The sequence below is a fragment of the Lepidochelys olivacea genome (genome assembly GCF_965140295.1).
Source record: "Lepidochelys olivacea isolate rLepOli2 genome assembly, chromosome: 4".
Taxonomy (NCBI): Eukaryota; Metazoa; Chordata; order Testudines; family Cheloniidae; genus Lepidochelys; species Lepidochelys olivacea.
Genome location: NC_140414.1, coordinates 75,354,334 through 75,598,126, shown reverse-complemented (window position 1 = coordinate 75,598,126; position 243,793 = coordinate 75,354,334). Strand labels below are relative to the sequence as shown.

At 39.8% G+C, this 243,793-nt stretch overlaps 5 protein-coding genes across 5 annotated transcripts; 3 read left to right on the top strand and 2 right to left on the bottom strand.

Annotated features, from left to right (window-relative positions):
• Nucleotides 1–639: 639 nt before the first annotated feature.
• LOC311520161 (putative ATP-dependent RNA helicase DDX60) lies at nt 640–69,863 on the top strand. The gene is made up of 38 exons (XM_084627431.1): nt 640–697; nt 4,135–4,457; nt 6,305–6,374; nt 8,271–8,460; nt 12,836–13,177; nt 14,466–14,582; nt 15,560–15,703; nt 17,719–17,877; nt 19,972–20,113; nt 20,811–20,966; nt 23,392–23,491; nt 25,065–25,180; nt 26,945–27,108; nt 29,912–30,158; nt 32,460–32,626; nt 34,427–34,591; nt 35,985–36,134; nt 36,657–36,776; nt 38,002–38,097; nt 39,723–39,838; nt 40,948–41,090; nt 41,384–41,493; nt 41,881–41,985; nt 42,119–42,247; nt 43,107–43,234; nt 45,811–45,969; nt 47,621–47,762; nt 49,415–49,567; nt 50,899–51,003; nt 54,617–54,817; nt 55,984–56,088; nt 56,897–57,038; nt 58,747–58,868; nt 61,432–61,579; nt 62,764–62,906; nt 65,072–65,223; nt 67,473–67,535; nt 69,467–69,863. The coding sequence occupies exons 2-38, from the start codon at nt 4,238–4,240 to the stop codon at nt 69,564–69,566; spliced, it is 5,331 nt and encodes a 1,776-aa protein (XP_084483557.1). The 5' UTR covers nt 640–697; nt 4,135–4,237; the 3' UTR covers nt 69,567–69,863.
• Nucleotides 69,864–83,119: 13,256 nt separating this feature from the next.
• On the top strand, nt 83,120–90,433 carry LOC311519327 (uncharacterized protein; the record flags this gene model as incomplete). The annotated part of the gene is made up of 4 exons (XM_084625746.1): nt 83,120–83,241; nt 87,959–88,239; nt 88,700–88,778; nt 90,247–90,433. Exons 2-4 carry the CDS (start codon nt 87,978–87,980, stop codon nt 90,431–90,433), a joined length of 528 nt encoding a protein of 175 aa, XP_084481872.1. The 5' UTR covers nt 83,120–83,241; nt 87,959–87,977.
• Nucleotides 90,411–159,832, top strand: LOC311520162 (putative ATP-dependent RNA helicase DDX60). The gene is made up of 35 exons (XM_084627432.1): nt 90,411–90,424; nt 93,562–93,903; nt 95,328–95,441; nt 96,363–96,536; nt 97,775–97,933; nt 98,340–98,481; nt 103,015–103,170; nt 104,317–104,419; nt 105,573–105,688; nt 108,658–108,830; nt 114,644–114,896; nt 116,046–116,209; nt 116,996–117,148; nt 118,723–118,872; nt 123,131–123,250; nt 125,187–125,282; nt 125,825–125,940; nt 126,813–126,952; nt 127,146–127,255; nt 127,358–127,462; nt 127,551–127,679; nt 129,275–129,402; nt 130,593–130,751; nt 132,634–132,778; nt 137,715–137,867; nt 138,872–138,976; nt 140,108–140,308; nt 142,672–142,776; nt 143,369–143,510; nt 147,386–147,507; nt 149,164–149,311; nt 154,264–154,406; nt 155,487–155,638; nt 159,407–159,469; nt 159,557–159,832. The coding sequence occupies exons 2-35, from the start codon at nt 93,574–93,576 to the stop codon at nt 159,645–159,647; spliced, it is 4,860 nt and encodes a 1,619-aa protein (XP_084483558.1). The 5' UTR covers nt 90,411–90,424; nt 93,562–93,573; the 3' UTR covers nt 159,648–159,832.
• Nucleotides 159,833–162,717: 2,885 nt separating this feature from the next.
• On the bottom strand, nt 162,718–181,318 carry LOC311519514 (uncharacterized protein). Its single transcript, XM_084626087.1, has 9 exons — nt 180,638–181,318; nt 179,125–179,211; nt 176,105–176,335; nt 174,555–174,577; nt 171,144–171,289; nt 170,787–170,887; nt 170,572–170,673; nt 166,733–168,605; nt 162,718–163,797 (listed from the first exon to the last, which is right to left on the bottom strand). The coding sequence occupies exons 1-9, from the start codon at nt 181,115–181,117 to the stop codon at nt 163,748–163,750; spliced, it is 3,093 nt and encodes a 1,030-aa protein (XP_084482213.1). The 5' UTR covers nt 181,118–181,318; the 3' UTR covers nt 162,718–163,747.
• A 4,503-nt stretch (nt 181,319–185,821) lies between these two features.
• Nucleotides 185,822–235,689, bottom strand: ANXA10 (annexin A10; the record flags this gene model as incomplete). Its single annotated transcript, XM_084627642.1, has 12 exons — nt 235,600–235,689; nt 219,562–219,646; nt 210,868–210,962; nt 202,637–202,750; nt 200,987–201,077; nt 200,084–200,163; nt 193,833–193,886; nt 193,612–193,705; nt 192,226–192,321; nt 190,788–190,846; nt 187,570–187,692; nt 185,822–185,890 (listed from the first exon to the last, which is right to left on the bottom strand). Exons 1-12 carry the CDS (start codon nt 235,615–235,617, stop codon nt 185,822–185,824), a joined length of 978 nt encoding a protein of 325 aa, XP_084483768.1. The 5' UTR covers nt 235,618–235,689.
• Between the last annotated feature and the right edge of the window lie 8,104 nt (nt 235,690–243,793).

Sequence of the window (243,793 nt, the reverse complement as noted above, 5' to 3'; positions counted from 1 at the left end):
CAGCAGGAGCATTCCACAATAATGGTTTGCTCTGTGTCCCGGAGCAGATCAGCACAGCACACAAAGGCTGCCAGAAATGGTGGTTTGAAAGGGGAAGGGCCAGGGTGAAAGTGGGCCGGTACGGGCTGGTACGGTGAACAGGTAAAACGTGGCCGCGGGTACCAGGCGTATGCAGCCGACGTTAAAGTGCTGCCGCGGCAAAGGACCCTCCTTAAAGCAGCGCTGTAACATCGTTGCCCCTTCCCACCCCCACCTCAGGCCCACTGAGGTGTTTTTTGTGCAGCGCTGCAACTGGCCAGGTCCTGCGCGCAAAGTGGCTTGGCAGCTGACACACGTCTGCACTTTGAGCGCAAAAAGCTGCTTTACTGCACAGAAACGTGCCCGTGTAGACAAGCCCTAAACCAACATCACTCTAGCAATGTAAACCTGTGTGCATTAGCCCTCAGCGGGCGGACTTATCTCCAGTAGCTCAAAGTATCAGCAGTAGAGGGATGCAGTTCTGGTCCAAAGTTTCACACGCCCGCTCCCCTCCTGCAGTGAATCCAAAGAAATTCCTGTTTCGTGTTTTCGGAGAATCGAAACTTACCCATGACAGCGCGGAGGCACCTCCCACTCCGTCCTGTCCGATCATAAACTCAGGAACAGGAGCAGCAGCTGCTCCCAGGTGCCTTCCCCGCTGGTTTCGCCCCCGGCACAGGTACGGTCTGCAGAGCGGAGCATCTTCTGCCTTCTCCGGTGCCGCTGCTGCTCGAGGGGGCGCGGAGCTGGAGGCTTGGACCAGGAAAGCCCCTGGCTGCGGGGGACTGGGACGCTCTTCGCTTCTTTGGGGCGCTAGCCGGGACTGCACACGGCTGGGAGGGGGAGTGAGCTGCTCCGGCAGGGGTCTCCTGAGGGGCGCAGGGCTTACAGGGCTGTCAGTGAGAAAGTCAGGGTGTGGGGAGCAGGGGGTCTGTGGGGAGCAGCGGGGGAGGGGGGTGTTTGCAAGTCCCTCCAAAACCCTTGGATTCTTACTTTCTAAACGCCTCCGCCAATTTCCTACTGAGCAGAACAAGTTATTCTGAGTCCTATCTTTTAATTGTCCCACTCTTAGGTCCCTTAATTCTACCTGGTGCAAGCCCAGTTATGTCAGTACAGAGGAAAGTGAAAGGAGAATTTGATCCGTAGCTTGTACTAGGTTTGGGGAGAGAGAGGGTTATCTGAACAGTGGGATGCACAGTTGTGGCATCAGAAGTGATATATCAGTTATTATTTATATTAATTATTAGAGCCACTCTCAGAGATATAGTCCATACTGGTTCAGGTTCCGATGCCTCCACAATTCAGCACATTTATAAGAGTGTCATTCTAAATCAGCATCTGATTTTGTTTTGAGCCACCTAGAATATTTCAGATATCTATGATTAATTACTTAAGGGTCTGGTTATGGCATAAATTCTTGTTAGATTCAATGAAATGTAGTAATGTGGTACGTAGTATGTTTGCTTCTAGGTGCCAGGAACTGTTCTTTATGAAGCGGGTGTACCAGGTGTGTACCAGGGTGTACTGATACATTTTAGGTTATATTTAGCAGCTGTTTATAATCCTGTAAAATCAGGATAGTAACAAAAGGGTAACTTTTTCTAGTTTTCATCTGAAGGCTGTAACCAAATGTAGAAAATATGGTCCAAGTGTTAACACCCATCAGGGATAAAAATCATCAGTAACCCAATTTTCTTGCTTTTATCCTGTATTCTGTTCTTGCAGAATGCAAAGAATCCTGACTTTTAGTTTATTGGAAGCAGAAAAAAAGTAAATTCTTCATTTGATATTCTGAGCTGCCTGCACACATGAAACCAATATTATAATCTGGCACTGTAGTTTATTATATTCCGGCCTTAAAAATGGTGGCATTGCTATCTCTCTGGGTTATGGTGGTTCAGGTGAAGTCACAAGCAGGAGAGATTTTGGCAACTATCTTCATAAAAAATACAAAAAACCTGAGGATTTCAGTGACACTGAAAAAAAACTCAAAGTCTAAGGTCCCCAGCGCAAATTAATTTGAATTTCTTCTCTTTGTGATTAGTGGATATCTGAGTCCGCATCATAAAACTACTGCATAACTGGCAGATGAAGGGAATGAATTTCAGGATTGGAATAACTGGGGTAGAATTATGAAGTAGGATGAGTAAAATGAAAACCAGGGATCCTAGGAGCTCTTGGAATTTGGAGGAATCATGTGAATTAAAAAAAGTAATGTTTCTAAAATCAAAATATCTTTTAAAATCACTTCCAATAAGAGACATTTGGGGCCTCTGTCTTTGAATCTGTTACACAGGAATTTAAAGGATCTTGCAGCATTCTCTGCTGACTAGTTTTCTTTATTTTGAAGTGGTGGCTTGATTAGTTACTCCTGTGCCAAAAAATTAAAAATTCTGCACACAATATTTTAAAATTCTGCAAAATTCTGAAAATTTTCTTTGTCAAATAAATGTGGAGGCTCCAGCATGGCACTGGGGAGCACAGGCCACTGGCTGCACAGAGGTAGGAGATCACTGTGCTGCTCCCAGGGCCGGCTCCAGGCACCAGCTTTCCAAACAGGTGCTTTTCCAGGCATGGCGGCAATTTGGCGGCAGCTCCGCCTCTGTTGTGGCAGCGGCAATTCAGCGGTGACTGCTTGGGGCGGCAAAATTGGTAGAGCAGTCCCTGGCTGCTCCCCCTTGGAACATGGATTCAGCGTTGAGGCTGCACCCAGCCCTGACACAGCGCAGGAACTGGGACTGCCCCAGAAACACCCCAAGGCCCTGCCCCTCCATGCCAGGTGCACCAGGTGTGGGCAGGCAGGCTCAACAAAGCAGGATCCACGTGTGGAGGGGCTTAATGTGGGGGGATCCAGGTGTGGCTTGAGAGGGTTCTCAGTGGGGCAATCTGGGTGCGGGTGGCTCAGTGGGGGGATCCGGGTGCGGGGGAAGATCTGGCTGCATAGAGGCTTTTTGGGGGTTTTGGGGTACAACAGTAATTGGACTCTGCAGGGGGGGTCCTGGTGAAGGTGGTTGGGGCTTAGTGTGGGGGGCTCAGTGGGGGATCCAGATGCTGGAGGAGTGGGGTTCAGTGGGGTGGAGATCCGGATGTGGGTAGCTCGTCGGGGAGGTCCAGGTACAGGGGGAGTGGGGCTTATCGTGGGGAAAGGTTCTGAATGCTGGGGAAGGGGTGAGGCTTGGCAGGAGGGTCTGGGTATGGGGGAATCTGGATGCATGGCGGTTGGGGGAGCAACTCCCTGTACAAGAATCCCTTTCCCTGCAGCTGAGGAGTGATGGGTGCAGGAAGCAGGTGTGTGTGTGGGGGGGGGGGGGGAGTTTGCAGAGCTTCCTGCAGCTGGGGGAGAAATCTGGGGATGGGTCTGACCTGGCCCTGGATACCGTGCAGGGGAAGAGGAAGTCCTGTCCTCCCCAGCCCAGCTGGGACTAGCATCTGATCCCAGTGCAAGGGTAGGAGCCACCAGCTGGATCTTCCCCAGTCTCACCCCCTACCCCACAGTGATTTACCTCTCTGCCAGCTGCCCTGGGAACTGCAAACATACTGCTGGGGAGGGTCTCATGACTGCTCTTGTGGCTACCCATTGCTTCCCCATCAGAAAGTCATTTTTCTGTGGGGAAGCAAAGAAATCTGCAGGGGGATATAAATTCTGTGCATGTGCAGTGGCGCAGTTTTCCTGCAGGAGTAATTAGTAAACAAAAAACATAGTAGAGAAGCAGTCATATCTGGCAGACAGTTATCCTGAACACACATGTATTCATGCTAGAGCATAACATGTAGCCAACAGCACTACAAGTAAGTAGTATGAGGATTTGATAGGAATTATATGTTGTCTTTTTTTTTAGTGGATCTGTATAGTTATTGAGCACAAGTGTGCAATAACAGACTCGATATCTATAAACTAATTATTTCTGTTTAATCATCTAGGTTTTTATAATGTATACATTCCTTCCTTTGTCATAAGTCTAATATATTATTTTCTTTTGTTTAATATATGAAGTAAATTAGTAAATATTGTTGGCTTGGGCTCATGGCAATTTACTAGCTGTCTTCTTCCAAAATTTTCAATGATTCTGCGGACATTGATTTAGTTAATAAGGCCCATAATCTTTGCCTTTACAGAAAAATATATGTTTCTTAAAAGGCATTTCGAAGACTAATAGTACATCTAATAAGCATCTGTAAGTTGAAGACTGACAGTGTCAAGAGTCATAATAAAGCCATCATGGCTTCTGGAGGAACTGTTCAAGATGGCAGTGATGATGATGGTGGAGATCTCACAGCCCAAAACCTTGAACAAAAATCTGTGTCTTTTGAAGATCCAGTAGAAAATAAAAGTGGCTGCAGTGACTTTTCAAATGTGTTTTGCTGGGAACAGGAGATACAGCAGGTTTCAAGGGCCAGTGATTATAGCAGACAAGACAAGTACGATTTCAGAAATCCAGGTGAGAAGATACATTCATTTTTGTTCATAATCATATCGCTAGCTTATGTGGTTTTGAAAGGAGGCTTCATTCAAGATTTTATCGTTTTCACAGATTAACACTCATCTTCCAGTTCTGTGGTTATTTCTCAGACTTAGACTAGACTGAATGTCCCTGAGCTGTTGTTTCTCAACATTAGACCAAAATTCAGAAGTATGTTTATTTTACAAACTTCTGTATTTGTTTTTAGTAGAGACAAAAAAGAGAATATTTAAATGTGATGGGATACAGTTTGAAGCAGTGGAGTACTAAATCCTCTTCCATTTCTTTGGAAATTTACCACAAAGTTTTCTTCTAATAATTATGCCATTATTGAAGCAGAATGGAAACCAACTTACGTTCTCTGACACTCAACTCGATGGTATAAATTATGATGGGATAAATAAATTATGTCACTCATCTGGCACTAATATGATGTGTAAAGCACAAAGCTAAGATTCAGTCATGATTATTTTAATCAAACTCTTCAACTTCTGGTTAGGGAGTAATAAAGAGCTTAAGGGATCCTTCAGATGACTGGCGCTAACTGAAATATAAAATCTTTACAAACAGACCATGATTCTTGGGTCTGGCCAACCTGTATGCCACCATTGTACTTCCCCAATCCCTAAATCTGGTTATAATGATGCAAATTAGATTAGCCTCATGTCTGACGAAGGATCATTCATCACAATGCTCTCTGGTCATGCCTGATCTTGCTGTTGGCACACTCCCAACGTGCCCCCTATGCTGGCTTTATGTCATACCACATCCACAATAGGTGTATCTCCAGATGCCATATTAAAACAGCTTTATGGCCCCTTCTTGCCACTGGAGGATCTGGCTTCAACTGTTGAGACTGAAATTTTCTATGCTGGGTGCCTACTTCAAACTGAACTCTTTCTTTGAAAGTTTCACTAAAAACAGTTCAACCGTTCAGAGAATGAAATTAGGAAAAATATGTTGTTTTTTACTAAGTAATTCTTAGAATACCCTGTTTTATAAGCTGGTGTGTGTGTCTATGTGTGTGTGTGTGTGTGTGTGAAGACAAGCTGCAAGGAGAGGGGAAAAGGCAAAAACTAGCTGTGGGGAAATAGGGCAGAGACAGACTGGGGGGGTATATATTAGGGTCATATATGCAGGGACAGGCAGGACAAATAGGGAAAGCATTAGATGCAATAATGTGCCCATTAGAGCAATCTCCATTCCAGAATCTGTATGGAACCCAAGATTACTGAGTTGCTACATTCCTCTGCTCTCAGCAAATAGCTGTGAAATCCACTAGCAAAGTGTGTGGCCTTTGTGAAATCCACTAGCCTCATTCCCATTTAGTGGCTGGTCTGGTCTACATAGAAGATAATAGCCTAATACTGCTCAGTTACTGGATTAACTCAAGTGGTAGAGGTTTGTGTTGTGTACCTAAAGGTCCCAGCTGGTGACATATGACCCATTAATTTGTTTCCATGTGATGGACTTTCTGGGTTTTTTTAGTTTTTTTTAAACTTAGGAAATTATATTTAAAAAAACATTAAGGTTGCAAAATTGAGCACACAAGACAGGAAATGCCAGAATTAAGGTTGCCTCTCCTGTTGCATATGCATTATGATACAGTCTTTACTTACATGATTACATGCTATTTTTTCCCATGAAAAACCTTAATTTTTGCATTTCCTAACTTCTGAGTGCTTGAGTTGCAATCATAATGCTCTTTTAACAGCTTTTTCACATGTAATACAATAGAATGAGAGAGTGATTAGATATAGGCTGACTCTTTGATCATATAACTCTTGTGACTGATTGCTAAGAAAAATGTTTTATTAATTTTTTAGAACTAGACAAACATATAGGACTTCTGGAGAAAATATCTGACTTAATTTTGAACGACATACCAAAAGCTGAGTAAGTATGGTTGCAATTACTTGAGCTGAAAAAAATGCAAAGAGAAATTGTCAATCAAGAGAAGAATTTCAGTAAAACTCAGAAGATTGCGGTGCTACTGCACACACTATCTACAGTCCACACAGCTACATTTAGACAGTGGCACCCAAAATTTGCATACCTGAGGACCATATTCAAAAGTGTTCAAGGGCTGTGTTCAAGGGTTGCACCTAGCTTTTCCATCTCTGATCTACAAACATCCTAGATACCACTTTCCCTCAGATTATACTAACAAATCACTATACTATGATTCAAAGTAGAGCTGGATGGCAATTTTCAAACTGAATGTTTTTCCATCAGAAAATGTGGAGTCATTGAAATTGAAACATTCTGTGGGAACATGTCAATTTCAACAATATTTTGTTTAGAAAAAATCTTAAATTATATTATAAATTATGAAATACAAATATAATATAATATATTATACAAATAATAAATATTAAATAAAATATACAAATACAAAGTAACAAAAATAAAATTACAAAATACATATAGAAAATTAAAATATATGAAAATAAAATGAAAGTCAAATTCAAAATGAAATGTTTTGATTCACCCAAAATGATTTTTTTAAAATTTGTATTTAAAAGGACATCTGAAAAAAATCATTATGATTTGGAGTGAAAACAAATTTTGAAATCACAGAATTTCACACAAAACAGAACTTCTGGTCCTCAGTCAGCTTTTGTTCCCTGCTTGCTGAGTAAAAAATAGAAAAAAATCAAAATCAGCCAGAGGCAAACCAACCTGGCAAGTTCCTTGAATATGGAATCAGGACAGGACTTTATTAATATACTCCCTTCCCAGCTGACAGCAGTGGCATATGCCTTTTATCCAAGTCTGGCTCAAAGCCTGCAACCATTCTTCTGGTGTAGACTTTGCCAACATTATCCATTCATTTGTAATCTCAAACCTGCTTTTCTGCAATGCATTCTACTAAGGGTAGCGCTTGTAAAGCAACTAGGGATTAGTTCACTGAATGCATCCAATGAAGTGAGCTGTAGCTCACTAAAGCTTATGCGCAAATAAATTTGTTAGTCTCTAAGGTGCCACAAGTACTCCTTTTCTTTTTGCAACTAGGGACTACAGCTCTTGAGTAGAATGGACCGCTGTAAGCAAACAATACCAGTGACCTGTGGTCCCAGAATACAATATGATCCGAATAGCTTGAATAGGTAGATTCATTAGTTAGTAGAGATGAAACCAACTGTTTTGGCATTGTACAAGAAAAGATATCAACTATTTTGTTAGACACTTCAAAAAGGGTCCCTATGAAGATTAAATTTATCTTGTTGACATGGTTTGTAACCATACTTTGGGAGCCTGGTTTTCAGAAGCAGGCATTTAAACTATATTCTGATCCTATATTTGCATATGAAAATAGGCAGTTTTGCTTTCACGTATATGTTTGGAATGGCACAGTACTTTTTTTTTTTAGCAAATATTGGCTATGTGTAAATAGCTCATGTTATTCAGTTTTATAAGTTACACCCTACACTCTTTATCTATTTAGTTTTATGTGAGTCACTCTGCTGATCACTGCCTGGAACATTTCTAGGGCTGACGATGCCCTTGTCTGCTTTTTACAATGGTATAAGGTGTGTAGAAAATTCATATCATACAAACATTCCTTATAGCAGACGATAGGAATGTTGTAAATATAATCGGAGACAACATGGTGACACTGTTTTTGACTGAGTTACTGATCTTATTTTTCTCATAGAGAACTGGATCATTGTGTTTGTTTAAGATTTTTTTTTTAAACTGCTACTTTTTACATTTCCTCAAGTACAGTGTATTGTTTCCACATTGATGTTAAATTGTACTATTTGTTGCCGTATGCATTCTTTGTTCCAGGTATGTAAGCCTACTCAATGATTACGTTGAATCTGAGTTTTTTCTGATTGATGGAGATTCATTATTCATCACCTGCATAAGTGAACAAACATTACTGCCAGGACAGAACCTGCACTTCTTTTACCTGGTAGAACACTTTCTACTGGATTTAACAAACAAAGGAGCAAAATACGTCATTGTTTTCTTCAAGGTAACAAATACATGATTTTTGCAATGAATGATTGAATTCTTGCACTATATTTCTTCACTAGAGAAAAGTGTTCATTCATAATACATTAGGTAGTCTTTAAGCAATAAAACAATAAAGGTCAAATTCAGACCTTTAGCTAATGTCTCCCCAAAAAGGTTCACAATTAGCCATGCAAAAGTAGTTTTTAGAGTGTGTTGCAAAGTTTTCAGTGAAACAGTTTTTCATCAGAAAATGGCAGTTCATCAAAACTGAAACTTTTTGCCTGAATGTACCAGATTCGATGAAAATTTTGTCAGGCAAGATTTCCCAGGACCAGGATGAAGTTCCTTTGTGTGCTTAGTCCAGAATAGCCAAATGGCTGGGGTACTCACCTAGGATGTGGGAGGCCTAGATTCAACTCCCTGCTCTGCCTGATTTAGATGAGAGACTTGAACCTGGGTCTCCCACATCCAGGCGTGGCATCCTAACCACCAAGGTACTAGCTATTTTGGAAGTTTGGTTTCTCACTTTGATGAAAAGACTTGGTTCCATCCTGATGCAGGATGGTAAAACCATTTCCTGCCCAGCTCTAGTAGTTTTATTGTGAGCCTGAGAGTGTATTCATGCAAATTACTCATAACAAATGCATCTGTATTCCCATCAGGGAATTCCTAGATGTTCACAGGAGTATGTGATAAAATACATAGACTATTACCCAAAACCTGCTACTAAATGTTCATATTATATATCCAGCCTAGGAGGATCTTTAGTTGCATCTCATGGTCCTCAGTCAGTTGCATCTTTATGGGTAAGCACATGTGGACAGTTTGAGTTCTGAATTTGGGCCTACAAGTATTCTCTCTGGTGTTTGATTAATCTATGTGGCTGATTTTTTTTTTTTTTTTTTGCCACTAGGTAACACAATATTGTTTTTTCTTTCCTACTTCTTTCAGAAGGGAGTTGGTTTTGGTTAATTTTAGTTTTCTGTGTTATCCATGGGTTGAAATGGAACATACCTATGGAATGTAGTACTGAGCAAGGATTACTGTTCATTTCTATTCCTTGTGTTGATTTTGTTTTTACTTCAAGCATTTTCTGAGAGCCACACACTATTTCCAGCCCATGGCAACAAAAAATAACACTGTGAGATTAAGACAAATTGGAAACTAATTGGAAACTTGAAGGAGTCAACAAGCATGTGGACAAGGGGGATCAAGTGGATATAGTGTACTTAGATTTTCAGAAAGCCTTTGACAAGGTCCCTCACCAAAGGCTCTTAAGCAGAGTAAGCTGTCATGGAATAAAAGGGAAGGTCCCCTCATGGACTGGTAACTGCTTAAAAGATAGAAAACACATGGTAGGAATAAATGGTCAGTTTTCACTGTGGAGAGAGGTAAATAGTGATGTCCCCCAGGGGTCTGTACTGGGACCAGTCATATTCAACATATTCATAAATGATCTGGAAAAAGAGGTAAACAAAAGGATCTCACAAAAGTAGGTGACGGGGCAACAAAATGGCAGATGAAAATAAAGTTGATAAATGCAAAGTAAAGGACATTATGTTTTCCAATCTCAATTCTACATATAAAATGATGGGGTCTAAATTAGCTGTTACCACTCAAGAAAGAGATCTTGGAGTCATTGTGGATAGTTCTCTGAAAACTCAATGTGCAGTGGCAGTCAAAAAAGCGAACAGAATGTTGGGAATCCTTAAGAAAGGGATAAATAATAAGACAGAAAATATTATATTGCCTCTATATAAATTCATGGGATGCCCACATCTTGAATACTGTGTGCAGATGTGGTCACCCCATTCAAAAAAGATATATTGGAACTGGAAAAGATACAGAAAAGGGCAACAACAATAATTAGGGGTATGGGGTGGCTTCTGTATGAGAAATTAATAAGACTGGGACTTTTCAGCTTGGAAAAGAGATGACTAATGGGGGATATGATAGAGGTCTATAAAATCATGACTGGTGTAGAGAAAGTTGATAAGGAAGTGTTGTTTACTACTTCTCATAACACAAGAACTAGGGGTCACCAAATGAAATGAAAAGGCAGCAGGTTTAAAACAAACAAAAGGAAGTATTTTTTTCACACAACCCACAGTCAACCTGTGGAACTCCTTGCCAGAAGATGTTGGGAAGGCCAAGAGTATAACAAAAAAGAACTATATAAGTTCATGGAGGATAGGTCCATCAATGGCTGTTAGCCAGGATGGGCAGGGATGGTGTCCCTAGCCTCTGTTTGCCAAAAGTTGGGAACGGGCAACAGGGGATGGATCACTTTATGATTACCTGTTCTGTTCATTCCCTCTGGGGCACCTGGCATTGGCCACTGTCGGAAGACAAGATACTGGGCTAGATGGATCTTTGGTCTGACCCAGTATGGCCGTTCTTATGTTATTTTTGGCGATATTTGGGCATCTCAGTAGTTTGAGGGTGTCAGTAATGCTTTCACTGAATAGATTTGCTAACAAAACATTTTTCTTTCTCTATCAAGACATTTAAGTGGTAAATTAATGACATTTTAAATTCACTTCATTCTTTTACACAGCCTAATATCTTTCAGATTTAATTATGAAGTTAGGAAAAATTACTGTAAAATTAACGCTTATATATATGTTGACTTGTTCACATAGGCCCTAGCAATTCCCCCCACCCCCAACTCTGATAAAATCATGTGTGCATAATAGCATGAAATTAGATTAAGGTAAAAAGAAACTGTAGAGTGTAGCTCGGTTACCCTTCCAACTGTGAATCTGTAATTAATTTCTTTAGTCAATTTATCAATATGGAAATATATAAAAGTTGAAATTCATATCCTCTTTTTCTTGCATCTGTACAGAGAAAGTAAAAGCTTTGAATATTCTAATTTTACTTAAATATTTTAAGTCAGGTTATATTATAGAGCAAGCACAATTTTAAAGTAAATTAAAAAGGGGATAAGGACCATGGTAAGAGACCCATCAAGTGAGGAATAAAGTAGTGAAGCATCTACCACTGGACATCATCCAAGATAAGATACTGAACTAGAATGGCCATTGGTCTGATCCAGCTTGGCAATTTCTAGGTTTTTAACTACAGTGTGTCTAACTCTAATTTATGTACATTTTGGGGATACTTTGAGTATCTACCTATATATTGGTATTCTGGCAATGTGAATAAGACATAGAGGATCCAAATCTTGAATCTGAGAAGTCTGGTTTCCACCACTTTCCCTGGAGCAAAGCAGATTTAAGCTCTATAATTCAGGTTAGTGGAGGATCTCCTAGGCATGGGGTTGCTCTACTGCAGAGGCTCTCAACCTTTCAAGACTACTGTACCCCTTTCAGGAGTCTGATTTGTCTTGTGTACCCCCAAGTTTCACCTCACTTAAAAACTACTTGCTTGCAAAATCAGTCAAAAATACAAAAGTGTCACAGCACACGAGTACTGAAAAATTGCTTACTTTCTCTTTTCTACCATATAATTATGAAATAAATTAATTGGAATATAAATATTGTACTTACATTTCAGTGTATAGTATAGAGAGCAGTATAAACTAGTCACTGTCTGTATGAAATTTTAGTTTGTACTGACTTTGTTAGTTCTTTTTATGTAGCCTGTTGTAAAACTAGGCAGATATCTAGGTGAGTTGATGTACCCCCTGGAAGACCTCTGCATGCCCCTGGTAGAAGACTACTGTTCTAGTGGCTCCTGTTTTGGCATCTACACCTGATCCAGGGTGCAGGGCATGTTCCTAGTGGAAAGGGTGTGTGACCAAGCAGTCCTTGCACTTTGGTGATCCTCAGAACAACCTTGGCGTGTGTAGTCCCAGCCTGAGGAACTGGCCCAAACCACTCACACATAAATCCCCAGCTGTACCAGTTGCTCACTAGGCACAGCCAAGAATCTGGCCCACAAGCTTTTGCTTCCACTCTTTATGTCAGCAGTATTGTTTAATGTCTCCTTATGTTTTCGGTCTAGAAACTGATCCTGCCAATGCTTCTGCACACAAGTAACCTTGAACATATACAGCTCTCAATGGCACTGGTATAAATCCACAGTAACTCCATAGCTGTGCTGAAGTCAATAGAGATTCTATGGATTTACACCAATGTAAGTGAGAGCATGATCGATCCAATAAGACTATTCATGTGGCTAAAGGTTAGCAGGACTGGGCCCCCAATTTAAATTATTGTCTTATTTGGAAGTTATTAAAATTACATAACGTAAAGTGTTATTTTCATGTCCTGTTAATTCAAAGTAATAGCTCCAAAGCAGATAATATGAAGATGTACATACAAAATATGTCATTACTAAGAATTAACACGTTTATACTCTAGTTGCAGCTAATTGAAATTGTTAATCTGTATAAAAATATGATATAATTTTACTTAATTTTTTCACAGGATGCAGAGCATGCATATTACAGGCATCCGACTCTCCTGTCCTTACGTACTACACTGATTCTCCATCTTCAGCACAATACTGATGCTGTCATTCACACTGAATTTTCCAACTTTTTAGAAGGGAAGTGGCAATCTTTCCTGCAAGAAAGCTACCCATATTTTATAATAATCTCTGATGATGGACTGACTAAACTACAGACAAGCTTTCTCAATTTATTTATCATTCATGCCTTGTCAAAAAGAATCAATGTTGTCCTTACTTCTGGACAGGAATCAGATTTTATCAGAGTTTATGGATATCACATCCATGGCATGTATAGGCACAAGGAATTTTTCTCTCAGGTAAACAATATATGAAATCTTTACAGATATTTAATAGAGAAATTTAATATTTAAGCAGTGTAGTAGATCTTGCCTGAAAATGACTTTGAGAGCTAAGGCCTTGTCTATATTTGAAAACTTACAGTAGTGTAATGAAAAATTGACTTAGAGATAGGCTGTAAACTCTCTGGGACAGGGACTAAGTTGAGTATTCACACAGAATGTGGTGTTAAATAAATATCAGACAAGGAGAAATGAGTGCATGAGTAGATTATGGCATAGCTAAAATGGTATGGGGTGTGTCATGTGACTTCCAAGTTATTCTTTTTTTCTGTTTTTGCATTAATATTTATTATTTATTATTATTACTATTATTTTATTATTTATTTTATACTTTGTAGTTTGTGGGATTGTGTGGGAAGGCAAGGTTTGAGGAGGTACTGAAGGTTTATTGCATATAGGTTCAATGAGGATTTTCTTGGAGTAGGGGGCACTGTAGGGGTAGGCATGGAAAAGGAGACAAAGTGTGTGAGTGGAAAGTGGTAGACAGTAGAAAGAATCTAGAGAAATGGAAAAGGCAAAGCACAGAAGCTGACTAGTAGAGTGGCAGTTGGCAAGTGAGGAGCTGTAGGCTGGGGCAGAGCCTCTACATTCAGTACAGAAAGTGACCTTTATTTAGTTTAATGCCCCATATGTATGCAAAGCCCTTTTTGAGCTCATCCACAAGGCCTCTACCCTCTCCACATTTAAGCCCCTCTGAGAGACCAATTTGTTGTAATGCCTGTACAAAACTTGCTGATAGACAATACCATACTTGAGGAGTAGATTGGGAATTTGTGTATATTTGTTAGCTAAATTTGTGGTGCCTTTTCCCCCTGCCTGCTCTTTGTGTTTAGATTGTGAGCCAGTTGGGGCAAGGATTGTGCTTTCTTCACAATAAGCTGCTCACTCATGAGCTACAGGCCAAAAAATATTAGCATAAATTAATCCTCACACAATTTTGAACAGATATATTCAAAAAAATCACAATCTCTTCACAGAAAATACATGAACAGAAAAGAGTGAAATTCATCACCACCTTCTCTACTCTGAATATTGAGTTCTACAATATGTACCCATTATAACATTTTTTTGGGAGGAACTGTATCAGTACTCCAAATTGGTATTAACATGTGTATTTTCCAGTTCAGCCTTTTTGAATGACCTAAAAAAGTCATAATATTCTAATAGCATGTACATTTAAAAATAAAATGGTTGAATTTAGAAGATAAAAAGCTTGATTTAAAAAATAAACTATATATTTTTTAAGCACCGAGAAGAGATTCCGTTTGTTTTCCAAACGCTGGTTAAAGACTTGCAGGAATCCAGTACAGCAGCGTTACTTTCTCTCTCTGGACATTCAAGTGTGAAGGACATGGAAAAAGAGGTACTTCATTTTGTTACTTCAGTCAAAAACTCAAAAGGGTTTCTACCCAAATCCTCCATATATACTTTTGGAAAATGTCTTAGGAATGTTGTAATATGAAAAAAAAAGTGAAAAATGGAAAGCTGAAAATCCATTGTGAGGGTTCCACTTTAAAAATGTAAACTGGAAAGTATAAAAATGCACACAGTTATGTTCAGCAAAAGATCTAAGTAGCTCCTCTTATCAGCTTCAAAATTAAATGTATATTATACCTTCAAATCTGCCCTACTCTAAAACTGTAATATGTAGTATTGTTGTATTACTTTTTTACTAAAAATTCCTTTTTTATGGTGATTGGCATATCATTTATTTATTCTTAAATACTACATGTATCTTATTTAGCATACGTGTACACTTTGTGAGTGATATATTATTGCTAATGAGTATGTTTGATTCTCTTTTTATCTGGAGGATAGACTACAAATATAGGTCCCCAGGGCTGGCTCTAGTGTTTTTGCTGCCCCAAGCGGCCAAACTTGCCGCCGAACACAGTGGCGGAGTGATGGTGCGGCCGCTGAATTGCCACCGAGCGTGAAATGCACTGTGACAGAGTGGCCTCCGAGGGCGGATTGCCGCCCTAGAGCGACGTCCTGCCGCTCCTTTACATTTGCTGCCCCATAACTTAAGTATGTTAATAACTTTGCTCAAGATTAAGCACATGGATAAAGGTCTGCAGGATTAGTGCCTGATCCAAAGACTATTTAAATCAGTGGAATGACTGCCATTGACTTCAATACTTCAATACTGCAAGGCGTTGGCAAATCATCCTTCACCTCTATAGGGAGGCATCATTCTTATTTCTCTAGGCCTGTGACTAAATATTTCACTCATGTGATTTTGGTCCCTGTTGGCTTCTTTGCCTATCATGTTTTTAAAAAGAGAAAACTCTTCCTTTAAAATTCTCCTCATATATTTAATTATATATTTCATGATACCAGGTTTGTGAGACATTATCCCAGCTCAAGCATGTTTGGCCAGAAATATCTGATATTCGGCACATTGTCTGCATTGTCACATGTGCACTGGGGCTGAGAACATACAGTAGGTTACAAAAGAAACACCAGGCTACCATTCAAAAACAGGTAGGATTTTCAGTTAGCACAAACTCTTGCTTTTTTCTTTTCCTTCCCTCACCTTGATAGGTGTGATATTTTAGAGGTATGCATTTTCCCTATGGCATATGTTCAGTGTGTTATCCATCTACTCCTATAAACTATTATTACAAAATATTTCTACATAAAAGCCTGTTAGTGGAACACAAATCATTTGCAGAAAAGCAGCAATTAATATACATAGAAATAAATATCTCTGGAGCTATTTCAAATACAGACTAGAATGCTTTGTTCCATACAGGATGTGGAGCTCTATGCTATCATATATGCCTTTTAAAAGATTAAATGGAATGAGTCAGGGCATTTAATAACCCCAGTGTTGCTAAATCTCACAATTTTATCATGACTCTTCCTATATCTAATGTTTCACTTAAAGTCCCAGCTTTTTAAAGACAAGTGCTTACGAGACTCAGCTTTCTTTCAATGCAAAGTGAGTTTCTAGCTCTCATGGTTGCATAGGAAGATTTAAAAATGAGACCAAAGTGCAGCCTGAAGGCTCCAAAACTAGAAAGCAAATTAGAAGAACCTAATATTTACTTGTATCAAAAATTTTGAAGATTTTTCTGCCAATCTCATGATTTTTGAGGGTCTTGATTTTTGAACATTTGGGGTTAGTAGTACTGTTACCCTGAGCACTATACATCACAGACCAGTCATGGTAACCTTAACTGCTCCCCGGTGTATACATCTGGGGTAAGAGGTGCTTGAAGTCTGGCATCCTCATAGGAGCAGACTTAAGGTAGCAATGTGTGATTTATGGTGTATGCTGGTGAAGTCAGTATCTCCTGGTAGAGGAGTAGAGAGTTAGATTTCTTAATTTTTCATGTCCTTGCTTGTGTTGGGTATGTTACGTGTAGACAAACTTTTACTTACATATAATATGGTCTTTTATACCTCCGGGTTTAACAAGTATTGACCAGAGCTACAGAGTTGGCCTTGCATTTTGCACTCAGTTTTTGAGGCACAAATAATTTGAGACAATGTTGTAGATGCAAAATAATTGTGGATGGAACTGATCTCATTAATAAGTGTAGCTACTTGATCAGGCCAATAGATGAAGTCAGATTGAGTGGGGTGGGGAACCTACCGCCCATGGGCCAGATCCATCCCATTGCTTCATTTCATCTGGCCAGTAGCAAGTCTCTGCACCATAAGCCAGAAGTCCTGAGCCTCAGCACCCCTACCTTCCCACCCCCACACAGGGCTGGAGCTGCGACTGCTGGCTTGCTGGGTTGCCAGAAGTCTGGCTGGCTGCACTCAGCTCCCGGTAGCGACGAGTATGTGCCTGCGGCCCCTAGTAGCAGGGGAGATCAGGGAAGCTCCGCCCACCCCCAGTGCTGGCTCCACAGTTCCCATTGGCCAGGAATTGTGGTAAATGGGCACGACGCATAGCCTCCTGGCCCCTCCACATAGGGGCTGGACATGGCAGACACTTCTGGGAGCAGTGCAGAGCCCTGGCAGGCAGGGACCCTGCCTTAGCCCCACTGCACCATCAACCAGGAGCCACCTGAGCTAAGTGCCACCCGGCCAGAGTTCACACCCCAAACCCCCTGCCCCATGTTGGAACCCCCTCCCACACTCTAACTCCCTCCCAGACCCAACATCCCCACCCACACCACAACCCCCTGCCCCAGCCTGGAGCCCCCTCCCACACCCTTAACCCCTCATTTCTGGCCCCACCCAAGCCTCTGCGCTCCCCGAACCCCATGGGGCTGGAGCCACGCTGCTGTGGGGAGAAGCGCCAAGCTTCCACACCCCCCTGTGGGGCTGTATGTGGCCCGTGACTGATTTTTTCTGTGTGTCAGTGGCCCCTGATAGAAAAATGGTTCCCCACCTCTGGTCTAAAAGAACAATTCTATATGTCTGTAGTTATGTCTGCAAAATAGCAGGTGCAAAATGGAAGGTCAGATTGAAGCTCCTTTCAAAATATGAATTGCAAAATAGGTTGCATGTAGGTATGATACTTTTTGTTTGTGTTTATACAGGAGAAGAGTAGGGAAATAACACCAGAAGAAGCTGAAGACCTAATCAGGATGTATTGCCTGAGTGTGGTTTTTCTTTTCCATTTACCTCTTTCACAACGAGCTCGGGTTAGATTAATCAGTTACCATTGGCGTAAACAAGCTTTCACATTTATACAAATGGTAGGCATTGCATTTTCATTGTTTGTACTTTTAGTTCTTATTTATTAACAATAGACACAACGGATGGGATCCACAAAGGGACTTAGGAGTTGTAACACTTGAGGACAAGTCTACAGTACAGAGCTAAGTCGACCTAAGTTACGCAACTCCAGCTATGTGAATAATGTAGCTTGAGTCGATGTACCTTAGATCGACTTATTGCAGTGTCTACACTGTGCTGGATCAATGGGAGGAACGCTCCCGTTGACTTACCTTATGCTTCTCATTCTGGTGAAGTACCGGAGTCGATGAGAGAGCGATCAGCGGTTGACAAGACCCACTACATCAACCCTCAGTGGATCTATCGCCGCGCGTCAATTCCCCAGTAAGTGGAGACAAGCCCTTAGTGTCATAGAGTCTCCCACCTCCCAAGTGAATGCCTAAGCCCCTGGACTACAAGTCATTCTTTTGTTCTCTGGCCCAAGGACTGTTGAAATATTTATCCACAGTGCACATGCCCAGAGGCAGGAACATAGGCACCTAGGGATCTTGTACTCTGAAAGCTTAGACACCAAGAGAGTTTAGGCACCTACAGGGTTCGGTGGGAGTTCTGTGGATCACACTGGAGGCAAAACTGGGATTTAGGCATTTAAACCTGAGATTTAGACACTAAATGTGGGATTCAAGTTCTTAAATACCTTCAGTGATCCTGCCCAAATATGGCTTTTAAAATGAAGGATTGGCTACCTTTTAAAGTGGTTTTATCATGCTATCCATTACAGTAATCACTATCATGAGTTCAAACTTGTGTGTCCTAAGACATAGGATGAGCATATTTAATTTTTAAATCACTCCCTTTGCAAGCCTACATTTTCTAATAGAAGATGTGGTCAGATCATTTAACTGTTTGTAGTTTTTAAAAATTATTATTACCAAAATTTTCCAAGTAAGTATTTTAAAAATGTCTAATATTTCAAATAAAAAACCTAGGGGAAAATAATAAAATGAATGATACATCTTAACTGTCTTGTGTGTTTAGTTCTTTGTGAAGCTGCATGGCTCTTTGTAGCAAAAATAAATTATAATATTTTGCGCACTGATAGCACCTTTCAGCCAAATATCTCAAAGTGCTTTACAAGTACCAATAACTAAATCCTGCAAACACCAAAACATGTGTATAATTTTAATCTTGTGAGTAATCCCATTGATTGTAATGGAACCACTTACCTGAGTAAATTACACACAAGTTTAAGCATTTGCATGATCAGGCAATGGACTCACAAGTCCCTTGAGAGTCAGACATGCACTTAAGAGTCCCTCATTTACTGCCAAAATACAGACACCTCTTGAGTGGAGCCCAGCAATTACTTAATAACACAGTGAAACTATGCAAAAGTTCAGGAACAAATGAAAAAGAATGCTGTAGCAAGTGAAGATATGAACACTGTCCTCACTGACCTAAAAAGTTCCTTATTCAATCAAAGTTGTTTACTTCTGCATTATATTTCTTAAATTTCAGTCTATTGTGTTTTTACTGTACAAGCACCTTTTGCAAATTTAAGGCCCAACTTCACCACCTTTAGCTATGTTGAGTAATGCAATTACTACCTGAATAGTTCCATTGAAACCAATGAGACTCTTTGTGAGTAAAGTGCTACTCAACATGAATAAAGGGACACAATCATGCCCTTAAATATGTTATGGCCAGTGTTTCACTACTGTCTTATCAATGCCTTATCTTCTCAAAATGGCACTGGAGTTTTCGTAATAATATTACCATTTAGAGCTTACAATGCACTCTCCTGTCAGGTGTAATGTGACCTATCACTATTCCCTTTAACTTTTCTAAATCTGTGCTTCTTTCCTACTACTCTGCTTTACACTTTTTCTCCAAATGGTCTAAGTGCATGGATTAGTTTAGCAGACATTCAGACCTTTATGGTCACCAAAAAATCAAGTTGGGTAATTAAAAAAAAACCTTCAAGGTGCATTCAGTATCTGATACTGGAGCCAAAATCTTAAGGGGAAAAAAAAGGTTTTCTTTGCATTGAGTATTGATACCTTGAGCAGAAGTTAATCTAGTGTATTCATCCTATTTACTTTTTTTCCTTTTAGCATAAAGGTTGTGAATTTTTTCTTCTGAAACACCTGACAACTGAAAAGCTGTGGAAAGTGGATTTCACTCACTTGCCTGATTTAAGTGATGATCTTTTGTGGAAGAATGTTGCATATTACTATGAAGTAGAAAATGAGCAAGGTACTACATTCATATTTGTTTCTTTACTTATTAGTTTTTAAACCTAATCTAGATTTTAATCTAACAATAAAACACTCAGCAGTTCATGTCAAATTAATTAATATTAGATTATGACATTGGGCATATACCTGAGCAAGTTGGACCTATGTAGGAGCATCTCTGGGATGCACTTTGACATACAGAGACACCATTGTCACAATTCCTCCCCTGCTTCTTCCTCATTCCTCAGGTAGATTAGTGGGTGCGGTAGAAGATTACTATTGCCTATACCAGCAGTAAACTACTATCCTTACCCCTATTCCCAGCCTCCTACACTGCTTCAGCAAGTGAGTGATAGGTGTAGTCATGATTCAACCCATTCCCCTCTCTTTCTTGTCCACTCCCTGCCTGCCTGGTTCAGGGAAGGAATAAGAGGGCAAGTAGCTCTGCTTACTTCTAAATGCTTAAACATAAGGCTTGGTGTGCAAGGCTTGTGTGAATGTGTATTTCAAGTTGGCATTCCACCCACTGTTATTGTTCTGTAACAGACATAACTGTGTTCTCTTTTGTCACTTTGATGTTGTGTCTTGTTCTGTATTTACAAAGGTCCTCAATTCTGCCACTCTTATACTGAAGTGTGCAAAAAATTCAAGAAAGCTAGTTATAAAATAAATATTTTCTATCAAAATATTAGTTTCCACTTTACATTCCATTTTAGGATTAAACTTGGATATGGGGGAAAAAATTAAGAGAGAGTATGAATATCTGTGGAGTATCATATCAAAACTAGCTGGAAAGGATGATGATGGAAAGTCTTTGCCTCTGAGGAGAACTTCTACATCTTTTCTTAAAAAGAGAGCTTCACCAACTAAAGGTACCATAGTAACAATCTTCAAAGTTACACTATGTTATTATTTTAACTCATGATTTTAAAATTTGTATTTATTAAGGCTCTATTCTGCAGAGAATATGTGATTCCTCCATTAACAGAACAGTCTGCTTAATCTTTTGACATATTTCAAAGAAATCTTACTGCTTAGTGAAAACAACAATCTTTTAAAATATTCCTCCTTTAATAGGAGCTATTGAGTTGACCAAACTCTTGCCTACATTTCATCAGAGGCAACTGGTATGGAGGGTTTCATACATAGCTGGGCAAATACTTAAAAAAATTGATTGGGATTTTTAAATGAATTTGTTCTGACTATTCAGACCCTTTTTGAATTCACCTCTCACAAATGTTCTCACAAATTGGTTAACTGGCAGTCATGTTAACAGTCATGTCTGTGAAAATGATGATTTCAAAGAAACTGAATTTTGAATTAGGAAAGAAATAGTCACATAAGAAACATTATTTTAAGAACTAGGCCCATTCAGTTAGGGGGACAAAAAGCATCGTATGACCCACATATCCAAACAAAACCAGCTAACAAATCTAATCATTCTCGATATTCACAATGACCTGCCCCTAATTAATGAACTTGCAAAGTGTTATTCAGTCCTACGCAATCAAGAAAATTGCAGGATGACTGCAAACCGCTCATGAACAGAAGTAGTAAAATGTGTCAAATTATCTGCCACTAGTTATTTACCTATCTCTAGTTTCATCAGTTAGGAAACAGAAGCTGGAGAGATAGTTCTGGGTATTCTGCAATTAGCAGATACACTAAGGATCACTGTAGCTAAGCCTTGTCTTCACTGCTTAAAAAAAAGTGTGTTTCTTACCCCAGGGTAACTAATGCATGTGAGCCATGCCAAGGTAAAAACACAGTGAAGATAAGGTTCTTTAGCTTTACTGTGTGGTAAACTAGGTGAGAGAAGAGGGAGGTGAGTGCTGACCTGACCTGATCTCTTGAGATTCTTCCCAGCCCATTTCTATGATTTTATTATTATAGTTTACCTTGCTATAAAACTAATGTGCTTTATCTTCACTGTTTTTTTCTTGGGATAGCTCGCTCACATTCAGGCCTGCTGACAGTAATTCTGGCCCCCAGGCAGAACAGTGAATGGGCCCCCTGGAAAGGGATGGCTGAAGTTTTCGCACGGTGCTGCGCCTGCACTGGCTGGTGCCCAGACAACTGTTGCCGGTTGCACTGATGGGTGCGTTCTTCTGGCATGTCCAGGGCTTCCACATGCCCACTTGTCTGCCTTCGCTGGCACCAACCTGGACCCGTAGGAGCCCTGAGGCCTACCCGGGCTATTTAAAAGGGCCTGGGGGCTCCCAGCTGTCACCGCCCCTACTGGTGTGATGGCTGTATTCCTTTTGTTTACAAGGGAGGTCTGTGTGACATTGTCTGCCATGCTCTACCCAGAATAATAGTGAAAGGATATAGTCCTGTTCATAGTATTTATTATTTTAAGTAACAGTAATAAGGAGAGTACAGAAAAGAATGGTCAGAGAGGAATGCACACATTCTCATTCACTTTTTCACCTTTGGAAATTGTAACACCACCACAATTAGATGCAACTGCAAGTCAGGATAAGAATCTTGGCAAATATTAAAAGACCTAGCAAGAAAGGAAAATAAATATGAATTGAAAGAAACAACTGTGAGAAATTAATTTGGAAAACAACAGGTAATTAATTCAAGCTACAGTTAAATTATTTACATTACATGTGTCGCAGCAAATAAGACACAAGCAACATAAATAAATTAGTACAAGTGGGGAGAGGACAGCCTACTTTAATGCTATATTAGGTTAAATTACAAGAACTGTTCTACTGGTTAAGTTTCAGTTTTTCTTTTGCCTTTCCTAGTATAAAGTTCCTTATAATTTTACTGATCGTTTATAAGTGACACATTCTGCTGTTTCTCTCTGTGCTCAGTCAAGTAAGATTGTAAATGACAGAGGCCAAAATTTTCAAACCTGAATGGCTAAAATTAGGCTCCTACATAAAAGTAGCCCAAAATGCTAAGCAGAACAAAGTGACTTGATTTTCAAAGGTGATGAGCATCTACAACTCCCATTTCAAACCAGGTCACTTTTATTTGGGAGCCTAAGTATGGATTTAAAAGCCTAATTTTCGATTCTTAGGTTTGAAAATTTTGGCTAGAAGGAATTAGTTCTGTGCATTACAGAACCTTCTGTTAGCCGGTTTCACAGAGCAATAATATTAATCAAAACTCTGCCTGGATATTTTATTCACTAAATCTGAGCTATCAGTATAGGCTTGAATGAAGGGCTTTGTGACTTTGCTTTACTGAAATTGCATTTGGACAGTATTTTAAGATGTTGATGCAAATATGTTACTGTAGCAAACTTTTGAAGAACTGTCTTTTTTTTTTCAAATTGAAAAGAATCCAAGAATATTCCTAATCTAGGTCTGATACCCATGACATCTATGGTTGTGGATGAATTTGCTGGAGATATTTTAAGTAGCCTACCATTTTTAAAGAGGTATGTGTCTGTTTTACTTTTTTTTATTTTACTGAATATATATAAGATTAAATCATTAGGTATTGTGGTTTTGTCATGTTCTAGGAATTTTCATTGTGATGATGACTATTTTTGTTTTCATAATTTGGTATCAAACAACCCAGGCAACATTTTGAAAATATTAATTAAAATGTAGGAAGTTAAGAAGTAAAAACATTGTGCATTAAAATGTAACAGCAAACAAACAAAAACATATTGGAAAAACAGAGTAGCCTGTCGTGGCATTTCTATATATTACAAGACGTTCTTGAGTGCTGTTCTCTCATAAACATGTACATGTGGGTTTCATGTATGTGTCTCTCTACCTCTCTCACACCCCCACACTCCCTACCACCCACCAATTTATAATACACATCCAAAATCTCTGAAATGAAGACCATGATTAACAATTCTGCTCTTGAGGCATAATGGAACTTTCTACGATAAGGGTACAGCTTGTCTGTGCAGAAGATGGAGCTTTCGCAGGGACTTAGCTGAAACTATGGAATGAATTTCCACAGGAACTAAGGACCATCAGAAACCTCACCACCTTCCACTCCAAGTACAAGACACATTTCTTTGAACTGCCTTCTCTGCTATAAACACATAGCAGTGTGTACCTTGCTCCCCCCTCCAAACTCTCCAAACCACAAACAATGTCCCTCCAAACCTTTCCAAAACAAATCACTACATTGCACACACAAATTTCCCTCGGTGGAGACCATATGAGAGAGAGAACAAATCACAAGTGACAAATGTTAGTCACATCACTTAACACACTACTGGAAGGTGCCCAGATACTATAGTGATATGTGCAATATAACAACTGATATAGAATAGAACCACATTATTAAAATGTTACACACAATAGGACCACAAGCCTCCATTCTCTGACCACCCAAGATACCCACTGAATTCAGCCTGGGTTCAGAGTGCCAAATCAGGTTGCCAGTGTGAACCACATTGGGAGCTTTGGCTTGTTGATTAGACTTGCTCCCAAGAAGGTACTGTAGACCATGTCAGCTGCCAAAATCATGTCTATACTTGGACTCCCATTGCTACAAACATCAGTTCTTTTAAACCAGAGTTAGCAACAAGGGGAACATTTTCTAAATATAGACAGACCCTGAGACCACCTGGGATGGGAAAGAGCCAGTTAGGTGGTGTGTAACGATTTACTATGGCACTGGGGTGAATTTCACTCATAAGAGGTATATGACATCACCCCAAATGTTTTCTAAGGTAAGTATTCAGGTGTTGATTAAAGTGAGCAGATGGTTATGTATCTTTGCTTAATTGAAACTACAGAATTAAATCCTGGCCCCACTGAAGTCATTGGGAGTTTTTCCTTAACTTCACCAGGGCTGGATTTTTACCTACAGACTCTAAATATTTTATACGTTTACAATTGCATTTTCATAATTTTATATTATTCCATGTAGGTTCTATCAGACCAGCAAACTACTGATGTGACATATATTTTAAAACCTTTATTTCTGAAAATAATTATATTATAAATAGTATTCATTATCAGTGATGTGTCTTTTGTTGTTAGTGATGACTCTGCTGTTACTTCACTTATTAAACAAAAAGAATTTGATGAAATTCGACACTGGCATTCAGGAAAGCTTCTCAGTGATGATTATGACAGAACAAAGTCCAGTTCTCAAAGTAAGACCCTATTCTGTTAAACCCTATTCAGATAAAGCTAAAGTATTATCAGTGTGGGTAGTTTTATAGTTTCAGAAAATGATTTAAAAGTTGCACTAATTTAATGAAACAATGTGTATTGGGGTAGAGATAGTCTTTTCAGTGTGTGTAGTACCTAGCCCAATAGGGTTCCAGTCCTTGATTGGGGGACACAGGTGCTATTGTAATACAAATAGCGATAATTAATATAAAAAAGCAACTTGGGTCTGGAATAATGTTTTCTCCATTTAGAAATAATGGGAATTGCTGAGATTATTTTAGTAGGACTACTCACATGCCTAAAGTTAAACATGTCTGTAATTGTTTGCAGGATCAATGCCATAGTTAATGAACACTCGCAAAAGTGAAAAGTAGCCATTTCACAAAACTGTACATATTAGAAATAAAGCAACAGTTAAACAGTTTTCCTTTTCATATACTAAGCAATCAATATTTGATGGACAAGATTTATTATTTTTTTCATGAAAGGTCATCATTGTGTAGGGCAGGCTTTGATTCACTGTTCTGTAGTACAATTCCATAGCATGTTAATAATATCACTTTTTCTTCCTTTTTTTGTTTCTGTTATGCTGAATAATTATTCTGAGTTTATCAAAAATTAAGGCTAAATTATTCCTGCCCCTGCATGGGTGTGCTAGAGAGGAGGTCTCACTGGAATATTGTGTCCAGTTCTGGGCACCACATTTCAGGAAAGATGTGGACAAATTGAAGAAAGTCCAGAGAAGAGCAACAAAAATGATTAAAGGTCTAGAAAACATGACCTGTGAGGATAGATTGAATAAATTGGATTTGTTTAGTCTGGAGAAGAGAAGACTGAGAGGGGACATGATAACAGTTTTCAAGGGAGAAAAATTGTTCTTCTTAACCTCTAAGGATAGGACAAGAAAAAATGGGCTTAAATTGCAGCAAGGGAGGTTTAGGTTGGACATTAGGAAAAACTTGCCAATTGTCAGGGTAGTTAAGCACTGGAATAAATTGCCCAGGGAGGTTGTGGAATCTCCATCAGTGGAGATTTTTAAGAGTAGGTTGGACAAGCACCTGTGAGGGATGGTTTAGATAATACTTAGTCCTGCCATGAGTGCAGGGGACTGAACAAGAAAACCTCTTGAGGTCCCCTCCAGTCCTGTGATTCTATGATCTCCACTCAACATCAGACTTGTAGCTCTGTGGGGGAGAGAGCAATGAGTGCTGCTGCTTCACACCCAAGCTCCCCTGAGCCTGTGAATGGCCTGTTTCCTTCCTGAATTCTCCTGAAGCAAACTTCAGAGGAGGGAGTCTGTCCACTCACAGCCTTCTGAGGACTCCTTGTAATCACCCAACCCACAGGTTGGCAAAGTGTGACTTAAGAATGATGAGATTCTAGGCCTGTATTGGCAAACATGACATTACAACAGAGCCTTGGTACTTCTTACATGGCCCATACCTTTATTGTGGCCCTGCTGCTGCTCTGAAATACTGAATAATTTAAAAACAAATCTCCATTGAAACCATCTATTTCTAAACAGCATCTTCAGTTCTTTCTCTCTGGCAGTTCCAAAGAGCTGCTACTGTGGTTTGCAGAGAATTGCACCAAATGGCATGACATTACAAAGCACTTTTGCAGTGGAAAACAAAGCCTTCATGCCTCACAGTACAAAAACTGAAAGGAAGGGCAGTATATAGGCAAGGAGGTAAGGGATATAAAAAGCATGTATGTGTGTGTAACATCATTTGTGTATTTTGAAGCAATGGGCAAAGATCCATGGGCCCTTCGAAGCAATCAAAAGTTGCAGTCTTTTCTACGCTTTTATGGATCATCACTGGAAGGCAACATTTCAAAAACAATTGTAACCCAACTGGATACTCCAAAGAAGGCTTATTCTGACATGAAGAACAGCAAAAAAATTAATGTAAGATCTGTGAAGTATCTCTATAAGATCAGAATGATTGTTTTATGCATGTATTGCACAGTAGTGATTTTTTAATTTTGCTTTAAGCCATCTAGTACAGGAATTTCTACCATTCTTTTTCTGCTATTGTAAGGGTTCTGATTTGGGATATCCATCTTTTCAGTAATTAGGGCATCTAGATTTTCTCTCATTTCTTACTGAAGGAGTTCCCTCCTGCCTCATTTCTCCATTCACCCTTCCATTTTATTAATGGCACAATCTGGGTCCCACTGCAATCAGCGTGAGCTTTGTTTTTGATTTCCCAATCCTGCACTGAGCTCTGTCTAGGTAGATCCCCTCTCCTTGTGTGAAGATCACTGCAGAATAAGGGACTAAGTCAATAATTGGTAAGGGAAGACAAATTTTTGTCTTATTGAAGAGATTATTTTACACTGTCAGATTGCTGCTCTCTGCAAAGGCTATGTAGGTTTATAACTGTAAGTAGACAGATCCATTGATCACCTCAGAATCAAATCAGATTAACATTTATCTCACAGGAAGTGCTTGCAATAGGGAAAATTAGTATTTTTTGTACAAGAAATCACACAACCAGGACAAGAAGTGATGGCTATATTGATATCAAAAATTTGAATGTAGTAGATAGCGGACACTGGAGAGGAGGTGGCTTGAACAGCTAAAGGATATGAGTGGGTTACTGGAATTGTATTAGTATGTTGTAGATTTTATTCTGTTACAATATTGTTCATTCTAAACATTGTAAAGCTCCTAGAGCTCTGGATAGGGTTGCCAGCTGTCCGGTTTTCGAACGGAACGCCCGGTTGAAAGGGGACCCTGGAGGCTCCGTTCAGCACTGCTCACTGGGCCGTTAAAAGTCTGGTTGGCCACCCACAGAAGGGCAGGCAGGGTGCCTGCCTGGCTCCCAGGAAGAGGCTGGCATCTCCCCCTGGCTCCTAGGCATAGGGATGTCCACATTGCCCCTGGGATTGCCCCTGCCCCGCATGTCCCCAGCTCCATAGCTTCCATTGGCCAGGAACTGTGGCCAGTGGGAGCTACAGGGAGTGGCGCCTGCAGGCAGGGGCAGAGCACAGAGCCCCTGGCCCCTCCACTTAGGAGCAGGACATGTTGGCCGCTTCCAAGAGCCACCCGAGGTAAGTGCTGCTTGGCTGGAGCCCACGCCCCTCATCCCCTCTAACACCCGTACCCCTGCCCCTGTACCCCAAACCCCACAACTCCAGCCCCACTCCAGAGCCTTCAACCCCACCTGGAGCCCTCACCCCCTCTTGCAACCTCTGCCTAGCCTGGTGAAAATGAGCGAGTGAGTGAGGGTGGGGGGATGGAGTGAGCAGGGGTGGGGTCTCGGAGAAGGGGCAGGGCCTTGGGGCAGAGACAGAGCAAGGGTGTTGTAAATAGAAAGTTGGCAACCCTCACTCTGGATAGATGTTGGCAAAAATGTGAATTAATAAGATACTATTGTTTTAAAAAATATTTAGTAGCAGAGTTGGAAAGAGTGGCAGGCACAGGGCTGGGGAGGGTGTCTAGCGCGAGGTGTTGGAGTGCTCTTCTGTACACGTTTATTTAGTGGTCAGGAGGCCTGTGGGGCATACCTGCCTACAATGAAGAACTTGTGCAGCCTACAGACAGAATTCAACACATTGAGCACTGAACCAAGACTGGTCTTTTCTTTACAGACAATCACATATTTATTAAGATGTAGCTGCACTGACTTCAATGGAACTAGGCCCATTTATACCAACTGAGAATCTGGCCCCCAATCTTTAAATAATAACTTCAGGTGAAATTCTGACTCCACAAAGCCAATAGAGAAACTCCCACTGCCTTCACTGGGGCCAGGATTACCCACAGGGCCTAGTTTTGTAATCTCTGCAGTAACAAAAAGTGCACTAAGACCAAGATTGTGATGAGTGCAGGTAAATTTATATCTAAAAGTGAATGACATAGTTTGTAATCAAATACAGTTCAGAGACAGCAAAGTAAAAATGTTGACTACTCTTTGCCCTGCCTTGCTACTTTGGAGCATGAATCTGCAATCTTTGCATTGAGTAGTGCTTTACACACAAGAGTAATCCTGTGGTATACAGCTGGAAGATGGCAATTGTGGTGCGATTTTATTGCCTTGCACCTTGCATAGTTTTCTACACCTGTGAAAAATGGGTGTAATATATTACTATTCTGATCTGTTAGCATTACATTCTCTTTCCTTCAATGGAAACACTCTTAGATTGCAAATTTTTTAAAGCAGGAGTCATCTTTTGTATCTATCTGTCTATCTATGTACACTGGCTAGAAAAACATGGTTCCAAACCCAGGATTAGGGCCTCTAAGTGCTATTTCAATACAAATAAATAAATAACTACATAAATTACAAAACAGCTGAGAATCAAACAGTGTATTTGGTGTTCATGGCAATTGAAATACTAATATTTATCCACGTATATTAACTGTTAAAATAACTTTAAAAATCATAGTTGTGACATAATGTGAAGAAAATACCCATCAGATAAAGTTATTGTCACTATCACAAGACATATTGAGTAACTAGAATAAAAAATCATGGAACTTCCCTTAGTCCACTGACTATTGAATTATTTTGAAGATTTTTTTATAAAAGCCAATTTATAGATGAATAATGAGCAATAAGTATTTTTAAGCAGTGAGTTACTTAGTGATGCTCACACGTCAATCTTTGTTACATTAGATTACTTGTAAGACATTAGCATTTGTTCTTTAAAATTTCACAAAAGTGTAAAATTTTATGTATGTAGTATATTTATTTTATTGGCAGAAGACCAAAGCAGAAATAATTATTGAGGAAAACCAAAAGAGAATGAAAGCTGAAGAGGAAAGAAAAGAACAGAAACAATGGCATGCTCTTTCCATTGAAAAGCTAATACAAGAGAATTTTAACTCTGGAATAAGTAAACTAGAGGATTTTCTCAAGAAGTGTCAAAGTAATTCTGTGAAATGTACTGCAGAAATGGCAGGATTGAATACTTGCTTTGAAGTGTGGATAGAACAATGCAAAGACCAAGGTATGTGAAAGTATGCTTGGGTCTTTTTTGGAGTGGTTGGCAGTCATTATTTAACTGTAACAAGACTGCAGAAGAAAATCCTAATAAACTTTACCTGTTGTAGTACTATTGGGTTTTTATTTTAAGAGCACATGGCTAGCTGGTATAAGTGTTCAGGGGAGGGGAGAGCAAAGGACCCTGCCTGTCACCCACATGCCTCCAGCACAAGAAATATGTGCAACTGGAGTATCCTTCAGGGGATTTGTCTGTCTATGGAGAAGGGAGTATGTACCTGCCATTGGTATCTTAGCTGATCATTTTGGTTTCTTTTGTGTACTGTAATAGTTTTCCATAATCGGGGTATTCCAGATTTTGTTAAATCAGTTTTGTAACACAGGGCAAAGGATCACCAGTTGGCTGCTGCTTCCAGTTGGATAATGACACAAAGGAATTGTATTCGTTTTGAGGTTTTGTGTACCATGTCAGGTCTGTGGAATTCTATGCGAAGTAGAGCAAGGCTGACTTTCACAGTAATCTGTATATAGATTCATAGATACTGAGGTCAGAAGGGACCATTATGATCATCTAGTCTGACCTCCTGCACAATGCAGGCCACAGAATCTCACCCACCCACTCCTGCAATATCCGGAGTCTGTGTTATAAAGTGGAATATTTCATGGCATATGTAGTGGAATATCTTATGCCAGAGTCTGAGAATCAAAGGGAAAATCAGCCACAAAGAAGTCTTTGGTTTTGCCATTAGTTTTTTGTTTTAAGGTAATTCATATGAAAAGAGACATTTTGGCACTCTCTCTCTCTGGCAAAGTTAATTTATACTAAAATAAAGAACCTATCAATCTTAATTATTTTTTGATGAATTACAAACTAATCATATACAACTACAGTGCATGCAAATTACATGGTCCAACTAAGAAATCCTTTAAATTCCTTAGGAAAGAACACAGGTCAAACTGCAAAACAAATATGAACACAACTTCCACATTCACTTCTGAATATGTTTTGCTATATAAAATCATTCTGACAAGTACATTAGGTCCTTACACTAACTTTTATACAAGCATGTATATTGTTTTTCACTGTCATCAATAGAGTTTGATCACACACATCCACACCTTTAACTTTTCATGCCATTGTGAAATTACGTGCAGCCAGAACCCAAACAATGATTTCCATGAGCAGTTTGTGAGAGCTAGCAAAACTGATGTAGTAAGTGACAGAGGAAAAGGAAGAATACCAACATTTTGGGAGGATCATCATGGAAAACACCTGTATTTATGGTAACATCAAACCAATGTATCAGAACCCTGTTCTCCACTCTCCAGCTCCTATTCTTCTATCCCATGGTGTGGATTCTAAACTCCAAATACACTGCAGTATCATATCCCCCTGTCATTTAATGCAAGTACTGGACACCAGAAGAATATATTTTAAAGTAATACAGATGTTCTAAAATGGCAATGAGGTGTAAACAGAAAAGGATTTAAAAAAAAAAAAGTCCAAACCACCACCTACATGCACTGGCCATGAAGGGAGGCAGATGTGTAAAGCATCAGAGCATATTTATTATTTTGTGTATTTTGATTTATACATAACATTTAAATGCACCTATCCAGAGCTCTAGACAAGCCAAGTAATACAAACAAAAATAAATGTAGTTTCCTCCCACAGTTGATCCCCTGAAAAAAGAAAACACTCTAGCCATAGATCCCAGCTCCCAATGCCCAAATCTCTGCAATCAGTTCACATATAGCTGCATAAAAATGTGGGAAGAGATGGGTCTTGCAACATGTCCTGAAGGTCCATAGAGTTGAACTATTTTGGATGTAACTCTCAACACACAACCTGGGATTAAAATAAATCATAAGCTGTCTGCAACAGTAACCCTTGGTAGGACTGCTTCTTGGCTAGTCATTTTCATCCTGTTGTAACCCAGAAAATCTCTACAATTTATGTTAATGGCTTTTATTGGGAGCTTGCTGCTGCAGGGCTTTCCAAGCTGACATCAAAATCAGAATCGTTGCACATGGTCCCATAGGATACAATTACACTGCAATAAAAGAGCTGCAGCACACCCGTGGCTGGCCTGGGTCAGCTGACTTGGGCTTGCAGGTCTCAGGCTGTGGGGCTAAAAATTGTAGTGTTGATGTTTGGGCTCAAGCTGGAGCCTCAGATCTGAGACCTTCCCTCTTTGCACAGAGCCTGTGCAGCTGTGAGGGTCATTTGGCCCTTGTGTGGAGGGTTTAAGATTATCAATATAGTGGTTTGAGATTATCAATATAGCTGAATATTTTGTTTTTCAAGGAAAGAAAGTGAAAGATATAAATGCAGCTGTTGAAGTAATGAGAAGAATCCATTCCTTGCTGGAAAAATATAAAGATGTAATGGAGAACACAGATTATCAAAAGATTGTCAGATGTCTTAGATACTTTGGATTTGACAATTTAGCATGTACTTTAGATTCTTCCCAGGTAATGCGTGTTTCACAACTGTACTATTCTACATGCATATAACTTAATCTCTGCTATAGTTCTTGTCATACAATTTTTATTGTTTTTTTTCAAAATATCTACAATTGCATACAAAAAACCTACGTTACAAGAATATTATTTAGATTGCAAAGTCAAGCACTTGAAATGTAAGAGATACCAGATTTGTGATTGCCTAGGCAATTTTATTTCTTCCTCGTTGTATGTACATCTTGTGCAACTAAGTAAGGAAGAGGCCCTGTGGGAAAAAATATGTGATCATGTCGAGGCTGCATGGTGCAATATATGAACAATAGGGCCAAATTAAGATTGCACAGGCAACTGTAAATCTGTCATTTCCTAACTTTCAAGTGCTAATTTGCCACCCACATAATGTTGTTTAAACAAAGTTTGATTTTTTAAATATTATTTCCAAAGTGTATTTTTTTTAAAGAAAAAGGTAAGAACAAATTCAATTACGGGCAACTGGAACAAGCACACCATTGTGCATTGTCAGTTAACACTTTGAACTTTCAGCATTGCAGCATACTTCTGCCACCTAACCTACAGGAATAACAACATTAGCTGGCAGTTGGAGAAGGCAGTTATCTCAGAGGGAGATTGGATCGCTGGGTCCAGGAGTGATCATGGAGGGAGCTCAGCTTGATATCTTTCTCTCTCTCATTCCCTCCTCTATCCAGGAGTGGGAGAAGCTCTTGCCCAAGTTCCTACCTTCAGAGAGGATGGACTGCAAGAGCCAGGGGCTATGACTAGGGGGCTTATAGGTGAGGAGAGCTCAGTTTGGTTTTTCCTTTCCCCCTACATCCCCTACCAGGTGGTATGTAGGAGGGTTACATGCTAGGTCTGGAAGGAGCAGTGCAGCCTGGCTCTCTTCAACTCCATCAGCTGCTCCAGCAGCACTCAGATGCCTTAGTAGCTGCCCCACCTTATAATGTTCATGTGTAGTTATTATTCTGGCAGGCTGACAACATTTTCCTGAGGAACAAAAAATGAGAAAAGGGAAATGGTGATTTTTAACAGATTATATCTCAGTAAAAGATGAATGAAACTTAGTGGGCAAGAAAAGGCACTTTTCCTGCTTGATAGCTCACCCTCTGTATAATAACATCAAAGCCTACCACAAACAATGCAGGTATTAGAGATTCTCAAAGAAACGGACACAAGAATCTTTTATAAAGGGAAGTGTTAGGCCACCCTAAATATAGGACTTGCTGCCGGCTCCCTCTGTAATAAAACTAAAGGCTAGAAAAGGAGGAGTAAGAAGGGAAGGGACATTCTATAACAAACCAGTTAAACTTTTAAAACAAAATTGAGAAACTATTATAATTTAAATTATTTAACCTTGGTTCCGTGTTACAATATCTAGAACATCACTCCTACATCTAGACTGTTATCCCATGTACTGCAGTGTGAGTAATGACCTGATCCTGTGTGGTACTGGGTGCCTCTAGCATTCAGCACTATTTTTACCACCTCCTGAACTCTTCATTACCATCAGCACCAAATGATGGCCAAAGGAGTTTCCAGGCATCCTAATGCTACTGTTTGAGGTCCTGATCCTGCCATCACCTGCAGATTTCTTAACTTCTTGCTACTCTGAGATCATACTAATTTGATGCTTAATTGGAATGAGAAAACGTAACATATTTTAAATAAATCCTTTTCTTTATTGTAGGAAACGAATAACTAGATATAATATTGCTACTTCACTGAGAAGTGAAAAAAAATTCATTACGATAATATAAACAAACAAGCTGCATCAAAAATTCTAAATGTTTACAGATTCCAGAGGATGACAGAAAAGAGAAGAAGGCAAAGATTTCTAAATATGCTGTTGGCATGGGAGCAGCTCGGTTTCAGCTACAGTACATGGGTCATTGCCTGTTACGAGAAGAGAGAACAGATCGAGATCCCAGGATCCAGCATTTTATTCCAGATACATGGCAGGTAATAGTATATACTGTGAAATTTGACCTACTGTTTTCATAGGTAATCGTTGTTAAAAGAGCCAACATTAAAATATAACAGAAAATTCTACAGCGCCAAATCAAAAAGCTGTTCACAGCCTCTTTGAAAAGCTGATTTTGGGAACTTAATTTTCAGGGACCTCCAATTTCACCTACAGTGGGTGGCAGGGTTGTGGGAGGAGAATAGGTTATATAAATATACAGACTTTCTATAAAATATAAACTTTCATATTGTAATGGTTTTCTTCTTGATTAGCTTTCAAGTAACTTTTTAAAATACAGATTTAGATTTCAGAATAAGCTGTCTGATCTCTAGTCCAGTTTTAGAAAAGGAAAGTTTATTGTAATTGCCTTGTCTGTTTGCAGAATAGTAGAGGAGAAAGTGGAGATGATGAAATTTATCCATAAGTCTGAGTTTATTTTTGATTTGCTGATGAATGAATGTTTTATTGTTTGTTTGTTTGCCAATTTGTGACAGGGTTTTACTTATTATTTATGTACATCGGGGTTTTACATTGAATTTTCCATAAACTGGTGACATAGGGTCTTAAAAAAATTGACCCAGATAAGATCACATCAGCTTCCTTGAAAGTAGTTTTGTGTCTGGATGTTTGATGTTTTTTGGGGTCATAGACTAACAGTCCCTATGCTATGGAAACTAAATAATATTTTTTTGATTGCTGGCTTAAGCAGGATTTTTTTTCCAAGTTGATCCTCATTAATGATGACCTAATTCAAACTTGACTGGACAGAGTTTGAGGGCTACAAAGTCAGCCTTGCATCTGATTTTCCAAAGGCTTTGGAGGGAGGTGCCGTAAGGCAGAGCGAGCAACCTTCATACCCCGTAAGAATCAATAATAAGGCCAAGAAGCCTCTCCTTTTGGGACCTCAGGCAAAGCCCACCTGAGGCAAGACTGACATTCCAGAATCTCACTGTCTGGAGGGGAAGTCACAACAGCAACGAGCATGCTACTCCAACTTTTCACTAGTCTCTCCATGCATGCAAAGAAGGTCCAACTGAGAAGCGCTGAGCCAAAGGACATGACCATATGCTCCTTGCTTGTAGTTCTAAGTCCTGCTCTGTTATTTCTCCACAAGAGTCTTTGGGTATGCAGCAGGTAGAGTTTGTTCAGGAGGAGAAGGCCCCTACTGGGATGAGACAAAGGTCTATTTGGAAGCGTGGCTGTAGGGAAGAAGGCACTGGAGTGAAACATTTTTTTCCATAGCAGGGCGGCATAGAATTATGCAGTGGTAAAAAGAAAATAGGATTGTGTGCTGGTGAATTGAAATGGATTTAATTGTATCATAATATCTTGAACTGTATAAAAAAGATACTGTCTTGACATACAATCCATGCCACTTTTTATCTGCAGCGAGACCTTCTTGACATTGTAGATAATAATGAATCTGCAGTGATTGTAGCCCCTACCTCATCAGGGAAAACATACGCCTCCTACTACTGCATGGAGAAAATCCTGAAAGAAAGTAACGAGGGGGTGGTTGTGTATGTTGCTCCAACAAAGGTAGGCTTAAATGAGTAGAAGGCATAGTTTAATGAGAAGTTATTTACAGCAAAATAAAACATATTTCAATTAAATCCTCAAAACCTCAACTACATTGACTTTGCTGGAGTTAGTGCTTTACACTTGCTGAGGATCTGGCCCAAGTGAGTTAAAACCTTAAGCTTCTATTCAAAGTTGAAATCAGTGAATGCTTTGACTAAGTAAGGACATCAGAATTTAGCTTATTTGATGTTGTCTTGTCTTCTTACACCTGACACTATTTTTTGTATGATGTTTGCAGTTTTACAGCACATGCTGGGTCCGAGTCTATTATAAAACATTAAAAATTATAAATATAATTATAATTACATTATAAAATATACACTGTAATTTGCATTCAGGATTGACTTTAATGTATTTACACTGGTATAAAATTGGAGTAATATAATGGTGAAATAGCCTATTTGTTTATAGTTTTTATTTTCTTTGCTGTCTAAATTTTATTGACATGTTACTGATGTGTTGCTTTTCTTTAATAATCAGGCTCTTGTTAACCAAGTGTGGGCGACTGTTTATAATCGATTTAACAAAACACTGCCTGATGGCATGGTAGTATGTGGTGTTTTCACGAGAGATTACCGCCATGATGCTCTGAACTGTCAGGTATACTCTGTTATTTCAGATTTGTTATTATATGATACACTTCTTTATTCAAACTTTGTTATTTAAATTTCTAGTAGACTGCACCTCAGAAAGTTCATCATGGCACTATTTTTTAAACTATGGACTTCCAAAGACATCAGAATATAACAGAAGAAAACACTAATATTGGAGAAATCTTCACAAACAGACCTTTCCTAATGTTTGAATCTCACTTCATTTTACATGAAGTTCCAATAGAGATGATAGATCTTGTGCGTACAACAGACTGGTTTGTTTACTTGCCAGTTTTCTAGTTCAGTGGGTAATAATATACACTGAAGTTAACGATCCTGAAAACCATCCCCCCCTTTTTTTAACAAGTATGTTCTCAGTTTCATCTCTCTCTCAAGGAGTAAAGCAGATAAGCAGCTTAATTTAGCACTGCTATTTCTGCAGCTGCTCCTACCAACTGGAGCCTCTGATGGTTTCCTCTCTGCAGTTTTTCCCCAAGGCCACATGGCAGGGGGGAAGGGAAGGCAGCACCTGGGCCCTATATTTCCCAAAATGGGTGTGTGTCTCCCCTGCACAGTTTTGGATCTAGGAGGGTGCTGGGGGAAGAGGTGGCACCACCTTGGCCCCATTTTACCTCCTCCATTCACTACAGCCATCCCTGCTTTGGCTGTCTATGGAGCTGCTCCTACTGGCTGCAGTCTCTGGGATCTTGAACTATTTTCTAACTAAATCTACAGTTTGCATTTAAAATATAAATTAATAAGTGTCATCACCAGGTTAGCTTACTTTCTAAATGTAGTAATTCATTCCTGGCACAAAAAAGTAATTGAATTTTGGTTCTTATTAGAGAAGATTAATATAGTGGTCAAGAATGGGGTTTTGTACTGTGGGACTGTGTACTCTGCAGTCTGGAGCTTTTTTGGCCCCAGTTCAGTTACCCCTGCAGCAGGATAAGTATTCTCTTTTTTGGTGAGAAATCTATTAGAAGAAGAACTTAAGAAGAAAGTGAATAGGGTTTATAATGGTTTGGCTAGTTCAGCTAATATTTAGATTATCTGAAATTTTGGGTGCTTATCTGGGACATACCCAGATTCTGAACCTTTGGGGAATCAGCCACCTCTAGCTGTTATTCACTGAAAATAAAAAATGTGTATTTACATTATAAAAACTATGTCTTATAATAATGTCATTTGTCAACAGGTTTCAAACTAATAGGCTGCAAACATTTTTTCAGGTACTAGTGACGGTGCCTCAATGCTTAGAAATCCTGCTGCTGTCACCTCACCGCCAGCAATGGGCCAAAAGGATCAGATATGTTATATTTGATGAGGTAGATTTCTACTGTCCTTCTTTGCTTCCACTGGAATTATTAAAGGTCGTTTAAATAAAATGTCAGGAGCTAAGTGAGTTTGGCATGTTTATATGCACATATTCTATTTTTTTTTCCAACAAGCTCCACTCCCTCTTCCAATGGCATTTGGTCAGCTGTCTGTTCACCTTTTTCTTTTGGTACTATCACCCTCACTCATTTTTTTCAAGTCTCCTGTTCGTGGCAATTCTCAGCTGGTCTGAAGCACTGAAATTCTAAAGGAAATGTTTCCATGTGAAATGCCATTTGTAATTCAGTTATGAGGGATGTTTGAAGTGCAATATTGAGCTCTCTTCTTTCACATGGACTAGGGTTCTATTCACAGGGGAATCAGGAGCATGCTGTGTCATCCTGTCTGGGGTGGCTCACAACTGTGAGTGGCTACATCAGGAAAGACTGTCAGAAAACAAGGGCAGACACCTCAAACTGGTGGTATGTTCTATAATCAGATTTCACCAAACCAGTAATAAAAGTGAATTCCTGGATCACTGAACCAGTCTTACCATGGAGTCACAGGCAGTCCCCTTAGTCTCTCCAGTATATCTTGCCACCCAGCCAAACTGGGCTTTGTGATAATGGTCACTTAAACCAAAAATCACACTGCGTCAGGTTTCTCCCAGTCCCATGAGACCAGCCATTTACCCCAAATCAATTGGTACTCCAGGTCTGACACCAAAGAGAATTCTGGCAGCTAATTCCATAGCAAACTAACTATAGGTTTATTAGCTAAGAAAAGGAAATGAGAGTTTTTGAGAGCTTAAAGCAGAGAAAATATATTAGCAGGTGAGTCACAGTTTGTTAGTGCAAACTGTAGCAGAGATACAGTAATCTGCCAGTTTCCCAAAAGTCTCTCGGGGCCACCCAGAATAACTCTGAGGATCTCCATCTTCTTGTTCAGTTACTCTTCCCTGTTAGAATCCAAACAGTCTAGAGTAAAGGGTCTTTCTTTCTTTGAATCCATATTTATAAGAGCTGACAGTGTCTCTACTCACATGCACTTTTCCTTTGATAATGATGAGTGAGGAATCCACTTTGAGTCTCTGACCACAGGTCATCACCACAATGGACATTTGCTTTGGAATTAGACTTTTCTGTTAAAGCCCTTAAGTCCTTCATTAGCATTTCACAAGATTTCTTTGATGGGTTATTTAATTACAGGGTATACACCATGTAAATGTTTTCCATTATATTATAACAGGAACAGATAAGCAAAAACAATACAAGTAACATTACATTAGTTTTCATGAAGTTTAAACATCTGACTGCACACGTATATGTTACTCACTTTGATCTATACTAATACACAAGCAAATTGGCCTATGGTCCTGATCTGACCTGGTTTGCCAGCATCAGACCCTGTCTCTAAATAGTAAATATTTATCCTGGAGAACTTTATGGAAGTGCAACGTGCTGCTATTTCCCTTGCTGTGTGCTGGAAGAGTCTAATTTACTTTGTTAGGACTTGGAAAAATTGACAGGACAGTGTGGAAAACATTGTAAATCTACTGTATAGTATAGAAAGTAAAAAATTGAGGGTTTTTTTTGTAATGTCCATATCTAAAAGTGAATATTATGTCCAATAACAGGTCCATTGTCTTGGTGGTGAAATTGGAGCAGAAGTTTGGGAGCACCTTCTAGTTATGATTCGATGTCCATTTTTGGCTCTTTCTGCAACTATCAGTAACCCCAAACATCTTACTGAGTAAATATAATGCGTTATTTTCTTGAAAGTGCAAAATGAGTTGTCTTATTTGATTTGAATTGCTTTGCTTTTTTTATCTCTGTATTTTAAAGACACATCTTTAGGGCCTTACCTTGCTGTCAAGCAATTCACATGATCTTGGGCTGCATACCCCGCCCCCTCTGCAGTCCCACAGAGTTTTTCATGAGACAATAAGAAGGGAATTCAGCACAGTTCACTGGATATAGTTTCTGGAATAACTTTCCACATTCTGTGAGTTGTGTCATGGGAGGGGATGATTTAGGTGACTTGCATTTATATAAGGGCCAATCCTTGAACCTAATGCATAAACCAAGTAAAGAGGTCCATCTGGGTCAAGGGAGACAATTCACATCACAGACCGTGTAGAGAAGCTTGAGAGCTACTCTGTAGCTGCTACTATAACCTTAGCTGCTGCAGGGCATTTAGTTAGTGGATCTGTATGTTTGTTGATCTCCAGTTCCTCCTCTTCCCCCACTCATCTGGCCAAGACCCCATCTGCCAGGGCATAGGGAAGCCCTACAAAGCTGGGGTCCTAGCCTATATTAGGTGTTATGACCCTACCTGCAGGCTTCCTGCTGCTTGCTACCCAACAGAGTGAAATTGCATCAGTTCTACTACATTCAAGGCTTTCTTCACATCTGAGGAAGTTAAAAGGGAAGAATTTATTCCATAATGACACAGTGTCTTTTATTCTCTTATTCTTGGTCTTATTTTACTAAAAGGGATATCTTTCATAGTATTTCCTTATAGGTTTCAGAGTAACAGCCATGTTAGTCTGTATTCACAAAAAGAAAAGGAATACTTGTGGCACCTTAGAGACTAACCAATTTATTGGAGCATAAGCTTTCGTGAGCTACAGCTGTAGCTCACGAAAGCTTATGCTCCAATAAATTGGTTAGTCTCTAAGGTGCCACAAGTATTCCTTTTCTTTTTGAGTATTTCTTGAGTATCAGAGAAGTCTGCAGTTTGCTTTTGCTAGTTTGAAGAGTTTACACTGGTTGATTTATTAGAATATATTAAAAAAAATCATTTGTGCAGGTATGTTACATTGTACTACTTTTCCAGAAAATGCGTTATTTTTTGTTTAGGTGGCTACAGTCAGTAAAGAGGTATTGGCAGCATGTTGAAAGTGTAAGAGAAGAAAGCTCTGGTTCTTCTATAACTACCAAGAAAGGCACTAAAAAACAGAAGAATATCAAGACAGTAAATAAATCATATAAGGTTAAATTGGGTATGTATCAGAATGCAACATTTAAAAAAACAGATTAGTCCTTTATATCTGATTTTTAAAAAGCATATGGTGAAAATCAGCAAATGTGAGTGTCTAATAAAATGAGATTTTTCAAAGGCATTGAGTACCCGCAACTACCACTGACTTCAGTGATAACTGAAGGTGCTTTTCACCTTTGACAATAAGACCATTTGTTTAGATGTGTAAGATTTTACTCAAGTTTGAAAATGGTGGCCTTTTGGTTTTAGTTTTAAACTTGCTTTAGATTTAGAAACTTGCTATTCTGTTTACAGTGCTTTATGGAGAGAGATACAATGATCTGGAAAAATATGTGTGTTCCCTAGAGGACAATGACTTCAAAATTCATCACTATCATCCATGTGCTGCCCTAACTGTAGACCATGTAAGTTTAATGGTATAGTAAACAAAACCATTTTTTAAATTAACCATAAAATTATTAAGAAAACATACCTTCATGACATCTTGCAAGGACCCCAGTTTCCCTGCCCAGGTTAAAAAAAAGGCAGGGGTGATACAGAAACAGGGATTGAGCCCCTATAGAAGGAATCATGTTGTGTCATTTTTGCAGCATTCATGTTCAAAGACAAATTCTGTCTTGTCTTTCTATCTCTCAACAATGGCTGCTGCAACACAAGAACCTAAGGAAAGGCAATGTAGAACAAGATGGAAAACAGTTGTCCACTGAAGAGAAGATGAAGGGGGATCCCCTGCCTACACACACACATACAAACCATAATTCCTCTCTGCTTTCCTTTTTCTGCTATTACAGATAGATAAATATGGCTTCCCTTCAGACCTGGCTTTTTCTCCACGAGAAAGTATTTTACTGTATGACTCCATGGTACAAGTCTGGGAAAACTGGCCAAGAGCTGACGTAAGCACTCATCACTTATATATTTTCACAACTACTCTGAGCAGTTGTTTTTAGGAGGCCATTGCATGTTTGCCAGATGACACTGTCCATACATATTTTGTAAAACATAGTTTTTCTGTTACCTGTTTTTAAGGAGTTAGATCCTGAGAAGTTTACACATTTTAAAAATAAAATAGTAATCACAAAAGCAGATGCAAGAAAATATGAAGAAGAATTGAAGGAAGAGCTAAAAAATTGGATTGTATATGACAACCGAATGAAGGTAACTACAATGATCAAGTTATGAGACATTCTTCTCAGGTATGACTAGAAAGCTAGATTTAATACAAAGCAATTATAGTTCCGTCAGTTAGAGAGTTAATGCATATCATTTTTAAAAGCAGTTTTTAATGTTCAAGTGTTTTAAAAATTATGAATATTTTTGGAACTTTTTAGGTTTGTCACCTCCAAATACCATATTACTTAGGTTTTTCTGAACTTGATCACTTGATCTTAATCTGAGTGTCTGACAAGTTATGTACTAGACTTTGCAGCTATATTGATGACTGATGATCTTGATGGTCTTCTAGGCTTTAGAAAAATCTCAGGGTTTACATTAACACTAAACATGGTATCAAGAGACTTATTGGCAAAAACTCAGGAAAATATATAACATAGTAGAATAGAACACCACAGTCTCTGTGTACTACTTGGTAGATTTGAAAGTTAGTTATAACTTTGTCCATTTTAATGAGCATTGCTGTAATTACTTTGTTGACAAGATCTGTACAATAAAAGGTTAGTACAAATTATACTTGTATCAGTGGTTTCTAAGGTGCTTTTGATTATTAATTTGGATAATTGCTTATCATCTTCCTCCTGCCTTCTGGTTCTCTTTTAAAAATATTTAAATGTTTCAAAACCTGTTCTTTTAACAAACAGAAATTTAGTGCTAGGCAGTCTGTTATCCCACCTACAACATCTTGAGGATGCGGTGTAATTCTGTTACTTACCAAAGTCAAGGTTGTGATCAGACTAGAACTGATAATCATTTTATATAAGAGAAACCTGTGGCCTTATTAAAAAAGTACTCCAGAATGAACCTTGCATACTCGTCATCTAATCATTATCTCTGTTTCTAGGCTAACAGGGTGCTGAAGTTACTCAAACCCCATCCTACCTATTGTTCAGAAAAAAACATGGAGGACAATTTCCCATGTTTTGTGGAAAAACTAAGACAGATGGATAAACTGCCTGCATTGTTTTTTCTGTAAGTCACACAAATGCAATAAAAAAAGTTTACAATGTATATAGTAGAGAAATATTGCACATAATATTGCATGAAATATTGCAGGAAGGGAGATTTAGGTTAGACATTAGGAAAAACTTCCTAACTGTCAAGGTAGTTAAGCACTCTGTCATTGGAGGGTTTTAAGAACAGGTTAGACAAACACCTGTCAGGGATGGTCTAGATAATATATAGTCCTGTCTCAGTGCAGGTGACTAGACTAGGTGACGTATTGAGATCCCTTCCAGACCTACATTTCTACGATAATCAAAGAAAATGTCATGAAGCCAAGGAATCTACCAAGTTATAGCAATATTACGGAAAATGTAATTGGCACAGAATAGTTCTCCCATTAAATCTGAAATATTTTAGACACTAAAAATAATCACTCTTTAACCCTTTTGCTGCAAGTCCATCACATGTGTAAGTGAATAGCATGATATTATACCTAACTGTGTGGAGAAGCTTCTGTTCTTATGATAAGTTGTTGGGCATGGCTGGAGTGTTCAAAGGGTCACTTTTTACAGTGTAAGGAAGAGTTTTGAATGCTTGTTGCAGCTAAGAATAAGTACAGAGTTGTGGGCTATCAGCTGTTTGTAAAATTAAAATAAAAAAACAAACAAAAAACAAACAAGCAGCTCTCCTTCACTGGGTTAATATGAAGACCCAGTACACCTTCCACTGTAATTCTCAAAACTAATAATTTGAAGAAAAAGTCATTGTTATTTATTAAATGTATTTTTAATTAAAAGATTGTTTACATTCATGAAACTATTTCCACAGATTCCCTTTCTTAGATGGCGTGAGACATTATGTTATGTTAAAAAGTAGTTAGTCTAAATGGGTCAGGAAACCTCATAACCTATGCAATATTGTACTTAGAAACTGTGTAGGTGTGTGAGTTCCTGCATATATCCAGTTCTTGGGGATTTTTTTTGTACCTGCCACCAAATCTCAGAACTTAGTGGTTTTGACTAGATTTCTACCATTATCCTTTTCAAGCTCCAATTCTTCTCTATTGGGATTTTGGTTTAGATATCTCAAAATATTAAAAGAAGAAGATATTTTGTTGTTTTTGCTGTCTTCCTAAGCACTCATTTTGAGTCAAGATGCCTAATGACAAGTCAGGTTGTAAATTCATCTCACGTCCTCACAGGATCTCTCTCTTGGATAAGGTGTATGTTCGTGTGGGGGAAAAGGGCACTGACAAAAAGTGCCCAGCCTGTTCCTTTTTTCTCACGTCATTATTATACTATACTGATCACCCTATCTGAACACTTTGACCATTGCGTTGTTCACTCTTCACAGTCAGGATGAATAAGACAGATGGCAAAAGCTCTCTTAAAATAGGAATTGTCTTGACTTTCATTCACAAAGCCTTGACTTTCATTCTTGGTGTGGATGACTTTGGCTTCAATGCCTTGTTGGTTTTCTGATCTGTTGCCTCAGATAATGTGAATCAAATATGCATCTGCCTTATCAGTTCTGAAGCACAGGAAAAAGAATGAAGAGGTCCTTGAATCTAAAGGCTCAGCCATAGAGATCCAGTTTTGAGGCAGCCTGGTGTCCTTGTGCGCATTCCTGGAGCAGCAGCTTTCAGCTCCATCACTAGTAGTATCAGTACTTTCAGTTTGCGGTCATACCTTGGCATTGCTGTCTGGACACATGGCTTCTGTGATGGGGGTCACAGACAGACAAAATAGTCATGCCCCAGCTCAGCTGTGAGAAATATCAGTTATGGAAGGACATACCAAAAAATGTGATGACTAATGAGGGAAGGCCTAACTATATAGAGGGAGGAACAGGAAGAATAGGGGAAGAAGAGTTTGGGATTGCTAAGGAGTAATAATTCTCTATAGCAGCGATTCTAAAATGTTAGCAACCGGAGGACCCCCATTTTTATTTAATTTTTTTTGCGGATGTTGGCCTGGATTGGGAAGTTCTTTTAGAAGCCTTTTTCTTTCTGTGGAGGATATGTTTCCTTACACTTTCCTCTCTTTTATTTTGCTTCCTTGAATGTGAGCAATGTGAGATTGTGCATGATCCTTCACAACATACACAAAGCTGAAATGTGTAGCACTCATCTCTTGATTAGGAAGCTATACCAGACACCCATTTCACAAAGGTGTAGTGCATTACCTTTTCTGGTTATTTCAATGGTGCAGCTCTGTAACAGCAGTTTCACAGGGTGAAAATTACTGTGGTTTACTTACATGTAGCTGGCATTTTCTTAGTATGTTTCTTTCACAGATTCATACTTGCCCGTCCTCCTCTCTGTATGCTTCAGAATCTAAATTCTGGGAAGACAGATAAGAAATCAGGGTGGCAGGATCTTGTATCTCCTTAGAATCTTGCTCAGAGTATGGCTTTGCACATTTACTGAGACATATGACTCCAGCCAGGATACTTGGCCATCTTTATAGATTAAGAAGTGGAAAGAGCACAAAGATATTCCTGCATGAATGCATGCACAACAGTGCTCTACAATATGTAGAGGCAATGTATTTGAGAAATCTAGTTACTAATAAGTTACCTAGTTTTTAAATTCTATTTTAAAGATTCGACATTAAAAAGGTGGAAACATGGGCTGAAAATATAAAAAACTGTCTGGAGAAGAAGCAAAAGAGTAAACAACTACCAAAGACTGAAAAGCAGATACATTTGCTAACAAACAGATTGAAAAAAATGGAAAAGTCCATGCAGAAGAATCAGACTGTGTAAGTATTATTTGCATTTGAATCTATTGAAACGATTTCTATTAGGTTCATTGTTTAACTTCTTGTACCACATCTATATGAAAGAGACCTTTCTAAATTAAAAAACACTTGATTTTTCTCTTACTTCCCCTTCTACCTGTAGTCTTTCTCTGGGACTGTCAAAAGAAAAACTAGCCAAGGTTTCAAAGAACTTTCTTTAAAAAAATATGTTTACTTGCCTACCTCTCCAGAGAGCCCATGAGCACAGCCTAGCTCCCTGATTGTGCAAAAAAGACAGTTTTTATATTTTTCCCAGCATGCCTTGTTGAGGCTAGGTCGATAGTCTGGCTGCTCTAGTGCACTAAATATCCCAGGTTCAGAGAGAGAGAGAGAGAGAGTGTGGTTGGAACCACTAGAAGCCAGTCAGAGTCAGTCTGATTTCTCATCATTAAGGGTATGCAGTGCTTAATTTGTAATGAAAGATGTGTTGGGGCTCAAGCGTCACACTAGCAGCAGTGCAACGTTTCAGGGATGTTCCTCTGGCAGCTGTGACATGTGAGTGGAGGCAGAGTGTTGCACTGCTACTTAAATCTGCTACGCACATAAAAGAACTGAAGTGGCAAGTGCAGAGGTGCTGGGGCTATGAACTGGCAAGCCTAGAGATACCAGGCTATGAACTGCCAAGCCTCGAGATGCCTGAGCTCAGCCCCAGGACAAATTAAGCGCTGAGAGTATGTCTACCCTACAGCAGCATAGCTCCAGTGCTGCTACTGTAGCCCTGTAGTGTAGACCCTTCCTACATTGATGAAAGGAGTTTTTTTTTATAAGTGTAGTTAATCCACCTCTCCTTGGGGTGGTAGTTAGGTTGACAGAAGAATTCTTCCATTGATTTAGCTGGGGGCGTTAGGTTGACCTACCTGCATTGCACAGGGTGTGAAGTTTTTCACAGCCCTGAGTCATGTACCTAGGTTAATGTAATTTTTAGGTGTATACCAGGCCTAACAGGAGTGGAGACCAGAGTTTCAGCTCACCCTACTCACAGCTCAGTTCTTGGGCCCTAAACCAGAGTTAGTAGTTTAGATTTTCCTCAAAATCCATGTTAACTTTCCAAGACCACTTTCTCAGCCCCAGTGACTGTACCCCCTGTATATCATTTATTTCTTTGGAGAAAAACACTGGCATGGGGTAGGGCTGATCCCTAGAGGGTTCCTTTACCTTCCTTAAAGGGCCACCCTGTTACACAACAAACATTTTCTTCCTGATTTTTCAGGTGTATCAGACCAAATCCATACAAAAACTAAATACAAATCAAAACTGAATACAGTGTACAATTTTTTGCCCACCTGTGGTACCTGAAGGCTCTGCCCTCATATCGTTTTTCAGTTGAGTCAGAAGTGGAGTGTTTGACCAACCCATTCATATTTATTCATAACACTGCTCCACTGGCATCAGAGGGGCTTCTGCGGTTGATCTCAGCAGGAGTAGGTCTTGCATCTGAAAACAAACATCAGCCTGATGGTGTACTGTGTACAATCTGGCAGAAGGATTAGTCTGGTGGGAATACCTCAAAACAAAAACAAATAATAAAATGTAGTGAACTACTTTTAAAACACCGATTGCAGATTTTCTTAAATTAAGGTTCAAACTAACAACTGAAGTGTATTTTGTATAGTGGCATGAAAATTACATCAAGTAAAACTGACAAAATGATACTTGAGGAGGCTGAGCACGGAAATTTGATGGAAAAACTTGGGAAGATAACTGAAATCCCTCCGGATTGCACCTATGCAAATAGCCAAGCTGTTGATACAGAGGTAAGAAAAAAGCAAAAGTGCTGCTAATTCTACATTCCAATAATAAATGCTGGGCCCTGAGAAAGAACTTATTCTGCAAAGGTTCTTCTATTGCCCTCATCAGTGTAGTATCTGAGCACCTTCCAGTAGTCTTTAAGAGATGTGACTAACTTCTGTCATGTATGATTGGTTCTCTCTCTCATTGTCTTCCCAGGGGGAGAACTGTGCGCAGCATAGCCTCTAATGTTATGTTTCTTTAAATGTACCTGCTGATATGTGTTTGCTAGAGAAGACAAGGTGAAAGAAGTGCACCTTGCACTTGGAATGGAATGTTGTGTGGTTTGTGATGGCTTGTTGCTCCCTGTGGGTGTGTATTCCATAGTCTGAGACTGGCTTCCAAGAAAATTCCATCTCCGCACAGACAAGCTTTATTCTTCTGTTAGAAAGTTCCATTGTGCCTAAGAAGCAGAGCTGTGAGCCATGGTCCTTATCCCGAAGATTTAGATGATTTTTTAGATCTTCTAAATCCAAGCTAGTCCATTGACAATTAGGACCGAGACCTTGAACTTGGCTTGATGTTCTATGGAAAGTCAGTGTAGAGAGTGGAAGACATTGCTCAGAATAGCCAATGTTGCTGAGTATTTTCTACTAGTTGGAGTTTCCTAAGGGTGATGGCTTCATGTCCAAGTATATTACATTGCTACTTTTACTTTTATTGGTAAAACTATTATAAGGGTAATTATATATTAATCAAAATGAAACATTGTATCTGAGATAAATTGCCCCCTTTTACTTTGAAAATTAATACGTTTCTAAATGTATGTGCTATATATTTCAAAAATACATCCCAGAGTCTGGAACTCTCCCCACCATTAGTTACTAGCAAACTTAAAATCAGTTTGTCTTGATTGCTATTAGATATTAGCTTTATTAGACTTAAAAATGTATTTGTCTACTTTAAAATATATATGCCACACACAAACATTTACTTATCCCCCAGTTGACCTCTTGCTGGCCCTGATTTCATTTTAGAGTCTACAGATTGACTCTTTTTCCAGCTACTTGTACCTTAACTCAAGGTCAGTTTCAGATAGCCATACTCATGTTGAGTAGCACTGTATACCCTATTAGTTTCAGTAGACTAATGGAGGAGTAAGGTACTATTCAAATGAATAAGAGTGGCAGAATGTAGCTCTTTATCTATTTCTTATTGCTTGATTTTCTATGCTGGAAAAAAACATTACAGTGATGAGCACTATAGAAATTTCTGCCACTCTTACTCATATCAAGTAGTACCTGAAATCAATTAAAAATGCTCACTTAGTTAAGTTTTACTCCATGTAAAGGTGGAAGAATCACTTGCTTGAACTGCAAAAAAACAAAAAACACCTTGACTAAATTCAGTGAATCAGATCTCAGAAAAGAGGTTTAACCAACGTGTTATTTGGTTTGAAATGTGTCACTGGCAGCCCACAGGATATAACCCAAGTAGTGTTTTAGGCTACATCTGCATCTCTTGCACATAGGTAGTAACAGATTTCCTATTGAGAGCACTGTTTGACCAAAGCATGTAATTTTAGGACAATGCATGACTCAGTTGTATTCCATTCTGGCACTGGCTGAAATGAATGTAAATAAAAATGAAAAATATCTAAAATTTTTCATTTTCTTAGATTTTGCAGAAGGTGATTCATCAAGTGAGGTTCATGACAACAAATAAAACACTGAAAACACTGGCACTGAGAGGAATTGGATATCATCATGCTTCTGTGTCACAAAAAGGAAGACAGATGGTGGAGATGCTCTTCAGGATGGGATTTATTCAGGTTCATCATTTTTCACAATTTTTTTATAAGTTTACAACAGTATCTGCTTTGAGAATTAAATATTTTTTACACATAATGATCTCCTCACTTACAGGGGGAAAATGTAAGTGCAAGCACAATCCCCACAAAATGTACATTAAATATATTCCTTAGTGCAGTGGTTCCCAAACTAGTTCCGCCGCTTGTGCAGGGAAAGCCCCTGTCGGGCCTGGCCAGTTTGTTTACTTGCTGCATCTGCAGGTTCGGCCGATCGCGGCTCCCAGTGGCCACAGTTCGCGGCTCCAGGCCAATGAGAGCTGCTGGAAGCGGCAGCCAGTACTTCCCTTGGCCTGTGCCACTTCCATGCTCACAAACAAACCTGTGCGGCCCGCCACGGGCTTTTCCTGCACAAGCGGTGGAACAAGTTGGAGACCACTGCCTTAGTGAACAAATTGCATCGCATATCCATGCAGTTTATCAAACTGACACCATTTTAGAATACTTAAGAGAAAATACAATAGAATCTTAGGCCCTAATCCTGCAAATACTTACATTTGTGCATGTGAATAAAGTTAAACATAAATATAAATATTAGCAGGATCAGGGCCTTGTTTTGTATGTCTTTCAATATAAATTGTTTAAAATACTTTACAGTGTTTAATAATAAAAATACTTGGCTCTTTCATACAAACTTATTTGAAGATCCAAAACTGCTCAGAATTTTTTAAGCTAAAGATAAGCATGGTAAGTAAGATTGGGATATTGAGGTAGAAAAGTCAATTGACTTTCTGTGAGAGCCAAGACAATCCTTCTGCGCCTTCCTACACCAAAAAAAACCAAACAGCAACCCCACACCAAACCCTAGTTAAAACAATGTGCAACCAGGGCACAAGAAGACAGAAGAAGCCACATAAAAATGGACAAACTATGTTAGTGTAAGGAATTATGACTTATCACTGAGGGGGGAACGAAGTCGTATGTTAACCGTTAAAGGCATTACGCTGTTAATAGTTTTAAAAATCCAAATAAAAATGAAAGTGGCAGCAGTAATCCCTTACTTGTGTAGCAATGATTTTCCACAGCTGCTCCATATTGTCTGTTCACCAGTCAGGATAATTTCTCTTCTCCCTTTCACTTGTTGAGCTACTGCCTGTACCTAATTTACTCTGTTTATAATTCCATGATTTCAATGGTGGAGTACCTGTTGTGGGTGCCTGTTATCTTCTTTGTCTGGAAGTAATAATGTACAGAGGTGCATTAATTTTCTAGTTAGCATTTCTATCTTTAAGGCTATCAGAATGGAAACACATGTTGATAAATATAATTTTCAATACTTATGTTTATTTTCCTAGGTGGTTACAGCTACTGGAACACTCGCTTTAGGAATCAACATGCCATGTAAATCGGTTGTCTTCACACAGAATTCTGTGTATTTGGATGCTCTGAACTATAGACAGGTATTGAAATACACAGCCAGTTTAACTAACACACATCTGTACACAGGTACATATATTTAGACAGAAAACTTTTGGACAGCTATATATGTGTATATATAAAAAGCTGGTCAAAATATTTCTGTCTAAAAAGTTTGATGAAAAAGGGAAAACACACACCACAAGCGAAGATTCTAGGCATATGATTAGGACCCTACCAAATTCACAGACAAAAAAAAACACGTCACGGATCCTAAAATCTGGTTTCCCCCCATGAAATCTGGTCTTTTGTGTGCTTTTACCCTATATGATACAGATTTCACGGGAAGAGCCCAGGGTTTCTCAAATTGGCCGTCCTGACCAAAAAGGGAGTTACAGGGGGGTCGCAAGGTTATTTTAGGGCAGTTGCAGTATTGCCACCCTTACTTCTGCACTGCCTTCAGAGCGGGGCAGCCAGAAAGCAGCTGCTATTGGCTGGGCGCCCAGCTCTGAAGGTAGAGCCCCGCCAGCAGCAGCGCAAAAGTAAGGGTGGCAATAACATACCATGCCCCCTTACTTCTGCACTGCTGCCTTCAGAGCTTGGTGGCTAAAGAGTGCCAGCTGATGACTGAGGATCCAACTCTGCAGCAGCAGAGCAGAAGTAAGGATGGTAATACCATACCCTGCCATCCTCACCTCTGGGCTGCTGCTGGCAGTGGCTCTGCCTTCAGAGCTGGGCTCCCAGTCAGCAGCCACCGCTCTCCCGCTGCCCAGCACCGAAGGCAGTGCCGCTGCCAGCAGCAGTGCAGAAGTAGGGGCAGCAATCGCAACCCCGTCTACAAGAACTTTGTGACCCCCCCAACTCCTTTTTGGGTCAGGATCCCTACAATTACAACACCATGAAATTTCATATTTAAAAAGCTGAAATAATGAAATTTACTATTTTAAAAATCCTATGACCATGAAATTGACCAAAATGGACGTGAATTTGGTAGGGCCATACATATGATCAATTTCCAAGTCATAAAATAAATCAATCTGCTCTGCATTTTCTACCTACTTAATGCAACCTACTTACATAGCCTCCATCAATATAGTCCGAGTGCCTCACAACCTGCAATGTATTATCCTCACAACACCTGTGTGAGTTAAGGAAGCACTGTTATCCCCATTTTACAGATGGAGAACTGAGGCACAGAGACACTATGGGTATGCCTGCACTGCAATTAAACACCTGTGGCTAGCCAATGAGAGCTGACTTGGGTCATTTAATTGTGGTGTAGATGTTCATGTTTGAGTTGGAGCCTTGGCTCTAGGACTCATCCCCCTTGCGGGGTCCCATAGCCAGGCTCCAGCCCAAGCCTGAATATCTACATCACAATTAAATAGCCATGTAGTCCAAGCTCTGTGAGTCCGAGTCAGCTGACATGGGCCAGCCACGGGTGTTTAATGGCAGTGTAGACGTGGCTTGCCTAAAATCACACAGGAAACCTGTGGTGGAGGAGGAACTTGCATGTGGTTCTCCCAAGTTCTAAGCAAGTGCCTTAACCACTGGGCCATCCTTCTTCTCCTTTGCTAACTTACCCACCCTGTGCCCACTACCCTTTTTCCCCTGGACTTATTCTAACATTTTTACCCCTGAGGAAATTCAAATGGTTGCCATTAAAATAAAAATCAGTGTCAGAGAGATGTCTCCTTTTTCTCTTTCCAAATGAGGAACTCCACCCCCATCCAACCAAACTAAGTGGGCCCGAATTCCAGGGTGGACAAGACTCAGTCCTGCACCTCTGACAGGTTTTCCTTATATAAAAATGTCACTACTTTAAAAAATGGAATATCAGAAAAATAGTACCACTGTCAGCTTCCCAAGGAGTACCAACATTTGCTTTCACCAGAAAATCCTGAGATATCGGACCTTAACAATATCATGATTCTGGGTACTAAGAAGCTATTTTAGAGGTTTATTAAATTTGCCTCTAAGGCCTGACAGTTGGACTCATGACTAAGGCACCTGGCTTGACTGGTGGGAAGGATACAAAAATAGTCCCAATAAAAAATGTTAACGCTGTAAAAGATTCCTACATTGTGTTTTGTAACATATGTTGCACATACAGAATATATGATAGTGATTTATTGGCAGTAATTAGTAATGATCTGCATAATTTACACATGGTTTAATCACTGATAAACAATGCAGCAGATTTTAGACATGGCTTGGATGCATAGGGCAAAGGACAGAGAAGAATGAAAGATGACCCCCAGGTTTCAGGCTAGAGCAATAAAGAGGATGGTGATGGTGTTGATGGTAAAACAAAGGGAATGTTATGCTTAATTTCAGTGAGACATTTAAGAGGAAAGGTCAGAGACACAGGATGAGATGCAGGATTGGATGGATGGAGACAACTCTGGAGATTTGCATATTGTCAGAATAGAAGCAGTAGTTTAAACCATAAGAGCAGATAATATCAACTAAATAGATGATGTAAAGGGAAGAGGAGGAATCCAAAGACTGAGCCTTGCAGATTCCCAACAGACAGTGGATAAAATGGGAGAGACCCAGTGAAAAGCTTTTATGCTATTCACCATCACATACTCTGGTTCTGCTCCACAGCTTCAGCACTGATTCTCCATGGATGAGTTATACCAAGAACTGGTCAAACAAAAAGGGGGAAAAATATGCACACATTTTTGCAAAAGAAATAGTCCATTTTTCCTCAAACATGTTGGAATTAAAAATATTTCAACCAGCTCTAATTCTTCCCTGTGGCATTTGGGAGTGATCCTGTGTTGTTTCTGAGGGCCCGGTATAACCAGCGCTGAGTTTGAACCTAAGTGTTTTACAATAGATTATTTCATTACACAAATTTTTATTTAATTGTGATGAGCTATTGCAATCCAGCGCCTCGGGTGGTGGGAAGATCACCTGGAGGCAGATTGCACAATACAAACGGTATGTCTATACGGGACAGCTGTGGGTGTTTTATTGCAGTGTAGACATACCCTTTGGTACTTACATCCCTGAAGGCCAAGGAGAGAAGAGATGTCTGAGAAGTAGCCATGGCCAGGAAGGTGGGAGGATGCACCAATTCTACCCGTCCCCTGGATAGCCTCTGCTGGCAAGGCTCCTATGGCTGTAATTTCAAGTTGTCCTCATCCTACAACCGTTGAGGAAGGTGGTAGTACAACCATTGCAAGCCTCCTCCCCATAGCCAGGCACAAATCTCCCCATTGGTAAGAGAAGTTGAATATAGCCTTCTGCATTCTTTTTTGCTGGCCACATAATAAAGACTGCAGCATTCTTGGAACGTTCTAACCATCTAATCTTACAAAACTGGTCAAGGAACAGCACATCCACAGCTCCTTTTCTCCCACCCTCCTTTTTTCTTTCCCTGTCTTGGCTGTGAGCTGGAAAGGCAGGCAGGGAGCAATCAAGTCATTTCTCCACTTCCCCTGCATCTCAGATCCTCTCTTCCCTATCTAGAAGAGTAGCACCCACATAAATACATATTATGAATTCACTGTTTGTCTTTCTGTACTGACAGAATCAAAAATCCCTCTGATATGCTTCTTTCAAACCAGAATAACTGGCATTATTGAAATGACTTTATGCTATCATGGAAATGAGAAAAAATAAAAAGTTGGCATTGCTTCTCTCTAGATGTCCGGACGTGCTGGACGACGTGGTCAAGACTTGCTGGGAAGTGTGTTTTTCTATGACATTCCATTGCCAAAAGTAGACAAGCTTATAAAATCCAATGTACCTCAGCTGAAAGGCCAGTTCCCTCTGAATATTTCCCTGGCACTGAGACTTATGCTGTTGGCTGCAAAAGCTGATGACAAAGAAGATGCAAAAGCAAAGGTATATTATGTAGTTTAGGCTCAGTTAGATAATGGAATCTGTTATATATTTTTAGATCACATGTTGAAGAATTTTTATTTAGTTTGACACCAAATTACCAAATATGTATTTTTGCTAACCTGAAAAATCTGTTTTTAATAAATGGGGGAATTTCAGATTTCTAATACACATTAAATAATACAAAATAATTATGATCTTTCCCTTTCCCTACACTGTTCACATTGTTTTCAGTGGAATCCAATTTTATTAAGTGATATGTATTTGGATCAAATACATCTATACTGTTTTTATATAGATCTTACAATCACAGAAATTAGATGAAAAGGCCCTATAAAATCCTCCAGTACATTTTTAGTATTTTGTGCAGTTTAGTTTTAAATACATCAAACAATGATCCTAATGGATCTCAATGTCAAGTTTTCCTGATAGTCATCCTAAATTTTCCCTTTGTTAATTTCATCCTATTATTTCCAGGAAACTCTTTGTACTAATCTGAGCAATTCCTCTCCCTATTTGGTGTTTACAACATTCAAATGTTTGCAGATTATTACAATGTCTCACCTTTAGCTGCTTTTAGACAAGTTATATTTATTTAGTTCTTTTAATCTTTTCTCAGAAGTCAATTGTTCTAGCACTCTGATCTTTTTTTCCCTCTTCTCTGAACTCCCTCAAATTTTGTCAGTCCTTCTGCTAGTGAGGTGTCCAGAAACAGATGTAATAGGAACAAAACCATACAAAAGGGCAATAGAACAGTAAATGCCACCGCCTTCTCCCCATGTTGCAGTGTTCCTGGAGTGGTTTAAGCAACAAGCTGTCTCTAATATCAGTAAGAAGGCAGAGGGAAGGGGAAAAGGAGCAGAGAAAGGGGACTCAACTGCCTAGGGAGAGGAAGTTTATCTTACTGTCTTTATAAATGCACCTTCACCTCTTCTTCCCTTTTCTCTTTCTTATGTAGATTGCATCCAAGGGTAATTTTGTCCCCATAGTGGAATGGGGCATGGACACACAGACCCTCCCCATGGTACCCTGAGGTCCCCAACAGCATAATCCCCCCTTCTCCCAAAAGATCCCCAGAGCATTGCTGATCATAAGCATGGCATTCCCTAGCAAGTCACTAATTCAGAAATTTTAAGAGAGTGATAAATTGAAGTATTTTTCCTCCTAAGGTATTGTCAGTGTTGAAGCATTCGCTTCTCTCCTTCAACCAGCCAAGAGTCGTGGAGATATTAAAGCTCTACTTTTTATTTTCTTTGCAATTTCTTGTCAAGGAGGTAAGATTCCACCTTGTTTTTCTGTTAAATGAAATGGTTTATCTCTACATTTAGTCTCTGGCCTTGATCCTGCAATGAGCTCCACACGAGCTCAGGGATGTGCCCATGAACATGCTACGAACGCCATTATTTTATAGATCAAACCAGCTATCCTGGTTATTATTGCTTGTGTTGTGCATGTACCTCAGTTCTTCCCCACAAGCCTGAGGTTTTCACTGAAAAGTACTTATATCAAAAATGCTGAATCATGATATTTTAAGAAAAAACAAATTGTTCAAAAGAGCTACATTTCACATGATTCCATCTTCCTATTTTTTTTTGAGTGGGGGGCTCTGTATCTCATTTGAGATGTTTATTACATAATACATAATTTGAAGGGCACCGTCACATGTTTTAGCCTTGGCAGGTTGAGAGCTGAGCCTAGCAATCTAGTCAGTAGGTACCATGCGATACCACCATTCTTAACAAACGCCTGTCAGTACAGCTAAAACACTCAGAAACTGTAACCTCTGATTTTACTCTTTATTGCAGTTTTTAGGGGCAATATCTGGTGGTTATAATGCTCCATTGTAATTAAGTTTATATTATATCTCACACTACTAGAATGATCCACTGTACTGCAAGGCGTGGAACTGAGGAGAATGGTTTTCTATGTAACTCTCCGAGTCACAGAATTCTCCACAATGGTGGCATGAGCAATATTTAATGTTGAACAATATCATGGTCCAAATTACAAAAATGACAGTCATTTAATACAAGGATTAATACAAGGTCCAGTCATATATTACTAATTTGTTTAATTCTTTAGGGATATTTGGATCAAGAAGGCAACACCATGGGATTTGCTGGACTTGTAAGCCATCTGCATTATCATGAACCTTCCAATCTTGTCCTAGTCAGCTTTCTTGTGAAGGGCTTGTTCCACAAACTGTGTCAGCCAACGAGGAAAGGTAAGTTCATGTTCACTACCTTTTTATAAAGTTAAGAAATTGACACTAAATTAAAAATAATTGTTAAAGAGTAGAAGACAAGTTACATATATATGGGAAAAAAGAACTAGGTATATTCCATCTCTTCTGGTTATTTCCTCCAGTCAAGCAACATTACCTCTGTCTTGGCACAACTGAACTTCAGCCAACTAGCCATCATCCAAACCCCTATCACAGCTACACACTGAACAAACAGAGAAACTGCACTGTTCTGATCTGATGAAAAAGATGAGTGAATGTTGCAATTTTGGGTAATTGCATCTATGAACTCTCTTTGGTCTGCTCAAGGGATGTTCCATTAGGTCTCACACTTCCAGTGTCATCTCTCTTTGGTCAGGGACTTGCATTTATCTGCCTCCAGACCTCGCATGTACACTGAATCCCCCTACAATTCATTGTGTTTGTTCTTGCAGGTCTGATTTGTTCAGCACTTGCAGTTTCACTCTCTCTCAAGGACTAAGATAGTACTTTACTAGGGACCAGACAGCCTTACATAGAGCATAGTGCATTTATTTTAGATAAAGAGATTACAAAGAAAATATAATAAAAGACAAACACATCCATCCATCCATCCTATGGTGACCCTCGCTGGTTCCAGTTCTTCCAACCCTTCAGCAGGATTTGCCTCTTCCCCATCCTCCACTTTGGTCAAAGATTCATGTCAGTTTATTGGATCAAAGTAAGAACCCCCTTGAATAAGGTTAAACTCAGCCTGTATACCCCAAAGCCCTTCTTTGTCTCCTGTTTTCTTGAAGCTAATCTGAGCCAGTATGTACAATTCCCCCCAGGGGGTGGTACTCATGTGTCTCAGGGTCTGCAGTAACTGCCCCCCACTTATTTTAGTTCCTGAAAGGAGCTCTGTAACCCTCCCCAACCAGCCAACATACAAGCCTGGGTTCACAGAGATACAGATAACATTATAAAGTGGATCCCATAGTCTCAAGATATCCCTGTTTTAGTCATAGCTGTCTGTCACAGTCAACAGCATGCTTATCGCACCACGTCTGAAAATTCCTCACTATCTCACACTGTGGTCTTACATACACATTGAGCAAGAGGGGTAAGAAAAACACAAGAGAGAGACTCCTGCGCGTAGATGTGCAATTGCTGAATAGCAGCCTAGGAACCTTCTCAGAGAGAATACAACAGAGATGCTCCATCATGGTTCTTTCTATCCCTGCCAGAATATGGAACCTTCTGAACAATGGTGGTCTTACAGCATCAAAGGCAACTAACAGATCTACAGGAGTCATCACAGATATTTAGTCTTTGTCCATTGTCAAAAGGAGATTGCTGATCAAGGGAACCAGAGCTATGTTCAAATTTAAAACCAAATTTAAAGAAATCAAGAAAATCTGCAGACTCTTGATAAGGCCAGAGCTGCCTCAGTAAACTTTTCTCAATAGGCTTCCTTCAAAATATTAGACATACAACATGGCAGCTCCTAGTTCCTCCCAAGTCTGTAGTGTAATGGAGTTTGGACACATTACCCACATTATATCACAATTGGCAAAAATATGTATGTTTGTACATATACATATATTAGAGATATTTTTTCCTAGAATTAAAGTTTGCTACATGAGTTTTTCCAGACTCTTAAGGTATTGGCTAGTTTAGGCTTTAATCCCAACATCCTTGTTCTGACTGTCTGAGTTTTCTATTTGAATAGACTCAAAGACATTTTCTAAAGAGGTGATGGAACAGCTAGTGCTAGTACTGGCAAATCTATTTGGAAGAAGATATATCCCTGCCAGCGTTATTAAATCTAAACAGAAGTTTTACCAGTCAAAGGTAAGATGAAATCTCTTATTTTTTTAAAAAATATTTAGTAAAGAATGATAAAATAAAATAGAGAGGTAGGCTAAGTGATTATTGATAATTTGAACAACAGATCTATGAGAGAGCTAACCTCTCTTTTGATGTTAGAGTATCACATTGTGTGACTGTAGGCTGCTAGCTTGACCCCTCAGTTCAGACAGTGCTCACACCATGCTGGTTCTAGCCCTCTTTCTCACCTGGTTCTAGCCCTCTTTATCTGTTCACAATAAAACTGTTCAACAGAAGTTCCATATATAAACCCAGCATTTTCCCTTGACCCAGGGACTTAATTCCCAAACACTTAATTTAAAAAAGAATCATTGTTAGATGCAAACATAAAGGTTGGAGATTTGATGATCTTTAGATGAGAGTTGGAGCTCTTTGCAAGCCCAATTTTGTGAACTTAGTTTTAAACAGGAAGATCATCTCCCTGTCTTGAATTTGAAGATTTCCTCTCCAACAGCTAGAAGCCTCTGCCAAACTTTTTCACAGTTTGGACTCCAGTTTTAGAAACTGTTTCATGGGCTATCTCCCCTCCCTTTCAAATAACATCCCTATGGCAGTTAATGGTATACATGGCAAAATAATATTGGAAATGTTTCAATATACTTCCCCCCACCCTTACTTTTAATGCTGTTTAGCCTATGAAAATGAGATAGCTCTCTACAGACCACAAGCTGCTGCTCTACTGACCACAGTTTGGGAACCTCTGCTCTACTGTATTTTAATTGAGTATGGGAAGGTGTTGCCTGATCTTTAGATTATATATTAATTATATTGATTACTTAAGAATCCCGAGTTATCATTTTGAGGGTTGCCAGGTTCTTGCCCCAAGATCAGGCCCAGTATTATTCAAATTATTATATAGTTGGAAACCCTGATGTGCACAATTGTAACACTCACACTATAGGAACTCTTTTATATTTACAAATATAGTTTATTTATACATTTAGCATAGTCACAAACACCCCAACTCAAGTAAGGAAGATAGAGATACTACAGAATGTACATCTGCACACCCATATACTGATACCGTTGTAGAACAACCTGAAATGTTAGCCATCATCTTCCTCATCACCATCACCTTCCCCATCATCACCAGTGGCCATCATTCTGGCATCTTGTGAGGACTACATCTCTCTCTCCTATCACCCCTAGGTGGGGATGCCACTTTTATGATATGTTACACTAATGCCGTTATGTTTGATACATATTCAGAAAGGGATTTTTTCCCCTTTTCCTTATTTGTATTTCCTCACCTTACTAATGTTGGAGTATCTTTTTCCTATAGGTTAGTATATCAATGATCTCAACTTATTATCTTATATGTCCATGCATTACCATAGCCCTTTTGTGGTTAAGCATCACATTTGTTATTTCTGTCTTAGCCGATTATTTCAGTTCTTTCCAAGTTCCAAGTTGTGGTGTACCTGTTAAGTTTAAAAGGGTATGCACATAAGAAAGCCCCTATGCCAACCGGCTTTAACACATCCTCTGTGTTAAAGGTCACAGCCACACATGGACCTTATGCTTTAACTCTTCACCATCTATCTAGGTGAAAGGTCCCAAACATATGTATGCTATCCTTAGCTCACCATACAGGAGGTGGCCTGCAGGTTCCTTGTGTTACAGCCAAAATATACTCTAATATAGACCTATAAACCTATTCTAATAAAATAATCAAACCCATAAGAAAATAAGAAAGTTATAAGAAAAGATATAAATGCAAGCAAGCAGGCTAGCCTTAAATGTATCTCATGTACCTGTTATGTATGTCAGTTCGTTGCCAGGACACTTCTGTGATTGAATTATTTACCTGTGGTCAGAACTTCCCCTTAAATTCTATTTTCAGCTCCCCAAATACCTGAGGTTTTCCATTGGGCCGTTTATCTGTGCAAAGTCTATCTGTTCAAAGTTCATAGGTCTCAAGCCTTGTGCTAACTTGCTGAAGCTAATGTCTTACAGGATACAGGCCTGTAGGTTTTTTGCATTACCGCAGAATACAATGCAAAGCAGTAAATATAATAAAGGCAAACTAGCACACTGGGCTACAAAAATCAGATGTTTGTGTGGTGGGATAACATCTTTCCTATGTAACCAATAACGTGTACAGCATAAATTACTGATTTGTGCCTTCCAGAGCTGCTGTTTCAGTCTGTTTACAGGTTTAGGAAGAAAATAGTTGACATTTTCAAGCACTAGAAACTTAAAAATGAAAGCTTGAGATTCAGCAAAACAATTCTTTGGCAATAGGTGGATTACCAGGAAAATCCTGTAGCCACAAAATTGCAGACTATGACATAGGGTTTGACTTATTATGGAGATGATGTGTTCTAGAGTCTTGCTTTTAAAAACAGTGACTTAAGTTGGAAATACCTAACATCAGATATGCTACCTGTTGTCACTGCAACATCATAACAATGTAAAAGTAGAGGATACAGCTCAGCTTTTCTGTTCCCTTTTTGTTGCTCGGAAAAACTGGTAAAATTCTAGACTGAATGTAAGTGTTCTATCCCACAAAATTGTATTGTTTTAGGTGTTCCTTGAAGATCTCCCAGAAGACTTTGCTGTTGCATTACATGAGTACAACAACAAAATAGAGGAGAATTTTGGCCATTTTTTATTTATTATTTCCAAGATGGCTGATATGAAACAAGAATACCAACTTCCTCTTTCAAGGACTGGTAAGCGAATGCTACATGTATACATTCATATTCACTGTGGTTTGCTTCACTGAAATACTGTGTTTTGGGCAATTAGAGCCTGGTCTAGTGGCAGTGTAATGTGGAAGGTAGGGGCTCAATTCCTTGTTCATAAGTCAATACATGCTAGAATCTGTATGAAAGCAACAGTCCTCCGAGGTAGGAAATATCTCACTTTGATATCTTGCAATTTTCTTGCCAACTAAAGGACCTGCACTGATGGACTCTAAAAAGGATTTTGTCAAAGCCTCATTAGAAGGAGGGTAATAATAAGGGACTTCGATGGGAAAAGAGAACAGGAGGAAAGTATGGGTTCAGACGGCAACAAAAGACTTAAAGAACCCTCTGAGTAGAAAGAAATATGGTATGATAGCATAACAGGTTGGCAGTGTTTGCCTGAAGTACCCATCTTGTTAGCAAGATCCTTGCTGCTCTAACTGAGACTACAAATCCAGTTATCGTAGTGGCTTCCATCCCTGTACATCTACATCTAGACCAGAGGATATACAGCTACTGCACTTATGACCCATCCATAGCTCTCGCTCTGTGAATATCACATAGTAACTGTGGGATGAGGGAGGTATGTTGGACCTTGGTCAATGCAGATGGAATGTTCCCAGATTGTAGCAGCAGTCTTATAAATTCTACTGAGCATATGCAAATGGTGAGCAGGTTCTTTTAAGTCAGCAAAATCTGGGTAGATTTTTCCTGGGAACCCCAGAAGATACCTCGCTGATTACAGGACTAATTGCAAACACTGCTTCACCCCCATGAAGGCATTTCTTCAAAGAAATTGATGGAAAATTAGTATTGACTAATCAGACTATTTTCCCCTAAACTCATTCTCAGAAATGGCTGAACCGCTTTTGCTGAATCTTTCAAAAAAAAAAAAAAATCAGCCTGAGGCAGAAACCAAGCATGGAAAATTTCACACCAAGTAGTTAAAAACTGGTAGAATTGTAAGCATCTGAAAGCAGAGGCTTATTATAGAAAGTGATAGATAATTCTAATTATAAGCATTATCTATAACGTCAACATTATAAAGAGAACTATTAAGTCAAAAAGAGTAATAAAAATATTTCTTGCATGAATTGATAGTTTCTCAGAGGACAGTTGTGTTGCGTATGTATTCTTAAACTTTTCATTTCACACCTTGTTCTGGTTAGATTTCTCAGGTGAAGAATGCAATGACTCTAAACTGGTGTCTCACTTGATGAGTTGTAATGAGGGAAGAACAGCTGTTTCACCTTTTGCATGCCTGTCTGGAAACATGGATACTGATTTACTTCATGCAGAGACTGTCAACAGTGTAAGTTGGGGAGTTTGTAAAGGTTCACTTTGTCTATGCTCCAGAATAAATATATTTAGATACTCCATATGAAAAAGGAATTGCCACTCTAGTGATAGCAGTTCGTACTTTTTATTTACCTGTTGTCTGAGGATATCGAAGTGCTTGACAAATATTAAGGAATCTAGCTTCACAACAGTTCTGAGGTAGGTATTATGCCTATTTTACAGATCAGGAGACTGAGGCATAGGGAAATTTAGGCAGCATTCTTCTGCTAAAAGAGAAGACAGTGATCTATTGCTATTAGGAAAGAAGTCTCTATCCTCTATTTATAGAATCAAATTCTACCTGACCTAGTTTCACACTGATTTTAGTAAAGATCCTCAGGCAAAATTTGCTCCATATTTTTTATTACTTCCAAGGAGTATATATTCCTAACAAGGAGCTTATTTAATGCTGTCAAATATAAGGAATATATAATGCCTGTTTTCTAGGGCTTAGCTGGTGCTAAGTCTTTTGGTGCTGATTTTGATCTAATGCCCTATATAGTTTGAAATCTGTTAAGGGAGAGAGATTCTCTCTACATGTACTGCCACTGTAATTGAAATGAGTTGTGGAACTTTCAGGGATTTAACTATAGAGGCAACTGGCTGGAGGCCTGTCATTTTCAGCAGGTAACATTTAATTTTGGAACACAGTCGCTGCATTTGTTGATCAGAACCTGAGTCTTATGGGTATAATGGGCCTGGTATAATGCTCATCTATTTACTCACGCTTTTGTGTGAATTGGGTGATTGTAGGGGAGCCTATGGAGCTATTTATGAGAGAATGTTAATTTAGTATGATGGAGTTGATAGTTTTCAGAGTAACAGCCGTGTTAGTCTGTCTTCGCAAAAAGAAAAGGAGTACTTGTGGCACCTTAGAGACTAACCAATTTATTTGAGCATGAGCTTTCGTGAGCTACAGCTCACTTCATCGGATGCATGATAGTTGATAGTGTTTTCTTTTAACTTAGAGCTTCTTGGATAAGCCCATTTTTATAAACAGAAAAATAAATAAAAATGTATCATAAAGAATAAAAGTACTTTTAATAATTGGTATAGGTGTTTCCTTCCTAGATTCCATAATTAGAAAAGAGACACTCAATTTTTTCAGTCATGCACTAAGCCAGCAGAGGCTTTCAGTTATCAATTCCTTAATATGCCTTCTTTTCTACACTACTAGTAATCTAATAAAATGAGAATTAGGTAACAATTGTAGGAAAATAATTTTGTGGAATATTTTAGTAATAATATTAATTTGTCTTAAAATGTAAAACTCTCCAGTAAATAAGAGGTTTCATTGATGGTTACTTTTTCCTTGTCTTTCCATCCTCCTGATAGGAGCTCTAGTATTTAACAGACTGACACTTTGTGCAGTTATTTTCCTTGCCTCTGCTTTAAAAAAAAATCTCATTTTGTGTCTGGGCTCTTGGGTTCCATTTGCTATGTAACCTTCTTTGCATAAATTTGGAAGAAAGAATTTCAAAAAACAATCTAAACTTTAGCTCCTAAATATTTAGGCACTTTAATAAGTGGCCTGTTTTTTCAAAAAACATATTGAGGGTCCAAGAGATCCCATTATTCAACAGGAGCTGCTAGGTGATCAGCATTTTTGAAAATTTGTTCAATTCTTTCGGAGTCTACGTAAGGATTTAAGAGCCTAGTTTTTAGGTATGTTTGGCTGGGATTCTTTAAGAAATATTAGTTTTCATAAAATAAATTAACCATCATTATAAAGTGATGACTACTTTTATGAATGCTTTATTTCCAGCAACAGTGCCATAAGGGCTTTGTCCTGCAAACAAAACTACACAATGATGACAATGGATTTTCTGCTCTTGGGGCCCCAGTTCAGCAAGGTACTTGATCATGTGCCTAACTTTAAGCACATGAGTAATCCCACTAACTTCAGACCTTGCTGAATTTAAGCTTCCAGTATCAGACTTAAGTCTGGCACCCAGACACAGAAAAAAAAACCAGACTGTCCAGGTAAAACCCAGATACGTGGCAACTCTACTTAAGTATTAAGTTGACAGGTAGATGAGTAAGGTCAAAACATGAAAAACCCTGGATAAGCATGCAAAGAATTTATACAGTAAACCTGAAAGATCTGAATTTTAAAATTAAGTTGCACTGTTTCCTCAGGTCATATTACGCACAGTTGGTATTACTGCTGGAAATATTCCTGTACTTTGTGCAAAGAAATTTGATAATCGAAGAAGAATGATGCCACTTAATGCTTATGCACTTGACTTCTATAAACATGGTTCTTTGAAAGCAATGGCACAAGATAATGGGTAAGCACCTGATGTTTCTTTGATTTAATTTTTCATCTTAATATAAGCGGGGGAATAGTCCTGCTCTTGTGGGGAACCTTCCTGGCTTCTGCACTATCCCGGTGAAGTGGGCTAGCGAAAGGATCTGAGTCCTCGCTCCCACTTCCTTTACCCAGTGGCCTCCCTGCCCTTGAGGACTCCCTTCCACTCTCCTATCTGACAGAGTCCTTGTAACCCCAACAAGGCTGGGCCCAGGATTCCTGGGGGGCTCGGCCCCCAACCCTGCTGTGGTCACCTAGGACAGGGGCTAGGGTGTTCCCACTCCGGGGTACTCTCTCTGCACTGGGCACTTCTCTGACCCACTGACCATTACATACAATTTAAAGCAAATGCAAGTTATTCAATCAACAATTAATTTTAAAAAGAATAAGGAAAAATGGGAAAGGTTAAAGGAAACACATCAACCCGCTCTGTGGCAGGGAACATCACAAACAGTGTCTCTGGAATGTCAGGGCAGTTCACAGTCTGTTCCTTGTAAGTCCCAGGTCTTTTTCTCAGGCCCTGGCTGTGCTGTAGGGATGCTGTGGATTGAACACTTGCTCTGGTGGTGGCCACACTCTCTCAGGCTCTAAGTGGTAGGACCCTCCGTCCCAGTGTTGCCCCCCGCCCTGTCGGGGTTACGATCCAAGCCTGGCCTGCAGAGCCTCTTGGCAGAGGCGTCTCCCTGTGCTGGGCCTGCTGCCCAGGGTCCCCCTCGGTCTCCCCAGCTGCTCACCACACCCAACTCCAGACTGCTCCAGCCCCAGCTGCACTACTCTGTCTCAGCACTGCTGCTGCTGCTCTGCCTCCAGCTCCCTGGGCTGCTTCTTTGGCCCCTCTGGCTCTGGTTGCTGCAGCTCTGCTCCCAGGACGTGGCTGCTCTGCAGGCTGCTTCTGTGACTCTGCTCCCAGCACTGACCTGCTTCCTGGGCTGCTTTTCTGGTCCCTCTGGCTCTGGTTGCTGCAGCTCTGCTCCCAGGGCAAGTCTGCTCTCTCTGGGTTGTGCCTCTGGCTTTGGGGCTGCAGCTCTGCTCTCAGGACAGGGTCTGCTCTCTGTGGGCTGCTTTTCTGGTCCCTCTGGATCTGGCACAGCTCTGCTCCCCAGTTTAGCTTGGGCCCCACTCTGTCTGACCCAGACAAATCCAGCTCACATGGAGGACGGGACCTCCCTGCCTCCTGACTCTCTGATTAGCCTGCCCGTCCTGTCATTCAGGCTGACCTAGAGCATTGGCTTCTCCCCATTGTTCCTGGAGGCTGTCAGTCTCAGGGTCCTGATTCCCCATCGACCCTTCCCCTTTTTAGCACTGGGAGCTAGCCAAGCAAATCACCCCCACTGAATGTAAGTAAGGAGGCAACAGTCCCCTTATGTTAAGCATGGTTGTCACCCTGATAGTTTAAGAGGTTAAAATATTATGCATATTGCATCATCTTCTCCCCAGCCCCACTCATCCATTTCAATGAATGAAGAACATACAAACCTAACTTTTGACTGTGAACACTTCTAACACTATTGTATTTACTAGTGGCCCTCACACCCTTAGATAAGAGGTAGCCCTGGTGTGCTAAATGTTTTGATTATATTTATTGTCCATATATAATTTTTTATGAATCACTCTTTAAACTCTAGGAGAAAAATGCAGTTCAGTGCACAGGCAACTATATAAAGCCTGCCAATATCTGTGTGTTTTACAGAAATCTTTCAAGAGATTTTTCAGTAATCTACTATTTTCAGTGTTCTGATACAGTCTTAGTTAGGGTGAAATTGAGCTCAGTGTAGAGTTCCTGCACAAAGTCCTATGCACCACTTAAGCATGCAAGTAAAGCTTAAGTTCAAAAAGCCTGCTGCCCTTCCATTTACTCTAGGTAAAATTCAACCTTGTGCAGAGTACAGTTACAAGGGTCACTTAAGCTTTTTTTTTAAGGACTTTAGTGGAACTTAAATGGTGCATAAGCCGTCTATGGACGACCTGCACAGAGATGAATTTCATCCTCTAAGAATGTCAAGGAGAAATATTTTACTTTTTAATATAATTTACCTGCTTTTGACTGTTGGGCATGCTTAAAAAAAAAGACTGAGCTTGAAATCCTGGCCCTATTAAAACTAGTGGGAATTTTGCCACTGACTCCAGTGGGGCCAGGATTACCCTGAATATGTATCTGTGAAACACCTGTAATATACATACTTTAAATACATCTAGTTATTTACATTTGGAAATCTTTTATTTTTCTAGTATCCATGAAGGAGCAGCTTATCTTCTGCTGAAAGATTTTTCACTCACTATTAAAGCTATCAGGTATACATATGCTGGTGACTCTATTTAAACAAGAAAATGGACTAAAAGGGAAGTTAATTTTTTGTAAATAACTTCAGATACTTTTTAAAATTCATGGTAACTGAAATGAAAAGAAAACTCTGTTTTCACTTGTCTTTTGAAAAATGTGTGATTTTGATAATTATGTCTTGTAAAAATAATTTCTATCCCTAGTAAAATAGTAGATAAAATAGTAACTAATGGGAAATTCACTAAACATCTACAGGATGAGAGTACCATGTTCATGAGTTTAGAATAGCATGGGTTTAGAAAGATTAAATCTTGGCAAAGAAACTTGACTGTTTTCTAAGTTAGACCTACAAAATCAGTGAGTAAAGGAAGGAAATAGATGTACTAGATTTGGGGCCAGATTCCTCAGCTATTGTAAATCAGCATAGCTCTATTGAAATAATGGAGTCAATGGAACTACACTAACTTTAGCTAAGAATCTGTCCCTAGGTTTTTAGTAACACATTTAACACTGTCTGTAAAATCATGTTTGAAAAACTAATTCAAAGTAAGTTGGTTAAGTACACATTTATGTTGACTGATAATTAATGACAAGGCTATAAACAAAGGATAATGATAAATCTCAATATAGGTCTTTTTTCTGAGAAAAATGTTGAGCGCACTACTGATCCAGCGAAGCACTTTAGAACATGCTCAATTTTAAGCATGTGAGTAGTTCCATTGACTTCAAGAGAGGGAGCTCAGGGAGAAAACAGCTCTCTAAGAATCCCCTTGCGGCGGTCCTCCCACATCATTCCATTAGGAAGAGACTAATACAGTATAGCATTCCATAGCTTCTTCTGGCTCTGATTTAGTAGTCCTCCTCTGTTCAGCAAAGCAATTAAGTATGTGCACATCTTTAAGTATGTCTAAGTCCTGGTCACGTCAATGAAGTGAAACACACGATTGAGTGCATTGCTGAGTAGGGATAAACTTAAGCATGTGACTAAATACTTTGCTAGAAGCCAGAGTAAGGAACTTCCTGTTGGAGTAATGGTGACCAGTAAATGTAGAATTGCAGAATCTAGAACCACAGAGCTTGAAATAGTAGAGGTCCCGTTCCATGAGAGTGGCCTCAAAACGCAACCAAATCCAAGAAATTTGACTTTGAAAACTAAACTGTGTCATAGGACACAGCACTTATATGCTGTATAGGTCGTCCTGCTGATTAATTTGAGAAAAACAGGCACATGACTAAAACAACAAGGAGTCCGGTGGCACCTTAAAGACTAATAGATTTATTTGGGCATAGGCTTTTATGGGTAAAAAAACACTTCTTCAGATGTGTGGAGTGAAAATTACAGATACAGGCATTATATACTGACACATGAAGAGAAGGGAGTTACCTCACAAGTGGAGAACCAGTGTTGACAGGGCCAATTCAGTCAGGGTGGATGTAGTCCACTCCCAATAATTGATGAGGAGCTGTCAAGTCCAGGAGAGGCAAAACTGCTTTTGTAGTGAGCCAGCCACTCCCTGTCCCTATTCAGGCTAAATTAATGGTGTTAAATTTCCAAAGAATTTTAGTTCTGCAGTTTCTCTTTGAAGTCTGTTTCTGAAGTTTTTTTGTTCAAGTATGGCTATTTTTAAATCTGTTAAAGAATGTCCAGGAAGATTGAAGTGCTCTCCTACTGGCTTTTGTATGTTACCATTCCTGATGTCCGATTTGTGTCCATTGACTTCATTTTAAAATGAATACACCCAGAGCTTCAGTTTTTAATAAATCAAACAAAATAAAGAGGGAAATAAAATGAGTTGGTAAACATATTTAATTCTAACTATAACTGCTATAAAAAGTTTTAAATCCTCAAACTGGGAGCTACTTTAACATTTAAACTAAGAAAATGTTCTTTCTTTACAAAAAAGCAACTGTACATTTAATCCTTTTCCCTTCTATTTTGCAGCGTTTCTCTAAGTGAACTCTGTGATGATGATGAGGACAATGTTGTGCAGGCATTTCACCAACTCAGTGACAGTTACTGGGAAAAACTGCAAAAAGTCTAACGCTAAAGACATAAAATCATCTATGTGCTGAAGCAACAAAATTCCAAAACTATGTTTCCTCATTTGTTATAACTTGGAAATTTTATTCTTTTGATAACTGCTTTAGGATAATAATTTAAAATTCGTTTTAATTACATAAAGTTTTGACATCTGTCAACAATTTAATTCCTCAGTAACTCAGTTTTATTATATATTTTATTGGTGTGGCTGGCTATTAGATGTGTTGATTTTACAGATTTTGTGACAATTATGGTACTCGTGGCTCTGCTGTGCATAGCAAAACATGTTTTGCTTGCCATGCTAGAGCTTTTTTTATATAAAAAGATTTAGTTTCAAGTATGTATTTGAAAGATTGTGCTAAATATTACGAATTTAAATTCAGAGATTATGTACAAAAATAACTTATGCTCTGTTTCTTTTATTAGTATTAATAAAAAGTAACTTTAATCCAGGGAATAACTTTAATTATACTCTTAAAAATAAATGTATTAATTCAAGTAATGTGTGCCATGACTTTCCTCTTATTTTTAAACTAAAATTATTACTTTTCTATTTTTTTTGTTTATGTCCAACAGCAAGGTTTTAATGATGAATTAGTAGACTGAAGATGCCATGACTGATATAAAAAACTGGGTCCAGAGTTTTGAAAAGGAAGTTAAAAAACTGGAAAGGGTGCAGAGAAGATCCACAAAGATGAGTGGAGGATGAGGGAAAAAATGCTTTACAATGAGAGACTTGAAGAGCTGAATTTGTTTATCTTATCAATCAAGAGGTGACTTGATAATTGTGTAAAAGGACCTTCATGGGGAGAAATACTGGGTAATAATGTAGCAAAGAATGGCCTAACAAGAACCAGTGGTTGGAAGTTAAAGCCAGACAAATTGAAATTAGAAATAACCCACACATTTTTAAGGCGAGAGTGATTAACCGTTGGAGCAAACTACCAAGGGAAATGGTGGATTCTCCATTTCTTGATGTCTTCATATCAAGACTGGTTTCCTTTCTGGAAGATATGCTTTAGCCAAACATAGGTTATATAGTGGTAACCAGATGAAATTCTATGGCATGTGTTACACAAGAAATTAGGTTAGATGAGCTACTGGGCCCTTCTGTCTTAAAAATCTATGAATCTATATAAAAATGGTGAAGGTACATTTGATCAATCAGAAGTTAGGTAAGGAAGAGAAATTATTTATGTATTCTTTTATCACTTAGAGTAAAATTCATTCCTGTGCAGCAGACCAGAAACTATACAGTTCCATCCAGGACTTACGCACCACTTAAATCCTACTTACGACCTCAAAATAGATCTTAAGTTTGATCCTGACCAATCTTGGCAAGTGATTGTATCAAGTGGCGCCATCATCTCCATCAGGGTATCAAAGTCCATGACAGGAGCTGGCTCCGACAGCTTGAGGAGAAAAGAGCCTGTAGGAAACACGCAGCTCCCAACCATGATACATAGATTTGCAATAACTGCCAAAGATCATGCAAATCTTGGATTGGCCTATTCAGTCAAATGAAACATTGCAAACCAATTACATCATAGGCTGCAATTCCCACCCTCTCTTGCAGACAAAAGGATGCCAACATATAGGCGGCCTGCTTTTTTATTTATTTATTTTGTAGCTCACAGGCCCTATTAACTTTAGGATGCTTGACTTTACAACCTAAATAACATTCTGTGACATGGTACACAAGAGCAGTCCCTAACCTCAGCCCTAAATAATTAATGCAGCAGCCAATTAACCCAATTCCAGGACCTCTGGTAAGTGGAAATTTTAATAATATAATATAATCAGACATGAGTTGAGTTGGGTATCATTAAGAAACCCTTTCACCCAAAAACACAATGGTACCAATCATGACAAACCTAGAACAATTATGTAGACATATATTCAAGAAAATGTTCAACTATCAACATTTTAAAAATTATATTTTAACTCAGTCATGTCAAACATTCAATCCCCATAAAGTTAAATGATGACCCTTGACTGACAGTACTGTGTTACCGGTTAATCCTGAGAACATGATTCCTGATTTTTTTAATGTTACAGACTACTATAAATGGAAGGAGTGCTTCAAGTTGATCTGCCATCATTGGCAAAAAAGACATGGTTTGGTGGTATTGATTATAAGCTTTGTTTATTACAAGAGTTATAATGAAGTATCATAGAATCATAGAATCATAGAATATCAGGGTTGGAAGGGACCCCAGAAGGTCATCTAGTCCAACCCCCTGCTCGAAGCAGGACCAATTCCCAGTTAAATCATCCCAGCCAGGGCTTTGTCAAGCCTGACCTTAAAAACCTCTAAGGAAGGAGATTCTACCACCTCCCTAGGTAACGCATTCCAGTGTTTCACCACCCTCTTAGTGAAAAAGTTTTTCCTAATATCCAATCTAAACCTCCCCCACTGCAACTTGAGACCATTACTCCTCGTTCTGTCATCTGCTACCATTGAGAACAGTCTAGAGCCATCCTCTTTGGAACCCCCTTTCAGGTAGTTGAAAGCAGCTATCAAATCCCCCCTCATTCTTCTCTTCTGCAGGCTAAACAATCCCAGCTCCCTCAGCCTCTCCTCATAACTCATGTGTTCCAGTCCCCTAATCATTTTTGTTGCCCTTCGCTGGACTCTCTCCAATTTATCCACATCCTTCTTGAAGTGTGGGGCCCAAAACTGGACACAGTACTCCAGATGAGGCCTCACCAATGTCGAATAGAGGGGAACGATCACGTCCCTCGATCTGCTCGCTATGCCCCTACTTATACATCCCAAAATGCCATTGGCCTTCTTGGCAACAAGGGCACACTGCTGACTCATATCCAGCTTCTCGTCCACTGTCACCCCTAGGTCCTTTTCCGCAGAACTGCTGCCTAGCCATTCGGTCCCTAGTCTGTAGCTGTGCATTGGGTTCTTCCGACCTAAGTGCAGGACCCTGCACTTATCCTTATTGAACCTCATCAGATTCCTTTTGGCCCAATCTTCCAATTGGTCTAGGTCCTTCTGTATCCTATCCCTCCCCTCCAGCGTATCTACCACTCCTCCCAGTTTAGTATCATCCGCAAATTTGCTGAGAGTGCAATCCACACCATCCTCCAGATCATTTATGAAGATATTGAATAAAACCGGCCCCAGGACCGACCCTTGGGGCACTCCACTTGATACCGGCTGCCAACTAGACATGGAGCCATTGATCACTACCCGTTGAGCCCGACAATTTAGCCAGCTTTCTACCCACCTTATAGTGCATTCATCCAGCCCATACTTCCTTAACTTGCTGACAAGAATACTATGGGAGACCGTGTCAAAAGCTTTGCTAAAGTCAAGAAACAATACATCCACTGCTTTCCCTTCATCCACAGAACCAGTAATCTCATCATAAAAGGCGATTAGATTAGTCAGGCATGACCTTCCCTTGGTGAATCCATGCTGGCTGTTCCTGATCACTTTCCTCTCATGCAAGTGCTTCAGGATTGATTCTTTGAGGACCTGCTCCATGATTTTTCCAGGGACTGAGGTGAGGCTGACTGGCCTGTAGTTCCCAGGATCTTCCTTCTTCCCTTTTTTAAAGATTGGCACTACATTAGCCTTTTTCCAGTCATCCGGGACTTCCCCGGTTCGCCATGAGTTTTCAAAGATAATGGCCAGTGGCTCTGCAATCACAGCTGCCAATTCCTTCAGCACTCTCGGATACAACTCGTCCGGCCCCATGGACTTGTGCACGTCCAGCTTTTCTAAATAGTCCCTAACCGCCTCTATCTCCACAGAGGGCTGGCCATCTCTTCCGCATTTTGTGATGCCCAGAGCAGCAGTCTGGGAGCTGACCTTGTTAGTGAAAACAGAGGCAAAAAAAGCATTGAGTACATTAGCTTTTTCCACATCCTCTGTCACTAGGTTGCCTCCCTCATTCAGTAAGGGGCCCACACATTCCTTGGCTTTCTTCTTGTTGCCAACATACCTGAAGAAACCCTTCTTGTTACTCTTGACATCTCTGGCTAGCTGCAGCTCCAGGTGCGATTTGGCCCTCCTGATAACATTCCTACATGCCCGAGCAATATTTTTATACTCTTCCCTGGTCATATGTCCAACCTTCCACTTCTTGTAAGCTTCTTTTTTATGTTTAAGATCCGCTAGGATTTCACCATTAAGCCAAGCTGGTCGCCTGCCATATTTACTATTCTTTCGACTCATCGGGATGGTTTGTCCCTGTAACCTCAACAGGGATTCCTTGAAATACAGCCAGCTCTCCTGGACTCCTTTCCCCTTCAAGTTAGTCCCCCAGGGGATCCTGGCCATCCGTTCCCTGAAGGAGTCGAAGTCTGCTTTCCTGAAGTCCAGGGTCCGTATCCTGCTGCTTACCTTTCTTCCCTGCGTCAGGATCCTGAACTCAACCAACTCATGGTCACTGCCTCCCAGATTCCCATCCACTTTTGCTTCCCCCACTAATTCTACCCGGTTTGTGAGCAGCAGGTCAAGAAAAGCGCCCCCCCTAGTTGGCTCCTCTAGCACTTGCGCCAGGAAATTGTCCCCTACGCTTTCCAAAAACTTCCTGGATTGTCTATGCACCGCTGTATTGCTCTCCCAGCAGATATCAGGAAAATTAAAGTCACCCATGAGAATCAGGGCATGCGATCTAGTAGCTTCCGTGAGCTGCCGGAAGAAAGCCTCATCCACCTCATCCCCCTGGTCCGGTGGTCTATAGCAGACTCCCACCACTACATCACTCTTGTTGCACACATTTCTAAACTTAATCCAGAGACACTCAGGTTTTTCTGCAGTTTTGTACCGGAGCTCTGAGCAGTCATACTGCTCCCTTACATACAGTGCTACTCCCCCACCTTTTCTGCCCTGCCTGTCCTTCCTGAACAGTTTATAACCATCCATGACAGTACTCCAGTCATATGAGTTATCCCACCAAGTCTCTGTTATTCCGATCACGTCATAGTTCCTTGACATCACCAGGACCTCCAGTTCTCCCTGCTTGTTTCCAAGGCTTTGTGCATTTGTATATAAGCACTTGAGATAACCTGTTGATTGCCCCTCATTGCCAGTATGAGGCAGGAGCCCTCCCCTCACAGACATTCCTGCCTGTGCTTCCTCCCGGTATCCCGCTTTCCCACTTACTGCAGGGCTTTGGTCTCCTTCCCCCGGTGAACCTAGTTTAAAGCCCTCCTCACTAGGTTAGCCAGCCTGCTGGCAAAGATGCTCTTCCCTCTCTTCGTAAGATGGAGCCCGTCTCTGCCCAGCACTCCTCCTTCATGGAACACCATCCCATGGTCAAAGAAACCAAAGCCTTCTCTCCGACACCACCTGCGTAGCCATTCGTTGACTTCCACGATTCGACGCTCCCTACCTAGGCCTTTTCCTTCCACGGGGAGGATGGACGAGAACACCACTTGCGCCTCCAACTCCTTTATTCTTCTTCCTAGAGCCACATAGTCCGCAGTGATCCGCTCAAGGTCATTCTTGGCAGTATCATTGGTGCCCACGTGGAGAAGCAGGAAGGGGTAGCGATCCGAGGGCTTGATGAGTCTCGGCAGTCTCTCCGTCACATCGCGAATCTTAGCCCCTGGCTAGCAGCAGACTTCTCGGTTTTCCCGGTCAGGGCGGCAGATAGATGACTCAGTCCCCCGGAGGAGAGAGTCCCCGACCACCACCACCCGCCTTCTCCTCTTGGGGGTGGTGGTCGTGGAACCCCCAACCTCAGGACAGCGCATCTCATGCCTTCCAACCAGCGGAGTCTCCTTCTGCTTTCTCGCCCCAGACATATCATCTGGTCCACTCTCCGCAACGATACCTGTGGAGAGAACATGAAAGCGGTTAGTTACCTGTGTCTGTGTTACTGGAACCCGGACATTCCGCTTACCTCTTCTGGAGGTCACATGTTGCCAAGCTTCTTCACTGGCCTCTTGGCTCCTCTGTGCAACCTGCTCTATATCTGTAGAGCTTTGTGCCCCTAGAAGCCTATCCTGAGTTTCGTCCAGGAAATCCTCAGTTTCCCGTATGCGTAAGTACAGGTTAAGACATCAGCATCTGGCTAGAAACTACTGGAATCCATCCACAAACATAGTTACATAGCATACATTTCATAACAGAATTAATTACAGTCCAAAAATAATTTATTACAAAATCCTTGTTTTTACTCTGGTCTTGATAATTTTTAGGTATCAATGGGGAGACAAGAGTACTGACTAGTAGCTGTATCTTTGGAGAACACCATCACAAAGGATCTGGTTAAACACAATGCTCAGTGTCACCTTGCATGCTATAAGAAATGCACATATAAACTGAATTTGGCAAGGTTGGGGAGGAAGTACATTAAGCATTGGGAAAAAGTTGAAAATGCCAGCACAACCTGACAAACCCAGATGAAGATGGAAAACTACAAGTTCAATTTTGTTTAGGCACTTTGCCATTTTGTTCGTAAGGAGTTGTTTGTGCACCATGTTGGTGACCTTCTTGAGACAACTGGCGCCTTTTTCTCTCTAAGGTGGGAAAGAGCAAGGGTCACATGGCCTGTGTTCTGCCTAGTAACAGGAGAGCATAAAAGACTGCTGCACCCGAGAGGAGAAGCTGTCCTTCCTGGTGGCAGTGCAGTACATGTCCTAGCCAAGACTTGGAGGGATCTACAGAAGACCACAGAAGAAGATCCAAACTCCATAGTTCCAGCTATCACTTCCTGATTGATTCCTATCTTACCTGTATCCTGAACTCCTGTGTTCTCACCTTGCTGTCCTGATGTATTCTATCCGTGATGTCTTCTGTTGTGGGTCCATTCCTCTGAACCTGGTGTTGTATGCTGTGTACCACTGTACCTTACCTGTAGTAAATTCTCCTTTGTCCTCATGGGTTTGGTACCTTGACTTTATGTCAGTTTGTTGTGTCAACCTGTATCTGTGTGCCCTTTGTGTATTGTTTTGCTGGGGGTCCTATAAGTTACTGTTTCATAAACCAATTTGCTTTATAGTTAACCATGCCCTTAGTTTTCTCTCCATTGATACATGTGGTTTCGGGGAGTGAGTCTGTTGGGTGGGGACTCTGAGATGTGGAACCTGGAGCACATCCAGTTAACCATAGGCAAGATCTGAGTTCCTGGTTAACACAGAGCTCTATTGAATTTCGAACAAAATATTAAGCATGACTGGGATGACTTCCCTAGAAGTAACCAAACACCATCTAGACTCCTTAGATGCTGTTAAATGCCAGGAAGGGACCATTTTAAAGCTACAGGATAAGCTTATTTGCACTGGTAACCCATTCATGTATGATGGACCGGAGCTAATTAATATCATGATGAAAGCAGTCTTCAGTGGTAAGATAGTTAAAGTATCAGAGTGAAGGTGGCAAGGACTATTTCAGAGCTAACTTCAGACAGGTCATTGTTCATTCCTGGTTGTGATCTCACACCAGATCTCTGCAGGACACTGATCTATGTGAGACTTTGGGAAAGTGTGAGTTCTCTGTGGTACCAGACATGATTGAAATTCAAATGCGATGGATCAATGGGAGGGATAGCTCAATGGTTTGAGCAGTGGCCTGCTAAACCCAGCTTGTGAGTTCAATCCTTGAGGGGGCCATTTAGGGATCTGGGGCAAAAATTGGGGATTGGTCCTGCTTTGAGCAGAGGGTTGGACTAGATGACCTCCTGAGGTTCCTTCCAACCCTGATATTCTATGATTCTATGAATGCATATGTGCCAGGCAAAAAGCAAACAAATCCACATCTTGCATGGTCTTCCTAAGCCAGCACCTATTAACAACATGACCGGTACCTTAGACCAACAGAGGCCTGTCAGCACAGTAATCAAGGATGGTATGGCTGAAGTACAAGCTCTAGACAAACTAGAAACTAACACTTGCTGAGATTTGGCAGAACACTTTATTATGAGGCTATTGAGAAAATTCTGGTGCTAAGAAGAAGTCTACCTTGTGTTTGACATGTATGCAGAGGAATCAATTAAAATATTACAAAAAAAAGAGACTCAATGGTATTGCACCTATCCAATACAAAATCATTGACTCCATGAACATCTCCAATGTCACAATGAAGAAGCTACTGTCTCATATTCTCACAAAAGACAAGTTTACTGTGTACCTTGCAGGAAAAATGCTTGAGCATTCCAACAATTTCTCAAAGAATTTCATCATTGCATGGCATAATGTATCTGCTGCCTCACACTGTTTAGTGGAGTTTCTTCATAGTTCCCATGACACTAAAATTATTTTGCATGCAATCAATGCCACAGATAGACATGCTACTAAAGTTTGGATTTTTGCACAAGACATAGCTGTTCTAGTGTTTTCTGTGAGATGCTACTCAAGACTTCCTCAAGATTGTGTTTTTTGTGCCTGTTGCTGGAAAACAAAATTACAGTATATTCCTCAGAGATGCATTTCTTTCATTTGGACCATTAAAAGCCATTGTCCTGCCAGGTTTCCATGCCCTTTTAGCATGTGACACTACTGGAAGGTTGACTTTGATTCAGCCTTCAAAGACTCTCTCCTCAATATGAAGTTGCTCCTAACAATTGAGACAATCACTGATGAGGCCATAAGTGCACAGGAGGTGTTCATATGCCAAGTTTACCATTTTAAGACCAGTATTACAACACTTGCAGAGCTATGCTGGTGGATGTTCTCCAAGAAGCAGAAAAATGGAGAAAAATTGCCATCAACCATGGGTGCATTTATACCTCCTGTCAATAGGACAAATTATCAAACAATGGAATGGCTCTGGAACAATCGAGTGCATCCAAAACTACCCTCCCTTATCAGGCATGGATGGGTCTTGGAGGATGGACTATGTTATATGTATAAATATATATAAATCACACCAGTTGTATGTGAAATATCAATCCTTCGGCTAATCAAATGCTTGTGTGCAAAGACCAGATACTCACCACCATGGAAATGTTTGACAGCCTGTCTTATATGGACATGTGTGAGTGTGAGATCAGTGTGATGTGTGGAGATGACACTAATGATGACTTTGATGCACAAATGTTTTCAGTCCTACATGTCAAGGTTAATTTCCCTAGGATTACCACAGGTCAATGTCTTTTTTATGTAAGCAATGCATGCCTGAGTTAAAGAATAATTTAATAATTTAATAATTTAAGCAGGAGAGTGAATTTGTGTGGGGGGGTGGAGGGTGAGAAAACCTGGATTTGTGCTGGAAATGGCCCACCTGATGATCACTTTAGATAAGCTATTACCAGCTGGACAATGGGGTGGGAGGAGGTATTTTTTCATATTCTCTGTGTATATATAAAGTCTGCTGCAGTTTCCACGGCATGCATCTGATGAAGTGAGCTGTAGCTCACGAAAGCTCATGCTCAAATAAATTGGTTAGTCTCTAAGGTGCCACAAGTACTCCTTTTCTTTTTGCGAATACAGACTAACACGGCTGTTACTCTGAAACCTGTCTTTATTGGCATGGTCTCTGTCTGGTTCTGTGATTGTTTCTGTCTGCTGTATAATTAATTTTGCTGCGTGTAAACTAATTAAGGTGGTGGGATATAATTGGTTAGCTAATCATGTTACAATATGTTAGGATTGGTTAGTTAAATTTCAGTAGAATGATTGGTTAAGGTATAGCTAAGAATATTACTATATAAATTAGGGGCAAACAGGAAGTAAGTTGGGATTAGAAAATAAGGAAAAAGGAATTTGTATTTAAGCTCGCTGGAAGTTCACCCCAATAAACATCGAATTGTTTGCACCTTCGGACTTCGGGTATTGTTGCTCTCTGTTCATGCGAGAAGGACCAGGGAAGTGGGAGAGTGAAGGAATAAGCTCTCTAACAATTTTTACAAAAAAAGAAAAGGAGTACTTGTGGCACCTTAGAGACTAACCAATTTATTTGAGCATGAGCTTTCGTGAGCTATAGCTCACTTCATCGCATGCATACTGTGGAAACTGCAGAAGACACTATTTACACAGAGACCATGAAACAATACCTCCTCCCACCCCACTCTCCTGCTGGTAATAGCTTATCTAAAGTGATCATCAAGTTGGGCCATTTCCAGCAGAAATCAAATTTTACAAATCAAATGACGCCTCCCTTACTTTTCTATCACTAACTTGCCCAATACAATGAGATTTCACTACATTAGGCTCCCAGACTATCTCTGAGGAACTCTTCATGACACTTGCAGCACTACTCCCTGTGGCTCCTGATGCCTTCACAGAGCTGCAGACTCAGTGTTATAGACTACAAGTTACATGACATAGAAAAAGCTGTTTTCAGAAACCCTGAAAAGACTTCTGCTTGGAACAATTCTTATTAAAAAAAAACTTCCTTTGAGGTTTGAAGTCTGGTTGGGCAGGACCCGGAGGGCATAGGTGCTGACTTTTGGTTTTGCCGGTGGATGCCCCATCCTGGCTCCGGCCCCTCCCCCACTCCACCTCTTCCTGCCCCCGCTCTGCCCCCTCCCCTTAGGTCCTCTCCCCTGAGCATCTCCTGCCCACTGCTCACTCCTTTCTGACCCCTACTGCCTTGAAGGTGAGGTGTCTGTGTTTGGGGGGCTCAGCCGCCCGCCAAAACTGGCAATTTTCAGCATATTTATACTCTTCTTTCATATTCTGTTATTGAATGTGTGTCTATCATTGGCATCTTAACAATGTAATCATTATTAAAATAGTAATGAAATATATCATTAATAATGATGAATTACAGTATATTAAAATCATTACATTCAGCTACAAGCTGTCTTCACTAACATCCCAATTTAAAGACATTACGTTCACTCTGGGCTTCACTCCTGCTTAGGGCCTGTTTGGGATCTGAGGCCACTGATGGCTGTGGGAAGAAGGTGGATGGGAGGGACAAGCAGTGGAGAGTCTTTCCCCTCTCCCTGCCCCTTTCTCCTTTCCCTTCCTTTCGCTCTTCCTGCCCCTTTCCCTTTCTGTTGTTTCTTCTCTAAGTCCTTGCTCCCCTTCCAGCTGTTTCCCTCTTCTTGCTTCCCACCCATGTCCCTTTTCCCATCTCTCTCTGCTCCCCACCTCCCTTAGTGGTTAATGCACAGGCCTCAGGCTCAGGCGTTCTGGATTTGATTCTCTGCTCTGCCATAGACTCCCTGCTTAGCCTTGGGAAAGTCACTTCACCTCTGTGTGCCCTAGATCCCACCTGCCAAATGGGGCTATTGCTGACCCTGCCTCCTAGGCTAAATTCATTCATGGCTGTGTGATGATGGGGGAAATGGAGATACCAATGTTGGTAGATTTGGGGTGTATTTCTCCAGAGCCAGAGAGTGAGAGCCAGCTCACCAGGGGGGATGGGAGAGAGAGGGACTCAGTCCAGCTCCGCAAGGAGTGGGATCAGGGCTTTAGCTCTGCAGCTTCTGCCACTAGGGTTGCTGGGGCTCCCGAGCCGGGGACTTGAGCCCCACATGTTCTGCCAGGGTCCGGGGCTTCTCCCCCGCAGTGCAGCTCCTGCCAGGGTCCAGGGCTTCTCCTCTTTCCCCCTCCCCCACCAGCATGGCTCCTGCCAGGGTCCGGGGCTTCTCCTCCACGCCCCCCCTACCCCCAGCGTGGCTCCTGCCAGGGCTTCTCCCTAGCGCGGCTCCTGCCGGGGTCTGGGGCTTCTCCTCCCTCCCACTCCCCCCAGTGCAGCTCCTGCCAGGGTCCAAGGCTTTTCCTCCCCCTAACCCACCACTGCACCCAACCCTAGCCTAGCTGGGCTCCCTTGGGTCACCTGATGCCTGCTGTGGCCAGAGTGGAGCCTGGCTGGCAGGGAGCAACCATACAGGTGGACGTCATGGCCAAAAGCCCAAGAGGTGTGGGGCAGCCCTAGGCGAGCAAGGGCTGGCTGTGCTGCTGCTGGTAGCCCAGCACTCCTGCTCATGCCTAACCCTAAGTCTTTTTTTTGTGAGACTCACTCAGCCCCTGCCAGAGCAGAGAGGTGGGAAACAGTTGATCTGAGCCTACCCGCCAAACTGCTGATCACAGCTGCACGTAGGCTGCCCCTAGGAAACAACTCATCTGCCGAGGCACCCGCAAAACAGTTGATCCCTGGCTGCCAACAGCTGGTCATCCCAGTGGGTGCTGAACACCCCCTATTTTTTTTCTGTGGGTGCTCCAGCCCCGGAGCACCCACGGAGTCGGCGCTTATGCCAGAGGGGATTTAAGGTGGGCATACCTGCCAACTAGGAATCAATTTTTTCCTTAAGACTAACCTTTTGGCAATAATCCCAATACATGAGTCAATAATGATTAATATATTATATAAAAGTACTTTTAATTGAACCATCAGGAAGAGTGCAGGACTAAAACCATGAAATCCCGTGACCTAATTGCTACAACCTTTGTCCTTCTTTTCCTCACTACCTCTCTACTGTTTGCTATCCTCACTCACATCACTGTAAACTATTCACGGCAGGGCCCTTATCTGTCTTTACTGTAAAATGCCTAGGGCACAGAAGAATTATTAATAGCACTAGTAATAGAGGTGGTCCAAAACCAGACTCTACCACCGAAAACCACCCAGATCTGGGGGGATTCTTAATCTGAACCCCAATCTGGACCTGAAATTTGTAGTCAGCCCTTATTTCTATAGGGTCATATTGTGATATCCTTCCACGTGTTGAACAGTACCTTATAGGTGTAAGATTCCATTCAATATGGGGAAGGATATCACTGTCTAACTCGTAATGGGTAGAACCTAACACTATAATAATGGGTAGAACCTAACACTATCTCTATATTGGGTCCAACCAAAACGGTGCTTGAAAGACTGATGTGCCTTAGTTGCATTATTCTTTTCCTCTTCTTGGGAGCTGTGAGACTTGCATTACTTAGAAAGTTTAGGTGTAGAGAGTGTTCCTCCATGACATGCAATTTCCCCACAATTCTTAAATCATATACGCTAATTGTTACTACTGTATTTAGAAGTGACAATCAATATGAGTTACAAAAATATTTTTTAAAACTCTTTTCCTCAGAAAGCTCCTCTTCTCTTTAAATTACATTTTCTCTCCCCAATTGTCCCCATTTCCCTATCTCAGATGTCGGCAGGTAGGCATGTTCTGGAGGTGTAAAATTCAGATCCTGAACCAGCAACACCCTGAAATAAGGATTCAGTGTTTGGTTTGGCCTATTATAGAAATGTGGAGGAATAGCTGCAACATACAGGTCTACTATCTAATCCACATAGCTATTTATACCATACTCACCTCATGACATCTAGAGGCTGGTCCATGAGGCTCAGCACCGCGGACCAGACTTGGGATAATATTGGGCTCTGATGTTTTGTTTGGGCATATTATAGAAACTGAACCATAAGGCACAATTTTGGTCCAAGTTTTGACGCCCCCACAGGTCCGGGGGATCCGGCTCTGACTCCGCCTGCTGTGATAAGAAAGGGAGAGCGGCTCGGCACCATAGGCCTGGGTCTGCGTTCAGAGTCAGCCAAAGGCTGGGGGCACTGGGGGCTCGTCCGGGCTTTGTCTCGGTGTCTTCCCCTTCCTTCCCCCGGGCGGGGCGGGCGCCTGCAGCAGCCGGGAGCGGCGCCAGCGGACCAAACTGGTCCCGGGTGCTTTCGAGAGGAGTCGGAGCAAAGGCCGCGGCAGCTCGGCGGGGGCGGCGACAGCAGTGGCTATAAAGAGCTCTCGTTTGCCCCTCTCGGGATGCCGGGCTCGCCGCGTCCTCAGCCGCTGGTCGCGGGGAGCAGAAGTGTAAGGAGCGGGCGCGAGGCGGGAGACAGAGCGCAGCGGGGAGAGACAGGACCTGTGCCGGGGGCTGAGCTGCGGGGCGCCGGGACCTGCCTCCTGCGCTCGGGGAGGGGATGCCCGCACCTGTCCCTGACTGAGGAGGGGGTGCCAGGACCGCTCGCCTGAGCTCGGGCTGGCGATGGAGGGATGCTGGGCACAACCTGAGCCGGCCGCTGCCCATTCTCACCTGCTGCTCCTCACATGGAGCCGGCGGGGTTCGCCTCCGCCCTGCCTCTGCTGGAAGAGGGGCTGCCATTAGTGGGCCACTGTGCCTCACTCTTCAGTGTTGCGTTTAGCAGCGTTCTCAGCGCTCTAAAAGGCAGAGTAGACCTGACCCCGACCGGGGAGCACCGCGGGGCCTTTTGTTTTCGAAGGGCAGGGCGGAAGTTGTTTACGATATTAGACAATGATACCTACTATCCTGGTTTGTTTTCAGTGCGGTTTGTTTAAGAGAGCAATACTTGCTCTGCAAACTCATCTCGTTGGCATGCACAGGCTGCCAAGCTTGCTGAAGTTGACTAGATGCAACATTTATTTGACCCACTTGATTTTCTACCTTATATTTGTGAATTATTTATATGAAGTTTATTAATACCGTTTGTTTATTTATTTGAAACAGGCCTTTTCTTTTCTTTTCGATAACACTGTGGTGTTATATGTTTCTTGATTCTGCAAGAAGGCAATGCTGTATTTGGTACTATCTCTTTCCATAGTGGAATATTTGTAAACTACAGTAGAACCTTAGAGTTACAAACACCTCAGGAATGGAGGTTGGTTGTAACTCTGAAATGTTTGTAATTGTGAACAAAACCTTATGGCTGTTCTTTCAAAAGTTTACAACTGAACGTTGACTTCCTTCAGCTTTGAACTTTACTATGCAGAAGAAAAATGCTGCTTTTAACCGTCTTAATTTCAATGAAACAAGCACAGAAAGTTTCCTTACCTTGTCAAGTCTTCTTTTTAAACTTCCCCTTTATTTTTTTAGTTGCTTACATTTTCCACAGTACTGTACTATACAGTATCTGGGTTTTTTGTTTGTTTGTTTTGTCTCTACTGCCTGATTGCATACTTCTGGTTCCAAATGAGGTGTGCTGAATGAACTGACTGCTCAGTTCGAATTTGTAACTCTAGTGTTTGTAACTCTGAGGTCATACTGTATTATTCATTACGGTATAACATCTTTTTAATTTTACATTTATTCCACTTTAAACAAATACTCAGTGAAATGTATTCTTTTAGCTCCATGATGCTAAACTTTATAGGTGTAAACCAAAGCTCTCTGTGTGGTATAATTTTTTAGTTAGACAGAATAGTGAGTACATGGTGCTTAATAGTGGGTGGTCCCTGTTCAGAAGGCTTTGTGCAGGGTCCAGTCCTCCATGCCATACTCAAGCAAAATCTGACAAGTCAAAAGGAGTTTTTCCTGAGTAAATAGTAGGTGGGCCCACAGTCTGAAGACATACACGTAAAAGACCACATATATGGAGTCATACTGTTTTGTGGAGGAGCTGAATATTCTTTGTTTTGGTTTTCACCAAGAAGGTTAGCAGTGATTGGATGTCTAACATAGTGAATGCCTGTCAGGGTTGTTAAGCACTGGAATAAATTGCCTAGGGAGGTTGTGGAATCTCCATCATTGGAGATTTTTAAGAGCAGGTTAGACAAACACCTGTCGGGGTGGTCTTGATAATACTTAGTCCTGCCATGAATGCAGGGGACTGGACTAGATTACCTCTCAAGGTCCCTTCCAGTCCTACTATTCTATGATTCTATGCTTTGCTCAACATTACCATAGTTCAGTGGGCAGTTACTAGTATTTTGTATTTCAGTAGCCCACAAGTCCTAGACAAAATTGGGGCCCCATTGTGCTAGGCACAGTACAAACAACCAATGACATTTGCTGGAAAGGTTGCATGTAAGAAAAAAATATGTCAGATTCAGCAAAATATTTAAACTTTCTGAAGTTAGTGGACTACCCATGTACTCATGCATTTGTGTAAGTGCTTTGCTGAATTGGAACCCGTGTTCTTCTGACAAAGTCAGTGGGAGTTTTGGGGTGCAAAGAATTGAGGATCAGTCCTTAGAGGGGGACACTAAAGATTTTTTTAAAAGATCCCTAAAACCAGCTTTTCCACATAAATGAAAAAATAAAAAAAAATCAAAGCTTTTAATCTACTTTCTGCCTTTTATTATTACCAAATACATAGAATGTTGTGAAGCTCTTTAGTTATAAACTTTGTACTTCTAAAGATAATGAATATTAAAGTTCATATTTAAAATTGATAACCACCACATAAAAATGTAGTCCTTGACTTGTATGATATCTTAAAAGTAGTTATAACAGTACAAATTCTATGTACAGATTATAGCTATTACAGTTCAAATTTATTGTTATGATAACCATATAAGATATAGTACTTGATTTGTGTATGATATTTTAAAAATAGCTGTAACCAGGGGTGAAAGTAACTTAAAGGACTTACCGGTACACCGGAGTCCTAAGCAGGGGGCGTGGCCTCGACTGGAAGAGGCATGGCCTCAACCAGAAGAGGCAGGGCCTTTAAAGGCCCAGGGCTCCGGCTGTGACTAGGAGCCCTAGGGACTTTAAATCACCCACAGAGCTACCAGTTGCAGAGGCAGCTGGGAGTCCCGGGGCGATTTAAAGGGCCTGGGCTCTGGCCATCGCTACCGCAGCGGAGCTCCGGGCCCTTTAAATCAGCGCGGGAGCCCTGCCGCCACTACCCCGGGGCTCCAGCAGTCATGCTCAGGAGGCTGTGGGGAGCCCGGGGCCCTTTAAAGCGCCAGCCTGGGGAACCCAGTCCGGTCCGGCACAGCGTATTGGCTTTTGCCGGTACGCTGTACCGTACTGTACCGGCTTACTTTCACCTCTGGCTGTAACAATGCAAATATTGTATACAATACGTTTTATTTGCTTTTATCTTTCATATGTTTTGAAAGTACTGTTTTCTTGTATTTGATTGTTTATTTGACACCCTGAGCATCTTTTCTGGAGATGGGAGCTTTATTACTGCAAAACAATTATAAATGAAATTTATATTTACTAACCATTATTTGTAAGATTATTTTCCTTTTCCTTTTGTTTTATTTTGGTAACTAAAATAAAAGAGACAGTGATATCCATTTTTTAAAATTGCAGACACTAAACAAACACATAACAAGTGGTGTTTATACCTTGTGCCTACCTGCTAGGTGAATTTCAACCCTGTAAAGTAGGATGGGCACCAATAGTTATTTTTATTCATTTAAATACATCTATCAGAAAATAATAACATTAGGTACTAGGATCAATAAGGTGTGATATTATTTTGCTGTGGAGAAACTCACTGCACCAAATCCAAAAAACCTTATAATACTCTGCTATTTGGGAACCATATATGAATCCAACACTTATGCTCCTGGATCTTAGTGTGTTATATTATCACAATTATTGAAAATATTGGCTGTCCTTTTTCTTCTTCTCCTTCTTATGACTGGAGTTTGCATTTTATTTGTAAGTGATATTTTCTCATAAAAAAGTATTGTCATTAAATGTTTGCAGTAATAAACCTGCCACATATTCTCCTTACTATATTTGTAGTGTGGAACTTATTCTAGTAACAATCTTCAAAAATTAAAATAAAATAAATAAAATAAAAAAATTAAATAAAATAAATAAAATAAGATAGGTTGATAGGGAATTATGTAAGATAGGAGGGGGCTGGATAAGTCTTTGGTGTGTGTGAATGAAATGTAATCACTGAGATGTTGGCTATGCTGATGTGTCAGCATAGGATGAATTAGAAGATATTCTGCAAACCCTTATTTATACGAGCAAATACAAGTACAAGTAGCTCATACAAGTAGCTCCATTAAAAGCAAAGAGATTTTTAGTAATTTTAAGCTATTTGTGTTGAAAAGGCCCCAATCCTGCAAAGAAGTGCATGTAGGCAGACCCCTGCTCTTATGCAGAGCCCCAATGGCCCCTGACCAACACAGGATTGAAAAAGCTGAAAGGTGGTACAGAACCATCTTTCCCTTATTCTGGATTTACATTTTACATAGCTGAGCCCATTGACTGCAGTGGAAGTTCTGTGTTAGTAAAGCAAGCAAGATTTGGTGCTTTATTTTTCTCCATATTCCTTTAGGTGAATAAGCCATGGCCCTGTGTATGGGGCAATATAGAGATGAATCAACCCAGCAACAGTTTTGTGGGACATGCCTCCTAGCTCCCTGGCACTCCAGAGAAAGAAAGCTACTACAGCACCTCTTTAAAAGGTGCAAGATTAGAAGAGGTTCCTTGCACCTTTCCTCCCCTTCCCCTTTTGTTCACCCATTGAAGGGCCACACAATTTTTTTCTTGTTGAATAAGTTCTTGTTGAATAAGGATGACTGACTTGATGTGCGAAGAAAAAAGATTTGACAAATTTTAGGAAACTGAATTATATGAAAATGTTGAGTAATTATTGCAGAATGTAATAGTGAGTAGAGTTTGTTGGAAAATGGAAAAAATTCTCACAGGGATAGTCACAAAATGCTTTCTTTTTTTTGCCCAAGTTTTATTCAATGGAAATTTTCCAGTCACCTCTAATAGCAAGGTGGATAATTTAATGAACCAAGTCTAAGAGCACACCATAGTTACTGAAAATTAATGACTAGCGATTAAATACATTTTTATTTTTAGAGACCAAAAAGAAAGTCTGATGGCTTCTGCACAAGCTGATCCTCAGGAAGATGGGAGTGTGAATGGGAGTGAGAGTGACAGTAGTGCTGATGAAGAGAGCGAGACCACGGACAGTAGTCTGGAGCATTATTCTTCCCCATTTGATGGAGAAGAAGATGGAGAAAAAGAAGTTGAAGAAGATAAAAGCCATCATGACTTTTCAGGTATATTGAGAGCTGAAGAAGAGTTGCAACATGTTTCAAAAGCTGATAGAGAAGATTCCAAAGAACTCAGGGACACACGTGAGTCCCCAAATCCTGGTGAGATGTTAGCTGCTTATGCCAGTGGTTCCCAAACTTGTTCCACCACTTGTGCAGGGAAAGCCCTGGTGGGCTGGGCCGGTTTGTTTACCTGCCACATCCGCAAGTTTGGCTGATTGCAGCTCTCAGTGGCCACGGTTCGCTGCTCCAGGCCAATGGGAGCTGCTGGAAGTGGCGTGGGCCGAGGAACGTACTGGCCGCCGCTTCCAGCAGCTCCCATTGGCCTGGAGCAGCGAACCGCGGCCACTGGGAGCCGCGATTGGCTGAACATGTGGACACAGCAGGTAAGCAAACTGGCCTGGCCCGCCAGGGGCTTTCCCTGCAGTATCGGTGGAACAAATTTGGGAACCAGTGGCTTATGCTAATGTCTAATTTTTATGGTGTTCTCTTACCACATGAATTCCTTGTAACTGTTTGAGTAAAATCCATATGTTTATTTTAGAACAAAGAGAATGTCTTGGATTTCTGAAGAAACTGTCTTTATTCATTTGGAAATCCCTGTCACAAGCTAAGTATGTACAGTGAGTTTCACTGAAATAAATGTAAAAATAATTTGTTAGGAAAAAGTTTCCATTAAATCCAGTAGTTGGCATTGTTAGCATAATATAATACTGTACCTTTTACTGTGACTGTCCACTATTCATCCAGGTTTATTGAAAATCAGGCGATCGGGGTGTCAAATTAATTCTCTGAAAGAGACTGAATTCCACTTTTAATTATGGTCAGTGGGCTGGGCATTTAGGACTCTATACTCTGCTCAGTCCATAGCAGAATGCCCACTGACACCAATGGGAGGTTTACACAAAGCTCTAGCCAGTCCTCCCCAACATCTTTCTTCAGCTTCTATTCTTCCCAACAGCTCTTGTTACTAGTTCTCATCTCTGTTAGCACCCTCTCTCTCACAAGTCTCCTGTAGCTCTCTCCCAGTAGCTCTTGCCAGCTCTCCACTGCTTCTCTCTGCCTCCAGCAGCTCTCCCATGCTGCATCCTATCTGTCTCTGTGGCTCTCCTTTCCTTTTCAGGTACCGCTCACAGGCCCTTCCTATCTCTTTCAGGCAGCATTCCTCCACTGCTTTCCTGGCTCTTTATACAGCCCAGATGCCTTCTCTTAAGCCCAGTTGGCAGGCAGCTGACTAGTCATAGGTGCACTGAACCTAATCCCTCTTAAAGAGGCCAGTCACCCTGTGACAAGATGACAATCCTACTGGGTTTTTCAGAAGTGCCCAGGTGCCATCTTTCCCTCATTTCCCTGTGATCTTCAGCAGGAAGAGGTCTGGCTCCAAGTCTTCTTTCTGGCTGGGCTAAGGCAAATCTTATATCTTCCTGACATAAGCAGCCTTCATATTAGGGGTGGAGTGAAGAAAGAATCTCCCTAATTGTTGGTTTGCTGGAGGGAATCCATCATGATTAGATTCTTCTTGCTAATAGGATACGCTGACATTTCTGGGGCTGAGGAAAGAGGTAATATTCAATATCTTTTCATCTCCTTTTAAAATTCTTCCCTACTTGAAAGAATTCATCCTTTTAAGATGTTAAAAGAACTCCCTTACCTCGCTGAAGTTATTGGCATGAATATAATTGTTATATATTATAACTGGGGCGTCTGGCAAGATGGTGCCCACTATACATTCTGTGGTTGTATCCAATGGGACACTTTTCTGTCAGAATCAGGAACAGCTTCCGCAGAAACAGATATGAGTGGTAGCAGCCATAAAATTTGATTTGGGCTAGATAGCATCCACAGTGTTGAAGAGTGAGAAAATTTCCATTACATTGAATAAATGAAGAGGAATGTTGGCAGCTTATGACCGACTTTAGAGGCAAGAAAGATAGATTTCTTCTGAATTGGCCTATACTACTCAATTTTGTAGATTTTAAAACAAGTTTTCTAGTGAATTAAATCTTTTAGCAATCAAATGTCTGCCCCCCCCCGCCCCCGGCATTTCCATTTGTGCAAGATTATGCTTATACTCTTTCTCTTTTCATTCAGGTGTGTCAGTTTACTAAATGACTTTGTGGAGTCTGAATTTTTTGTGATCGATGGGGATTCCCTGCTTCTCAAGTATTTATGCAAGAAAAGACAATATCTGCCCTTCTTTTACTTAGTTGAATGCTTTCTGCTGGATTTCACCCAAAAAGGAGCAAAATATGTAATTGTTTTCTTCAAGGTACTGTAACAACCAACTCTTATTTGCATACTGTTTAAACCACTGCACTATTTCAAAAGGAATGGATTGTAAGAAAGGAAATTTCATCAGTAGATTTTTAAAAAAATACAATCTATAATAATTATGAACCCAATCTTGCTCCCCTACCCCGAATTCATATGCAGAAGGGATCTGCTTATCTAGACCTCACATCCCCAGGCACAAGACTGACTCAGCAACAGCTGGTTTTCTGTCCCAGGGCTCTGCTGAGGAGGCAAAAATGAGCAGTTCTGAAAGATTCACGTTGTTCCCTCACTGGTCTTGCAGACATTGGACCCAGGCTTCTGTCTGTAGTAGCTATTCTGTGGCATTGGAGGATGGTGAGCGAATGAGGAGGTAGAGAGTCCCTGTGCAGTTGTCCCTGGCAGCCTTTCAGCCCTCCTTCCCCAGCCAGGATCTGTGTGGCTCTCAATGGATGCAGGATGCTTGGGAGTAGGCCCTGCAACCTGTTTCCTTGCATTGGATAAGCCATGCTACTCCTGATGGACTGATTAGGAAACAATTTGTCACAATGAAAACCTTGCAGAGATTTTCTTTGCTCTGTGGGTTTTCCCACAGCACAAGGTTATTGGGCCAGAATGTATGTTAGGGGGCTTATTCCTTCACCCACTTACTTTCCCTGTTCCCATCTCCCACACCCACCTGCACTCCCCCCCACACCCACACCCCCACTTCCTCATTGACTACAGATTATATAGTAAAACTTGAGTTCTGCTTAGCTATACCTTAACCAATCATTTTCCTGAAATTTAACTAACCAATCCTAACATATTTTAACATGATTATGTAACCAATTATATCCCACCACCTTAATTAGTTTACACCAAGCAAAATTAATTATACAGCAAACAGGAAAAATCACAGAACCAGACAGAGATTATACAGGCAAACAATAGCAAAGTGGGAACTATAATGACAAGACAATACAGAAGTGAGGATTTCTCAGCCCAGCTACTGATAAGTGAGTTCTTGCCAGACAGGATGCTATCAAACTAAGTTTCCTTTGACATTTTTTAGGCACTTCCCTTTCTCTGAAGGTGATAGGAATACAATCCTGTCCTGATAGTGTCTAACAGCCCAATAGCACCTTATTTCAATGTGACTAGTTTGGAATGTGAGGATGTGACTGTTCGCTTCCTAGCTTATGGCTGCCTCTGCTGCTTAGCCAAAGGCCTTAGTCTAAGAACAGGGCCTCAGACTGTCACAGTAAGAGAAGGCCCTTACACTGGCAGATAGTGATTTTGATTCTTTCTTTTATACCTCTATAATTAGCCAAGTGATAAGAATACACCTAAATTCTTAGAGTATAGGCCTTTACAGACAGCCCTGAATATCTATATCCTAACAGTGTAAGAAAGGCAAATCTGTTGATTTCAGTTATATGTGCAAAGAGATGCACAATAACCCACAGGAAACACATCTGAACCTTATTTTCCTGACTTCTTTTTTGTAAGAATTGTTTTGCAGAAGCTTCTATTAAAATTGTTTAGTAGTGTATTAAAATGAATGTATAATCATGTCGCTAACCCATTAAAATCCATTTAGAGATACGCAACTATATTCACCTTAATGAAATTTTTACCAGTGCATTCCTAGAATTTTATAAATCTTGATCATTTACAGTAAAGAAGCTTGCCTACAAAATAATAGCAGCCTGGGCCCAATGTTCCCCTTCGATGGAGAAATCCATGGGAAGGGGAAAAGTCTGCTGTAAACTGCAAAATTGTTTCTGTAAAATTTTCCTCATATACATCACTGCAAATGCAGGGGATTACAGACAAAGGGGAAGAGACAAGCTGTGTAGACATGGTGCAACTGAGTGGGTCCTCAATTGCCACTGGAGATGGCCTGCCACTTCACTCAGCTTCCCAGGGCTCCTCTCCCACACAGCAACCTGGATCCTTTAAGAGTCTTACTTCTGTTTTCTGAATTCCTGGTGGCTGTACACTGTCTTCCTTTTCATGGGGAATAGACGAGTCATGGATCAGTATCTCCCAGGAGAAATTCTGGGTCTTGAGGGCACATGTTGCAAAGTTGTTTCTCCATGGCTCCATCCATCCTTGGCATATCTACACAGAGCTTGAGGTCTTAGCCCACAATGTGCCTGTAGAGCAGTGACTCTCAGCCTTTCCAGACTACTGCCTTTTCAGGAGTCTGATTTGTCCTGTGTACCCCCCAAGTTTCACCTCACTTAAAAACTACATGCTTACAAAATCAGACTTAAAAATACAAGAGTGTCACACTATGACCAAAAAATTGCTTACTTTCTCATTTTTACCATATAATTATAAAATAAATAAATTGGAATATAAATATTGTACTTACATTTCAGTGTATAGTATATAGAGCAGTATAAACAAGTCATTGTCTGTATGAAATTTTAGTTTGTACTGACTTCACTTGTGCTTTTTATGTTGATGAGTTGATGTACCCCCTGGAAGACCTCTGTGTACCCCCAGGTGTACACATACACCTGGTTGAGAACCACTTCTGTAGAGGGACTTTTGCAGCTTCCTAGTGGGGATGGAGGAAGAAGATGATTGTATCTTCTTTATTTGGAATATTGAAATGGTTATTACATTTCTACTGGGGCTATAGTAATTATGGGTGGAGCTGGTAGCATTGCCTATGCTTAAGGTTAACTGGCACCTCCTATTGTAAGACCCTGTTTTCAGGTGGAAAAAAAGTAGTATATGATCACGTAATTAAAGACTATCATAAGGCATATACACTAAGGAGACAAATTAAACCTTTATTCTGGCATTCCCTAACTTTTGACTTTGCAACCTTACTGTTCTTTTAACATATTTAAAAAAAAAGGCAATGGATATATCAATCGCATCCTTTATATATATGGAAATCTTTGTATTGCCTTTTACTCCTATGAAATGTTTAGGAACAAATATATCATTCTGTACAACATTACTAATAGCATACAAGAAAACAGCAGTGATATGCACAAAAATATAATATTTTAGTATTCTTCATTGTATGTCTTTGTGTATGTTTGTATATCACTAGTTGAAAGAGTTCTGAATAGGGTCTATTGGAATATAAATGTGAAATAATAATCTCTCAATTGTTTTCACTTTCCCCAGGATGTGGAACAGATGTATTTCAGTTACCCTATTTTCCTTTTCCATCGTACTGCATTAATACAACACCTGAAGTGCAACACTGACATTGTCATTCATACAGAGTTTTCCAATTGTTTCTCACCAGAATGGCAGATTTTCCTCAAGGAAAGTTATCCATATTTTGTGATAATCTCTGATTTAGGACTCACCTCTCTACAAGAAGACTATTTACATATATTCATTGCTCATACCTTGTCAAAGAAAATCAATGTTGTGCTCACTTCAGGACAGGAGTCTGATGCTCTTAGAGTTTATGGATATTATGTCCAGAATGCATACGAACACAGGTCATTTTTTCAGCAGGTAAATTGCAACACATCTTCTTTATGGATTTTAAGTAGGAAAAATGTACCATTTATATGTAGAATTATATTTTTAATTATAACATCTCATTGGCAATTTTTGAATCAAGGCTGAATGTTCTTCTGAAATAGATGTTTTAGGAATTATTTGGGGAAGTACTACAGGAGGTCAAACTAGATTATCATAGTGGTCCCTTCTGAACTTGGAATCTTTGAATTTGAAAACCAGGTTTTTATACATTAAAATCATGATGCAGTGATAACATTTGGCTTGTCTGTATGCCTTTCATCTGAGGATCTTAAAGACCTCTGCATACATTAATTCATTTGGGGCAAATTCTAGACCCCTTCTCCATAGCAACATGCTAGGCTATAGGATTCAGTGCTGTGTGGATCTTCCAGTGCTTCTTGCCATGGGAATAAGGGGTGGGGAGGGGACGAGAGAGAGAGGCACAACGTGTTCCTTCAGTTTGCAGTAACCTAGCCCAGCTAATCAAGCTGGGTTGAGGATTTGGCACTTAATTACTGTACAGTAAATGGTCTGATCCTTCTTTCCCTACACTGAATAGTACCGTACTCTGTGGGTGATCTGATTGAAATCCATGGGACTGCTCCCATACTAAGTTGTACTCACTGTGGGTAAGGATGGTAGAATTAGGCCCTATATTGTTATCCTCATTTTACAGAGGGGGTAAACTCAGGTTATAAAGTGGCTAATGTACTAGCCCAAGTTTACATAGTAGGTTAGTGATGGGCCAGAGTAGATTACAGATTTCCTGACTCCCAGTCCTCAGCTTTAATTAATTAATTTATTTTAAACAGAAACAGTTCTGGTTCCCTTGTGCCTATTTGCCATGAATTTGTCCTCGAAGAAAGCTTATATGATGGACTGTAGATCATATTCGTTGTCACTCTTAAGTTCCTAATGGCCTGGATGTCCCAAGCACTTGTTGAAATACAGCTTATTAGGCAGCCTCAGGAATTTGTGAGCAGCGTGTCTCTTTTCCTGTACTGTTCATTTAGGGCTTGATCCAAAGCCCTTTGACCTTAATAGGAGCCTTTCCATTTACTTCAGTGGGTGTGCATCAGGCCCTGCTTTTGTTTAACATATATAGTAACTCATACCACTCGAGTTTAGGTCTTCGGCATGTGGTTTTTACCCTGTTGTGACAAAGGAAGTTTCTTTACAAGTGATGTTAGTTGCAGGCCTAAGCAGAATGGCCATATAAACTCATGTTCCACCGGTATTTGAGGTTAATAAACTTTGGGTAAATTTTTCAAAAGCACCTAAGTAACTTAGTTGCCTAAGTCCCATTTTTCAAAAGTGCCTAAGTGACTTTTGAAAATGGGACTTAGGCACTTAAAATTGATTTCCCTTTGACTTTAATGTATAACTTTGACTTGTATATTTTTATTCTCATTTAGCATGAAAAGGATCTGCAACATACTTGTGAAACCACAGTCAAACACTTACAAAAAACCCAGGATACAGCCTATCTGTATAATTTAAAGATGAGTTTGAGAAACATACAAGAAGAGGTAACTTAACTATTTTACTATTTTTTTTCTAGTTACACAGCTCAGTAACAAAAAGTGTGTTCATGCAACAATCTGACAGTTGTGCAGTAGAAGTCAGATAATGGTCTTGTGGAAGAGGCCATGGGACCCACTCCCAAATCTCATGGATTCCTCTGGAATTCCAGGGGCCTCACTGTGTAGTAAACTATTCACAACAAAGGATATTTTTTGGAAGAGAGATTGCTTACAGGGATATTTCATAATAATAATATTTAGCACTTATACTGTGCTTTCCTGTTCAAAATAATAGACAAATATTAATCCGATATATTGATTTTAGGTTACTATACAGAGACACAGTAAATCTTCCTTCATGAGCTTAAACAATAATTTTAAACAATTACAAACCCTCTGCCACGCTGAGTATAAATTACCCTGTCAGAAATCAATTGGCAGCACTAGCTGAGATGAAGACCACCAAATCCAAGAGTTTGAGGGTGCATTTTTATGACTAGTTTCCCCATTCAGTTTTTTAAGTATTAAATATGCCTGCTATACCATTGAACTTCTTTTAGTCCTATTGAAGACAATAGCAAAACTCCCATTGACTTCAGTGGGAGCCAGACCAGCTCCATAAGCTGATGTTCACCCCCAAAACTACTGGCTTTTTGCACATGTGGCCTTATTGAAAGTCTCTTGAAGTCAATAGAAATATTTAGTGGGCTTTGGATTGTAGTAGAATTGCTTTTAAAAAACTAAGTTTAATAACGCACTATCCCAGGAGCAGAAAATGAAACTATTTTAACTAACTTTTTTTTCCCTTCGGTATATCTTGGTGCACTGCTTTTCTTCATTGATAGAGTTATATTAAGATAAATGTATATGTCTCCTTTATAATCTTTTCATTATAAAAATAATAATATTAACACTTTATGATTGTAGGTATGTCAGACTATTTTGCTGCTGAAGCATCTGTGGCCAGAAGGATCCGACATTAGACGTATAGTTTGTGTTCTTACATGTACAGTGGGATTAAAAATGTACAGTAACATGTTAGAAAATGCAAAAGTCTCTGAGGAAACAAAGGAACAACTAACAAAAAATTTCAGTCAGAAGGTGAGATTTCTTTATAACTTCTCATCACCCTGTTCATTCTCTTAACATAAGTATTTTGGTAATGTTGGAGAGGATTGTCCCCCAAGATCCCATGCTGAAGAGGGTCCCAGTGGCTTCTGCAGCATCATGTCTTGCTTCCTCTGTGTATCTGCTGGTCCAGAGAACTGCACGGAAAGGGAACGTTGACTGGGTGGATTGGCAGAAGAGTGGGTGGACCAAGGGGTGAACTTCATCCTACTACCAGCCTCTCTAACTAGGAAAAAATGATGTGGCTTGGGGCTGTATTATTGTTTCTACAGAGTCTTCTCTGTGGATGAGATCACCGCTTAAGCAGAACCCCACTTAAAGGTGGGCAGCCATAGCCAGAAAGAGTCCCTGGCAGTGGTGCTCCAGTGGAGTTGCACTATAGGTGGGGGATGGAGCTACTCTGGGCCATAGTTGGTATGAAGGAACAGGGCATTATGACACCTACTTAAGCCACCTACTTAAGGAATCCATGGGGTTTGGAACCAGGTCCCATGGCCTCTTTCCTGAGAAGTTTTACCATAGGAGGCAATCTTGCCAGTTACTCTTTTTTTCTCGTTCCTCATACACAGCAGTATAATAACCACTGTAGAAGAATATAATTTTTCATATTTTTTTGTTCAGGGAAAAAGTCTCAATTTCTTACTTGCCATATGTAACCCTTCATCAATATCTTTTTTTTAATATCTAATTATGCTAAAGGTCTTATGTTTTAATTAGTCTAATATGGAAGCAGTGTAACAGTATACATGTAGAGTAGCACATATGGTAGGTTGTAGGAACATATTGAAAAAGTAACTGTGATAACTATCTCAAAATTAATTAATAGGGTTTACAAAGAAAAAAAAAACAAAGGACTCTATTTAAATATTAGCTTCTCATCTTAAAAGAATGTAATTTTTATCCAGGCAGATTGGTAATTGGTTTACTAAATTCTATATGATCTTCAACGGTCACATTACTTTCCTCTTGGATTTATAATGGAAGTGGTATCTGATCCTCAGTTATCTAATGCTACAATAAAAGGCATGTGATGAACTAAGGATAGCCAAAAGTGACTGTAACGTGCAAATTGTAAAACAGTAACAGTTTTTTGCTGCACTGACAAAGTGAAAAATCACTGAATTATATTTTTAATATGAATTATGTTCACCACTAATTAATATTTATTATTGAGGTACTTAGTGAACTGTATATTGGTTATGTCCCAACAGGAGAAAAGTGAAGCATTAACACTGGAAGAAGCCACAGATCTGTGTAGAATGCAGTGCCTCAGTGTGGTTTTTCTTCTCCACTTGCCTCTTTTGCAACGAGCTCGGATTAGGATCATTAATTCCTGCTGGACTAAGCAAGTTTTACCATTTATAATCATGGTAGGTATACCAGGGCCTTGCCTCCCACCGACGCTGGGTGCAGCAAATGCCTCTGTTTTCCTTTTCTTGGTATGGTACTCTAGCCCCCTGGCCAAACCATACAGATTTATTGTACATAGTACAGTGGCAGCCTGGAAGGTCTTTAGATCTTTTAAAAGCAAGTGGAGTTTGAACAGCTTGCTGTTGAAGCAGAGTGGTCCAGTAGGTAGGCTAGGAGTACAAGACTGAGTTTATATTCAAGCTCTGCCACTGACTTGCTGTGTAACCTTGGACAAGTCACATCACCTCTCACTGCTTTATTTTACCAGTCTGTAAAAATGGGATCATCATACCTTCTTTTGTAAAATGCTTTGATCTCTGCAGCTAAAAAGTGCTATGTAAGAATTAACTGCATTTTTTTTAATAGCAACAACATTGTGACTATTTTGTTCTGAAGCAACTAAATGATGAAAGTGACTGGCAATTGGATTTAACTCACCTGCCTGATTTAAGGGACAATTCACTGTTAAAGAATCTTTCACATTACTATGAAATAGAATACTGCTCAGGTATTTATCTTTGCCCTTGAATAATTTGCTTTTTTAATATCTAATTTTATTAAGTTTATAAATGAAAAGCAAAAGTATTAGCTAATGAGTGTATATATATATATATATATATATATATATATATATGTTAATAAAGTTATTGCATGGAATAGTAGAAAAAGAATTTTCAGTACTGAGTCCAGAGAATTAGATGCATAATTCCTGTCACTTAACAAGAATCTGTTCAGACCCACTTTCCGTGGTCACACCCATGCCACTATGCATATGCAAAAGCAAGGAGGGGAGGTGGTATAGGTTAGACTATGAGGACTCCGTGCCACATGAGGATTGTCTTATGTTCACAGAATCGTAAGACTGGAAGTGACCTCAAGAGGTCATCTAGCCCAGTCCCCTGCATTCATGGCAGGACTAAGTATTATCTAGATCATCCCTGACAGGTGTTTGTCTAACCTTCTCTTAAAAATCTCCAGTGATGGAGATTTAATCCAGTGCTTAACTACCCAGAGAGTTAGGCAGTTCTTCCTAGTGTCCAACCTACACCACCCTTGCTACAATTTAAGCCCATTGCTTCTTGGCCATCCTCAGAGGTTAAGAACAATTTTTCTCTCTGTTCCTTGTAGCAACCTTTTATGTACTTGAAAACTGTTATGTCCCCTCTCAGTCTTTGCTTCTCCAAACTAAAACCCATTTTTTTCAATCTTCCCCCATAGATAATGTTTTCTAGACATTTAATCATTTTTGTTGTGCTTCTCTGGACTTTCTCCAATTTGTCCACATCTTTCCTGAAATGTGGTGCCCAGAACTAGACACAATACTCCAGCAGAGGCCTAATCAGTGTGGAGTAGAGTGGAAGAATTACTTAACATAAGAATGGCCCTACTGGGTCAGACCAAAGATCCATCTAGCCCAGTATCCTGTCTTCCGACAGTGGCTAGTGCCAGGTGTCCTGGAGGGAATGAACAGAACAGGTAATCATTAAGTGATCCATCCCCTGTCGCTCATTCCCAGCTTCTGGCAAACGGAAGCTAGGGACACCATTCCTGTCCACCCTGGCTAATAGCCATTGATGGACCTGTCCTCCATGAATTTATCTAGTTCTGTTTTGAACCCTGTTATGGTCTTGGCCTTCACAACATCCTCTGGCAATGAGTTCCACAGATTGGCTCTGTGCTGTGTGAAGAAATCCTTCCTTTTATTTGTTTTAAACCTGCTGCCTATGAATTTCATTTGGTGACCCCTAGTTCTTGTGTTATGAGAAGTAGTAAACAACACTTCCTTATCAACTTTTTCTACACCAGTCATGATTTTATAGACCTCAATCATATCTCCCCTTTGCCATCTCTTTTCCAAGCTGAAAAGTCCCAGTCTTATTAATCTCTCCTCATATGGAAGCCGTTTCGTACCCCTAATAATTTTTGTTGCCCTTTTCTGAACCTTTTCCAATTCCAATATATCTTTTTTGAGATAGGGCAACCACATTTGCACACAGTATTCAAGATGTGGGCGTACCATGGATTTATATGGAGGCAACCTGGTATTTTCTGTCCTATTATCTATCCCTTTCCTAATTATTCCCAGCATTCTGTTCGCTTTTTTGACTACTGCTGCACATTGAGTGGCTGTTTTCAGAGAACTATCCACAATGACCCCAAGATCTCTTTCTTGAGTGGTGAAATCTCTGCAAGCTGGAACTTTTTTACTTACTTACAGCAATTTACTTACTTACAGCAATTGTCTTGCTTACAACACTCCTGCTAATACATCCCAGAATAATGTTTTCTTTTTTTGCAACAGTGTTACACTGTTGACTCATATTTAGCTTGTGATCCACTATGACCCCAGATCCCTTTCTGCAGTACTCTTTCCTAGGCACTCATTTCCCATTTTGTATGTGTGCAACTGATAGTTCCTTCTTAAGTGAAGTACTTTGCGTTTGTCCTTATTGAATTTCATCCTGTTTACTTCATACCATTTCTCCAGTTTGTCCAGATCATTTTGAATGTTAATCCTACCCTCCAAAGCACTTGTAACCCCTCCCAGCTTGGTATTGTCCATAAACTTCATAAGTGTACTCTCTATGCCATTATCTAAACCATTCATGAATCTATCGAACAGAACCAGGCCCAGAACTGATCCCTGTAATACTCCACTTAATATGCCCTTCCATCTTGGCTGTGAACCACTCATAACTATTCTCTGGGAATGGTTTTCCAACCAGTTATGTACCCACCTTATAGTAGCTCTTTCCAGTTTGTATTTCCCTAGTTTGTTTATGAGAAGATCATGCGAGATAGTATCAAAATCCTTACTAAAGTCAAGATATACCAGATCTATTGCTTTCCCCCATCCACGAGGCTTGTTACTCTGTTAAAGAAAGCTATCAGGTTGGTTTGACATGATTTGTTCTTGACAAATCCATGCTGACTGTTACTTATCACCTTTATTATCTTCTAGGTGTTTGAAAATTGATTGCTTAATTATTTGCTCCATTATCTTTCAGCTTCAGTTATGCTGACTGGTCTATAATACCCCAGGTTGTCCTTATTTCCCTGTTTATAGACGGGCACTGTATTTGCTCTTTTCCAGTCCTCTGGAATCTCTCCCATCTTCCATGACTTTTCAGACATAATCACTAATGGCTCAGATATCTCCTCTGTCAACTCCTTGAGTATTCTAGGATGTATTTCATCTGGCCCTGGTGACTTGAAGACATCTAACTTGTCTAAATAATTTTTAACTTGTTCTTTCCCTATTTTAGCCTCTGATCCTACCTCAGTTTCACTGGCATTCACAATGTTATACATCCAATCTCTACTAACCTTTTTAGTGAAAACTGAAACATAAAAGTAATTTGGCACTTCTGCCATTTCCACATTTTCTGTTATTGTTCCCCTCCTTCCCACTGAGTAATGGGCTTACCCTGTCCTTGGTCTTCCTCATGCTTCTAACGTATTTGTAGAATGCTTTCTTGTTATGCTTTACATCTCTAGTTAGTTTAATCTTGCTTTGTGCCTTGGCTTTTCTAATTTTGTTGCTACATCCTTTTGTGTTTGTTTATAGTCATCCTTTCTAATTTGACCTAGTTTCACTTTTTGTTGGACTCTTTTTTGAGTTTCAGGTAACTGAAGATCTGCCACTTAAGCCAAGGTGGTCTCTTGCCATACTTTCTATCTTTCCTATGCAGTGGGATAGTTTGCTCTTCTGCCCTTAATGATGTCTCTTTGAAAAACTACCAACTTTCTTGAACTTTTTTCCCCTTAGACTTGCTTCTCATGGGATCTTACATACCAGCTTCCTGAGTTCGCTAAAGTCTGCTTTGTTGAAATCCATTATCTTTATTGTGCTGTTTTACCTCCTACCATTCCTTAGAATCATGAACTCTACCATTTCATGAACGCCCTCACCTAAGCTGCCTTCCACTTTCAAATTCTCAGCTAGTTCCTCCCTATTTGTCAACATAAATCTAGAACAGCCTCTCCCTTAGTAGCTTGCTCCACCTTCTGAACTAAAAAAATATCTCCATACATTCCAAGAACTTGTTGGGTAATCTGTGCCGTGCCATGTTATTTTCCCAACAGATGTTGGGGGATTCCTTTTTGATTTGGCCAGCTTTCTCACCTGTTTTATTTTGTCAGAGTAACTCAAAGAAACCAGAATAGGGAGCAGGTTCTGATCCTTGAGTCACTGGAGTTGCAGGTTAAAATCCCAGGAAGTTTTATTTTTAATTCTTCTGTTTCAAATAAAATTTTAAAAACTGGGGTTCTCTCTGCTCTATATAGACATTAAAGATCTCATGACATAAGATTAACGATGAAGGCTAGAAATTTTAAAAAATGAAATTAAGATGTCATGAAATCACATGAATATGGGAGCTTGGGCTTTAAGAAAACCATCTGATATCAGGAGACTAACAATAAAATTGTGAGAGCTGGCAACACAACAGGTTGAGGATGAAACTTTGTAGCAGGAACTTCTTCCAGAGTTTTCCTGCTCCCCTGATACCCTCTTCCAAAGGTTTCTCTGTGGGAAGGGTAATGGGCACATGAAAGCAATTTATGCAGTAAAATGAATCCAGTCTAAAGGTTCAGTTCTCCTGCATATATCTAATCCAAACAGTCTTTAAGGAACTTTCACGAAAGTATAATTTGGGCATATAACAATAGTTGGCATTTATAACACCATCCATTATTCTTTGGGGAATAAAGGGAATTTTCTAAAGCCCAGATCCTGCAATGAGCTTTCTTGTGGGAGGACCCTCATCTCTGTGCAGGGCCCCATGGGCTTCAGTTGCAGGATTGAGCCCTAAAATTGCTATTTGTATACTCCCCAATATATTTTCCTGACCATATTTAGATACATCCATGGCTACTAACAATTGTGAATGCACCTGTTTTTTTCTGCCCTGTTGTAATACCCAAAGGACACTGTCAGAACTGTGCCCTATTGTTGTGGATGCTGTATAAACACAGATAAAGAGGCAGTCCCTTTTCCAGAAAACTTTCATTGTAAAATCTCATTTTTTTTTCTTCATAGGGTTAAATTTGGAATTGGGCAAAAAAATGAAGAATGAATACCAGTATCTGTGGAATACTGTAACAAAATTAGCTGCCAGCTGTGATTTTGGAGATGCTTTCCCTGTGAGAACCACCTCACAACTGTTTCTTGAACAGAAACAAATGTTATTTAAAGGTACTAACAACTGTATAAAAATGACTGGTATAAGCATAATAATAATTGACAGTTATAAAATGTTTTACATAGTCAAAGTGCTATACAGTTATGAGCTTTTTAATTCTTTCCCTTCTAATAATTTATGACTTTATGGGTCTTTATGGGTCTTCTAATAATTTATGACTTTATTGAAATCAGTGACAAAACTCCCATTTGATGCCAAAAGGAGTCTGATTAGGCCCTGTGCATGAAATCCTGGCCCCATTGAAGTCAATAAGAATTTTGCTATTGACTTTACTGGGGCCAGGATGGCACCCTGTTGGTTTGATTCTCAGCCCTAAACCAGGCTCTTCGTGCTGGCAAAAGAGCTAAAACAGAGTAAATAAAATGATAATCTAAAAGCCCTGTTTCAGTCCAGGGACAAATTGTCTCAATGTGCAGGCATTGTGGTAGATAGCAAGAAGGCTGTCTATCGAGGACTTCCTCAAAAGCCCTGGCATGTGGGGTGTGCTGGGGGCAGAGCTGGAGCAGGGACAGGTATGGCAGGGGTAGTCTATAGCATACAGTGCTGTGGAGATTCCAGGCAGCACTGCAGCCCATAAGGCAGTCCTGGGAGGATACTGCAACCTAAACATGCCCTCTGGGCTGTCTAATTACACTGGGAGCCATATAGCAGCTCAGAATCAGAAGGATGCACAGTTGGCTTAAGGACCATTTATCCCCTGCCTCTGGACTGAGCTGCAAGGTCTGTGACTTTCCTGTCTATCGTTATCAGGCATTTATTCTTTCCATACTTGAGAGTAACTTCGGTTAAGTTTTTCAAATGTTTTGTTAAAACACCGCAGCGCTCTCCAGAAGACCTTTTGTAATATAAAAGGAAGTCTCTTGTGTTCCCCACATCTCTTGTGAATCAACATAGAGGCCATTTACAATCAGACTCATAATTTATATTCAATGTATACCATAATATTACAAATTCTCCTTTAACATCACTGATTATTACTTAACTTGTATTTCTTGTTACCATTTGATTTATAACATACACTTGACAAAAATTAGCAGGATGTTGTATATACTTTTTGCTCTTTGGAATTGCAGAAGGTAACATAAGAGTGTATGTTTTAGTTAACCAGTATTTATCACGTTTTCATTAACCCTGCAAAGAATCTAAGGAAGAAATTCCCAGTATAGGGCTCATCCCAGTGAAATCTGACCTTGTTGAAGATTATGCTGGAGCTGTTTTGGCAGATTTACCTATTTTAAGCAGGTACATTCTTTTTACATTTGTCCGGGTTTTTCTTTTTTAATTAAATGAGATGCTATGAGCTGATTCTTTACTGCCCTGCATCTTATGTCATTATTTACACTTGTGCAGTAGGTAGTATTTTACATCCACTTTGAACTGGTGTAAATATTAACATTAGGTGCAGAGTAAGGATGACTCAGATTCTAAATCCTGACTCCATGTTGTATTCTTTATCCAGTTGTTGATTAGCCTTACAGTCTCTGATAATGCTTGCTCTACAGTTTCAAATAGCTGCTTTTACCATACAATGTGTACTTGAAGGGCCAGATACTGATCCCATAGAAGCCAATCACAGAATGCAAATTGATTCAAATGAGAGCGTTACCTGAATAAAGATTAAGTAACTATAGATTTGTAGGTTTTATGGTTAACAGGATTTAACCCTAGTAACAGGCTCTGTATTGGGATGCTGAGGAGAAAACCTTTCCCTCCACTCAGGCCCATAAATGGCTTCAGAGTTGCTCCATGAAAGCTACCTGGAGGGGTGGGGGTAGTAGCCGTTTAAACCCTCAATGAACCCCTGCTGTGAGTGGAGAATCTTTATGGCAGTAGATTCTCTTCATTTGTCCCTTTCTCAGTGTTCCCCTGCTCTGCTCAAACACCTGCTTTGTATTCCCATACAGGGAGTCCTAACAGAGTTGTGTTCTGTGACACACAAAGGATGTACCCCTCCTGTACTGACTCCCAAATCCTGCTTTGACAAAATTATGCATGGAACTTTGTTGTTTCTGTGGCCAAGAAGTGTGGATTTGCAGTAAACTAAGTATCAAATACAAAGTCAGACAATACAGATGTGCACTATTAAAGATTAATTCTGTGACTTATGCAATATGATTCTTCACTAATCCATAAAGAGTTAAGTGGGGAGGACAGGAAGCTACAAGAGCAAAATGAAGTCATGAGGAATCAGGTGCCTGCCACAGAAAAATTAAGAATATACAAGTGAAAAAAAGATCTCTTTGGTATGACATACTCTTCTAGTCAGTATTAGGTATTACAACGAATGCCAAAACATTTTGTTTATAATGAAGTGGGTATAAGGCTTGTTATATAGGATGTGCCAGAAAACTAAAAATACATAAGTATCACTGTATATACTGTGTGTATTTTTCAGCAATGATCCTGCAGTTACTTCACTTATTAAACAAACAGAATTTGATGAACTTCGGCATTGGCATTCAGGCAAACCTCTCAGTGATGATTATGACAGAACGAAGTGCACCAATGATGGTAAAAACATAAGACCTACTTGTCTAGTTGGATAAAACTCTACTGTTGTCAAGGTTATCACATTTTAGAGGAAAGACTGCTTTCATTCCAGATAATTTTCCACATATTATATAAATATACTTCAAATGGGTATTATTACAATAATTAGTTTTATAGTAAATATATTTTGCCTGATTACATTAATTTATCTTGAATAGACCAAAGATTTATGATACAATCAATGCTATAAGCCATATTTTCATGAGGCTCCCTTTTGCAAAAATTTGTGCAAAAATTTGTCACTTGTGCAGAACTTTACACATAGACAATATATATGTACACATACAATTTGGTATTTAAAATTGCAGTTTGGGTAACTGTATTTAACTACTCAGTTCATATGCATAAGAGTTCAGATGACTGCACAAATGGGGCCATGGCTAGATTTACCCTATGAAAATAGCAGTAGAAAGCAAAATAACTTGTATACTTTTTAATTTTCTGGCAATTTTTCCTGTTTTCACATACCCAGAAAATAAACCAGGACTCCACATTGATCTTAGATTTGCACATTTGTATTATCAAGTTAAATATACATTTGAGGGGCTACCAGCCACTTGTATACAAAACTCTTGCTCTGTTGAAAAATTACCATCTGCCAGAGCATTATATAGTGAATAAAACATCTTATGAGGCATTTTACAGGACTTCTGTGTGATTATTAACAGATAGTTATTCATTTATAAAATAACTAGTGTAAACTCAATGCATCAGATTCATCTCTGGTATCACTTTACTATTTACTTATAATGGATATGTACACCTGCTATGTATATATGTCTAGTGATTGTGTTTTGTAGGGATTAAACATGAATATGACACTAAGTGGCCAGATGCTCAGATGCCATGGCAATGGGCATAAGATAAGAATGTGAATGGAACAGAATAAACTAGAACAGAAAATGCCTTTGACCAATAAGTGTCTCAAGCCATATTATAATTGATGTTGGATGTTCTTCTTTAAGAGCTTCATTCCTGGTGGAACTCCACAATCCATTACATTAGTCATTTTTTTCCACTCCAGCCCAGTTGCTGTATGTTGCAGATAGATAAGCTGCTTTATACTTTTACTTTTAAGTTAAGTAATTGAATTAGTAGCACAAAAATGGTTTCTAATTCAGCTTTCTAAAAAAATGACCAACTTTAAAGACTTCTCTGAATCTCTATGATATATGGTGTAGAGAAGATATGTGGCATTGCTCCTTGAAGTTCAGCCACTTGAGAAGCACTGGTGACTATAACTTCAAAAGAAACTACCACATCCCTCTCATGACAAGATCTCTCAGCTGCTATGAAGTTTTACTATTAGGTTGTTTTAACCATCTTTCTATCCTTGCTTAAGTAACACCTTCTCATTATTATTTATTGTAATGTAAACTTTGTGTAAACTGTTTAACACTGCTAGTCTTAATGAGAGGTCTTTACTACTGTAGTTTGAACATTTATGTAAGGGTCAATATGAAATGATTCATGATGGTATATGACTTATTACTGGGAGTATAATAGCTTTGAGCCAGATTTTAAAAAGTATTTAGGCACCTAAAGTGGCAAAAAGGGACCAAATGGGATTTCCTTTGAAGGTTATGTGCTGGCATCCAGGTGTTTTTGAAAATCCCAGTAGGTACCTATCTGCATCTTTAGGTGCCTAATGCCTAGATTTTCAAAGATCCATTGCTTTACTTAGCATTGCAAGGTCTAAGGTCCAGATTCACACCGAAATGCCTCTTTAGTCTAACACTTTGGTGCAACTCACATTCTCAAAACTACTACCCCGCTGCTGCCTAACCCCATAGGGTATGTCTACATAGCGGTTAAACACGCGGCTGGCCAAGGCCAGCTGACTTGGGCTTGCAGGGCTCAGGCTGTAGGACTGTAAAACTGCAGTGTAGATGCTTGGGCTGGAGCATGGGCTCTGGGACCATCCTCATCTACAGAGTCTAAGAGCTTGGGCTCCAGTCTGATCCCAGATATCTATACCACAATTCCACAGCCGTGTAATATGAGGTCTGTAAGTCTGAATCAGCTGACTTAGACCAGCCACAGTTGTTCAACTGCTGTGTAGAGACCTAAGTCTTCATGGAACCTAGTTTCCATAGGTGGGCACATGCAAAGCTGCCTAAGTCTTGATGCCACCCCATAGTAAATAAGCAGCTCAAAGCCTAAATGCAAGCCAAAGCCCCAGTGGCTCTGAAGCAGGATTCTCAAACTAGGTGAGAGAATGACTCTCTTGCCAGCATGCCTACAGGTGCAGGCCCAGCACAAACAATAGATGGATGGTGTGTGTCCTCAGAATACCAATAGCCCAGTGATTAGGGCACTCAGCTGGGATGTTGGAGACTATAGTCCTGCTCCAGATCAAGCAGAGTGGGGATTCAAACTTGGATCTCCCACATCCCATGGGAGTATTTTGGAAATACACAAGTATGCTGTCTTTTGTGCTGGCCCTGAGCTGTAGATGTGTTTGTGAAATATATGTACCCTAACCTAGTTTGAGAATTCTGCTTCATGGTTGCCAGGATTTTGGTTTGCAGTAGGGTTCTGAGAAGCTCACTAGCTGTGAGGGAGCATTCAGGACTTAGGTGGCTTTACACATGCCCATCTGCGGGGATATAGGCAGCAGTTGAGCATAGTTTTGAAAATGCCTAAATGTTGGGCATAAGTGCCTAAGTACCTTTGTGAATCTGGCCTTAAGTACCTAAATCAGTTTTGAAACTGGGACTTAAATTCTTATGTCAGCTAGGGTCAGATTTTGAAAAGGGGTTAAAGAGAGCTAAATGTCTATATACCTTTCAAATTCCGGCCTTGGGGCACTTTTGAAAATTTTATCCAAGGCCTAAATTTGGAGCTTTCATCTCTTGCCAAAAAACTAACACATTGGAATTCCACCAATTACCTTATAAGTCAAAAATAATGTTCTTTGTTTGCTGTAGCAAAGTCCAAAGGTCCAAAAGAAAGAAGGGGCATACAAAAGTTACAGTCTTATTATCGACTTTATGGAAGATCGTTGGAAGGCAACATTTCAAAGACAATTGTAACCCAGGCGGATGTGCCCTTGGTTCCCACAAGCACTAAGGCTGCTGTCACAAAGACAAAAAAATTACATGTAAGCATATTCAAGTTGTTCCATAGCATACCTATGCTTTCTGCTGTAAAAGCTAAGATTTTTCCTTCTGGTGTAGTTGCTTTAGTCAAGAATACTTACCTGGGATTTTTCATTTGTCAAACATTAGTAATTTTTATTGAAAGAATAAATCCATCCTTGCACCCTAGATTTAACTGGTAATTAGTGTAAACCCATTTTTATCCCTGTACAGAAATATAAACAAGTACCTGTGTTTGGAGCTGGAGCAGTAAAATAACAGAAAGCTTTAATTTTGGAGACTTATACAATTAATATGTGATTGGGTAGGAAACAAAAAATAAATTTAAGGTAGGGTTGGCTTTTTACAAAACCTTTTCAGAAATAATCAGTTTAAAAATTGAATGAGATTTTTGAGGTTTGTTTAAATATGCTGCTTGAAAACTATATCAAAATAGCCATTAAAAAGATTGAAACAATCACACGGAAGATGCAGGTGGCTCATATGAATATTCCAAATTTGAAAAATACATGTATATGACACATCTTTTATGTCAGTGTTTGTGGATCAAATTAATGTCAATACAGTACAGTTGAATAGAATCATAGAACCATAGAATATCAGGGTTGGAAGGGACCTCAGGAGGTCATCTAGTCCAACCCCCTGCTCAAAGCAGGACCGATCCCCAACTAAATCATCCCAGCCAGGGCTTTGTCAAGCCTGTCCTTAAAAACGTCTAAGAAAGGAGATTCCACCACCTCCCTAGGTAACGCATTCCAGTGTTTCATCACCCTCCTAGTGAAAAAGTTTTTCCTAATATCCAACCTAAATCTCCCCCACTGCAACTTGAGACCATTACTCCTTGTTCTGTCATCTGCTACCACTGGGAACAGTCTAGAGCCATCCTCTTTGGAACCCCCTTTCATGTAGTTGAAAGCAGCTATCAAATCTCCCCTCATTCTTCTCTTCCGTAGACTAAACATCCCCAGTTCCCTCAGCCTCTCCTCATAACTCATGTGTTCCAGTCCCCTAATCATTTGTTGCCCTCCGCTGGACTCTTTCCAATTTTTCCACATCCTTCTTGTAGTGTGGGGCCCAAAACTGGACACAGTACTCCAGATGATGCCTCACCAGTGTCGAATAGAGGGGAACGATCACGTCCCTCGATCTGCTGGCAGTGCCCCTACTTATACATCCCAAAATGCCATTGGCCTTCTTGGCAACAAGGGCACACTGTTGACTCATATCCAGCTTCTCGTCCACTGTAACCCCTACCTCCTTTTCTGCAGAACTGCTGCCTAGCTATTCGGTCCCTAGTCTGTAGCGGTGCATGGGATTCTTCCGTCCTAAGTGCAGGACTCTGCACTTGTCCTTGTTGAACCTCATCAGATTTCTTTTGGCCCAATCCTCCAATTTGTCTAGGTCCCTCTGTATCCTATCCCTACCCTCCAGTGTATCTACCTCTCCTCCCAGTTTAGTGTCATCTGCAAACTTGCTGAGGGTGCAATCCACACCATCCTCCATATTGTTTATGAAGATATTGAACAAAACCGGCCCGAGGACCGACCCTTGGGGTGCTCCACTTGATACCAGCTGCCAACTAGACATGGAGCCATTGATCACTACCCGTTGAGCCCGACAATCTAGCCAGCTTTCTATCCACCTTATAGTCCATTCATCCGGCCCATACTTCTTTAACTTGCTGGCAAGAATACTGTGGGAGACAGTGTCAAAAGCTTTGCTAAAGTCAAGAAACAACACGTCCTCTGCTTTCCCTTCATCCACAGAGCCAGTTATCTCATCATAGAAGGCAATTAGATTAGTCAGGCATGACTTGCCCTTGGTGAATCCATGCTAACTGTTCCTGATCACTTTCCTCTCCTCTAAGTGCTTCAGAATTGATTCCTTGAGGACCTGCTCCATGATTTTTCCAGGGACTGAGGTGAGGCTGACTGGCCTGTAGTTCCCAGGATCCTCCTTCTTCCGTTTTTTAAAGATGGGCACTGCATTAGCCTTTTTCCAGTCGTCCGGGACTTCCCCGGATCGCCATGAGTTTTCAAAGATAATGGCCAGTGGCTTTGCAATCACATCCGCCAACTCCTTTAGCACTCTCGAATGCAACGCATCTGGCCCCATGGACTTGTGCACGTCCAGCTTTTCTAAATAGTCCCGAACCACTTCTTTCTCCACAGAGGGCTGGTCACCTCCTCCCCATGCTATGCTGCCCAGTGCAGCAGTCTGGGAGCTGACCTTGTTTGTGAAGAGAGAGGCAAAAAAAGCCTTGAGTACATTAGCTTTTTCCACATCCTCTGTCACTAGATTGCCTCCCTCATTCAGTAAGGGGCCCACACTTTCCTTGACTTTCTTCTTGTTGCTAACATACATGAAGAAACCTTTCTTGTTACTCTTAACATCTCTTGCTAGCTGCAACTCCAGGTGTGATTTGGCCTTCCTGATTTCACTCCTGCATGCCCGAGCAATATTTTTATACTCATCCCTGGTCATTTGTCCAATCTTCCACTTCTTGTAAGCTTCCTTTTTGTATTTAAGCCAAGCTGGTCGCCTGCCATATTTACTATTCTTTCTACACATCGGGATGGTTTGTCCCTGTAACCTCAATAAGGATTCTTTAAAATATAGCCAGCTCTCCTGGACTCCTTTCCCCCTCATGTTATTCTCCCAGGGGATCTTGCCCATCAGTTCCCTGAGGGAGTCAGAGTCTGCTTTTCTGAAGTCCAGGGTCCGTATTCTGCTGCTTTTGTTTCTTCCTTTTGTCAGGATCCTGAACTCAACCATCTCATGGTCACTGCCTCCCAGGTTCCCATCCACTTTTGCTTCCCCTACTAATTCTTCCCGGTTTGTGAGCAGCAGGTCAAGAAGAGCTCTGCCCCTAGTTGTTTCCTCCAGCACTTGCACCAGGAAATTGTCACCTACATTTTCCAAAAACTTCCTGGATTGTCTGTGCACCACTGTATTGCTCTCCCAGAAGATATCAGGGTGTTTGAAGTCTCCCATGAGAACCAGGGCGTGCGATCTAGTAACTTCTGCGAGTTGCCGGAAGAAAGTCTCGTCCACCTCATCCCCCTGGTCTGGTGGTCTATAGTAGACTCCCACCACGACATCACCCTTGTTGCTCTCACTTCTAAACTTAATCCAGAGACTCTCAGGTTTTTCTGCAGTTTCATACTTGAGCTCTGAGCAATCATACTGCTCTCTTACATACAGTGCAACTCCCCCACTTTTTCTGTCCTTCCTGAACAGCTTATATCCATCCATGACAGTACTCCAGTCATGTGAGTTATCCCACCAAGTCTCTGTTATTCCAGTCACATCATAATTCCTTGACTTTGCCAGGACTTCCAGTTCTCCCTGCTTGTTTCCCAGGCTTCGTGCATTTGTGTATAGGCACTTGAGATAACCCGCTGATTGCCCCTCTTTCTCAGTATGAGGCAGGAACCCTCCCCTCTCACGCGCTCCTGCTGGTGCTTCCTCCCGGTATCCCACTTCCCCACTTACCTCAGGGCTTTGGTCTCCTTCCCCCGGTGAACCTAGTTCACTAGGTTAGCCAGCCTACTTGTGAAGATGCTCTTCTCTCTCTTGGTTAGGTGGAGCCCGTCTCTGCCTAGCACTCCTCCTTCTTGGAAGACCATCCCATGGTCAAAGAATCCAAAGCCTTCTCTCCGACACCACCTGCGTAGCCATTCATTGACTTCCACAATTCGACAGTCTCTACCCAGGCCTTTTCCTTCCACGGGGAGGATGGATGAGAACACCACTTGCACCTCAAACTCCTTTATCCTTCTTCCCAGAGCCACATAGTCTGCAGTGATCCGCTCAAGGTCATTCTTGGCAGTATCATTGGTGCCCACGTGGAGAAGCAGGAAGGGGTAGCGATCCGAGGGCTTGATGAGTCTCGGCAGTCTCTCTGTCACATCGCGAATCTTAGCTCCTGGCAAGCAGCAGACTTCTCCGTTTTCCTGGTCGGGGTGGCAGATAGATGACTCAGTCCCCCTGAGGAGAGAGTCCCTGACCACCACCACCCGCCTCCTTCTCTTGGGAGCGGTGGTCGTGGAACCCCCAACCCTAGGACAGTGCATCTCATGCCTTCCAATCGGCGGAGTCTCCTTCTGCTCCCTTCCCTCAGACGTATCATTTGGTCCACTCTCCGCATTAGTACCTGTGGAGAGAACATGAAAATGGTTACTTACCTGTATATGCGTTGCTGGTACATGGACGTTCCCCTTTTTACTTCTGGAGGTCACATGATGCCAAATTTCTTCACCGTACTCCTGTCCCCGATGTACAGCCTGCTCTGAATCTTCTGAACCTTGTGCCCGTAGAAGCATATCCTGACATCTGTCCAGGAAATCTTCAGTTTCTCTTATGCAATGCAGGGTCGATACCTGTTGCTCCAGACCTTGAACCTTCTCTTCCAATATGGAGACCAGCTTGCACTTTGTACAGACAAAGTTGCTTCTGTCCTGTGGAAGAAAGACAAACATAGCACATCCAGTGCAGGTCACAACAGCTGAACACCCCCCATCCATATTACCTTCCTTCTACGAGCTTCCTCAGGATTTGTAGTAATTACTCAGAGAAGCTGGCAAGATGTAAGCCTCAGTGGGCTCTCCCCGGGCGAACACCCAGGCAAACTCCTTCTGTTAGCTGCTCAGCTGGTTCGCAGCTGACTGGCATTTTATACAGTCAGGCCCACTTAAGGCTCACCTGGAACAAAGCACTCCCAGTTCCCGCCCTTTTCAAACAACCAATCAAGCACACGGTCAAACTGTCCTCACAACAAACACTCAGATACAAACACTCAGATACTCACAACAAACAAACACTCAGATACTCACCAACACAGCCTCCTTAATGCAGCCCTTAGCGTACCTCCTCTCAGGCAGGTACTGTACTCTTGGTTCTGAGCTACAATTTGTGGGTTAAAGTCTCAAGTCTTAGTTGCACTCATGGCTAGTACTAACATTTGGGGTGACAGGGATGGCAATAGAGGACATTAGTTTGTGTTTGTTTTGAGAAAATATTCCTAACCAATGCAAAATCTAAAAGATCTTTGATTTTGATTTCCCTGCATTTGTGACAAATAATGTCTGAATTTATATATCAAGAAAGATTTGATCCTGCAAGCACTATTCCATATTAAATTGCTGACTAGAATAATACGTGCACTGTTTCTGATTTCACAGGATACATGAAAAAGTGTTAATGGGCAAGATTGAGCAATAATAATTATTACTGTATTTCTTAGTTAAAATATCATTACCATTTTGTATCATTCAGTGTGGAGTATAGTTTTAGGGCCTGATCAAATGCCCATTGAAATCCCCAAGAGTCTTTTCATTGACTTCAGTGGGCATTTGATTAGTCCCTAATTGTCTTCAGTTTACTGAAATACCTGGAAATACAATTAGAATTTTCATTTTCCAGGCTTAAAATAAATGCCTTAAGGTTGTGACTTAAACCATCTTTTTCATTGTTCATGTTTGTGGCTCTTTAGATATTAGAAAGTTAAAGAACTATTTCGTATACTTTTAGTATGATTTGTTGAATAAGCCTTTTTTTGTAAAACATGTACCAGTATTTACCAATAAATTATGACCTGCACAGAATTCAGTACTATTTTAAACAAAATTCAAAGCAAAACAAAACACACAAATGGGGCAAAATCCTATAATTTGCAGTCAGTCATTATTCAGGCGAAACTCCCATTTACTTCCAAGGATTGGGCTCAAGGCTTACATATTACATATTGCAATTTTTCATATTGCTTGCACACATTGGTGTTTAGTTCTGTATATCTTTATTAATTTTTTTGTAGAAAAGTAAAGCAGAAATAATTGCAGAGGAAAACCAGAAGCGACTAGAAGCTAAAGAAGAGAAGAAAGAACAGGAACAATGGAGTGCCTTATCTGTGTCAACTGAAAGTGAAATTAAAGAGAATTTTGCCTGTGGAATAAATAGACTGGAGAATTTCCTTAAGACATGTCAAAGTAATTCTGTGAAATTCACAGCAGAAATGGCAGGACTGAATGTTTGTTTAGAAGTTTGGAAGGAACACTGTAGAAGCCAAGGTATGTTTTCTGAATTCATTTTGGGCCACAATCATTCTGCATCCTGCATCCCCAGTCCCAGCCCCCAACCCCCACCACCTCCAAAGCTTTCATTAGACTTTCACAGCTAGAATAAAGGCACATAGTAATGCTAATTTTGAAGTATGGGAAGAATTAAGCCTCTTTTCAATTGCTGGCCAGAATTTAGCCCACTATTGGCAAATTAGGGATGCCATGAGTCAGATTTAAATTACCCACTTAAACTATATTGTAACTGTTTTCTTATATCACCAAACAGTAGGCACACATTACAAACATAAAATCTTGATTTCACTGTACAAAATGTAGAAGAATGCATAAGCTGTTCACTGAGCTGAGTTGTACAACGGAAGGTGACTGGACTGGTCTGTAGAGCCTGGGGCAGTTAACATCCCCACAACACTATCAGGAGCATGTGTAAAGCTGCAGCTAAAGAGTATTATGGAGATTAGGTGCCACAGGAAGTACGTCCTGAAGGGGCCAGAGCAATAGCAACCTATACCCCTCTGATTGGCCCATGCTTACTATTTCATCCTAGAAGGTGCCCTAGGAAGGTGTCTGAACAACCAAGCAGACATGTAACTTGCTGTGGCTCTAGACCTTGCCTTGTGTTTCCAATCTCTAGTCTCTTACCCTGACTTCAGCCTGGTACTGATCTCTGGTCTTTGACTCTGACCTAGACTCTTGCCTCCTGATTCCAGCCTGGTAACTACTGCTGACCTCTGGTCTTTGACATTTGCTTGACTCTGACCCTGACATTTGCCTAGTGAGCCCAGCTGTAGCAATTACACTGGTACCTGCTCGCAGACTAGTGCATTGTGGCCATCCTTGACTTGGTGACACCAACCCAGCAGTGACCACTAGGCCAGACAGCCTACGCCCTGGCCCCTTGCAGGTTTGGCCTGTATGAGCAGCTAGAGCATTTCGTCTGCACATAGTCCAATCACATAGTCCAAGTATGGGGAAAGAGCCATGCCACCTCTCCTGGGATCTTTTAAAAATAAAATAAAATTTAAAAAACACCGCACACATGGTTGGAGGAGTGGGGTCTGGTCCCAAAACCTGAAGGGTAGATTGAAATAGCTTCTGATGATTTGATTATATATCAAATGGTTCCTTTATTTATTTTAGGCAAAAAATCGAGAGATTTAAGCATAGCTGTACAAGTGATGAGGAGAATTCATATACTTCTTGAAAAACACCAGGAACTATTAAAGAAGTCACATGTACAAAAGTTGTCCAGATGTCTGAAATACCTTGGATTTGAGAATTTGGCATGCTCTTTGTCTAGCCAGGTAATTCTTATAGAATACAGTTAATTTTTACAGAATATAATTAACCAATGCAATTTAAAGTGGTACAACAAAGATTACTTTGGCACTTGTGCCCATTTCCTGACAGTTTACACCCATTGGGCCTGAACCTGGCCAAATTGAAGCCAACTTCCCAATGTGTTACTTTACACTGCCACTTTTATCATCCAAATGTTGCATTGTAACACTGTAGAACAAGAAAAGATGGTTCTAAACCTCACAGAATGATATAAAATAGAATCTTAACAAAAATTTATACAAGTTATTCAGTCCTTCATAAAATGTAGCTGATATGCAATTATTTATACAGTATGAGCTGTTGTTTTAGGCTTTCTGCAGGCTCAGGGAGACATAACTGCAGCCATTTATACTTGTTTCATGTATTACATCAGTCTGTAATTTAACATTGAATAATACTTGTGGAATCAAATCTTTCCATAGCAGACAAATGCAGATGTATATTCAGCTTGCCTTAGAGTACATGGACTTTGCTGATAACTATCAGATCCATTAAAAAATTATGGTCACCATTCTCACTACATCTGCATGTAGAATTCCCATTAACTTTTATGATTTCATGCATTGCTCAAGCCAGCATTGTATGGTCTTCGGTATGGAAGTGTCTGAAAGTCACCTCGCCTCCTCAGCACACATCAAACTATTTTTTCAAAGCTTGTATAATGTTCTACAATGCAAAAGCCAGATGCCATTTTCAATTACTCTATCCCTAATTCTAAATCTGTCTTGAATTTTAATTTGACCTTGCAGATAATAGAAAGTGACAATGAGAAGATAACTGAATATACTACTGAGATGGGAGCAGCTCGTTTTCAGCTGCAATATATGGGCTGCTACTTGTTCAGAGAAGAGAGGAAAGATCCAGATCCCAGAGTACAGCATTTTATACCAGACACATGGCAGGTAGTGTTACATGTAAACTATTTTTAAATAGTGCTGTTAGAGATTCTGTCAAGGTTTTCTTTCAAAATTTAAAAAAGCAATAAATGAGAGTCATACATGATAATAAACATATTTCATTTCTCTCACTGTTGTAATTTATCCTCTCATTTACCCCCTTTTATCTGTTGTTTACAGTCTTATGCTACTTTCTGTCTTATGCTACTTGAAGCCCCAGTCCTGCATTGGGATCTTCTAACACTGACTCCCAAGGCCATATGGTGTCCCAGAAGACAATGCAGTGATGTCCTGTGGAAGGCAGTGAAACTGCATGGTACAAGACTCTGCAGTCACAGATCCCCATTCGAGATCAGGGCCTTAGAATCTAAACTCTGCAGGGCAGCAACCTATCATTTTTTACCTGTCTGTTAAGTATCAAGAATACCTCTGGAACTTTGTGTGCATGGGTGGTAATAATTGTAATATGATTCACTTTCATGCATAATCTGAGTTTTAATTTTAAGTTATTTATTGAAAGACAATTAGAAATGTACCAGTGAAGTACAAACTTTTTTTTTTTTACACAGGGTGGAGAGTAATAGTTTCAGTGCATTTAGTGTGTTATTACTTATTTACACAATATCTGTAACAAATACACTGTAGTGGGGTTTTACATTTAACTATTTCATTGGACTGTCTGGGAAACAATCCCACATTTCTTGTACACCCAAAGCTTCCAATGGCCCAAGGATAAGAAAACTTGTCAAATCTCTGGGTTTACACTGCAGAGAAACAATTTTTTGTCAGGGGAAAGCTCCTAGTCTATGGGTAAATCCTTGTTGAATTGGCTGCCCTTCTCCATCCACCTGTCTCTAGGAAAAGAACAGTTGATCCAAGCTGCTGCATGTTCTGAAGGAACGCCTGTTCCCTCAGCAAACATAGCAAACATAGCTCTCTCCATATTATCAGTAGAAAGGGGGAGAAAGGCTGAATCAGAAACAGCTTGCTCTTTTCTCATGTTCACACCTGCAAAAATGTCACTTGCTTGAGGAGCAACATAAAACTTGGCAAATATGCTGGGAGTGGGGAAGAGATTGGCAGTGCTGCCACTTCCTCCCTCTGACCTCCACCCTGGCCAACTTCTAAAGGTCATTGGTAGGGTGGGGAGAAGAATAATGAAATGCTGGGGAGTGGGAGTTGGGGAGAGCTCTGGGCTGTGTGGTTAAGCAGTACTGGTATAACATTTCTGATGTAAGAAACAATGACTGCATTAGAGAAAATGGTGACTTTTTTGCTTTTAAATTATATACTGCTGAACTGACTGGTTCATATTTTGCTTTTTTTTTGGAAAAGTTCCCTTTTGAACTGAAAACTTCCTTGCATCAACAATTCAAGCCCAAATGAATTTTCCAGGCCAAATTACAGAAAAAGATAGTTTACAATTAAAAATCAAAGTGTGATGGAAAAAATATAACACTACTGCAGCAACAGAGAAAAATGTTTTGAACTTTATAATATTGATATTAAGCATATCAATCTAGAATCTATATATATATAAAATGAAATGTATTGAAAGAAATGACTTGTTTTATCTCCAGCGAGAGCTTCTTGATGTTGTAGACAATAATGAGTCTGCAGTGATTGTTGCTCCTACTTCATCAGGGAAAACCTATGCTTCATATTATTGCATGGAGAAAGTTCTGAAAGAGAGCAATGAAGGAGTAGTTGTATATGTTTCACCAACAAAGGTATGGCTATATCTAATTACATATTTTGTATGTTGACTATAGTGTTTCCCGATACGATTAAAACAATTTTAGTGATTATTTAAACTGGTTTAGATTATATATGTCTGTTTTAATTAGACATATCTACTTTAATTAAACATGTTTAGAAATATCCCATCTGATATACAGAATTTAGTTTGTGTTAATGTTCATACAGCACTTTGAAGGTGGCAAGCACTAAATAAGTGTATATTATGTCAATGATGAAAGTAGCATTTGATCAGGGTATCAAAAAACATAGGAACCTAGTAATTGCCTGCTGGATCGGACCTAAGGTCAATCTAGTCAAATATCCAGTCTCTGATAGCGGTAGTACCAGATGCTTCAGAGAAAGAAGCAAGAAACCCCATAATAGGCAAATGTGGGATAATCTTTTTAATGAGGGTTTTATCCTAATCCCAGATAGTTAGAAATCGTCTTAAACTGTGAAGCTTGGGGTTTTATAATCCTTTCAAAGCTAATTTTTAGCATTAACTGTTATAAGTCTGGATATTAACACACAGAAAACTAGGAATGCACATTCAGTGCATATATGATGCATGTAATACATGTGCAGCTTTTCAATACTGCATGTGAAATCAAATTCTGTGCACATTTGTGATTGTTGGGAATCCAAATGGCATTTGCATTTGCAAATAAAGAATCTGTGCACACAAATTTTGCCTGCACCCTCAGAGTCTGACTTTTGGAAAATTCTGGAACATACTGTAGGCCAAACAGCAAAAATTAAGATGTTTGTACACCAGTGCGAGGAGCCTACGTAACAAAATGGAGGAACTAGAGCTACTGGTGCAGGACGTGAAACCAGATATTATAGGGATAACAGAAACGTGGTGGAATAGTAGTCATGACTGGACTACAGGTATTGAAGGGTATGTGCTGTTTAGGATAGACAGAAATAAAGGTAAAGGTGGTGGAGTAGCATTGTATATCAGTGATGAGGTAGAATGTAAAGAAATAAGAAGCAATGAAATGGATAAGACAGAGTTCGTCTGGGCAAAAATTACATTGGGGAAGAAAACTATTAGAGCCTCCCCTGGGATAGTGGTTGGGCTGTGCTATAGACCACCAGGATCTAATTTGGATATGGATAGAGCCCTCTTAAATGTTTTTAACTAAGTAAATACTAATGGAAACTGCATGATCATGGGAGACTTTAACTTCCCAGATATAGACTGGAGGATGAGCGCTAGTAATAATAATAGGGCTCAGATTTTCCTAGATGCAATAGTTGATGGATTCCATCATCAAGTAGTTGCTGAACTGACTAGAGGGGATGCCATTTTAGATTTGGTTTTGGTGAGTAGTGAGGACCTCATAGAAGAAATGGTTGTAGGGGACAATCTTGGTTCAAGTGATCATGAGCTAATTCAGTTCAAACTGAATGGAAGGATAAATAAAAATAAATCTGCAACTAGGGTTTTTGATTTCAAAAGGGCTGACTTTCAAAAATTAAGGAAATTAGTTAGGAAAGTGGATTGGACTGAAGAACTTATGGATCTAAAGGCAGAGGAGGCCTGGGATTACTTTAAATCAAAGCTGCAGAAGCTATCGGAAGCCTGCATCCCAAGAAATGGGAAAAAATTCATAGGCAGGAGTTGTAGACCAAGCTGGATGAGCAAGCATCTCAGAGAGGTGATTAAGAAAAAGCAGAAAGCATACAGGGAGTAGAAGATGGGAGGGATCAGCAAGGAAAGCTACCTTTTTGAGGTCAGAACATGTAGGGATAAAGTGAGACAGGCTAAAAGTCAAGTAGAGTTGGACCTTGCAAATGGAATTAAAACCAATAGTAAAAGGTTCCATAGCCATATAAATAAGAAGAAAACAAAGAAAGAAGAAGTAGGACCACTAAACACTGAGGATGGAGTGGAGGTCAAGGATAATCTAGGCATGACCCAATATCTAAACAAATACTTTGCCTCAGTCTTTAATAAGGCTAAAGAGGATCTTAGGGATAATGGTAGCAAGTCAAATGGGAATGAGGATATGGAGGTAGATATTACCATATCTGAGGTAGAAGCGAAACTCAAACAGCTTAATGAGACTAAATCAGGGGGCCCAGATAATCTTCATCCAAGAATATTAAAGGAATTGGGACCCAAAATTGCAAAACCGTTAGCAAGAATTTTTAATGAATCTGTAAACTCAGGGGTTGTACCGTATGATTGGAGAATTGCTAACATAGTTCCTATTTTTAAGAAAGGGGAAAGAAGTGATTCGGGTAACTACAGGCCTGTTAGTTTGACATCTGTAGTATGCAAAGTCTTGGAAAAATTTTTGAAGGAGAAAGTAGTTAAGGACATTGAAGTCAATGGTAAATGGGACAAAATACAACATGATTTTACAAAAGTTTGATCATGCCAAACCAACCTGATCTCCTTCTTTGAGAAAGTAACAGATTTTTTACACAAAGGAAACACAGTGGATCTAATTTACCTAGATTTCAGTAAGGCATTTGATACTGTGCCACATGGGGAATTATTATTTAAATTGGAAAAGATGGGGATCAATAGGAAAATTGAAAGGTGGATAGGGAATTGGTTAAAGGGGAGACTACAACGGGTCCTACTGAAAGGTGAACTGTCAAGTTGGAGGGAGGTTACCAGTGGAGTTCCTCAAGGATCAGTTTTGGGACCAATCTTATTTAATCTTTTTATTACTGACCTCGGCACAAAAAGTGGGAGTGTGCTAATAAAATTTGTGGATGATACAAAGCTGGGAGGTATTGCCAATTTAGAGAAGGACTGGGATATCATACAGGAGGATCTGGATGACCTTGTAAACTGGAGTAATAGTAATATGATGAAATTTAATAGTGAGAAGTGTAAGGTTATGCATTTAGGGATTAATAACAAGAATTTTAGTTATAAGATGGGGACGCATCAATTAGAAGTAATGGAGGAGGAGAAGGACCTTAGCGTATTGGTTGATCATAGGATGACTATGAGCCGCCAATGTGATATAGCCGTGAAAAAAGCTAATGCGGTCTTGGGATGCATCAGGAGAGGCATTTCCAGTAGAGATAAGGAGGTTTTAGTACCATTATACAAGGCACTGGTGAGACCTATCCTGGAATACTGTGTGCAGTTCTGGTCTCCCATGTTTAAGAAGGATGAATTCAAACTGCAACAGGTACAGAGAAGGGCTACTAGGATGATCTGAGGAATGGAAAACTTGTCTTATGAAAGGAGACTCAAGGAGCTTGGCTTGTTTAGCCTAACTAAAAGAAGGCTGAGGGGAGATATGATTGCTCTCTATAAATATATCAGAGGGATAAATACCAGAGAGGGAGAGGAATTATTTAAGCTCAGTACCAATGTGGACACAAGAACAAATGGATATAAACTGGTCATCGGGAAGTTTAGACTTGAAATTAGACGAAGGTTTCTAACCATCAGAGGAGTGAAGTTTTGGAATAGCCTTCCACGGGAAGCAGTGGGGGCAAAAGATCTATCTGGCTTTAAGATTAAACTCGATAAGTTTATGGAGGAGATGGTATGATGGGATAACATGATTTTGGTAATTAATTGATCTTTAAATATTCATGGTAAATAGGCCTAATGGCCTGTGATGGGATGTTAGATGGGATGGGATATGAGTTACCCAGGAAAGAATTTTCTGTAGTATCTGGCTGGTGAATCTTGCCCATATGCTCAGGGTTTAGCTGATCGCCATATTTGGGGTCGAGAAGGAATTTTCCTCCAGGGCAGATTGGAAGAGGCCCTGAAGGTTTTTCGCCTTCCTCTGTAGCATGGGGCACAGGTCACTTGCTGGAGAATTCTCTGCTCCTTGAAGTCTTTAAACCACGATTTGAGGACTTCAATAGCTCAGACATAGGTGAGAGGTTTTTTGCAGGAGTGGGTGGGTGAGATTCTGTGGCCTGCGTTGTGCAGGAGGTCGGACTAGATGATCATAATTGTCCCTTCTGACCTTAGTATCTATGAATCTATGAATCTGTGTTTTAAACTTTTGCAAAAAGAGTTAAAATCCAGAATTAATATTATATACACCAGCTCACACATCAAGTTTCTTCAATATCAGTTATGAATAAAACTAAAAAATAAATGTTGTTATAGTACTCTTAACTTCTATTGCTGATCTAAATTAATATTGGTGTCGAAAATTTTGAAGCCTGTGCACATCTCAGAGCACCATACTAATGTAGATGTACATTTTCTAGTAGCTTTATTAATGATCTGTTTTATGTAATAATGACTAGGCTCTTGTAAACCAAGTGATGGGAACTATATACAATCGGTTCACCAAGACATTGCCTCATGGATTAGTAGTAGGTGGAACTTTCACAAGGGATTATCGCCATGATACCCTGAACTGTCAGGTACAGTATTCTAGATGTATTACTGCATACTAAATTGATTTAAATAGTGCCTTTTGCACTTTTGATTGACTCCTCATAAAGTTTATTTTTGATAAAAATAATGTTGACATAACTATGTAAAGATTAGAAAAAATCTGAGTTACTTGAGCCCAAGGTTCCATCCTGCCTACTAGGAACTCTCTACCTGTAGGGCACAACCTACGTATTGGCCGTGAGGGGCCTTTGCTTGATTGTATGCTGTAGTTGAGAAATACAGAAAGAAAACCAATCAAAATCCTTCAGGCATCAGCACCCAGCAGGTTCAAGGATAGGGTAATGAAAGAGATTCTCTGCTCCCTTCTTTTCTCTTGCTGCTGCTGTACAAACCAACTCCAGTGGAAACTCAAACCCTCCCTTCCACATGCTCAACTCCTAACCTTCTGTTATAGTGCTCAGCTCCAGATTGAGGTGCTGCAAGAAAGTGTGGAGCCCACATAAGGCTGTGTGTGGAATTGACAGAGGATGGGGAAATACAGCCCATTTAGCACCAGCACACTTTTGCTCACCTCCAGAGCCTTCAATATCTCCCATCGCTAGTGGCTCCCATGAGCACCAGCCTTCCTTCCAATAGCCTCACCAAACCATATATCCCCACCAGTCTTCATACCCAGTGTTTTCCTATTCAGCATCCATCACCAAAACCACACTGGGGTTCTTGATATCCAGTCACACAGTGAATGGCCTCCAAGAGTGCAAACTGTAGGATTTAGATTGATCCTGGCAAAAAACTGATGGATAGATTTGCTGTCTTGGTTGAAAACAGCTTCTATGGATGCCTTAAACTGAAAGTCAGGTGTAGTACTATTACAGCCAAGCTAATTAAAGATTCAAAACCCCAAACAGGGTTTTCACCCTGAAAAAGGAGGAGACTCTGTAAAGTCCATTAGGGACTTTGCTGTTGCTATTAATTTTCTGTGGAAGATACTCAGCTGCAGTGATGGTGGGCAGCATTATAAAACCCTAAGATATCTAGATAGGATCACATTTATTGAACATGATAGTTAAGCTATAGTATTACCTTGGCCCTTACAGTTTTGGAAACACTGTTAGCTTTGCCATAAAGTAAACAACATCAATATTCATTATTTTCTCATCAGTGAGATATACACTGCATTGCATTTGAGGACTTGTTCCTGTGCTGATGTTCTTCCACAAAAAGAACACTACTTTTAAAAACACATAAAATATAATAAATAGAACTGCATTTTTTAAATTATTCCAACAGAAGTAGGCCAAAGTTTTTTTGTTATCTGTAACACATATTGGGCCCAATCCCAAAGCAGCATCCTTGTTCAGGGAAAAAGTGAAACAAGTCATAAACTATATGCAGTACATAGGGACCTTGGTGCAGTAGCCACTCTAGCAAAATGTTGTGATTCTCATATACATAATAGCATTAGTGCATGGTGGATCAGGTTAAACGTAAAGTTTATTTATATCTTGCATATCTGGGGATCAGGCAACTATGTCATGACCTGGGATGTGGATGGTAAGGCCTAAAGGCTGGAGCCAGAGCCAGAGTCAGGAACCAAAGCCTGTGGTCAGAATCAGTAGGGAAGCAGGCCTAGAACAGATGGAGCAAGACAGGCACAAGCGAGATCACAGCTGTGGGCATATGCATTGGACAGCCAGAGATCATTTGTTGCTGTTGGGCTTAAGAGCCAGCTTGCTGACTTGGCCAATCAGCTGGCGTAGTCAGTCAAGTGTCCCTGCTGTGGGTCAGCTGTGCTCATAGGCAACCCAGGAACTAGGCAGGTGCAGCTGCAAGTCCTCATTGCTGACATTATACATTTATAGTTACCCTCCCTTTTCAATGATGAAAGCTATTTTTTTTTTTTTTTTACATTTCATTTGTCAGTAGGCTTAGAAGTAATAGGTCACAAACATTTCTTTTCAGATACTTGTGACTGTGCCTCAGTGTTTAGAAATCTTGTTGCTATCCCCTCATCGCCAGGATTGGGTCAAAAGAATAAGATATGTTATATTTGATGAGGTAGGTGTCTTTTAACAGAAATCAAATTTGCTAATGTATGAAATGTTTGAAAGAAGGAACCAAAGACTGGATTTTTCAAAATATCTGTTATTACTGGCCAGCACCCATCTCTGGCAATATAGCTGTAAATTTCTTAATTTTCAAGACATAAATTCTTCCACTTCCATCTTGTCCCTCATAGTACTGCTATATTTAACTGCATAGAAATTTACCAAATTTTTTTTTTAAATTGAAATCCTAAATCTCACCAAATCTGACACCTAACATACAATTTAGGGGCAGATTCTGTATTCCTTATGCATCTAAGACTGCTAGGGAAGTCAGTGGGAGGCTTGGGTCCAAAATGAATATAGTATTGAGTCCTTCAGATTTGATCCAATACCACTGAAGTCATTAGAAGGACTCAGTGGGCATAGGGAGTGTGTCCTTAATGACACATGCAGCAATTTCTGAATTTTTGGCACTCATTTTATGAAGTAAGTTATTTTTCTCATTAAAATGTCATTCCATATTTTAGGCTGATTTTTTTCACATATATATAGGTCCATTGTCTTGGTGGGGAAATTGGAGCAGAAGTTTGGGAGCACCTCCTGGTTATGATTCGATGTCCATTTCTGGCTCTCTCTGCAACTATCAGTAACCCTGAACATCTTACTGAGTAAGCATGAACTTTTTTTTTACTTATAAGAGCATGTGAATTATATAAATTTGGATGGGACAAAATTACCTCAGAGAGTACAGCATGAAACACAGATGAAAATATTCAGTTTATTTAAAAAAATATCTGGTTCAGAGCTGGATTGCTACAGCTCTTACTTGGTAAGACCCAATACCTCTGCCTGGCCCAGCTCACATTGTGACTCCAGCTGTGGTGGAGAGAGCAGAGGTTCCTCCCTTATACCCGCTGCCACGAGCAGGGAGGAGATAGTGGAATGATCTCCACTACTCCACCCCACTACTTGCTTCTGCCCGGAGAAGTGCCAGAAATTGATTTTCATAATTATCTATATCTGCTCCAGAAACACGTATAGACATACATACACAAAACAAAAAGAAAAGGAGTACTAGTGGCACCTTAGAGACTAACCAATTTATTTGAGCATAAGCTTTCGTGAGCTACAGCTCACTTCATCAGATGCATTCACAAAACAGTAATTTGTTATTACATTGATGGCCATATTTGTTGTTTTCTTGTCTACATCTAGTCATGGGTGATTCAGTTTGGCAGAAGTAAGAACTCCTTTTTCTTGCTGGACTTTCTTCCCCCATTCCAAGAACAAAATTCAAATTCAAGGATTTTTTTTTATCTATTTTTTTTTGGTGAAGTAGCAGGAAAGTTTGGTTAAGGGAGTAGTAAAGGTTGCTTTCACAAAATTTCTACAAAATCAAGGAATGTAGCTGAGGCTCGGATTTTAAAAACATAGCCACATATATACATATCTTTCCTTTTAACCTATTCTAAATACACCTAACTATTTTATTTCAGTTCTTTTACAGAAGTTTTACCTTTATTTTGTTCTTGCACTCTAGATGGCTACAATCAGTAAAAAGATACTGGCAACTTGCTGAAAGTACAATAGAAGAAAGCTCTGGTTCTTCTACAACTGCCAGGAAATGTACAAGGAAGCAAAAACTACAAAAAACAAAAAAATCATATAGAGTTAGACTAGGTCTGTATCAGAATATTTTTAAATATAGAAAATACAATTTGTGCCCCAATCCTGCAAAGACTTACACGTGCTAAAGTTTATGAACTGTGAATAGTTCCATCAAAGTAAAAATCTTTACAGAATGGGGCCTTAATTTTTAAAAGAAACAAGCATTGATGCAATTTCATAAATAAATGTATGCTTGTATATACAGTACTTCATGGAGACAGATACAATGATCTGGAAAAGTATGTTTGTTCTCTCAAGGATAATGATTTCGTCATTGATCACTATCACCCATGTGCTGCATTAACAGTCAGTCATGTAAGTATAATAGCAGAGACAAAATGGTTTTATCAGTTCTTATATTAGCAACATTAACCAAAAAAATCATTCTGCTGATTCTTTTGTTTAATGTACGTATAGATTGAGAACTATGGCATTCCTTCAGACACTACCTTCTCTCCACGAGAGAGTATCCAGCTATATGACATGATGGCAAAAGTCTGGGAAGAGTGGCCAAGATTACAGGTGTGTATACACAATTGTACACGGACTATATTTTTTGAAGATACTGAGAGAGCAGTTTGCTATTATTTTTATTGCTGGTGTTTTCAAGGAGTTAGATCCTGAGGAATTTACCTCTTTCAAGAATAAAATAGTAATCACAAAGGCAGATGCAAAAAATTATGAACAGGAGCTGAAGAAAGAACTAATCAACTGGATTATACTTGGCCAAAGAGAGAAGGTAAGTAAAAATGTCAGAAGCATGTCCCCTTCTGAAGCGTAAATACAATATTAATACAGTACAAGTACCCCCTAAGTTATTAAAACTAACTTTTTGCTGTTTCTTTTGTTAATAGTTGAAAGCATTTTCTATGGCTAAAGTTCCAATGACTCCTAATATCAGTGGTGTTTCTAATGTGTTTGGTTGAGATTTTCAAAAGCACTCAAGTGAATGGGTCATGTAACTGCCATGGTGGGGAGCTGGAGTCCTGACTTCCTTAGATAGTTTTAAAAATCCCACATTTTGTGTTTAATGCCTTCTCACTGACCCTGCTTTGCTTTAGTCCACTTCTTATCTTGGTGCATTCTTGAATCCCTTTGCACAAACTATAAGTAGTGGGCATGTTTCCAGTTGAAGAAACCTTTTTTTCTGATTAATTATATTAATTATTATTATTATTTGGATTACATTCACACTTATAGGGTTGTCCTAAACACTTTACAAACACAGAATAGAAGTTCTCTTATCCTAGCAGCTCACAATCTAGGGCCTCACTCCACTCTCAGTTACACAGGTATAAATCAAGAGCATCTCTGTTGAAATCAGTGGAGTCACACCAGTGTAAAACCTGTATAAGTGAGAAGAGAATCCAGCCTCTAATTAAGGCAAGATACATCAGTGGATATATCATAACAAGCAGTAAGATGGGGCAGTGGATGGAGGACAAGGGAAACAATAATGAATAATGTGAAAAAGCAAAATCTCTTTAAAATGTGGTATTTTCAACAAAATGTCTAGTGGTGCAATGATTCTTACATTCACAATAATGCAGCATTCATACAGCAGTTTAAGGCCTCAGTCTACATGTGGAATTCTTATTGAAATTAATCTGAGTTTCACAGAGTCCTCAAAGGATTCATCCATAGGCTGTATACTGCTGCCACTATTATGGGTGACCTTATAAAAAGCTAAATAGATAGAAAGTTTAAACAGAAAGCTGGAGTTTTAAATTACCTTTATTTACATTCAACATTTACATTATTATTGTGCACCCTTTGATTTCTTTCAGGTCTCACCAAATTTTGTGTTTTCCTTTAAGATTGACCCACTAGGAATCATTGCTTTGTACCATCTTTTGGGCTAGTTAAATTCCTAAATCTAAGTACAAATAAACTCAATAATTGCTGAAATCTTTTGTGATTACCAGAACTTGTATATGTATTGTGAATATACTGGGCCAGGTTGTGTCCTAAACTACATCCTTGTGACTCCATTGTTGCCAGTGGGATTACACTGAGCAAGTGTTCCAGAATTTGGCCCTGAATAATAATCACAACAGCCCTGTAAGCATTATCCCCATTTTAAAATGGGGAAATCATGAAAGAGGTGAAGTGAGCTGACTAATCAGTGACTGACCCACAATTAGAATTTAGGATTCAGTGGTAAGGGAGCAATGTACTCTAATGGAGCAAGCACATGATTCAGTGTCTGGAATTTCTGACTTCGTTGAACAAAGACTTTAGGAAGGATAGTTGCCTCAGATAACAAAGTTTATAGCCTGCTCCATAACATACAGTTTGCAATATAAATCAGATTACTAACACTACTTTGTCTAGGTGCATCAGCTGCTGGAGTCCCTTAAGCCTCATCCTGTTGATTGTTCAAAAAATGAAAAGCGGATCAGATTTGCACATTTTGTTGAAAAACTACAAGACATGGATAAATTGCCTGCCATATTTTTTATGTAAATATACAAATTCATTTGTTTTAATGTATATCTTTTTACAAGAGTTAAAATGCTGTGTATTGGAGCTAATACTGACATGGCTCAGCAAGGTATGTTTTGTAATGTGCTATTTATTTACAAGCATCGCCTGAGATTAAGTTTGGTTTGTTAGACTGTAGTAGGTATGAATATCCATTTGTTTAAAAACATTTGAAGTAAATGCTCATATTGTAGATCAGAAGCACTCTCATCCTGTTTGCTTCCATGAGATGTTAAAAAGTCTAGCTGAACCACAATTGGAAGCTTTTAAACTGCGTGTGCGTATGTACATGTACACACACACACTACATACTTAAAGGCATATCAGGAAGGTGCTCAGCTCCTTGCAACATTAGAATTGTTAAGGTTCATAGGTATAAATATATAGAGAGGTATATGCACATGTGTATATATTTATGGTATATAATCCATTTTGTGTTATCAATAATGTTTTTAAATAAAAAACGCTTTATTCTTTTTTCTCTCCTTTGTCTCCTGAAGAAAATGGACAATGGAGTTGTTGGGTGGTATGTGTATGTTTGCACATGTGTATACAATGTCAAACAAAAATCTAAATGAATAGATTTAAAAAAACTCAAAACATACATTTTGTTTAATTCTTTAAACAATTACAAGTATAACTGAGAGAGAGAAAATAATCTAAAACAAGAAATTGTCCTCAGCAATATAGGAAACTGATTTGACTGCTCAGAGATAAGTCAGAGTCTATACAGAATGACAAAAGTAAAAAAGAAAATTCTGAGAAATTGAGTCAGCAAACCATATTAAGGGACCTGATTCTCAGCTGCCTTGTATCTTACATAAATACTTACACCTGTACAAAGTAGGCATAGAATTCTACCATCCACTTACCCACTTTGCTTAGGTGTAAGGTCCAGTTCAGCAAATCATTAAGCACATGCTAAACTTTTTAAGCATTTGAGTAATTCCATTGATGTCAATAGTACTAGTCATATGTTTAAAGTTAAGCATGTGCTTAAGTGATTTGTTTAATAGAGATAGGGACTTTTTAATGTATGGAATTAACTAACAGATTACAAGACCTACTTGTGACTATTACTCTAACAGTATGACATAAGTACCTTGTTTAAAATATGTATCTCTTTAACTATCAGTGTTAACTAATCTTACTAAAATTTTGTTTTTAGGTTTAACATTCATTCAGTAGAAAAAACAGCCATGGATGCATTTTATAATTTGATGAAAAAACAAAGGAGTGAACAAGATCCAAATACTGAGAAAAAAATAGAAAGGTTAACAGATAAATTAAGAAAAACGAATAAAACCCTCGGGAGATGTCTGGCTGCGTAAGTATTACTATATATTTATTATTTTATTCTGTTAGTGCTCAGAGGCCTGAATCAGGATCAGGGCCTAATTGAGTTTGATGCTGTAAAAACACATAGCATGAGACAATTTCTGCTTCAATGAGTTTATAATTTTAATACCAGGAATAACAAGTGGATGTAACAGACAAACAGATGAAACGGGCAAGGGAGAGATGATGGTTTCCACCATTTCCTTTGGCAGGCTACCTATATGGAATAAAAAAAATTTATTTACATCCTTCAAATACTAACAATATCCAGCTCCTGTATTATCATTGAGCCTAACTGTACATAATCAATAGAGCAGAGTGATTTTTGTGATGTCCAAACAACTCCTGTCTGAGTCCCCCAAATCAAAATCGAACTTTCAAATTCAGACATGGCAGACATAACATGGTGTAATGAAATATATAGTCATGACATCAGACCTAAGAAAAGTACATGCCAGATGTGAGATCTTCAGCCCTGCTATGGCCCCTTTGCACCATGTACAAGGGCCAGAGCAGCATAAAGGGGCCATTAAAAGCTCCTTTATGAGGATTCTTCTAGAGCAGGCACATCAGAAGAGAGCCATAAGGCTGTTTTCCAAGGACCTGTTTGTAAACTCTAGCACAGAAGGTGTAGGAGGCAGTGCTGCAACAAACAGCAATATGGAGATTCTAAGCAGTGCTGCAGTCCCTAGGGCAGTCTTGGGAGGCTTTCTTAATTTAGCCAGGCCCCCAGGGCTGTCAAAGTTATGCTGGAGGCCTCTTCAGCTCCCAGAGCAGCCTAGAACTGGGAGGTGCTGTGAGTTCTGTGATGTATCTTTTAGGATGCAGCACAGAATCTCACTCCAAAACTATAGGCCAGGCATTTTGGCAGAAAAAGTGCTTTTCTTTTGATAGCTGCTTTCCAATATAGCCAGCCTTATCTTACAACCTGAGTTTAAGAGATGGACCCCTGGAGCACGGGCTCATGTGGACTGAGGTGGTGATTGTTCCATGAAGGGTATGTTACTTCAAAGTGAATGAATGTTAAGTGTGTTTCCCTGCCTGCACTGAAAGTGTCTACAGTTGAGAGCAGCTCTTTCATTTCTGCTCCATTGTCTACCTTTAACTTGCTTATTTTTGTCAAACACTAAGACTCAGATTTTTAAAGGTATTTAGGCACCTAAAGATACATATAAGTGCCTAATGGGATTTTCGAAAGTGTCTACGTGCCATCTTTGTAACCTCCTGGAGTATACATTTGGGGGGCTGGAGTCTGATGTCATGATGAAATTAAATTAACTTATTTCAATGGGAGTTAGGCACCTAGTTGCTCTTGAAAATCCTAGTAGATTCCTATCTTTAGGCACCCGAATACCTTTACATATGTGGCCCAAAGTCACTCTTCCCTTTTCAGATTCATGACTTCAAATCTTTCCATTCATGTTAGCATATAACTGGTGTTAAACCCCTTTCACCTTTCTCTTCCCACACTACTGTAGCATTCTTTCACTCTTCTCTTACTGTATAGTAGAGTACCTATTCTTAGTTTGCAAGAATATTGTACTTTCTTGGCAATATTTTCCACTTTTACATTTCTGCTTTCTTTTCAGTTTCCTCCATTTTTGTATATCATTATCTTTTTTGCCCATGTAAGTCACTTTATATTCTGCCGTATCCTTTAAAATGTTTTTGTTGCTTTGTATGAAGGCGATGATATAAAATTCAATTGATATATATTTAATGATTTGTGAATTTACATTCATTTTGAGATCTTAATGTATGAGTCACTTGAAAAGGAAATGCATATTTAAAAGTTGAAAAGTCAAAAGAGTACTTTGTAATCAATTTTAATTACAAAAAATTACTTCTTTAAAATTGTATGTTTTATACAGTACCCTAAAAAAGCAGTCTTCCACTAACCTTGAGAGAATGATCCTTAATTTGAATGAAAAACAACATTTAAGGAAAAGACTTGAAAAGCTTACTAAGGTCCCTCCAGACAGTACTTATGCTAATTCTAAAGCTGTGGATAAAGAAGTGAGTAATTTATTATTGATAAACATAACTTTTGTTTTTGTTTTTTTAAATGTTTAAATGTAGGATTATATGTCTGATATTGCTGTACTTTATAACTGTGTGCTTAATCTGTCATGAAACTTGTCTAAATTGAAAGCACGGTCCTGCAAGATACAGAGCACCTCTAGTGAGATGCTGAGTGCCTTCACCTTCATTTGACTTTTATTTTTAAGATGGATCCAGACTCATTCATCCTCCCACTGAGATCCAGGCAGGGGAGTTACTCTAGCATTAGAGCTTCTTGTAATTCCTGCAGACACTATGCCCTGAGGGGAGAGGATGATTTGCCCAGCCGTTGGGAATTATGGAGTGCAGAAGGCAAGGAATCCATTCCTGTGAACTCTCCTCAATGCACAGCTCCATCAGTTTTTGATCTGGGACTCGTATTTTTTGATTAGTTGATTAACTCACTTTGGAGCTAGCATGACTTTCCCAGTCTTGTACACATCACAAAATAGCCATATGGTGTCATTTCAGGCAAGGGTATCTATGTAGGAAAGCGTTTAGCACATACTCAACTTTATGTAACATTGACTGCCATGTTAAATTTAATATTGATGAAGTTCCATTGATACATGACAAAACACATGCTTAAGTGCTTTCTTGAACAGGAATGAATTTAAGCATAGGTTCAAGTGCCTTATACCAGTAATTCTGGATTTGGCTTTTTGAAAAGATAGATTCTGTCTTCAAACTATCAGACTAGAGAATAAGACATTCTGATGAATAAATATTTGTTTTGCAAAATGGAGTTCATCAGGATAAAACCACAAATATTGTATATGTTAAATTTCAATAAATTAGCTAATTATTTAGGTAAACAGATGATGGATGTTCCCAGTTAGATTTTCTGATCCAATTCAGGAAACCATTTAAGCACATGCTTAAACACATATTTAAATACTTTCTGGAATCAGAGTCTTAATGCATATTTCCTCTGTGTGTGTGTGTGTGTGTGTTTATTTAAATTTCTTCAAATCATGTACATCAGCTCTAGGTATGTAAACATTATTTTTGGAATAAATACATCCATTACAGTTACATTGGATCAAAGTACAAAAAAGTCCCAGTTTACAACAAAGAAATAAATGTTTTCCTCTCAATACACTTGTACCCCTGTAAACCCGCTCCCTAAGGAAAAACCTGAGAAAATACAGAGGCCTTGCAGCATGCCATGAAAGTCAACAAAGGTGGACTTTGTCAAACCACACAATAGGGACAGTGGTTAGGAAAGGCATATTCCAGAATTGTAGATTGTAAGGATGTTTTCTCTATGACTATATTAGGTTAATTCAAGAGAAGGCTGTCTGGGGAAAACAGGCAAGAAGGAAGAGAATGGCTCAAGATAGCCACCTCTCAGAAAACAGTTAAGAGTTGTTAAGGGACAATTCCAGAACTACTAGTTATTATTTTACCTCCTCTCCAGCCAAACTATAAAACTGCTTTGGAATAGGACAGGAAAAGGACCAGACAGGACCAGGGCAGAAGGACAAAGGAACTCTGGCAAGGGCATAGGCTTGGAAGTGACATCCTGGGTCACTGCAAGCAACCCTGTCGTATAATCCCATTCATACATTTATCAAGCTCCGTTTTAAAACTGTTTAGGTTGTTGCCCCTACAACTCCAGCTGGAAGGCTCTTCAAGAATCTCACTCCTCTGAAGTTAGAAAGTTTCTTCTAATTTCCAGCCTAAATTTATTCATGGCCAGTTTATAATCATTTGTTTTTGTGCCAACATTATCCTTAACTTAAATAGCTCTTCTTCCTCCCTGGTGTTTGCCCCCCACATTCTGAATGTATAGATAGACAGCAATTATATCCTTGCTGTCAAGAGATGAAGATCCTTTTTTAATTCTGCCAGAGGAGCAGCTAGCCCTGTAACCATGACACTTTCTTAAAACCTTCAGTACCACTTCAGTCTTATACAGGTTCAGACTTAGCCAGCTAGCTCTTATCCAAACCCCAGCCTTTGATAGGTACTAGTAAGCTAATCAATATTGCACGTGAAACAGTGAAAGCTGTTTTTGAAAATATAAGCCTTTAACTTTACCTTCATGATAAGGAAATATTAACTGGTGTGCATGTTTCTTCTGTGCAGTGTCTTTCCTCATTCATTACTAATGGGTAAAGCCTCCCACTTGTGGGATTCAGGATTGGTCTGGTGTTGATGCTGAAAGCTACAGGACTAAGCCCCACCCTTCAATTTAGGCCACCAGATTTTCTGCCTCTGGTGGCAGAAAAAATTGGTGGTTCGGTTTCTTCTGAGCATTTTGTTCTATAACTATAATTTTGATTTTGTTTTTGTGCTGTGGCAGCCTCATTTCAATTTCTATCTCCTCTTTTATGGTGAGGCATTACCACAGTATTGAAGCTCTAACTTTCTGGCTTCTCCAGTACAGCACCTCTTGAATGGGCTCCCTCTGCCTCCTACTGTCAGAGCAGAAAAGCCTTGCAAGCATCTAGCCAAGTTCAAGAGAGGCTATAGGTAGCTTTTCAGGAGTCTCAGGGAAAACTATATTCTGTTGCACAAGTATTGACCTTTGCTCTGCCAGGGCATGGGGCTTGAGAGGGCAAGCTATACCCTTCAGCTACAAGCTGCTGACCCTTGCACTGCCAGGGTATGGGCTTTCAGCCAGACTGGTGTGTAAAGATTGACTCCTGCCTAAAGACGCGACTCCACCATGGGAGGGCTGGTCAGTAGCATGAGGATTCCCATAGAGAGGAGATCCCCTCACAGTCTGCTTCAGGGTAAGTCTTGCAAACTACAGAGGCTTCAGATTGCAAAACTGTAAAAGTCATTATATCATTCATAATAATGTGTATTTTTAACGAGCAAGTGAGGTAAAAATTGGGGTTGACACCCTTTGGTTTTTGCCTTCCCATCTTGAGGGAAGTGTTTGCTAACACTTTTCTCCTCACAAGGGCTCTTTCACATGCTGTATAAGGCGTATCACCCTTCTATCACCCTCCAGTCTGGCCGGCATGCAGAGAGGCCTGTTACTCTTGTGAAGCTCTGTCTCAGGCTGCAGTATAATGGGAATTGTGCCTGCCTGGTTTTCAGCCCAAAGCCTGTTGGTCTGCCAGGAGAAGGGGGCTAAGAGTATGATAGGTGGGAAAGGGTCTTTCTTTCCACGGGTTGGCTCCACACTAAAGCATAACAAACATTTCAGGCAGACTGTGACTAGAACAAAGGACTCCATTCCTCAGACAGCTGCATCATCATGGATTACAAGGAGATATGTAAAAATCCCTCCCCATGTTCAAATGACTTCAGATCTACTGAAAGGCTTGGCAAAATCTGAATTTTTAAAAATAATTTTGACAGCTAATATCAATTGTCTATTTTAAAACATTGTTTTCTATTTTTATTTATTTTAAATGTTCACAGTTGTGGAAAATTATGGGGGCTTAGATGATAATAATTTAATGATGGTAGACAATGAGGTTCAAAAAGCTAAAGCTTTATAGCTGTTAAAACACAAGTTGTCAACATCACATGTCAAAATATACAAAGCAATTGTCTTTAAATCAAACTGTAATAAGTTCTCAAGCAGAACTTTTCTTGCTTTGCCTATCTGTAGATATCAATTATTATCAATGAAAATATGTTTTGTCTGTGTGTGTACGGTGAAATTGATATTTACCAATAAAAATCTAATCCTTCCAAACCTAATAACCGAGTAGTGCACTAAGAGGCACTAGGTCTCTTCTACAGTACTTACCTGGGCGCTAGCCATCCTATGGAAGCAGGCAGGCATCCCTTCAGGCTCCTGGGGCCATCTAGCAGGCAATTCCCACAATCAAAGTATTCACTTTAACAGCCCTATCAGTAACATGTCTGAACAGAAACATAGACATGACCATACAGGTTCGTACCAATGGTCCATCAAGTTTATGTATCATGTCTATGACCAGTACCAGTTACTTCAGAAGAAGGCGCAACAAGAAGACAGCTATAGTGCTCTCAGAGAAGTTTTCTCATACCTCTTATTAGCAGCTTTCTTATGATTGAAGCATGAGTGTTCATATCCCTTCCAAAACCAGGGTAAAAGCTTCTAGACTTTGGCAATGGAAATAATGTTCTGGGCAGAGAAGAAGAATCTGCTTTTTCAGGACAGTTCTTACATAGGGGTTCAGAAAAGTGAGAGCTGAAGACCTCCTGATCTCTATGAAGACCTCTTTATGTCCCCAGTTGGCCCAGAAGGCACTTCAGACCTTTTAGGCAGCCAGGGAACCTACATTGCACCTGTAGAAAACACCAGATGTCTTGAAGCAGGGACGTCTTCATCCAGATCAAGTTAGCCTAGACACCGGAAGAGAAGTGTAGTTCAGGAGGGTTTCTCCATTAGCTTCCTCATACTTTTGGATATCTAGACATACCTCAGCCAGAAAATTTCATCATCTGGTCAATTTATATTTCTAATTAATGAGAAGAGAAGCTGTGCTGCAGAATGAGAAATGTCTTACATGATCATTTTCTTTCTGTTAGCAGCTTCTCTCCTCATTCAGCACACCCTGGTAGACTGGTAAGTGTCTGGAATACAATTTGTAACAAATTCAAAATTTTCTCTAAAGGGAGATTTAGATATAGACTTACCTGAAAGTTATTAATATATTATATTAGATTTTCTTAATGCTAATAATTGGTTGGTGGAGTATTGCTACAGTTTTGGAAGAACAATTCTGGTAGCCTGAGCTGATGGGTGGGCTTAGTCTTGGAGGACTCCAGCAACAACATTGGACCACCTCTGAATTCCACAGGTGGCCTGTATTACCTGTTAGTGAGGAGTGGGGAGAGAAGCTGCTCACAGAAAAAATTAATCAGGTAAGAATTTTCTTATTTTGTTTTACAACACTTAAATGATTGTGATTAATACTTAACATTTCTTTACATGTAGACCTTGATGGAGATCTTTCATCGAATTAGGTTTCAAAGGAAGTGTTTCCAGCTGAGAATGTTGGCACAGAAGGGTATTGGATATCATCATGCTTCAATGGCATACAAAGAAAGACAAGTCGTGGAGATGCTTTTCAGGATGGGATATATCCGGGTTGGTAACTTATAATCATTTTTATGGACAATTCCTTTATAAGGAATAATTTCATAATTTCTCATTACATTTCATTAAATCACAGCTTGACTCTCACCCATATAATTCAGATATAAATTTATTTTCATTGACTATGGTAAAATATATTGCACTTGGTTTCCCAGCATTAATTTTTAATACATTGACAGGAGAGTTCCTAAATTAGAAACAAAATATCTAAAAACTCTAAAAATAATAAATTGACTGGTTCAGGACTAAATGTTACCATCTTCAAGATTAGGGCACTGAATCAGAAAATTTTCGTAAATCTCTGCACACAAAAATAATAAGTAAACAGATACTAGATCTGCCTTTTGATTTTTATGACACTGTATAGTTATGGGTGTAGTGATTCCAAAGCCCATTTCTGCCACATTATATCAATACAGTACCTCCATATCACAGCCTCTGTATTTACTAATTAACAGTGAAAGTTTCTTTAAAATTAAATGTGATTATATTTAGGGAAATTAACTACATAATGGCATGTTTGGAAGCACTAATGAGATAATGTTAAAACTTAATGTATGTACTTTGCATCAAATGTAGATCATGCTTTCTCATGCTGTTGAATTATTTCCAACTGTGCTGCTACTTGGCTTTAGCATTATTGAAATAGAAGCAGATTTCCCAGGGTGCAGAAATTGTATTCTTTAAATTACTACTTTTTTATAATTTTATATTAAAAAGTTACATAAATATTTTATTTGCACAGTTTTAAAAAAGATAAATGAAGAAAAGTTAAAGTTATATTCATAATTCTATTAAATCTATTTGGCTGAAATCCTGGCTCCACTAAGTTATTGGTAAAATTCCCGATGACTTCAGTGGGCCAGGATTGCAAACATTATTTTAAATATATAGTAATAAACCAATTTTTTAAAATAAAACAAATAAATATGCAAACTAAATTAAAAATTGCTTCTCTTACTGCTAATAAATGCACTTACTTTTGACTTTCCTAGGTGGTTACAGCTACTGGATCACTTGCGTTGGGAATCAATATGCCATGTAAATCGGTTGTCTTTAGTGAAGATTCTGTCTTTTTAGATGCTCTGAATTATAGACAGGTATTGAAATACACCAAGTCACATTTGTATTGAACATATATATATATACACACACACAGACATACTTTTCCTCACACTAGTGCAGAAAATACCTTCTTTTTCAAATTGCTTCTGTGTATTCTGAATCATATGTGCTGCCTTTAATGCCAAAAATGAGTTTTTACTGCTTGATACTTTCGTTAGCACTACAGAGTTGACACTGCTCAGAGATTGAGCTGCATTGTATACTTTCTTGTGCATTATCAACACAGCTATTTACTAAATTAGTCAGTTACAGCTGTGCAAACCTATTGCAGGTAATGCAGTTACACAGGTGAAACGGAAGACATAATGTGAAGACAAAGGGGTGTGCAGGTTTAAATTAAGGTACAGTTCAGCCTGTAGAACCTTTTATTAAGGTAATGATGTGAGAGAAGGAGAGAATCCAGGTTGAAGTTCAGAGCCCAGGGTGAGTTTGAAAGACTGAAATTAAAAACACCAGCCCACTTCTTTACTTATAAATTGACTATATTTGATGTAGAATGTATTTAGAGATGCTAAAAGAGGAACACCATGACACCATTTTTATAGATGCACCACACCATAAGTTTGTGAGGTACACTGGGATCCTTTGACAAGAAAGATACAAAGTGTAACATCACTATCACTTTAGATGTTTAGTGAATATTAGGAGAAAACACCTACACTGCCACATATAATTATAGCTGGGGTGATAAGGAAACCAGTATTACCTAAGGGCATATTAACTGGTTATATTGCTTCCTAAGATCTTCTTTAAAAAATTGTGTGTTGCATATGTTATTTTTCAAACTAGTATCATTAGTGTAAATGCTTTTGTACCCTAATATACTATGGAGAGGAGCACCATATACAATTTAAATAAAGGCGGGGGGGAGATAGCTCAGTGGTTTGAGCATTGGCCTGCTAAACCCAGGGTTGTGAGTTCAATCCTTGAGGGGGCCATTCGGGATCTGGGGCAAAAATTGGAAATTGGTCCTGCTTTGAGCAGGGGGTTGGACTAGATGACCTCCTGAGGTCCCTTCCAACCCTGATATTCTATGATTCTAAAGAAAATAGAACAGAATTTTTGTGAAATATTAATCTTTAGAATTTATAAATAACCCCTTTTAGATGTCTGGACGTGCTGGAAGACGTGGACAAGATATGATAGGAAGTGTGTTCTTCTATGATATCCCACTGCCTAAGGTTGAAAAACTTATAAAATCCAATGTACCCCAACTGAAAGGCCAGTTCCCTCTGAGTATTTCCCTGGTACTGAGACTCATGCTATTGGCTGCAAAAGCAGATGACAAAGCAGATGCCAGAGCAAAGGTATATTAATTCATTTTAAAAAAATCTTTTAATTTTATTATATTTATATATTCTCTCTAACTCAAGTACAAAGTATGCATTTCAAATGTAAACAGTCTGACACCAAATAAAGTGTATATTTTCCTACTGGAGCCTCTTAGGGTAAATCTCTGCTGCAGGAAAAAAACCTGCGGAAGCAAGTCTCAGAGCCTGGGTCAACCGACTTGGGCTTGTGCTACTGAGCTAAAAATAGCAGTGTAGACGTTCCTGCTCAGGCTGGAGGTTGCGCTCTGAGACTCAGCCACTCGGGTGGGTATCAGAGCTCAAGCTCCAACCTGAGTGGGAATGTTAGCACTGCTATTTTTAGCCCCACAATGCAAGCCCTGGGAGCCAGAGTCTGTTGACCTGGGCTTTGAGACTCACTGCTGTGAGGTTTTGTTGGTTTTTTTCATTTTGCATTGTAGCCGTACCCTAAAAGTCTCTTGTGCTATAAGGACACCAAATCTCACTGATAGGAAAAAAGATGCTGCCAACAAGATGGCTAAAAAGTTTAGTCTTTCAAGAAGCACAAGATAGCTACTTGTAGAAAGACATTTTAGCGTTAAAATATTAGTTTTGCTTATAGAAGTCACTGTTTTGATTTTGTCTTTCACTTCCTCTCTTTGTGTCTCCTCCTTATCTCTTTCTACTGGTTCTATTTTCTCCTCTTTTCTCCCCCTTCACCTTTTGATAACAGTAGCATCAGAGGTCCCAGTCAGGATTATGGCCCTAATGTGCTAGGTGCTATAAAAACACGTAAGAGACTGCCCCAGCATGTTTTTAGTTTAACTAGAGAAGCCAGACAAAAGGGGTGAGAAAGTGATGAAACATACAGACTTAATCACTGTTGGTTGGAAAACATCAGATTAGTTCAACATTTTTGTTTTGTGTTGTATTTTTCATGTCTTATGGAGCAGATGTAGGACAAGGGTGGGGAAGGCAGATAGAAAAGAGGCAGCAAGAAAGACAAAGGAGGGCACAGAGGTCAATGAGGGGAAGAGTAATAAAGAGGATGGGGAAGACCAAGGATGGTGGACAGAGCAAAACTGGCAGGGATTGTGAGGGGAAAGAGTGAAGATGTCAGAGCAAAAAACCATCAAGCAAAGAAGAAAAATGCCCAGAATCTAACCTACAGAAGGAATGGTCTGAGGACATTGACAGGCCCCAGGGGTTGTGAAGCTTTGCTGCTTCTGGCCTCCTGCTCGGGTGTGTCTTAGAGCAGTGACTCTCCACCTTTCCAGACTACCGTACCCCTGTCTGGAGTCTGATTTGTCTTGTGTACCCCCAAGTTCCACCTCACTTAAAAACTACTTGCTTACAAAATCAGACATAAAAATAAAAAAGTGTCACAGCACATTATTACTGAAAAATTGCTTATTCTCTCATTTTTACCATATCATTATAAAATAAATCAATGTATATATAAATATTGTACTTACATTTCAGTGAATAGTATATAGAGCAGTATAAACAAGTCATTGTCTGTATGAAATTCTAGTTTGTACTGACTTTGCTAGCGCTTTTTATGTAGCCTGTTGTAAAACTAGGCAAATATCTAGATGAGTTGATGTACCCCCTGGAAGACCTTTGCATACTCCCATGGGTATGCATACTCCTGGTTGAGGACTACTTTTTTAGAGCTTTCAGGGATGGCTTTTCCTCTGGGAGCCTGATCTGCCTCCTCTGAACTCATGGCTGGTGAATGCTGCATGGAGCTTGGTGTGTGTCCATTCTGCCTACATTTTCATATTGTTCATGTTAATTATACATACGGAATCAGAAGATCCTGTGGGATTCAGGATTTCAACTACATGTGAAGGAAATGAGTAAAAGGGGATGAGGGTGGGAAATAACTGTGAACAGCAATTTGGTCACGCTGGAGGAAAAATAAAAGGCCTAGAATAGAAGGGAAAAAAAGCACTAATTTAAATTCATTTACAGAAAAATTAACTACTGTTAATTCTGAATTAACTACTTAAAATAAGAAAGTAAATATGCTTATTAAAATACTGAACATAGCCCTTAGCAGTGTGTGTAATATGTTCAATATTAAAACAATACACATTTTAGTTTAAATATTCAAATACATATTAATGCCCTGATCCTGCAAAGATTTAGGCATGTGCTTAACTTTATGTATTTACCCATTACATAAAGTTACACACATGCCTAAATCTTTGCAGGATCAGGTCATCGGGATGGTATTTTCAAAAGACCTGAAAGAGTTAGGTACCCAACTCCCAATTAAAGTTAAAAACATTCTATAGGAGTTGGGTCTTAGTTTCTTTGTTTGTTTGAGACATTAAAACATCGCAGTTCCTAAATTCATCTATCTTTTTACCAAGGTTCTGTCAGTGTTGAAGCACTCACTGCTGTCCTTCAAACAACCACGGAATACTGAAATGTTAAAAGTATACTTTATCTTTTCCTTGCAGTTTCTTGTCAAAGAGGTAAGCTTTAATTCTTAAGAATTAAAGAGAGAATATATCCAGAGATAAGAGATTAAGGTTAAGAGAATATATCCAGAATTGCACTCTGTATTATGTATTTGTTCTCAAACATTACTGGAAACAAAGCCAGAAATCTTACAAACTGTATTGTTTCTTTCATATAATTATTGTACCACTTATTTTATGTTCTATAGCAGCATTCAGGCATTAGTTAAGAAAAACTGGGTGAAGAAAACCAGATAAAGAAAGAGACTTTTAGCCCAATTTTTAAAATATAATAAGTATTCCAATCCTACATTTAAAGGAAGGCTGTTCATTTTTTGTGAAGCAAGACAATAGGGAGAGTGCTAATCCTGTTGCATGTATAAGTATGATCAAGGATGGCACACAGGGCAAAATATGAACTGAGGTATCCATCCATATGATATTTTAAGATGCAAATACATAAAATTCATTTAAAGACAGAATTTTCCCAAAGACATCATGTTAATAATTGTACTTCTATCAAGCCCCAGTTCACGAGACTTCACAATGTCAAGCACTTTGTATCTTGCACATTTGAACTAGCTTAACAAAATATTTTATTAACTAGGGCTACTTGGATCAAGAAGGTAACCCTATGGGATTTACTGGACTTGTGACCCATTTACATTATCATGAACCTTCAAATTTTGTTCTAGTTAGCTTTCTTGTGAAAGGCTTATTCCACAAACTGTGCCAGCCAGTTGAGAACAGTAAGTTAATATTTCATACTTTTTAATTAATGTAACTACATTTTTGTGAATGACCATCTAAATCGTGCTCATATTTTATTATGTGCTCTAAAGTTAATGATCTGTAATTATCTTAGACAATTACAAAACAAATGTGACATGTACTTCCTTCCATATAAGGTTAGTAGAACCTTTCTATTGTTATATGTTCACTAAGTTTGAAGTCTAAAGCATTTGTAGTTCCCATGCTAGATAGTGTAAATGTAAGTTGTTTTCAAATTTAGTAATTGGTATTGTGTAAAAAAAAAATCTAAAAAGATATCATATAAAACTTCATTGTAATTATGGAGTTACAGCAGTCACTCCATAGTTAAGGCTGCAACTGGGTTGCATTATAAGGTCCCTTTTGAATCCCCATTCAATAGATGTCTATTCCTGAAGTCCCTTCCATCACCCCAGTCAAAAATGAAAATGTATTAAGATTTTTTTAAATCCAGTTTGTCTTTGATTCACCCTGTTGTTCTGTACAAAAGTACTGGAGCTGTCATGTGTATCATCTGTGCTGAAACATACAGACAAAAACAGAGGTGAGTGAAGAAAAAACAAAGGCCCTCATTCTGTAAACATGGATGGGGGCCTAAGAATTTTTACCAAACTTCTAGTTTTCATTGATTTTCAGTCCATATTACAATATGGTTCTGGCATGTAATTAATATGGGAAGTAGGTAGATGTTTAAAATTTTCAAATCGTAGATTTGTTTAGTTTCAATGATGCCTTCATCTTAAAAATCACCCATGTGTCTGAATGTTTGTCTATTGTTACAAGTAATGCCAAAGATTATCAAAGTTGAAAGAGTTTACAGAGGAAAAAAACTTTTTGCTTTCAGTGTGTTATTGCATTTGACAGCACTTTTTGTATACTCGGTATCACTAATTCTCCTGTATTACAGGTGAGGTTGGTAGCACCACCTATTATGAAGTTTGCCAGACACATCACACTCATGCTTTTGTCAAACATTAACCATTTGGGCTGACATTTTTCATGATGAGGCCTGCCTCTGCCTGAACAGGTTTGGAAAATTTCAGCCAAAGTGGTCAGGTGTTTCCAAGAATGAGGCTGCTCATGTTAAAACAGTCTGGCAACCTTTTTATTTGAAATGCTCTATCACTCCCATGCTTTGGAGCAGGGACTTGAAATTTGGCAGAGGGTGGCCTTTATGTCATGGATGTGCCTTTTGGTGGTCTCATGAAAATGTTTCCAAATTTGGCTATGGTATAAGCTTTAAAAAATTGTGGTTTGCATATGCTCAGTAGAAATGTGCTAGACCTTAACAGCTAAAATCTCAGAAGAATCTGTTTGCACTGAGCATGCTCCAGTCCAGGGTTGCAGGGGGCTGAGCAGAACTTTTCCTGCAATTGAAACTCTGGGCTCCTGCAGTCTGTGCCAGGTCTGAACTGAGAGGAAGGAGATTGTCTCTTTTGTGCTTGGTGCAGACAGTGTGGAGGAAGAAGCTTCTTGATTTCAATGCAGAGATAAGAGCCAGACTAGAGGTTGGAGGGGGAGGGAGTAGATTGGGATAAGGAGCCCGGGCAGAGGCTGGTGCTGGAGGCTGAGGGAAAAGGAGGACTGGAAGTTGCAGTGCCAGGAAGACTAGGACTGGCTGAACAAGGAAACTGTAACTGGAAGCCAGATGGGAGAGACTGGGAGTGGTTGTGCAAAGAGACTGGAACTGGCACTAGTGTGGTGGTGAAGGGAGTTGAGACAGATGAGGAGCTGGGGTGCAGAGCGAGAACTGGCATTGGCTGGGAAAAGAGACTGTCAGGAGCTGGGGAGGGCTAAGAGTGGGACAAGGAACCAGAGAGGAGGTGGGGGATGAGATTGGATGAGAGACTGGGACAAGGAACCAGTGTGGGTAGCAGGGTGATTCAAGGTCAGTGTGGGGAGACACACATTGTATGAGGAACAAGGGGAGGGAGAGAAATGGTATTGGCTAGGTAAGGGGGCTAGGAGAAGGGGAGAAGACTGGGACTCAGAGAGTGACTGGGACAGGGAATGAAGCAGGGGAGATCTAAAACTGACTTGGGAGAGATCAGGACTGGGATGAGAAGCCTGAGGAGGGGAGGCTGAATTGGTTACGTGAGGTGAATAGGACTGGGATGAGGAGCCAGGACTGGGAAAGAGAAAGGACTGGGACAGATTGGAGGGGACAGAATAGAAGGGAGTTAAAGTGTAGAAGAGCCTGTGTCCAGTATAGCACATTCCCTTCCAGAGCCTGCAATGGATCCCCAGATTCCCGAGTCTCACCATTCCTCTGCTGTCAGCAAATTCTGTGAAACCCACAGGCAAAGTGTGTGTGTCATACCCCTCCAGTGTTGGTCCACAGAGAGGATAGCAATCTACTATTGCTCTCAGTTATTCAGGTAGCTCAAGTGACAGAGATCTGTGTGTTGGATCTAAAGGCTCCTACTGTGTTGGTGAATCATGAGGGGTGCCAGTATTAAGCCACATGTAGAAATTCTGTTTTTTCACTTTGCCTTTTTAAAATCTTGGGAAATTATATGCACATAAACTATGTTTAAAACATTATTAAAGTTGCAAAGTCGAGCACTCAGAAGTTAAGAAATGCCAGAATTTCCCATGAAACTTTAATTGGGCCCCCCTACATCATGATACAGACTTTTTTATTACATGACCACATTAAAAAAAAAATCCACAGGAAGCATACCTCATTTGATGCACAGGATAGACTGTCCTCTGGGGAGGTGTCAGGGTTGTTTAGTGAAAAATTGTCATCTATAGGACCCGTTTCATTTATTGCAGAAGTTTGAAGGTGTGTAATGCATGAGGCAGACAACTGCAGCATGAGAAAGGATGGTCTCATGCTTAAGGCAGTTGAATACTGCCATTGAGAGTTGGATTCTATCCCTAACTCTGGCATAGAGTTCCTGTATGATGGTGGACAAGTCACTTAAACCAAACTTTTCACAGATAGTCACTACTTGTGTGTTCTTTATTTTCTGGATGCCTGAGATGAGATCCTGGTGTGTGAGTTGCAGATGTGCTGAGCACTCATAGCTCCAAATGAAGTCAATGAGAGCTGTGCTTGAATATATGAAATACTATATAATGCTAAATAATCTGAGAAAACTGGCCCTAGTCTTCTCAAACTGGGCACCCCACATTAGTGAATACTTTTGACCATATTCTCTTTGCCTCAGCTCCCTGTACATAGAAAGGAATAATACCACCCCAGCATCTCATGGGTGTCTGTGAAAATAAATGAATGTTTGTGAATGTTTGCCTTCCTCTGCAGCACAAGACATGGGTCACTTGCTGGAGTAAATGGTGGATTCTCTGTAATTTGAAGACTTTAAATCATGATGTGAGGACTTCAGTAACTCAGCCTGAGGTTATGGGTCTATTACAGGAGGGGGTGGGTGAGGTTCTGTGGCCTTCAATGTGCAGGAGGTCAGACTAGATGATCATAATAGTCCCTTCTGGCCTTAAAGTCTATGAGTATATAAGGGGCTGAATTAAGGGTGCACAGACAACTTTAAATCTAGCCTTTTCTATTTTTTGAGTACTTTGCAACCTTAATGTTCTGCTTAATGTAGCTTTTTGTATGTAACAGTAAATGAGTTGGTCAGTTTCCCTTGTTATTTATGTGGGTCTTTCACACAGCAACATGAAGAGAAATTTTTTTTTAAAAAACAGAAAAAGTGACTGTAAAAATTACTACAATTGGTAGAGAAACTCATAGACATGTATAGACCCTGAAACTACTGTACATTGAATTAATTTTTAAAATGACTAGATTCAAGTTGGAAGTGTTTGTTTAAAAGTTAAAGAGAATTTTCTTATTTTGCATATTTATTGTACTTTCTGTCTGAAATAGGCTCGACTGTTTTTTCTGAAGATGTGATGGAACAACTAGTGTTAGTGCTAGCAAATTTATTTGGAAGGCGATATCTACCAGCCTGTGCTACAAAATTTAGAAGAACATCTTGCCAGTCAAAGGTAAAGAAAAAACATTTATTATTATTTCAATTTTTTAATTAACTTATTACTTGCATTGTGATAATGTTTAGAAGCTCCAATTAGGGATTGTGATCCATTATTCTACAGAGGGTACATACATATAGTGAAAAGACAATTCCTTTTTGAAAGATCTAATTACTAAGGACTATAAAGCAGTAGTAATTAACCAAGAAAGGACCAGTGGGTCCTGGTTTATGTGAATAATATCAAACTATCCAAGCATTCTTTCAGAGATGACACAGCTGCTTACACAGTTCTTGTCATGCTGGTATTTTATCTTTTAAGTGTGTTGATTAAATCGTTCTTTACTAAAAATTCCAAAGACTGTTCATGTATCTCTTTCCCCAAATCAAAGTAATTCCTCTTTTCTTTCCCCACATTTTACTTTTGACCTCCAGTCTAAAGTACTAGCATCAGTGAAATTTACAAATTGACTAGAAGAGCGTTGGCTCTAGAGATTTTAACCTTTTCTTTGGCACACCTCAGAGGTGAAAGTAAGCTGGTATGGCGCAGTACGGCGTACCAGCAAGAGCCAGTATGCCGTGCTGGACCGGACCAGCTTCCCCAGGCTGGCGCTTTAAAGGGCCCCGGGCTCCCTTCAGTGGCCCGAGCCCTGGGCCCTTTAAAGTGCTGCCTGAGCCCCGCTGCCGGAGCCCCTGGGGTAGCTGTGGCTGGGCTCTGGTGATTTAAAGGCCCGGGGGCTCCCAGTCGCAGCCGGAGCCCTGGGGCCTTTAAAGGCCACACCTCTTCTGGTTGAGGCCACGCCCCCCTGCTCAGGACTCTGGAGTACCGGTAAGTCCTTTAAGTTACTTTCACCCCTGGTACACCTAGATCCAAACTTAGGGTCAAACCTTTTAGAAGTGTGATAATGTAATAAGATGGGCAGTAACATTGATTATGCACAGGGGAAGGGCAGGGGGAGGGCAGAAGAGGGGAGCCTCCATTAAATGTAGTCACTGGTAGCTCTTCCACCCAAACAATACGTATTTGGGACTTCAAGTGATTTTGGATGAAACCAGCTGGAGATGGGCTAAAAGGACAGAGCCAGAGAACAGCCAGTGTATGTGGAGCTACTCCTCTAGCCATCTTTTTAATATCTAAGCAGGAAAAGAACATTTTTAATTTTCAGTGTATAGCTTCTAACCTCTTAGGAGATGTTATTGGAGAGCTGTGACCAGTGGCAGCAAAGCAGCAGAAGCATTCATGTTGCTAGGGTGCCTGTAGAAGGTCAGGCACTGAGATGTGCAGGGCTGGCATAGGGATTCCTTGTGGGTTCTTGAGCTATGTGCAGTCACTGCCCCACTCCCCTCCCCCCTCCATCTGCACCAGCATGAATCCCTCATGTCAAGTGGAATTATATGCTGAGCTCTCTGTGAGTAGAAGCTCTGGAAATTCCATACATTGTTTTGTGAAAGCCCTATTCAGCTTTAAGTTTTGTTCATTGTAGACCAACTCCAAGTGTCTAAAGTTGGGCATTTTAAAGATTTGGGCTAAGGTATTTGGCACTATAGTCTTTCCAGTGTGTGCATGTGATCTTCACAAATGTTGTGTGTATGCATCAAGGTAGGACTAATGCACCTCAGATACACAGAAATAGTTTACCTAAATAAGATAATAAGCTGTATGTTATTTCAGGTGTTTCTAGAAGATCTTCCAGAAGAGTTTGCTGCTGCTGTTCATGAATACAACTGCAAAATAGAGAAGAATTTTGGTTGTTTTCTTCTAACAGTTGCCAAGCTGGCTGACATGAAACAAGAATACCAACTTCCTTTATCAAAGATAGGTAGGCACTGGGAACACATATGCATATTAATGTGGATACAAGCTATATTGTGAATGACTGATAGTTTTGATAATGGGGACTTAGGTGAATGAAATGTTATGCCACTAAAGGCTGGTGAATTCAGCCAACCTAATACAGAGATATAAGTTCCATTGCTTCTTTCATTCTACAGTAGGTACTGTAGTTTGTAGATTATATTGAGATATTGGAGGTGTTATGGGGTGTAGGAATGTGGCATATGGATTAGCTGCTATTCTTTCAGGATTCAGGGAATAAGAATAAAATCAAAGATACTCCTTTATGAAAGGGAAAAAAGTGCCAGAACCCCTAAATTGCCTTGTCTTGTGCAGAAAAAAGCTAAACAGGCAATTATCTGTCAGCTCAAAAATCCAGTCAGAACTTCTGAGGTATGTTTGATACAATAATGGTTTTCAGGGTGTACTACAAACATTAATCCTCACATCATCCTAATGAAATAGAATCATAGAATATAAATAGATAGGTAACCCATTATAGATGAGCATTGTACCAGGAGTAAAACAACTGAATTCCTCATAAGCCAATAAGCAATCTACGGCAGTCAGAAAGCAATATGAAAAGACATCATCATAAGATTACAGAGCCCTAGATTTTCATCTAGTCAAATTGCTTGACTGGCTGCATATTATCATATGGCTTCCTGGAAAGAAAGATGCTAGGTGGACTAATTAAATGTTGCTTTGTTTGACAAGGATGGATATTATACCTTATAATCCCCCCCCATCCCTAAATATTTAGTATTTTAGGGTGTTGCCTGACCCTTTTTAAAGGTTAATAATATTAGTATTAATTGTCAGTTAATCAGAAGGTTCTGGTCCAAGAATCAGGCTACACAGAACTAAAACAAATAAGTTCAATATCTTGCAGGGACCCTCAGGGTGTATGGCAAGGACCCTCACATTGAGAACAAAGCAAAGCATTAGAGATCTTTATTAAACTAAGGAATAAAGCCAGAAAATCTCCACGCCACATAGAAAGATAGGAGTAATACAGAATTGGGGATATCAGTGGTATCATTCTTTGCATAATCTCTTAGTTTTGCATACTTACACTGTTCCTTGAGGAGCTGGTGGTAAGAGACAAAGTACAGCCCTGTCTCTGGCATGCCAAATGAGTCAGATGGTCCAGGTTCCTCAATGGCCGAGATTGATGGTAGGGCTGAAGGGTCAAATGATGGAAAAAGCTAACAGTGATGGAGAAGCCAAGCTAACTGTACATGGTAGTTTGCCCCCTTATAGGGCCTGAGCACCATCATGAATATTCATGATAGTACTCAACCTTCCATGCCCAAATCTAACTTCCTCACCCACATAATATTGAGGTGTACTTATTCTAGAAGTTAACATATTAATACATATTAGTGTCATTTAGCTCATTAACAAATCCGTCACTTCTTGCTTAAGCTGGTGTACAGTTATTACTTCCAATTCTTGCGGTGTTCCTGCAGTTGCCGTTTACCATTAAGTTCCAACTCCGACCATTACGTAAGCTATCCTTAGTTCCCCAATATCTAAGAGTAACTGTCAGACCATTTATCTCTGCCAAATGTCACAGGCCGATTATACTTATGCTAACTTGCTGAAGCTAATGTCTTACAGGATACAGGCCTGTAGGTTCCTTGCATTAAAGCTGAATATAATAAAGACTAAGCTAGCCCTATTGGCTACAAGCGGAGATATTTTTTTTAGATGAGGCAGAACATGAATTGTAGATTAAACTGTATTCATTCCATAGGTCTAATCCCTTTTCACATTAGTGTAATGGTTCTCAGCCTCTTTTGATCTATAACAAACAAAATGGTCAACAAAATCATCCTACAGCCCATCATATCCCATGATCTATTTTGGGTACAAAGGTGTGACCGGGTTTCTACATGGGCCACACTGAGGATGCTATACTCCAGGCAGACTGCAAAGAATAGGGTAGACAATCCCCAAGTTGGGGTTTATTCTATAGTTAGATTCAACAAGCCAATAACAAAACAGCTTCTGTAATACCACACTGGTTACCAAGAAGCCAAGTACAGTCCCCTTTAAGCAATCCAGCCCTTGATGCCCCATTCTGCCCCCCCCCCCCCATCTAGACAGCCCAGTCTAATTTAGTGAGAGGTTATAGAAAATCTGATTCACCATATGTGTGGTTCATCAAACCCAAAGGACTGGACGCAGATCCTCAGGTTAATATAAGTCTCAGATCTTACCCAATAATCACTCAGATGCCAGTAATTAAAACTAAAGGTTTTAATAATAAAAAGAAGAAGAAGGAAAAGTGTTGCCGTGGTTAAGAGATCAGTATATGTGCAGAGATGTGAAAAGTCCTCATGTTAGTTTCATAGCAGAGATGCTGAGGCTGCTGATTTGTAAAAGTCTTTTTGGAATCAATTAAAAACATTATAGTGCAATAGGCAGTCCAGGTGGAGATTGTTCAAATTCTTCCATGAGCATTCCAGGCTAAATCCAGAATAAACCTAGAGACCTCAGTGTTGTGGCTTAGACCCTCCCTATTAAAGTTTAAGCAGACCTGAGATAAAAAGGATCAGTCCCAAAGCTTGCTTTATAGTTCCCTACAAGCTAATAAGCCTCTTGCCAGCAATTGTCGCAGCAGGACCTTCCCCCCTATAGGCAGTGCAGATTGTTGCTGTGAAGCTAATCTTCTATTTCCTGTGTATACACAGGTAGACTAGTTGCATTTATTAACATAGGGCAATTAGCCATTCAAACTATCAAGACAGTTCATTATAGCATAGATAATTAAACTGAAAATAATGTAAATAATATTATTAGTTCCTGTAGTATCTTATATCTTTAATTTTGAGCTTAACTGAATCATCCACATACATAATATAGGGCCATTAAGACATGAAAGGAAATTAGCATCTACAAGCTAATCTTATTACATTTGTTAAACTTCTAAGATATAGGTAAACATAGACAAATACACTTAGCATCTACCCTTGATTTCTATTACTACAAATAAATGGGTTCATGATTGCTGGTCTGGGACATATCTTTGAACTGTAGATATACAAGTAGATTTTCTTGGTTACATTTCAGTGACTCTTGTTTAATTGTTATGGGTCATATCCAAGTTGACCAGTCTGTTAGTGTCACAAAAGGATTGAATAATTTTGGTCACGGGGTAGGGTTTTTTTTTTTCTGCCGCTTTGTGGATTGCAGATCAAAAAAGGTTTGGGGGAGGGCCTTCTAGGAGAGTGTGCTGATGCTTTTAAGGATGGGGAGAGGAGAGGAGGCTGGTGTTTCTGAGTTGGGAGAGTCATCTAGGTGAGGGGGACTGGTGGTCTTGGTGTGAGAGACTGTAAGGGGAGGGAGCTGGTACTGCTGGGCAGCGCTCAAATTGGGGACAAAAAAATAAAACTCACTCACCCAGGTTCCACCTACAAACCACTCTTCCTATCTGAGATGTTCAAATGAGATGCCACTCACAATACACTGTGCTAATGTTCAAAATGGGATCACATGCTCTGATAGGCTCCTACTGTCACCTCAGCTTTGCCTCCTTCGCAGGATTCCAACACAGCTCTGGGCAGAGCAAGTTTAAGGCAAATAGATAACGCACACATCCCTTGGGTCCCAGCTGTCAGTCGTGTGTTGACATCAGAATCTCAGCTTTCATTTAAAGAAAGGGTCTAGTCCTAATAATGGGAAAGATAAGGCTGAAAATGTGACCCAAATGTCATTGATCAAGTGATGACTGCCTGGTTCTGCAGACAGCTTCCTGCAGAGGGATGACAAGCAGCCACTAGAGCTGGAGGAAGGCTGCCTGGCTTCACCACCACCATCAGGTCTATGCTCCTCTGGATGGATAGCAGGATCACAACAGACTTCCAGCGTAATAAGGTCACAGGCAGTAAGAGGCAGAGCAGGGAGAAGATGGCGACAGCAGCAGGAACCACCATACAATTCCAGATGGGCTGCTCCTTCCTTTCCATCTAGGCTCCTGCTGATTCCTAACAACCATAGAACTTTGCAGCTCTCAGGCAGCTGGGTGCGACCCACTGAGTCTTCCAAAGTGGTTCATGCCCTGTCAGTTATGAAGTGCTGCATTGGTGGTTATCGGCAAGAATGATGTGAAATACCAGTGTTTTTCATGTTAATATTGAAATTATTTATTTTAATAATTAAGGAAATGCTTTGCACTGTTGGAGAAACCCAAATACTGATTTATTAATTAGTGAATATTTATTTGTGGTACAAGTAATTGTAAATTAGTGGGGGTGGTGTCACAAACCAGGAAATTGAAGCTTCGACTGGTTTGTGTGTGCAACTAAATGCTCAAGAGAAAATTGTGGCTTCATCAGACAGCCTCTTTCATATAATCCCATTTACATTAGGGATTATTTTTTATGTGCAGGGAATACAGGATCACACTCATGGATTAGTTCCTCAGTGCCACCCTCTGCAGGTTCCATTCCTCCAGTCCCCTCATTGTTGCTTCTTTTTAATCATCTCAGGAAAAGCTGTTCCTTTGCGCTCCCTTTTCCCTATAGGAACTATAATCATATCTCTTTAAAGATATTTCAATGAGCCCATTTTCTCACTATTTCAGTGTGTTTAGTGTGCACTATTATTTTGATCCTAGTTTAAAATTTCTTTTAAAGGTAGCAGGAAAAAAAAGATATTTGAGGTGGTTAATTTTAGTTTAAAAAAAAATCAATCATATGGTAAGTCTTAATCAGTTTTAGCAAGACCCAGGATATCTTAGGTTTAATTTTTGAAGCATTAGGGAGACTTATACTTTACACACAGTTCCAAACTAATTGAGATTTTGATAGTTAAAATTACCTATTAAAACTGAAAAAAAATTAACTGCTTTTCAAATGCACTGATTATTAAAGGGCACTTAAGCTTGTGAAAATTTTACTACATTCACATTTTAAAACTTGTTCTCATTAGATTTTACACATAAAGAATGTGATAACTCTGAACTGACATCTCATTTGATGAATAGCACCAAAAGCATAGCTTCTGTGTCACCGTTCACATGCCTGTCTGGAACCGTTGACCAGGATTTATTTGATGCTGAGAATGTTAATGAAGTAAGTTATTTTTTGTAGAGAGGGCCTCAAAATCAGAAGGGGATGGATCACTTGATGATTACCTGTTCTGTTCATTCCCTCTGAAGCACCTGACATTGGCCACTGTTGGAAGACAGGATACTGGGCTAGATGGACCTTTGGTCTGATGCAGTATGGTCGTTATGTTCTGCATCTGAATTTCATTCTGGGGGAGAGGGTAATTCTTAACTTCTCTATGGCCCCTTTGCACCAATTATGAAGCAGCCATAAAGACTCTTAGTGAAGACCTCGAGTAAAGAGGGCATTACAGAGTAAGTTGGGGGTGGGGAAAAAGGCATGAGCTGGGGGTGTTCTTACATAAGCTATGAAGCGTATAGGCTATAGCAGTCATGGTGTAAGTTAGGTCTACTGTCACAGCAACCCTACCCAACCCCAACATACAGGAAGTGCAAGCTGTCTCCCTTTAGGGTGCAGCCCAGTGCAAGGACCATCCCCAGGTTACAGCAGGACCCCTATTTCTATAATAGACTAAATAAATCCCAACCTCCTAACACTCCTGAAATTGGGAGCAGGAAATACAAGTCCACCACCAAACAGTTCCATGTTTTAAGGTGTTTGAGTTTGGAGTTCATATTCAGCCCATTTCAAACAGATCTGAACACATTCTCTGTATGTGGGTCAATAGCCACCCCAAATTCAGAAACATCTCATGGATAAGAGAATGTATAATAAGAGAATGGATAAGAAAATGCTGAATGTTGAGAGAGCAGTCTAGGGCAGCCCAGAGTCATGCTGCTCTGTAAGCTACTGCAACACCACGGGGCCTTTGTTGCAATCTATAGAGCTCAGACCACTTATCAATTACAGGCCAAAACTCCAGCTACTTCAACATAGAAAATGAAAATTGACCCTCTGCAAGTGCAAAGGGTCTGCTATATCAACCCACAGACAACATGATCCTAAATTTTCAGAGTGGCATAGATTATAGACATGCAACTCCTTTTAGCAATAGGTCTAAAATCCTAGAGTGCATACAATAATTAGTAACACACCAAAAGTATCATAAACACAAACATTTGAAAAACAATTGTATTTTCTCAGGCTGTCTTGCGTACAATTGGTGTTAATGTCAGAAATGCTCCTCTGTGTTGGTTGGAGAAATATGATAATCAAGGAAGAAGAATGCCACTGAATGCTTATGCCCTTGACTTCTTTAAACATGGTTCCTTGATTGCACTGACAAGAGATAACTGGTATGGACTTCTTGTTTAATTTGAATACTTTGCTGCAAAGTTGTAATGGCTGAATATCTTTTGAACATGGGATATAAGTTAACTACCTGCAATTGCATAGCCACAAAATATAGGACAGGATCCCTCCCTTGTCATGATTATCCACTAGCATAGAATTTTTCCTTATTAAAATATTAAGTTTCTGGTATTTATAGTTACAAACTTCCAAGTGTGAACAGTGTGACTTGCTGAGGCTACATACAATGTCAGAAGCGTGAACAGGCCTCTTCATTTAAGTAGCAAGTAGTAGTAAAACCTAAAAATGGCAATTTAAATGTCAACTCATGATCACAACTTCAATTCCAATCGTTGTGGCTAATGCACTTAGCCTACAAATGCACACCACCTCCCACTGTGTCCCAAGCATCAAACGCTCCTACTATCTCCATCTCCTCTCCGACTGCTAAGATTTCCAGCTTCCCCTGACAACTAGGCCTGGTATACACTACAGAGTTATGTTGATGTAAGGCAGCTTACGGGGACTTAATGTCAGTTTCTCTACTAGAGCGTTCCTCCCACTGATGTAACTTGCCTGCTACGTCAACTTAATCAGCGTAGACACTGCATTGCTTACGTCAATTTAACTGGTCTCCAGGAGCTGTCACACCAGGGCCAGCTCCAGGCACCAGAGAACCAAGCAGGTGCCTGGGGTGGCAAATGTAAAGGGGTGGCAGGACATCGGGCTCTGGGGCGGCAATCCGCCCTCGGTGGTGGCGGGAATTCAGCAGCCACTCCGTCACAGCGCATTTCGCGCTCAGCGGCAATTCGGCGACGGGAACACGACTCTTCTTCAGTTGCTGGCAGCACTTTGGCAGCCGCACCATTATTCCGCCTCCGTGTTCAGCGAGCGGCAAGGTTGTTTTTTTTTTTTTTTTTTTTTTGCCGTTTGGGGTGGCAAAAATGCTGGAGCTGACCCTGCGTCACACCATGCACATTGTGATCTTTCTGGTCATTGTTTTCAACTCCGCTGCCCAGAGCCAAATCTCTTTTAGGCCCTCTCTTTTCTTCTTTTGCTACTGCTACACTCTTCTTTCTGGCCTACCAAACACACACAGCCTATGAGCCCACATCAGTGCATTCAACACACATTTGCTAAACTCATCTTCCTTGCCTGTGAATTTGAGCGGATTACTTGCCTATGAATATTTTTGAATCCCTCCACTGGCTCCCTCTGCTCTTTTATCACATTTAAGTTTCTTGTCATTGCCTTCAAAGTTTGGTTTACCTCTCTCAACTTATCCTCTTTGGTCAAGCTTTGCAAAGCCTCCTGCCCAATCCATTCTCTGCCTTGTTCTCAGCTTCTTGTTCAGTCACTTCCATACTCTGTCATGCAGCCCCTTAGATATAGTACTATTCTAAGCTCATCTCCCTTCTCCATATTTAAGGTCTACACAGAGTTAATGTGTTGTTAAGCCAAGGTGTGAATCTACAGCACACGAGCTTGCCATGCAGTAACCACCCATGTGGGCCCTGCTACAGCATACTATGGAACTTTTAGAGCACTGTACTATGGTCAACATGGGACTTGACTGCACAGCAAGCTAGCATACTGTAGATTCACACCCTGACTTGCCACACACACTAATTTACCATGTCGACAAGTCCTAAATTGCTCTGATAGGCTTATTTCTCCCCTGCTGCCTATTGTGAATCTAGTTAACTTGTACAAACATTTCCTGTTTTCCCCCAACCTGTGTATACTTGTCTGTCTTTTGATTGCTAGCTCCTTAGCGATCATTCATCTTCAAATGTTTGACAAATGCTTAGTACATTGTTTATAGTAGTGCTCACAATGTTTTCTATACAAAATTCTGAAACACAGTGAAAACAGAAATATGGGGCAATACAAATAGTTGAGTTTATATCAACAAAGAGTGTACTGAAACATCACAAATGTTAATTTACCTGAAGCTGATGCAAAACTTCCAGCCCACTGCAAGGAATATTGCACTAATAACCTGAGGGCCAATCTGCAGAATTCAGTTTATTTGCCTATAGACAAAACAGCTAGTCTTTGATCTCTTCTTACTCCTAATGTAGACAATATATTGGTCTGAATCATAGAATATCAGGGTTGGAAGGGACCTCAGGCGGTCATCTAGTCCAACCTCCTGCTCAAAGCAGGACCAATCCCAAACTAAAACATCCCAGCCAGGGCTTTGTCAAGCCTGACCTTAAAAATATCTAAGGAAGGAGATTCCACCACCTCCTTAGGTAACACATTCCAGTGTTTCACCACCCTCCTAGTGAAAAAGTTTTTCCTAATATCCAGTCTAAACCTCCCCCACTGCAACTTGAGACCATTACTCCTTGTTCTGTCATCAGCTACCACTGAGAACAGTCTAGATCCATCCTCTTTGGAACCCCCTCTCAAGTAGTTGAAAGCAGCTATCAAATCCCCCCTCTTTCTTCTCTTCTGCAGACTAAACAATCCCAGTTCCCTCAGCCTCTCCTCATAAGTCATGTGTTCCAGTCCCCTAATAATTTTTGTTGCCCTCTGCTGGACTCTTTACAAAAAGGATGTGGAAAAACTGGAGTGTGGGGCCCAAAACTGCACACAGTACTCCAGATGAGGCCTCACCAATGTCGAATAGAGGGGAACGATCACGTCCCTCGCTCTCCTGGCAATGCCCCTACATATACATCCCAAAATGCCATTGGCCTTCTTGGCAACAAGGGCACACTGTTGACTCATATCCAGCTTCTTGTCCACTGTAACCCCTAGGTCCTTTTCTGCAGAACTGCTGCCAAGCCATTCGGTCCCTAGTCTGTAGCGGTGCATGGGATTCTTCCGTAAGTGTAGGACTCTGCACTTGTCCTTGTTGAACCTCATCATATTTCTTTTGGCCCAATCCTCTAATTTGTCTAGGGCCCTCTGTATCCTATCTCTATCCTCCAGCGTATCTACCTCTCCTCCCAGTTTAGTGTCATCTGCAAACTTGCTGAGGGTGCAATCTACACCATCCTCCAGATCATTGAAGATATCATGAAGATATTGAACAAAACTGGCCCAAGGACTGATCCTTGGGGCACTCCACTTGATACCCACTGCCAACTAGACATGGAGCCATTGATCACTACCCGTTGAGCCCGACAATTTAGCCAGCTTTCTATCCACCTTATAGTCCATTCATCCAGCCCATACTTCTTTAACTTGCTGGCAAGAATACTGTGGGAGACCGTGTCAAAACCTTTGCTAAAGTCAAGGAACAACACATCCACTGCTTTCCCCTCATCCACAGAGCCAGTTATCTCGTCATAGAAGGCAATTAGATTAGTCAGGCATGACTTGCCCTTGGTGAATCCATGCTGACTGTTCCACTTTCTATTACAGTTTAGATAGCTTTGCTTTTGCATGCAGTTCCAATAGCGGTTTTCTATCCAATAAAATTAACAAATGCATTAAATATTTCCCCAGATGTGTTTTTACTCTTTTCTAATCTTTTGAATACTTTAATAGGTTACGCATGATTATGTAAATATGTATAATCTTACTCTCTATACAGCAACTTTGTTTTGCCTGAATTATGAGCTCAATTTTGAAATTAATTTCCTATTAATCTGCTAAAGTTAGACTTATTGATCTTTGTGGCCTTGTGTAAGGGCTGTCTGTTTACTCTGGACTTTGCCTACCAGTTGAGAGCAATGAGAGAGGAGTTATAGAGTAGTAACAAGTTTCCTTTTAATAACCATTTAAAATAATTTGAGATTTTTTTTCCCCTTTACTAGGTTAAATGAAGGAGATGCTTACAATCTACTCAAAGATTTTTCACTTCTTATTAAAGCAATCGGGTATGATATACATATGTACTGACAAAATAGAATTTTAATGTATATCTTTTAAGCAATTTTAACACTTTTTTGTTTTTTTTGAAACAGAACATCCTTAGGTGAACTTTGTGATGATCCAAATGACAATGTTGTACTTGCATTTCAACAACTGAGTGAAAGCTACTGTGAAAAACTGTAGTCTGAGCATCACATACTCTGTAAAGCATGAAGAAATGACAGTAACAATCTTCTGGACGGAAGACCTGGACAAAAAATAGTTTTAGCAGCTAATTTAAGCTAAGTGAGTAGAGGATGATCACTCTTCATTCTCAAACACACTTGGAATAAAATTACAATAGATATATTGGGTTTTAGTCAGTAAGGCATAGGTTCATTTTCTTTTAATTATAAATATAAATGATTTTTAAAACTTGTACTATACTTGCGAGGATTAATTTAAAACAGATGTCTTAAGCTTAAGATTGAACCTTTAGTGGTTTTGTAAAAAAGGATGTAACTAGACAATTGTATCATTTTTCAAATTAAAATTCGTTTTAACCAGCGTTTTTTGAAGTGTCTATATACACTTGGAAGTTTCTAGGGACAGCTACTTGTAGCTCACTCTCTGTCATTAACCGATGTCTACAGGGGACATGTAAGTCATTGTACACTAATAAACCATGTTAAACTGCTGTGAGGATGCTCTCACACAAGCGTCAATTGGCCTGGCCTTTAATTTATGCATACCGACTTCACACTTACCTGATTTATCCTCCTTACCTGACCTATGACCTTGTAGAGACAACCCTTTGACAATGCTGGAGCATTTCTATTCTCCAAAAAGATCCTGCATGACATCTGCAAAGTTATCTTAAGTAGGCAGCACAAAAGCTAGTAGCAAATTGTTCACACAGGCTTGTGCTACGTGTCAGCAGGTAGACTTTGCCCATATCTACACCCACATATGCAAATAGTTTCAGCCACTTAAGTGGTACATTGCCCTTCATGGAAATACTTATTCAGAATATCCAAGTAGAGATTTACACCAGTTAACTAAACTGTTTGTCTAAAGACAAGGCTCGACCGTGGGAGGTCCCTCACAAGAATACATTATTTTTTTTAGCTATTAGGATGATTTTCAGATGTCCCATATTGTCTTAATCCAATTATTTTTTAAAAATACATAAAGTTGGAGCCTATCAACCTTGGTAGTGGATCCTAAATAAGTTATTTGCTTTAATTATTCATAATCAGACAAGTGGAACCTAGCTTATATCAAACTTCAGGAAAGGATAGTGAAACAAAGCTTCAGCAATCACTCTAGTAGTCTTGCACTCTTTCAATTACTAGAGAAAATGGTTTGTAGCCTAGAATACGAGGAATTGGAGATGTTATTAAAGCTTTAGGTTGAGATTTTTAAAGACACCTAGGGATCTGGATGCCTAGTTTTCATTAATAATTAATGGTGCTTTAGTGTGGGATTTTCAAAAGAGCTCAGTAATGGCCTGTTCCTGTAACCACTGGAATAAATGACACAACCCCATTGGCTGCAGTGATAGCAGTTAGTTCAATCTTGAGTGATCTGAACAATCCATGCTAAAGATGTGAACTGAAAAAAAAAATGAAGCCAGATACAGCTAGCACATGACCAAGTACTGCTAATGTGCACTGTAGTAAAAGCCAACTGGTGTCTAACTATGAAAATGGCTGCTTGGCACCGGCTGACTTGTGTGAAGTTCAATTTATCTAGCTCATCTATACCAGATAAAGTACTTAGTACCCCATTTAACTGACAGAATGTCTGAAATCATACTTTCCTGAAATAGAAATAAGCTCCAAGAGCTCGTCTGCACTTGAAATGTTACAGCAGCACAACTGCTGTAGTGCTTCAATGTAGATACTACCTATGCCAATGGGAGGGGTTCTCCTATCAGCCCAGGTAATCCACCTCTCTGCAAGTAACCAGAGTTAAGGTGAGTATAGCTAGGTCTTTCGGGGTGTGGATTTTTTTCAGGCCCAAGAGAGGTAGCTATGCCAATATATGTTCTCAACGTACACCAGCCCTAACAGAAGGGCTGCTACTTCAATCCCATAAGAGGGACTTTTCTGAAGAGAAACAGTATTTTACTAGTGTTTTAGAATACACAGAGTGGACAGCCAACTGGTCCTTTTACCATAGCATTCCATATGAACATTCCAATGGATGGCTCTCTTATAAGCATGCTCTTTTGGTTTAAGGGAGAAATCACTAAGGTAGCTCTTTACTGAGATCAAGGAAAAAAACGTCTCCAACACCACTACACAAGTCTATTAGATCTGCAGAAAAGTTGTTAGTATTACACAATAAAAGCATGGAAGAGGAATGCAGTATGTTGTCACCAATAAAATCATTCTATAGAATGAATGTTCAGGGGATTCTATGAAATTTCTCCTTCAGCATATTTAGGTTTTTGCTATGTTCTAATTAAAAAAAAAAGATTACTTTCATATCAATAGTAGCATACAGGCAGAGAGGTAAATTTGCTTCCAAGTAATGGGTTATTCATGTAAGAGAATGAAAGGACGATTAAGATCTTGTGAAGTAGTTTGAAGTCATAGGATCGGCTTGCTTAGAGCCCAATCCTGCAATTTATTCTGAGTGTGAGTCTATACCGCTGAAGTCAAAAAGAGCTGTTATTGACTTGAGATCAATGGCACCCAATTAGCCCGTAAGACACAGAACAATTCTGAGTTCTTCTTTCTAGCACAGTATGGATGCTTCCCCCAATAATTCAGCTTCATTGTCTACCTGTATCTCACACTCAGAAGACTTACAAGGGAAAAACCTATGGTCATGGCTCGAACGCTGTTCCAAGCACATTTAGGACTGCTTCAGCCTCTACCTAACCATATACTTTCAGGAGCCATTCACAAGGATCAGGCTCCCTTCTGGGTCTCAGATGCAGTTTGTTAAAAGATGCTTTGCAACTCAGGGATTATTTCAGTTTAGAAGTGCACATGCTGTCTACTAAATGTCTACTTTAGCTTCCACTAGCACTACTGCAATGGCAAAAAATAAAATTCTAATTTCCAGAACTATCTTCACATACAAAAAGTCTCTGGTTTCATTAATGGGGACCCATACACATTGGCCTACATGTAAACTATAAAATAAATGAGAAATAGCATGCTACTGTTAAAAAGTTACAAACTCAAATAATCAAATCACTTGAGTGTAATTAAATTACAAGACAAAAACAGACTGGAACAAGTTACTACCGTTGGTTTTAAATATTTTAATATATTAGGTGGTGATATACTAAGCACTTGACACTGGTGCTAACAGATAAGCAAATAAATCCATGCTATAAAGATTAGCTAGAAAACTATTTCCAGTGTTCTTTCCTATACACTGTGTACAAGTTAAGCATAACATTAGTAGTTAAGAACAATTCTGAATCCCAACCTCTTAACAGCATCAGCTGCGAGTGTTATCATTCTAATTATTGATGAAGTCAATGAGAACAGCATTATATTAGTATTATGTATAGCCTGGATGATGGATGAGCCAAGAACTCTATGCCACAGAAAAACCACGTCAAGTGGTACTGAAGACATTATTACAAAAGTCACTTCTTTGTTGGATCTAATTCTGTATAAAACTTGGATGAAAACAGTAGTGGTACAGAAGATACTAAATATACCTATTGGGAAGAGTTTTGGTACCATTTTATATAGCGGAGAATGTCAAAAGTTGTTAATTAGTGACAACTACTGTAACTAAAATTTTGCCTTTAATAATGCATTCAATACTTGCTTCCTCTATAGAGGTCAGTAAAGATCAATAACTGAACCTGGAGAAATTGATCAGAAGATTAGAACTCAAGAAGAAATATCATCACTTCAGCCATTAACTATGTATTCTGATAAGACAGATTTGTTTAGATATCCTGTTTAGTGTCTAAAATTTTATAAGTATAAACATTTCATGCAAAGACACCACCTTCTTGTCACCTAAGAACTATTATAGAAAATAACTTGCAGCACTTGATTATATTCAATATATCGCTCAAGGGTAGAAAGAACAGCCTTTCAAATCTATATGTTTGTCTTTATTAAAAGGCATGCTTTATTCTAGCCCTATTTTAGCTGGTTGCTAGTTTTAGAATGTACCTTTTCAGAGAGTAAAGGGCACATTTCACTAATCTAAATATCTGGAGATGCATATACATACAGGATAGATTCAACAGACTATGATAAATACGTTACTGTAAACTGAAAGAGAGATTTGCCCAAAACCAATGTTTCTAGAAAATTCATTTACATTTCTGACCAACTGTTCTGTATGGACGTAGACTTAATTTCCTGTCCTGTGAAAAGAAACATACAATACATATTTAATTTTTTGAATGTCGGTATTAACTCTTCAGAATGTTTCTGCTATAAAATATGTTGATCTACACAGTAAACATTTAGGTCTATAAATCATATAGGGTACAGTTATATGAAGTTTTAGTGACATGGCCATTTCTATGATTAGAAGAGCCCTGTACAAAATAGGGGCCTCAGCCAGCACCTTCCATATATACATAAACCAGTCCATCCATGCTCTCAGTTCTTTAGCTCTATGATCAGCTCTTATCCTATGGCAACTTCAGTCTGTAGCTTTCCACAAACAAGGCCAACAGATGGGGTGTAATACTGGTCACCCCATCTCAAAAAAGGATATTGCAGAATTAGAGTGGGTTTGGAGAAGGATGACAAGAATAATCCAGGGTATAGGAAAAACTCATGAGACAGAAAAAAGACTGGGATTTTATTTTATAAAGATTAATAGACGGCATGTGATAAATATGTAAAATAATAAATGGTATAGAAAAGATAGATCAATCAGGAAATGCTATACTCCCCATCTCAAAACACAAGGAGAGATTAAATGAAACTGAAAAGGTGGCCAATTAAAACCTGATAAAAGGAAATACTTTTTCACACAATAATTTGGTGATGGACTTCTGCACAAGAAATGGTTGAGGCCAAGAATTTGACAAGATTGAAAAAAAAGGTATTTGGCCATGTATACGGATATCAAGAATATCCATAATTATCATAGTTAATATGATTTTGGAAGGGCTGTTAAGCCTCATACTATTTTGCCATAGTTATAAGACAGTAGTAATATTCTTTTAGAGGTGGCAGTATATCGAACAATCATCATCAAATGTAACTGGACTGATTTTTTGATCTCTAGTATGTGTCATATTTCACAATCTGAAAATTCACCTCATTAGTCCTTCCTCAGTGGGCGATTTAATGCAGCATAGTCATTGTTAAAATTTTTGCTGTCATATCGACCTTTAATTTATGTAGGTTTTTCTGTTTTAGAATCTGTTTTCCACAACACTTGATTTCCTCTTTAGATGGAAGTCTCTGCCCATCATGCAAAGATTCACTATCACCAACTCACTCAAAATGACTGTGTTACTATTGATTTAGGACTATATTTCATAAAGTGTAAGCAATATTCTCCACCAATATATACCAATAGTAAGAACTGATTCTGAATATTAATTCAGAGGTTTTATTTAAAAAGCATGGAAGAAATCTAAAATATTCTATTATTGGAATAAAATGGCATGGATAACACAGTCAAGATGCAGCAAAAGATCATTCCATATCTCTACTGCTAATATAAAAAGGTTTTCATTAAGCTGCTCTGATCCTGTGTAGCAGCCTACAGCAGAGACATGCAGAAAAGCAGCTAGAGAGGGGTTTAAAACATCTTTAAAAATCACTTCTCCAAATTAACCTACCAACAGTAGTGACAGTATCATAACGCTTTAGCTTGCATAAAACAGTAGCTAATTTTAGAATTAAGGCTTTAGGTAAGTAATAATAGTTTAGAGCTAAAAATCCAAAATGGCAGCCACAGTGATTTCCTATCAGAAACCTCAAAATGGAAGCAGATTTGATTGAGAGGAGATAAGGGTTAAATAAGAGTTCGATGGGAATGAGTCAGCATATTTAAAGAGAACTAAAGGATGCGGCTAGGAGGAAGATCTATGATAATAGCAAGGAAGTCTCAGGAGGAGGATCAACCAGCTTGAATGACAGATGAAGCTGATTGGCTGAACTGGTATAATTAGGCAGGGAGGATCTATGCTAATTTCTGAATTTGAGAAAGCAACCAGTCAGAGAAGACCAGAAACTGAATATAAGGCTGACAGCCAGGGTGGTGGTGGTGGGTGTGTGTGTAGCCAAATGAATAACAGAGAAGACTGAAGAACAGCAAAGGCATGTAATACTGTGATGTTCTCTTATGCCTATATATAGAAGCCTTGTGTGCTATACTGTATCAAATTCAGGATTATACTGTAATGTTACATGTAGGCTTCATACATATGAATTGGAGGTCTTCATGTGTTTTAATGTGTAACATTGTAATGCTTCCCTGTACATATATGCTGTTTACTAACTGTATTGGGGCTTTATGCATGTGTACGAGGGGTCTCTATGAACCTTGAATATTACATAACTGCTATATGGTCTATGTATGCTGTGTGTTTTGTGCGGTCTTATTTTATTTTGCCACTTTAATGTATGATTTCTAATTAAGATTTAACAGCAGTTTAGGATGTCTTAACAGGTTAGTGTATTCTTCCTTGCTTTACTGAATGTATTGTAACTGCTTATTTTCCTTTAAATAAATGACACTTTGTTTACGAAGAATTGCTGCCTGTACGTCAATCCTTTCAGCAGAAGGCTGTATCCATGTCCTCCCATGAGTTATCAGAATTAGTTGGCTCTGGGGAGTCCTCTGCAGTCCAGAGACAACCCTCCTGGTAAAACCCTGGCATTTCCTCTAGGGCGAGCCACCTCGTTATTACCCATTTGGACAGAACAAATTAACAATTGGTTTATGGTTATAAGCAGGCCAGTATTGGAGTGATTTAGGTCCAAATTTGGGGGTAACTGGTAGAGAGGCAAGAAACTAGAGTTCTAGCTTCAACCTTCATAAGGACATAGAAACCATGTTTAACCCTAAATTCTAACAATGGAAGACATTTTGGAGGTTGATATTGTTTTGTCAGTTTGTACCACAAACATAGTAACCCTACTTTATTATGAATTATACTTGATTGTGATAGTTGTTCCTATTACAGATAAACCCCATTTAAGATTCATTGCAAGACACAAAACGAGCTCGGAGGGAGGAGAGAGTTCTCTCTTTTTAAACTGGCTATGTATTTCAGTACAAACGTTTACCTAATTCCAACATATCTAAACAGATATCTGAATATTATTTACCTTGAAGGGAATTCTCTTCAATTTCGTTCTCTATAGTGCATGTACCTGGTTTTTCATTAACTGTTATTTTGTCTTCTGCAACCAAAAAATATTCTGATGCATTGCTACAGTCACTAGACATTGATGCTTGACTTAGCTCTTCTGTATCAGAGTCTGAAAGATTTAGCGTTTCATGTTCTTTACCTACTGCATGTGCCGAGCCTCCTAAAAATGTACCACCACATGTCACTGGACTAAGACAAGCTGCATTCTGTAACTGCAGAGTGTCAAGTTCATCTTGCTTCCTAGAAATCTCTTCTAAATCTTGGTGTGACTTATAGGTTTCAGCAGTATTTACATTATCTTCAACTTTCACATCTATATGAGGTTTAATTGATGCAACACTAGGATGAGTGGAAAATACATTGCTTTCTTTACTAGGAAAGCCTGTTGAAAACAGAGAGTTGACTATAGCTGGACCACACAAAGAATTCTGTTGAGCAAGCGTGTCTTCAGTTTCAGTCTTCATAGATAGGTCAAAAGAAAAAAAGGAATTGGTACACTTTGGACTTGTAAGTTCAGATATGGCTACTGTACATATTGAAGGTGTAGATTTTTCTACAACTGGATGTGCTTTGTCAATTGATTCTATTTTCATATTTTCAATTTCACTATTCGATAAAAACAGCATCGAGGAGGAAGATAGTGAGTTGGAAGCACTTTTGACAGAACCTTCAAATGAGGTTACAGGTGAAGATTTACATTCCAGAATACAATTATTGGATGAGAAGGAAAATATATTACTACAGGGGACAGGCTGGCTCTTGGAAACATCTTTCTTCCCAGTGTCACTACTAGATGTACTACAGGCTACAGTAGCAGTGGAATCAGGGGTACTGGCACTCTGCTCCTGTGGGACTACTGTAGGAGATTTTAGCCAGTTATATTTTACGTCTTTGCTTACAGAAACGTTCTCTTTTCCGGTTTGAAATATTGTACTTTGTTCAGCTGGCTTCTCAGATAGGCTTGAAAATGGTGACATCTTCAATGAATTGCTGAGTTTGGATACTGTAAAACAATCTCTTTCCGAATTGCTAAAGGTAAATGAAAAAACTGGCTTTACACTTTCTGATGATCCTAGTTTAGGACTTGTAAAGGCAGCAGAAGCTTTAGCCTCAGTTAAAGCTGAAGACTTAAACTTCGTATAATTTCCATGTTGATTGCCCATTTTATCTTGAGTATCACATCTTCCCACATAAAAGGTGGGGAAAACCGAATTATTCTTCTCTTTTTTGAAGAAAAATGTAGCGGCTGCCTTATTTAAATTGGGTAATGATGAGTCATTACCCGAATTGGGGATAAAAAGTGGAACAGAAAGGCTCTGAGTAGGAGCACCTAAAAAGTTTGGTTTTGAAACAGGAACAGGTTTTATTGCTGATGCTGGTAAGCCAGGTGAAGTGCTAGGACTTGCTAGTGTTTTTGCAGAAATGGGAACCGGTGATGACTGTTCCATTTTTACTTTGTTTTTTATTACCAAGCCATTGGAATTTTCTGATGTGGAGGTTAGTTTGCTTACTTCCGGAGATCTTGTTCCATTAAATAAGTTCAAGTCACTGTTCAATTCAGAGAAATTCCAGTTCACAGGTGGAAAGCTGAATTTGTAACTACTGGAACTGGAAAAACTAGTGTTACTAAAACTTCCTTTTTGTAATTTTTGTGTTTTTATTCTCTGTGCATCTTTCACTTTGGGAGGTGAGGACAGAAGGGGAACTGCTGAGAATGTACCCTTCAAAGAATCAGTTATCACAAATGTATGCTTTGTATTTGCAGGTGAAGTCTGCATCTTCAACGAATCTGATTTCCGATGATCCATATAATAATTATAACGTACCTCCTACAATTATAGAAAAATCACCAAATTATTTAGTACAAGGAAAAGTAATAAGCCATCAGAGTTACAAGTTCTTTAAATATTATGTGAAGGCAAACTATTAATTTGTTGTGCTTATATGTTCTAAGACTACTTTAAATTACTTAGAATATTTTGCTGGACACTTAAAAGGCAACAGAAAAAAATATACAAACTGTTCGGATTAGAAGAAATCTATAACTTTTTAAAAGTAAAATATTTAAGTGACTTAAACAAAACCAAAATCCAAATACTTCAGTGACATAAGTATCAAAGAATGAGACTACACAGAAGTAATATCTTTATAACTTCAAGTTAAAAAACTGATCAATTCTGATTTTAGCAAAAATTGTTTAAGATGCAAGAGAATATTCTCATCTGAGAATGAAAACCTAAATCCAATGCAGTACTTTTATCCAGCGCCAATGAATTTCTCTGAATTTCTTAGTCACATTAAGATAACCACTTTGACTGCTGTGTATCTATGGTAACAAGGCAAAAGTTTCATTTTATGTCTACAATACTCAAATGCCTCTAACACTCAAGAATATGGAACTGGAGAGGCAACAGTTATGGAAGGCCAAAACAGCTATCAAATGACTACGGAGGGAAGATCTTTTTTAGCAGAAAATGTCTTGAGGAAGAAGCTAGATAAGCTTTATCAGCTGCACTGAATCATGCCTGACACAGCAACTCAGATACTCCTTCACTGACTGCAGTCAAAAGAAACTGGGATTTGGAATACTAGGGGACACATATAACCCATCATTGCAGAAACTGTGACATACAATCTACTAAGTGTTTAAAAATTTGAGCATGAGTTACCACTTTAAATGCACACAAAAGCATAGGCCCAATATCAACACATACTAACTACTTCTCAGGAAAAGATGTGGCACTCATTCATACTTCGGTTTGATCACAGTATCTTTCCCACTGAAACTGGGCCTTACCTTATCTTTAAGTATGGACTACTTGGACTTGAAGTGTGGCCAAAAAAATGTGAACTTCTCAAATAAAGTTTAAAAATAATCCACTTGCACTTTTAACAATCCACAACAGTGAGACATTTTTCTATAAAAGCAATTAGGTTGTAGTTCTACATTTCATTTAAGAAAAAAGTTAGTGTGCAGTAGCCTGAACTAAAAGTAGGTGACTGACCCGTCAAGAGTATCAGTTTAGTATAATTAGGGCATCATGGACTGTGAAATAAGCCCTTCCCCGTGAAATCGAATGTCCCCTTGCTTCTAGGAGGGTCCCAGAAAAGGGGGCTTCTAGCTCCAGCTGGGCAGGGACAGGACTTGTCTGTCCCCTGCACTGCTGTTTGGGGGGGGGGGGGAAGAGGAGGAGGAGAGAGAAAAACCATCAGACCCACCTCTGGGTGCCTCCCTCTGCTGCAGGACACTATGGGACTGGGCAGCAGCCCCAGAGGTTCCTGCAGCTGGAGGAGACTTGTAGAGTTGGGTCCAATCTTCCCTGTGCTGTTGGGAGCACCCCAGCAAAGGCGGTTCCTAGCTTTGGCTGGGCAGGAAGAGGACCTGTCCATCCCCTGCACAATTGCTGTGTGCATGTGCGCAGTAGGAGCGGGGAGCCCCCGGGAACCTCCTGCTGTTGCAGGAAGCTCTGCACTTTTCACAGAAGTGAGGGTGGCAATCTCATTACAAGTAGGTTTGTGCCCCTCCCCCCAACACACAATCCCCCTTTGGGTCGGGACCCCTAGTTACACCACCATGAAATTTCAGGTTTAAACATCTGAAAGTGTGAAATTTACCAATTTTCAAATCTTATGATGATGAAATTGACCATAATGGACTGTGAATTTGGTAGAGCCCTAAGCAAAATGAGAGGGGGGAGAGCCCGAAGTAAAAGACTGTCACAATATGAAACATTAACTTGTTTATCCAAACACTATTAGTAGTTGAGCAATACTTACACCAAAATGCATTCTTACCTCATGACTCATGTTTTGAAATGCTGACATTTCTGATATTGACATTAAGCGAGTACAGATCTTACTACCGTCAGTCAAAGTTTCCTCATGTCCCACTACAGGCTGAAAAAAGTTGCATTAGACATTGCCCATTTTGGATTTTACAAAGCCAAAAGAACATACTTAACCATTAAAAAACAAAAAACCTGTAGTAACTCTTGTAAACAAGAACTTACATAATACGTGCTGTGTATGTTTTTCTGATCTTTCCATTGTTTTGCACTATTTTTATACACACACTTTCCAGTTAAACCTTCATTTCCTCCAGAAGAAAGTTCTGTTCGAAAAGAGGAATAAAAATAAGACTGATGTGTTTTTTTTTAAAATACAATAATACAAAGAACACTTGACTCATCAGATGTAACTTACCAAGTTATGAAACCAGGGCAGCTAAAACACTTTCCATTTTGCAAACTGAGTATTGCTTTAATATAAAGTTTATTGTGGTAGGATAACAGATTTATTTTCAACATATATGTGTTAAAAATAATGAACTGTGCACTGTGTTCAAAATATATGTATCTTTTTTCTACCTTTAACAATGAATGAATCAACTGAAGTCAGCTGCAAGGCCAAGATTTCATTAACCACAGATTTGATGTCCATTTGCTTTTGGGTAGACTCTGGTGCTTTTTCATAGCTAGATGCTATGTGCATCAGGTCAAACTGAGTCTTCATTCTGGAAAAGAAGTGAAAAAAATCTTTTAGACAATTATGTGTGTTCCGCTGGGCTCAAAACAGAAAAAAGTTATACCTACTTAATAAAAATAATTACATTAAAAAAGGAAGTCAGTAGATGGCAGAAAAATATCTGAAGAGATTGATCTTCCTCTACTTAGAATTTTCTAATTTCCTTTCTTAGAAAAGGCCACTTGAGAATCTGTTGGAAAAAATTCTGTGATCAAAATAGCCAAAAGGGATCTCTGTCTGCCAGAGAAGCTGTATGTCATGGTCTAAAAGGATTAACCCCTTCTAGCTGTACAGATAGCAAAAGAAGTTTCAGTGAGAAAGGTTTTTTGGGGGAGGTGGGAGGTAGCAAAAGGTGTCTGTGTGTGGGGGGGAGGGGAACTGAAGAACTGATATTATTATTTAAGCATTTGTTTAGTTTGCCCTACATTTAAAGGCCCATAATCCAGCATAATGAAATTTAAACAAGTAGGCGGCAATAACCATCAAAGCACATTCTTCTTACGGTAATTGTTCAGAACAATTAATTTTGTCAAACCACCAATCAGCAAGGAGGCAAATCATTCCATTGAGAAATTCTAAATACACAATAGGAGAATTTGAAGAAACTGCAAGTTTTATTTATTTATTTATCCAGAATTCCGCACCTCTCCTGTACCTGTTTTTGAAATAATTAACTAGTCAAGCAGAAAAAGGTTAATATGTATACTATAAGAAAAGGAGTACTTGTGGCACCTTAGAGACTAACCAATTTATTTGAGCATGAGCTTTCGTGAGCTACAGCTCCGATGAAGTGAGCTGTAGCTCACGAAAGCTCATGCTCAAATAAATTGGTTAGTCTCTAAGGTGCCACAAGTACTCCTTTTCTTTTTGCCAATACAGACTAACACGGCTGTTACTCTGAAATACGTACACTATGAAAATATAAGAGATGTGGCCGAAATACTGTTGCCAAATATATTCTTCAGTAATAAGAGATAAAGTACTGTTAGTCCACTGTGTCTGAACCCAAATTACACCTTTTTCCCCCAGAGGTCATTCCTCATTCTGTGAAAGAGAATTTTAAAGTTCTGTTCTCACTTACTGTAATTTTTTTTTAAAAAAGGCTTTGCCTAATTAAGTATAGGCATGAAAGTACAAAACCATAAAAAAGCCAAATATGGCATTTTGTGCATCCCACAGCAAACATTTAAATTGCAAGAGAAGGTACTGTACTCCATTACTTCAACAACAACAAAAAAAAACACTTTGCAAGCTTTTCATAGAAAGTTTGAATAAGAAATTTAATTCCATTAATCATATTAGAGCTGACTGAACAAATCTGTATATGCTCAAACATTCTTGATTCTAATTCATTAAAGTATTCAAAAATTAGTTTTGAAAACATGATGCTCCTGAATTGGAGCATTTTGTTTCTCAGAGAAAATTACAAGATTAATATACAGTTCAACATACAGTAAATTCATTATATTCAATTTAATATAAAATTTAAATCACCGGATTTATAGTGTGTCTCAGTAACATTTCATACATAAAGAAGCTATTTTATCTAATTATGTTAGCAGGACCTATAAGCATAATTCCTGAAACCTTCTTTAATACTCCCACAAAAACTAAATTTTTACAGTCCCACAGCAGCATGGCATCTGATAAACTAAAGCACAAACTTAAGTCAGAAAGAGATTAAAATATTCAAAGGGTCAGTTTTCAGAATGGAGAGGTAAATAGCTGTGTTCCCCAGGGATCAGCACTGGGATCAGCACTGTTCAACATATTCATAAGTGATCTGGAAAAAGGGATGAACAGTGAGGGGGAAAGTTTGCAGAGGATACAAAATTACTCAAGACAGTTAAGTCCAAAGCAGACTGCCAAGGGTTACAAAGGTATGTCACAAAACTGCGTGACTGGGCAACAAAATGGCAAATGAAATTCTATATTGATAAATGCAAAGTAGTGCACATTGCCAAACATAATCCCAACTACTCATACAGAATAATGGGGTCTAAATTAGCTATTACCACTCAAGAAAGAGATCTTGGAGTCACTGTGGATAGTTCTCTGACAACATCTGTACAATGTGCAGTTGCGGTCAAAGAAAGAAAAATGCTAACAATGTTAGGAACCATTAAGGGATAGATAAGACCATAAATATCATAATGCCAATACATAAATTCATGATTCGCCCACAACTTGAATACTGTGTGCAGTTCTAGTCACCCTATCTCAAAAAAAAAAAAAAGATACTTGAAATGGAAAAGATACAGAGAAGGGCTACAAAAACAATCAAGGGTATGGAATAGCTTCCAGAGGAGGCGAGATTAAAAAGACAGACTATTTTCATCTTGGAAAAAGAGATGACTCAGGGAGGATATGATAGAGGTCTATAAAATCATGAATGGTGTAAGGAAAGCGAATAACTAAATGTTATTCACCCCTTCTCAAAACACAAGAATCTGGGGTTGCCCAATGAAATTAATAGGTTGCAGGTTTAAAACAAACAAAAGGAAGTACTTCTTCACACAACGCAGTCAATCTGCAGAACTGGTTGCCATGGAATGTTGTAAAGGCAAAAGCCATAACTGGACTCAAAACAGAATTAGATAAGTTCATGGAGGATAGGTCCATCAATGGCTATTAGCCAAGATTATCAGGGATGCAACCCCATGCAGCAGGTGTCCCTAAGCCTCTGACTGACGGACACTGGGACTGGAAGACAGGGAATGGATAACTTGACAATTGCCCTATTCTGTTCATTTCCTCTGAAACATCTGCCATTAGCCATTGTCAGAAGACAGAATACTGGGCTAGATGTACCACTGGTTTGACCCAGTATAGCCATTCTTATGTTCTTATATTATTTTCTGAGACAAAGCAAAAAGACAGTATTAAGGCTTTTTTAGGACAGTGTTTACAGAAAAACATGAAGTAGTATCTGAAGTGATTATTTCAAGATCCACTTTTATCTGTTCAATAATAAATCTGTGAAAGTGATATACTAATTCCAACAGCTCTAGAAGAATTTTGAAATTAAATGTTAGAAAGTAATGATCTCAAATATTCACAGAACTTCTACAACTGTTCAAAACTGTTCTGTGTATCTCTCCATATTAATTAATCCACTGTATTCCCTGGACACTCCTCTCCCAACCCCCCACAGTCATGATATGAATATTAAACTAAACTTTTTTGTATCTTACCACCTTACTCAACTATACACTAACAAACTACAGAAACTAGAACACATGAAATGTATGTACCTTTTATTCAAGCCACATGCCACCTGTAATTAAAATAAGACTGCATTAGAGTTAAGGATGTTATTTAAAAATAAAACAAAAGTACTTTACCAGAATATCTGAGAGAAGTTAACTGTTCAACTTGTTAAAAAATAACTCTTCATTTCATCACGACATAATCAGAACTTTAAGGGCTCACAGAAGTAGAAGAGCAATAATCACACACAGGGAGTGTCATGTCTGGGAAAATTATTTATCTTGTAATATTTTGTTCTGAGGCCAAAGGAGAAATCTTTCCTAAAAGTCAAATCCAAGACACTGTGCATGAGGCAAAAGCCACATGGCTGTCTTTGAGATCAAAATGTACTTGAAAACATTTTGGCAGGATTTCCATACCATGGACTTGTGCTCCTTAGTGCAAGACTAAGAGTCGGTCTACACTTGAAATGCTATCCCGAGAGGTGGTAGCTAGGTCGATAGAAGAATTCTTCTGTCGACCCAGCACTATCTACACAGGGATCTAAATCAGCTTAACTGCAGCTCTCGGGGTGTGGATTTTTCATACCCTGAGTGACATAGCTAGGTTGATCTAATTTGTTAGTGTAGACCAGCCCTAAGGGACTTTTTCTACACGGTAGGGTAGTGCACTCTCTACAGGGGAGTGATTTCTAGAGCATGCTAACTGGACCATGTAGACCCTGTTGGCGTGCATAAAAGGCTCCCTAGGGTACTTCAACAGAAGACAGCTATAAAATAACTATGTTAAAGCACACTAATGGCATCTATACAAAGCAATTAATGTTCAACAAGTTAGTGGGCACTGGAAATCACACTCCATAGAGTGGCTTTCCCCATCATGTAGACAAGTCTAGAAAGAGTTCCCAAAATCGTAAAAATTTTGGTCACTGAGGGTCACATAGTGTTTTATAATGCAGCCACTTGCCCCACCCCACTACTTTGAGTACATGCCTCACAGAATTTTAACCAAGTCTCTAGGAACTTTCCAATCAGTTCCTGATTGAGTTGGAAAGGAATAAAATAAGTCACTCACAAAAATTCAAGTGAATTAGAGATTAGTGCTTTAAAACAGATTGTGCAATACAAGGGGTGGGAACCCTTCACATCCCCCACATCAAAATAAGGTTCTCTTCTACACTCTGAAGGGAAGTGAGACTCCTGTCAGAATTGCACCTTCATAGAAGCAGATTATACGGCAACATCTAAACAGAATTCGCCTTGAGTGTAAGAGCTTGGCTACACTTACATTTTATAGCGCTCTAACTTGCTGTCTCAGGGGCGTGAAAAATCACCCCTCTGATCGCAGCAAGTCAGAGCGCTTTAAAGCGCGAGTGTAAATAGGCTCCCAGTGCTCGAAGCTAATCCCCTTGTGGAGGTGGATTACCAGGAGCGCTGGGAGAGCTCTCTCCCAGTGCTCTCTCCCATGACAGCGCTTTGAAGTTTCCAGTGTGGCCATGCCTTAAGTATCTCAAAGTATGTCCCAAACAGGGGGTGGGGGGTGTCACATGCACATACTACTTGATGGCAGATCATTGTAATGTAAAAATTATCACCTCCAGGAAACGCTCAGGATCACATTCATCAACAAGCTTTTCACAGTCCTTCAGGAAACTCTCAATGGTTTTCTTGTGAGTTTCCTTCATTTTCTTCCAAATTTGATATTCCTTCTCTTTCTTACTTCTCTGACTTTCAATGTCTTCTAGCAATTCCTTTTTTCTCATTTCCAGAGTTTTGAAAATTTCTTCAAATTCCAACATAATTATCTCTGCTTCTTTGTTCAAGATCTAGAAACAAAGTATTTTGCACAAAGATCTGATAACAGTAAGTCTTTACACTATGTCATCCCTGCAAGCTGCACGGAAACTTTTTAAAGACACCACAGCAGAGGCTCAATTTACATGTATACCCCCAAATTAAAAAACATAATAAGAGAACCAAAAAAGTGCCACTGTGGCTAAACAACAAACTAAAAGAAGCAGTGAGAGGCAAAAAGGCATTCTTTAAACAGCGGAAGTTAAATCTTAGTGAGGAAAATAGAAAGGAACATAAACTCTGGCAAATGAAGTGTAAAAATATAATTAGGAAGTCCAAAATAGAATTTGAAGACCAGCTAGCCAAAAACTAAGTAATAGCGTTTTTTTTTTATTTTATTTTTTTTTTAAAAGTACATCAGAAACAGGAAGCCTGCTAAACAACCAGTAGGGCCACTGGACAATCAAGATGCTAAAGGATCACTCAAGGACGATAAGGCCATTGCGGAGAAACAAAATGAATTCTTTGCATCGGTCTTCATGACTGAGGATATAAGAGAGATTCCCAAACCTGAGCCATTCTTTTTATGGCTCTGAGGAACTGTCCCAGATTGAGGTGTCATTAGAGGTGGTTTTGGAACAAATTGATAAACTAAACAGTAATAAGTGACCAGGACCAGATGGTATTCACCCAAGAGTTCTGAAGGAACTCAAATGTGAAATTGCAGAACTACTAACTGTAGTCTGTAATCTATCTTTTAACTCAGCTTCTGTACCAAATGACTGGAGGATAGCTAAATGTGACTCCAATTTTTAAAAGAGGACTTCAGAGGTGATCCCAGCAATTACAGGCCCATAAGCCTGACTTCACTACCGGGCAAACTGGTTAAAACTATAGTAAAGAACAAAATTGTCAGCCACATAGATTACAATAATTTGTTGGGGAAGTGTCAACATAGTGTTTGTTAAATAGAAATCATGCCTCACCAATCTACTAGAATTCTTTGAGGGGGTCAACAAGCATGTGGACAAGGGGGATACAGTGTACGGAGATTTTCAGAAAGCCTTTGACAAGGTCCCTCACCAAAGGCTCTTAAGCAAAGTAAGCTGTCATGGGATAAGAGGGAAGGTCCTCTCATGGACTGGTAACTGGCTAAAAGATAGGAAACAAAGGGTAGGAATAAATGGTCAGTTTTCAACATATGCATAAATGATCTGGAAAAAGGGGTAAACAGTAAGGTGGCAAAATTTGCAGATGATACAAAACTACTCAAGATAGTTAAGTCCTAGGCAGTCTGCGAAGAACTACAAAAGGACCTCTCAAAACTCGGAGACTGGGCAACAAAATGGCAGATGAAATTCAATGTTGATAAATGCAAAGTAATGCACATTGGAAAACATAATCCCAATGATACATATAAAATGATGGGGTCTGAATTAGATGTTACCACTCAAGAAAGCGATCTTGAAGTCATCATGGGTAGTTGTCTGAAAACATCTATTCAATATGCAGTGGCAGTCAAAAAAAAAAAGGGGGGGGGCGCCCTAACAATATTATGAACCTTTAAGCAAGGGATAGATACGATGGCACTAAATATCATAATGCCACTATATAAATTGCCCACAGCTTGAATACAATGTGCAGTTCTGGTTACCCCATCTCAAAAAAGAGATATTTGAATAGGAAAAGGTAAGGAGAAAGGCAACAAAAATAATTAAGGGTATGGAACAGTTTCCGTTCAAAGAGAGATTAAAAACCTGGATATTTTTCAACTTGGGAAAGAGATGACTACGTGGGATACAAAATAAGTCTATAAAATCATGAATGGTTTAGAGAAAGTGAATACCAAACTGTTATTTACACCTTCAGATAACACAAGAACCAGAGGTCACCAAATTAAATTAATAGGCAGCAGGTTTAAAACAAACAAAAGGAAGGATTTCTTCACACAGCGCTGAGCCAATCTGTGGAACTCACAGCCAAGGGATGTTGTGAAGGCCAAAACTATAACAGGGTTCAAAAAGGAACTAGATAAATTCATGGAGGATAGGTCCATCAATGGCTATTAGTCAGGATGGGCTAGGATGGTGTCCCTAGCCTCTGTCTGCCAGAAGCTGGGAATGGGCGACAGGGGATGGATCAGAAGATGATTATCTGTCTGTTCATTCCCCCTGGGGCACCTGGCATTTGCCATGGTTGGAAGACAGGATATTGGGCAAGATGGACCTTTGGTCTGACCCAATATGGCCATTCTTATGTTTGATAGCCAGGGATACAACCTCATGCTGTGGGTGTCCGTACCATCTGACTGCCAGAAGCAGGGAGAGGATGATAGGGGGTGGATACCTCGATGATTACCTATTTGTTCATTCCTTCTGAGGCACCCGACATTGGCCACTGTCAGAAGATAGGCTAGAGATGGACCATGGTCTGACCCAGTATGGCCTTACTTATGATGCTGGTCTGGATGAGGAGGTCTTGAGGTGTTAGTTCCAGGTCCCCAGGGGGTGGGGTGTGTGTGTCTCTCTCTTACCATCGCCCAGGTGGGGAGGAGGGAAGGGATCAGGTCCTTCTCCCACTGCAGGGGTGGGGATGCGGTTGGATCCTTCCCCGGGAGCGGCATTGCAGAATAAGCCGGCCCTGTACTCACCCTGCAGCAGTGGCTTCCGCCACACACAGCTGGGCCAGCAGGGGCAGATGCTGCAGGGTATGTTTTTCATTTTATTTTACAGGTTGTTTTTATTTTATTTTGTGTTCTCTCACATTTGCAAAAAACACAGGGCTCCACTATTCTCTACAGATGTCATTATGTCTAACTCACCTCAGTATCTTTTGGATGACTTGATAGTTCCTTCACCAAGTTCTCATTTATTGCTCTCAGTTTCTTCAGGCTGCTAAAGAAGGTTAACTGCAGGACATAAATTTATAACCACTTAATCTACTTTTTTTTTTTAATTAAAAAAAATCTACATTATCCTCTTTAATCATACTATATCTACAGACTGCACAGAGTTTAACTAGACTATTAAGGCATTACTTATATAAAAAGACTCTTCATGCTTTAGGACAATGAAGAAACTTGCATTTGGTATTTTTCCTCTCTCCTCTTTAGGCTTGTCTACTCTAGAAAGTTTTGCTGCTTTAACTATACCAGTATAGTTAAACTCCAGACCAGATTGTGTGTTCCTCTTTTCCTGTGCTGAGGGGACAAGCTGCCTTTGCTCCTCCGCACTTCCAGCCTGCATTTCCACTGGTCAAGCTGCAACATCAGTATAGAACAGCCACAGTGCCATGTGCTCTACTATGCCCCATACCCATCCAATGTACCAGGGACATTCTGCAAGTGCAATTAAACTGCAGCATAAAGGGACTGCTTAATAATGTACTACCTAGCTTGTACTTCAGATGGAGCCTGGAAAAGTGGTTGAATGTCCACTCTCTGGCAAAAATACACTGCAGATAAAGTACTAAAAAAGGCACATGCCTTCTTCATGCTAAAATATCCCAGGAGCCGTCTCTTTCACCTTAACTGCTTTTCCTTAATCCACTATCCAAATCCAAAAGTGTTAGGCCAAAAAGCAGATAGGTAATGTGACTGCCAAGAAGCGCCTCTACATCGGATGGCTGGACTAGCATATTCTTGGTTTTAGGGAAACACGGTTAACATACAAGACATTAAGGGCCTGTCTACAGGTGACACTTGATATAATGACGAAGTGGTTTTCCTCCTCCTCCTGCTATAGCTAATCTACTCCCTCAAGGAGCTGTAGGTAGGTTGACAGAATAATTCCTGAGTTGATCTAACAATGTCTATCCTGGGGTTTAGGTTGGCTTAACTACATTTTTGGGGGCAGGGTGTGTGAATTTTTTTTACAGAGCTAGAACCACCACAGTTTTAGGTTTAGAGCAGGCCTAAGATTATCAGCTTCAACATCTTGAACCCGTCTACAGTCTATTCAGTTAAAATCATAAAACTATCTACGAGGAGGTGGAGGGAGAAACAGCGTGTTAGGGCAGTGTGATAATTAGGTCAGGACACTGCCATGTTACTACATGGCTTGGCCTTAGGTATGCAGGATAAACAGGAAAGACCAGGACTTGTTAATGCAGCGTCCTGGCCCTGAAAGCTTTCAGGGGAATGCTCTGACTTATTACAACACTCGGCCCATTTGGCTCTAACAGGTTCTCAGGAGGCAGCCCCGCTTATTGTGTTCGCCAACCAGGCCTGCGCTGCTGGGTGGTCTGGGCTAAGCCTCGAGGGAGGCAGCGGCTGGGTAGGCAGGTTCCTATTTCACCCCGCAATGGGCACAGCCGGCCGGGGGCGCGGGGCTTACTTTCTCCTCCTGGTACACGGTGTCCAGGAGGTTGACGGCGTGGAAGATGCCCTGGTGCCCCTCAGACACGCACTGTCCGCAGCCCGCCTGGCGGCACATCCGGCAGTACAGCTGCACCAGCCGGGCCGGGTGCTTCTCGCAGGTTGCTTCGAACGCCGGCGGGGGGCTCAGCGCCCCCGCCTCGCCGCGCCCCAGCCCCGGCCGGCCCCCGCCGGCCCTGTACAACTTCACCACCTCCGCCAGCGTGGTGTTGACGGGCAGCGCCGCGTAGCCGCCGCGCGGCAGCGGGCAGAGTTTCCTGCAGAGCGGGCAGGAGAAGCGCAGGCCCTGGCCCGCGCGGGGCGACGGGAGCGGGCCGGGCTCCCCGGAGGCCAGGCACTCCAGCACGCAGCCCTTGCAGAAGTTGTGCGAGCAGAGCGGCAGCGTGACCGGATCCTCAAAGAGGCCGAGGCAGACGGCGCAGGTCAGGCTGGCTTCCATCGGGGCCAAGCCGGGGGCGCGGCGCGGCGCAGCGGGCCGCCCTCCGCAGAGACCCGCTCCCCCGGGGGCTGGAGCCGCCGCCCTGCGGCCAGCTCCCACGGAGCTCGCCCCCGGCCGGGCACAGCAGCCCCCTGAACTTCAACCGCCCGCCTCGCGCTCCAAGCTGGGCGAGATGAGGAAAGAGCGGCTGCGGAACTGCAAGCCGGGGAGCGGCTGTGATTGGAGGAATGTGAGAGATTGACAACGCTAGCTGCTACTCGTCGAAACATGCGGCCCGGGAAAACACCAATCGTATCACAATGAGAGGGGCGGGACTAAAGCAGCCCTACCCAATAGGAGGTTTGGGCTGAGATGTAGGTGCTGGGGCAGCTGCTGTTTCCCACGGGGCGGCAGCGCGTGCGGGAGCCGTAGTCTGGAGCAGCTCTAGGTCTTGTGATCTCTGAAGGGCAGGGAACGTACCTGTGTAAAGAGCCTAAGGCAATGGCCCCAGTGCAGTATAAACAACTATTAGGCGTAGGGTTCCCTATGACCCTCACACCCTAGGGTCTGTAAGGACCACCACTTCTCACCAGATTTGCCTCCCCCACCCCCAGACCTTCAGTCCTTGATTTCCGTGGTGGCAGAGATTAGTTTGGGGTTGTCCATACCTAGCCCATGGGAACTGGACGGGGACCATCAAAGTCCTACTCCTAAATCTGTCATATGGTAATGACATTGGAGCACTGCTGACCAGGATGGAGTCAAACAAGTGACAGAGAGCAAAAGGCTCCTTTGTCAGCTACCAGTCACCTAAGCCATCCCATTCTCTTATCTTACATTATTTTAAAATGTGTTTTTTCATGAATACAATAAAAGTTTCTTCTTTTTTCCATGTTTGGACTACAAAATACAAAAGGCCAGATTGTTGATTCTTTTTCCATTGATGAACTTTCGGTCACATAAGTAGCCCCATAGACTTCAATAGGACTATTCGTAGGCAGTGCTTGCATGAGTAAAAGAAGTCACAATCTGACCCAAAGAAAGGAACATTGTTATATATATATATCTACATATTTTACTAATCTTATTCTGATATGAATTAGCTCCATGCTGGTATAAAATAGCTATGAGCTGAAAGTACTTTTGAACATTCACCACAGTTGCACTGCAATATTAAAATCTTTCGTAACAAAATCCCAAACCTACATAATTTCACATTGCTTCAAGTTTTGTTAATAAGGCAAATTTTGGTCCACAATCACCAGGTATTAACATTTCCGCTAATGATGGTCAAGTTTACTCTCCCAAACTTTTTCTTTAACAGTTCTGGTTAAGGAAGTCTGAGTTAAATCCAAAACCTTTTGATACTGATCAATTTCAGGTTTGTTTTCCTTTGAGTTTTCAGATTATTGTAAATCAAACACAAAGGTTTTGAAACAAACCGAAAACAAGGTTTGCCCCACCCTAGGTAGACTGAAACTACACATCAGTTTTGCATAGCCCTGAGGTGACATGCCAGAGCAAACCAATCAACCTATACTGTTACATTTTAGAATTATGTTTATAGAAAATCACAGATTAAAAAATCTTCAAGTGTTTGTACTAAATTGACATTTTGAGCAGACATTAAAGAGCATAGGATAATTTTACCACATAGTCAGTTTCCCTTGTGTCTGTAAATGTGTACAGATACAGGGACTATTATTTATTATTTGTATTACCAGAGAACCTAGGGCCCTAGTTGTGGACCAGCACCTATTGTGATAGGTGCTTTGCAAAGCAAAAAAAACCCCCCAAAAACAAAAAACAAACAAACAAACAAAAACCCTGCTCCAGCTCCAAAATGCTTAGAATAATTCATACTTAGAATACAGTATGCAGGTTTACAAAATATTTATTTAAAATCAATATGAATTTTTTCTTTAACTGTCTTCCTTCAAACGCACCTGGTTTTGCTTAAAGCATTACCTCATAGAAGTGCAAATGCTGGCATGATGAAGCCCAGAGAGGTCATATAAAAGAATAAGAAGTGGAAAGCCAAAAGAGCAATTTACTATTTAAGTGTTCAATACATTGGCCCTGATTCAGCAAAGCACTTAAGCCTGTGTGCTTAAGGGATTCCACCTCATGTGCTTAAATGCTTTCCTGAATTGGGGCCAAAGTGATTTAGGCTCAGATTATTCCACCTATATTCTTGTTAAATAGTACCTTACTAGTCAAGAATATTCCTGGGGGAATTCTGTGCCCCCAAATTAAAAATTCTGCACACAATATTTTAAAATTCTGCAAAATTTGCCAATTTTATTTGTCCAAATAACCGTACATAATCACACCAGTTTCAATTATTTTGGTAATTTATTTCAAAATACCTGTCAGCAAGTATGTCTGTAACAATACAGACACACACAAAAATTTCCCTAGGACTAGAGAGTTAAAGAAACCCCTACAACAACCTAGTTTTTGCTTCTCTGCCCCCTCCCTCCCAGAGCTCAGCTGTGGGGGCCCGCCCTTTCCCAGATACCTGCGCCCCAGACATGCCAAACCCACAGAAAAAAATGCAGAAATTGGGCTTGTTTTTTGCTTAATTGGCTTGAGTTGCTTGTTGGCTAGTTTTTGGCTTGTAGCTTGTTTGGCTTGTAGTTTGTTGCTTCTTTTTTTTGATTGGCTCCTGGCAAGCAGGGGCAAGGGCGGGGGCAAGCAGCGGGAAAGAGTCAAGGGTGCACAGTGGGCCTACCACAGTCCCAGACTGCACGCTGGAGGTATATAGTACATAAAGTGTTGGAGTTCTTAGGGATTGGCTTGTTTTGAAATGGGATTAGCTTGATTTTTGGCTTATTGCAGAAGTCAGGGTGCTTATTTACTGTGTGAAAGTTGGCAACTGTGCTTGGGGGCTGGCAGGCAATGGCTCAAAAGTCCCCAAAGTCCTGGGATGGCCTTGCCAGGCAAGCAGAGGGGCTGGTGGCCAACTTACAGTCAGTCATCTCCCAGTGTTCCCCAGTTTCTCCCGGTTTGACAAAAGGGAAGGGAAGAGTAGGGGGACTCAAGCTCTCCCTTTCCACCAGGTTCTGGCTCAGGGCTCAAAGTCGAAAGGGTGAAGTGTGTCTCAGTTCTTTCTTGCAGGTACACCAGACCAGCCTCCCCTGTTCTCTCTTCAGGTCTTACCTGGGGCAGCAGGTTTGTAGAAATTTTGGTGGTGCCCAGAATGCCTAGAGCCCACCCCCCCCAAACTCCGACCCAGACCTGCCTAAGGCTCTGGGAGGGAGTTTGTGGGGGGGGGAAGGAAGTCTGGGGTGCAGGCCCTGGGCTGGGGCAGGGGATTGGGTGCAGGCTCTGGGAGGGAGTTTGAGTGCAGAAGGGGTGAGATGTTGATCTCTGGGAGGGAGTTTGGGTGGTGGAGGGGGTCTGGGATGCAGGCTCTGGGAGGGAGTTTGGGTGGTGGGTGCAAACTCCAGGCTGGGGTAGGAGGTGGGGGTGAGGGATGTAGGCTGTGGGCTAGGGGTGGGGGTGCAGGCTCTCGAAGGGAGTTTGGGGGTGGGAGGTGTGCAGATGGCTGGGGCTGAGGCTCTGGGAGGGAGTTTGAGGACAGAAGGGTGTGCGTGGGAACGGGGTGGGGGTGCAGGCTCTGGGACGGAGTTTGGGTGCAGGTTCTGGGCTGGGGCAGGGGTGCAGGCTATGGGAGGGAGTTTGGGGGTGGGAGGTGTGTAGAGGGCTGGGGTGCAGGCTCCGGGATGGAGTCTGGGTGCAGGCGTGGGTGCAGAGGTGCAGGCTCTGGAAGGGAGTTTGGGGACAGGAGTGGGTGCAGCGCTCACCTGGGGCTCCTAGGCAGGGTGGGCTAAGGTCTCCATGCTCTGCTACCCCCAGGCACTGCCCCTGCAGCTTTCTATTGGCTGCAGAGGCGCTTGGGGCAGGAGCAGTGCACATAGACACAGACCCACCCTGCCCAGGAGCTGCAGGGAGGGACCGGCACCTATGTGTAGCAAGCAGGCAGGAAGCTGCTCAGCTCCGCTGCTGGTGGTGGGTGGGGGCCCCGGGCCATTTTAAATAGCCCAGGGGAGCGCCCGGGAACAGAAGGTGGGGCCAAGGAAGAGACCTGGCCTCAAACATTGCTGGAGCCGGGCCCTGGGCCAGGAATATTACTGGTGCCCAGGCACCATGGGCCCATATGATTCGCCGCCTCTGGTCTTACCCACACTAGTCTTACCCATAGTCCAGCCTTCCCCTGTGGATCCTCTGTCCCAGAAGCTAGTGCTACAAACTGGCTTGTTTGTTTCCTTCCTACAGACAGCCTCTCTGCTCTCTCCCTCCCCCTGAGCGTCAATTTCCCCTTTTAAACAGGTCTTCCATTTGAAGCATGCTTTGCAGCTGTGGAGGAGCAGGGCCTTCTTGCTCCATCATTCACTTGGCGTGGTGTCTGTAAACCCCATCATAAAGCAAAATAATACACATACATTTTAGTTAAATAGAATTGTATTAATTTGACATTAGATAATGCAGTTCACAGTAACAGCATTTCTTCACAAGTTGGGAAAAATCATATTCCTGACAAAACAAGTTTGTACACTTGTCTTGTTTTTAAAAAGATTTAAAGTTAGAAAATATCTATTATTGATTCGTCCACTTTTTTATATAGTGCAGGAATAACCAATAGTTATAGGAAATGTGCCTGGCTTGGATTTTTATTAAAAATGGATCCATACAGCTTTCAAAATTCATTATCTTCTTCCTTTAATAATCTTCAGCATCACCAGCACAGATGGCAAGTAAAGCTGTCTCATAATGTCCTGAAGCAAAATGCTGCAAGGGAAAGAATCTTTTTGTGATGATAATTTTTCCTCTTTCTCCCCCCCACCCCCCCAGCCAAGAAAACCATTTTTGTGTATGAGGGACTGGAGGACATTTGAGAAGTTGTGGGTTTTGCACAAGACTTTCAATGCTTCATAAAGATTCTAGACCAAGATTTTCAAAAGTGATTAGTAATTTTGGATCTCTCTTTTTTTGGGGGGATGGTGGGGTAAGGGGCAACCTGAGGCACCTACAAGGTCTGATTTTCAGAAGGTGGCTGCTCAGTTCTTTCTGAAAATCAGGTCCTTTTAATGTATCTCAAATTGAGCACTGAAAATTCATTGATCAGTTTTGAAAATCTTAGCCGTAGATATTTTCTCATAAAAATAATAATAAAAAAATCATAAAAACATTGGAAAGGTTTTTACTGCACTGAATCATATTACAAGAATTCAACAATATAGTTCATGATTGTCTGAAGATATGGGACTGACAGTACAAGAAAAATAGCTCTTTCTGGTGGTTGCTATGTAAAAAAACCCAACACACACAGTAGGAATGATTTTGATTTCTCTTAATCATCACTGTAAATCAAATAAAAATCTGGCCCATCATGTTTTCAAGAAAATAACTCAAAATAAAATAAAGGACTAGATCCTGCAGACACAGAACCTGCTCTGCTCTTATTGAGGTTAATGGCAAAACTTCAATGGGACTGGCATCAGATTCATTTTGAATGTTTATTAGAATTTTTCCCAGTAGTATGAGTACCAGTAATGCAGGATTTTGTTTGTTTATAAAGGAAACAGATGTGCTAGGAAGTGAAAGTCTAGCTTCATAACAATAAGTATATAAGGTTAAAGATAGAAACAGGTCCATGCTGATCAAGGACAAACTGATTGCAGGATCAGCTTTAATTAGATTAATGAAAGAGGGGCCTTAGGGGTGGTGAAGCACTGTTTTAGGGTAGATGTGATGAGGCTAAATAATACAAATACATTTAAAATGCTCCCAGGTAGTGCATGGTGCTGGTACTGTGCTTCATGGTGAATGTGGCAAGGATACCTGAACATTTTCAGCCAAGATTAGTTTTGCCACGTGATTAACAAAAGAGGCATAGCACAGGCAAGGGAACTGCAAAGGTCATTTTACATCACTTCAGTAACCTTGTATGACCACCTATGGGTTGTTCTACAGCTCAGAATACCCAGAGAAAAGTGTGCTTTGGCCATATCACCTCCCTCTCCAAACTGAATCTGGGCACAACCTCACATCAGGGGGTTATGGAGGAAGACCCCCTCACATCAGGGGGTTATGGAGGAAGACCATAGAGCAAGTTCTATACCAGTAGGGGAACAACTTTTTGCAAAGTATTTCCCCAGCAGGCAGTTCTGTCCCCAGGAGGGGGTGGGATGGGACAGAATGAGGCCTATAATATGAAAGTGTGATTAGAATTTAGTGGGAAGTATTATCTCATCTTTATTGTTCATTTACTAAAATTAGTCAGAGGCACTGAACTGATGTAACATGAGTTCAGGCAGCATATTGTTACTTCTGCCTTTGTATCAAATGATTAGATTAGGATTCAGAATTAACTCAACATTTACTATTGTTAAAGCTCTCATATGGATATATGAAACTCTGCTATTGAACTAGGTACTGTATACATGGAAAAGTACAGAGTGACTTACTTTGATATCATGAAACAGAGATTTCCCATATCTCTCTTTGTATCGTCGTCTTATATTCATTAGATCTATTTCACTTCTGGCAATCAGAATCCTGATAACAGTTTTATTATGGAAACCATACTCCTAAAAGAGGAGAAAGATATGAGGAAACTTGGCTGAGTCTATCTATCTGAATATATTAATATTATGTGCAAATGAGCAAATTATCGTCTTGATATATATTCTGGATTTGACAGAAGTTTGAAGTGTACAGGGGTTTTACTATACTAAGCTTTCTTGTGTATGAATAGTGCATTTCATATTACTGTGTAACTGAGATAAAATCTGTACTCCAAACGCCACTTCAAATTTTTCCGTGTTATCTTATTAATGGCCAGTTGTATTTACTACTTCTTTTTTTAAAGCATGTGCTTAAGTACTTTGCTGAATCAGGGCCTCAGTCATTAATCATTTTTGTTGAGACTGCCAACAAGAATGCCAGGTGGGATGGTGGCTTTTGTTATGTGTAATTTGTCCACTTAAGACTAGACTGAGACCACCATCCTTTTTCACATAGGTTGCCGAACAACCATCAGATTCTAATCAGTGGTTTAGAACTCGAATGCTTTGTATCCAACCATGAATCACGTGAGCTGTTCAGTTTCTCAGATGGATTCTGCATGGAGGAATGGTGAGAATGAAGGTGGGTGAGATAATTGTGATGTTGCACTCCATATGTTTTATGGAAATATGTTTATAAGTGTGAATATAATGTAACTGAAATATGCTTCACGCAAAAGGTCTCTTGTAAGGTATCTTACAAAGCTTATGATCTACTGAGTGTGTTCATCCCATTTGTATGAATGTATCATTCTCATATCTGAAACTGGAAATATGAAGTATAACTCTGAAGTCCTATTGTAACTATGCAAAGTGTGGGTCATTAATGGTAGCTTGGAATCTTGATGGCTCCCATCAACTAGGACAATTGGTTGTATATGGCTCTGTTTACTTGTAAGCCATCCTGTATATGTGGGTGCCAGCCCGTGAGTAATGAAGTCTCACAGGACATGTGAACGTCACATGATACTGGAATCCATTTTAAACCTGGTGATTTTCCGTTTAGAAGGATGGGTGGGAACCCAGAGAGAGACAAAGGATTCCCGCCTTATGCCAAAGATATAAAAGGGATGGAACAGAACAAAGGGGGCTGCAGTCATGAGAAATCCCCTAGTTACGACCTGAGCGGGAACTAACAAGAACTGTACCGGGGAAAGGATTGGGCCCAGACTAAGAAGGTGTCTAATCTGTGAAAGAAGCTTATTGGAACATTTCTGAGGGTGAGATTTACCTGTATTCAGTTTCTTAATCTATTAGGCTTAGACTTGCGTGTTTTTGCTTTATTTTACTTAGGGACTTACTTTGTTCTGTTTGTTATTACTTGGAACCACTTAAATCCTACTTTTTATTCTTAATAAAATCACTTTTGTTTATTATTGAACCCAGAGTAAGTGATTAATACCTGGGGGAGAAAACCGCTGTATATCTCTCTCTATCAGTGTTATAGAGGGCAGACAATTTATGAGTTTACCCTGTACAGGCTTTAAACAGAGTAAAACAGATTTATTTGGGGTTTGGATCCCACTAGGAGCTGTGTGTCTGGGTGCTGGAGTACCTGCTGAGTGGCTTTCAGTTAAAGCCTGTAGCTTTCGGGACGTGGTTCGGACCTGGGGCTGTGTTGCAGCAGACTAGCATTGTCAGGCTCAACAAGGCAGGGTTCTGGAGTCCCAAGCTGGCAGGGAAAACAAGCTCAGAGGCAGTTTGAGTATGTGAGGTGACAGTCCCAAGGGGGTCTCTGTAACCAAACCTGTCACAATAATATCTTTTATTGGACCAATTTCTGTTGGTGAGAGAGACAAGCTTTCGGGTTTAGACAGTGCTCTTTTTCAGGACACTTCTGGAGGAATGGTGACATCTAGTGGACAGTAACACTAATTCAAACAATTTTGAAGGTTGCAGGGGAAATATTTACTTATTACAAATGTTGGTTTATTTAAAGGTGGCAGGTTGAATTTATCAATTAGCTATTCACACTAACAGAATAAAGTAGTAAGGGATACTCAGAAAGCTGCATTTACAGGATTTGATTCTTATTTTGTGGGTGCACTAAAATCTTTCTGACAACCCATTATGGATTTTACGGAAACCATAGTTCTAAATATTAGAAGCTTTCTTAACAGACTGATGCTAATCATGCAATATTCTAAATAGAAATCTGACAAAAGTTTGACACAATCTGATTGATTAATGCACCGTGGAATGGAATATGATTTAAAATGTCTACTATTGGCAGCATACCATATCACTAAGCATTTCATTGACATCAATCACTAGGCACTAGGAGGAAACTGAGAAATTTATTTCAAATTTATTTTATTTTTTCTGCAATTTTATTTAATATATTTTCTCAAAAATCTAATCTGACTGTGAAAATAAGAAATAATTGCACAATGGCACATTTCACTCAAAAATGAGCCTGGTTTAGCACAACAATTTTGTGAAAATAGAATCAAATTTGAATTTGAAAAAATATGAAAATGCTCAGATTCTGAACATTTTAAATCATGAATACTTTACATAAATTTACAACAGCAGCACACAATATGAAGAAAAACACATGTGTGGTATTTTTACCCCTATGCAGTATTTGTGGATACTTCTGATTACATATGCAGATACCCACATTTGCACCCAATATTAATTTTTTTAAGCTAATGTGCATAAAAACATTAGGATTTGCACATGTAAATGGAGTCCAATTGAAAACATGGTGATTAGTATTTTCACACTATAGCATTTGTATTATGCCATTCACAGTGATATTTATTAAAGCTGTACAGCGGAAAGTCATATAATAAGAATAGATCATCTTGAATAAAAAGTGCGCTTTGAGTTTTGCACACCAGGGGGAGATGCAGTCCATACAAAATGATGGTTTTCTGTTTTCAAAAAGTCAATGCAGTTAACGGACAAGTAGTGTTGAAAGAAAACTCATCTGTTGATCAAGCACTATGACTTTGAAATTAATAACATTACCAAAATTTTTAAAACAAGCAAGCAACACTTTAACAGTGGAAGCTATCAAAACCCTAACCCTTTTAAAGCAAATGAGCTAACTCATTCAAAATAGAGACAGTAAAACTGTTGTTTAAAATATGTGAAAGAATAGTGCTACTTACATGGATTGCATTGTAAAGCCTATATGCAAAATAGGAAGGTTTATCTCGAACACAGAGAACTAGGAGAGATATGTTATGGAGAAAAGGAGAAATATTAGAGACTTTCAGAAAACTGCATCAATGGTGTGTTTATGTGATCTTGAGGGTGCTTATTGGGTTGAAGTGAAACAAGTTGATACTGGTTGATAGAAACTTTCTCACATTGCACAGTTCATGGCTGTGGGTCAGGTTGCCCCTTCTATCTTAGAAAAAACCTGGGGTGCTCCTCAAAATGTTTACCTAACAATACTCATTCAATGGGAGGTGGCAGAATTTTCAATCCTATGGAATTGCCCGTTTAAAGTGCAGATTATAAAATTCTAATCTCAGGCCACCTGGAAGGAGCCTCTCTGTTTCTGTACTGGCTGTGGGCCTTCCCCCCAGCAGGCAGGGCAGCTTTACCTGTGGTTCATCTTAAGGATGCTGGTAGTTTAAGAACATGGTTTTATTTTTCAGTCATAATAATTTGCTATTTATTTATAAATTTTTTATGGTGTTCATCACCATACTATCTAAGTGCCTCAGAAACTTTAATGAATTTAGCCACATGACATCTTTGTGAGGTAGGGAAGTATTATTACCATCATGGGCGACTCATGAACCCCCCTTCGGGAAGCCTAGCCCCCTACCCCTCCTATTCCGCTGGAGGCCCTGCCCCAACTCCATTCCCTCCCCCCACCCCCGGCTCTCCATCCCTCCGCCAGAGCCAGAGGAGCCCCAACCCCCCCAGTGCAACCAGATGGATCCTGGCTGGCCCACCTGAGCTGCTCCGAGCCGCAGCCTGCATGCCCAAGCCATCTCCAGCCCACCGGCCCAGGCGCCGGAACTGCCCCAAGCCCTGGCCGCCTGGAGGAGCTCTGAGCCCTGCCACGGCCTGGCCCCAGGGCCGTGGTGGGGAGCATTAACAGAGGTTTGGGGAAGGTTAGCATCCCCCAGCCTCTGTGATGCATTGCCCATGATTAGCGTCATTTTACAGATGGGGAAACTGAGGCACAGATAATTTAGGAGCTTGATCCTACACCACTGAAGACATGCAGTTTTGCCATTTGTTTCAGTGTGAGCAGAATCAGTGCCTAATGGACTTGCCCATGGTCACACAGGAAGTTTGTAGCAAAACCAGAAGCAGAATCCAGTTCTCCTCAGCCCTAATCCAGTGACCACATTTTAATTTTTAGCCTCAACCTACGATACAATTTAAATGCCCTTTCTTCTATATAGCCTTAGACTTGTTGGTTGATTTTCTTCCAAATGTTCAAAGTTTCTACACCATATATGAAAATTAACTAGTGGGGAAAATAGCACAAAAAGATTATATTTGTACCTTTTAATGGACCAGATGTACTATACTGTATATTTATTAAGAAGTTATCACTAGTGTAAAATAATCATTTTATTTTACCTATTGCTATCAGCAGTTCTTGAAAGAATCCATCGTAACATTCATTAATAGCATCTACTATATCTTGCCCAGAGATATTTTGGAACTCCTGAAAAACTTGAAAGAAATGAATATGTTTATTTATATTCTGTATTAAGAGTAGAAACTAGCTCCAGCCGTTTTGTTGCTGTTTACTTTTGACATGTCTATTACCCCAAAATGAAACTTAATCTAAAATGAGAGATTGGGACAGATTCTCAACCCAGTACTTGGAGCAAAGCAGCTGGAAAGCTGTCCTAAAAGGGCATCTGGCAATTTCTTAGCATGGGGGCGTGGGGTAGAGAATAGCATAGCCAGCTCTATGCTAACACCTGCCCCCATCCCCCATGAGGTGGATTGGGGTTAGGAGGTTGTTCCTTCTTATCCTTGTTGATGTAATATCCCCCAGGAGAGCATTACAAGCTGAAGTAAATTAGTCCATCCTTTATGCTATAGAGCTGTCTGGAGAATGACAATTCCATTTTGAGATTTGTTTTCATTCCACACTAGAACAAAACGAAAACTTTTGGAACATTTTCTCAAAATGGAATTGTGTCTAAATGTCCATTCTTGGACTGAAAAGGTCAGGTTTTCGATTCATCTCACTCTCTCGCTACACATGAGCAACTGGGGAGTCCGCACTGACCTCAGAAGCCTTCCCATAGAAAATGTCAAAATTGACATGTTTCTGTAAAATGTATCAGCTTCAATGGAACACCATGTTGTGACAAAAATATGTTTCATTAAAATGTTTCCAACCAGCAGCTGTCACTTGTTTGGTTGGGTGTTTTTTTTGGGGAGGGTGGGGGGTGGAGGGGCGGTATTTGGCCCTCTCTGCCCCCCAAGACTGGGAAAAGTGGAACGGTGGCTTCAGTGCACTTTTGACTCCCCCCCCCACCAGATGAATTGAGTGTGAGCTCCAGGGGTGCTGGAACAATTTTTATAGTGGGGGTGCTGACCATGGAAACCATGCATTTGGTGTTTGTTATTACTACTTCACGCCGGGGGCGTGGGAGCACTCCCTAGTTCCAGCACCACTGGTGAGGTCAGTGCAGCTGAAGACTTAGCCCGTCACCTTAACTATCATTTCTGTGATGCATTTTTTTCACTATCTGTTCTACACGGGGTTCAGCTTTGTAGTCCTTGTACACCCAAAACTCCCATTAACTTCAGTTGGAGTTTTGGGAGCACAAAGAATGTAGGCTCAGGCTCCTGTTTCAGACTGCACTGGAATCTGAATATTGGTTTGTGAATTCAGCTTCTGTGTGCCTAGTTAAAATTATGCCTGTTGTCTCTGTAAGCTATATTTTCCCTTTCCATTATACATTAAAATACTGAGAAGTTGGATTCATAAGTGATGATAATTACCCATCCACAACTGCTGGTAACTCTTGTTGCACAAGATCATTTGTATCATGTTTTTGTGTTCCCCTGTTTTCTGCTGACATGCTTCCCATAGGACCTAAGGCATTAAAATAATAACAAGGTGCAAAAGATCATCAGTCCCAAACCCCTTTAAACAAGACTTTCAAACAGCTACATATTTGTTTTCTGTTATTTTTGAGAAACTGACAGCTGATTGTAATTACCATTGCATCCTGAACAGCCATAGCAGGATCTGCATACCCTTCCTCTCGGGTTCCCTGTAAAATGTTAAAACATTTTCCTCTGTTAGTTCTTCTAAAATGACTGCAAGAGAATGAGATGGTCTTTATATAATACTACTTCTCATTCACTGAGATATCCATTCCAGGATTTTACACAAGAATGGTGTGTGGTAGAGCTGGTCTATAGAGCCCTAAAATATTCTAGAGGTTACATCTGGAATTCCTATGGCATCTGTCCAAGGGCCATTCCCTTAGGGTGGAGGAATTCTAGAATCATGATGGGACTGATGACAGGAAGTAGTCGTAAAGGTGGATACAGATGGGTTCCCTGTGGGACTACATTTTTAACTAATCCTTTTCTTACATAAAAGAAAAATTAGTGACTAACTAGATGACATTACCTGTTTATAAAGTTATTATAACATGTGGTTATGATGTGGAAAATAACTGTACAAATGGCATCTTTGTGTCTCCAGTTTATTTTTCATTGATATGTCCATATAACTTTGCTATTTTCTACAAGGAAAAAAACCACACACTTTTTTCTCACTGTCCAAACTGCAAGATCAGCCATATCAAATAGTGATCGATCTGCTTTACACTGCATGTTACCATCATCACCTGTAATTAATATTCAAGATTGAGAAGTTGCCTGACAAATTTGATGATGTATGAGTCAAAAGAGAATACAGTTTATTCTCCCGTAGCTCTTTTGGCTTTGCAGTTCTGTAAACCAAGCAGATATGATTTAGTTAATACACTAGGATCAGATTTATTTAGTTGTAACAAAAGAAAAGTCTTTTAGAGTAACTCCTTTTAATCATAGTTACAGTGTAAGGATACAAATAAGCCCAGGTTGCAGGAGTCATAATTCCCAGACAGCACTTAATCATTGCCTTAATGATATGTTTTTGAAGCAATTTATTTTAGTTTGGCGTTGACAATCATTCTGCTACAAAAGTGAAAGTAAGGATTAAAATTATATATTGTCTGCCAACTACTAGAATGACCAGTTTTCAACTGTTGCCTGGGAAATATGTTAATTCACATTTTAATTAAATTGTAAAGAATTTGCACAGAACAAAGAATGAAGTTCTTAATGACAAGATAAATTGCTTAAAGGAAATTATGCTGTAGTGACTTCCTGTGATTGAATATATGAAACTGGAAAAATATGACAAGTGGACAATAAAAACTGAGCAGCAGTGCTTTACATAAACAAAAAAACCCTACAGTTACATTTTTAAAGGATTATTCTTGCCTTATTTAATCAGGAGAATCCTAAAAACTGCATCAATATTCTTATTTTTAAATTCCAGAAAATGATGTTATTTTAATTCATATCCATGTCAAAACCTGGGGCAAAATAGATCAACTCTTCATGTCATATTAAAAGTCTGGATAATTATAATTCGATCCAAGTACATTACATTAATTAGGATGTAATAAGCCTTCCAGAAGCTTGCCTCTTCTGAAGGATTTTGCCACTGCCCATTAATTGGTGGTGGTGGAGTGCGGGGGGGATACATATGCTTTTCCCTTATGGAAAAGTATTATAGGCCTCAGTATTGTAATTATGGCAATCATGTAGATTGCTGCTCCCGCATAGAGCCCCATTGGCCCATATTATAAATGTCTGTGTGCTATCAATTGCAGGATCAAGGCCCCAGAATTTAATAGTGAGTAAACCAATACAATTTTTAGAAAATATTTTAAAAAAAGAAACCGTTGATACAGAATGATATCCTTTCTATAGGTTACATAGAAATAGGTAGAAAGAATCTAATTTTCTATTTTAATGTATAACATTGTCCAGTTTATTCTCCAAGACTATCCAAAAGAGAAAAAATAAAAAGGATAACATTTTAAATTAAGTGCCATCTGACTTTTCTACAATTGTTTTTATTAACATAAATAAGGTAATATTCACACGCAGATAAAAACTTACAAAGAAGCGCATTATGAAACAGTGCAGTTGGAGTTCTCCAGAGCTCTTTTTAGGCTCCAGAATCTGAGATAAGTAGCTGTTGGGATCCTGACTATTTGGTGATCCACAGTCAGCCTCTTTAGGGATATTTGTGGCAATGTGTTTTGACAATGAGGACTGCAGATTATAGGGCAGGATGTTTCGTATTTGTCCTGATTGTAAGAAAAAATTGCCCTGGCTTTAATGAGGGTAAGAACTAAGATATTGTGCAATCTTTTTAGGGTGGCAAGGATTTCATCACCAGGGAGAAAATCTGTTGAACATTAGAAGGAAAAAGTCTCTCTTTTGCAGAGCCTACATCTGGAACATAATATTTTTTCTCTCCTTGTCATCCACTCCTCATCTCATTTTGAACCTCATCAGAAACCATCCTTTTCAACCTTGAACTTATGTTTTGTATCTTTGCCATTCCTCCCTGCTAGAATATGTGCTGTTATTTATTGTTTAACTCTGCAGAGCATTTTGAGATAATGATCCAGTTCATCAGCTGGTATGAATTGGCCATATTCATCAGCTGGTATAAATTGGCATAGTTTAATTGGAGTTAATGAACCTATGCTGATTTACACCCATTGAGAATATTCCTCAAAGTTTGTATGAAAGATTCTGTACAAACAAGGCCCCCATTCTGCAAATACAGACATGAGTAGTGCCCTTTATTCTTGTATGTAAAATTACTCACATGCATGAATGTTGGCAGGATAAGGACCTAAAATTACATGGTATTGAATTAGGCCCTAATTTGGTAAAGTGTGTAAGCACTTTCCTATCCTTAAGAATGTGAGAAGTCACCTTGGCTTCATTGGGACTATTTATGTGCCTAAAATTGGGTAAAATGCTTAAGAATCATGCTGAATCAGTGCCTTAATCATTAAGACTTACTATGACTGAAAGTTCTTTGGAACAGGGGCCAGGCCTTCATATTTTTGTACAATCCCTAACAATCCTGATTGGGGTCTTTGTGCACTACCCTGATTTAAAAAAAAAGAAAGAAAAGAAAATGCATAGCTGTACACGCGTGTGCTCCACACCTTTCATTTCCTCACCCTGGTGTCCAACCCTGCCGTCGAGTGGTGGGATCTCCTACCACCATGGAGGGTGAGGAACTCTGGTGGGCCAGTCTGTATTCCACATTGGTCTTGTGGCCCGTGGGGGATATTAGTTGGCAGCGTGTTCACGGAGCCATGAGCATGGGCATGTAGTTGGTGCAGTTCACCTTTCTTGTCCCTTGTGTGGTATGAGGGAGACCCTGGTGCACATGTATCTTGAGTGTGCCAGGCTGCAGCCCCTTTTCCAGCTTCTCCTTAGGTTATGGCTGCACTGTTCACTGCACCTCCTGATTTATGCACACCCCAGCTGTGGCCCCACAAAGTCATGAGACCTCCTCATCAACCTCCTCCTGCCACTGGCCAAAGTGGCCATCCACCATACCAAGAGAAGGATGCTGGATGGGGAGGTGCTCTGTGACTGTGAGGCCTATTTTCACTCCTCCCTCAGATCACATATCCAAGCAGTGTTTCTCTGGGATGCATCCACTGGTTCCCTGGACACCATTGGGGAGCAGAGGATGCTGTCTGGGGTTCTCTGATCAGTGTCTCCTTCTGTCATAAATATAAAGGGAACAGTAAACCCCTTAAAAATCCCTCCTGGACAGAGGAAAAATCCTCTCACCTGTAAAGGGTTAAGAAGCTAAAGGTAACCTCGCTGGCACCTGACCAAAATGACCAATGAGGAGACAAGATACTTTCAAAAGCTGGGAGGAGGGAGAAGAACAAAGGGTCTGTGTCTGTCTGTATGCTGCTTTTGCCGGGGACAGAACAGGAATGGAGTCTTAGAACTTTTAGTAAGTAATCTAGCTAGGTATGTGTTAGATTATGATTTCTTTAAATGGCTGAGAAAAGAGCTGTGCTGAATAGAATGACTATTCCTGTCTGTGTGTCTTTTTTGTAACTTAAGGTTTTGCCTAGAGGGATTCTCTATGTTTTGAATCTAATTACCCTGTAAGGTATCTACCATCCTGATTTTACAGAGGTGATTCCTTTACTTCTATTAAAAGTCTTCTTGTAAGAAAACTGAATGCATTTTCATTGTTCTCAGATCCAAGGGTTTGGGTCTGTGGTCACCTATGCAAATTGGTGAGGATTTTTACTAAACCTTCCCCAGGAAGTGGGGTGCAAGGGTTAGGAGGATTTTGGGGGGAAAGATGTGTCCAAACTACGTTTCCCAGTAAACCCAGATAAAGTTTGGTGGTGGCAGTGGAAATCCAAGGGCAAAGGGTAAAATTAATTTGTACCTTGGGGAAGTTTTAACCTAAGCTGGTAAAAGTAAGCTTAGGAGGTTTTCATGCAGGTCCCCACATCTGTACCCTAGAGTTCAGACTGGGGAAGGAACCTTGACACCTTCCTTGCTTTTGACCCTGTGACCGTCCCTTAGGGTTGCCAAACCTCCAGGATTGGCCTAGAGTCTCCAGGAATCGGCATCAATCTCCCGGTGAGTTGAAAGCAATCCTGGAGATTGTAATAGGATATTTTAAGAAAATGACATTACGTCATGTTGGAAAAAAAATCTCCTGGAATAGCTTCAGTCAGAGTTGGCAGTCCTACCGTCACTCCCATTCCTGTTATTCATCAGTTGCCCCCTGACTTCAGTTGAGACCTGGGTTCAGTAGTTCCTCCTCTTAGGCTGGGGGAGGAGTCTTTAGATGAGGGCGGAACTTGCACCTACCCTCCCCCAGATTTTCAATAAGTACTCACTCCCTGCGCACTGTCGCAGATGGTTTTATGATTAAAGCAACTGAATGCCACCCAGAAAAATTAGATATTCCCCCGCCTCTCCACATAGTTCCTATGTGGTACTGGGAAAGTCACATAAACCAAAATTTTCAAAGATGTCCAGGGCTTGATGGTACTCGCTAAATAATGCATGAAGCTACATGCTGAATAATCAGGATAAAGGGAAATACTGAGTGTTTATTAAATGAGCACTGTGCATTCTGTGCCCTGAATGAGGAAGGGGTCATGTGGCAAAAAAACACAATAAGACTATATCATTATGCATATGCACAAGGGAGCCAAAATAAAATTTCTTAGGAAACCTTAATCCTGGTATTTCCTAACTTTTGGCTGGTTGACTTGTCAACCCTAGTGTTCTTTTAATGTAGAAGTTTTTTTGTTTTGTTTTTTGTCTGTTTTTTTTTTTTCATGTAATACTAATATAGAGTCAAATTTTCTGGTCCAGGTGCAACCATAAAAATGTGCAGTCGCCCATTCTGACTGCAGCTCTCCATTTGCCATGTGCAAACAGTCATTTGTGTACCTATTTGTAAAAACAAATGCAGGTACAAAGGTACATGTAGATTTCTGACAGTGCACCTGTTGCTTTTGACCCATATTGTGAAAGTTCCTAATTCAGTTTTCACGCTAAACATATTTAGATGTTTAAGATGTAATAATTCCTGAAATACAAACAAAATTAATTAGGGCACTAGCATGAAGGCATCTTCCCCCTCTGTGTCTTTTTGATAACAGTATTTACTGTCCCCAGTATCTTCTGTCCCTTGCCTTATGGCACAACACTTTAGGGTTTGATTCTGTAAAGAGTTGATCACCAATTTTGAGCTGTTGACAGTCTCCTAATTCAGTGAGAATTGACCATATCTCAACAAAAAAGCCCTCAAGCACTTTACAGGATCAGGAAGTTTGTAAATAATATTGACAATCTTCCTGCATGAGGTACAACCACAGTGTAAACAGCATGTTGTGTGGCAGATTTCTTCAGCACAAAGAACATGTTTTTTTGAAAACAGAAGGAATATAAAGATCTGTTTAATAATTTCTTGCATAGTCAGGCCAGCTATTTCTCCATTTTTCTATGTGACATACAAACCGTAATATGGACAGTACACTCCATTAATGAAAAAAACAGAGCTTGTGAAAGAAAATCTCATTTGGATATGAAGATACTTTCTTTTCCGAGCATAGGGTCAGATGCTGGAATTTTCAGATTCTTGTTCAATAAAATACTCAATTGACTTGCATTCAAAAACCAAAGTGAAAGCAGATGAAAGAATTTAAATTCTAATCTTTCCCCTTTTTGCAGCCCCTTCAAAAATGTAGCTTTTCAACCATATTGAGCATGGATTAGTTTTAATTGTAGCCAATTTAAAATCTGAGGCTCCTTCAACAATATTAGAAGATGATTCTGCATTTTAAAAAAATGTAGAACATATTTTGAGTTTGTACAGTACCTGAGCGAGGTTCATAAGTGTGTCTCTGAAGTGGCCTGTAGTCTCAGAATAAATGTCTTGTTGAAGATCATTGTTGTATTCTGGGGTGAAAACCACAACAAACTTGTGTTAAACGTGTAATTTGTAGAACGCACAAATATTCTCTGAATAATGTTAGTGAAGGTTTGCAAACAGCAATGAGTAACTAGAATAAAAGATATACTCAGTATATTGACATTTGCAAGTCTTTTAACACTTTTCATTCTGCAATGAGCAATAAATTGGCTTACTCATGTGGGGATAGATCTTCAAAAGGATTTTCACAAGAGTTTAAGCAGGTTAGGCACCTAATTCACTTAACCTGCTTATGCACTTTTGAAAATCCCATGAGGTGCCTATCTGCATTTTTAGGTGCCTAAACACCTAAGAAGATCAGGTCTCTGCTGCTAGCAAGAACCTCAGTGACTTTTTACCTAAACAGTGACTGTGGATTCAAGCCTAAAATGACAATTACTGTAGAATTAGTGAGATAGTTATAAGATAGAGAACAAACAAACAAAACCCCTCCTTCTCTTTAAAGATTTAAAGAGTTTAATCTTCCTCCAAAAGTTATAATCCAAAAATATCAGTCTGTGGATGTTTCAACTGAGAGATGTTTCAAAGATCACAGAATCCTGAATGTCTAAAAATACTGAGATATTTTTATGATAATACAATAAAAATTTAAACTTGATTTATACATTTTGCTTCAGCCTTTGATGTACAATTATCCTGAAACAAGGAAAGAGGGAAAACAATTGGCTTTAAGAATTCATCTTTGGAAGTCTAGCTCTTTCAGTCATGCAACTATATCCAGAACACACTTAGTCAGAATTGGACCCTTGCAGGATATGCTACTGTATACTTAAATAAAACAAACAATACGCATTAAGTAGGCTTCTTTCATTTGGAAGATCTCCCCATTTGATCTTGAGGCTAGTATATCAATAAGACAGTTCTCTTCCATGTCTGCTCCCTGCCAGGAAAAAAAAGCAAACAAGCAAGGTCATTACTAGTAGAGATAATGGCTTCCAATACAATTGTAATATTTGTCAAGGACTGTGAAAGAATGATTGTCTCTGTTTGAGGAATTCATGGTTTATTTTTATGGGTTATTTCCGTGTTAATAAGAGTACTGATTTCAGTCTTTTCAGGGTTACTGATTAGCTTTAGTGTAATTAGTATTAAAACTGAACCTCCAACACTAACACTTAAAGTTAAGCATGTGAAGTGTCCTATTGCTAAGGCAACATGGAGAGTGAGACAATGCCCTACCAAAGGGGAAAATGCACTGGGATGAATTTCATTCCTAGGGAGCAATAAAGCCCTTTTAAATATGTGGGGCTCTGTAAAGAATTAAATGCATATATCAAGCATGCTGTCCCTAATTGTGCTAGGGGTTTAGACAATTTGAAATGTATTTGAACATCAATAACATGCTGTGCTTCCAGTTTCTCTTTTTTGAAATTACTTAAAAGTATGTTTTGGAATGTTTACAACAGTACTTGATTTTTACATGAAATACTTCTTCATTACTGTCATACCATGTAGGATTGCAAATCATTACATTTCCCCACAAGGTTGTTGACTTCAGTTTGAGAGTTTGAATTCAAGTGAGTGGATGCTACATATACTACTTTTGATAGGTGCATACAGCTCTTGTTAATGACAATGAGAATTCTGCATTTAGAACAGGAGAAGAGTATGCCAGCAAGGCCTCAGTTCTGCAGAGTTATGTATATGCATTATTTTAAGCATCCGAGTAATCTCATTGACTCCACAATTAAGGTACAAGAGTGTAAAAAAGCACAAACTTGATTCAAATGCAGAAAAATTCTAGATTTGCCAATCCTGGTCAATAGTGATAAAAATAGTACTTCTGAAGCTACTAATGGGCTATAATAATCTCACTGCTAACCATCATTTTAAAAATATACCAGTAGCTCTAAATGTGCCTTGATATCAACTGTTAAAAAAATGACAAAGTTGGTGCTCATTTTATTTGCTGGCAATGACTGCTTAATACAATAAAATAGTTCCTAGCCTTGAAAATGGGAATGAAATTAAAATGTTAAAGGATAGTCACTGATTTATAAAAGAGTAAGGTAGGTATTAGGGTGCAGATCATGCAAACACTTAGCCTTATGCACGTGTGTAGTCTTATGAGAAAGATTCAATGGGACTACTCATATGAGCATATCTAAGAACATGTGTAAGCGTTTGCCGGATCAGGACCTTACTTTTCAGTTAAGAAACCATACTGTAGAAATATGTTATTTTCTTCAGTTATCTGTTTATATTTATCTGTTAAATGATTGCTGTATTTTTAAGGCTAGATTATTTATATTGCCTTTAATATATAAATACATGTAAATTGTATAGTACTGAATATTTCTTCTCTCCCACTAAACTGAGAAATGCCTTTTTAACAGTTTATCATTCAGTTATATGTCAAAGAATCTATGAAACAGATGTGAATTGTTGTAATCACTGCCTATAAGTAATTGTCTAAGTATTTTTGAGTTAGACAAGCACCTTCATAGCATGCCAGAGCTCATGGGCATCATAGGATGCAGGTGGATACATCAGGCCAACCATAATGTCTTTGAAGTGATGAGAGAGATTCTCTTTCAGGTCCATAATCAAATCCTTGGAAAAAAGATAATCAGGATTATTGCGGTACTCTTGCTGTGCAGTGGAATATTAATCACTGAAAGCATTAAAAATAAAATCTCGCAATTATTTTTGTGATATAATAAAAAGATGAGCCCTGCAGGTTGGATTGTGGCTACAGTTAAGTAACAAAAACTCTTCTCAAAGCTGTGCATATCCTTGTTGATAATATGGGCAAGACTACTGTACATCAAGAAAGAAAAAGAACACAGCAATGTTGGTTAATTAGAACATAGGTGAAAAAACCCCTAATGTTTAGAAATGGAAAAGACTGACACTGGTAAGAAAAGACATTTGGGGCCAAATTTTTGAAAAGGTCTTCAGTCTGCTTTGACACATTCTCCCTCAACTTGTGTATGCAAATCTTTATGAACCCAGACCCTTAGATGTGTCTATGGAAACAGCCTTTGCGGGAAGTCACCACAGCTATATTTTATGGGTTGTACTCAACTATATTTGTAAGTAGGTTTGTAATGTAGAGCTGGACAGAAAACAGTTTTCCCAGCTGGTAAAACTTGTCAAGATTTTGAGAATGGACTCATTCCACATCTGGATGAAACCAAGACCTTTTTGAAGTTATTCAATGAAAAAAAAAAATAAAATAGGCGACTCTAGGCTGGTGATTATGGCACTTGCCTGGAATGATCTGAAATCAGGCAGAGGGAGACTTGAATGTGAGTTTTTGTAACCTAGGTACCCTAACCACCAGACTATTGGCTAGTCTGCTTACCCACTCTTTCAATCTCTTTTGCTGGAGTGCTTCTGGAGTGCATACAAAATTAACTCTTCATTTGAGCAGGGACTTGAACCTCCATCTCTGGTTAGTGGCCTAGCCACTAAGTTATAGTCAGTCACTCTCTCAAGCAATAGTTAATTATTTATACAAAATGTAACAGCTTCAGCAAGCAAAACGGAGCAAGAGACAAAGTGATTTGGAGTAAGGACTCTGTTACATAGGCCAGAGGCATGCTGTAACCACAGGACTATAATCTCTCTTAGTCCCGTTCCTCCCTGACATTCCATCCTGGACCTCAGGAACTTTTCTTGACAAAAATTTGTTGAACCTAACCCCTTCCTACAAAACATTTCTGTTTTGACAAATCAGCATTTTTGGATTGAAATAAACCTTTCAGCCCAAAATTCCTCTAGTCATATGTCAGGGAGAAGAGTTGGAGTTTAGTCAGGAATCTAAAATGGCAAAGAAGCTGTCCCTGATGAGAGGGGCAACATGAGGGAAGGTTTTATCTTTGCTTATCTTTCCCTATTTTCCAGTACCCTTCCTCTGCTATACTTTGTGAATACTAGACTTATTTAGTGAATGTGTCCATTTGCATTTATCACATTTGCTGGACTTTTGTCTCTTGGATACCAGTACTTGATTCCTGTTAAGGTTAATGAGACTTATGGGTAAGTGCTAAGTAGCGAATGTCCCCCTAGTTGTTTTTAACAATGAACATGGAGCTGTAATATACATGGGAAAATAAAAACATTGCTGCATATTGTGACATATCACATAGTTATACTTCTTGGGGCAGACCCTCAGCTGAGAATCTTCCCCCTGGAAACTACATACTGCTTCTTCCTCACTACTAAAGGATTCTCTTCATAGACTCTTTCTTTGGGGTATAGGAGATTTCTAGGGACTTTCCCCCCCCAGTGTTATTCACTCCCAGACAATGAGAAATCTTGTTATTGGCAGTTAGTGTATGTCTCTCCCTTTTTGTTTTTTATTTTAACTGAATTCAGGACTTGTGAAAGGTACTGGATTAACAAAACTAGTATGATGGCACTGGAAGCTTCTCCACAGCCCCATATGCATGCCTCTGCACTGATCTATAATGTGCTTATTGAGGGGATGAGAATGTCCATGCTCACTCACTCCTTACCTGTTTGAGGCTTTCAACTCTTAAGACTGCCAAAAAGCTTGTCACTTGAAGTAGTGATGTGTTATTGTGTGGATACCTATTCACTTATTTCCTATACACTACTAAGCAGGCATCAGGACCCAGATCCACAAAGGACCCAGATTCTTAGCATCACACTGTCTAACTTTTAAGTACCTCTAAATCACTGTAAATTCCGGGTTAGATGCCTACGCTCCCTACAGAATGCATGGAGAGAGATAGGCACCTGAGAATATGATCCACAAAAGCCAGCATGCTAGGGAGGGAGCTGACAAAACTAGCCAACAGCAGCTGCTTGAGGAGAGGGGTGCCTAAGTCCTGCCACTCTCCCAGAGTTAGGCGTCTATGTCTGAGCTGCAGGGAGGAACCTATCTCTGCATTCGATACACAACTGGGAACCCATTTCCTGGAGCATGTTGGTTTAGATACCTGAGCTATTTCTTATGAGATTGGAGCTAGGCAAGCACATAAGCCATACTAAATGGGATGAAGAGGAGATGGACTCCCTTTTAAACACTAGCCAGGGGTTAGGGTACTCATATGGGAGAACCTAGTTCAGTTCTCCCTCTCCCCATCTGAAGAGGAAAAGGGATTTGAAGAAGGGTTCTCCACTATTCAGGTGAGTGCCTGAACCACTAGACTATGACATATGGGAAATGACTGCCGAGGAGGAAGTACTGCAGAAAGGGATCTGGGGGTCATAGTGGACCACAAGCTAAATATGAATCAAATGTGTGACGTTGTTGCAAAAAAAGTGAACATCATTCTGGGATGTATTAGCAGGAGTGTTGTAAGCAAGACATGAAAAGTAATTCTTCCGCTCTACTCCGCGCTGATTAAGCCTCAACTGGAGTATTGTGCCCAGTTCTGGGAGCCACATTTCAGGAAGGATGCAGAAAAATTGGAGAGAGTCCAGAGAAGAGTGACAAAAATGATGAAAGGTCTAGAAAACATGACCTATTAGGGAAGATTGAAAAAACTGGATTAGTTGAGTCTGGAAAAGAGAAGACTGAGAGGGGAATACGATAACAGTTTTCAAGTATGTAAAAGGTGGTTACAAGGAGGAGGGAGAAAAATTGTTTTTCTTAACCTCTGAGGGTAGGACAAGAAGCAATGGGCCTAAATTGCAGCAAGGGAAGTTTAGGTTGGACATTAGGAAAAACTTCCTGTCAAGGTGCTTAAGCACTGGAATAAATTGCCTAGGAAGGTTGTGGAATCTCCATCGTTGAAGATTTTTAAGAACAGGTTAGACAAATACCTTTCAGGAATGGTCTAGATAATACTTAGTCCTGCCATGAGTGAAAGGGACTAGACTTGATGACTCTTGCGGTCCCTTCCAGTCCTACAATTCTATTATTTGGGGGGGGGGGGAAGAGGGTATATCTCAATCTCTCTTGTTGAAGCCATTCCACTTTGTACTAAATAATTAAGTATTAAGTAGATGAGAGAGAGAGTGAGAATAACTCTGTAGTCCAGTGATTAGGGCACTCACATGTGAGGTGGAAAACACCTGTTAAAATTCCTTTCCCTCAGGCAGAGGGGGAAATCAACTGGGGTCTCCCACATAGACGCCGTCTCTGTGGGTGCTCCGGGGCTGGAGTACCCATGGGAAAAATTGGTGGGTGCAGAGCACCCACCGGCAGGTCCCCGCCCCGCCCCAGGTCACCTCCGCCTCTGCTCTGCCGCCTCCTCCTGAGCGCGCTGTCGCATCCTGCTTCTCCCCCCTCCTTCCCAGCGCTTGCGCCGCAAAACAGCTGTTTCGTACAGCAAGCCTGGGAGGGAGGGAGGGGGAAGGAGAAGGAAAGTGGCGCACCTGGGGAAGAGGCTGGGCCTGGGTGGGGATTTGGGGAGGGATCCAACAGGGGCAGAGAGGGGCGTCGTCATGGCGGGGCCGGGGGGGAGGGCACAAACACCCACTGGCGCCAACAAAAGTTGGCACCTGTGATCTCCCACATCCCAGGTGAGTGTCCTAAGCACTGGGCTAAAGTTTATAAGGGAGGATGTTAACTCCTCCTCCACCCAGCTCTTTGGTGTGGAGAGAGCCCGATTCAGAGCACAGCTACTGGATCAGGCTTTGCAGGTGAGATGGGCAGGAGACCATCTATCTTTGCCTAGCTTGAGGCATGAGATAAGCCAGGGTGCCTGCCTGTGGCAGAAGATTAGGCATATAGTGAGTTTTTTACTGTGGAAATGTAGGCAGTGAGCTTTGGCTCCAACTGAGTGAGGGTTCTGTGGATTGCAGTGGTGCCTTAATCTTGAAATCAATGGAAGTTAGGAGCCTAAATACCTCTGAGGACCTGGGCCCAGATTCCTACTGACCTGAAGTTGTATTTAAATCAGTGATCAAATGGACTCCAATCCCATAAACCAGTCAGTCCCCCCACCTCCCTCATATATATCTTCTTTCAGTTCAAAGATAGAGACTTTGCTTTTGATGGACTGAACCAAAACTACTAAGGGTGTTTCTTCCAATGCAACTTGTCTTAAACACTTTTTTGTGTATTGGTGAAGATTTTTCATTACCAAGAGATCCATGGGGATGGTGGAAAAACCATAACTAAAAATAACAACATAGTTAATGTAAAAACCTCTCTATCTCTCAGAAGGAGAATAATTAAAGATAACCACAGGATTTCTGAGTATAATTAATTTAGTAAACAGAGTAGCAATGAGGAAGGAGACATACAAATTAAAAAATGAATTTATGATGAAGAAACAATATGTAATCTTCCCTGAATGTGCATTAGATACATTTGACAACTACTAAATCACACACAGAATTGAAATTAATTCATTAAGACATTTTACTGCTGACAGCATGCCTGTGGGAATATGGATTAATAATACAAATGGAGACCAATTAAAAATTACCCCCTGCAATCAGAACTAGGGTAGAATGAAAGAAGTAGTGAAAAATAAGAAAAGACAAATCTAAGTTGTCATTATTAAAAATTGCCAATTGTCTCTCTGATAAATCCTTAAAGGATAATTGTAAAAAGGAATCTCTAAGTATCTGGATATGTCTGAATCACCCAGCTAGTTCAGAAGGTTTAACTTCAGCATTTGCTTTTATCCATTTCTGCCTTTCATTTGCCCCATTTCCAGTTTGTAATTCATGTTAGTGTCAATATGAACAGGATCCTATTGGAAGCACAATAGCTACCAGATTAAAAATTGATCTAGAGAGAGGTCTAAACATGTGAAGTTGATATGAGTGTCTACACAGTGGACTGTTTGATGAATTAAAAAAAATCAAAACAAAATATTAAAGCTGAACATGTTCCATGAGAGAGAGCTATAAACCAGAGAAATGGGATAGGGATGAGGAAGAGAGAGGGAGGATGTGGAGAAGTGGCAGACCCTTAGCATTTTTGCCTGCTCCTTCAACCAAATAGTAACTAATTACTGACCCCCATTTCCACATCACTTTACATAGGGTTGGCATAAAGACTTTAGGGAAGGTTAGCAAAATGCACCCAATAATTGACTAATTTAACTTAATTTGTGTATTGTTAGACTCTTTTCTACCCCACACATTCTGCTTGTTCCTTTTAACATTAGCAACTTGTTTACATTGAAAAAAGGGCTAAAAACTTTCTTTAAAAATGAAAGCAGAGATTCTCCTTTACATTTCCAGTTCCTCCTTATCATGAGACCTGCAGCCATCAACGTTACAGGGCCAAGAGGCTATTCCTGGGAGGTGGGAAAAGGAGGATGAATTTAAGGTAAAATTGACCTAGAGGAATCTATTCTTTGTTCTGTTATTTGTTGTTTGTTTCAGGATTTTAAAATGGAAATCCAAACTGTTGAATTAAATAGACATAACAGGAGTTATCCTCCATTAATACAGAATATCTCAAACCACATTATGTGAAGTCCCATCCCCTAAAAAGGAACTGGCAATTCTTTCTGGAAATAATATAGATTTATATCCCAGTTACCCATAGGTTCAGTAATTTAAATATCATTTACTTTTTTATTTTATTATAATGATAGCTCCAGTTGCAGGTAATATTCCAGAAAAATGTCAGAGGAGGACTTGATGAAAAGAAGTGCTGTGTACAGGGTTTCTGCTGTGGACTGTACACACACCTGAGATGAGATTAGCTTGATTAGATAAAATCAGTTTCTTAACAAAATACAATTAAAAGTTGTTACAGTGCCTATAACGAACACTATTTGATCTTTTAAAACTGTTGACTCAATCCCAAATAATAACTGGTACGGCAGAAATCACTAAACCTCAGTTACCAACTATTTCCACACACACTGTCTGAGATTACCACAGTTTTCACTACACTTAATGAAGGAAGTTATGGTAACTGTGAAGTAAGTGTTTGCAAAAGCTAACTCTTTAATGGCAACTACTACAGTTACATTAGAGAGGAAGGATGATATAGTGGTTAGGGATACAGCCTACAATTGGGGAGACCTAGGTTCTGCCACAGATTTCCTGTGTGACTTTGTGTAAGTGTCTGTGTCTCTATTCCCTTTTGGTAAAGGGGGATAACGACACTACCTACTTTACAGGAGTGTTGTGAAGATGGATAAATTAAAGACTGAGGTATTCAGGTATAGTGATAGGAGGCATAAAAGTAGTTAAGATATCTAGGTAATAGAATTCACTTATGTACATACTGATGTTCTAGTGATTTCAATTAAATGGAAGTAGAACAACAGAAGTTGGAAGGTGAGATGAGCTATGGCTTATTTTTGTGTTATAAATCAAAATGAATAAACTACAACTCTTTCTTTACCTTTGTTTAAAGACATAATAATCCAGACAAAATCATCAGCCCACTCCCTGCAAACCAGAAAATAACCAACTAAACATGAACATGAAGTTCAAAAAGTTCTCCCCTCTACCCATAAATACCAGCTCTCCTTCTGACCCTCCATCCCTTCATTATCTCAGAAAACAGGCGGGCTTTATAAAAATCAACAAACTTGGGCAATTTTGGATCAGGGAGGGAATCAGTTCAATAGTTAAGGTCTGTTTATGGAGAACACTCTCCCAGCCGAGAAGCTCCACTATAAGTATCAAGACACTTCTCAAGGAGAATCTCTTTTCTCAGGGTTGTGGTGAGCTGGTAGATTGAGGGGGACTGGGTGATCCAGAGTTCAGGGAAATTGGATTTAACTCAAGCTATTGGCCTAATTTTTATTATGACTGAGGAAAATCTGGTCAGTTTTATCACAGGATTTTTCATTAGTTGTGTATTTTTTGTATATAATAAGAAAATCTGACGCTTGCATTGCCCTTTGTATCTTTGTAGAGTTCAATGCACTTCACAAAGAAAGTCAGTATCATTATCCCCATTTTACAGATGGGGAAACTGAGGCACAGACTGACAACATGGCTTGCCCAAAGGCACCCAGCAGATCAGTTATAGGGCTGGGCATAGAATCCAGGTCACCGCTCTAGCCACTAGGCAATATTGCCTCCTTTGACATGTATAAGAGATGCTAATGTTCATGGTAGGTGCTTTTAATAAATTTAAATAGAATATTTAAAAAATAGAATCTGATCAGAAGACAAAAGCTACCCAAGCTTCTGTCCTCTCATATTTGAAAAGCATATGTGTGTTTGTGTGTGTGTGGATTTCAGTATAAAATTGGTGATGGTGTATTATCACAAAAATTGTACCACATCACTTCTGGATGTGAGCAGATCTGATCTCATACAAATTTTGAAGCACCTTACAAACATTATTTACATATCACCATATCTCTATCAGATAACTTATTTCCTATGTACCAGTGGGTACTCAGTGGCACAGAGAATTTAAGTAAAATGCCTAAAGTCACACATTGTAATCAGGAGAACAAACTATATTTGAGAAACTGGGGTGAGGGGAAGATAGAGGTATTTCTAAAGAATGTATGTAAGATCAGTAGAGGAACATGGAAAGTTTCTTCTCCCACAGTTCACTCACTACCTCGTTTCCTTCTTAGTTCTTTATGTCTAAACAGATGTTTAACTTCCACTGTCACATAAATGATAAATGACAGTCTAAAACCTGCAGAGGTATTGATAGTCATATAAATGAAGTAGTTGTCTGTCAATCAGGTGGCGATACAGCTTCATGCCAGAGATTGGGTTCCAGAAAATGACCTGATGAAAAGGCCAACAGCAATAAGTACAGGAGAGTTATAAATGTGGACATATGCAAAACGATGTCATCATACCCTGCCATACATTTCCCTGTAAGCCTCTGCAATCATAAGTCTTTGTGCATTGCAACGCTGTGTTAGAATATCAATCACCATGTCCTTTTCACAACCTGGAAAGGAAACAAGACCAAATGCTTAAATTAAACTTTTACTTATATTTATCATTGTTTGGTGAGTGTAAGTAAGATACCATGTTTTGTTCAAATGCATTAAACACATTTCTTGCAGAAAAAACTCAACAGATTAATATCAGATTGGTATTTACAAACATCAATAATATTTATCATGCTTATGTACCTTTCACTTGCTGGTGTACTACTGACAAATAGTCAAGAAATCTGTATTATCATCAGATGCATTACCATACGCTCAAGGGGAATGGACTTGAAAACATCAGTAAAATTGGATTAAAGCTTTCATCAAATAAGAACTAGGCATTCAGGTAGAATTTATAGCTAGGACTGGAAGGTTGAGTTTGGATGTGACAATGCTCATTAAATTGTCATTTTTGAGTTATTGATTTCCAGTAATGGAATGGCCATTCACAGAGGGACCATTGGTTGTAAAATTGCTGAATAAGGTGCTCAGTTAGATGGTATAAAATAAAATGTTGAAGGATTATTTATTAATACTGGTTTCTGAATGATGCATTAGGACCAAGGGTTACTTTGTGGAAGAACGTTATCTATGATCATTAGTTTGTAACTGGTGATTAGAGCTACCTGATAAATTTATGCAATCAGTGTATGACTGCTAAAACTCAAAAGAAGATAGAAAATAATTCACAATTAATTCACTTATTTTGCTTTTACCTTCCAAAAGAGAACTCCTGATGATTTGATATGACTTGGTTTTTTAATGACATTTCCAGACAAATTCTTTCCTGGTGGAGCTCAATTGATTTTAGTGGAGATAGGCCAAATTCATCTGTTGTTTCTTATATTTATATAAGACCTGCAGGAACTGTTGCTGCTGAAAACATGAAAAAATGTTTTTTCCTGTGTAAAAAGAAACACAATACTATGTTCTTGTTTCTTCTTTTTACATGGGAAAATTATTGTTTTAAGTGGCAGTTATTAAACCAAACCTTTACTTTTAATAATCTTGTCTGTGGTGTGGGGTCAGACACTGAGTGGGAGCATAAATAGTTTGGGAATTACTGAAGGTCATTTCAGAGAGGCTACATTGCAGAACCATTGCAACAAAAATCACAGATTATCTGCTGTGGAGCAAAATGTTTCTCCTGATTTGCATTGTAGACTTAGTCTTAGAATTTTAATTGCCTCCATTTATGGAATGTGATGTTTTCAATGCTGATGATGCTTGATCAAGCCTCACAACTTTTAACTGAGCACTGAAATGAGTCTGACACAGCAATGAAAGAGAAGCCTTGGAAAATGAATAGAAAATCCATTTGAAAAGCTTATGAATACAATAGTGGCACACTTTTGTGTATCGACCGACTTCTCTGCTGCACCCAGAATCTGCTAGGCATAACAGAAAAGAGTCATTTGTAACTCCCTGATCGTGAGGCTGGTGCTACACTGATCCCAGTCCCAGAATTCTTCTGAGCCAACTTCAGGCCCTATTAAGAAAAACACCTATTAGATGTTTAATTTTCAGACATTGTGTCCTGTTAACTTCACTAGGACTACTCATGTGCCTAATGGTAAGCACATGTTTCAATACTTTGCTAAACTGATGTCTTAAATTCCACTGGCTAGTAAAGGCTTCCCTGCACAGGAGTGCTGTGCCACCTAGGGATTGGTGGATTACAGTAACCATCCAGCCAGGCATCCTCCTGGCCAGGCTGGGAAAGGAATATCATACACAAATTCTTCACCAGCTGAGGACTCCCCACATGTGGAAAGTCCAATTTATGGGGCCAGGATGTATCAGGAATAATTCCAGGGCAGCCAATGGAATTATATAAGAAAAAAATGTGAGAACTGGGGACATATGTAGCTCTTGCCCAATGTTTCTCGGTTACTCTTCAGTCACTTTGAGCAATATTTTCATTAATATGTAGTCAGTATGACTGCTAAAACTCAAAAGAAGGTAAAAAATAATTCACAATTAATTCACTTATTTTGCTTTTATCTCCCAAAAGAGAACTCTTGATGATTTGATATGACTTGGCTTTTTAGTGACATTCCAAGGACAAAATCATGTCGTCTCTTACTGGAAAAGTGGATGATTCAACAGGTTATAAAAGAGTGGTGCTTCAAAGATACAAAAGGGGTAGAATTCCAAGGAACGTGGCAGTGACTTGCACAAAGCTGAGGTTTTAATACTCTTATATTGATGGGCCAGCCATCCTTATCTTTATATCAAAAAGCAGCAACACCCTGAAAAGAATAATAAAAAGAACCAGCCAATCAAAATACAAGTTATGTAAAGGTCTTTACAAGCTAAACTGCACTTTTAAATTACATTGACTCAAGGCTGTTGCAGGAGAACAGACAACTGCTTAATAAACCCTTTGCATGACCAATAGGTTACAAATGGTACTCACAGAATGTGATTCTGTGATCTTTGTCAGATTTTTGTGTAACAGACATGACAATATCTAGGACAAACCTTAAGTTAAAGTCTCTTAGGCCATTGTATTAAACATGCAAATGTTTATGTATTATTGTGGGATGGCATGTAACTTTTTAAAGGGGAGGCAGGACTAACATAAATACTATGAAGTGTTATGTGCTTCAAAGGACTCTTAAAACAATTGACCAGACAAGACTGAACTTTTGGTTGAGTGGGGTTCCTAGGAAATACTTGGGAAGAGCGGAATGCAAATTATTCACCCTAGGAGCTATTTTTTTTTAAACTGTGCCTTAAAGATAAGCCTATTGTCTGGCAGATTACCTATTCATGGTCTCTTCAAAGGCCCAAATTATCTAAAGGAGGGAATCTAACTCATGGGGAGCTAGTTCTAAGTGAAAGCTGCTCACCAGAGGAAAACCCTGTCTGGAGGGTTTGAAGAACTAATTAGAGGGGGGTGATCTCTGACAGGCTTATTAGTATTCATATAAGCTCTTAGCTTTAATGTTTTCTCCGTAATGCTTTCACCTTAAGAATAAAAGGGTTTGCTTAGAAAAAAATGAGGTAACTTCTAACTACCAGCAATTACAGTGTTATTAGTCTTTGCAGAGCAAATAAAGTAGAGAGGCTGGCCATTTAGGTAGCCTGGCTTCCTGGGGGATAGTACAGTAGAGGCAGAGAACTTTTCAGCCCAGAAATACCCCAGTCAGAAGGGAGAGGTGCATGTATCCATCCAAGAGTGATGACAACAGAGGAACCAAGAGTGGATGTCCTTGCTGGACGATGGGGGAATATAGGTGCAGTTACCCTGAACTGAGACATGTACTGTACCTGCTAAATGTTAGGGATGCAGCAGATCACACTGCTTTTCAATTATTTTTATTTAATATTTGTACTGTGGTAGCAACCAGAAGGCTCAATCAGGATTGTGTCCTAGTGTTCTATATGCCGTACATACACATAACACATGGTCCCTGCCCTGAAGACTTTACAATCTGATTTAAGATAAAAGTGAATGTAACAAATGAGATGGAAGTAGAAGAGAAAACTTGGGTAACAGCAATATGAAAATGTGTATAATAGGCTGTGCTTAAAGTGATGGTTCCCAATCACAAGGTTATTTTCAATAACTGTGAGTCTCCCAGTGGTCCTTGACTAAGGTATGGTCAGTTGACAGGTTCTGTGGGCATGACACTAGAAACAAGTCAATGGGGGACTGGAAGGAACAGTGATAGCTTTACAAAGAGCTGATTTAAAAGTTACATGATTTTTTCACCAAAAGATTTTACTTAAAAAAAAAATCCTAAATTTTTCATTTCTTGAAATTCATGAAAAAATCCATCCAGCCTGTAGCTCATCAAAAACTATGACCAACTTAAATGAAAACTTAAAATATTTCAGGATATCTTTAGTTGAAAATGGAATCTGATGAAAAATGTAATTGAAAACTCAATATCTACCAATGCTATTTGCAGACTATTTTAGGGAGATTGTACCATTCATTTAGAAACACAAAAGGATAAAGGTGGCTAGGTGTCTGGTAAGTTTTTATTTCCATCTATTTTTAAAAAGAAAAGGAATACTTGTGACACCTTAGAGACTAATCAATTTATTTGAGCATAAGCTTTCGTGAGCTACAGCTCACTTCATTGGATGCATACTGTGGAAAGTACAGAAGATCTTTTTATACACACAAACCATGAAAAAATGGGTGTTTACCACTACAAAAGGTTTTCTCTCCCCCCCCCCCCGCACCCCACTCTCCTGCTGGTAATAGCTTATCTAAAGTGATCACTCTCCTTACAATGTGTATGATAATCAAGGTGGGCCATTTCCAGCACAAATCCAGGGTTTAACAAGAACATCTGGGGGGAGGGGGGTAGGAAAAAACAAGGGGAAATAGGTTACCTTGCATAATGACTTAGCCACTCCCAGTCTCTATTCAAGCCTAAGTTAATTGGCAAACACCTAGAAGATCTCTATCAAGCATTCTTACAACTACAATACCCATCTGCGGAAGTGAAGAAACAGATTGATAGAGCCAGAAGAGTTCCCAGAAGTCACCTACTACAGGACAGACCTAACAAAGAAAATAACAGAACGCCACTAGCCGTCACCTTCAGCCCCCAACTAAAACGCCTCCAATGCATTATTAAGGATCTACTACCTATCCTGAAGGATGACCCAACACTCTCACAAATCTTGGGAGACAGGCCAGTCCTTGCCTACAGACAGCCCCCCAACCTGAAGGAAATATTCACCAGCAACCACATACCACACAAGAGAACCATTAACCCAGGAACCTATCCTTGCAACAAAGCCTGTTGCCGACTGTGTCCACATATCTATTCAGGGGACACCATCACAGGGCCTAATAACATCAGCCACACTACCAGAGGCTCGTTCACCTGCACATCCACCAATGTGATATATGCCATCATGTGCCAGCAATGCCCCTCTGCCATGTACATTGGTCAAACTGGACAGTCTCTACGTAAAAGAATAAATGGACACAAATCAGATGTCAAGAATTATAACATTCATAAACCAGTCGGAGAACACTTCAATCTCTCTGGTCACGGGATTACAGACATGAAAGTTGTGATATTACAACAGAAAAACTTCAAAACCAGACTCCAGCGAGAGACTGTTGAATTGGAATTCATTTGCAAATTGGATACAATTAACTTAGGCTTGAATAGAGACTGGGAGTGGCTAAGTCATTATGCAAGGTAACCTATTTCCCCTTGTTTTTTCCTACCCCCCCCCCCCCCCCGACGTTCTTGTTAAACCCTGGATTTGTGCTGGAAATGGCCCAGTATTATCATACACATTGTAAAGGAGAGTGATCACTTTAGATAAGCTATTACCAGCAGGAGAGTGGGGTGGGGGGAGGGAAAACCTTTTGTAGTAGTAGACACCCATTTTTTCATGGTTTGTGTGTATAAAAAGATCTTCTGTACTTTCCACAGTATGCATCCAATGAAGTGAGCTGTAGCTCACGAAAGCTTATGCTCAAATAAATTGGTAAATTGGTCTCTAAGGTGCCACAAGTACTCCTTTTCTTTTTGTGAATACAGACTAACACGGCTGTTACTCTGAAATCTATTTTTAACACTTTCACTGAATCTGCGAGGGATGAAATATGAGTGTCCGCTACAATGTACCTTAGTTTTGTTACACATGATCGGACTGCTGATCATCTTCTGTGCACTTACATGAACTAGTGGTTGTTTCTTCAATAAAATTTCAGAGCATTAAAAATGGGCAAATGAGATTAGTTTGCCAAATGTAGTTTCACATTAGTAACATTAAATCCATATTAGTAACATTATCATTCAGTGTTTTCATTAATCAATTACTAGCTTTATATAACCCTTCCATAAATACTACTTTATGTAACTGACATGACGATTTTCTATATCAGCAAGTCCATTAATGAAATTGTTTTAATCGTCATGTTGCATCTGACTTGGAAAAATGGTTGATTAATAACTAGCTTCTCAAATGTCAAATAACAAAGTGTTTAAGTGAAAGTTACAGGTAACCCACAGAAGTTTTGGAATGGAAACTTTAGTGATGGGTAGCATGGTGTTAGAGGAGGATAGTCTTTAAGGTTCTTTAGCATTATTCTGAATGAATTCTTGATTTTTTGGGATTATGCAGATTTTATTGTATGAATTTTAACTCATAGGTTCTATTTTGACAAATTTGATATTAGCTGCAAGAACTATGGCCTGTATTATGTTGCCAAGTGCTGATCAGGGTAATAAAACATTCTACAGTATAACTACAAATTCTGAATAGAATGTCATCAGTCTGTAATACAGTAAATTAAGTCTTGTTTAATTGGCAGAGCACCATTTCCTCACCACATGGCAGGCTATTGGCTCTCATGAATGACATGGATGCCATTTTATTTCTCATCTGGAGTCCGATCACATGCACACTGAAGTCAATAGCAAAGGTCCCATTCCGTTCAATGATGTAGCCTCAGATTCAAGAAGTGTGCAGTTTCAAATCCAGTATATTATTTTTACTTTTCAGAGAATAGTTACTTCAGGAGGTTTGTTTATAATGAAAAATGGTTTGTCCATCCTTGAAGTTAGTGCTCAACACAGCAATTGTTTATCTCCATAAGTAACATTACTCATGTGAATACTCCCATTGTGCTCAGTGGGACTACAAATGTGAGTAATTTTACTTACATGCATAATTGTTAGCTAGACTGGGGCAACAGACTGCCAGCTCTCAGGGCAAAGGCTGTGGGGAGTAAATGGACATAGCTTCATTGAAGTCAAATTGCTTTAATTTTGTAGATAAATAGTCATGCATGAAAACAGAAGTTTGTTCCCATGTTTTTACATGATTAAGTTTAAAGTATATTAAAATGTGTTATTGCAATTTGTATTTAATAGGTGATGGACAGAATATTGTCTATTTTAATCCCAGTGAAAATATAACTCATTAAAAGTTCTTGCTTTAAAAATAGTAAAATATGAGAAACCTTAACATATAACAGCGTAATCAATCAAAAAGAAGAGGCAGATTGTACTTAATAATACTCCTTTTTGGTATTTCCTGGGACAAAGTATACATAGCTAAATGGAGGCACATACGCTCCACTGAAGAGAATGGCTGGACAGAATGCCAGATTTGGTGTTTTAAGTAGGGCTGTCATTTAATCACAGTTAACTCAAGCGATTAATGCAAAACAAATTAAAAAGGGCCTAGCCAGTGTAAAGGGGCTGAAGGGGAAACGGCCCAGGGAGAGAGACGGACAAAGGGAGAGAAGGAGGGCAGGCAGGAAGGCTGCCGTCAAAGGGTCTTGGGTCGGAAACCAGAGTAGAGGGCAGGCCTGGGTCCCTCCCTTCCCCCTTGCACTTCCACCTGGCCGTTAGGAGTGGCCATCATGGACTGCACCAGACCCCTGCCAAAAGGGGTTAGCCTTTGGGGGTGTTGTTGGCCATTGTGGCTGGGGCGAAGAGAAGGACTGCTGATAACACCAAACCCCCGGAAGTGGGTGAGACCAGAGCAGTGGGCACTGCCGGAGAGCAGTGTCCTGAAGAGGATGACTCAAGCTGAGAGCAACGCGGGTCGAGACGCCAATCTAGGGCAAGAGACAGACGGGACAGCACCGGCAGAGGGCGCTCCACATGAACTGAGCTAATTCTCAGAATGAACAGCAGGAGGCGCTGTGGTGGTGAGTCCGTACCCCGTCACAGCAATAAAGAAATTGTACTACAGTGCTTGTATGAGACGAATTGAAAAATACAATTTCTTTTGTTTATCTATTTTACAGTACAAATATTAGTAATAAAAATAATATAAAGTGAGCACTGTACACTTTGTATTCTGTGTCGTAGTTGAAATCAATATATTTGAAAACATAGAAAACATCCAAAATATTTAAATAAATGATAGTCTATTATTAACAGTACAATTAAAACTGCAATTAATTGTGATTTTTTTTAATCTCTCAATTAATCGTGATTAGTTTTTTAGTTGTTTGACAGCCATAGTTTTAATACTTGTAAAAAGCCTAGCAGGGTGAATTTGAAAGTTTCCTATGCAGACAGCTATCCTGATTAGGAAAATGTCTCAGTCAAAGATTCAGTATTCTGATCCCCAGAAATATCAACAAAACCCAAAACAAAAACCTGAAGAGAGAAAAATGCTTTGGTGAACTGCATTTTTGTCTGGTTTTTGCTTTCAGTCCATAGATTAGCAATTCCTCAAGAGGAATCAATAAGGTAATCTTGTATGGTTTTTTTCAGCAATGATTGATATTTTAAAAGCCAATATCCTTTGAGAATAGCTAATTTTAGATGTCATAATTAAGAGACTTTTCTTTTGTCTCAAGAGTGCTGGTGAAATAAAAGATAACCTTTAGGAAAAGGCAGCTTAGTACAAAAACCCCAAAAGCTTTGAATAAATTGCCATAGGCTTGTGTCTACCCTGAACATCTTCTAATTCCTTCCAATGCAATTGCACAGTTTCTTTTAATGTCAGTGATATATGATTTTTAGTTAAAAATCAATTTAAAAAATCATTGCTTATCTCTTTCCATTCTTGATGCCTGTTTCTATGATTGTTCTTGTTCTAAAGGTGTTTCCAAGGATGGGCTGAAAGAAGAGATGGCTTGGAATTGTCAGTCAGGATACACACCTATTCCCTGTAGGGCTCCCCCAAGCATCTGGGCATCTATAACTGGATTGAAATTTGGAGCTGGGAAGATTGTTCCTTGTATCTGCTAAGGGGGAAAAGAGATAGTTAGTGTTATTTGTAACTGATCATTAATTATATACAAGGTGTCATCAGCAGAATTATGAATGAACCACAAGATTTTGGAACCCTTGTTCTTATGAATAGTCCTTCCTTTAATGAGTAAAGCACTGATGCCCTCTGGAACCTATGTTTGTAATGAGTAAAGGTTGCAAGATCAGGCATCAAACCTGTTTTTTGGAACCCATTGACACTCAAAACACATACTTTAGTTTCTATGAGGTTACTAAGCAATATTCCACAAGTGACCAGTAAATAATATGATATTAATCATTGTATTCCAACCTGATTAAAGGGACACAGTCAACTTGATGATCACATTTCCACTGAAAATTGGGTTGAAAATTACCTATTATTGCAAATAGCTCTTACAGTTACTATAACACCTGAGATTAGAGAAAAGATATTTGTTTACTTTAAGTGCACAACACGCAGGTGTACAAAGAGAAAAAGGGGACAAAGGATGTTCAGACATGTTTGATGTTGGTCTCAGGCCCACCTGAAAAACATGAGGGGAAACACCTTTAGCAATTAAAAAAAAATAGAATATTGTCTGAAGGATGCTCAAACTGAAAGCAATGCTTTAAGTTAGCCACTTTCAAAAAATTCAAGCTGAGGAAAAATGAAACAAAACAGCGTCATTCAAATATAGTCGTGATGATTATAAAGGAATAGGATGCCCCGCACAGAATTCAAATAAAGATCTTCCTCTGTTTAACACAGAGTTCTAGGGTTTTGAAATTGCCTTTGGCAGTAGGAGAAAGTAAAAACACGACTGACATTCAGTTAAAATGCTCTCTGTCCAGCTTTAAAATGGTAAAACATCTGGAGCAGATTTGACATACATGGTCCACTGTTTAAGAAATAGTTGGCAACTAAACAGCATCTTACAGTCATACTTAGCACAAGAAAGCCATTTTAGTTTAATTTTCTTAAGATCAAGCAGATGTTTTATTGCTTAAAAAAGCCACCAAAATATGGACATACCAGAAAAAATCATTTCAGAAGTGGAAATTTTAATTAATTCCAGTCTGTTAAATTTAACAGAGATGTTGAATCTAGCACTCACAATAGATCGGTAACCTAAGGCATGCACATGGAATTTGTTTTTAAGATTGAGTGGAAAAGATGTTTTCATAAGACTGATGTGGCTTATGGATATCTCGAGATGGATGTGAAAGATCAATGGAAACAATCTAAATCTAATTTGTCTAGGTATTTCCATAGTGTCCAGTACAAAGAAAACTTGCAGAGATTCTTTGATGTATTGTTATATAGACATCATTTATATTATAGGCAGATGCGATAGAAAATAATTACAAAATCGCATGAAACTGCTACTCCTACTTTATTCTGAAGTTATTTTTCTCAGCCTAATTCTCCAGCCTCTAAGGGAAAAGAGGTTATCCTGCAGAGATTCAGTTAGAGTGAATATACTTGTCCTGGCATATAAAATGGTTGTTTCTATTTACCCTCGAAGAAAGGTTGTAATTCAGAGGTGAAAGATTATGGTATTAATGTTCTTTCACTACACACGCCCACCTCTGAATCTCAACTCTTCCAGGGTAAATAGAAACAACCATTTCATATGCCATACAGAGGTCATACGACTAATATCAGTGAAGTATCACAGGCGTGGTTCTTTCTAAGTATTATCATCTCGGATGTGAAGTCAAAAGTGGAGGAATTGGAAGAACAGTAACAAACACGGAAGGATTAGAGGGAATGATTTATGAGGAAAGATTAAAATAACTAAGGTCCTGATGCTCTCACTGGATTTTCATGACTAATTCCTGTACCTGTATGGAACAGCATTGACCTTCGTAGGGCTTCATATGGACACAACAGTTCATGTGAATCCAGCTGCAGGATTGGGGCTTAAACATAGTCACTGTTTAGCCAAGCTATACAAAGTGAAACAATTGTCAGCAAAAATGTGAAAGGTGTGATTAAATAGGGAGGAATTGTTTGGCATGATGCAAAATATGATATCTAGTAGTAATGGAATTAAATTAAGAAAAAGGAAAGATTCCTGACAAACATCTTTTTAGGTCAATCAGTAGTCTCCCAAATGGTGGAAACCCTTTAGCAGAGACATTTAAAAGTAGACTGAACACAGTGAGAGAATAGATTGTAGGGAACAATTTCTTAGTGGACAGAAGGATGATGTCCAGAAGGTCTTCTCCATCTCTATTTGCTATGACCCATGTCCTCATGTCTGCCACTTTGCTTTGCCATGTCATTGCTTTTTTTGTCTAATGTAGGAAATGAAACATTTTCTGATGAAAGAATACAGAGTATTTCACATGTTCAAGGAAAATATCCTTTTTTCAACAGGTTTCAGAGTAGCAGGAGTGTTAGTCTGTATCTGCAAAAAGAACAGGAGTACTTGTGGCACCTTAGAGACTAACAAATTTATTAGACCATAAGCTTTCATGGGCTACAGCTCACTTCATCGGATGCATAGAGCTTCAAGTGAGCCAACCAAAAGCTGTGGCAGACATGAAGCTATGGGTCATAGTGATTAGAGATGGATAAGACCTACTGGACACTTAGAACCATCCTTCTCTCCACAATCTATTTTCTCACTGTGTCCAGTCTACTTTTAAATGTCTCTAGCAATGGGCTTCCACCATTTGGGAGACTATTAATTTTTTTACAAATAACTTTTTCCAAAAGATATAACCTGCCAATCAGAACCGAGATGTAGTGAGCATCAATGATTTGTGCTCACAAGTACATGTTCATGAAACTCCCAAAGCAAAATGGATTTAAGTCCCTTCTGTAGAAAAGAAACAATTACTAGCATATGGCTTAGGGGTGATCATGAGCACAGAGATGGAGAGTGCATAAAGCATATGCGCTCTTGTCCAGAAAAGCACCGGAAAATATTAATTATGGATCTTTGACAACAGGCCTGATCCTTGCATATGCTAAATGTCCTCAATTGGCCTCTTAAGAGGCACTGCTCAGCTAAGTATACCAGGCCCAATGTTAGTAAGGAAAATCCAAGCCAATAAACAGCCAAACTACATTACCATAAAAATCAAAGGAACGATAATTTTAAATAGAATAGAATTACATATGTAACTTCAAGGTAACTCCTTCTAGAAAACACAGCACAAGAAAAACATTTTTAATAAAAATCCTAGAACAAAATTTGAGCAAACAGCTCTTTCCAAAATATTAAATTACCTCACACAGTACTTACCTTTGACCTTGGCTTCTATCTCACACAAATCGTAGAATCATAGAATATTAGGGTTGGAAGAGACCTCAGGAGGTCATGTAGTCCAATTCCCTGCTCAAAGCAGGACCAACACCAACTAAATCATCCCAGCTAGGGCTTTGTCAAGCCTGGCCTTAAAAACCTCTAAGGATGGAGATTCTACCACCTCCTTAGGTAACCCATTCCAGTGCTTCAACACCCTCCTAGTGAAATAGTGTTTCCAAATATCCAACCTAGACCTCCCCACTGCAAGTAGAGGCCATTGCTTCTTGTTCTGTCATCTGCCACCGCTGAGAACAGCCAAGCTCCATCCTCTTTGGAACCCTCCTTCAGGTAGTTGAAGGCTGCTATCAAATCCCGCCTCACTCTTCTCTTTTGCAGACTAAAAAACCTCAGTTCCCTCAGCCTCTCCTCGTAAGTCATGTGCCCCAGCCCCCTATTAATTTTTGTTGCCCTCCACTGGACTATCTCAAATTTGTCCACATTCCTTGTCCACAAAGGTTTGTGTCACAGTCCACTTGCTGATTAGCTGGTCATTGTAGCTCTCATTTAACTTTGACTGGTTTCTCAGCAGACCCAGAATTCCACCAAAATACAGTAAATCACTGACCTGAACTTTGTGTTGCTACATATAATATTAAGGTCTCCATTAAAAACCCTGAAATACTAACAACTCAGTGGCTGGCTTTTATCTCAGAGCTAGTATTATGAAAATAAATTTAAAAAACCCCAAAGAACTGTGCTTCTTTAAGAAAGTGCCCTTCTTATTTGTAAGATGTGTATCCCCGTCCTTATAATTTGAGGCTTTGAATGTCAATTTTCTGGCAGGAACACTTTCATTACTTTATTTTCTGAAAGCCATCCTGAAGCACTTTTTGTAAGTTGGATCATTTGATACATCTAGTTTGAAATCTTTGGGGCTCCAGCATGTACTAAACTTCATTGCATCTGTTTTTTCCCCAAATCTTCATAAAATTCTGATATAGGTCTGAGCCAAACGCTGTATCTGAACTTTGGACAAGTTCAGGCCTGACTCCAATGTAGTAACTATATAATAATTCCTCATTGTCTTCTGTATGTTACATTTACAAACCTTTTAGACAGGACCAAAGGATTCCAAAGAGCTTTACAATATTCACTGAAAGTTAGTCAAAGAAGAGGGATGACAACCACATTGTGGTGGACACTGGTGATTTCAAAGGACCTGACCCTCAACTGGTGTAAATGAATAACTCTGAACTAAATCCTGCCTCGGAAGTCAATGGAGCTATGCTGATTTATACTAGCTGAGGATCTGACTCTCTGTATTCTGTGGCATGTGGCAGCTTCATACTGCACCATCTTGTGGAGACATGATGGTGCATGGAGAGAAACTGGGGAAAAAGGTATTTGGAAAGGAATTCAGATCTCCATGAGTCACTATATGTTAGTGCTAGGTCATGCCTGGCCCTTGTGCAGGTGCATTTGGTGGGGAAAGAAGGAAGATTGTGGAAGGAGCTTTCACTTCTGCTTGTGGCACAATTGCAGCACTTGTTCTTGGGAAAGTGCAGAGACTACTCCCAACTAATGCCAGGGGAGCAAGCCACCCAGAAGAGAAGTAGAGGACACACCCCTACCCTTTGTGCACTTCATTTTCCTTATGCACTGAGGCAGAGGCCAGCCACAATCTGTTGCACAGTCATTTGAGAGACAGATTGGGGGTATGGCTGAGTTAAGTTAACTCCATTTTGTTATAAGAATGCAAATGTGTGATTGTAACCCACAGTTTGCATTGTAAGCATCTTTGGAAAACCAGACTAATCTTGAGAAGGGCAATCTATTCTAGACAGTGTGTGCTCACATTAGGCAGTGGGACACCTTGGAGACGACTATCGATGAGAGAGCCATCAATGTTGAATGATTATTCCCTACTAGACTAAGGGGTTTTCTACTAACAGGGCCTTTGACTGGACTCTCTACACAGAAACCTTTCTGGGAAAAGAGGGCTGGAGTTTCCTGCTCTAAGTGTCATGATATGGGTGGTCTTACCTAGTGGTCAGAGCTGGGAACAGGAACTGGGAGTCAGAGTCAAGAACCAGGCAAGGAACAAGGGCTGAGGTAGATAGGAATAGGACAAGCACAAGGTAGGAGTAGGTGTAGGGTAAGGCTAGGAACAAGGCATTGAAGAGAATGAAATTGCAGGCCACAAATATTGAATAGTTAGTAATCTGTTGCCGTTGCTGAGATTAAATGCAGACATGTGACACCTTGCAGCCAAATGGGAGGGTTGGCCAATCAGGTGAATCTGCTGAAGTCCAGCTGGGCTCATTAACCAGCCTGAGGGATGTTCTAGTTAGCCCCAAGCTCAGCTGAAGAAGCTTCTGTCCATAGTTCTTGACACTAAGCACATGGTTGGGAAAGCTGCCACCTGACTAAATATGAGAGTCATTATTTAAGAAGGCTGCTTCTCTAAGTAAGAAGCTATTCTGTCGCTATCTGTAAGCAGACCTTTCTAGGAAGAGTGAAAGTAGAAGAGACTCTGCCTAGTTTAAGAATACTACCCAGAACTCAGGATTTATAGGTAGCATGAGATCCATCTGGGGAAGTCTTGTTCAGGGCTAATTGTTATTTTTCATAGATCTGTAACTCATTTGTTTTTTTTTCTTTAAAGAGGAAATAATTGTGCCTTAAATTCTTTTGCTAAGCCTTTGTTCCTTGCTTTACAGCCATTTTGTCCATGAGGAATGTAACAAGGAAAATGGGGGAGTGGGAAACTGGGGGCTGGGGAGGGCTGAGCATTGGTTCTGGGGTCTCGATAGTTGGACTGCAGAGTTCCACTAACCAATGAGAGTGTCAGATTGCAGGGATGCATCTGCAAGACCCAGAGAAAGAAACAGTGGTCAGTTATTACCCAGACACACAGGGCCGAGAAGCCCTGGTACTGAATAATAAAATCCAAATACAATAGACTGGTGTCAGCCCAGAGAGCAGGGCTGGGCCAGTTTGTAATTCTCTAACCAAGGCAAATGGAGCAGAACAATCAGCTTTATTTTGAGGTAGGTTTTGAGAGCTTTTTGAACACCAAAAAGCAGTTAGAAAAATTACTGTTTTCCTTTGTTCAGTCTGATTGAGTTCTGCTATGTCTGCAACTAGCATACTCAGTTTTGAGTCTGTGGCTACCTGTGTTTTGTTAGTACATCATATGGGTCTTTTGATCTATTTTGTTGAGGAGAAGCAGAAGGAAAAGAACAACATACTGCACACCTTATGACTGCTCCTCCATCTGCTTGGGCTTTAGAATGGCCCAGGCAGGAGTCCTTATTCTTTCCCCTTTGTCATTTTCCTACTTTACTTTAATTTTCAAAATACACTTTGTCTAACCCATCATCAGAAAATCCTGGCCATAGCAGTGACATTTATCTGAAAGAAATATCTCCCAAGCTATAGGTGAAATAAGCCTTTAAACACACTCCAGTGAATGAAACATCCAACAGGGTTCTGAATAATTCAAGTAACAACTCCCCATCAATCAGAATGAATTATTAGACAAGGTATAACACTGGTACATCAAATTCCAACAGCTCTAAGACAGCAATCACATTACAATAACTTTTTCTGAAGATTAGTGTAAAATATTTTTCAGGACTACAGAACACATCATAAATAACAGTGTAAGAACCTACAGAGTTACTACAATTTCCTTCTCAAAAGAGGAAACAGGTGATGGCAAATGCCTTGAGACAGGTCATCAGCTGTGGATGATCAGCTAAGAAAAATAAGAGAAAACACTGTTCCTAATTAAAGCCACCCTAAATAGAAGAAAGGTAAAGAATTATTATATGACTACTAGGAGAACTACTAGTCCTAACGAAACAATGGTATAGGACAATTTACCTTAAACAATATTGACACCAACTGGAAACTTGACACGATCAAATTAGGTCTGAATAAAGACTGGGGGTGGTTGGGTCACTACAAAAAGTAATTTTCCCTTAGTTGATATTCACATCTTCTTGTCAACTGTTAGGAATGGGCGACATCCACCCTGATTGAATTGGCCTCGATAGCACTGACTCCCCGCTTGGTAAGGCAACTCCCATCTTTTCATGTGCTGTATATTTATACCTGCCTACTGTATTTTTTTCCTCCATGCATCTGATGAAGTGGGTTCTAGCCCACGAAAGCTTATGCCCAAATACATTTGTTAGTCTCTAAGGTGCCACAAGGACTCCTCATTATTTTTGCTGCTACAGAAAAGGAATCTTTAAAAGAGCCAGGAAAGAGAGTATCAATAGTCAAAACACTGGATTAAGAACAAAAACTAGGCCAGAGTTGCACTAATAACATCTTGCCCTTACTTCAGAGAAAGAAATGAAGTTCAAAATAAGCTTGTGAAAGTTTGACAATTAAAGTTGTTGTTCCTTTATTGTAATTCAGTACTCTTATACTTAAACCTTAAAAAGTTAAACCTAAACCTTTGATCTCCGGACTGACTAAATTTCTTTGATCTACGGAAGAATAGGTTTACTTACACCCAAACTTTCCCTGTAATTACAGTAATATGAGTTCAGTTTTAGATTGCTGAAATTGGCTTTGTGTTGATATTTGTGGCATTCAGAATAGGAAGATGTCTACTAAAATACTTGAATAATCTTGTAGGCCATTGCTGCATTAAGGTCTGCCTATTTTAGGGCCCAATCCAGTTTTCATTGAAGTCAACAGGCACATTCCCATTCCTCTCAGCAGAAGTTAGATCAGACCCTTAGTGACTCTTCATGACCCTATAGACTATTTTTAGTCTCACATAATTGAAATTTTCCTTTAGACTTTAATTATTGACAGCAGGCCAATAGTACAGCCCCAGTATTTTATCCCCAGTGTTAAATGCAACATTATCTGACCTCACTAAATTGACTATGCTTTTGTGGATTTCCACATATAAAAATAATTAGGCAGCAGTATACATGGGAAATAATTGACAGTGGTGCAGAAATATGAAACTGCTAAAATCAGAGAAATGGCAGAACAGGAGACTAATCTACAAAGATCTAAGTGATGTTCATGCTCATGGCACCTTGTGGGGCTGAATTTCACACTTACAAGACACATGTTGCCATTTGCTGTGTGCAGAAATTACATTTCATGGTGATATTAACGCTACTGCAGTAAAAATGGTCTTGCAGGTTTCTGCAAGAAAGGTGATGCCAGTGTAAATTTTAGGGGTGTTGTCACTTTATTTAATTTCTCTAAATAGACCATTATCCAACCCAGCCTATGAGCAAAACAAAATGTTTTTCAAATGACAGGATTCCTGGCTGAATGTTAAAAAGAACAGAAACACTTTTGAATCATTTAACTTTTCTGGCATTAGGGTCTGACCCAAAGCCTTTAGTTAAAGTCAGTGGATGCCTTTCTGTTGATTTCATTGGGCTTTGGATGAGGCTTTAAGGGAGCAAAAATGTCAGCCAGTGATTTCAAAATTGATCGTTTGAAGCTCTACTGAGGAAGGAAAGGAGAAGTTGGTATAAATTCTTCTTCAGACAAAATAAGTGACAGAGATGACTTCAGTAATAAATTCAATATAGAGAAACAAATAAGCAAGCCAAGCTCCTGTTGACTTCAGTGGTAGGACTGAGTTGAAAGGGAAGTATAGTATGTATTAGGAGTCCAGTTCTGCAAGGTTCTGTGCAAATTCTGTGAGATGGGTAGTTGAGAGTGCTAGACACCTTGTAGGACCAGGCCCAAACTTGACATTTGTGCTGCTCTGCCCTGAGTTGCTAATGCCCTATATATGCATTTTGATTATTAGCGCTGTTGCACTGAAGTAATTCACTTTATATGTTGTCCAGAGTTATGATACTATGAATATTGTGCTGAGTAATTCATTTATGCCTTTTCATTTTGGTAGATTAACAAAGGTATAAAACCCATGCACACTGAGTTTAGACTCATAGTCATGATTGTGATTCTTGGATAGCTATCAGACACTTCTTATATATGGACATTAAATGGGCTTCTAACTATAGTTTACACATGAGAGCTATGAAAGGGCGATTTATCTTGACTGATTATAAATCAGTCCTGGTAAGTAGATTCCTCCCCTAAATAGCTTGTATTGATACTATTCTGGGAAGGACCTCAAGATAAGTAAGCGGTTTTAGATGATTTCTCCAATATCTAAATGTACTTTCAATTTCCCAAGGGGACTCTAGTATATAAAGAAACTGAATTCATGACTGTGAACCTTTTTATTATCATCTGGAACCTGATCTATTTCATGATAACTATATCCATTCAAATAAAATCACATCAAAATTTGGCCTTAAGGAAATAGTGTTCTATAGAGTGTATTCAGAAAAGATGGGCCAGAACCTCAGCTGGTGTCAATGGAGCTACAATGATTTACATCAACTGATGATCTGCCCTCTTGTCTCAGCTTGTTTACCAGCTCCTGATTCCTCTTCCACACATCCCTACATGCTGCCGCTATCTTCTCTACTAAATATACTTCAAGCTCCCGCCATTGTCTTCATGAAAATTCTAAAATCTCACATTCAAGATGTAGTGGACACTCCCTGATTTATGCATGTTTTGTCTTACTACTGTACAGCACTGAGTACATTTATACAACTATATACATGACTGTGGGCCATATTTTCAAATCCTCTGCCCTCAGAAATACCCGTGCATGCATATACTTCACATTTACATGCATAAACCAGAACATTGCATATGCAATTACTCAAATGTGGCTTTTTGTACCTGCAGCTGCATCTAAGTGCATTTTTGAGGGTATAACTTTAGGTGCCAATTTTGGAAATGTGGTTATGCCAACAGACTAAAAATACTAGATAAGGTTCAGTGAAGGAAAAACACAAAACACATCTGCAAGGGCTTAATAAAGACTACATTGTATGCTAATTTTAAAGATATTGTTTTCACTTTGACATATTGGTCACAACATTTTGGTCTACTTATGTATTGGTTTTGCTGTAACACTGTTTGCAAAGGTAGCATTTATCATGGTTTTTCAAGTGAGAGAGAAGATGTAACAGGGGACCAAATTAGCAGAAAATCAGTTACTCCTGAGTCAAGGAGGAACATGAGGGTCATCCTGTGGAGTGTTTTAGGGCTGGGTAAGGGAATAATTTACCATTGAACTTGTGTAACTAGTCAGTAGATGGCTATCTGCTGATCTGACCCTTGCTCTATATAATTCCACATCAAGGTGATTCTATGGGGGAGTTCTCTCTCTGTCTTCTTATCCCCCACGTTAGTGGCTAGACCCACTCCAGAAACATCCCTCCATTTTCTGAGGCTGGAACATATGCAAAGTGCCCACAAGCAAAGGAACTTTCTGCTGTTTGAGCGTCCTCATCTTACCTACCCTTCTGTCCTCTCCTCCATGCTGCTTCTCACTGCCCCTCATGCTGATGTTCTATTTGTTTGTTTTATCTGAGAGACCCAATGATTTTAAAACTCTCTTATAGTCTCTTGCTGCCTCCAAATACCTGCCTGTGAAAAAACACACGGCCAGTTATCGTAATTGTGGCCTGGCTGATCACTTTATATGTGGACGTGCTCACTTGCACGTAAATGCCTGTAACTATTTGAATAAAAGATCCTTCCCAAACAGTTGTGAAAACATAAAACTAGTTTGCTTGGATGAAGTAGGAGGGGAATGAAGAAATAAGGGATGGCGCCTGAAAAGTGATTCAGAATTCGCAAAAAGTAAGCAAAACTTGTTTGCACTGTTTTCCCAGGTCTAAGTAAGAGTAAGAAAGTTACATTTTCTTCCATCAATCAAAGCTTTGAGCAGTTCAACACAAGCCTCAGTAAAGGCTGAGGCTGTAGCTATCTGCTTTCACAGTTTTTATCAAATTATGGTGTGTAAAGTTCAGACAATGCAGTCTTATGATGAAAAAAGTAATCTGAAGTGTGAACAACCTTCTAATAATATTTGTTCAGTAAGTCATACCACTGATAACAAACAATCTAAGTCAGATTTCCTTGGACTGAATGTTGAAGAATGTGAATACCTTCTAAAAAAAAATACATGCTTTAAAAGCAAGCTATGTGCTCTAGTCCTTTATGAACTAGCTATGCTTCCTCAAAGAGATCCTCTGTGGTACAGCTTTATTATTAGATAAAAATTGCTAAGTGTAGTATTGATTTATGTGAATTTATTAAATGTATTTCACCTCATTTGAAAATTATATGATGCAATAATGGAATGGAAACTTTTCAACATATCTAATTCAGTCATCCTCAAAATCCTCCTGTCTTTTTCTGATAAATGTATTTTATAAAGGACAGTGGCTGCCTTCTTATCTAATTTCTGGTAGTTTTTTCTGTTTGTGTACTATGGGAAGCCATTTCCAGTATGCAATCACAATAATGAAGTCAGATAATGTTTCTTTGTCTGGCAGGATTGCTGTTGTGAGCACTTTCTGGTTTGCATTCTTAAGCCTTGATGTATTCCAATCAAGGTAACCTTCCACCCAGGCATATACAAAAAAAAAATGATGATTGTTTTAAAACATTAATTAATTATTCTAAAAGTAATGCTAATTATGATTTTGCTTTTTGTTGTGTTCCTAAATTAATATTACATTGGGATTCCTCTAGGAAATAGTTAGGGCTAGAATGTGCCGTTAGCCCTCAGTAAAAGGTTGTGTGTAAACTGCACCAGGCCGGAACTAGCCCTGGGAGGCACTGTGACTCAGACACATCTCTGAGTCGCAATACCACCTCTGTGCAGACACATGCCTAGAATCCCGACCAGGGGTATTCTATTTCCTACCCAAGATCCATAAACCTGGAAATCCTGGAGGCCCCATCATCTCAGGCATTGGCACCGTGACAGCAGGATTGTCTGGCTATGTGGACTCTCTCCTCAGGCCTTACACTACCAGCACTCCCAGCTATCTTCGAGACACCACTGACTTCCTGAGGAAACTACAATCCATCGGTGATCTTCCTGAAAACACCATCCTGGCCACTATGGATGTAGAAGCCCTCTACACCAACATTCCACACAAAGATGGACTACAAGCTATCAGGAACAGTATCCCCGATAATGTCATGGGAAACCTGGTGGCTGACCTTTGTGACTTTGTCCTCACCCTCAACTATTTCACATTTGGGGACAATATATACCTTCAAGTCAGCGGCACTGTTATGGGTATCCGCATGGCCCCACAGTATGCCAACATTTTTATGGCTGACTTAGAACAACGCTTCCTCAGCTCTCGTCCCCTAACGCCACTACTCTGCTTGCGCTATATTGATGACATCTTCATCATCTGGACCCATGGAAAAGAAGCCCTTGAGGAATTCCACCATGATTTCAACAATTTCCATCCCACTATCAACCTCAGCCTAGACCAATCCATACAAGTGGTCCATTTCCTGGACATTACTGTGCTAATAAGCAATGCTCACATAAGCACCACCATATACTGGAAACCTACTGACTGCTATACTTATCTACATGCCTCCAGCTTCCATCCAGAATGCACCACATGATCCACTGTCTTCAGCCAAGCTCTAAGATACAACCACATTTGCTCCAATCCCTCAGACAGAGACAAACACCTACAAGATCTCTATCAAGCATTCTTAAAACTACAATACCCACCTGCTGAAGTGAAAAAACAGATTGACAGAGCCAGAAGAGTACTCAGAAGTCACCTACTAAAGGACAGGCCCAACAAAGAAAATAACAGAACGCCACTAGCTGTCACCTTCAGCCCCCAACTAAAACCTCTCCAGCACATTGTCAAAGATCTACAACGTATCTTGAAAAATGATCCCTCACTCTCACAGATCTTGGGAGACAGACCAGTCCTCGCTTACAGACAGCCCCCCCCCCCAACCTGAAGCAAATACTCACCAACAACCACACAACAAAAACACTAACCCAGGAATCTATCCTTGCAACAAAGCCTGATGCCAACTCTGTCCACATATTTATTCAAGTGACACCACCATAGGACCTAATCACATTAGCCACGCCATCAGGGGCTTGTTCACCTGCACATCTACCAATGTGATATATGCCATCATGTGCCAGCAATGCCCCTCTGCCATGTACATTGGCCAAACTGGATAGTCTCTCCGCAAAAGAATAAATGGACACAAATCTGACATCAGAAATCATAACATTCAAAAACCGGTAGGAGAACATTTCAACCTCTCTGACTACTCAGTAGCAAACTTGAAGGTGGCAATTTTGCAACAGAAAAGCTTCAAAAACAGACTCCAAGGAGAAACTGCTGAGCTTGAATTAATATGCAAACTAGATACCATTCACTTGGGTTTGAATAGAGACTGGGAGTGGCTGGGTCATTACATATATTGAATCTATTTTCTAAATGGGCCATCTTGATTATCACTAAAAAAGTTATTTTCTCCTGCTGATAATAGCTCATCTTAATTAATTAGCCTCTTACTCCACCTTTTCATGTTCTCTGTATGTGTATTTATATATCTTCTTACTATATGTTCCATTCTATGCATACGATGAAGTGGGCTGTAGCCTACGAAAGCTTATGCTCAAATAAATGTGTTAGTCTCTAAGGTGCCATTAGTACTCCTGTTCTTTTTACGAATACCAACTCTGCTTTTTGTTCTGAAGGGAAGGAGAGTAATGTTCTACTGACATATACTAATCAAGGATCCACTTATTTCCCTCTCTTCCCACCCCACCCCAGGGAGTAAGTGTGCACACTTCAATGCAGACATGCCAATTTATACCATGAGAGAATTTGACAGTATTTTGTTCAGGGAAAGTATATGGTCAGATTTTGACACTCTCTTTCACTCTGAGTAGTACCTCACTCTTGAGCATTCCCTCTATTCCCCTGCTTGTCATAATAAGGTCAAGCTACAGTTAATCACAGTGAACAAACAGACAAAATATACAGGAATTTTAGACTATCTATTTGATAATACTGGACTGTGTTTTCAAATTATAATAAGTCCAAATAGCTGCAATATCATTAACTCTTACTAATATTATATTTAACAATCTTTAGTGATATAAACTATAAACTATTCCCTTATGCAGTAATGTAATATACTAATATTAATGCCCGGCAATACAATCAGTACATGATATTAATTACTCAAATATAATTGGACTTGTTTAATCAGAAGAAGAAAAGAAACTGAAGTTAGTGACTCCTCCAGATTAAATTAATCCTCTAGTTGTGTCAGACTGCCTAATTCTTCCTCCTTACTCTAGTAAAATGAAATACATTAATAAAGCAGTAGAAAGAAAGAATGAACCTTCAGTTCTTAAGTGGGACCTTAGGTCCAGTAATGGACTCGAGATCCCAAATCGCAGATCAAAGACAAACACATTATGGAACCCTATTCAATAATTATTTGTCTAGAGAAACAAATAAGTGCAATATAGTTTTCTAGAAAGAAATGCTTTGTCAGTGAGACTGGAATAATTTGCCTTCAGATACATAATTAAAGAAAAAATTGCAAATGCTTTCTGTATTGATTTGTAAAGCAATTGGGGATGCACACACAAAGCATTTTGGAAAAAATACACTATTCCACTAGCATTAATTATTAAAAGGTTATGAAATTCCTTAAATGGCACAATTACCCATATGCCAGGTATATGAAGCCATTTCATATTTTGCTCTCAAAAAGTATTGGGTGCATGCACCTTGGTTTCAATATATTAATCTGGCACATTTAATCAACACCACTTCCCATGATTTGTCACTTAATGGAGAGTCAGTTTTTCATTTTGGAATATTTTTCATTTTCAAAATATAAACAAATTGAATATGACTGAATACATCCCCGACAAAATAAATGCTTATAAATGACAAAAAAAATATGTACATTACATTGTAACACAGAATATACATTCATCTTCTAAAGTAAAAGATCTGAAATGTAAATATATATATGTATGAAACATAACAAAAGGCAATATTTGTCAATTCCATCAGAAGATTCAAAAGTTTTGTTTATTTTTAACTAACTGCGTGACAATGTATGAGTACAATAGCAATAGCACTTTACAATAGTTAAAAGCCTATACAATGTAAAATCTTATATTCCGTCTTAAATTGTTCTCAGGCCAAATCATGCCAAATTTCTATGTATTCATGCTGACTCATTCAAAGGAAAGAGACATACTTCAGAAAAGCAAAACTTTTGCTAAACCAATGTACCAGTCAGCTATTTGATTCTGCAAATAAAACTTCCATTTCTTGTTCGGGTCTTGACAAGTTTTTTGTCTAACAAATTAGTCCTAACCAAGTTTCTTGCAGGTTGTACTTATTTTGTAAGGTTACTTAAATCTGCTTTTTTTAAAAAATGGGTTAATCAAAAAGCTATAGTTCAATATAAATCATTATTGTTTAGTGATGGTACAAAATTAGACCTTGACCTCGATTTCAGAAGTAAATGGTAAAAGACACATTTTGTCTTAGATATAAATTTTTAATCCTGCCACTGCATATAAAGTGCACAAACAACATTCTCCATGTTGTCCACATTTTAGATACCACATATAAACCTTGGGCCAGATCTGTAGCTGACATAAATTGGCAGTAGATTGACTACAATGGAGGTGCGCTTATTTACACCAGCTGAGGATCTGGGCTTCTAACATTCTGTTAAGGTTGGCAACTCAAACAGAAAATTTTGAAAGATTTGGCAGAACTGATCATTGTACTTACATAATCTCCACAATACATTTTGATGTAAGCCTTCAAGTTCAGTCGAGGTCAAAGTAGGATTCAGAATAAAAACTTAAAATTGCTCTAACTAACTCTTATTGTGTTGAAGAGGACTGACTGGAACCATCCAATCAAACTGATATACTCTTCTACCGATCTCCTTCGACTCCCAAGTAACAATGAAGTAGGAGCAGCTCTTGGCACTGCATGTCCCCAGATTTTACAGATTCACTGTGTATACTTAGCCATTATTCATATGTGACTAAGCAGGATTATTATGTAAAACAAATAGAACCATTAGCACAATACCTTATTGCTCTAATGTGTTGATTTAAGAAACAGAATGTAGCCAATCATGGAATGAAGTATTAATCTACAGAATATACTTGTGTTAATGATTGACTTCCAGCATTAAACTGGCTCTAGTTCATTTTTTCCTATGGCTGAGTCACTTAGCTCAGTACATATTATATTGACTATTTGCAACTGCTGTGACATTATGGATGCTGTACTGACTCTACATGGTGTCTGTGCAGTCACTGGGCCAGATCCTCATATGGTTTAAATTGGCATAGCCAATTGCCCTTTGCTGATATATACAAGTGATCAGTTTGCGAGATGCTGCAACATGCAGAAAAAATTGCAGAAGTTGCAGAGCCCTTGAGATTGTCACCAAAAATGAGAAATGATCTGGAAAAAGTGGTAAACAGTGAGGTGGCAAAATATGCAGATGTTACAAAGTTACTGAAGATAGTTAAGTCCAAAATACAGTGCAAAGAGTTACAAAGAGATCTCTCAAAACTGGGTGACTGGGCAACAAAATGTCCGATGAAATTCAGTGCTGATTAATGCAAAACAATACACACAGGAAAACCATAATCCCAACTATACATAGAAATGATGGGATCTAAATTAGCTGTTGCCACTCAAGAAAGAGATCTTGGAGTCGTTGTGGATAGTTCTCTGACAACATCTGCACAATGTGTAGTGGCAGTCAGAAAAGCTAACAATGTTAGGAACTGGTAGGAAAGGGATAGATAATAAGACAGAAATATAATGCCATGATATAAACCCATGGTATGCCCACATCTTGAATACAGTGCACAGTTCTGGTTGCCCCATCTAAGTAAAAAAGATATATTAGAATTGGAAAAGGTACAGAGAAGGGCAACAAAAATGATTAAAGGTATGGAACAGCTTCCGTGCGAGAAGAGATTAAAAAAGACTGGGACTTTTAAGCTTGGAAAAGAGAGAACTAAGAGGGGATATGAGAAAGGTCTATAAAATCATGAATGATCTTGGATAGTCAAGATGGTCAGGGATACAACCCCATGATGTGGGTGTACCTAAGCCTCCAACGGCCAGAAGCTGGAAGTGGGCAATGTGGGATGGGTCACTTAATAATTACCCTGTTCTGTTAATTCCGCTGAAGCACCTGAAATTGGTCACTGTGGGAAGACAAGGTACTGGGCTAGATGGATCATTGTCTGACTGAGTATGTACTTATATGCTTAAAAATGACATTTTTCAGCAGCCACCACCTTTTTATTTATTCTGTTTGCTAGTAAATATTATTATAATAAAGATATTTGTAGTATCAGAAAATGTGACATTTCCTGAAACAGTTTCTCTCATGCCAACTTAAGAGTTCAAAATACAGGTGAAAAAACAGAGTGTACATCCCATGGTATTACTTGAAAAGATACTCTGGGTTACCACCATTCTAGCTAAATACCTGCCAAGAGACTCAAAGAGTTGCATATTACTTTGAGCTGAGAAATTAACCAAGAGTCTTAGTTGTGCTGTTTTTAACATATATATATATATATATATATATATATATATATATATATATATATATATATATATATATATATATGAATCATATTATTTATAATCCACTTTTGGAAGAGCTGGTTTACTAATTTATTTAGGAGGCACGTTATGACCTAGTGGATAGAGCACTGGATTGGGATTCAGAAGACCGAATGCTATTCCTGGCTCTTCTACTGACCTGAGTGAGCTTGGGCACTTCACCTTTCTGTACCTTAATATTCCTGTATGTAAAATGAGGATAATGATACTGACCTCCTTTTGTAAAGAACTTTGGGATCTACTGAGCTGGTGTCATTATTGTTACCTATAAACTGACTTGGGAACTATTCTTTTATTTTTAATTCTCGAGGCGGGTCCAGGTATTCAAGTCCCCAGTGTATTACTAGGGAACTTCTCTGGCTTGGGAAGGCTCATCCAATGGTGTGTAGGATGTGAATGGCTGTGAATGTCAGTCCTAACAAAAACCTTCCTAATATCTATGGGTTTTTTGCAAACCTGTGACATATGCAAGGCTTAATGGGTTTGGGACGGCATTTATCTTTCAGTAATAAGAAAATAAGAACGGACCATACTGGGTCAGACCAAAGGTCCAACTAGCCCAGTATCCTGTCTTCCAACAGTGGCCAATGCCAGGTGCCCCAGAGGGAATGAACAGAACAGGTAATCAACAAGTGATCTATCCCCCATCACCCATTCCTAGCTTCTGGCAAACAGAGGCTAGGGACACCATTCCTGTCCATCCTGGCTAATAGCCATTGATGGACCTATCCTCCAAGAACTTATATAGTTCCTTCTTGAACACTGTTATAGTCTTGACCTATAGTATAGAAGGGCAGGATAGATTCATAAGAACAGCAATACTGGTCTGTAGCAGGGTAGTCACCCTGGTCCAGCCCTGAAGGGGTTAAACGAGCCCTGGGAGAGGGCTGAGGCTGGGAGAGGGCTGCTGCTGGGGAAAGCAGCAAGCCTAGGCTGATTGGGGAAACAGCTGCATCTGGGCCATGCCCCAATCAGGTCACAGCTGGCCCTGATAAAAAGGCTATGAGCCAGGAGCTAGTCACTGTCCCTCCAGCTTCAGAGGGAGAAGGACCTAGCTGCTTGGGAGCGGAGCGGAGGTGAGAGGACCTCCTGCCTCGCAACTCCCCAGGCTGCAGGCCCTGTGCAAGGCCAAACCAGGTATTGGGGTTACAGAGGCTGCAGCCCAGAAAGTAGGCAAAGGCAACAGGTCCAACCCCCCCCTCCTTTTGCCAGTGATGAGTGGCTTGTACACTGCAGTTGGCCCCAGTGAGCGGGGGCTAGACTGGCAGTAGCCACAGACTGAGGCAAGGTGGGGATAGAGGGTTGGAGGTTCCCCTGGGTGGGGAGATCCAGAGAGAGGGGGCAGCACCCAAGATAAAGGGGCACTGCGGTCTGAGAGGGATACAGGGGCCTGAGGCAAGCGGGACACCAGCCTGCAGAGGATGCTCCAGAGGCTGGAGAGCTAATTCCCCACGAAGACCAGCGGGAGGTGCCGTAACGGTGAGTCTTGGCCTTGCTACATGGTCCATCTAGCCAGCATCCTGTCTTCTGACCGTGGCCAATGCCAAGTGCTTCAGAGGAGAGGAAATGAACAGAACAGGCAATCATTGAATGATCCATCCCTTGTTGTCCACTCCCAGCTTCTGGTGGTCAGATGTTTAGGGACACCTGGGGCATGGGGTTTCATTCTTGACCATCTTGGCTAATAGCCACTGATGGACCTATCCACCATGAACTTATCTAGTTCCTTTTTGAACCAAGTTATAGTTTTGGCCTTCACAAGATCCCCTGGCAATGAATTCCAGAGATGGACTGTGCATTGTGTGACAAAGTACTTCCTTTTGTTTGTTTTAAACCTGATGCCTGTTAATTCAAGAATGTTTCCTTTGTACTTATAATAAATCTGATCAGTTATAGCACTTTACATCCTTGTACCTCAGTGCTTTATAAAAATTACTTACACAGTCTAATCCCCATTTTATAGATAAGAAAACTGAACCACAGAGAAGTTCAGTGACTTGTCCAGTGTCACACAATGAGGCAGAACCCAGAACAGAAGCTAGGTTTCCTTGCTGTCCACATTTTGAAACAAAATATTAGCTTCTCTTTGCAGGCTCTCTTTTTTTTTATTTCTTATTTTCCTGTTAAGAGTAATTAAAATGCAGTGTGATTAATGATTAATCTTCAGTTCAATACAAAATGGATTGTTTACAATATTTTAATTCACCACTGTCAAAACCTGCCATGGTCAGGGACCTCAGGGCTTAAACAAGTAACCAAACTCTAGGGCCTGTGGAATGCATGGCACATAATGTGGAGGCCAGACCCATATGAAAAGAGCATCAGTAAATTAATGGACTGTATCTGCCCAGGGTTTATACTGACTCCTCTGGGCGGGGACTCTGGAAGACTCACTGAGTGATGGAAAGTACACCAAGAGAAGGGGTTGTATCTGTCCTTTCTTTGTCTGCCTTCCTCATTCTGTGAGGCAAGGCCAGGCTGGCACAAGGAGATGTGACTTACACCTCTATGTGATGGTTAGTGAATCTGGCCCAATGTTTTTTTTTTGTTTTGTTTTGTTTGTTTCTTTATAGAACTGAACACAATCAAACCTAGTTTCCCATGTTCATTTACAGTCTCCAGCTCTGTCCACTTTAACATAAGTCACTACACTTTCACAAACCCCAAATGGAGATGGATTTAGAGCAGGAGGTGTTTCAGAGATGGAAACTAGTCCCAGGAGTTTTGGGCGGGCCAGTGTAGTTATTGTTTAAGCATCTTTTCTCTCCAAATTACATGATCGGGAGAGAAATTCCAACATGCCAGCCTCATGCATTCCTCATGCAAGAGAAGTGAAGCCCTGCTGCTAGTGCTGGTGTTTGGCATAGTTGCCAACATTCCCAAGTAACAGTTATGCAAAACAGAAGGAGGTGTAGAGACAGGTCCACTCTCCTCAGCTGAAGGGGAATTTGCATATTCTGGTCAATTATTTTCTTTAATTATTATAGAATCCAATGTAGCCATGGCATCATTTGATTATTTTGAGCTCTGCAGTTAAAATGATCCCTTTTGCCCAAACATGGGGTGAGTGCAAGCAAAATAGAGTTACATGAAGGAACATAAATATTTTAAATACAATTAACTAACAACCAAAATGTTATTGGTTTTCTCCTTATTTTTCTGTCCATCTAACCCAGAAACATTGTCCCTCTCCAGATCCTTTTCTTATTTTCTTTTTTTGTTTGTCTCTCTCTCTCCTTTTCTCTTCATAAAAAGCAACATACTTTTCCCTCTCATTCTTTCTCTGCCATATCTCCATCCTCTCTTCCTGTTCTCTATATCCACTTTACACCCTGAATTCTCCTTTGTCATGAGGTCTTTGCTCTGCCCCATGTTCCATGCTCTTTCTGTTTTTTTTCTCTCTCTTACACCTGCAATCCCCACCCCTGCACCAGAGGATCTGAGTTCTCTTTTCATTTCCTCCCATTTGGGAGATCAGGTAACTATTTTGGCTTCTGTGGTGCCTCCTCTCTTTCTTCCGCTCTGGAGTTCCCCCTTCCTCTTCCTTCCAAAGATCCATACATGTTGCAGCTGATTGAGGAATCTAGGTTTTCTTCCCCCACCCCCCAGGTTGCCTCCTCTCTCCTGTTAGAGAGACTGCTGCCTTTTGCTTTTTCTGTGACAGTGAAGGAGGCTAGATACCCTCTTCTTCTGCCCTCTTTGGAGCTACTCAACTATGCCGAAGGCTCTTCCACTTAGCCTCCTCCTCTGTGCCGCTTTCTGGTGTGGTTGATCATTGAGGTGTTTAGGGTTAGGAATTCAGATTGACCTTGTCTTTGTTGGTGCTAATGGGAACACTGACTAAAATTAGCCCAGTGTAATTAATTTCTAATTAGATAGTCATAAACTTATAAAAGAATCATTTTATTAAAATGAGAAGTAAAAAATAATCCTATGGTAGAATCTAACTTTCAGGGAAATGAATATCAATGAATAATTAAAAACCAAGTGCACATTGTAGGAGTAATAAGCTTCAGGTATTGCTTTAGGGATTCCATGGAGAACTGAAATGTGATGGCTGAGGAACACACGTGTACTACTAACTTTGTCTGGTCTACAGCAAATACTAATGACAAACAGTAATGTGTTGCAGGCATGGGACTTTTTTTCTCTTTGTGTCTCTAAACATACACTCATAGTTTGTGTATTAGATTTGATTTCCCCCCACCCCCGGACTGGTGAAACTGTACTATTACAACTATCACAGGAGTAGGGGGAGTGTGCGAATGTGACATGGGAAAACAAAAGATGGTCCGAGAAGAGCTTAACTCTACTTCCACCACCTGTGACATTTGAAGAACTTAATAAAGTACATTGTACGCACTCAGAATGCATTACACTCATCAAATGAGCATGTACACATGTGTACAAGATTAATAAGTATGTGCTTTTCATCCATAGATCTCTATCAGCTTTACAAGAGAGGGTGAGTAATATCCTCCTTTCATAGCTTGGGAAAGTGACGTACACATAGATAAAGAACTGTGAATCAGTAGAGAAACCAGGAATCAAAGCCGGGTTTCATAACTCCCAGGTCTGTGTTTTATCTACAGGAAAACACTGTGTACAAGGTGAAGAGGAAGGGGTGTGGCCAGGATGCTCTGTTGATCTCTGGCTAGCAGATTGCCCCTTGGTGGGGAGGGCATACTCAGGAACCCTGAATCTAGTCCCGTTTGTGTGTAAATGGAGTGGTGGGCCTGGCACCTTACAGTCAAAATAAAAATATAGGTACCTGGTTTAAAGGGCTTTCCAACTAAGTTAAAGGCAGAACAGCACAAAAGAACAAACAAAGGGTGCTGAGTAATGGTATAGGATGGCTGAGGGTTACTCCATTAAAACAAATCAGAGGATATTATGTCTGTTATGTGTCTAAGTCTGTTATGTGCACTTCTTGTTCAGTACCATTTTAAGAACCTTTTAAAATATGCTAATGTAATATATGAACAGTATGAGGATTAAAGTCTCTTAAGAGAGTGGAAGAATAAAGGTCGGTGTTGGAAGGTTAACCAGAGGAAATGTGTCTGGAGGAGGGATTTGAAGGAGGACAATGAAGTTGCATGGCACACTCAATCATGAAAGGTATTCTGGGCATAGGGAGCTGCATAAGAAATCTGTATGTACAGAAACACAACGATGGCATGAAAACACTGTTACATTATTCTATAGCTGTGTTAATAAAGGAGCTTTGCTGCATAACCTTTAAAATAATATACTGCCCTTTGAACTTCTCTCCTGATAAACTCTGACTAAAATAGAGGAAAAAAACAGGCAATTATTCCTTCACCCGCAGAAACTCGTGAAGCTTAATTTGGTCAGCACCCGTAGTTTAGTTTGGCTTGAGCTCTACTGGTTAGTCCAAGCATGCAGCACAGAAAAGCTACCTGTCAGCAAAGAGATTGTTCTTAACTGATCTCTTTAGCTAGTTACACTACAAGATATTAAGTTTATAAAGAGAAAGAAAGACCTATGTGTTTGCAAAAACCTACTCAAAATTATCATTAATTCTTGTCTTGTAGTTCATTATACAATATCCCCTGATGCTAACAGACTCACTTAAAATATCCAGGTTTATTACGCTACCTAGTATAATCTTTTTTTTATTGAGCCTACAAATTTATTTTTAGTGTCAAATATATATCCTTTAAAATGAGACCCCTGATGCTAATGTATTAAATTACCTCCGAGCACAGACAGTTGGACCAATGTTTAGATTTATCATTTTTGCTGTGTGTCAAATCAAGTCACCCTCAGCCATTTCTTTCAAAGCTCCTGAAATTCTGTAACATATTGGGCATCAGTTTTTAGTCATGAAGAGAAAAGAATTCTTTAGCGAGTGTTAACTTATGCAGTGAAACTTCTCCACATCACCCTACCTGTATGCCTCTGCCTTGCACCCTTCTGAATGGCCATTTCTAGAGGTGTGTGAACCTTTCGCAGGTTCAATTCTAAGCCTCTTTCCAGTCTAGCAATAGCTAGCAATGACTCTGGACACCATTGAATTGGACCAGATTTGAGCTAACAATCAAGTGGTTTTTAGAAATGACCTGGACGTCTCAAAGCCTAATGATATGTGTTGTAATGCTCTCACCCTTAAGTAGTAATTGGCTAATAGCTAATGTAGGAGAGTCTCTTTTTGCAACAAGTATAAAGCAAATTTGCCAAAATTTCCAATTCTCAGTGCCTAAAGGTAGGCTCCTAAATCTGTATTTCAGCATCTAAATAAAAATGACCTTATTTTCAAAGGTTTCAGAGTAGCAGCCGTGTTAGTCTGTATCCGCAA

Bases quoted from the DNA above. Each gene is read 5' to 3' on its own strand.
- LOC311520161 (XM_084627431.1), top strand. From the start codon at position 4,238: ATGGCTTCTGGAGGAACTGTTCAAGATGGCAGTGATGATGATGGTGGA. The intron at 20,114-20,810 runs GTACTACATTCA...ATTCCATTTTAG, and splicing joins TGAAGTAGAAAATGAGCAAG to GATTAAACTTGGATATGGGG. The intron at 30,159-32,459 runs GTATGTGAAAGT...TTGTTTTTCAAG, and splicing joins AGAACAATGCAAAGACCAAG to GAAAGAAAGTGAAAGATATA.
- LOC311519514 (XM_084626087.1), bottom strand. From the start codon at position 181,117: ATGGAAGCCAGCCTGACCTGCGCCGTCTGCCTCGGCCTCTTTGAGGAT. The intron at 171,290-174,554 runs GTACATACATTT...CTTCTTTTCCAG, and splicing joins GCATGTGGCTTGAATAAAAG to AATGAAGACTCAGTTTGACC. The intron at 170,888-171,143 runs GTAGAAAAAAGA...CTTTTCGAACAG, and splicing joins TGATTCATTCATTGTTAAAG to AACTTTCTTCTGGAGGAAAT.
- LOC311520162 (XM_084627432.1), top strand. From the start codon at position 93,574: ATGTATTTCAGTTACCCTATTTTCCTTTTCCATCGTACTGCATTAATA. The intron at 118,873-123,130 runs GTATGGCTATAT...AATAATGACTAG, and splicing joins TATATGTTTCACCAACAAAG to GCTCTTGTAAACCAAGTGAT. The intron at 140,309-142,671 runs GTATATTAATTC...CTTTTTACCAAG, and splicing joins AAGCAGATGCCAGAGCAAAG to GTTCTGTCAGTGTTGAAGCA.